The sequence below is a fragment of the Falco rusticolus genome, chromosome 14, assembly GCF_015220075.1.
Source record: "Falco rusticolus isolate bFalRus1 chromosome 14, bFalRus1.pri, whole genome shotgun sequence".
Taxonomy (NCBI): Eukaryota; Metazoa; Chordata; class Aves; order Falconiformes; family Falconidae; genus Falco; species Falco rusticolus.
The window spans coordinates 3,077,916-3,366,273 of record NC_051200.1 but is presented as its reverse complement, the minus strand read 5'-3'; the positions used below and the strand labels follow the sequence as shown (position 1 = coordinate 3,366,273).

Sequence of the window (288,358 nt, the reverse complement as noted above, 5' to 3'; positions counted from 1 at the left end):
TGGTCGTGTTTATCTAGATGTTAACAGAAACTTTCTTAAATAGAAGCTATTCTCAAAATGTAGTCTAGTTAAGGAACATAGATTTTTTTTTAAAAAAAATGTAATCTGTAGCTAAGCTGGTAAACGCATAGAACATTTGATTTTTAATCTGTTGCATTAGACTGTGTGCATTTTTACATGAGTAGCTATGTGTATGAACTCCATTGCATGGAAGCCCAAAGTCCTCCTTTGGAGAGTGAATTGTTTCGGTTCTTTCCCTGCCTGAATGCATTGGGAGGGGTAGAGTTGAATGAAGCAGGTAGCTTCTGAGAAAGGTAGTTGTTACTTACTATATTTGAGCACCACCTTGGCCTCGGAGCGAGAATTGCTCTTGGGGAGAATGGCTGCTTTGGCAAAAGGAGAAACACTGTTTCCTGGGATTAACAGCAACTACTGCTGCTACTGTTATCTGGCTTTTGTATTTTTGCTGGCAAAAGTTATGGTCCTGCTTTATTTAATTCCAGCCAGCTAGTGTCATTTAATTCTGTGATATAGTGGAGTCATGTTATTTATGGCTGATAATTGTCAAATAGAACAATTCATTAAGCTCCTGCATCGGTTGATTTCTCCTTGTTTTCTTGTAACTCGGTCTTCTGTGTTCTTTACTACTATCTTAAGGATCTCATAATTGCCTGAAACATTTCTATGTTACCTTATGCATTACTGAAGACCTTATTTTTCACTGCCTGTTTTAGCTGGAATTTTCAGGATGCACGGGAGAAATTTTACTTGCAAAACCCCTTGTCTCAATACTAAATGGTGTTAGAGGGATAGGGCATAGTTCAGGAGCCATTCTTTTCAATTCTAACTACTGAATATGACAGCCTGTATTGTTACATGGTATTATATCAGACATGGTTTGAATGTGATTTCTCCTTATTGTTGTGGGGCTGATTGTTTTATGAGGCTGGATTTTGTGCAGTGAACTGTCATGGATAACTGTGAATACTTTATTTTAATAAATTCAAACATGTTTCCAGGTTGGGTCACTAGTTGGCTAAGTTGGGACAGTCGCTTGAGTGGGAGAATCTTCTGGGTTTATAGTACTTGGATTTAATCTAATTCAAAAGTTATAGACCCAGTTTAGCCATGTATGCCATTGTTATGGGACAAAAAGAAACTATGCACTATGTTAAAGAAAAAAACACACCAAAACCCAAAAAACCGAAACAAAAATAAGCAAACCCACAGCTAGATACTGTAAATAAACGGTGCAAATGTATACCCCATGCAATATAACTGCCTTTACTGGAGATGTACAGAGTGTGAATCAGTGGTGTTGGTTCCAGTGACTGCAATGATTCATTCTGTATTTCTTTTTTTTCCTTTCTCTCCTTTTATTTTTTCAGCATGAATGTGGCACTTGCAGAAGTCAAGGAGAAAAAACATTTGGCTTTGGCAAGCATAATGTGGGCAGAGTATAAAATTCCATGCACAGCTGTGCCAGTGTGCTTCAGTCCTAACTTACAACATTTCCTGCTATTGCCGAACTGGGCCTGTCTTAGAGAGATTGCTAGTCATGACACTTTTTATGGTGGTTTTGTGCCATGCACAAACGGGGACTAGAATGAAACCAGCACACTAATTTTAGTTCATGATCTTAAGTTTTGAATCCAGGTCTGCAGAAGTGAAAGATTAGTGTGTATTAGCTCACTGAAAATTTGAGCCCATTCTCCAGCTGGACTGTCTTGACCACCTGCTAACTTGTTGATGTGGTGAGAGACAAGGTTCTTTGGGTCCAATTCTGACCTCATGTACCCTGGTGTAACTTAAGTGGTTTTTGTAAAATCAATTTCAATTGTCTAATTTAAAAGCAAGGCCTAGATCTTTCTGCTTTTTATTAATTTAAATAATACCATAGCACATTCATTGTTGCCTGTATAATTTCCCCCCCTTCTAGTTTCTCTGATTTCTAAGCCATTCTTTAGCTACTGGTCTTGTTTTCCGTAATATCACCATAACTTTCTGTGTCGTCTGTCTGCCGTGATCTATATTCTTTCAATGATGTAGAATGCACCTAAAATTCTGTGCTCATCTTCTTGATACTGTTCTTTCTCTGCCATAATAAAGTTTCATGGCAATAATTCAGAGGCAAGATAGAACATCCTGTTTTGTCCTTGCTTTAGAGAAGGTCAATATTGGTTGAACGAGGGAGTTCTGAAAAGGATGCCATCATGCACCTACAGGCCAGCTACCTTATTTGAAATTATTTGATGCTCTGTAATGAGCCCTGAATCAAATTTACCTGCTACCAGTTTGACATGCACTTTCACCAAGTCCCAAGACTTGCTGGGAATAAGAGGGAGAGGCTGTCTCCTGGGTAAGTCAGTGACCTGGAATGGCTTCCTTTCCTTGCTCTGACACAGATTTCCTCCGTGGTTTTGACCATATCATTTAATTGCTCCAAGCCTGAATTTTCTTATCGGTATGCTGTCTAGAGATAGCAGTGCCTCCTTGCATCCTAATAGCACTAGAAACAGGTGTGTGCCAACTTGTTTGGCAAAACACACAAAGACCTTGTTGTTTCAGGAGAACTAAATCTTTACATATCATTGACTCTGCTGACTTGTTCAGCATACAGAGGCACTCAGGTGGATTTTCAGAAATTAATTACAGCTTTTCTTGGCTGTTTAGTGGCAAGAAGAAAAAAACCATGCCGACACAATATTTTCCTCTAATCTGAAGGCTATTTTAAACTACTTACAGTAATGGAATTGCTTGTTCATTTCTAAATATTTTTATTTAGAAGAACTAATATTTGTTAATGTAAACTAGAATAATTATTTTTTTTACTTTGTAATCTGGCACTACTATATTAGATGGTATTTCCTAAGACACATTTCCACATAAAGAATTAAAAATCCTAATTCTTGACCTGAATAAAAGTCGGGTACCTGTATTTTTTTCAAACCTGGGTGAGAAAAGGGCTGTTAAAACCTCTGAAGAGCTGAATGCTAGGGTGCCATCTAGTGCTACATTAATCGGCACTTTCACTGCAACCTTTGCATTTCTACAGCTTACTCTGTTATGTCTGTTGTCAAAGGGCTTACTTAGAAAAGCTTATTGCAAGTTCTGAAGGTAATTAATTGATGGTGAATGAAAGCTCACTCGAAGTGCTGAGGAATGGTATGGGATAGAAAGATAGAATCGTTTCCCCTAAACTTTACATGTTTTGTGTGAATTACTGTGGAATCCTGGACTTGACTTGAAGGAGAATATATAATACATATATGAGAAGTCATGACATGTTGAAATTAAAGAATCTGATTCTTTACCTCGTAATGGTGTTTGAAAACGAAGTGATGTACTGATGCAAAGGCAGTGTGAGTTAAAAAGAGAATAAACCCTGAATGCCTCAATTAAAATGAGCATCTAGTAGTTTGGGAGCTAATCCAGGCTAGAGAAATCTCTTCAGTCTTCAGTATAATCTGGAATTCCGAGTTTTGCAGCTTCTCTTAGTGATTTGGTTGTTCTGTCCACGAGCTACACAAAGGAAACCTACTGAATTGGGAAAATAAATAAACTGATGTATTTATTTATTTATTTTAGACTTTGAGAACATCACAAGTTGATGTGTGTTTAGCAACTGTTTACTGCTCTAACTTTTTTTGGGGAAGGGAAGAAGCTAATATGATTTAATGGTACAACATAAACTGGAGTTAAATAATCAGAGATGTCAGTTTTGATCTTTATCAGACTGTGATGTCACTGTGATAATACAGATTTCAATGAACTTTGAACTTTTTTTTAATTAACACTACTGTAGGTGATGTTGGAACTAGGAGTGAAAATGTGCATTTCAAGCAGAAACTTGTAAACAACTTTATAAACATGAGCTTTTCTTTCTGTACAATGAAGTTAATTGTATTCTTTTCAAAAGGAAATTAATATGGAAGAAAAATCTGTAAATACCTTTGACATCTCTTCGATGTATTTTTTTTACCTCTTAACAGAGCTTTTTTTTTTTAAATGAAATATACCATCCAAAACTGCTTTCCCCATATTTATTCAATAAGTGGTCTCTGAAACCCATATTGAAGGCTTCCCTCTGATGTGATATTGCATGTTTCTGTGTGTTTGCATTTTGACTGGGCTTCTTGCATGCTGAATTTTCTCCTTCTTAGCCTCAAGGAAGTGGTTTTGAATAATGAAGTAAAAGCCCTCCCTTAAGAGAACTGGTCACCAGCCCAATTAAAGAGGAGCCTTCCCTACCTCATGCTGGAGAGCAGAATGTTTTTCTGGCATAGTAGTTCTCCAGTCACGCCAAATAACCACGATGGGATTTCTAAGGCCCTAATGGCTTTTGAAAAAAAATACAATATGTAAGCCATTAAAGTACTGGCTCTGGAGCTGTTTCCCAAGTAGATTTGTGTGGAAGCAAATGGCAACTGTTGCATTTTGACAGTCTTAAGGCTTTTACTTTAATCTCTTGTCCTTCTTAGAAATTTCCTCTTGCAGGATCTCAAAGTCTCTTATAAGCACTAGTGAATGAAGTACTGTAGCTTGGCTGAATCCCTCTTTGTATTAACTTAGTGAGTGATTACAAGTGAATCACTTTTCACAAATGCAAAATAGGAATTGAAGTACTTGGATGATAATTTATTTGGCACAAGCCTCTCTATTGTTCCGTTCCACAAAAGCTAGCACAGCAGGGGCACAATTTTAGACTCAGTCTTGAAGTGCTACCACAACCCAGTTGCTGCACTGCAAGTAGTGCTGCCTTTATCAGTGGTGGCATGGGGCTTCATACTTGCATATCATGATGGAGCATCATCAAAATTAATTGGAATAGCATTAAATAATGCCTATGAAGTAGTTTTGGTTTAAACTTCTATTGTAGAAGATCTTATGTGCTTTAAATAGAGGGATGCTTCTGTTCTGTGGTGATATATTCATCACAGATAGTTATGATTTGGTTAACATCCTGCCCCCAATGAATAGGCAGAATTCCTCATCTGTTTGAATCACTTGTGGCATTGCATAACATTCAAGAAGTACATGGATACTGTTTTCAGATAGCAATTCTTTTGGAGCAAGTTACTGAAAGTTATGAAAAGCAAGGTTGAACCACGGTTCATTCTCATGCAAAGACATTCTCTTCATAAGAAGGGAAATGAAGGAAACACTTAATGAGTGAGAGCTTTGGGGTGCTCTCAGCCAGTTTGGCTATTAACATAAGTCAAAAGGATTTAATTTTTTTAATATTCAACCTAAGCATGAGATTGCCTTCAGTGCTATACCATGTTACAGGGGCACTCACTGTGTAGCTAAGAATGTAGGTCTAATGAAGACTGGCATGGAGGCCTACAAAGCAATCTATTAGTCTGAGTATGGCAGATGAGATGTCAGCGCTGGAGAAGGACTTATCACAAAAAAGTGTATTAAATGTTGTCTTTGAGCTGTATCATCAGGTCATGCTGAGAACACAGCCTCATGGGGAGGAAGAGCAGCACTATGACAGAGATGCACCATCTGAATGCCAAGTGTATTGTGGATGCCTGTTCCTGTAGGTGCCCCTTTTCAGTTCAGGTCAGGGCAGACTTCATGACAGAGTAGCCCTCTGTGACAGCGTGTTCTGATGTGTTACAAGCCAAACTGTTTTGTCAGTGAATATGTAATTAATTTGGGAAGGAGGGGGGTGGGTGAAATCTTATCAGAGCTAGACCAAAGGTGTATCAAAACACCTTTACTTCATAGCAGCCAGCTCTGAAGAAACCTTAATTGTAGTGGGTTGTTGAGTTGATTAACATCCCAGTGCAGCACACCCCTAAGAAAGCTGCCCAAGTACAATTTTTTTTTTTTTAATTAATTTTTTTAATTTGCTCTCAGGCAGTTGTTTTCAGTAGGGAATGGAAACTGAGCTCTGGTAAATTTGCTTATGCAAATGGCTGGTTAGCTGAAAATTAGGTATGTGGGGCAACAGAAGTCTGACATTCAGAGCTGTACCTGGCAGTGACTTGCCGAAACTGAAAAATCAGTCTGTTTCAGCCAGCCCAGGGCTCAGCGATGTTACCTGTAAAGATGGCCATTTACACACAGTCAGCTTGCAAGTCTGGTTTTGAATTTTAACCAGTCTTCTTTTGTAGAGGAGCTAGAACATTGGGGTTTGGCCTGGGCCCCTTCTGTATATAGCGGAAAGCATTTATAATCTTGCAGTATTTGTTTCAGTATAGGATTGATGAGTTGAATATTCCTGTTTACAGATAATGGAAATTCCGTCTTATTTTCTTGGAAGTTCATAAGATGCATTCTGTCCTTCAAGGAAGAGCCTACTTTTCTTTCTTGTCTTCATCTTTGCTCAAACCCAAGACTCTTGCTTAGTTTAAATTTCATGCTGAGAAATACCTAACCTCCTTTCTCCTTCTGAATTCAGTTGCTGTGCTACAAGATTTTCATGGGAGACATGGAAATGGTGTGTTTTGGATTACACAGATTTCTGCTGAAAGTTGCTATACATATTGAAACTTGTTCTTGGTTATATGTTGTTTTTTTGGAAGTGGAAGAATTGCTTTTTTCCACCTCTGGAAAACCACATTCTATTAAAGAGATTATGTTCCTATTGGGGAATACTTTTTTCTTTACTCTTGCAGGTGATGCATTTTCACCACCACCTAGAACGGAAGCACCCATGGATTTTAAAGAGAGAGGGCATCTAAGTGTCACTAATGTCTTATAGAGAAGGATTTTGAGAGCCGCTAAACTTAGATTAGATATTGCATTGCCTCATTTTGATGGATTAATAAAGAGATGAGGGGTTTAGAGGAAATTGTATCTCTCACAGATTGTTTAATGCTGAAAAATCCCACGGCACTTCATGCCAGCTGTTGAACGCTCATGAAATCTATGCAATTAACTACAAGAATCAAAGATACCATAAAAGGGAGAATGGGTACATAACTTGAAATGTTGTAAAGTTTTTGTTTGTAGTCCTACTCTTTGAAAAAATATCTGAGGTTTTGCTCAGCTTCTGCATTCTGCCATTTGAGGGAATGCTGCTTATTTCAAAGCCTTACTAACGACAGTGGAGGTGAAAAGATGGAGCAGAGAATGCCATGGGTCAGTAGTAATTATCTGCAGTTAGTTTGTCATTTAGTTTTAATTTATAATACCTTTAACAACATAGTGCTCTCAGAACCAGGCTAGGGTATTGGCTGAGCACCGAGTTGGAGGAGAAACTGCAGGGTATTGCCTTGATAAAGAAGAAATGGGAACAAGATGAGAGCTGCTCTAGGGAAGGGTTTAAGCTAAAGTCAGTGGCATAAAGCCAGCACTAGATTATGGCAAGCAGCCCTAGTGTAGTAAGATTAAAGTGTGCGGGGGATCCCGTATTTTAGACTGCTTAACTCCAGAGAGCACTTGCTGGAACGTATGTCCTTGCAAGGACAACTGAAGGGAGTGACTCAGCAGCAGTGAAGTGGTGCCATGCTATACAAAAAGAATCATTAGTGACCTATTTAGCTTGTCCTGTTCTGAACTTCTGCAGGTTGGCAGGTTGTTCTTTGTGTGTCCTGGATACATAGCTTTCTTATTTTCTTGAATTTAAAGGAAGGGGTAGAGAAGGAAATAATCAGAGGTACTATCCTGAGAGTGCTCCCTAGCTGCGCTTGACTGTATGGTCCCTGCAGCTGCAGGCGTTACCAAGCTTGGTATTGTCTAGTTGCTCAGAATGGTGTTTTTTCACTGTTAGTACAGTTTGTTTTGGCTTGCTGATGAGTAGATATCTACAGAAAGCCATGGTGCCCAGCCAAAGGCCTATTTTTGTCCTGAATCAATATAGCTTTGCAAGTGCAGGTCCAGGATCAACAGAGATTCATGGAAACTTTTGCTATGTACCTAGCAGCAAGGGCTTTGTGCTCTTCAGAAATTACTTTGTCTTTCTAATGTGTATGTTCAGAGTAAAGCACAAACTAGTTAAGGGGGAAGGTGGGAGGGAGCAGGAATATTAAATCCGTGCAATACTTCTGGAACAGATGAGACATTCTGGCACCTACAGTATAATCCTTGCTGAACTTTTCCCCACTTCAGCTCAAGCACAGGTGTGCAGTCATGACACAGCTGCTACCAGATGGCTTTAAATTTTCAGAGTTGTAAAAGAAGAATCCAGAATAACATAGGGAGAAAAGACATCCATCTGCTTTCATAACTACAGAAAAAAGATTGTATTATGATTGCAACTTTTTTTTCTATTTTAATGCACAACTGCCTTAAAATAAAGGTGAAAGCTTACCCCAGTGGGGAAAGCTAGACATACAGAAATGAGCCGGCTTGTCCTGTGAAGCATGTAACTGTTGGGATAAAGTTGGGAAATGTCATAACCTAGACATTCCATGGTCTTTCTGAAATCGCCAGCAGATAACTGTCCAACCTGATTCTTCCTGGCTGATAAAGCAGATTGGTCCAACCAGTAACCTGAATCCCAAAGCATCCTCCTGTATTGGCTGCTTGTGGATGGAAATAGCACAGGCTGTCATGGGAGTCTCTACATTATTTATGTGTCTGGGTGCTGACACAGGAAGTACTAATTACTCTAGATAAGCTGTGAGGTCTTATGGCATAGGACCTTGTCTTACCCAGTGAAAAGTAAATGCCTAGGGAAAAATAGTGCAATATTATTTTAGGGATACTTACTCTGAACTTTCTCCCAAGAATTTGGGATTCAAGAGCTGCCTCAGACAGATTGTACTTTAAACCCCCTCTGAATTTCTTTCATTAACTTGTCTGATCTTCCCTTGAACCTCTGTAACTTTTAGCATAGACAGTGTCTTGTAGCAAAGTGTTCCACTGCTAAACTATAGGTTGTATGCTGTGAAACTGAGGAGCTGTGTAAAATGCAGAGGTACTAATATTTTTAACAGCAGTCTAAATTCCTGTTTGTGAGCATGCTGGAAGAGTTTTTTGGGAAGTTGAGAACCCTGATGCTCTTTTTGCATAAGCTGTCTTGGGAGCCACAAACCAAGTATTCTGAGATTATTTTTTTTTTTTTTTTAAACCTATAGCCATTGCTGAGAAAAAACTTGGAAGAGTTAACCATGGACAAACTGCTTTGTTAACCCTTGTGTCTTCCTTAGAAGTAAAACAGGAAAATCTTCTGTTCCTCCATCATACATGGAATATGGCAAAAGTGAAAGAACAGTTTCTCACCTGTTGAAGCTGCTCAACTTTGCATAAAAGAAAATGAAGGTTCCCTGTGTTGTCTAAAGGTAGAGTGGCTGAGTCTCTAGTTTTGTTGTTGGGCTCTCATGTGAGGCGAGATGGGCATTCCAGCCCCTGCTAGCAGCACCATTTGGGTTTAGTTACAAGACTTGTTTGACTGCCTTAGGGGGTAGAACAGAGGGATTAAAAACTTTCTGCTACAGTTTCCTGTACAACTATTTTAACACTGTTCTACAGGAAAAAAAGATGTGTGTGCACAGTGGGAAGGGGAGTTGCAGCTGACTTCGTTTCGAAACAAAGCAGTGAACCTCTGAGAGCTCTTGGAAATTCGTATTATCGTGTATTTTTCTAGTAGCAACTTGAATAGAATGTCCTCCTGTAATAATCTTTTCTCTCTTTGGAATAATTCATTGTAATATCTTTCTAAAAATACACTCAATCACCCCAGATAAACTAGATCCTTAAAATTTCAGGCCTATGTTACAGTATGAGTAGGGTTATGTGCCATATGATGAGCAATAACATAGATTAGGACAAATTTAAATTATGATGAATAAGAAAGACTTTGAGACTGACAGGAAATGACTGAATTCAATTCCGTGTAAATAAATGCTGTACAAAATTAGGCATGTGGAGAAATGGTAATACAACCTTCACATGTAAAATGTGATCCTTACTACCTAAAAGCAAGACCTTGAGAGGGGTGACAGAAGTTCCGTGGAAAGATCTTCTCTGTACCTGGCAATGGTGGGAGGAAGAAAGTAAACAAATTATTGTGAATTGGTAGTATCGGATTAGAGATAAGTCTGTGACTTGCCTACTTCTTGAGTACTGTCTGTATCTTTAAAAGGACAAAAAAGAATGTAATAGGGAAGGACAAAAATGAGGGAAAAAATGGTTGGAACAGATTCAGTAATAGAAATGAGTAAGCTCTTCAGTCTGGAAGGAAACTAATAAAATGGTGGATATTTGCACAGTCATTAGGGGCACAGAGATGTTCAAGTGTTTATTATTTCTCCTACTATAAGAATTAAGGCATTTCATATGAAGCTAATAAGGACCTGTTCAAAATGGGAGAAAAGGAGGTTCTTTATGGGTAGCATTTATGCTACCCATACCTTTATGGGGGTTCATTATGGGTAGCAGTCCTGCAGGACTTGCCAAAGGATGTTGTGGATGCTACAAGCTTATGGAGGTTCTGGAAGAGGCAGCAAGTTCATGAAAGAGAAGCCTATTGAAGATTAATAACTTGGAGTTCAAAGTAGGTCGAGGCTGGGAAAGAAGGGACGTGTCATATATTTACCTTGATGTCATTCCTTATTAGATATCCAATTAAGATTATTATTTGAGGTGGGCTGTAGGGACCTTCGAGCTGATGTAATGTGCAATCTTCATGTGTTTCTCTATTAGATTCTGCCTGTATCGTCAGGTACAGCTGTGCAGTATGGATTAAAGAAACACCTTCTGCTCCAGTTGAAAGATCTTAGTTGCTCTGTCTGCACAGATATTAAAAAAATTGCCCAACTAGGTAATAGATTTGATATAAAAAAGGATTACCCAAATAGGCCACCATGGACAGATAGGTAAGCAGAATGCATCTAGAAGAAACACCTGTAAAGAAAAGATCATCTTATTGCAGGTGTTATTTCCCGCTGTCTTTTCAAGATCAGAGGGAAAATGCCATCTCTCTTTGCTGGTTGTCTTTACCTTTGAAGTGATGCTTTCAGCACTGCAGCTGATTTTTCTGCTATAGCAGAATCTAAAGTTTTGCAACAGAGAAGAAACAATAGGGTTTTCTTAACTCTCTTTGACCTCCTTGCTCTGTGCCATTAGAGATTAATATTATCAGTGTTTTCTCAGTAATTCTGTTAAAGAACATTTCCAACAAAACTTGTTCTTGGCATTTCCTACAGATTTTTCTAGAGCTGACTCAATATGGCTTATGTTTCGTATAGTGGAACTTAGGGTATGGTGGACTTTTTTCTAAAGAGTTTGAAGTAAATCAGGGAAAGGATTTTTTTTTTAAATGGTGAGATTTCTAATGTTTCTCAGTTGAATATTCTGGCATGTCATCTGTTCAAAATTGCTTAGTTTAAAAAGGCCAGGTGTGTCTGAACTGGATGATTTTATCAGGAACCTAAATTTCACTAGTCGTTCAACCTGGACTTATTTTAGTTTTTGAGCAGGATATCCACTTTTGTTATCAAAATGGGGATTATGAACTCCAAGTTGCCATAATGGAGAAAATGGGTAGGTAGAGAAAAACACTGAGGAGCAGGTACAAGCCAGCGGATGATGAATGGGGTATAGCTGGGGTCATGTTACTTGATAGATTTGTTTCTGGAGAGCAAAGGCAACTGAAATATCTCAGATTCCCATGACTAGTGAAGGTTGTGTGAGAATCACTATGTCGGGAGGCACTTTTTTAGGAAAACTACTTTCCTTGATTGGAAAAAACCCAACCCAAACAAAACAACAACAACAATAAAAAGTGTTTGCACTCTTTCCAGGTCATCAAAATCAGAAGTTTTATTTTGGAACTTCTGCTGCAGTTATACTGTAAGGTAAAGCATGGATATGTGAGTACCTAAAAGGGGGCTATGAAACTTTAAATGGAGAGAGAAAAATTTAAATAAATTATATCCCTGGAGGCTGAGATAATCTAAAGTACATAAGATGTATATTCCAGACTCCTTTGCTTTGCTAGCACATAGAGCTGAATCTGACTCTCTCACTGAAAAGCCAGTAAACTTTTCATATTCTTTGTCAAGGCTGTCCTTATTGATATTATCTTAATTTATGTGAAAAATTAAATGGGTTTGGTTTCTAAGGGTGGTGAGAAATGGAGATAAATCTAAAGGTATTGATGGTCAATTATTGTACATTTTATTTTCAGTTGTTGCTTGGTTTTATTTGTGGGTAGCTTTTTGTTTTTGTTTTCTTGGGTTTTTTTTAATTGTTGTTGACCATGTGGTTTGCTTTGCATTTAAAGTCAATTTGAAATTTAAACATAGACTTCCCAAAGTTGTTCTAGTATTTCTGGAGAATACTTGTTTGGTTTTGTTTTACTGGAGGGGAAAGATACTGTTTCCACTAGTATTCAGCTCAGCGTTAGTACTTTGACTAAAGTATTTCTGCAACCACTGCTTTTCTTCCTCCCTGGAATTGACTAGTTTTTGAAATGGAGCTTGTTAAGTTGATCATCTTGATAAGCTTCCCATCAAGTAAGGGAAAATAATACCCAAATTTAATAAATAAATAAATAAATAATTCTGCCTTCTTTTTGTTGTGGTTCTGACAGCTTTTCCTAATCTTCTGTAACTGGGGGGAAAAGCATCTTATCTTCGGTTGGACAATATGGGGGGGAATGAAATCTGAATTCTTATAAATGCAGTTATCTTTTAGAGAAGTCTCTACAGTATCAAAAGGAGTTGTTAGTCTGTGTTTTTTTTTGAACACAGTGGAATGCATCAAATTACTTCTCATAACTCTGAAATTATTGTTATTCACCTCTGTTACTGGAGATCAGTGGGAACATTATGTTTCCTGGTGCCCAGCACTCTGGGTTTTCATGGAAAAAGGGCAAATACTTTCATTTTTCCAATTTTTAAAGCTTTTTTGGACATAGGACCTGGCAGAAATTGTCTTTTCATATGAGTATTTGATTTGGCATGGAATGCTTTGGCTGGAATTGCTTTCTATTAGAAGTATTCCTCCAAAGAGATATAAACATGTGATTTATTAATCACTGGTATTTAATTTTAAAAGATAAATTTCTGCCTTTCCTTCTTCTTGTTCTGCATGTGGACAAGGTTTACACATTGTCACTGCTGAAGTTGGAATTAATATGATTAAATATGGAATTAGCTCAGGCTTGGGTGGATTCTGAAGGTGGACTGCTCAAGTGCTCAACAGTAACTAGTATCTTCATAGTTGCAAAAATCTGGAAGTCAATCCTGTTCATACATGGTTAGGTCTTAACTAACTCCTGGAATCCCAGTAGTGCAGAACAGCGAGAACCAGAGAAAATTGTCTGGTCCTTTGGTGCTAATTAATCACAGCTTTTATCTGATGCATGTAGTTAACAGATCTGATCACTGCTACACTTCATGAGGGAAAATGGTGCCTGTGGCTTTATTTTTAAACATGTAGGCTTATCCTCCTACCTGATTATTTCTGCTTAATATTCAATATGTGGGAAAGAGATCCCTCTCTAAGATGTGAAGAGTTGTTTTTTGTTTGACATTTTTTGTCTCCTTTCTGGGTCAGTCTGTAAAAGTCAGTTTTGTTCTTCTTAGGCTGTTACGTTCAATACAACGTTATCAAAGTACCATGTATCCAGTTAGTCTCAAAGTGTTTGGAAGTTTTTCTAGGATGTTTCATTGTGTGTAAAAAGAAGTAGGTATATGGGGAAGTGTAAAGAGTCCCCAGCTTTCTACTAGAGTTACTGATTTCTGGTCCTGGGAGTGGCTGCTAGAGGTCTTGCATGTCTTTGGAACGAGAGTTCCCTCTAGCTTAACAAGGAAAGCTTAAATGGGAAAGCTTAGGTATTGGCTTCATGTAGCCTGTAAACCTGACACCTTAGTGACAGCAAGTGTTGTCTTCAAGTTCTACCTCGTCCTCATGCCATGTGAACAGCCCTGGCAGAGCGTGGAGGAGCACCTCAGAGCAGTGCAGCAAGGCCTCTGTAGCCATAGTTCTTCTGCTTGCGTGGGGACTGACAGCTTGAAAACCAGAAAGATGTTTCTTAATGGCACTTCTCAGTTAGCCTTCCTTAGGGAACTGAACCAGTGCTCCAAAGCCGTCTCGCTAGTTTGGAAATTGCATGGGAAATAACAGATTCTTCTGTGGGCCAGCATTTTGTTCAGTACATCTTGGTGCATTTTACATTAGTTGGTATATTTACATTGTCTTGTTCTAATAAAAAAAAAAAAAAGGGATTATGATGTATCTTTACAATTTGTTCAACAGTTCCAAGTCCACAGTGTACAGGTAGATACCTTTTTGTATCTGTGCTTAGTGCTGGAGACTGGCACAGACCCTGTTTCGAGTCAGATTTTCCTGAAGCCCACAAAAAAGGCACAGAAGAGGTGGAAGAAAAGCAAGATATTTACATTTACAGAAGTGATAAGGCCACATAATCCTTATGGGAAGTTTTGGGAAAAAAATTGCCTTCAGTTCGGATGGAATTTGGGGCCATGAATTGAGCTTCACACGCTTCCCATTCTTGCTATTTCATCCTACATTTTATGCTTTTCTATGGATGGTGTCATGGTTTAACCCCAGCTGGTGACTAAGCACCATGCAGCCACTCACACACAGTAGGATGGGGAAGAGTAAAAGTGAGAAAACTTGAGTTGAGATAAAGACAGTTTAATAGGTAAAGGAAAAGCCACAAGTGCAAGCAAAGCAAAACAAGACAAGGAATTAATTCACCACTTCCCTTGGGCAGCCAAGGTGTTCAGCCATCCCCAGGGAATCCCCAGGGCTCCATCATGTGTAACGGCTACTTGGGAAGACAAATGCCATTATGCCAGTTGTCCCTTCCCTTCCTCCTTCTTCCCCCAGCTTATATACTCAGCATGATGCCATATGGTATGGAGTGTCCCTAGGCTAGTTTGGGTCACCTGTCCTGGCTGTGTCCCCTCCCAATTTTCCATGTCCCTCCAGCCGTCTCACTGGCAGGGCCTGAGAAACTGAAAAGTCCTTGACTTTGTATAAACATTACCTAGGAACAACCAAAACCACCAGCGCGCCATCAGCACTGTTCTCACACCAAATCCAAAACACAGCACTACACCAGCTACTAAGAAGAAAACTAACTCTGTCCCCGCTGAAACCAGGACAGATGGGTACTTAAATACCATTTTAGGAACTGGCATGTAAGATGCATCAAACATCCAGCTTTTATTAATGTTCTTTCAATCTTGTGGGGTTGGTTTTTGGTTTTTTTTATTATTTTTTTTATTGTTTTCTTTCTAGCATACCTGTCTTGATGGCAATTTTGTGGTAGTTCTTGCTGTTAACTCACAGGTTAAGCTGTGTTACAGAACACTACCAGCACTGCATGGTGCATCCACATGACTTCCATAAGGGCTAACTTCTTTGCATTTACAAAACTTTCCATTTTTTATTTTCAGTCATTCACTCAACCCTACTCTGAGATAGGAGAGGTTTTATTGATAAGAATATGTAAATAGGAAAATAAAGAACTCTTGTCCAAGCTCAGAACAGCAGTTATAATCAAAACCTCGGGGTTTTCTGAATTCCATTCTTGGGGTGCTATATTGCACTTTTCTCCACTGTGCTTTGTTTTGCTTGTGCTGTTGAGGCAGCAACATGTGCTGAAAAAGCCAGTTCTTAATTGATTTCATTCTGAAGTCTTCTGTGGTGACATCCTTTTATGGTCTGCAAGTATGCCCCAACCTGGGATCCACTGACTGTGGAAATAACACTTTTATAATGTATAGTAGTATTATTATTAAAACCCACTGAGTTAAGATAATGGAAGTGACTTGTACGTGTAATGTTTTTTCTTGCTGGCAGAGGTGTTCTGCAGACTTGGGCCTAAGAAAACTATTGACCTGGACGTTCCCTGACCAGCTTTTCTGAGGACTCAGTACTACAGGGTCTTTCATGATATTTTGGGTGTACCTCAAATTCTTGCCAAACCCTTTGGAACAGTTCAAAAGAGCGTTGATTTTGTGCAGTCCTCTGCAGTAGGAGGTGCCAAAATATAAAGGTCTTTTTTTAATATTTTCCACAATGTTGCAGAGCTATTAACGTAAATTACAAAAATATTTTTTGGTTATCGAGGCAAGCTACAAAAAGGGAAAATGTGGTGTAATCCATATAAATCACTTGACTAAACCATGCACAATAAATCCAGTGTTGGTGAAGCTAAATTCTTCAATCTGGCACCACAGTTTGCTCTTTACAATCAACATTTACTTTCCTCATTTGACAGTTGGTGCTTGCTGTGGACCATCTTCACCTTTGTTCACATCCTTGTGATCTGTAGCCATGCAGCATTGTGACTTCGTTGGCATTATAAAAAAATCCCAAACCTAAAATCTGAAAAACAATAGGAAAGTTGCCACAGAAACAGTTAAATATTTGACCCTGTTTACTGCCAGCTTAGATAAAAATCAGATTTATTTCCTTGTGAAGAAAAATTCTTCAACACATTATATGTGCACTGACAGTCATAGGTTTATTGCAGCCCATTGGAATAAGGGATTTCACATGTGTTGCAGTGGAGGGAACATTTTAAGCATTTGCTTCTGTTTGCCATCTGTTTTCTTTACCAACTTGGTGCTTGTGTGAATTTCACAGCTGCAGATGGTATTTCCTAGGCCAAAAAGAACACAAGCATCACTGCCTCCTTCCATATGTCCAAATTAGTTACAGCAGGGAGATGCAAGGTGCTTGCTCCTGCCCTAGGTGTGTTCTCCCTAGGGACTGAGTGGGGCTCAGCCCCATCTTCCCTCAAACAGAAGACTGAGCTGACGGGGAATGGGATACCTTGCGTGGCAATGGGCTGGGTCACCGCTGTAACATGGGAGCAGTTGAAATGTCCGCTTTTTGTGCAACTTACAGAAAACTCTGTGGCTTTTCTCCTGTAAGAAACTGTTATTACAAATGTACACCTGTCTTTCATTGCCATCTAAGTGGTTGATTTAGGATACAAATACTAATTAAGAACTAAGGGCTTTGTTGTACATGCTCTGTTAGATGGGAGTGAGATCAGTTCCTGGGAGTGTTTCTTTGATCCGGTGCTGGTTGAGTTGGGTGGTCATGTTTCTGCTTTGGTGAAGCAGTCCTTCTGCTCCAAGGCTGTACTTGGTTCTCTTTGCCATGCAGAACACCCTCCAGTAGGGATAGCTGAGAGAAGAACATATAGTTTGTAAATGTAATCAAGCACTCTATGTGCAGTTTGAATTGTAAGAGCTCTAGTGACTACTGTATTGCTGAATTCTTGAATGGGAAGTGAAAAATACAAAATACCAGCTGGAGGCAGCTTTATTTGGCTTAAAAGACCAAGCCCAGAATGGAAATGGGGACAGATGAATTATAAATGAGAACCTAGGCACTGTGCTAATTTCATTTTTGTTGTTCTATTCTTTTAATGATCAAATTGAGGGAACTGTCTTCAAATTGAAGGCATTATTTGCTTTATTTGATAATGTTATTGTAGACTCTTAGGATAAAAGGTGCTCTACAAGTTCTACTATTTTGTTTTGTATGTGCTTAGCTACCTGGGGGTACGTTTGTTTGAGATCTGAACTCTCTGGAAATACCATTCGTTGAAGCAGCAGCAATGAAGATGATGTCGCTTTGGAAAGTACCACCTTCAAGACACAGCGTATGTGAGAGTGAAGAGAAACTGTGGCCTTTGCCCTTGGTGCAACTAGAGGTGCATCTGCTGGCTGTCTTGCCCCACATCTGACTCTCTTTGGCTTCGCTGCTTATACCTGTCCAAGATTCTGAGTGGTGATACTAAACACAGACAGTGCTTAGTGTGTCACTCTGCTTGGCAGTTAAAATTGAGGGTCAGTCCATGTGTAGAAGGCTCAAAAGAATTGCTTTTATTTATCTTTTAGCTAAGTCCTGTCTCCCCATTCATCCTATGTTTATCTCATAACTTCAAAAATTATCCACTGATGCCATAAACATAGTTTTCAAGGTTTCTCTCTCTCTTCCCTCATCCCAGTGTCAAAACCAACTAATGATAGCTGCATAGCACTAGCTTATGTAGTTAACAACTATTAAAATATTTTCATTTATAATTGATAAGCAAACATAGAATTACTATATTCACATCTATGCAGGTATATTTTGTTCTGAGCTGTACCTGTAGCGCCCTTAGGAAAACCTAAAGTAAAGTGAGCACTGGTATAGGATAAATGTGTTCTCCTTTCAGGGGTTAGATATCTTTCCCATCTGTTTTCAGTTCTTGAATCTTTCCACATGATCCCATGCCCCTGACTGAAGAGCAGAGATGACTGTAAAGCTGTATCCTGCACAGTGCTGTTGCTTGACAAATGCCACTACCCTATGACACCGGTTGAAGGATTTTTGGCAGCGTATCAGTGCAGTGAAACTGATTCTACTTTTCGTGGAGAGAGTCTAGTGTATCCGATGTGATTGATTAATGATATTACAAAACATCAGTAGGTGAGCTACAGGTGCTTCAGAGTTTCATTCCAGAAAGGTGCTCACAAATCTGACAAAAGATGACAGTCCCAGGACTGTCGAGGTCTCTTGGATGTACAAGACGAGGTTATGAGGAGAACATTTTTCATGCGACTTTGGATTCAGAGTACTGTGAGCCTTGCTGGTGATCCTGCATAGACACAACTGAGCAAACCTCAGCCTGCACGTCATGGGCACCAGCCGCCATGAACCCAGAGCAGTGTGGATGCATCCTCAGTGGTCTCAGTAAACAAAGCTTCCGCAACCCTAATTTTCATGAAGGGTGATACAAACTTGATTACAGCTAGCCGTACAGCTAGGCACACTGCAGTCAGAGCTGTATTTATGACTTCAACTTTGATTTAAGAAAATAAGGCCGTCAGAATCTTAATCTGGAGTTGCTGTAATATCCGCTGAGGAAGCAACCTTTATATGAAGTTGTATTTGTCATTCTAGCTATAACATACGTGGGTGCTTACAGTCAGGTATTGCTGTCTGCAGGATATGAATATACCATCTATTTCTGTTTTGGCTTGCATATACTCTAGCACTGGTGCTAAATGACAATGATCAGTTTTATTTATGGCTCAAGTAATGCTATTTTAACTGTTCTTAAAATACTATGTGACAGAATACAGTTTCACATGAATGTATCCAGCCCAGCTAGAGGGCTTGTATCGATGTTGCTCTGATCAGACTCTTTCTGCTTTCTGTGGTGTCAGTGAACTGCTGGATGCAGGTGCAAGTGGGTGTTGAATTTTCCAATTAACTGCCTAGTTCCAGAGCCACCTCTCCATCTGGCTCAGCAGGCAGTTGCTGTTTGACAGGGGCCCACAGCACAAATACCAGTGTTTGACACGCCAGAAGTGAGATGTATTGGCAGAGCAGTGCTGGAACTGAAGAGTGTTTACAGATCAAGACTGAGTGGATTGACATTGCTGTGTATGAGGAAAACTGCCTTCTCTCTCTCTGCCTGGCGTTAACTAGCCCATCACCGTTGTGTGCTCAAGCTGGTAAAGGCTGTGTATGTGGTGATAGAAGAACAAGGGTTGAGACTGGCAGCCGGGAGTGTTAATGATTGTAATCCTGTTGCACTGACTCACTCAGTGACCTTGGGTTAATCACTCGACCTTCTCTTGCTAGTTAGCTGCAGCTGTGAAAATGGGCAAAAGGAGTACTTCATCAGCCTCCAGATGCTGAATCAGAGTGGAGTTTTCTTGGAGAAGCAGCTCATACAGAATATTCATTTCTATTATAAGTTAAAAGAAAAATGGGTGATGGTGGCTAGTTAATTTGTCAGTAGTTTGTTAGGGAGTCGTTCCCATCTGAATGTGATATTGACAGTATTGCAATGTATACTTATAAAAAGTATGTTAAATTTTTAGTTTGTATTCCTAACTGTAATGTTTTGAAAAACAACACATGAAGTTCTTTTCATTCAAACTTTCTCCAAAAGGGGAATTTTAGAGAACAGAAAGTTACAAAGCATTTCCATTTGACAGCTACATGTCCTTTTAGAGTCTTTGAACTATAATAGATCCTCATATGATAGATTATGTGTTTTATTTATAGGTATTTGAAATTAGTTACTCATGTGTTATGGGGGACAATGAATACCGAGGGCTTCTGGCCAATACAAGAATTTTCTGTAGCGCAGACGAAGGCTTGTTTGTTTTGGTTCCGAGGTATTTTTTGAATAATTGTGGTTTGGAAAACCAAGTACACATTGAGTCCTTTGCTGTGTTTCAACTGTGGATTTGATTCTCAGATGAGAGCACATAAATTGGCACGTGGACTCTGGCATTTAAATGATTAAGTAGTCCTTTCAGAGGGCTAAGATGCAAGATGAAGACAACTGGAACATAAGTCTAAAAGTTAAAGTATACACTGGGATGAAGACGTGCTGAAATGCTGGAGTTAATGCGTAAGATAATCAGCACTCAAAATAACCTGACACCCTATTTGTTAATTAAGTTTGGGTCCAAATTCACCTTTAATGAAAAGCACAGCGTACAGTGCATTTTGGTTTTGGTTTATTGTCATTTTTGTCTGGATACGTGTGTGTATAGACTGTGCATCAGTCTAGAAGCATTTCCCTTTAGAAAGTATTGTCTCTGAAGTTGTACACAGTGTTGCATGGTGTTGTGGTTTTCTTACAGAGAGATTTTTTTTACCTGGTATGCAATACTTGTTAACAGTCACATGATATCCATCCAGTTGGTAAGAGTGCAAGTCAGGGCTATCCCCTCAGGCAGACTTCATTTAAACACTCTTCTTTGTGCCAGATTTCTAGGCATTTTTCTCTTCTAATGAATGCATGTGTTTTAGAATGGAGACCTTTCCAGCCCTTCTCTCCCCTTCCCCCCAGTTCTGCACCTATTTCAGTGCTGTGCGTTGCATGGGGGTTTTACTCAAATGTTGCTCCAAAGAGTTTCAGAAAACCTGTCAAAATGATTAAGAGTCTGAAATTCTATATTACATTAATGTTTTTAAAGTATTTTATTCAACAGACAATATAATGTGAAATATAACAAAAAAAATCAAGTACTGGCTCTTACATAACACTTCTTGAGGGGTTGCTGTCACTTTGTTGAAAGCAAATATTTTGAGAAGTGTGTCTAGGTCTGCAATGTGAGGAAAAAAAATTGAAATAGTCTGTGCTGGTGTCAGTTCATTTTTTAATAAACTGAGAGCATTTATAGTTTTCAGTCTCCATTAGGAGGTTTTTTTGGGCAGATTTGACTGTAAACTCATGCAGTTTATTTAAAAAGGACTTCAAGACCATCTGGGATTTTGAAGTTTGGGGTTTTAAAATATTTTGTTCCTTACTGTGATGAGCAAGAAACTTCTTTGGAAATGCTTCATGTTGGCTAAGCTGGCAGGGCCCTCCAGCTCTTAAAGGGAAACTGATTCATTTAGTAACTTTACCCGAGTCGGGAGAAAAAGCATAGTACTAGTAAAGTAACAAAAGAAACCCCTGACTGAATGTTTAATGACCTGGAGTAAGATAGGACAATGACGAATAAGGTGGACAGTTCTGAATAAAGAATACAAGATATGAATCAAGGTGATTTTCAGAACCTATTTATAATTTATTGTTTTCTTCCCTACAGATTTGAGGGTTTAGCCTTTTAATTTGAGGTCAGAGCTAAAGCTGTTGAACTCCCAGAGAATCACTGCGTCACTCTGTGTTCTTGCAACTTGTTTCTTTTATGTTTTAACTCATAATCCACCAGAGATGGTGGCATAGTTTAGGTCATTTTGTTTGGCTTCCTGAAGTTTATTACAAATAAATTCATGCTATGTCTCACGGTGGTTTTATACCCTGCCTTTCTGTGTGTCCTGTTCTCTTAATGTGAACTGAATCTCAGCAGATAAGGATGGGTGGGTTCTTACGGCATTTTGCCCACCAAGTAAGTAGAATCAAACTACACCTGGTTTCCTTCCAGTGCTTTCAGCTTACCTGTTCTTAAAAGCCCCAGTGATGCCATTCCAACCTTCTATCAGCAATTTAGTTAATTAAGCTAGAACTGCTGGATAATTTCTTACGTGTCTAATTGGAATATTTTGTGATTAAATTCCGTCCTCTTTCTTCTCATCCTACTCATCAAATACTCATCCTTTTCACAGCAGCCCAGTGATGTATCTGAAGGCAGTTATCCTATCTACCTCCACCCCTGTCTCTAGACAGTATGATATCATATATTCTTTTTCAACTTGGGTTCTCCAGGGAATTAAGTTTCTGTAAGTTTTGTGGAAAAGAGGCATTGAATAAAGGGAAAGATGTGTGAATTGGTGCTTTTACAAAAAGACATGTATGCAGAATTCAGATTTTACCCATTCTGAAGCATCATCTTGCCAGTGAGCTGGCTCACAATTACTGGCTGGTTGGCCAGTATAAACGTTGCACATGCTGCCTCTTATCCAGACAGATAAGAAAGCAGCATGGGTGGGAGCTGGAGAGCTTGGGAGACTTGAGTGGGGTAAGGAAGGAAAGGGGATGCTGAAACCAGGATTATCTTAGATAAAATAAACACTGAGATTATTGTGGTGGAGGGAACAAAACTAAAGGAGAACAGAATCTTCTAGTTTCAATGTTCACTGAACTGTTGATGTTAAGACTTGTTTTGAGCAGGTGTGGGAGTCTGGTACATATCCTAGGACCCAAAATTCCTGAACTTTTCTTAAGGTCATTTTGTAGTCTGAGCCAGTCTAATTACTTGATAATGGGATGTAAATTATTTGCAGAATGTATTGAACTGAACGTTCAGACTCACAGGTTTTGTTCCATGTTCTACTGCTGGAATGAGAAGAAAGAGATCTTCGTATCAGGATTTTCATTATTAAACTGGTGGTAATTATCTGTATTTTCAAATACATGAGCGAAGAACACTATATACATACTGAATTATCAGTCTATATCTTTTATGAAAGGAGGGAAAAATGTTAAATATCCTTCAGAAGTATTATATAAAGAAAAAAACAGTGCAATTTGCCTAACAAAAAAAGTACCACGTCTCTACAACTGAGATCTTGGTACCTTGTTCTTACATGAGATAATATGCCAATCTAAGCATTTCAGCAAGCATATGATTTATACTTGGGGTTTTTTTGTGCTGGAAAAGTATGGTGATCTGTAGAGGAAAAAATCAGACTTGTCATATGAACTTACTTTCAGCATAACAGTCAGTCAAGAGAAACATTAGAGAAGCATGTGTATGAAGCGGAGACTCGCTGCCAGGATTTACTTACAGTGATTTTGTTCATCTGTGATTTCCATTGCACTTTCTGTTTTGATAGATTTTCCTCGTAAATGATTCTAAGCTCCAGTTTGGGTTTAGCTAGCATTATTTGGGATGCAAGTTGCCAGGGTGTCAAGAGCTGTGAATATTGTCATGCTATTATGACCATCTTTTGATGGTCTCTTTTAAAGTTCTCATTTAACCTATTGCAATCACTCCACAATTTGTGCATCAGGGATAACAGGATTTGTTAATTTATTACACTAAATCCATGTGAGAAAGCTTGATACACAGAGATTATTCTTTCCTTGGTCAAAATCAGTGATGGTTTTTTTTAATCTCAAGTTTTTATTTCATGATTTTATGGTTTCTGAAGGAGCTCTTCTGAGGTGCTGAAATAAATGTCAACATTATTGGAAATGCAGAATTTGCTTGAGATGCTTCTTGAGATTCTATAGTTATCATTTTTCTGTATTGACTGGGTTTGGTGAAGTTTTAAGTGTAAGGATGTTCACAAATTCTTAAAAACTGGGGAAATACAGCAGCTGAAAAAAAGCAAATGTGGCACTTAGGAATTGTACATAGTCTTCAAAGTGATGTTTCAACAAAGACTTCTGGAAAGATTTTTTTTTTTTCAATAAAACAGTCTGCATGACTCTGTGGAAATAATGACACATAGGTTTGTGCCAGCAGATTGATAGTGGAAGGGTGGAAAAAGTGTAAGAAACTTTGTTCTTGTTAAATGGTAAACTAAACTGTGTTGCTTGCCTGTTCAATAGCAGATGTACCTGCTAGAAATAGTTCCATGAGGAGATCCGCAGTCAGGAATCAGAAGCTCAAAGAGTATTTCCTTCCCAGGTAAAGGGTTTTCACAGATGGCTGTGTAAGAACCCCCGGCACAGCTGAATCGTCTGTAACCGAGAGGTACTCACCCTGTGCTAGCACGCTTTTTCTCACCAATGAATTTAAGTATTTATAAGTAGGTAATGAAACTTCCAAATTTTTTTTCACCTTTTTCACAGGCAAGGAAAGAATGTACAAAATGTGTTTCCAAATTATTTTGGCAAACAATCCCAAGAAACCTAACCATGGTGAACAGTGACATGGCTGAGGTCAGGAATTGACCAAATCATTGGTCTGTTTCCCATTTAAACCACTAAACCGTACTCCTGAAGAAAGCTAACAAGTGATACGTTAGACTTCTGTATTCTGGATTATCGGAAGCACAGTGTGGGTCTGTTTATGTATAGGGGAGAGCAACAGATGAACCAATCAAATTAAATTGCCTGGAATTTTGCCAGAAGAGGGAAACAATTTTCTGTGAATTTTTGAAGAACTCCAACCCTATTAAAGAAGGGCAAATGTGCACACATAAGAGAGCAAGTGTGTGGTTAATAGTTTCCTGCCCTAGAGCTTCTCGGTTTAATCTGACAGTCTGCATGATTAGACATCTTTCACATTATTTTAGCCAAGAGGGATATTGAAGTGTCCATCCTGCTTTGTGTTCACCAAGGGTGAGGTGGCTGGTCAGAGCACAGAGATAACGTGAACTGCACAGCCCACAGTGCTCACAAAATGATTCAGGAGCTTGTGATCTATTGGAAGGTCAGCACTGGAAGGACTGGGAGTCCTGGGTATAAATATCAGCTGTTACACCAAGAACTTCTGCTGTTCACTGTGGATCATTCACATGCTTGCTCTCTTGTCCCATTCCTGTTTCTTTTTCCCCTGTCCATCAGTTAGCACAGAGTGGATGCTGGGGTGGATAGGCTTTTGGTTTGAACTGTTAAGTTATCCCCCCAATTCTCCATTTGTCCTTCACTTTTACCAATTTATCATGGCTGTTAAAAGCTAATTAGACAGAATTACTGGATTTTGAATGTGAAAAAGTATCTAAACCGCTAGTAAATAATTCTTATGAGATTTTGACTCTCGGGTGGTACAGTGTTCCCTTCACATACATGCATTTTCTCCAGTACAAGTCCAGTCTGAAAATCGTATGGCTTCACTGAAATAAATAAATTTTATAAATAAAACCCATACGTGGTCTTCATACTACAAGCTCTGAACATCAGGTAGTCCTTTGAAATCAAAATTCCATCACTGCACCTAGAGTGCAGTGTAGTAGACTACAGTCCTACAGCACATACAGGTGGCCCGTGGAAGTAAATTTTGCTGAAAGTTGTATTTTGAATACAAACTGAAATAGATGACTACTTTTACATGGCAATTCTGGAACTTGAGGTCTTTTTCTTGAAAGTGGTTATTAATAACAACAACAATCTGAGACTTCCAGTCTCATAAGAACGTTTCTCATGAAGGGCCATGTTAAGTTGTTTATGTACCCTGTAGTCAATGGAAGGGTGTTGTGCAGTAAAGAGTGAGGGGACTGAAGGAATTCACAAAACTAAATTCAGCTAAATTCTGACGCTAAATGCCTAAGAAAATGTATCAGAGAATCAAAGTGATGCTGTAAACCCATGACTTATGGCACTCTAATAGTCTTTATTTTCTTGCCCAGATATTTCAATACCCCAGATAAGGATTCCAGGATCTGACTATAGTGGTTGATCAAGAAAAAGGTTTGATTTTCACTTTGACTGTAGCTAGTGTAATTTCACTGGCTTCACCAGAATTTGCTACTGGTTAGTAGCTATTTCTGGTAGCAGTTATTTCTAGATCTGAACCGGAAATGGTGGACTAGTGGAAGCTTGAAGGGGCAAGGTGGCAGTGGTGATATGACCTCTCCTGTTGAACAATCGTAGTTACTGAGTCTGAAAAAGGCAATAGTTTCCATTCCCCCAAAATGATAAACTTAGTAATGTGACACAAAAAAAGACAGTAACTGTTCTTTCTTGTTCCTCACTGTGGGGAACAAAATGAAACTCAAGCCTGTAAGTCTTGGTGTTAACCCAAAAAGGGAAAAAAAAAAGCTGTGTCCTAAGTATGATGCATCTTTCCAGCAATTCGCATTTTTCTTCTACTTTTCCATTAGTAAACGTCTGCTCCATTGTAAGGCTTTTCTCTGAACATTTGGAAATATTTTAATGCCCTTAAAATTGCAGATTTCTATTAACAGGCTGTGCTTTCCTCTTGCTTTGGTATCCTCACACCTGTTTTGCCTTTGGCACTAGGCAGTGGATAATGAGGTTACCTAATGTGTTGACTGTTGGCTCTAAGCACTTTAATAGTCCAGCAAGTTGCCTTTCCTGCACTTGTTTGGGGCTTTTTTTGGTGGGAACAGGGGAGATATGATATGTAAGGAGTTCTTCCTTATGTAAGTGTTTGTGTTACTTTATTTGGTATTGTTTTGAGCTGAGTTTTTGATATATCATGAATTGAAGGAGAGATGTGTCTGCTGTCAGTAGAAAAAAGTGCTTGTCTTGGCTTTGAGATGGCATGAGACTTTTTGTGGGAGGTGAGGTGCTCCAGCTCTCGTCATTTTTCCTACCAATAGAAAACCATGCTCTTGGAGATGGTTCAGCTCCCTGATGGAAGATGTCACAGCTGCTTCTATGGCAGCTGATGAAACTGGCTGCACAATGATGTGCAACCTTCTTGGCAAGAAGGAAGAATGGAAATTCTCTACCTAGGTTCTACTGAGATTTAGAAAACATGCTAATAAGCACTTATTTTTAAAACATCTTTTTACTGAGAGATCTTATTTTACAGTTGATTAATTTTTCTAGTGATTTTTTTATTATTGTTATTATTTTTATTTTGCACACACTCACTAGATGTTTGAAACCCTGTAGTCAGACATTCTTAGGTGTTGCACCTGAGGTACAGAAGGAAGTGTATTGAAAGACCTGCAAACCAAACCTTGCTATTTTAAAGTTCTTTCTCTCATTCCCACAGACTTGACAGCAGTTTAATGACCATCTGTCATGCTAATCAAAGAGTCTCAGTCTCTTTGCTTCTCATCACCTGTCCCATATCAATGTCATTTTGTGTCTTACATTGTAGAGTACCCAGGGAGAACCTACTTCTGGTTTGTATACCAGGCACCACAACTTCCTCTAGAATTTACTGTCTGGCTTGATGCACGTTCCAAGCCAAACCTGTCTGTGCTATACCTCCTTGCCGTCAGTGAAGTCACAATAGTGTGAATTTGGGCTCTTTAGTTGTATCCTGCCCAGTGCAGGCACTGACTTCGATACAAGCTTTTTGTGAATGTTCCACTAAGGATCCAAGTGAGGGTCATTCTATTAAATCCCAGCATGATGCATATTGTAAAGCACTTGTAAAGTACATCTAACTCATAGTGCTTGCTAAGTGAAATTCACCTTTTGTTTTCATCAGTGTTGATAAATCTGATGCAAATGAAAAAAACATGCCAGTGCGTATATACAGAGCAATATATTCTTATTTCCTTAGTACAAAATAGGTGTGCTTTAGTGAATCTATGAAGATACTGGTTCAGTGCTTAGCGGTGCCTTGTTAAGAACTGTGATGAAAGGAGCAGGACCAAAGCATGAAAGCAACACAGTCTATTATGTAAATCCCAGTTACAACCTTACCTCTACCAGATTCTAGTTTCCTTTGACTTGTGAGGCAACAGAACTAGAAGAACCTGTAAAAAGGCCAAGGGTAATGGGAGGTGCAGAGTGGAGGAGAGCTGGAGTAGCCTCAGACCATCCAGACTGGGAAAGATGGTTGAGAGAGTGCAGGTAGGAGCGTGTTACAGGCAAGCAGGAAATTATTACTCCCTGGTTTGGTTTTTTTTTACAATACGAAAGTTAGGGAACATGCAATAAAATTAATAGGTAAGGTGTTAAGACAAACATTAATGCTTTTTAGACAACTTATTTGAAAACTTCCTAAAATGAGACAATGAAAATGTCTGTTTCAATAGCACAAGTAAAAGAAATGGAATAAATGAGGTGTTTCTGGTTAATGTACTTATAAAATACATGGCAGAGTGTGTGTGTCCGTGTCCAGGTTGTCCTTGCCGTATGTGTTAGTGCTAATCCAAGTCAGGATTTCCCTGTTTCTGAAGGTATGGGTATGCAGCAGTCTTTGCTAGGTGGCATAAGAATGTTTAGTAGAAAACAAACAACAGAAGAGAGATCCCCCTGTCTTTAGGATGGGCAGTTTCCTTCCTGTTGAAGTTCAGAAAGTTCCTGTTGAAGAATCAGAAAACATTTTTGACAAATTATCTCAAAGGTCTCATAAAGGATCAATTTTTAGATTTACGGTCATAGCAACTTAGCTTCTAGAACTTCATTCCACACCTCAACAGCATAACTGGAAGCAGAATCAGGCTTTGTCTATTTTTCAAACAAGGTGGCAATTTTTTTTTTTTAACGGTTCTGCAAGTTATGTGAGAAAGTTCGGAAAGAAATCAAGTCTATGGTAAGGTTTTACAGTTGTTCAACTGTTCTGAATTTCTCCTGCCCAGTGCAGCAGTCAGACCTCTGATTCTTCTAGGCAAGATTTGGAGTTACGTTTTGTGCCATCCTATAGGAAAACTTTACTGTAGTTCTTACAATTTGGTGAAAAATGTAGGGAAAATTAAATCCATATGCTACCCCCTGAGGCAGACCTATATCCCCCTAGTTATCCTAAGCTCCTGAATTTCATAAACCACTTATTTCTTGTTAAAATTAATACCACGTTTAAATTAGATAAGGTCACATTGTTTAGTCCCCAGTGAAGATATCAGAATTGAAATGATTTATAGTGGAAATAGAATTGTAGTGAGAAAATTACTGCTTTTTCTTGCAGAACAGTGAGATGAGGCCGTTGATTATACAGAGATATAATATGGCAAGAGAGATATAACGCAGAGCTCTTTGATGCTGTTGATGCTTTATTCTGGATGCGCTCCCTGATTTTTGAGGCTTTGATTTTTTTTTGAATACTTTTAAATTTATTATTTTACTGAGAAAAAGGTGTAATTGTCTAGAACGAATGAGTTTGGCATGCAGGAGAGGTGCTTGGTGGATGCTATGGTTTAAGCATCAGCAGGATTCCTGCCCACTCTGTCAGCGTGGCCTGGAAAGGCCATCTTTAGAGTTAGAAGATAATTCAGGCAAAGGCTGCTTTACTGATGTTCTATACAATTGCAGTCATAGGTGGTTCTGTTACTAGAAGAGCAGAGTGGGAGCATGGTTTCCTGCTCATTTTAATCAAATCGTTTAGAAAGACTCCTTTCTCAGATTGTTATATCTTGGATACAGATGCTTTGTCTAGGTAAAAATGAGCTTTGGGTTTGTTTTTTTTTTAAACCTTTGACTAGGATTCCCAGACACAGAGTGATGGGTTGCTGGATGTCTGGGAATCCTGGATGTGCTTCCTGTGCACACAGATCATCTCTGCAGCCTATGTACAGCGAGCCCAATGCTCCTGGGAAGTATCAGCCCTACTCCACATGGACTGAAAGAAAAATATGCACTCGTCTAGCAAGGCTGATCATCCTAGCACTTGGATCTTGCCGCACATGTGTGCTTTTTGCCTTTGGGGGGTGGGGGGAGAAGCTACTCTAACAGACAAAAAGCACAAGTATCGTCAGCGTGGGAGTCAGAATCACTTTTACGTCCAACTTACTGAGTTTTGACAATGCATTTCAGTGTCCTGTGCCTTTTTCCTTCATATCTGTAGTGTGTTTACAATATGGGGTCTGCAGAGAAGGTCTGTTCCTTAGTAGAGACACAATGCCTAGTGCAAGGAGGGAGGGAGCAGAGAGAAAGTCTCGATCTCAGTTTGGCCCTCTGGGAAATTTTGTACTGTAAATAGAAGTAGTAAAAACTATCAGGTGATGACACTTTTTGGGCTGAATTTTTTTGAACTGGAGACCTAAAGGTGAAATCATCTGTATTGCATTACCCACCACTGTGCTGTCCAGACAGTCTTAACTTTCCATGCATTGACAGATTACTACTTGAGTAGCACACTGTATTGTGGAAAGACTGCTGCTTTGCCCACAAACAAAGCTTAATGTGTTGCTTTGGAAAGCCGTTGTTGGGACACTCTTTTCATGAGCTGCCACTAATCCTGAAGGATTTCTTAGGCATTTATTTTGTTCAAAAGGAAAAATTCGTTCCTTAATTTGAATGCTATAGCATTTGTTACTGTGTTTAATTCCCAAGAAACTGTAAGCATGTGGAGCAGTGTTTTTCACAGATACAATATTGAGAGCATAAAAAATTGACAGTCCCATGTAGGTGACAGCTGTTCAGAGTCAGCCTAACACTTATCTTTGAGAATTGTGTAGATTGTTTCTTCTCACCATTCCTTTTCTTTTTCCTACTGTGCGTTCCCATGTTTCCTTCATTCCATCCATCATCAATTTTGTTTCTTGTGCCATCTCCCATTCTTGTCTGTCCCTTTTGTCTTGTCTGTATCCTGTCCCTTTTTTTGACAAATATTTATAAGATAGTTTCTGTTATGATGCATGCATCTTTGCTATGTAGTCCCGATGTGGAACATGAGTGTACATGTTTGTACTAACATGCTTTGGCCAGGAAAGAAAGTTGTCTTCTACTTGTAACACCTTGTTAGTAATAGAGGTCATAGCTCTTTGTATTCATTTAAATCTCAGGTGAGATGAAGCCCTTTTCTCTAGAACACCACTGTTTTCAACTAACTTCTATTGGTCTGGCAGCCTCAGTGTTTTACAACTGCTGCTACGTCTCATCTGTTAGTTTAAACAAATTTAAGCAGCTGTGCTGAGCCCACTTCTCTTGCCACTTAGTACAGCCTCCACATTCACTTGATGATATTCCTACACCATTAGGTCTATGAATTTTTATTCAGACACACAGCTATTTTAATTGTTCAATTGTTTCCAGATACACTGCTACAGTAAAAGAACACAATCTGTTTACAATAGTAATAATAACAACATACACTGCAAAAGTTTGGGAGTTCAGATTTGTTTATGGATTGAACAGCCAGTGAGCTCTTCCACTTAGCTTCTGAAACATTTTACTCATTATACAGTTAAGAGTCCGAATGTCACCTCCTGTGGTGATTTTTGAGTGGTTTTGTCCCACTGATGTGCACAACCAAATGAAAACAGAGTAATATTATGTTCTTTCCACATACGTAGACTAAATATTTTATCATTATCTTTCTTTCAGATAATGGTCCTCTAACATATAGCCTAGACTTTACTGATGGAATAATGGTGCAAAGAAAGAATTGTGAAGGTGATCCCTTAGATTCTCTGCCCAGATTGAGCTATCTTTTAAGTTCTAATAATCACATGCGCACAGCCATTGCTTCTGATAAAGTGGAATTTTGATTGAAAAAGTCTGACCCACAGAACACTCTCAGTTAACTACACCTGTGCAGTGCCAGGAGTAGCCAAGTTCTCTTTCCCGTAATTTCTAAATAACTGCGAAACACATAAATTCCTAGCCTTGACCTTTTTGTGCATTCCATACAATTTTGGCATAGGAACAAGTTGCCTCAAGCCCAGACTTGTGTTGCAGTGTAACAGATCATGGGGAGGAGAATGATGCAAATGTTCTGTGCAGTTGCACATTTATATCCATTTCTTCAGGGACCATAAAGCAGGATTTTGTATGTTTTAATATACAACTTAACTTTTTCCCGTAAGCATGTAATTTCAAGGCCATTTGCCTCAGATGGTTATTCATGTCTCCCAACATGTGTAGTTGGATTGCATCTTGTTAACGTTGGCCCTCTCATTTAAAGCCTGGAACTGCTACACGTAAGGCTTGAACAGAGGCAGAGTATGCAGGATGAAACAGAGACATATGGAACCTTATTTCTGCATCCAGTTTCTTAGCAATTAAGAGATATTTTAGTTCATAAAACTTGGAGATGACGATAGTTGAACCTGTGTGTTATCTAAACAGGAATTAAGTTATTTCAGTTGAATGGAATTGCATCAGTTAAAGACAATTTCAACAATATGAGATCAATCCAATTTTAAAATGGTGACTCAAAATATTTGGCTGAATAAGATGCTAATTCTTGAATTGCTTACATTAAAGAGGCCAAAACCTTTGAAATTCAAATAGTGAAGAGTAGGTTGGAGCAAGGTGTTTGGGGTCTTTTTTTCCTTTGAAGGAAATAGAGGTATTTCTGAATATATGCTGCAAAATTGTCATGATCAGAGATGAGAAGAGAGCATTGACTGAGAATCATTTTGGGAGCGATTTAGGATGGAAAAATTGGAAACCTCTTTAGTAAGAATATGCCTTTATAAGCAACAGAACCACACAGTAGATTCTGAAGTAGCTGTATGTCTCATACAGCCAAGGCTTGGCTTTTTTACTTAACATGGGATCCTATCAAACAGAGGTGAGAAGAATGAGAACATCTACTGTGACTAGAGCAAACCTTGACTGTAATTCTTGATCAGATATTTGATAGGAAAGCTGAAGCTGTAAATAAAGATCTGCCGTTTTGAATAACTTCAAATGTGGTGGTTCTTGGCTAAATACCAACATCTGATTCTGCTTCTTCGAAGGAGTGTTTGCTTCGAGCAGCCCAGCAAATCTAAACTCCAGCAGGTGTGTCATCAGAAGTCAACAGGCTGTGCATCTGTGATTAATTTGTATCGTAAACTTTCTTTATTGAAAGCAAGAGGCCAGATAGGTTTGGGCCATCCTGATGACAAACTTGAATGATATTCTTTAAGTTTAAATTCAGTTTGGGTGGAAAGTATAGACATGAACAGGGACCTGTTACAGTCAAGCTAAAAGAAACAAAAAATGTGTTGGGGTTTTGTGTATGTTTGTGTTTTTAAGCATAATTGAAACCTTTTGATACTATTCAGAATAGGAACTTTCCAGTTCCAAAGCCTGAAACAAAATAGGTAGGAGAAAAACTTGCAGATGTCAGTGCGCTTACCTAAGTTTTGGTAATCTCTTTACATGGCAGTGGTACGGACAGAGCCTTCGCTGCTCTCTAAGAACAACTGTGCACTGAAATGTGTGTGTTAGCTCTACAGTTCTGTAGTGTCGTCTTGTGATGAAAAAAGCTGCATAAACAAGCGGGATTTAAGTCTTTGTGAGATAGAAAAAGTAGTTTGATATTTGATAATGCATATTGTGATTAATAAATGATACCCATTTAATATCAACCGAACAAATTAACTTGTTCACTGGCTAAGAAGGAAACAGTGCTGGCTTTTGTTGTGCCCTGAGAATCGATAAGTGATGCTGTTGCTTTATGCTGTTCAGTGAAGAGGGAAGTGAATACTTGAGTCTAGTAATCTCAGGGTTTAAGTAACTTTGTGTGAACACAGATGTTCTTCAATTGAATTACAAGATCTTTTTAAGGAGAAAAAAAAAAAAGACTGCAGATTAAAAGGAGACAGGGAAGCAGCTTTGAAGGTGAAAATATTCTATTTAATGTCCTGCCTGTACTCACTGCATCTGCCTGTTTCTCTCCAGGGCATCACACCTACACAGTGTAGGTATGTAGGAAAGTTTGGGTTATTGTGCCATGCTCAATTACAAAAATCAGTTAAGTCTTAGGTAACCTATTTGGACAGTGTGTGCATAGCACAAACCCATATCTTGTATCTTTTGCAAGTTGATCAGGCTAGTGTTTTGTCCTCAATTCCTTTAAAATATTTTTCTTTTGAGTAGGGGTTGGTACTTGCTGTCATTGAACTGTAGTAATGGTTTTGTTGTCTTAGTCCTGGACTAATGTTAGGTTTAAATTTTTTACATGTTTTTAAATTTCTCTGGTGCTTTGGTACTCCTTTCTCCCTTTCTGCCTCATGCTTTGCATGTGCTTGCTTTGAATTTGCTTTTTTTTTCCCCCTGTAGGTATTACAGAAAGCATGATCTCAGTTCTTTTGGCTTGTACTGTTAATAGCATACCTGAATACTTGGCAAACCCCATCATTCAATGAGTGCTGAACAGCTCCAGGTTTCTTTGGGTAGCCAAAGGAAATATAAAATTAATTAGCAATGTAATTTAGGTCTTTACCTGCCTTGTAAAAGTGCACAAATGTTTGTACTATGTAGAGGCTGCTGGCTAAGATCCTGTTCTCCTGTTTGAGGATATCAAATGCTGAAATTCAGCTGAATTGCTGAAAAGTTGACAATTAGTGTTGGAGATTCTCCTAAAGTGTTTCACTGTTTTATGTATACATTTGAGAGTCAGATTGCTTTTGAAGTGAAGTAGCTACTAAAAAAGAAAGGGTTTTTTAAGTAGAAATTTTAATATCATAAGTGAAGTTTTCCTAGCTGAGGACATTGGCTACCTTGGGATTACATCTGATTTTTTTTATATTGGGTTTCTTTTTGCAACTGGTTGTTTTCACCACACAAAAAATGGGGAAGAGAATTCCAGCAGAGTTGCAATACATTGAAAACACCTTAAAACGTATTTTTATTAATTTGTAACTATTCATCATTAATCTAAATCAAATTATTTCCCATATCAATGCTACTGGACAAATAATTCTTAAATATATCCATTGTCTGGAAGGAAACTGTAGTATCTAAGCCATTAATCAGAATTGTCTTCGAAAAGGCAATACGGCAATGTTAGTGTTAATAATGTGCGATGCAAACACATACATAAAAGTTGCATTATATTGCATGACCGTATAATTATGTATAAACATAAATACTGTTGCTATACAATCATTCATTTCTATATAGTTCAGAAAGAATGCTACCTGAGAAGGATGTTCTTCTCTTACAGGGGCAAGTGCTAGATTGGGACCACTTGATCATGATGTTACAGAACTGTGTAACACCAGTGAATTGTGGCTGGAACAGTTGAAAAAAGAAGTGATATAACTGAATCATTTCTGATTAAATACAATTTTTCTTTAAACTGGTTGATAATCTAAGAAACGGACACAACTATTAAAAGATAACAGTTACTGAAAACTCTGCTTCCCAAAGGAAATGATTGGGTAGGAATTAAAAAAAAAAGTAATACTGAATATTAATTTATACATAACAGAAAAAGTGTATAATAATAATTTAAAAAATTTATATCAAGAGTAACTGTGAGACCTGTCAAAGCATAAAGCATACATTCAGTATAGAATTCATACACCATTCAGATAGACAGTGATGCAAACTGTGCTAAAGCTTTGTACAACTCAAAGCAAAGGGAAAAGAAATATGGGTAAATTACTTTCATGAATATATTTGTGGAAAACCGCAATGTTATGAGAGAAACAGTGTCATAAGCTCATCCACTTAGGAGTTCTATTTCCTGCTGCCCCTTTCTGAAGGAGCAGGGTTGCCACGCTACATAGCCCAAGCCACCAGGTGCTGCTGGGGACTGCATCTTCTCTGAGGCTGTGGAACTGGACAGTTTTGAGCAAGAGCATACAAATCCTTCTCAGCCCCTGCCATGCAATTTTGTGTGCCCATTGTGTATGGGATGGTGCCACCTGTGCAGCTGGCTGGCTGGAAGTCATGGTGCCTCTTTTTACGTGCTGTTAGCATACTCTTCTGAGAGGGTGGAAGACAGCATGGTCTCTTTCAACAGCCTGGCCAGTGCAGAGTAGGCAGAGCAATGGGTTAACAATGCTTCTTTTTGTGGGTTGTGAGAGAAATGTCAGTTAACACAGTTATAGGAGGAGAATGGGTGGTGTTTACTAGACAGAAAGAAGTGCAGGAATGGTATGGGTGAAAACGTGGGCATGAAACAGAGAAATATATTTGATAGTCATTCCACTGTGGATCAGAGGATTGAGACCTCTGTGCCTCATTTTCTCACAGTTTCGGGTAAGGGTCTGAGTGGTCTCTCTTGTTGTCCATCAGCTACAAAGAAGATGAATTCATTAATATTTCTGAGATGGTGTGATACTATAGTGATAACCCAAAGTAGCAACAATTCAGGAATACTTAGGCTGAAAAGGAAAACTAAGTTACAATTTAGAACAAAACTAGGTGGTCCCATCTTTATTACAATGCTTGAACAGCAATCTAGTGCAGCTTCAAGCCAAGCTTTCTCTGAGAATGGAAGAATTAGGGGGTTTTAGTTACAAGCATTCAGGTTTCCCTTCCTTCCTCACTCTTCCTTTTTTCCCTTTACAGATTTTTAACAGGGAAAAAATGCCTTTTCTTCTTCCAGGAGGGATGAACACAAGTGTGGGAACTTCTTCAGGGAAATGAGGGGGAGGGAAGCAGGACTAATAGTCTATTGGGGGAAAAAAACCCACCTGAGAGACTTATCTTTTGGTACAATATCCCTTCCCAGATCTTTCACGGATTATTTGCAAGAAATTAGGCTGAAAAGCAACAGTACTGTCACAATTCTGACAAATCACACTTCATATTGGAGATCTACTGGAAATTCTTACAAGCCTTATTCTTTCTTTCTTTCTTTGTTCTGGGATGTCTGTTCTGAGCATTAGAGAAATAACAGTTGTGTCATACAGGACATCAATAAGCTCACGTCTGCTTATTGAGCATCTGCCAGGACAGATGACAAAGATTGTTCTATTGGCTTCTTCGTGTAAATGCAGCACTGACTTCAGACCGCAGCCTCAAACAGAGTTTGGGTTTTCCGTGGTACACACAGCGTGTATAGCCTTGTAGGTGAAGCTTGCATTATACATCACTTGTCAGTGATTACTTTCTGTTCTAAGCGTTTATTTCAATAGAACCTTCTTTTTCTCCTCTTCTCTCCCTTCCCCATAAATGCCTTTATTTCAGCCCATTCACCTTTATGTTTTGTCTTTATAAATATAAACCTGATACTGGGACTGTAGAAACTGTTTCAAGAAAAAGTCATAAGAGCCTTCACAGCCAAAGGTTTAAATTTAGTTTGCTCATTAAGGAAGAAAAAACCTGAACATCTTTCTTTTGATACTGAAGCTCACTTTCTGAGCAATTCCTCAAATTTTGCCATTTTAGTGACATCTTTCTTAACTTTGGCAGTTAGGTACCGCACAACAGCTGTCATCCCTGGTAGGCTTTGCAGCTTCTGTCAGTACTGTAGAGTTGTCACATGTCTCGTACCAATATAATGAATGTTAATTAGTTTTGAAGAACAGAAAACTGTTTTGTCACGTTAGGATTAGGCTGATGTATCCTTCCTGAACTGAGCTATGGTGTTTCACCCAGTGTAACTATCATTATATTAGAGATCAATGTTTGCACTTCACTTTGCAGGTATTTTTAAGAGTTGTAGGAGTTTAACCTTTTTGCAGACTCAGTATTTTCTTAGAGGCCTGCAAAAGGAGAAAGGTATATTTAGCAGCAGTGACCTTAAGGCAGTGCTAATCAGTTGCAAAGCCTGAAGTAATATGTAAGGAAAGTGACCGATGTCTTGATATCAAGGCCTGAGATGGGTGACCACTTCTTGTTATAAGGAACACAGTGTTTACCCTGAGCATGAAATTTCAAATGATAAATGTTGATCCAAATTCTAGGTTCTGCCTAAATTACACTTAACAGGGTTTCCCTTGGTTATAAAGGGAACAGTTAATTTCTTCAGCACTAATGATTCTCTGTCGTCTGTGCCTCTTCAGCATTGCTGCTTGCCCTGTGCCCTCTCCAGAACATCGTGCCTTTGCAGGCAGTGGGAACCCCCGTAGGTGTTCCGCTGCTTTTAAAAAAGTAAATCTTGGCAACAGACACCTCAGCTACAGGGATAACTCTATTAGCACCTTTCTGGGCTGAATGCATATGCGGAGTGGTATCTAGTACTGTTCCTAGCAGATTCATTTGCAAGTGCAGTGTGTATATACAGATAAAAAATGTAGTGAAGCTTGATAAAGCCACCTTTGTGAAATGGTACATGCCAATAATCGTATTGATTTACTCATATACTTAGCAAACAGAATAGAGGTCAGCTGGAAATGCAGATTTGCATCCATCTTATATAATCTCCTCGTACACTAGTTCTCTGTATGGATTAGTTATTTACTTGGAAGTTTGTATTGCAAACAAAATAGGTTTAGATGGTTTCTTGCTTTCATAAGGAAGAAGACAGCATAACATGTAATAGTTTGCAGAATTTTGGAACATGCATTTTCTGTCTGGATTGTTTTGTTGCATATAAAATAACTAGCTTTTGTAAGCGATGAAATACCTCAGTTTTTCATCTTGGTGGGTTTATAAAGCTCAATCAACATTTCTCATTTTATATTAGGCTCTGATTCTTGAATTTTTATGGGATTTCATCCCTTGGAGAAACTTATGGGAGAATCTGATTCTCTGTGCGCCCTTTGTACTTGCAGTTCATTTGTCTCTCTTAGTCTAAGTATTATTTCCTGGGGCTTAGCTGATTTTTGTAGTGGTGTGTCAAGATGATACATTATTTCCTTTCTTTTAAAGTTCCTTAATCCTATTTTCTGGAAGAAATAGTTCAGACTTCATTTTATTCCCTTGGCAGGGGACCAGTTTTAAATCGGGACATGTATCCAGACAGCAGACGGTCCATAAGATGCTGAGCAATAGGTGACTCAAGCCCATCATTAGGGTGACACAAACTTTCTCAGTTCCCATTTTCCAAGGTTGCGTGGTAACCAAAAGGTCAGCCTTATTCCCTAAACAGTGGAAATCAAACGTAAGTTCACAATACTGAGTATTTTTCATTCATCAAATCCTTCAGGGCCCATTCATCGCTAGTGTACGTGTTCGGGCGTATCTTTGGTTTTCCATGATTGCTTTGTACAGCTGGACAGATGTGCAGTCTACGTGCAGTTGAGCCAGATGAACATCCAAAGCTACCCTGATGGTTCAGCATACAATTGCAGCTTCCTTGCAAGAGAGTGGAGTCTTCCTTTTTTTTTTTTTTTTTACTTTTTTTTCCCCAAAGCAGGGTAATTAGGTGTACATGGAAATGTGCAAAAACACTTTTAAAGGAAGGTAGAACTGTGATATTCTACTACTGCTCACAGGACTAATTATGAATTATAGGTAGCGTTTGATTATCTAGGAAAAACTAAGACAATCTGTTTCCTTTTCTGACAAACTGTGATCGCTAGGATCAGTGAAAAGCAAGCTGAAACACTATATAATAAATAGCTTCTTTTATCTGCTTTTATACCAGTGTTTTCATATTGGCTCATGTCTTGCACAACTGTAAATGATTTGATAATAAAATCCAGTGAATCCAGAGAGGCTTTGGAGCTCTGTTTTGAATGTGATTACCTAAGAAATTTACGGTCAGTTTTCTGTAGCCCTGATTCAGTAACCGATCTCTTTTTACTTAAATGTGTGTTCAGCAGAGCTTCATGTGTGTGTGCGCTGTATTCCTTTGAAAAAGACCTGTGTCTGCCCATTCTAGTTCTGGTGTTGGAGTCCCAATTTTAATGGAACATACAGCTAGTTAGAAAATGCATTACTTACGTCTTCCATGAAAAAACTTGGACATTTTCTTTTTGATTGTTCCAGACCTGTCTCTATATGTTTTGGTTTAATTAAAAATTTGAAAATTTATGTGGAAGGCAGAAATGTGTCCATTTCCTTTGCCAAAATGGAAGATACTGATGTATGATAATATTGCTGTTAAATTTTTGGTCAGCCACAGTGAGAAAAAAATGAAACAAGTAAAAGGGTCAGTTTATGATTAAGTACAGGGATGATACATTCATAAAAGTAAATACCTTGTATTTATTCTCCACTTCAAATGGTATCAACAAATAAAAGGTGATTATCTTTGACCTAAAATTTATTACAGAATGGCTCTGAAGTTGTTATCAGCCTGTAAAGTTCTGCTTTACAGAAAATGAAGTTATTTTGAAGTCTGATTGACTCAGCAGGCCACTTGGCAAACCTCTAGTTTTGTTCGTTGCAGTACTACATAGGTGAACTACATTTGTTTAAGTGTATTTTTGTTTGGTTTTAAGGTTAGAAAAACACATATCCAGGCCTTGATTTAACTATCTGTTGGTCATAGTAAAAAAAAAATGAGACAAGCGGTAATCATCTGTGACTTCTGGCATTCCATGAAGATGATTTAAACTTTTAAAAAAATTTACTTTCTTTCTTGTCTTAATTTAAATGTGAATTTTGTCGAAGTAAATATTGCAAAGATAAACTATATTTTCATGTGAGTGAACATGTTGATTTTTCATCATGATTAATGTTTAAGTGAAAAAACAGCACTCTGCCTTGCTTCTCAAATACGTTGACATGGACAATGTAGCGCAAACACTGCACGTGTTCCGTGCCAAACAAATACGTTATCTTACTGGAAGTTCCCCACTGAAAGTGGACACTTGAACACTGAAACCTCCCGTATATTCCTGGAGGGCCATTGCAAAGTCGCTTTCAAGGCTTTAGCGAATGAAAGAATGAGCAATCTTTTGGCAAAGAGTTGGAAGATGTTTCACCTTGGACTCTGTGCTGTCTCGCTTCAGCAGAAGGAAATTTGTGATTCCGCTTCCATTGCTCCGGTTCATCCTGTATCTCTGGAGATTCTTCCACTTTGAGTGTTGCCATAAATGAGGAACTTAGAAATTGGAGGCAGGTCAGATACCCTGCCTTTTAACGAGTAAAAGTCTGCAGACAGTACTAGTGCATTCTGTGTGCTAAATAAGATAAGTGTGTGCACAGTGATGTGCTCCCTGATGGGTTGGCCACATTCCCAGATGCTCTTCAGGTTCTACAACTCCCAACCCTATGTGGTACTTCACCAGGTGCCAGATGAAACATCCCCACGTTGCTTTTTTAAATGCTTTATTCCCCAGGTAAAGCAGCTATAATCAGTCTCCAATGAGAGAGGGTCTCAATGACCTCTTGCTAACAGAGGACCACCTTTCTTTTGCAGTTGCCTCTTATCTCCCTGCTCGTTTAAGGCTGCTGTCACTCTGTTCTGACAGACCTATCATCCTCCTGTCAGAACTCTTCGTGTCTTCTGGATGGTGGTGTTCTCTCCTTTGTCTTGTGAGTAGAAGACAGCAGTAAACCATGTTTGTCTCTTCTGTGCCAAAGCAACAGTTGCTTGTGTTTACCTAGAATTTATTTCACTGCCTTGTAAATTACTTGTTTTAAACAGCTATTGCCTTTCAGCACTGCTGATCAACTTAACTTTCCAGCAGATTCTTCTCAGAATTTGGCCTGCTCTTTGTTTTTTATTTGGTCTAAAATACAAGAGATTGGATTTTCAGAGAAATGTGAAACTTCTGTGTATATGCATATAGGTTTTCTTGCCAAAGTACCAATGATTAAAAAGAGCATTTATGACAGCAGGAAAGTTTTCTGTTACGTTTCTCCCTTTACACAAAAATATACTGTATCTGGGACTTGTAACTGAAACAAACTGTGGTGACAAGATTCTTTAGGACTAGGAGACCCTGATTCAGTGAGATTCCCTGACTTCTATTGAGGAGAATAAAATGCTATAAGGGCTGAAAATTGTGGGTCTTTTATCACCAGATAGCAAACAGGAGTGACTGCCATCTCGGGACAAACACGTTACATCTGTGTAACTGAGTAAAATTGTTTTGCCTGTGTTCTCAAGGGAAACAGAAATCTCTAATATTCCCATTTTTTTATAGGCTCATGGCTGTTTGTCACCCTTCTTACACTTTGCAACACCAGATTGCTCTCTATACTGCTGTTACGTTAATTATTGTTAATCTTCATTTGTAATGAAGATATTGATAATCTTACCTAATTCTGTGATGGTTTTGGGAAACTTTTACAGGGGTGTGACATTCTGCCTCACCTGATCTATACTATTTCATGCCAATCTGAAACACTTCAAGTGATGGCAATCTTTCGAAAAACTTTTAATCACTGTTTCTTCTTTTCTGCAGTAGGCTTCCAAATCAGTCTGTTTTCTTTCTCCTTGCAGGCCTGCTGTCCTGTGTCTTCATCATCTTCTGTTCCCTTAGAAGGGAAGCTGGGTCCAAAACTCAGCCTGAATTCTTGGACAGGCATTATGCCTGGAGCTTCAGGTGGCACAAGAGTGAGGAGCTATATGCTCTTAAAAGTGGCCATGGACTTAAAACCATGTTTTGATCCCAAGCTGTATCAGAAATTTCTGTTTACTTTTCACCTTTCCAAGATTCTTATTGCATTCTCATTTTGTAGCTGTTGTGGGCATAGTTTGGTTTTGGGGATTTTTGTTGGGTTTTCTTGGATTTGGGTTTTTTGGGGGTGTTTTTGGATTGGTTTGGTTTTGTTTTGTTTTCTCCCTTACTTAGGGTTCCAGTAAAATGCTTCCCCAGCAAAGGGCACAGAGATACTTGTCACAAAGGTTTTTCCAAGACCTTCAGCATCCCATGGAAATACCGCTTTCCAGTGATGAGCTGAGGCCTGATGGAAGAGGTAAAAACAGAACAGGCTTTTTATGAATAGGTTTACTGTTATCTAGGATTGTGACTTTTTAATTCTATCAGTAATTGCTTTGGCATCACCAGGCTTTATGCATTGGGTAGTCTTATCTTCTTGAGAACAGGTCAGCCCTTCAGTACAGCAACATAAGTAATTAATCCACTGATACTGAACATGGTTAGATATCAACTTCTGATGTTTAGGTCTGGCATGCTCTTCCACACAGATATGGAGATGTGGCATGTTGCTGTCCTGTTATTTGGCTCAGCTGAAAGCAGTGATCCCACCAGCAGAAGTCACTCAAAATACAGTTTGGTCCCACAATCAGTGGGAGAACAGACCCAGTGTCTCTGGATTATCTTGTGTCTTGTCATCTACACTGTGTTTTGAAATTCGTAAATAACTTGCTTTATTATTGCAATAAAGATCTGGAAGTGACTGAATAACAGTTAATGATCCTAATAAATCTTCTTGCTTTCTACTGCTTTTGGCAATGAAGGCCATGTTTTCTGTCTGTTGGCTTTAAAGAGCAATTATGGTCAACAGTGACTGAAAAATACATTTTTTAAAGCTTGTAAAGGCTTCAAGTAGAAGGTACATCACACTTTTCTGCAGCTGCCTATCTAGTCCCCTATATTTCTGTAAGGGTATATTGTAAGCTCCCTTTTTACATATTCTTTCCTTGTAAAAACCTTTTACTGTAAAATAGGAGATTATGTTCTAGTAAACATACCTGCTACTTCCAAGTAATAAAGTCATTAAAAAGTCAATAGGCCTCTTATGTAACTGCAGTCTGACTTGCTTTCCCTGTTCACGCTCTCTTCTGTGCTGCTATATTCCAACCAACACCCATATCCACTAAATCAGGGTGTGCGTAGTAGCTCTAGGGTCCCAGACGCTGCTCCAGAATGTATTTTTCCAGGAGCTTTGGATTTGCCTGGCTGGCTTCTTAGCTGGCCTCAGCTCAGGCATTTTGGCTGTCTCTGCTGTTGGCTGCTGTCTGAACTCCCTAAGGGTCTGATAATGGGGTCAGCTTGCTCCTTGAGACACCATTTGCCTTTTTAACTAAGCTCAGATTGAAAATAGTTCACACAGTTACACCAAATATACAGTCTAGTGAGCTGTGGTTAATACTGGTAGTGACATATAGAGAGGAGGGGGAGAGCAAAGAAATAATCTGAGCTTCTTGAAGTTGGTGTGTGTGTCAACATGTAGTCTTATTAGTGTGTCTAATTTCTAGACAGTGCTGCTTGGTTCCTGGGCTTTCACTTAGTGTGGCTGGCAGAGCACTGGCTTTGGATCCTGGTCTCAGCTTTCATTGAGCTACTGGTGAAAAGAACAGCATCAGCAGGAAAACGTCTGAAAAGGCTGACGGGAGCCTGTGACTTTGCTGGGTTACTGGCACCACTATTGCATGTTGGAAACCAAGAACCCGTTCTCCTGCTGTAACAAGACTGTGTGATAAAGAAATCACCGGCAGCCCCCTATTCTTTCAGAAGTAGATTGTGCTACACCCAAATTCTGTCAATTTTTCTTTCTGCAAAATGCACACTGTATATACGCTCCATACGATACCTGTAGCTATACTGCTATACATTAGTTTCTGTTTTAAAGGAAATTTAATCTTTTAGGGCTAGACACATGGACAAAGTATGAATGAAGGCAAGTGCTGACTCAAGGAGGGTAGAGTGATAGCTGGCTGGTCTGTGCATGCCTGATTTGTGTCAGTCAGGAGTCTAATTCTGGCGTTTTTCTCAAAGATGTGAAAAGTCTGTCAAGAGGCTGCTGGTTTGAATGGGCGACTGTCCTGCCCTGCTTCCCTCTCTCTGCTCTGATGCAGTCTGCTTACCCCTTCTTAACAATTACCTCATGAGTATTTCACAAGCTCTGTCATAGAAGCATTTTCGACTGCACGGTCATGGATCGAGAGCTGAAGTTGTTTCTCTGCAGAGCCCGGGGAGGCAGGAGAAGGAGGGAGGTGCAGTGTGTGTTAAGCAGCCACAGTGCCCCAAACCGGAGCAGCTCTGACGGAGGAGTGAAGCCGCCTGTGCAGTTTCCTTTCTCCCTTGCAAGGCAGCCCAGGAGCCAGTGGGTCACAGAGAATTCAAGACTCCTTGAGTCAGAAAGAGTAAAAGTGCATGACTTCTCACTCCTGCAGTTGTAGCCCTTACCTAGGAGTAAGGTTAACCAGTGAACAATATCAATTAATCAGCCACACTTGCACACTATCTCTTGCTTGCTCTTTCATCCGACTATTTACTTTCAAAACATTAGAAACAAGTGCCTTTTTTTAATGAGGAAAGAGCTCATCAGCAGGAGAAGCATTACAGTCACTTCTTTTAATGAATTACAGATCTGGTCAGAAATTATTCCATTGTGTTTTACTGTAAAAATACAAATCAGACTTAGACTTCCTACAGCTACCCTGTTTGTTCATGGGGGAAAAAAGCTTAATAATAGTATAATATTAAAAAGTTGGTACAATTCTCAGAAAGCAGTCTTATCTCAGAAACACGAAATAGTAAGCAAAGTGACATCAGAAAACCAAGAATGGAATTAATACCTTTCTTAAGGTATCCCTTATAAAATTTTAATTAATATCAAGAACTATCCTTGAAAGTATTTTTAGGAATGGGTTCTTAACCTAGACTTCTACTTTCTTATGGGTGTGTTAACTGCTACAAATTTGCAAATTTTGATATCACATAAACTTTTAATTTTAATTATTTTAATTTCCTGTCTCCAGAGTATGTAACCTTGAGGTAAATGTGGCATATGTTTCAGAAAGGAGTACAAAAACCCTTATGCTCAGCAACAGAACTCCTGCTAAATCATGAGTAGACTGTCTGTTGTAGTAGTACAGCAAACTTTTCTTGGTCTTCCCTCCTGAGTTCATATTTGTGTGTTTTGCAGAAAGGCAAATATGCAGAAATTTGGTTTAGGAGAATCTAAGGGGCTGAAACTGTGAGGAATTTCTGAATAAAATTAGCGTTCTGGCCCTTTCTGACAGTCCTGCTTTGAAATTTCCTTTGTTCAGGAGTTATTCCATGCTTCTTTATAGTTAGCACTACCTATTCCAACTTCTACAGGGTGTTCTGTAAGTGTGTCTGAGACTCACATCTATCCTACAGATATTGTGCTGCTCAACACCAACTTAAAGGCGAATCGTGGCATTAAGAAATCCAATTGCTTGCCCAAGCTGGATTTCAAGTTAATGAAGGAGCTGGGAAAGAACACAGAACTCTGGATTTCTTGTGCACTCTTCATTTAGGTCTGCATTTATCGATACCATCATGATTTAAAACAGGGGAGAGGAAACTCTCAGCCAAATCGAGCCATGATGTAAATGGGTAAAATGAATTTGCATAGTTTGATGCACTGAGGGAACTGTTGGTTCAATGATCAAACCCTTAAAATTGGAGAGGATATGTTAGGGAGAAGTTGATCCCAATTGTTATTCTTTCTGGTACACTATATGGTTGGAAAATCTGTAGTCCCATGAATGAAAGCCTGCTCTGGCACCCTCCCCAGCTAGGGGTGGAGGTGGAACAAAAGGAAACTCCACATTGTAAATATTCAGAGAGCCACCACAAAGGCAGAAAAATATTTTTACTCTGACTAAGTAAGGTCTTTGCATGGCTCAAATGATCTCCCAGGAATTACAAGCTATGCTGAAGAAATCTGGGAACAACCCTGATAGGTTCATTAGTCTTTTTCAGGCTAATAATTTCCAAATTATTGCATTAACCTTTTTACCTTTATCTAAAGGTCAGCAGAGGTGACATGTTTGTGAAGATCTCCTATAAAAACACTTCTTTTTTAATGGCTTGTTTTCCTTTCCTTAACACGGTGTACTAGTTGGAAACATCTAGTCATATGTTGGATAACACCCCACTTCATATTCTCAACTCTCTGATATTACTCCTTTCAATTTTTAAAGCTATTCTGGATATAATTCTACAATGTCTAAAATCAAAACTTATTAATTTTAAAAAGAACAGGCTTCAAACATACAGATTAACCTTTTTTTTAATATTAAAGGTTACGTCCAGCAAAGAACTGCAGCCTAATGGATGAAGAGTGAAATTCATTATCTTGAACTGCCTCACCCTTTAGGACTCTTTTTTGAGGGGCTGAATTTTAATGAAATCTGCTTTGGAAACTTTTCTGCATGGTCCAGCTCTGGAAAAATGCTGTTGGTTATGGTTGGATATTCTTTTGCACTTTTTTTTAGTATGAGTGCCGTTGACTGGAGACTCATAAATCGACATTTATCAGTTGCTTATAATTTATAGCAGGTGAATGGTTGCTCATCATGAGTATGTTTAAAAGAATAAACAAGAACAAGACTTAAATATCTATTATTCAAGATACCCATTACGTGCTCAGCCAAGATCATCTTTTCTTGCTTTGTTTTTCCATCTTCTCCGCCCCCTTCTCAACTCTAGTGTTGTGCTGGGCAAGGGATAGTGGAGTCCCTGAGCATTACAACCTCAGCTGCCTTTGCCTGCCAAGGAACAGCCCCTCCCTATCAAGTGCTGCAGCAGCTTGAGCCATCTAATACAGAGGCAACATTGCCTAGTGGTTGGCACACAGCACAGGCTCGTTATTTTTTTCTCCCCCTTATTAGTCCTTGTTATTGTTTAAACAACCATCTCTGTTTTCCCATGGTGAATATTTCCATCTTCTTTTCGGTTTTTGATCCTGGGTTGCTTTACATGACAGCAGGCCTGCTGGCAACAGACGGGGTACACCTGTCTCAAAGGGGGAAAAGGATCTTTGCGCGGGAGTTAGCAGGGCTCAGTGAAAGAGCATTACATTAGATTTGAGGGGAAAAGGGATAAAACCAGGCTCAATAGAGATAAGCCTGGGGGCAGCATGCCAGTGTTTGAGGGGTGGTGTCCTAGCAGGGTCCTTTGGTCTGCTTAGTGGAGGTAAGGGATGGAGATCCATGTGGCAGCAGAGGTGCAAGGGTTAGTGATGTGTTAGAAACCATGAAAGCGCCTGAGAACGGTCACATAAGAATTAGGGTTTCTCCCCCAAAAAAGTTGGTGGGGTCAGTAGCCCAACTGAAGTGCATCTACACCAATGCCAGCAGCATGGGCAACAAATGGGTGTCCCCAGGGCTCAGCACTGGGGCTGGTCCCATTTAGTATTGTTACCAGTGATCTGGGTGAGGGGACAGAGGGCCCTGCCGGGCACGTTTGCAGGTGCCACCCGGCTGGGCCGTGCTGACCTGCCAGGGGCTGGGGGCTGCCGGGGTGCTGGGCTGAGGGGCGATGGCCGAGGCCGGTGGTGTGAGGCTCAGCACCGCTCCGTGCCCGGGGGGACACCAGCCCCAGGCAGCTGGGGGCAGGGGGCTGGGAACTGCCCGGCGGGAAAGGGTCTGGGGGGGCGGCTGGATGTGACCCGCAGGGTGCCCAGGTGGCCAAGGCCAACAGCACCCTGGCTGGTAGCCGAAACAGCGTGGCCAGCAGGAGCAGGGCAGTGACCATCCCTCGGCGCTGGTGCGGCCGCCCCTCGAGCCCTGGGGGCAGGTTTGGGCCCCACAGGGCAGGGGGGGCACTGGGGGGCTGGAGCGTGTCCAGCGCCGGGCAGGGGCCGGGGTGGGGGCACAAGGCTGATGGGGGTGGCGGGGGGAGCCGGGGGGTTCAGCCTGGAGAAAAGGAGGCTCAGGGGGAACCTTCTCGCTCTCCACAACTACCTGAAAGGGGGGTGCAGCGAGGTGGGGGCCGGTCTCTTCTCCCAAGGAACAAGTGACAGGACAAGAGGAAACAGCCTCAGGTTGTGCCAGGGGAGGTTTAGTTGGGTACTGGGAAAAATGTCTTCACTGACAGGGTTGTCCAGCACTGGGACAGGAGCCCAGGATGTAGTGGAGTCACCATCCCTGGAGGGATTTAAAATACGTGTAGATATGGCACTTAGGGACATGGTTTAGCGGTGGACTTGGCAGTGTTGGTTTAATAGTTGAACTCGATGACCTTAAAGGTCTTTTCCAACCTTAAAAATTCTATGATTTATGTATCTGTGAAGGGATTCACAAAACTGTGAAGAAGATAAATGCAAAATCTTAGTAAAAGTAGAAAGATTTTCTGTGATTTCTTTACATATCCCACTTTCTTTGGGAACTGTTGCTCTATTCTTATTTACTAGATGTCAATAACATGAATAACCACCAATTCTTTAATAAACTGCAGTGCAGTACTGTGATCCAGTGGAAGGGTGCTTTGATGGAGTCTGAAATACTTAATTCCTGCCGGAGCTTCACCTAAGGCATGGAGGTCACAGGTACAGTGGAGCCTTTAGACCAGGGCTCTTTATTCAAAAGCCAAATAGCAGCCCCAGCAAGCGTGGCTGGAGGCAGCGTAGGCAGGCTGGCAGGGTCCTCCTTGGGTGGCGCTGAACGAGTCTGTCAAGGTCTTTGCCATGATGATGACTCCATACGTTGTGCTTTGCCTGTCCTACAGCTCTAAGCACAAGGGCTGGTGAAGTTATTTTCCACAGCACTAGGAATGACCTCTTATAATGTGAAGCTGCCAGTTTTTCTGGTTAACGGGCTTGTCAGAGGACTAGTGCAGTGTATGTCGCTCCCATATCCTGGCTGGTGGGATATCTGTCATATCTCTGCTCTCTGATTGAACTTTAGGAAGAACATTAATCAAAATTATTTCCTAACCGATGGAGCAGTGTGTGAGCTAAACAGGGCCTTGAAGTTTCAATTAAAGACAAGGGTAAATGTGAGGTCTTTTCAAGGAAAAAAATATTCCCAACTGTCAGACGTCACACTATTGATTATTGTTTAACTTTGAAATCCATCCCACTGTTCTTTGACTGACAACACCACCAGAATTAGGCTTGACAGGACAAAATGGGGCATAGTTTAGAGTGTCTGCCCGCCTGTCTGGCTGTCTAGGAGAGGGAGCACTTCTGAGCAGCACCTGTTTGAGCATGGCGACACTTGGTTTATTGCTGCAGCTACAAAATGGCAGCTTCGACACTCCATCCTGCCTGGGACCCAGCCATACATATCGGGAATTTCTTTTTTTAAAGCTGGATGATATTTTCTGTACATACTATGACAGTAAAGGCAGGATGTTTGCTGTCCGCTGTTAGTTATTCTTTGGCAGTGTGAAGTGGAAAGTACCAATAACATTAAAGGCTGCAAAATCATAATGTTTTAATAGGCCTTCACCTTTTGCAGTGTGACACCCTTTTAATACTTGGATTTCAAACAGCAAAGGCCAATTTTTCCCTGTTATGTTTTGCAAATTACTACAGTCATGGGGCCTCTATTTATTTATTTATTACTCCCATCGCTAACAGGTACGTAGTCTATAATCCAATTTTAGATACCCAAAAAAACTGATTTAATTTTATGGTCACCACAGCAACTGTAGTACTTGACATTAATAAGGTTAAGGAAGGAATTCCATTGCCTGAAGTGTTCACTGAAGAACTGGGAAAACCTTTCTAATAACAGAAATGTTTGATTGCCAACCAGTGGCCCATAAAACCAAAGGGTAGACGTTTGGAGAAGAAAAGACCATGCTGGATGGGATAGAAGAGCAGATCTGAAACACTGGGGAGGGAGAAGGGGAAAAGAGACAAACTGCAAAAAAAACAACAGAAGGGAAGTGGGAGCTCTTGTGCTTAATCATGTAAAAATTACAATTGATGCTTAATTTCTATGCTGATAGGGAAGTGGGAATAAGAGACATTCCAGCAGGCCCTCCTCAAGGAGTAAAGCAAGCCTAGGGAGGGAAAGGAAACAAAAAGATTCGGGGAAAGTTTCTAAATATGCCATGGGCTTTTTTTTCTTCCAGGCTAAGTTTTACTAGACAAGCCTTCTACTTTTCATCTCCTCCTATTTTCTGTCTGCCTACCAGAACTGCACTAGTCAGAACAGTCTGCCTACCAGAACTGCACAACCAGAACAGTCACCAACAAGAGAAGAAAAGGTTGCAGTACCTTTCATAAAATTTTATGGAATTGCTGTTTGCTGCTTTGTTCTAAGCTAATTCACAGCTCAGCAGTCTAGTCTTTCTTCAAATATTCTGTAGCTGATTTCCCATAAGGAAACCTGCAAATTGTATACTAGGGACTGGATTCCCAGAAACAAATATTATGATCTCTTGTGCATAGTACAGTCCTTAGAATTCCACATGTGGTTGAACAGGCCTCTTTTAAAAAGACCTTGGTCTCGACTGAAGAGCCCTCTGTGATGGAGTCCTTGATGTGCATTCCTTGGTAACCTGTCTTCACTGTTAAAAACTTCCATCTTGTTTCTAGCCTGAATATAGCTGGTTTCCAGCATTTGATCTTGTTATACCTTTGCTAAGTACAAGTTGTCTTACTTTTTTCTTATAGAAGTAGTTCTGAAACACTGTGTTCACATTGTTTCTTATATGGTTGTTTTTTTCTGTGATAAACTGAATAGATCAGGCTCTTTCAGGTCTTTTATTAAGTGTATTTCTCCTGAAGTTTCTCTCTTTAATTGTTAAAACTCCTTTTTAAACATGGATGCTGGACTAGCTCCTTGCACACAGCCGCAGTAGAGAACATTCTAGTCCACATATTAGAGCAGAACCAAATCTACTTCTCCTTAAAAGCAGACAGCTTCAAAAGGCAAAGCAGCAATAAATAAGCTATGATTGTGGGTCTGGAGAAACTGAAATTTCACCATAATGTGGTGAAAGAGAGGAATGTTTGAACCTGTTTCTGTGAGTGACAGAATTATGTTGGTGGCTTATTCAAACACATAGTAGTCCTCCTAACAGCTGTGTTACCTGCCATGGCCAGGCACCAGTCTCAGCCCCAGGGAGATCATCAACCATTCAGATCTCTGTGGAAAATTCAAGGGTCATGTTCAGTCTAGACCAAAAGAAAACTGTTGGGAAACGTAAGCGTCTGCAAACATATTTAAGTACCATTACGAAGAGGACAGGGACCAATTATTTTCATTAGGCAATAAGGCCAGAACAGAGGCGACTTGGGAAAAAACTGTCTAAGAAGAGTTAGTCGATGCAGTAAGGTTCCAAAGGAGATGACCAGTCCCCCATCAGTTGAGATCTTCAAAGCTAAGCTTGACACCTGTTTTGGGGGGCTAGTTTAGGGATAGTGAGATCACTTCAGCCATGAAGCAGAATGATGGATTGGGTTGGCCCAGCTGAGATTTCTTCCAAGCCTAATGATCATGTGGTTCACATTCTGCCAGCACACCCAGTTAGGCACTCAGCTTCTCAAGCAACTTTCCAGAAATAAAATCTATTAATATTAAGTGTGTGTGTATGCACACGTGTGTGCAACTCTAAGCACAGGGTAGCAAGTCATGTAACTGTTTGGGATCTATTTCTACGTTGCAAACAGTGTTTGAAAGGCCGGTGTTGTGCAGAACTTGCTGTTTCATCTGTGCTGCTATGGACTGTGCCACAGAACTAAACCCAAGGTAATTCTCCGAGAACATCCTGTGTTTTCTTGCAGTTCCAAGTTTCTGTCTGTGTGCTCATGAATCTTCCTACCTCCCTTATATAGCAGGCGTCATGGGGAGAAGTGTGAAGAGTAAGTGGTGTAGGAGGTATTTTGAGACATTCAGCTTACGTCCCACTTTCTTAAATATCCCCAGTGTTTTCCTGAACTTAAGGACACATCTTCACATTGGCAGGTGCTCAGAAGAGTGTCTTTGGATCTGACTGACTTAGAAGGCTTTGGTGCTACAGGCTTCAGGAGCCTAGCTTCGAAGTGAAAGCACTGTGAAAGCAGCTGTTAGCATCTAGAAGATATCCTTCCTTCTCCTGCTTAAGGACATCACTCCCAGGGAACTGGTTGTAGAACATTGATCTAGGACTACTGGAATTTTGGCAGTTTGCCACTTTAGTGAAAGGAAGGAAAGAGAATCAATTTAAGGAGGAAATGAAGGAAAAGATACATTACCTTTTTGAAAGTAAAAATCGGGTGCTAGAGCTCATTTTCTATGAGGTTCAGTACATCTAGGAAGGTTTTAAGTTCTATTGATACAAAATATCTCTGTGGCTTCGTTCAACAGCATCACAAATTCCTGGATTTTTAGAAGTTTGTTTTTCAATATATCCTTTGCAAGTCTCTCTTGATGTTATTCATGACTGGGTGGAAGGTGGGTAACTACCTTTCATCACGATCATTCTTTGGCTGCGCATTTTAACAGCTGCCTTCTAACTGAAGAAAAGCACAATAGCTGCAGAAGTTATTTTCGTGACCAGCACAGTAGTTATCCAGGAGATGCATGTACGTATGCTGACATTTACAAGCACAAGGAGTGGCGGTGGTTGACTCTAATGAGGTACAGTTTCTTAAAAAGCTGATGGCAAGACCTTTAATTTGAAAACACCACTTTTTCTGCTGATGTTTATGCTGCTTGCTTTCTGTGTTCCGTGAGGTAGGAAAGTGAGACTAGCCTAATGCCTTATAAATACCTTATACCAGCCTGTATAAGCTGATGGTGTAGAGAAACCTTTAGTCTTCATTAAATGAGTTCAGATGGGCCAAATTGTAGGACTTGAGTTCAGGAATGTTTGGCAAAATTTAACTGTAACTCAAGCCTTGAACATGGGGGTTTGAGAGTGGTGGTGTGTCTCCTTGTTGTGCTCTGGTTGTGTGAAAATCGGTCCAGTAAATACATACTGCCAGGCTGCTTCTCACAAAGTGTGAGTTCAACAGCTTGAATTTTAAAAAGAGGTAAATGCATCCATCTGAAGTTTAGCTCACAACTAGCTCTTGGATCTGCTGAATCCATGCCTCTGAAAAAAAGACAAAAAAACCCAAAAATGAACAAAAAAAACCCCACACAAAACCCACCAAACCAAATTTTTTCTCCATTTAAAAACACTTTGTATATGTTACTTAATATTTTCTCTCTCTGCTTTTAAAACCAATTAATTTAGTGCAGAGACAGAAGATAGAGGTAGTATATTTGTAAACCTTGACTATCATCTGCTGTCTGGACAGGTCTATGACAAAATAAGATCTGAGGCTTGGACACTGAGCCACAGCGCTTTGTACCAGAGCTGAGTTCAGCTGCCTAAAGACAAATTATGCAAATACCATTTGCCTGTGGTATTGTTACAGTTTATCCCATAAATAGTGCTAAGGAATACTTAACGTGAAATTCAATAAAAGTAAACAATACAGCCTGTTTATTTTTCAGCTTCCAAAACAAAAAATAATCACATTCACAGAATTTAACCAATCTGACAGCTTCTCCTTTAATCACATAGTTTTATTATGAAATCAGGGCTGTTCACTGAGTCATCATGCTGGTGAGTCAGAGCAAGATCACCTTCCATTTGCTTATAATGGTGAGATCTTCTAAATTCAAGAGATGAACTGTATACTGAGTATAATGGTACAAAGCCCCAGTGGAAGTTTCATTGCACTGAACTAACACCCTGCCCTAGCTCCAGCTCTACCCTCCATCCTGTTTCATCAGGACTAAAGTAGAAATTGAAATTTTAATACTCTGCTCCATTACAATGGTGTAAATCCTGAATAATCCCCTTTAAATCAGCTGAGTTACTGTGATGTAACTAAGTGCAGACTGTAGTCACAGTTGCCCTGAAGGCAGTCTTTTTTTTCTTTTGTTCTTTCCCTCCAAATATAGAAAAACCATTATTGTGCTACTAACGGAATATCTGTACAATAGAAATTTGCTTTTATTTGTTCTCTAGCTCAGCAGAGCTATGAGAAACCAGTAAATGGAAGTGAAGATTCTGAAAACCACATCATTCCTGGAAACTTTAAACACATTATTGCACTTTGACACCTTCAAAACAAGCAGGTTACAAACCTTCATGTTGGGATTTTATGTTCTTATTACACGGAAACTACAAATACATATATATCAAAAGTCTGAGCTTATGTGGCTGTAAATCCACTCTGAAAGGAGGAGCAAATAAGCAGGTTTTTTCTGGTGGAAATTTTTAGGATCTTTTTGTCTTACATTATGTCAAAATAAGTTTTAAGTATATTTGACTTGGCATCTTTCACTTTGATCCCCCAAACAATTGTTAATCAAATCCTAGAATCCTGATGGCGTATGAGAGTAGAGATGTCAAACTGATGATGTGCAGTCCACTCGAGGGATTTCTGGAGGGGCAGGTTTAAGTTTATGCCATTCTGTTTCTGTTTATACAGCTATTTAGGGTTCACCTTTGAGGTATTTTCAACCTCATGTTTGCCAGCCATCGTTACTGTAAACCCCTTAGTTCAGCCTGTGTCTGGTATAAGACTTGTTCCTCCCCTGGCTGCCTTGCAGCCAAGATTTTTCTTCAGGATCTTGGACCTTTTTCCAGTCGTAAAGCCCTTGAGCACAGGGAGTCTACCTACGACGGTCAGAATCACAGAACCATCTAGGAGTCTTACAGGGCAGCTTCTGGTTTCTGAACCTTTTCTGGGTTTTGTCAGTTTTTAAGTACATAGAGATAGGGCCAGGAGGAAAGACGCACAGTTCTCAGAGATAAATCTTAGAACCATTCCCCAGAGTATAAAAGTGTGATTTGAATGATTTTGTTGCAGATTGCAGTGTATGGTGTGGGCTGGACATGGGGATATCATGGTTCACTTGACTAAAAAAGCCAGAAGGTCACCTCTGCATATCTGTATAAGCAAATCCTCTCCTTTAAGATGTGCAGAAATGTTATTTATTTACTATCTCTTTTCCTATGCTTTGACTTTTAAAAGGTGATTTTCTTTTGAAACAGCTTGATCGTTTATCTTTCCAAAAGCATACATAATCACCTACAGCTAAAATTCCTGCACGTTAGAACCTACTGTGGACAAATATTTGATTTCACATCTCACATTAAGCAGTATTTCCTGGTTTGCATTGAGTAGCTATTAGGATTTAATGCTTTTATATGGGTATTGCAATTTCAGGCAGTGCCAGGAAAAAACTAACAACTCTTCTTTAGCAGAGCTTAGGTTTTAAAAGTTAATGAGGGACACTTGAAAACTGGCAGCTTTTCAGTCTAAGAAGAAAGAATAGGACTAAATATGATGTAACGAAAAGGGGAAAAAATAGAAGGCCCTACCTTCCATTTGTCCTGACCACCATATGCTCTTTGCGAGTATGGAGTTGAAGGTGTGATGTTAGAGTAGCAGCAGTGGAAGGCCACTAATGCTCCCAGGTCTGTTTTCAAGTGTCTGACCAGAAATGCAAGTTTCTAAGTGGATATGCAATGGTAGGAGAGGCAATAAAGGACACACAAGCGTCTTCTTTTTTCTTACCTTTTTTTTTTTTTTCCTTTCTGGTCATTTCCTGGATGTATAGGAGGTAGTATTTATGTGTGTGCGTGTAACTTAAAATTTAAAAAAACCCTGTAGTCTGGTAATTAAAACTAGCAGAGTTAAATCATAAATATTGTTTAGTCACTGCTGGACTGCCTGAAAATCACAGAAGTATCATAAAGTCCAATGAGAAAGGATTAGGAATATTAGTGGGGGAATTTCTGTAGGCTATAGAAGTGTTATTACAGAGTTTTTACCGGGGATTATGAGCATTAATCTGTGGTTACATCTGCAATTTACAGACCCCCCGGGATTTTTTTTCAAAATGTGGCCATACACTGATAATAAATCACAGCCATGTGGTTATTAAGACATGTACTTTTGGCACAGGGACGGCTGAGCATTCAGAACCCCATTCAGATGTTAAGGCCCTTATTTGGTTTTATCTCCATCCTCTACCACCTTTTATTTTGGTTGTATATTTGCACTTTGTCTAATGTAAAGAGCAGTATACAAGTGGGCGAGTGTGTTATGTTTGAGAATGGTTATTCTTCTGCCATGATTGTTTCTAATGTAGGCCACGAGTAGTGTTGGATAACTGGTTTATGGGCTTCAGAAAACCTGCTGGAATGACATCTATCACAGTATTTCACCTAGGAGCAAATAGAATTTACAGTTTTCCTGTACCAAAAAAAAAAAATATGAGTCAAAGGCCTTAGTGGCCTGTTTTATCCATTTTATGCTGAAAGACCTGCAGCAGAGGACTCAGAAGAACTGGTTTCCTTTGCACTAATACGCTGCTATACAGGGATTATCGGAGTCAGTCAAGCCCCAGTCATGCTTGGTATTGCAGTGATGAGGAAAATCATCATGTGGGTGAAAGAGCTTGTAAATGCTTTGAGACTTCTGGATAAAAATATAACACGGGAAAAAAAGTTATATTTTTCCCTCTATAGTTGCTCTCTCTCTCTCTATATATATATATATAGTATGCTCTAGGTTTAGAACCAGCTATCACACACTTGTAAGCATGAAGATGGGTAATACTAAATGTCAAGAACGTCAAGGAGGGCATCAGCTGACTCCCACTGTGGCTATTTTCCCCAAGGAATCCTCATACGAGCTGTATGAGTCATTAAACAATTAAAATCTGTTTGCTGAAAAATTGTAAAAGTTTTCACCGCAATTGTTAGAAAATGGTAGGAATTTAAAAATTTTGTCAGTCTTGCAAAAACGTCACCAGCTCATTTGTCAGCCAAAACATTTTGGCTGAACTGTAACAGCAAAATCTTTCCAGAACTCGACACTTTGTTGAAAGCCATGTTTGAAAAATGAATTTTTTTTCACTGGAAATCACATTACTCTAAGAAATTGTGAGCAGAAAGTTTGATTGCTAAGTGGAGAAGTAAAAGCTCCATTTTGGTTTCGTTATTTTCAGGTAACAGATCTGGACAAATGCTCTATTTGATTTCAGTGGATTACCTTTAGGAATGTGATTAACCAAAATCAATTGGAAAGACATAAAGTACAGTCTTGGGCAGCTCTAGTTATTTCACTTGAAGTATGGATTTTACGTTCTGGTTTTGGAACCTTCCTAAGCTTCTGATTTACCTGAAAACAGGCTGGGAAGTGTTACAAAGTGTTGCTGGGAAGTTTGAGAGTGTGGTGGGCAAAACTGATAATGGGGAATTAGTATTTTAATATTTCTTCCTTCAAATCCAATATGCACCTTACTTTATCTTCCTGCTCTGTTGTATAAAAATACTTTGTAGATGCTATGAAAATACTATTTAGACAATATGAAAACAAATGAAGAGTAAGAATTAATAATTAAAATGTGATTTGCTGGCCTTGGAAACATAATGACTGGATAAGCTTATGCAAAATCTGAAATTAAGAAAAAACCCCACGTCTTCACCTGTATTCTTGCTTTTAGAGAGAGAATGAAAGGAATTAACTTTTGTGTTTTATTTATCCTTACTTTATCTAACTTAATCCACTTCTTCTTAGATCTGGCTCATTTTGTTGGAATAAATCTTATCTTTTAACTACTTAAGGCAAATTCATGAACAACCCTTCCATCACAAGCAATGATGAAATGAAAGCCAAACATTTCCATAAAAGAAATGGTAATTCTGAGAGCAGCATCTGCATTTTACAGGCAGAACAATACACATCCAGTTTACGTATGCTATTTTTAATCAAAAATTTAGGAGCATCAAAACCACATAACGGCGTGTGGAAAGGTCAAAGCTACCTACATTTGTTGCTGGAATGTTAAGGAGATCTGTCTGTGACAGATGTCACAGCCGTGTTGCAGCCCAACAGTCACTGCAGGACAGCTCGGGTATGGGCATGGAGCAGGACGCACGGGGGAAGCCCCCAGCCCTCCAGACTGCACTGCTGTAGATACGTGGAACCTGACAGCTCTTCATTTCTTATACACTGAATAGGAAAAAGGCTTCTGTATCTGAAGACTAATTCCTAGAGGAAGTCAGGAAGCATTGTCCTTAAAAAGTGGGCCCAATGCTCAGCTGTAAATCATTACAGCTGCCGTTACATCAGTGAAGTTATGTCAGTTTGTAGCAGCTGAGAATCTGTTACAACAAGAAAAAGACTTAGTAATAAAACAGTTCTCTCATAAAGAATCAATGAGTAACAGATATTGTGATGACTGTAGGGGTGAAACTACTTCTGAGTTTCCTATAAAGGGCTCCCCAGTCTCCCTGGCCAGGCTGGGGCACGGTATGAGCAATATGAAAACTGAGGATGGTGCGGAGGGCTCAGCTCCCTCCAGCATGCCCGCGTGGATGTGGCTCTTAGAGACATGCTCTGGTGCTGGACTTGGCAGCACTAGGTTAGTAGTGGTTGGACTCAGTGATCATAAAGGTTTTTCCAACCTAAATGATTCTGTGTGAGTGATATTCAGGTATTTCCAGCAGCCTTCAGGACACTGAAGTGAGCTGTCGGCCAGTTCAGTTGCTTGATGTGTGAGTGAGCACGAGATGGTGAAGGACATTATCTGAACTGTTCTGGGTGCTTGAATGTGCTCTAGGGGGAAGGGAATGTTTGATTCCTGGCTGGAGCAGTTTAAGGAGTGAAACCTGTATACACGTGGGAAAGCTAAACGGGAGTGACAGACCTGGGGCTGAGTGCAGTTTGTAGTCAGGTGTGAAATAACAACTTGGGAGTCACCAAATCTCTTCCCAAGCCAATAGAAAATACATACGTGCATTCCTCTGTGCTCTGTTCCCTCTGCACACGAACTACGTTGTATTTGTACATCTAGATGTTAACAGAGTACTTTGGGAAAAAGAATTTATTTTTAAGATGCTTTTTATGGTAACCAGTATTAGGCTGCTTCCAGCTAGATTGAGATTTTGTGTGGCTTTCTCTCTCTCTCTTTTTTTTTAAATTGACCCAAGCCAACCCTCCTATCACAATGTTAGTCAAGGATAGCCTTTTCCCTTGTTCATTCTTAGAGATGTTCTCCTTGCAGGTGACTTTCAGTGCAGCACTTCAGAATGAATGGAAGGGGCCAGGGAAGCTATGTTGTAAAAATACACCATTTTCATTTTATCTTGGACTTTCTCAGCAGCTTCTGTCATTCATTTTCCTGTAGCCAGCACACCAGATTTCACAACCAGTACCTCAGCAAGGCTCTTCTCCGATTGTACTGAGTAGACTTTCTTATAGAACAGCTTTTAAAGTTTGGTTACTTTTTTACTACTTTAATGTTATTCCTCCTATGTAAATCATACTAACACCCACCTGTGCATCTGCAACGTGAACAAGGTTATTGGACAGAATGCCATTTTGCAAGTTTTCCTAATTCCCAACTCTGTGATTGGAGAAGGTTGCTGTGGGAATTTTCATCTGATGAAAGGTCAGTTGGGAAATGTGAGGTCTGGCATTTCTGTTTTGCACAGACAGCTATAATTGTCTTCATATTTTTTAGCTCCATAGTTATTGAAAACAGATTTAAGGAAAGAAAAAAGAAAGCAAAACTTTAATTCAAAACTCACTAGAAGAAAATACAGGCTATTTTCATGAGCTCTCCAGCCAGAGTCGAGAGCTTTATGCTGTTTTGCCTATAACCTACTTCTGTCCATCTCGCTGCATGAGGCTGCTCTCTGTAAGCTGAACTCCTGGTTGTGACGCACCAGCCATCCATTTAAATGAAAGAACCAGCGTGTAACAAGCCAGCACTCCAAAACGTGGCTAAGTGACACTAAAGTGATTGAACAGTATTCCTTTCTGCGAGACAGATGAACCAGATTCCTGCCTGTAGAGATGCTGTCACTTTTATCCTGGGGCTATATATATAAAATATATATATTTCATTAGAACACAGGAGTGACCTTAGTATCTCAGACGCTGTCCAGGGGCCAAAAGGCAGTGCTAGGGAAGGACATAAGAACAAAATGGTATGTATTATGCTTTCCCAGTACTTTCATGATTAAATTCCAGCTGTCAAAAAAATTCCTTTTGCTTCAATAATAAGGATAATTTCTCTCACTTTCCCAGTGAATGTTCATTGCCCCAGCATAAGAACTCCTGTTCGCTTGCAAATGAGGTTGTGAGTGAAAAGTCCAGGGGGAGGGAAGGAAAACGGCCCCTGACCTGGCTGCAGCAGCCTGTCTCAAGTGGGAGTTTTCTGCATCAGCTGTATTTGTCAAACAGCCTGTGTTGCTGCTAACACTTCTTAACTCAGACTAAATTTTACACACTCAGTAGTGTGTAAAATAAGCATAACTGGCCTCATTATATAGAGTGTAATTCCCTCTGGCTTAATAGATTGTCCGCTTTCCAGGAATCCTGTGGATGTGAGGAGCACTGCTTTGTGGTGTGAAGCTCTCCTTTATTATAGCTTTTCTCTGCTAAGCTGCATTTCTATTCCTGCTGCGTATTTTTTTTCCAGCTAGTGCCAAACACCAAAATAGATGTTTATCAGTTTGGTCCTTCTACTTTGCGCTTGTGCCATAGCTTAAAAATACAGTAAGTCTGTTTTTAAGATTCCTAATACCTGGTAAGAAAAAAGTATTCTGCTAGTATAAATTCACCAAGATGTTTTTTGGAGTATCTAGGTAGATTACATTTCTACTGATGGACTTTATTCTGGTTCAGGTTTTCTCTGTGGTGTGTGCTTTTATGCTGGGTCCGAAGCTGCCAGTTGCCCTGCTGCTGGCAGGAAGCCATGTAAAGCTGGCATCAACTCCACTTTGGAGGTTCTGGCTAATTTTAGGGAAATGTGATCACGTGCCCTCACCTGATCCAGATCAAATGATGCTGTTAGGTGATCTGGTAGTGCATGACCTGGTGTCAGTGCTCCTGTAAGTGTAACTTTGAATGACTTGGAGATGAACCTGATATGTTCAGACTGCTACTGGGTTTTTTTTTCCTGAAAACACCTCTGCAAGCATATTTTCCATGAGAATAATCTTGCATGGGAGGAGCTAGTAGTACTCTTACATTTTCTGAGCTAAACAAAAAATAGCATTATTTAAAAAAAGTATCTATGGATGAGTAATACACCTAACAGTTAAGTACTTTAAACTCACATTATACAGTTTATCAGCCTTTGTTTCTGCAGAGTGTAATGCAGGCATCTTTTTTTTTTTTTTTCTTTAAATAAAAGTTTTATCTCAAAGTTAAGTCAAGCTAAAACTTTGAGGCATCAAAACAGTGCTAACATGGCAGGAGCGGATAATCTCTGGCACAACCGATTGGTTTGGACTGGAACCTCTGGAAGAAATCACAGGCTGGCTTCCTTCCAGCCCTCCCCTTTCTGCTCTGCTGCCCAGCTTCAGGTTTTAAGACCTTTATCCTGAATAAAACCTAGGAATATCTATAGAAAGGAAGGTCTGTAGCTGACAAAAGATAATTAAAAGTATGTAAAAGGAGGATGAGCTTTTTTAGGTGACCACTCTTGAAAAACCTCTTGCTGTGACTGTCCCTTCTCTGCACCGATCTACTTCAGTTTGCCAACAAGTGGTTGCTATCTTCATTTACGCGAATGCTGCTTCATGCCATCACTGTGCTCACACAAAGCATTCTCAAAACTCCTGTGGGAGCGCAGACAGCCTCAAAGAGTGTTTGGTGGTTAGAGTGTGGTGGTTGTCAGCTCATTTTTAAACTTTGTGTAAGTCTTCAAGGAAGTGCATCTTCCAAACTCTTTTTAGAGAATTTTAAACATATTTTTCTACTAAAAGTATTTTTGCATCTGTTCTTGCTTTTTCAAGTTGGTTCTGAGTTTAATTCAAGCAGAATGCTTTCATGCTTTCATCTAAAAATAGTTTGCCTACATTTTTTATCCATTAGACCGAAAGAGGCTGTGGTGCTGTTCTCCCACCTCATCATACTGTTCTTCCTCAGAGGGCAGCAGCAATGCCAAGCTGTAAAGATCCATTCCAGTGCTTGTATCTGGCCTCTTAGAAAAGTCACACGTAGTTTCGCTGGCAGTGTAAAAACAGAGTCTGGGTCTGTGATGTGGTTAAACCTATTGACAAGTTGCTGAGCTGTCTAGTGACTGTGTTTTCAGTTACTCTGTTGTGCTCATTCAAACCGCTATAAATGCCATTGCTGTTGCAGTACAATTTCATGGAAATGCCTGATGATGTTCTGTAAAGGCAAAAAAATGAAAGATAAGACATCTGGTGAAAGACTGGGAGGTACATACGTTAAGCAAGGAGAGCAACCACTAGGAGCCAAAGATATTGATGTTTGCACCTCTGCGATTTCCCAGAAACATTGTGAGTGGTTGCCCGGAGGTTAGGAAACCAGGAAATCCATACAGCAGAGAGAACAACGCACGGAGAGAAGCTGGTATAAATTTGATCCGGCCATTCTAGCAGAAAGCAAGCAGGACAGGGATCAGGTGTGGAAGAATAGCCGACAGCCACCAGCCACCTTAACATGGCAGGTGGAATAGTAAAGAACAACAGCTAGGTTTGTGTTACAATGGAGTAAACAAGAAGTCAAGGCCACTGATCAGCTTGTAGTTCCTCTTTAGTCTGGCCTGCTTTTACTAGGCACCTTGCTGCCTGGGAAGTTCGTAGCCAGCAGACTGTACCCAGGCAGAACCTGCCAGCAGCGAGCTTCCCGCGAGCTTCCTGCGCAGCACAAGTGCTGGTACTTATGTTCAGTTACGCTAAAGACTCCCAAATCAATCTGAGGACCATGTGCTGTCCCTCTCAGATACTTAGTAATATGACGACAGTGTAGACGTTGCAGAGAAATATCTGCTTTTCTGTGAAGCCACTCTCAGAGAAGACATGCTTTTGGAGAATGTTCCCATGCCCTTCCAGTTCAGGTTTGCCATAGGCTTCCATGAGAATTCAGCCCATGGCTGTTGTGTTTGGGGACCTGGGGTCTTTGGATACTGGGGGGGCAGTGTTTCTTTCATTCTGTTAACAAGTTTTCAAATTATTCTGTAATTGCTATTGCTAATGTCTTGAGACAATATTGAATTCACTGGATGTAGTAATTTCTGTGCTGCTCTATAGACACTGTCAAAGCTGTGATGCTTCTTGATTTCAGTTTGTTGAATTTGGAGACATCTGTAAAAGGTATCAGTAACTTCATGATTTCAGACCTTGAGACATGAAAGCTGAGGTAGTGTGTACAGAAGTGCCTAAACATCTTTAGGTCTTGCCAGACCATTTGGTGTTTCATTGACTAAGAGGCAGCATCAAAGATGTTTACCAAATCTGAGTGTAAATTGACATTTAAGTTATTGGGGAGGCAAATGGTACCATCAGTGGCAGCAAAGGAATATCCTGGATGGTGCTGAGATGGGGGAGGAAAAACTTGCATTAGCCATTGCTGTGCCTGATCCATGGCTGCGTTTCACGTGGCTCCAGACTGCAGAATTAAGCAATCATAACTGTGGTCTTGCTAAACATGTTAATGCAGTTGGTTGGCTTTGTTATGACTTACTCTTTTTTTTGGTCACAGCACTGCAAAGCGCCTCACCCTAATTTAAACCATATGGACTGGGATCATGTCATACTTGGAAAGAAACCAATCAAACAAGACATAAGAGGGTGGGCAGGCCTCACTTGTTTTAACAAACTTAAAGAAAACATTTCTAAGGGGATATTCCAGAAAAACATGCTTACCAAAAGGCCTTGGAACTGAGGTTTCAGCTCATGGATTATACTGCTCCTCAGTTACTGTTGTCGATTTCTCATAGGTATGACTAACTTAGGCAACGTTTAGAATTACGGTGAGCTTCATATTCATTTGCTGTAGATCCCTGTTTTCTGGTTAAGAACATACTTACAGGTGTAAGAATGAGCACCATAATCTTCATACATCTTTTACAAATTATTGTGTCCAGTGCAGATGTTGCTGTTAATTTTGCTGATGCATATGATCGTGTGCCTAACTGGCTCATAAAAATGTACTTGCTGTTTCTCTGCTTAAGTTACTGAAATAAACAGAAGCATAAAGAAGGAAATTGGTGGTGAATGGTATTATAGAACTGATAACCCTACCAGCAAACCTGGTGAGAAGGGCAATAGTCTAGTGTTCTATTTACCAGGTTATAAATCATTATTTCTAGAGAAATTTCTGATGCATGTATCAGAGATTTGTTTCTGAGGTCATACTGGTATTCAGTCTTTAAAACAGCTGTTTCACCTTTTCTGAGAATTTTGTCTGGATTTCTTCTCCTATCAACTTATTCCTTATTAAGAGATAAAACAATTTTCAAGACACCGTAAGTTCATTTGTGTAAGATTCAGCAAACAGCTAACGTTTACATGTAAATATATATATATATTTATAGGACTTTACTTCCTGTTTGACTAGTCACAAGAAATAATTAACTCCTGGGAGGGGCAGCAGAGAAATTCAACAGGAAATATAGACTCTATTATTTGTAAAATTTTAACTTTTACATTTTCAAAGAAATCTCTCTAGTTTAATAATAATATTATATAAATCCAGTACAATGCTTAAGTATTGTTGCCATGAATTTAGTTATCTTTTAACTAAACTCCCATCATACAAGGAAACCTTCCAAATTACCAGCGTTCTAGTGTGTTTTCGCAGTTCTTTTATTTCCAATACCAAGATTTTTAATTCTTACAAATCTCAACTTTTTTCCATTATGTTGTTTTATGGTTACTTTTTCACTGTTTTGAGTGAATCTGTGTATCTGTTGCTATCATCTCTGTTTCTGTTGTTTTGTGGGTTTACTGTGTCAACTTGTGATGTAATTCTTACGTCTTCCTTTATAGGAGTTATTTTCTGCAAATAAGTAGCTATACCTTGATTTACACTGAAAACTTCTTGATTGTTAGCTACAGAAAACACACCTTTTAGCCACCAGCATTTAATTCCTAGTCTAGTGTGTCTGTAATTAAGTCTTGAACTAGTTAGAAATTGTATTTAGATAGAATTTTCTCTCCTTGGGTTTTTAGACACAAATTTCTATTTATTCCATAACTGTCACCTTCATTTTTGCTGTTGGCTTACGTGCAGGCTCTTGTCAAAATCCTTGGCTGCAGCTTGGTCATTAGAAAGCCTGCAAATGGTGTGGGGACATGCTTCTTATGATTGTCAGGTCTCTGAGTGTCTACTGTAACCTGCATATGTGCCATTCAAAATTTAAAAATATACTTGATTTTATGGAAAGGGAAAAAAAAAAAAAAAGACTGCTGGCAGCACCCCATTTTGCATTAGGGAACTTGACTTTTCCAGTTCTAACAATTCTTTGAGGTAGTCAACAAAACTGCAGAAGGGGTGATCCCACCCTAAAAAGTAAAAAGTGGCAAATTAGCTTTAACCGTATGTCTCAGTATAAAGCCTGGTTTGGCTTGTTTAGACAGGTGCAAATGAAGAAGAATTCTGCTGGCATTACTGGATTTCTGTCACCATAAGCCAGTGCAGGAGGCAGCCCGCTGCACTCCGAAACTGCCACAAGCACGGGATGGGGCACTGTGTGCTGCGTCACTGCTTGGGCCGGATCTGAACAGCATTTCTTGGCAATTTGGTGAAACTGGCTAACACAGAAGCTCCAAGAGGCACATTATAATGGCTTTAAATGTTGTTTATATTTTGATATTTTTAGCAGATACCAATTTCCCTGAAGAAACATTTTTGGAGATAGCTTTTTGTCCTGCTCAGGCTTACTGCCTCCAGAGCCCGTGTGTGTGGAGCAGGAAGGCAATAGCTCAGAGTCAGAAGTCACAGCCCTTCTGCAAAGTGTTAGCAGCTGTAAAAAGAAGCAGCCCGAGTACAATACCAACACATATAGCATATGGAAAACTAGCGATCTTGTTTCCTGGAGTCTGTTTGGTTTTTGTTTGTGCTTTTTTGTGACCACGTAGAGATAATTATTCAATGTTACTTGTTCCAACAGAACTCATATTAGAAAGGTCTTAAGATTTTTACTTGGTGAGTATTCATTCCTCTTTTCCATATTCTCCAAAAGGCTTTGTTGACAGGTTTTTTTCTAGCTAAAATAAGAATTGTTTACTATTAGCCACAGATGTGCTCCTTGATAGACTAGATTTGACTCCACTGAGTGCAGTGGGTGGAATTGTTGAATAGGAGAATTGAGGAATTCTTGGGCATCTCAAGTTGTTTTGCAATAAACTTACAGTAAATTTTGCTTATTCGTAAGTGACCTTATCTTTTTTGTCAAGCTCAAAGCAAAATTGTTTGACAATAAAAAGTCAAAACACTTTGTTTTGTTATCCTGACCCTCCCTCCACCTTTACTTTAAAGATGCACCTTTCAGCCAATTCACTGTTTGTTTCATAAGTCTCTTTCCAGATTCAGGCTATAGAATAACTATATACTTAGATTAATTTTCAAATGGCAAGATTGTATTTTTTCATTTATATATGTATTTGAGTGTGCAGTTTCTATGGAGTTATGTCAGAGCTTTATCCAAAATGGTGATTGCGCACAACTTTTTCAGCACTCCTGCCTTATATATTCACACCAGTGAACGAAGAACAACTTTACTATTTCTGCCTCTCCCTGGGTCAAATCCTGCCTGCAGTTAAGCAACTTTTTAGAAAATACTTTTAGTTCCTCATCAGCTTTATGTATAGCAGCTGGTCTTAACAGTGAATTGGAGCAGGCGATGTACAAATTGAGTATTATTCAGTTTATTCTAAGGAAAGAGTGGTTTGTTAGGATGAGGAATGAAAAAGAAAATTAAAAATACAATCTTCAGGTCTTGTCTCTGCTTTATGTAGTTGAAACTACATAAATTGAGAATACTTGCATGTACTTGAAATGCACTTGAAAACTCCCAGAGCAATTTTCACAGAAGTGGAGTTTTGACAACGTTATCTTTGCCAACATTTGACTTCCCTCAGACGTTGTATGATGTGTTTTTAGTTGCCACTGTCTGCCACAAAAGTGGTTCTGTTTCAGTGGCACTGTAGTCATTTGTGAGTGTTGGAATGAAATGCTTAGTATAAAAACAAGATTTTGACACCAGTCAAATTAGTCATCTACTTGTTTGGGAGTATGGTTATTGCCGGTTCATGCTCACTCGTGGTAAATGCAAAGGCATTTTCTATGCCTTTGCAGCACGTAATGTTTCAGCAATGTGAAACAACTAGTGTGCTGGGGTTTGACTGCATGGAACTACAACTTTTGTATCTGTTTTGACAAAGACAATGAGTTTTAGCAACGCTGTTCTTATGCCATCAGACTTAGATGAACATGAAGGCATTTTCTTTAAATATTCTAATGCAGTCTTTAAAAAGCTTTGTATGTTACACACATCTCTTCTTCCTGAAGGCAGTACTAGTGAGGAAACGGTGTGATTTAAGTGTTTATTTAAGTTGGGAGGGGGGGTATCAAGGCATTACAAGAAGTCTTGCCTAATCTTTCTTTTGGCTGAATTGCTCTGTGACACCTGTAGATGAAGGAAGAGTTTAATCTTCAAACTTCTTTGTTTTAGCTGAAAACCCCAACAGCTGATATTTCTGTGTCTCGTTTGGAACATGATAGCCCAAGAGGCCAAAAGGGGAAGCTCATTATCAGTGCCCTGGGCTCCACTTGTTGTATAGGCACAGTATTTTACAATAGGTATTTCTGCCTCCAGAGACGTTCTGCCTCCATTGCACTTTGCTGGAAGGCAGTTATCACATTAACATGGGCCAAAAGATTTTTCAGTAAGTGGTTTCTGTTGTCACAGCTTTCACTGGGATGTCTCTCCTACTGCCTTTGCGCTGGCACGTACTGTGTAACAGAGACAGCTGTGGTGACCGTGTTCTCTTCCCTTTCTGCTGCAAGTGGAGGAGTGAGAGTTCACCAGCATCAGAGTCAATTACTAAGATGGGTAGTTACAGACATTAAGCTTGAAGATAGAGGTCTGTAATTGTCAATATTTTACTGGTAAACTGCCAGCAAGGTAAAGAAATCTTAAACCATTTTTTGCTGGATGCCAACTAATTTAAGAGCCTGCTTTCAGGCTGTGTTGGAGCTGGAAAATACAGTTATCAGAGCAAGCACAATCTCTTGTCGCTTCTGTTTCCCAGGTGCTTCTCTTGGGATGCAAATGGCAAGACAGAATTTCCTTGCAAAGAGTGAAATCCAAATAATGAATCCATCTTTCTGTGATTTCAAATCTCCTAAGGACTCAAGAATGGAATTGCTTTATTTCAGGCTACATGTCCTCACCCCATAAAGGAAAGCACTAAAATTATAAGCAAATCAAAGGTCACCTGCCTGTCACCAGAAGAGATCACCAAAACCTCTGAGAGGTGGCAAAAGGCATTTAATGGTTAGAAACAGCAATTGCTAAAGAAGATCTTCAAAGCCTCCTTTCTTGATTTTTGTACTTGAAAGCAGTGTAACCCTAGGCCACCTCCCTGGCTGTCAGCCTGCCCATTCCCATCGTGCCTGCTCTTTTTTACTGCAGATCAATGGAAGTTAGAAGTCATGGAAATTACCGGTACAACGCAGCCATGGAGGTTTTAATCCCATCTGCACTCTCCTTCTCTGTCTGTGGGTGTCTCTCGTAAAAGGTAACATGAAAATGTTATTAGAAAAGGAGAAAAGTCTAAGTGAAATGGAGACACTGTGCCAGCAAAGGGAGAAGGGTTTTTGAATAGTTTTGAGTATTTTGCCATCCCAAGCAATGATCAACCTTTAAGTCAAAAGATGAAGTTTCATTTTTTTGATCTTTTTTCATTATCTTCTATAGCAGTTGCAGTCTATCCCTTCATCTTCTTTTGTACTTTGGAGCTGATTTGACAGGCATATTTTTTTACCAGCGCAATCTTAAAAGAAAACATTTCTTTTATGCAGGCTGATGGGGTGCGGGCAGTGTCAACCACATTACTTTGCGGTGGTCTTTCAAGTGCGGAGAAAGTACTGAAAAATGGGATGGAACAGACAATGACAGAAAGCCATTACTGCCATTTAGCTTTTGAACGTCATCTTTTGACACAAGCACAATGCAATGTACTGTAGCTCATTCCAGGAGCTATAACTAATCAACTTCTGGGCCCTTTTGATCTCTGGCAAGGTTCACGTCCAGACTGTGCAGGTACCTCTCCCTTCATCATAGACTAAATTGAATCTTGAAGTAAGATGTCCCATTTGAATCTGGGCTCAACCTTAGCCACCAGAGCGCCTCTGTGTGTGTATGTGTCCTTATCATACCCTCCTTCAAACTGCAAAATCTTGCTAAGCCATAGTATGTGTGTGGATCTTCCCCCTCTGGATGAGCTGTAGAGCAGAGATGCTCAATTTTGCAGTGTTATTGTTGACTGGTGCTGTGAACTTCCTCAGCCCACCTGGCAGCCTCTCGGTCTTCAACTCTGGCGTTTGATTTTCACAGTGTATTTTGAATAAAGCAGAAAGAAGTGAAAGAATGTTCAGAGATGTTGAAGCTTTGTGTCATTTGCTGAGGTGCTTGTATGCCTGATTAATTATTGCCTAATTATAAACCCTCGGGATCATACTTTTCACCAGCGAGAAGAAAATGTTACACCGTCTGCCAAGAAATATCAGATTTTCCATCCCAGCTGTTTTCAGATTAAATGGCTAACCATGAGTTTAAGAGCTGTTCAGCTGCACTTTGGTATGTGTTGCCTTTTGTTTATCTCTCTAATGCCATGCCAAACAGAACCTCTGCCCTCTTGTCTCTCTCACAGAAGATTTTTCGGTATCTAGCAGCAGTGGAGAGGTACAGGTGACATGATGTATTTGGTTTTCTCTTTTTGCATCTCAGGATGTTGCTAAGTCCACTCCAGAGGAACGAGACAGAAATACAGTAACGCTCATACTGTGTAGCTAGGCAAAGGAACAGTGAAATTATTTTTCTTTTTTCTCCCCTACCCCCCTTCTAAAGACAGAACAATACTGTTCGGAAAACTTTGGTCATGGTTGAGATGGATAAACTGGGCAGTAGGTCTCCTGTTCTTGATTTCGGAGGTCTTGTCAAAAGTGAAGAAACTCAGTCGATGCCATCATAGTTCACAAACGTCCTAAAGTCTTTTTTGATGCACTTGTGGTTTGTGGAACACCATTTTGCGGCCACAAGAGACTAGCAGAATTACCATTAGCTGCATGAAAAATAGACACCAGTTTGGGGTTTGGTCTCTGGAGACCTGTTATGTGTGATTGGGACTGCGGGGATGAGGTGTAATGGCCAGTTTTGGTCCTAGTGCTTTTTTTGATACCATATCCAAGAGTGAAAAGAAGATGCAGTTTGGCAAATGGGTGACTAGCTGGGCAGCTCCTCTGGGCTGCTGGAGATGGAGAATGGCTTCCAGGCAGCTGCCTGGCTTAATGCTACTTCTGAACCTGGCAGGTGCTGAAATCAATGTTAGCATAGCATGGTTGAGCCACCTCGCTCTGAGATCTAGACCAGAGGCAGGTACATCAGCTGAAGATGATAAAAGAGGAGGAAGGGGACAGCAGGGATGCAGCCCATTGGGGCATTAACCACTAAAACAAGAAGTGGATGCATATGGCCATTTGTAAGCAACAAGCGAAATGTTTACTACTTGTGTGGACTTGAACCTTAGAAGTTGATTTGTAGTTCTTGATTTGACTGTGACATGTTAGGAAGAACTGACAGAGCATTTGAAGATGGAGAGAGTAAAAAGGTTATTATGAAGAGATTTTACAATAAATAGGAGAGTAAGAAAGTAAACCTTAAGAGAGTAGATCTCGAAAACCCAGACTTTTGTTAATTCTGTTTGAATAGCTAAGCTTCCATGAGCAACAAATTCAGGGAAGACATGACTGATGGAGAACTTGCAGTTCCCTAACAAAGCAAGAAGCAAAGACAGAAAGGATGGCCGTAAGACTGGTTTGGGCAAATCAAATAATCCTTAGCCTATTGCAAGAAAGGAGCATGTTTAACTGGGTCCATCGACAGGAGTGTGGTCTAATACACATCCGAGATATTTCACTGCTGTATTGGACATTGGTCTTTGACAGAGCACTGTCTCTTAATTTGAGAGAGATCTATCACAAAAAATAGGGACCAACTAGAGTCCTGAGAAGAACACAAATTAGAAATCTGGAAATCAATGACTTGTGAGGAAATACTGAAGTGTTGTGGGATGCCTAGTCTAGAGAAGCAATGACTGAGGGGAGGCAATACCAGTATAAGTGTTTATAAGAGGCAGACAGTGAATGTACTGCTCTAAGCAAGCAAACAGAACAAGAAACAACAGGTAAGAGAATACCAGATTTAGAAATTTTAAAGACTTTCTAAAATGCTGATCGTTACTCACTGGAGTAGATTACTTAAGGAGAGTCTCTGTCATTGTAGGTTGCAAAATAGAGTTGGGATAAACACCTATAAAAATTGTGTAGATAGTACTTTGAGCTCCACATCTGGGTGTTAGCTCCATTTTGTGTAGACTATGTACTAAGTCTGTGCAGAAATGAAATGTCAAATTTCTGTTAAAAGGCAACATGAAGAAAATTTTCATTTTCATCCAGCTATGCTTTATAGACAATATAATAGTAGAGAACACAGAGGTTCCCACGAGAGAAATGATGTTCACTTTGTCTTAGGACAGGAAACGAAGACTATGATTAATCTGTGCTCTATCCATTAGGAAGTATTGGCCCATGTCACTAATCAATGTAATTTAAGCTATGCAATAGGGCTGGATATCTTAAGGATAACAAAACCAGCAAAACATCTGAATCAATAAGCAAAATAAGATTGTTTCTGGCAAATGTCTGTATATTCTTTGACTATAGCTAGAGGGGAATTTTGACCTCTGCAGACTTGCACAGGGTATGATGAATACATGTGTGCCAAGTGGCATTTCAAGCCCCTGAAATTTCTTGTTTGGAGGATTTAAAGCAGAGCTGTGTTTGAGTTAAATCCACTGTCAAAGCATCATCAACAGCCTGGATCTTCTGGGAGGAAAACCAAAACATCACATCATCCAGCTAGTCTGGCAGATTTTTCTCTCCAAAGTCAATAAATCCCAGAAGAAATGCTTCAATCGTTAACCTCTCCTCCCTGACATTTGTGCAGGTGTAACAGGCTCCCCAGTATCAAAGTCAGCAAAATTACCAAAGCTTCATGTTTCTATGGCTCTTTTTTTCTTTTCCTGCCGTTTTTCCTTTTCACAGACATCTTGGCTACGAAGGGCAGGAGCTTTCAAGATGGCTAAACTGATTTCATATCCAAGTGTAGTACTCACTAACGTAACTACTCCTTCATATTTCTTAGCAGGCTAAGTTTTCTCCCAGAATCGCTCTCTTCTTTAAGTAGGGTACCTCTGTGAGAAAACTGTGTTCAAATATTACACATCCCAAAGGCTGTTGACTGAGTTGACAAAACATGCAGTTGGTTTGGGATCATGGGCAGTATTTGCTACATGGTTTAACAGAGGAGCATTCTAAAAGGTATTTATCCAGCAGTATTTTCTTGAAAGATTCCTTCATTAAAACAGATATCTTCATTATGTCACTTTTGCTGTGTTTCATTTGTAGCCTAACTATATCTGTCTTCTATATTCACGTTAGGTCTCCCTTTGCCACTGCTTTTTGGACCTGAGCTCTTCTGAGAATTACCTACTTACTTACATGCTGGCATTTGGTGTTACTTTAAATTCATATCCCCTCACCCCCTCCACCTTTTTTGTTAAAATCTCAATTTGTCATTGAGCTGTTATCTTGCATTTGATGGAAAAAAGTATTAATGATCATAACTGCTGTTAACATCACAAAGATAGTGGAGCTGGCTAACATTATAATCTGGTTTATCAGCTATATCTAAAATGAGGTAGTTACTTGAACCAAGACTGAAAACACTTCTTTCTCTTCTTTTTGCCACGTACCTCTGTCAAAGGAGGAGCTTTTATGAATATATGAAAGTTGGAATTAATGTTTTTATAATTTCCCTTTTTTCTGTAATGCATGGAATATTGTCAGTCGGAAGTAGATACACAGCTTAAGTGTGTTGCTGTTGTTTTCTGAAGGAAAATGTTGATTTTGATGTGGTTCTCAGTGAGGTTTATGAAGGTGAAAGTGGATCGCAAATGCTTTAGTAATTTTTCTTTAGGAAACAAAACAGTCTAGAAAGACAAGGTAGGGAGGAGAAAAAAAGCACCAAAGGAAAAAAAAAGCATGGGAAAAATAAGAAAAATAAGTATTTTCTCATACTAAAAATAAATTAAACTGGTTTTATTGTTAGATAGCATGTGATTCTTCATCATGTAGTTGCATTTGTAGTTGATGTTTATAGCCGGGTTACAAACTTTGAAATAAAGATTATTTTTTTTCTTGAAGAATAACCATGCTAGAATTAAAAATGCCAGTGTAAACGTTAGCGCAAATACTTTTCCATTGGAGTGGTGAGAGTGTTTTGATACTTCTTCCAAAGAACGATGCCAGGTTCCTGTCTCTCCCAAACTGCACCATAATATCTGGGCTGAAATACACAGCCTTATTTTTTTCTTATCTTCCTGGAAGCAACCCTTTGAATTCTTTACCTTCTGTTCAGAAGGACCAACCCACTGCTGCTGTGCTATGCCCTGACTTCCTTGCCCTAGGCTCTGTATTTTAGTTTGTGAATCGACTATATCCAAGGCAGACTGTCTCTGTGTTAGACTGAGGGATTGAGAGCCAGGAATTTAGTCCCGTTCCCAACTTTGTCATTGGTCTGGGAGGAAAGTTACTCCAACAGGAACAGGGACCTTCTCTCACGAGTGATTTGAGATTCGTGAGACCATGAGATCCAGCAAAGAGCCAGATACAACTTTTCTTAGAACTTTAGCCTTCAGAACAAAAACATTTCTTTCATATGTTTTATGCCATGTAATTTGCATTTCATTCCAGCAGTTAATTTTGTGGCAGACTCAAATTGTGATGCTGCTTTAAAAATGTATGAGGTACTCGTATGATGGGGACCAGCTCGTGGGAGGTTCTGATGGGGCTGTTCATGGTGTCATTGCTGCTGGCTCCCACGGAGGTGGTAGGACAAAGCAGACAGGGCTGCCACATCCCCAACAGTGTACGACAGGCTGCAGCTTTTTGCCTTTTCACTTGAATGGTGAGAATTTTTTTTATTATTTATTTATTTCCCTACTCGCTGAAACATGGCCCTAGGCCAAAGCTAGTTTTTTGGGTTTAGTGGAAAGGAGGAGTTTTTAGATCTAAAATTTTTGCTGATGTTCAGCAAAGAAAACAGGCCAGTTCTCAGTCCGTTCTGTGCACTGCCACTTCCAGTCACTTCACCAAGCACCTTCTTTCTTATATTAAAATCCGGTAAGCTCTTCAAGCAAAAATGTGCTGTCTTTACTTCAAAATGAGCCTTTGCTCATATGTGTTTGCCTAGAAACTGTTAGCAGGAGAGTTGTGTCTCCCCATGGGAGGGGGGAGCAGCTTCCTACCTGCACTGTGCAGCTTCTGGCACTGAGCACCCACCAGCCACAGGGAACAGTGGTGGCAGCGCCTCGTCTTCTGCAGTACATTTGTGTATGTTAAGCCATTTCTTTACAGCTGTCTTCCTTTCATAGACAAACTGCAAACAATTAAATGAACCTTTTTCTGTCCTTTACAAGTATAAAAGTTTTCAATATTGACTCTACTATTTGCTCTTAAGTACCTGCCCGTTCCCTCCATCCCGTTCTGAATGTGGTCACTCTGTTTGTCAGGAGCTTTTACATTAGCAGCAGAACTAATGGAATATACTTGGATTTACCCATATAGGGGGACTTTATTCCTGGGTGGAGACCAAATGTGGATAAATGAACTGCTTAATTTCAAAATTAATGCAAAGGAAAATAACCCCCTAAATGAGCACTGGCATAGCTAGTTGTTCTTTTCTTTGACCAGTGTGTTTACTACAGACTGTAATTAAAATAATTCTGTTAAAACACCCTCACTTTTCTTTTTTTCCTCTCCTTTTTTCCTTTTCCTTTCCTTTCCCTCCAAATTTCAATTAAATATTTTCTTCTTGAAAAGACCATTATTTCTGTGTTAAAGGATTTTAACTGGACCTGCTCCCCAAATGTATGAGCAATAGGCTTGTGGTTTCCTCCCTAAGAATTTGGTACTGCAAGCACAGCTGACATGGAGCGAGTCCTTAGTCACACAATAGTCTGTTTTGACAGTCCTAAATGATCCATACAAGTCACCCTTGCCGTACAAGAATTAAGTAATGTCTCCATGTCAACACTTTGTAAAGAGTATGCTGAAGTTAATTTGCACCCCAGTCAGAGCCCAGATTCTTTCAAAAAGAGTGACATTGAGCTTAACTTTTTGAATTTCTGTAGACCTTGGCTAAGGTCTGTGTTCAGATCTTGGCAGCATAATGCTTGTGAGTGTCCTGTACAAGACCAATGAGAAATCCTAGCAGCTAGCTGTTCGCAGACTTTGTTTTTTGACTTATGACTAGTCACAGAAATTGTCCAAATTCATTTTACTGCTGTACACATCAGGAAGTTAAGATCTACTGAATTACCAGGGGTAATTGCCATTACTTGTTTCTGATACTTTGTATTTTTTTTAAAAAATACAATCTTTTCCTGGAACTCCATTCTTTTCAGTGTGCTGCATATGACAAAGGAGATCCACGTTTATTCCCACACTGCTCTGGTTTTGCTGTCAAACACACGAAGCCAGAGACTCCATGTAATGAACTGAATGACAGTTCTGTGCAGCGAGAAAAATCAATGACAACCACCACTGCTGTAACCTTAGTTTAATTTTGCTGTCATTTACCCCTTTAGAATGCTGTTAGGACAGTTCGGTTTGTAGGGAAACACTGAGGAGGTTTTAAAGGGAGAATAGTATTAGGTATGCTCGCATCCTTCTTGCTGAAGCACTTCTTGATGGAGCTATGATGAACCAGTATCTGCAGTAGCCAATTCCAGCTGCAGATTATTTCAGATTTATCTAGGCAAAATGTAAGAATTCTGAATTATTGCTATTTCTCGCCACAGAGAGAACCTGAATTGTTAGAACAGGTTCACTCGTGTGTCTAACAAACTTGTTAACTGAACAATGAAGGAAAAAGTCAAATCAAGTGCTTTTTTTTCCAAGTCTACATTCAGGATAAAAGATGCTTGTCAGTAAAAACAGTTGGAAGAAAAAGGTTATTGTCTACTAGGTTTATAGCACATTTTTTGATAAGTTCTCGTTCTGCTGAATTGCATTGTATGAGGCAAGTGCATTAGTGGCCTTCTCAATGTCCCTTTCATTCATTAAAGTTTCAGATTCTGGACGCTAATCTTCTGGCTTCCATTCACCAACTTATTTCATTTGTGAGCAAGTGTAACCTGGGTTTCTCTGGGTAAAAATACAGGGTTTAATATCAAAGGTCCAAGGCACGCACTTGATATTTGCTCTTCACCTGTTGTGCATGCCAGTATGTGACTTAAGAACTCTTAGTGCTGAGGATGGACTTGTAGTGAAGGTTTGGTTTCCAGCCACATGTTTAACAAACGTATGGAGAAAAGAAATTTAAAATCACTTTAAAATTAGCCAGTCAAGAAAATTCCCTAATACGTAGAGGACACAGTCATTTAAAATTTTAATGTTTTAAATGATGGAAGGACAATTGGACCAGACTGAAGCTTGGAATTGCAGTGGTACCCTGAAAAAAGCTGAACCCAGATGTCAGTGTGGGAAACAGTGCCCCATTGTTAAGTTAAATAGACTTCAAATTATAATTAAGTGATTAGACTTGACAGGCTATGCCTATCTGTGTGAGCAGAGCACACGTCAAAGAGTTTTATGCATAAATCTGTATTTAGAACGAGAAATGATTCTGTCTTATCTGTTATGTATGTTTACATTGCAAAATGCTGTTTATGATACATGAAAATGTGGAGAATCAGCTACTGCAGTCAGTACTGTCATCACTTGCGTGTAGGCTGCCCAGTAAAATCACAGCTGAATATTGCCCAACTAAAAATGTTAGCAATTAGTCAAAAAATTTTAAACTTTTCTAGCATTTTAGAACAGTTTCATTGCGCCTGATTTATTTTCATGTGTTGGGTTTTTTCAGTATGGTTGGTTGGCTTTGAGGTATTTTTGTTGGGGTTTGGTGGTTTTTTTCCTTACCCATGAGAAGACATCACAAAACAATAGCAATGAAACTGCAGCAAACATGCTCTTTCATTTCTACAGATACATCAACAGCAAACTTGTGAATCAAATCCTTTGATTGCCTTTGATTGCATTTTGCAGTCCAGGTGTTTCCAAACAGATTATTTCTGATAGGTAAATCTCTAATAAAGAACATTACCAAGTTTCTCGATCGATGCTGGCAACCAGTATTACTGATAGGACTGTTAAGAACACCTGCATGGTTGTGTCACTTGGTGAATATTCTTTAAAATGTGCATAGGATCTGTATTGCCCAAAGGCCTGAAAGGATGTTATCCACTGTTAGCTACGGTTTACAGATGAGAAAATTGCGAGAAAGGACTTCATTCAGCCACAATGAATACACACTGTTGTAATCAGCTCATCCCTGTCAGTAATTTGAAGCTTAAGGGCTCAGCTCTGTGTCCAAATGCCTGTGATTGTTAGGAAACTGATTTGTAACTATCCACATAGATGTACAGAGGGACAGTTTGCTACAAGACAGAAAGCAAAGAGGAGCTTTAAGGTGTTTGTGTTCATATCTGCTTCTCTACTGTTCTTCAGTATCCTTTTGAGAACTTGTAGCTCTAGGGTCCCACAAAGTAGGGTGCTGAAATGGCATGGAGAGGTGGCATCGCATGTTGAATATGATTGAGGCGATTAAAGCATACCCTACAAGTAATGCAAGGGTGGAAACTCATCCAGTCTTGAGTAACTGAGTGTATTTACAGCAAAAGCATGCATGTGCACCAAGATCACGCATCTTAAATTCCAATTACAGGTATATGACTTCTTCATTTAGAATAACATTTCATAAATTACAAGAAGTCATAACCCCTTTCATGTTATTGACCATTTCCATTGTATATCTTCATCATCGTTTCTCAGTTCTTATGGACTGGAACACATAGTATCCATGTCTCATGCTCTCCTCTTTCTGCTCAGTGACACTGCCATCCTTCTAAGGATTGGCACAGCTGGAGAAAAAAGAAGGAAAGCCAGGAAGAGAAGGGAAAAGCAAAAGGAAATAGGAAATCAGTAAGATGACAAAAGCTGAAGAGTAAGGAAGAAAGAAGGGGGGACACACAAAAAAAGGGAAGAAAGGTGAAGGTTAGACAGTCCAGGGGAGAAGGGATTAGTGGAGAAGAAAGTGGTGGTGGTCTCTGTTGGGTTTGTGTGGCAAGGTTTTAGTAGATGGGGGTGCTACGGGGGGGGGCTTCTGTGGGAAGCGGCCAGAAGCTTCCCCCATGCCCGACAGAGCCCACGCTGGCCGGCTCTGCGATGGCCCCGCCGCTGGCCGAGGCCGAGCCCATCAGCGACGGTGGGAGCCTCTGGGGGAACATCTTAAAGAAGGGGGGAACCCCCTGCGCAACAGCGGCGGAGACGAGCGAGGCCATGCAGCAGGCAGCAGCGCTGCAGCACCCGGGCGGGGCAGGGCAGGGGGCTCCAGGCACGGAGCAGAGACCCCCCACAGCCCGTGGGCAGCCCCGGCGGGGCAGGCTGTGCCCCCAGCCCCGGGGGAGCAGCCCCCCGCCCCCCGCAGCCCGGGAGCCCCCCCGGGGCAGGGGGTGCCCGCCAGGGGGCTGTGACCCGCGGGCAGCGGCGCTGGGGCAGCTCCTGGCGGGGGGGGGGGGGGGGGGGGGGGGGGGGGGGGGACCCAGGGCTGGGGCCGGGCTGGGGACCCCCACGGGGACCCCCTGGTGCCGGCTGGGCCTGGGGGCTGCGCCCGTGGGGGGACCCAGGTGGGGAGACCTGCGGCCCTGGGAAGGAATCGGGTCGGGGCAGTTCGTGGGGGGGCTGTCTGCCGTGGGGGGACCCCGGCTGGGGCAGGGCAGGCTGTGAGGAGGAAGCAGCGGCAGAGCCAGCGTGTGATGGACGGACCCCAGCCCCATTCCCCAGCCCCTGCACTGCTGGGGGGAGGAGGGAGGGAAACCGGGAGTGAAGTTGAGCCTGGGAAGAAGGTGGGGGGAAGGTATTTAAGATTTGATCTTATTTCTCATTACCCTACTCTGATTTGATTGCTAATAAGTTAATTAGTTCCCCAAGTCGAATCTGTTTTGCCCTGACAGTAACTGGTGCTGCTCTCCCTGCCCTTATCTCCACCCAGGAGCCTTTCATCATATTTTTCTTCCCCCTGCCCAGCTGAGGCGGGAGGTGATGGAGTGGCTGGGTGGGCGCCAGGCATCCAGTGAGGGTCAGCCCACCACATGGTTCTAAAACCTTTTTACCTAAAACCAAAAAATCTTTTTACAAAATAATTGAGTCACTGAAACCTAGGGGTGAGGTTCCCATCCTTTCTCTGAAGTCATTGTAACTCAGGCCATTGATTTGGATAGGAATCTGCTGGAGAGATCTGGCCCAGAGATTTTTTTCTCTTTGTATTCCCATCAGCGCTTCCCATGTAAAGAGCTCAGTGCTGTAGAGGGATCTATCGATAACGTTGTTCCCAGATAGGGAAACCAGACTTGTAACCATAGAAGTCTAGAACCAAAAGGGAGATTTCTGAGCCTGACAGGCTCATCTAACCAGGTGGTAACAACCTCTAGTACAGGAAATTTTAGGTTATTTTTTTGTTATTTGGTTTCAGTGTTTCACTAGACATATGACAGCAAGATTTTTCTGACACCCAATCAGAACTGTTTTCTTTGCAAGTTAAACTGGTAGTCTCTTCTACAGATAGTGGACAGTCCTTTTTATATTGCAAAACTGTTTTCATCTGTGGCCTCTCTTCTTTTTTTTCTAAAGAGATCCACTCTGTTCTTTGGTTTTTTTTTGGTTTGGTTTTTTTTTTTTGCATCATCTTTTGGCTATGCTCTGAGTTCTCTTCTCTCTAATATTTATCTGTCTTTGAACACAGTGAATAAAACTGAACTCTGTCTCCCAGCTGAAGATTCACCAGTGCAAAACAGAGTGGAATAATGACCTGCCATGTCATGCGTGTGACACTGCCGAAGCCAACCCCACTCTGGGGTGCATTGTTTGCAATCATGCCTTTGAATCATGATAACTTTTACAATCACTAGCAACCCAATACACTTTGCAGGAATACGCACTAATTTATTCCCTCCTGCAGGCATTACTGTCAACTTACCTTTGCTGAATCTCATGCATTGATTTTGGATCGTCTTTCCAACATGTTGATGTTGAATTTGCATTCTGTCTTCTGCAGTATTTACAACCTCGGTGCTGCCTGTTGCAGAAATACAAAGTGGTTTCCCAAAGCCATCTGGTTTAGCTCACTCCATGATATAGAAGCTCATCAGGACCTTTGTCCTTGCAGAAATTCTGTTTGGTGCTTTCCTTGCTCTGTACTTAATATTTGTCATAAGCATAAAATTATGCCACTGTGGGGTGCGAGTAGAATAAAAAAAAAATAAATATGGAAACTATGCATGAAAAAAGGGAGTATGGGACATCCCTTTTGCCATCTGTGAGGTGGGCTGTTTGACCCTAAAAAGAAACAATGCAAATGCTACTGCTTGCTAGGACATGTAGGTGGGCTGTTGTACTTTTCCTTTAGGGACATACATAGAGCTTTAATTACTAGGGGAAAGGGCAGGCTTTGTTATGAGGAGCAATCCCAGAGACTCACTTTTTCCAAAAGGTACATTGTACTTGCTCTCAGATTGTTACACTGCGTGGTGATGAATAGCACTTGGAAGCAGATGTCAAAGGCATCAGTGCTCAGTGGAAATAGTACATTTTTTCCATTTTATGTCTAGTTTAGACTATATTAAAGAGGAGGCGAAAAAAATTTAAAAGCTGAAAACATGTTGAAACATGTTACGGTTGTGACAGAATTGACGACAGCCAGGAAATTCCAAGTTCAGGTCCTCACTCCATCCTTTCTGGGCACTCAGACTAAGAGTTCAACATCCAAGCCCTTGGGTTAGTATTGGTCACAAAAGTTTTATCCTTGTTATTATGTGTGTGCCTGTTTGATGCTGGCTGTTTTCCTCTTCTCTTTTGATCTTTCATAAAAATTTATAAAGTCCATGTTCAACTATGAACTTTTAAAAAATTATTCTAAAATGGTCTGCATCCCAGAAAGGTCATAGAAGATTTGTTCTACAGACAAGAATGAATACAAATACAAACTTCTATCACTGTTTATAAAAGCATGTGATATTCACATAAACTTCACATTGCAATATTTTCTTTGCATGTGTTAGTAATAAAAACGTTCTGTATTATTAACATCTGAACATTTAAATCATGAAATGTCATTTTCTCTTGAAGGTAATACTGAATTATATTTTGCTCAAATGTTAACAACAAAACCTGTTCTGACTCGGTTTGCTTTGATCCTCCTATAGGAGATGGTGCTGAATGGCACAGAACAGTGCCATGTAGACACAAGGAGGTGCAAACCAGACTGCGTATTAATAAATACAATATAACTGTGCCAACCTTGATGCCTGTGCTCTGTTTACCCTGCTTCTCTGACTTAGCTAGATTGTGCATTTCACCCATTTGTTAGTTTTGGGAAGGTGATACATTCCAGTGATTTATAGATCATAAAGATTGTAGTCAAAAGCAGGCTACTGTGATCATGTAGAACAGTTATGGATCACAGGGATTAATCCCTGTTGAACTAGAAGAATCCTGATCTTACAATTTCCACTGATTCATCACAGTCTGTCTTCACTTATTCCAACAGTTGGTAACCAGAGTGTTTAAATTTGCTCCCTAACTCCTACTTTGTATTTGCGTACCTTTTACCCACTAGACTTGAAAGCATTCTTGTCTCTAGACTGAAATGTTTTTCTTCTTAGACTTCTCTTCTTTTAGGTACTTAGAAAATTAGCACAGAATCCTCTCCTTAGTAAGTTTACCCAATGTAGCTCCTAGACACCTTTACCCAGAATGTATTTAGTTATTAATCCTGAACCAGACTGAGTAAGACCAGGTCAGAACTTGTCAATACCAACTCTGTAACAGTGCTGGGGTAGTGGCTGCACCGGTACCGTACCCAGAGATGATGTAACCACACTTCCCATATTGGATATTGCACATTTGGTTGTGCTGTTGCATTTGGGAGTTCTCATTTAACTGCTTACCCACTGTGCTCCTTGAAAAGGATGGAGTCACGCTGAGCAGATGGAAAGCCCCTGCAGCAAGGCCGCAGGCTAAACATACGACATTATATTTAGCTGTACTGAAGTTGGTACTGTGGGCCAGCTTACCGCATAGTGCAGATCACACTTTATCAGTGACCGAGCTCTTCCAGCTTCCTGCTCCCACAATGTTTTTTACAGTCATCCTTGGTCAATATTGACTTTATGCTTCTTCCCAGCCACCAATAAAATACTTCAATGTAATCTCAAAATCACTTTGTGATTATCAGTAGGCAAGTATATTTCTGACCCCCCCCCTTTCAAATGCAGACAACTGTCATTTAGATAATTTAAAATCTTTTTAATATCGACCATGTTGCTTTTGTGCCTTTCTGGCTTCTCAACAAACAGCTCTTGCTGAACTTCAGCCAAAAAGAGGTTTTTTTAAACCTGTATTGATTTGGATTAAGTATAAATGCTCTTTAACTGATTTGCATGGGTTGAATCACTGTGTTTGCTATTATCACTATACTTTCCTGCCTATGAGTGAGGCTGACCGGGCTGCGTTTGGGCAGGCTGTCCAACTTACCCTTTTTAGAAAACTGGCACACCATCAGCTTTCTTTTAGTCCTCTGGAAATTCCACTGTCTTTCAAGAATTCCAAGTATTCCAAGACTTATGATGTCGTGCGATCTCAAATCCAAACTCCCCACCACATTTCCCTTCACAAAAATAACTATGAACTTTCTAAATTCAATTTATTTCTTTAAAGCATTTCCAGTGGTATAATGTTTTGTAGAATGTCTTTTATTGCAAAACCTAAATTTGAAGCCGAAAAGCTAGTTGGCTTTATCTTTAAAAACATGTTTTTAAAAAGATTCTCATTGTTCTACCCAAGCCATTCCAGTCTGTGGTGTAAATAATTGTTATAGTGTCTATTATGTTTGAACGTACTGTGTGAAAAAAGTAAAATTCCAGCTGGACATGTGTAGATAATTAATTTTAGGGCAAGTTGTGTCTCAAGTATACAGGGTTTGAATCTGATTGAATTTTCTGTTTGAAGTGAAATTGTTATTTATCTAAACACAAAGCACTAATGTGTAGTTGTTGAAGGAATCTGATCAAAAACACACTGCAGAAGAAGTTAGTTTTAAAAAATAGAGAAGCTGAAGACCCATGGGGTGTTTAAGTAACAGAAAGCTGCAAGTTATCTACTCCCAAGTGCCTAAAGAAAAAGAAAAATCATAAAGGACAACTGTTAGAAGAGCCCTGGGATCTCTTGGAGTTATTTGTTACACCGAGAGCAAGGTTGTGGTGGTTGTGAGGTTTGGAGGGTAAGAGGAGGAGGTTGCAGATAGCATGGAAAGAACAGGGTCACTGTGTGAGGACATCCTAGTGTTGCAGTCTTGTGGTCTCAGTCGTAGGAAAGGATGATCACAGCTGCAGCGTTTTTTGAAGGCATGTTCTAAAGTTCAAAAGCAGCTTGTCTGGAGCTGATCTTCTATTGCCCTCTGGATGTGAATGGAAAATATTTTAGCACTCGAGCAGGTCCTTCAAAGGTCTTTCAGAAGCAGTAGCTGCAAACAGGACATGGATGGTCATTTTTCTGAGCAAGCCGAAGGATCTGTATGTATTTTAGCCACACAAATATGTTGTCTTGTGCTTGATAAAACTTTTCTCAAAAAAAAAAAAAAAGTATTTTAACAGTGTAGCAGAGGCCAGAAGATGCTTATTCCTAATAACACTGGTTCACGCTATAAGCTTTTAGTTATTTTCCAACGCTTGATGCCTTTAGTGGTTTGTTCTTTCTGAAATGCCAATATAAATTGTAACACATTAAACTAATGTTAGTTATTGTCTATTTAAAACTGAAACCGCCCCAGTGGTGTATGTACATGGCTTACATGTTAAAAGCATTTTACAAACAGTAACCTATTAAATACAGAACAGTTTCACAGCATGAGTACCACTTTCTCTGTTTTACAGTTGAGGGAAACTGATGGATAAAGTACGCCAGTGGCAGAGCTGATAGGAAAACTCTGGGGTGTAGAACATCAGGGTTCTTTCAAGTACCCTGTTTTTTCCCTCAGCTCGTATGGCTTCTATTATTTCTAGCATTTCACTTTTTTATCAGTGGCTTTAATATTAAAAGAAAAAAAAAATTTGGTGAACTTCTGTTTAGCAAATGTGCTTTCTGCCTTCAGTCTTTCATGTGCAACCCAGAGCTGACAAGATTATGGCCCAGTTATAAACCCCTATGAAAATGGGCAAAAAAACCCAACAACAAGCAAGACAATAGCCAAGTTCAGTCTTTCTTGACCCAGTTTTGTTGTCAGGGAACATAGGGACTGATCTGACCTTAATGGCCTTAATGGAATATTTGGAAATGCTGCCTTGTAAGGAGCACAGCTAATCTCCAGTATCCTTGCCAGATCATGCTGCTGGCTATGTGTGGCATTTGCGGGTGAGAATGAGTTTTTGACGCTACTTTTTATTAAACTGGAAAAAAAATTAGCTCGAGACTAATGGAAACCACTTCCCATCCAATTATTTGAGTGGGCAGTGAAATGGGATATTTGGGGTGGGTGTTGGGGATGATGAGGGTGCATGTTTTGTTCATCCAAACTGTATGGCAGTCACCTGGTTTTGAGATTTGCTACCAGTTGTGAATCCGGCCCGAGTTCACCAGGCAGCCACAGGAGCTAGCAAAACAGCCAGCTGGCTCCAGTAGTGCTCGCGATGTATTTTCTAAGTCAGGGGTCCTATCACTTTTCTTCTCCGTACAGTTTCAGACACACTTCTAAAACTCAATAAATTATAAATAATAATAACAACAACCCAGATGAAAATTTATGATCTTGACTCAGATCTGCTTTAGGTTTCAGGCTTCATTAAAAAGCTGCAAATTAAAACGTGTGTACTTGTGTGTCTGCAGAGCTGCCACTGGTGATCTCACTCTGCAATCCTGGCCACCACCACTGCCAGGGCAGCAGCCCGGAGCTCTGCAGCATGTTCTGCAGGGTCACTTCCACCCTGTGTCCTGTCCTCCATATCCCACACCGTACAAGAGCAGAAGTGCACCATTAAACCTCAGAAAAAATTGTTACTTAAGTGACTAGCACAGTAGTTGTGAGGATTTTGGCTAACACTCCTGAATGTTTTGTGTTTCAGTTTTGTTTGTAAATCTTTAGTCTGCCAATATGCTGCTTATACAGTCTGATATCAAGCGTTCTTGCTTCTTAAAAAGTCTTTGTAGATGCAGTACGAATTTGAAGATACAGTAGCTCTAAAATGGGATGCTTTCAATTTTGGCAACTTGTGGTAGTTTATAAAGTAAGATAATTAATGAGCTGAATTATCAAGTCTTTGTTGTCATTATCTGTAGATGGGGCCCAAAATTACTTTCCTCCCTGCTAGAGCAATAAGTCTTTCATGTACTTCTGTAAATACCTGCAGTCTCACAGGAAAATACCCTGCACAATTGCTGTGATGCATATTTCCAGGAAATAAGTGCAAATTCTGTCAGTCAGTCAATAAACAAGCCCCTTTTTTGTTTTTATCTTTGGTTCTTGAAAATGCTACAGTGAGAGTGCTGCCTCTATTGGAAACTTCTTTTACAAGTGCTGTAAGAGTTTGGGAAATCTGTCAAACATCCTGAGCAGCTGCTGAGCAGAGCCCTCCGATCCGTGTGTGCTTTGGCATCAGAGGGATGCACAGGAGCAAAGAGAGAGTGGAGGAACCGAGCTTTGAAGTCTGCTTGGTGATGTTATATTATTCTTGGCTCTTTGAGCTTTGGAAAATACACTGCATCAAGTTCTCATCATTGCTGTAGTGCACAGTTTTTCTTGAGGCTGTGGAAGGGTGGTTTTAGCATTACATTCACCTATGAAACACCTCAGTCATTTTGCTGCTGAGATTATGTTATTTTATTAAATTCTTGTTAGGTTTTTCCTTTGTATGATTGGAGCAGTTCCCCAGTTCGTATCTTGGGGTGCTTTCACCACGGTGCTGGTGAGCGCTCTCATCTGCATTTGCAATAGAGTTTCATAATGACTGAATCGTAACTGAATTTTCTGCTTTGTAATTGGAGTCACCTGCACCCCACAGTTGAAAAATATAATTATTTCACCTTCAATTGCATCTTCCACCCACAGCTGAAAAAGCTCTTCACAACCTTTAGTGTACTTAAGCTTAGAAAACAAAAACAGGGTTCTGGGGTACTTAAGAATTGGAATGTGGGATGTTTTCGTGGATGTATCTGATACTGCCCTCTGAAAGATGGCAGGAGCTGCTGAAATCTGGGTGAGAAAGGCGCTATGCTACCAACAGTGTTTCTGCATCAGTTGTGGTAACAGGAGCCTGTGCTTTTGCAACAGGAGTGTCTGAAAGGCACTGCCACCCTGTGCATGGCTCAGTGTCCTCAGTGACAACAACTGGGATAAGGGGCGGGGGGAGAGGGGAGATGATTGAAGCTCCAGGAAAAAGGGTTTTTTCAAGGCAGACTTGAAAACCCACATGGCTGTGCAAGAGATTCTCACTCCCTCCAGCTGCATCCAGAAGATTCATGCTTCTCTGGTACGAACAGTATAGCTTGCACTGTTAACTAGAAAAGCATGTTGACTCCAAAGTGCCAAATTCTACCGGCCAAATATTGCTGCAGATATAGAACTTTTTTCTTCTGTTTCAGATTTTTTGTTTGCTACTCCCTGGCTTGGTAATGTCTTCCTATGCGAACCTGCATTCAAATTTGTAGAAATGCAGGTCTTTTTCATTGTTAATATAATTTATTCTAAGTTATTGTTGTTAACATTTCAGTGAATGCCTCACGGCTAAATTCTTCTAAGCTTTAAATTGCAGCACAAAATCTGTAAGCCCATTACATTATCTCAGCTTATGAATTCAGCAAAGTATTTTCTTCAGAACCTTCTTTATACCTCTGTGGCTGAAAACAAGTACTCTTATGGCTCAAATCCCAAACCAAAATTGAGATAAACATTTTATCATTATCTAGAACTCAGCTTTGATAGTGCTTTAAGACAAGTAGAAATAATAAGGGACAAAGGAATTCTTATGGACTTGTAAATCCATGCTTTGGTGTGGCATAATGCACAGATTAATTCAATTCAAAATCTGTAGCAACCCCAAAAACTTTTGCAGAGATTCAAAGTTTTTAAAAGGCTTTACAAGTTGACCACTTAAACACATAGATTATTCTTGCAAATAAGCCTTATCTAATGTGACCAAAGGATGTTGAAGCGGGCTCTAAAATTTTCTCTTCATTTGATATGGTTTTATTTTTTCATGCACGTTAAAGTGATGTGAGGGTTTTGGGTTTTTTTCTGGAATACCGTAGATTTAAAATAAATGTTATTATTGATAATATGCACTAAGATTGTAAAATAGCTCATCTGTTCTTGGTGTGGGCATTAATCGCCATCAGAGTGGAGGTTTAGCACCTGCTTATTTGACATGTGATCTTCCAGCTGAAGGAGACTAGTTGGAGCAATCACTGTACCTCTGCTGCCTTTCTACAGCTCATGGAAGTTTGCTCAGATGAGTTTAAATATCTGGTACTAGAAAGCGTATGCATAGCTGATAGGTGTGGAGAAAGGGGTGGGGCAATAGGAAAAATAGCGTGAACATGAATGCATACCTTAGAGAAATTATAAATTACTCACTGAGTTTCCAAGGAAAGTATTTCTTCGGTTCACTGGAGTCCAATTCATTATTTTCTTTTCGAGGAGAAGTAGGGGCAGAGCAGCACTGGAGAGGGGTTCCTAGGCCTTTAGGAAGAAGGCAATTAAAGAAAAGAAAAGAAAAAAAGAAAAGGAATAGATTGAGGCCAGAGAGATGCCAATGGCTGCAGATGGGTCTAAGCATCACAGTGCTTTCCCATGTACCTGGACCGTTAGCGGACACTGGAGAGCAATTTGGGCACTAATTTCACGTGCTATGTGTACTGTCTTCAGTTACATGTTACTGGATTTATTCCCTCTTTTCTCAGTCACGACAAGAGCTCTGGGGTCTCATGTGCTGAGATTCTACAGAAAAGAAAAAACCACAATATAGGAACTGTTACAGAAAGCAATTGATTGCCGCGCTCCTAAAATGGTTTCAAGAGCCTCCCATTTGTTATTTGAAAAAAATACATTGTATTATCAGGAGTTTAAATATGCATCAGATATAAAGTCACATGCAGTAGATGATGAGGTGTGGGCAGAGGGTACATTTTATTGTCTTAGACAACAGAAAATCTATGAACCAGCACTCACACTAAGGAAACAGGTTTGTGAGTGTGGCACAAGCACCAACAGACCTGCTTTCTGTGCTGCAGCGCCTGGTCTTGTGCCATCCTGAGCTAACATTTCACCGCGTCACAGCAAGAGGTTATGACCACGCTTCCCACTGTGCTCCTGAAGCAAATCATCTGCCTGTCAGTTCCTCTCGATTCCCACCAGCACCCTCATCACGTTCTCCTTCACCTGCTTGAGCTGTAACTCATGCTGCTGGCCCACTCCTTGTAATCTTGCTTGCTACGTGTTAGAGACAGCCTTGTTCTATACCGCGTCCCATCCAGCAATGGTCCCGTGCACTCTCGGGTCCTCTTACAGACTAGAGCATAACGCTCCTAGAAATACTGCCTCTCCTTTGGGTCTGTAATTATTTCTGAAGGATCTTTGCTGCTGCTGAGTGCAGCACAGACTCAGCAGATGGGTTTTGCTGCTGAAGGCGCTGAGCCCATGTCATCGTGCAGTAGCACCCCTCGCCGAGCACGCGTGCCAGTCAGCACCCAGGACCTTGGTGCTCTGTGTGAAGAACACACTGTTCACCTGGTCCTTGTTGCCAAGACTTGAACCATGATTTTGAAGACCAGGGCAGCCTATAAACTAGCACATTAGGCTGAGTCATTATTCTGGCAGCATAAGTCTAATTTCTCTCTATATAAACTTACCTCCAAAGTACTTTATCATCCTGCAACTATTCTAGCACAACAGCCTCTGAATGACTGCACATTGCAGAAGCAATTATTTACATCAGGTAGGGGAAACAACTCTGTGGTAGGTCTTTCAAAGAAATGAAGCAAAACCAAATTAGATATTTTTGTTCTGTGTCTTAATACTCAACTCCCCATTGGATCATTAAGATCTTTCAGTTTTCCACACCAATTTGTCTTATCCTTCCCAAGAGCATTGGGTCAGTTCTTGTAGCTTTTAATAAAGACTCCATCTCTTACATAAACACACATGTACTGACACCACTCAGAAATCACCACTGGTAAACAAGAATGTTAACTGCTGGGTAATTATATACTACAAGGAGGAGGGAAGCATTTAAAAGAAGCTGCAGGCTTTTCAAGACAACAATTTGTAGTTGGATTAAACTGGAACAAACCCAGGTCCCAGAAGTGAAAAGACAGTGTTTCTAAGCCTAAAGCAACACTTCTTTGCCAGTTAGCTTGAAGCGTGCACTGCCCACTTGTAGTTCCAGGCTCTCTGGAAACATTTAACACTTTAACATTGAGGGGACAGAATCTTAACCCTTACGTTCTGCCTGCCTGAAATTTTTTGGCATGTATATTCAGGTCTAGAAGGGTTTGTAAGAATTTTTAAGCTAAACATAACAAAAATTATTTTGCTGTACTGTCTCACAGGCATCACTTGCTTAAAAGCCACTTTTTAACCGCTAAAAAAATTAAGGTAAAGTTCTTGGATTTCACTGGAAGGGCATCCAGTCCCTATCCATCAAAGTCTTGGTTTGCAGCAGTTTTGCCAGAGATTTTATTCCGAAGAATGATGGATGGGCAGACATTTGTAAAACGGTTTAATGTAGACGTTTCTAACTAAAGGAGCATGCTGGCTGCAATGCTTATCTTGAAAAATGTCAGAAAACGGCCGTACGCCGACAGGTATATTGTTGTTCTGGAGGTGTGAATGCTCCGCAGAACTTTTCTCTCCTGGAGCATTTGTATTTCCAGAGCTATAGGGTTTTGCCAGAGGTCAGAGTTTCAAAGAAATTAATCCCTGTTTTGGCCTGTCTAAGAGTTTTTATGTGAAACAGCACAGACATTTTGTAGTGCACAGTTTGTGCCGTTGGGTAGTTATCCCTTTTTCCCCTTTTCTGGCTACAAATGCAAATAATATATGCAAATCTGAGGTTTTACGGAAAAGTGCTCGCAGGAAAAGAATTGTCCTTACAAAACATGGGCAAACTTTAGAGGGAACTGGAAAATTAGGGGCTCCATTGGCATAATTCACAACTGTTAGGTAAATATACACAGCAAAAGTGTATTTTAAATAAAAATTCGTTTTCTCTTCTGCTACACAGTTGTGTGTAGGACTGCCTTGCAGGAGCTGATGCCATCAGGGATTCTGGAAGGAAAATTCTCTGTTCCAGGTCAGTCTTTACCAGAGACTCAGGGAACTTGGTGCTTCAGAGTACCATTCTACACGCATAATCTCCACTCAAACAGCCAATTTAGTGCCAGGTTTCTCCATCCCCTCAGGTCACTGCTTGAGCTTAAGGATCAGTCCTGCAGCCAGTTATGTCAGCTGGAGGCGAACCGCAGAACGGGGGCACACACAGGGTGGGCAGGGGAGGATGGTGCGAAGGGCACCCAGGAGCATTTTTAAGTGGCTTTGCTGCTACATAAAATATTAGTGGAACTGCATCCTCAGTTTCTGGTTGTAAACTACTAGCGAATTCTTTAGGAAGATGCAAACAGAATAAAAACTTGGCAGACTCTTTATGTAATATTCATAGATCTATAAGGAGTATTCAGGGTCTTATTAAGTATTTTCTTTCCAAGAAAATTTATGCAACAGAACAAATAAATTCAGGCTCAGCGTATTTTGGGTTGGTTTTAAGTGGTTGCAATTAAATTTCCTGAAGTTTTCCTTTAAAAATGACAAGCTGATTAGCCTAGCTAACTATTTTCCCAGCCTAGCAGCCTCTTCCAGGGTTAAAACAAAAAGATTGCTAGATCTTTTAATTTCTGGGCCTCGCTGAATGTAATGCCTGTTAACCCCTAAGGACTGCTGAAACATTTGTGCTCTGTAGGCCCTTAGCCAAGCTTAGCATGCCACAGATGAAGTAATGCCATACCTGTCCATCTGTTTGGCCTATTGCTTTACAATATTTGGAACAAAAATTTAATTCCATATAATTTTCTGTGACATTGTTTAGAAATAGGCCGTTCTTCTGTGTCAGAGTGAAATGCAAATCACCCTTTAGCGAAGGAAAGTGTGATTTCTGACTGATATTTTGTAAGGCCTGATTGTTATGATTGCTACCCAGTTGTATATCCTCCCCTTCCTCCAGAAGAAAATGTAATGGAAAACGTAACCCTAACAATTACATACAGATGGCACCGTCCCCGTGATTTCAGCTCTGTGTGGTGGCTTATATTTCTATACTACAACTGGTGTAAATTAAATTGTAGTCATCTTCCGCACATGTATTATATTGTATCTTTGCTGGCAATAAGAACAAGAACCGCACATCTGTTGGGTGAGAGGACGTGTTGGCAATATTCTGTTTATTTGGCTATTCCACATTGCTAGTGCCAATGAGAACCCAGGGATCTAGTTGAATTTGTTGGAAACGGTATTAAATGTCTCGGATCACCCCATCCACAATTTATTGTCTTTGCGCTGTGACAGAGCAGGCTGCGGTGTAATTTTTTCTTCATCTTCTCACATGCTGGAAACAACAGCCTTTTCCAATTGGAGTTACGGGATCCGTTATGGGATCATTATGTTCAAGGGGAGAAAGATTAGGTCTGTCAAAAGTGGAGGAGGGAGGAAAGGGAAGACAAGAGTTCATCTGCACTTTACCTACCCTTGAAAACCAGTTTTCTCTTTTTTTTCTCTTTCTTAAACACTTTAAAAAAAAAAAAAAAGAGAGACAGACAGAATAGAAAAGGCTTCCTGCTTCATTCAGTCATTTTTCCTTCAGTGCTACAATTAATGTAAATTAATGTAATTCAGTAAAGAGTACCCTTCCTTTTCAGTTCTTAACCACTGTCGACAAGCAGGGGCCCCAGCGCTGGAGCTGGGTCTGCACTGGTATGTGCAGAGACAAGCTCTTCTCTCCACTCCAGGCTATGAGCTGGCGAGACAAGAGCCCACCTCGGGCCTGATGACGGTAACGCGGCACCGTGCCATGCGCCTGCTCGGGGCCGGAGGCTGCGGTGGCTTCCCCAGAGCTGGCCTGGGCAGAGGGGCTCTCATCCCTCTGCACCTCTCGGTGTAGACGTAGTCTGAAATTACTGCTGCTCCCCTGGGCAGGAATCATCTGTCTGGTTGGACTCTGTCCGGGAGAATCACCTTTCTGGTTTGGCCATGTGCGGTGCAGCCATGGCACCCTCAGCCGCGGCCAGGTGGTGACTGATGGCTGCAGCCCACTGCCAGGGCCAGGCTGAGTGCTGCTGTGATTTGCCCCCACTCAAATCTGGCATGATTCTATGGCTTCAGTAGTAGTTGTTCTTAATTTAAGCCGAGGCAAGCAAGAACGTCCTTTAGAGGCAAGATGAAATCGTTTTGGGGCTTGTCAGAAGAGTCGAGACTTCAGCAGTAGAACCTTACCTGCTTGGCTCATTGGCATTCCCAGGGCTTTTGCTGTAGTGATTCAGCTAATTAAAATTCCTTTTACCTACATTTTCCTTTACAGCTTCAGGTGGTTATAAGAACCTTCATTTCATGTCCCAAACTATTATAATGTGCAAAACAGATGCTCCGTTCCACTGTGAAGTGGCAGCATTTCAACAGTAGATCAAGTAATCCTCCTGCATAACACCTATTACTGCTTGTGCCTTCTAAGATCGTAGAGAGAATTTTAATCGAATGTCTAAAAAGAATGTCAAGTTTTCAGGTGACAAGCATTTGTGAAGTATGAAGTGCTGGTTTTATTTGCTTTTACCTCCTTTCCATTCCACATGTACGTGTGCATGTGTGTTTGTGTGTGCGTATCCACGGATTAAATCAGGAGCTCTTTCTAAGTATCTGGCTGGTTGATTCACACATGAAAAACAGACAATCCCAAACATGTGAGCTGTTAGTTACCATAAGATTATGAGCCCAACCTTATTCCCAGGGAGGCTGGTTTAAAGCAAGGCCTACGTCCTTAATGTTTTCCACAGAAAAGCCTGAGACAGTAACCTTAGGAGAATGAAACGTGAGACCCCCAGGGCAATTTAAGTAGGGCCGCAGTTGCAAAGCAGCAAGAACAGGTTCCCTTTGTACTTCTCCAAGCTCCACTTGGCATCCCTTGGGGCACATCGGGAGAATTTCAGCCTGCAGCGTCTACACAATCCCTCATTTTTCAGGAGCAGAGGCTTGTTACAGAAGAATGCTCTCTGTTCCCTGTAAGCCTAGAGTGGAAGGAGATCACTGATTAAAGCAGAGGCATTTGATTAAATGATGAGGCTATTTCCAGTGATTAAACAGAAAAAGGTATTTTAGGGGCCACTTTCTGCAGAAGCTCAGGCTAAAGTAGCCAGCTATTAAAGCACACAAAAAAGCAAGCAGGTCAATAGTCATTTTGGAGGTTGGGAAGGTGCATAGCATGGAGGGGGAAATAACAATTTCAGGATTATGCTAGTATTCATCTGTAATTGGATCTCTGTTTATTTTTGTTTCTTGAGATGCTGTCACAGACATGTATTGTATTTACCTTACTAACTCAAGACACACAATGCTGTGTCACTCAGCACAGATAAAAGGCTTCAGTGTCCTCAGATAATTATGGAAATTTTATTAGCTATGATGAAGCAATGATAAAAGGTATCAGGGCTTTGATTTCATCTTTTGGAAGTCAGCCTATTTTTTAGTCTGTATCTTCCATTTATTGGAACAACTTTTAAAGCGCTGGTGATCTTTTAAAAGAGTCAAACTACCCACTTCTATGAAGCTTTTACCTACATTCCCAAGGCACTGGCTCCTATAATCATAATACTTAGTATTACACACAGCCCCACTGCTGCAAAATGATTCATTAGCGGGCCAGGACTGAAATCTCATCTTCCTTCGTCTTAGTCCATAGAGTCACCGTCTGTCTGTTCACCCAGGACAGGAATGCTCTGGTTTAGATGTAACTCTGCTTCGGTTTGCGTGTGCAATCCCAGATCTGTGGAACTCCTATAAAAATGTGGAAAAGGTTGTTCTGTTAACATTTGTTTCTATGTTATTTCACAAGAGTTGCTATGCTTGCATTTTTTAGTGTTTACATGCTGCAGTCATGTAAAAAGCAGAATGTTATGGGGAAAAGGGCAGGGCTTGCTTCAAATTATCATTGAAAGACATAAAAAAATGCAGAGAAATGTCAGGAGATCTTGATGAACATGTTTCTGCGGGAACTGGAAAAGAGACCAAGCCACAAAATTAGGAACTAGATCCAGATTCCATATCCTTCAGCCTCACCCCTAAGGGGATGGAAAATTCAGAACTGAAATACCACAAGTCTGGATTAAGTTTTTAATTTCAACCTATCCCTCCACAGCCTGGTTATACTGATAATCTTTTATTCAATGTTAATAGGAGCAATACTTATATCTGATTGTTACACCTAAGCATAACAATAGCATTTGCAATCAGACTACTCATAAATGCAATTCCTTCCTATTTTTTTCCATTATTTTAATGCATTGTTTGAAACTGGAAGTTCTGCTAAATATTACTGAGCTGCTTACAAAAACATTGTGAGATGTTCCCTGCTTTTCAATTAAATCTAAGAAAATCATTGAACTTGCTTCCACTCCAGCCCTTAAACTGATAAAAAATAAATTACTGGTTGCAAGAGATGGGCAAACACGTCGACTTTTGGACTGAAATGTAGAGGTTTTTCAGTTTGAAAAACTGATCTGATTCCAAACCAAACCAACCGCAGGTTAATACCAGAAGCTACATTTAAGTAAATAATCCAACCCTTCATCCTCACTATTTAGATTTCTGTAACAATTAGTATTTATGTTAGAAACCTGTGATACTGCTTTTTATTTCTAAATATCACAATGACATTAGGTGAGAGCAAGTTGTAACGTATCTCTTTGGACTACCACAGTATTTCCCCTTCCTGCACATCAACTTTTAAGATAAAATTAAAAAATTCTTCCCGTGAATTGTAAGATTCACGTTAGTATTCTTACAACAATTAAATGAAAGCAGTTATCAGTGGCAATATATCCTGCCTGTCTTGAGTTGGCAAGAAGTATATGCACTATATAAGAAACTGTGTTTATGCCAGAGGTATCTGTTCGTGATACAACTCCGGTTACCTGTTGTGATTTAAGTAGTGTGATTAAAACACAGAGAGATTTACACGTTCTTGTCCCTCAGTATTATTGTAAGCAAAACTGTCTGCCACTGAGCACTTAGTGTTCTGCTGGGTCGGTCACCTTTTAACTAAGGCTTTCAAAAGCTTTAGTCATTTAATTTATTATGTAAAACTGTGCTAATTATCTTCAAATTCAGAATGTTCTCCTTCCTGTTTCCTCTCTCCTGGCAAAATTCCTCTGATAAAATAGAAGCAGTACATCAATTTAAACTATATGATGATGGGAAGGAGGAGCCACATTTGTTAGTGTAAAGGCAGCCAAGATATAAAGGATGAGATAAAAAGACTCACGCAGAAGAATGCATCACATCAGCCTGAATCTTAGAATCTGGCTTTCTTCCTTGTGTCTTTTATTCTCACTCCTTTACCACATTGGTACCTCCTTGCCTCTCCTGATCTTTTTTAAGTCAGAAGTACTATATCATTGTTCTTCTGCCAGCTCAGCTATGATGGAAGATGGCTTTCTTTGTGTAAAGAGAAAGTAACTATTGAACAGGCAAAATTACATATTTTAGAAAAATAAATTTTATAGAGAATATTTTTATCAGAATTATATGGTGGTTGTTACACTATTTCAGTTGCTTCAACCATAGCTAGCCATTGTAACTGCCCTACCTTGGCATTATAAGTGGCTTTCAATAACAGGTATTTGTTAAAATGAATCCTAGTTCATCACCTTGACATAGGTCAATTAATTTTTCGAATAGGACTAGGAATATTATAGCCTTTGAGAAAAAGACTGTACCTTGCAATGTTTTTGCTCTGTTCCAGTTTTGCAATGCATTTAGAAGGACCAAGGCATCATCTAGCAGATAAGGCAGGTAAATTGAGCCTGATTCGAGTTAGGCAAACTACCTTGTCTTCTCAATCATTTTGTCAATCTCAAAGCAGGAATACAAAACTGTCGTTGCATCAGACCAGCAGCAATTGAATTCTGAAACACGTGAGAATGGTAATTACCTCCTATCTCTTTCTGCAGATTGTCTGTATTTTGACAGGACTCCCACTAATATACAGAAGCTTTCCCCTAGTGATGAAAAATGATCAGGATTTGTAAAGGAATTTTGGGGTTTTAGTGATGTCTGGTTTGGTTTTGTATTCTATTAGAACTGGCAGATGGGACAGTCAATGGAAGTATGCCCTTCTACTTCTGTGTTCAGAAGACCCCCAAGGCAGAATGTCCGAGATGTAGGCTCCAGGCTATAGGCTTTGTGCAGCAGGAGGATACCATTTAGGTTGGACTGTGTGAAGTGTAGCTAATTCCGAAGTTAACCCATCAGAACTACATAAATTTTAAGCATCTTGCGGTGCCAAATATTGCTCTCGGGGGAAGGCTGGCCCCTGCCTGCTAAGGTATCGTGCCACTGTTGACACTGAATGTCACCCGCCAGAACCTATCTCTTCTTCTGGCTGTTGGCTCTGCCACAAGCCCATCCACTGCCGCCAGTCCCTGCCTCCTCTCTCAAGGCAGGACCAGCACCAGGGGCACAGGCACATCAGGCTGGCACCTCTGCTTTGGCTTGGTGGTGGCAGCCAGGGAAGTGGCAGCAGGAGGCAGGAGGGAAGAAGGACAAAATGCAGCAATCTGGGAGCAGGCAGGAGGAGGCTGCTGGAGGAAGAGCACGCTGGAGAGGCAAGCAGGACAGGGGCAGAGACGACGGGCTTGCTGCTCTTAGCAGCAGCCAAGAGAGAAGAGTAAGATCCAGTTGGTGGGGCACAGGAAGTGAAACGGCTAAAGGTGTTCGGAGAGTTAAATCATCACAGCTGCCTTTTTCCATCCGTTTTTGTTTTGCCTTTTCTGAATTCCGACACCTACACAATACTCTGTCTTTTAAAAACAATGTTGGAGTTCCCGACATTGAACTCTGCAAACAAGTGTGTTCTCAATTAAAGGAAGAACTTCTCCTGCCCCCCCCTCACTCGATACGAGTGCTTGGCTCAGATGTGCTGGCCTCTAGAGGAATCACACGAGCACATTTTTCAGAAGGTTTCCCCCTCCCAAAGTCCCATCGAATGGCTGTTTCTTATAAACCAATGGAGATAATTTCATGGCTTTTCCCTTTCAAGGCCACCCACCTCCTCTTCCCAGCTAGCTTTGATATAAAAAGACAAATCCTTTCCTATTCACATCAAAAGCAGGAGGGTCGCTCCGTGTCACCTACCCTGGGATTTTGACTCAAGCTATTCGGAAAAAAAATAATGGAAAGAGCAGCTTGGTTTTAACTCAACCGCAGTGCGTGTCACTGAGAGTTTTCAGGGTCATTGACAGATCAGTTTCATAGACCAAACAGATAAATAGGCACAAGTTATTCTTTATTATTATTGTTCATAATTTGTTCATGCCATAAGTGTGCTGAGTGCACTACAGAGGATACCAGCCCTTCCTCAGGGAACGTAGGGTCTAAGTTAGACATATGTTTTGTATATTTTCAATGTGTATTCAAGCACCTCCAGCACTGGAGAGGCACTTTTAAAAACAAATTTCAAGTAATAACAATAACATGCTGAGTGATAACAACAGGCATGGGGGTGAGAAGAGGACGAGGGTTACAAAAATAAAGATCATGTGAATTGTTTTCTTTATGGCACACATGAGGCTTGGGATTTCTCTGTTTTTCTTTCTCTTTGAATACTTTTGTCATTCCTTTCTCTTTGGCAAGAAAAGATGACAGACTTCAGAGGCAGAGGAATTGCTGCTGGAGTAAAGGAGGAATGAGGCAGAGGAAAGGGGCTGTTCCTGGTGGTACCTGAGAAACCCCTGGCCCATCAGGGAGAAGCATTGCTGCAGGCAAAAGGACTGGCTTAAAGAGGGGAAAGAAGCAAACCTGTTACAACTGCACAAAATTCCTGCCATCTCTGGTACGCGAGGCTGTGCCTAGTAGAAGGCTTAACACTGGTTTTCTGAGGGTTAGATCTTGAAAAGCCTTTCTTAATTCTAAGTCCATCTGTCTTGAACCATAGCAGAAGTTTGTGAAAGCAAGAGGAAAATGGAGTGAAGTTCCCAGGCCTCAGCACTTAGTGGAATGAGATTTCTATTTAGTTTAGTGCTCATTCGCGTCAGCACATTTCCCTGGCTCTACGTGTACCTGGTGCCTTTCCCTTAAACCGCTTGGTGGACCCCTCAATGCTTGGAGCAATTGCTACGGACGGTGGATGTTGCTGTAGCGCCTTTCTGCAACACCTTTAGCCCCCAACAACTGTTTGAGCTTCCTGCTCTTCTGAATAGTTTGATTTTTATCAGCTCTACTCTCGAGCATCCTTTCTGGTGAATCATACCAGAACCATTGTGTAAGCTCCTGGTTGTTACAGTTTGCTCGGGTGTTGTTTATTGGAAACTTGCTGAAAGGAAACCGCAGTAGGCTTACTGTTACACCGAGGACTTGGGTGATGTCTCAAGTATTACACAGCAACCAGGCTTCTAAAACCAATTCAGCAGCAGACTTCATTTTAGCGCAGTGTAAAGAAGATTCACTGTGAGAGTGCTCCAGATTTGAAGCAGTCCTTCTGAGAACACAGTTTGTAGTGCCTGAAAACTTCCTGTTCTAGGGAGAGCCCAAGGGGTTTTAGACCCTCTCACCCTGTGTGGCATATGGGGTCAAGAGACTGAAGAACTGCCTACAAATTGGAGATCTTGTGAGGAGCATGAACCTGGCATGGCCAGCTTCACACCTACCCACCTCCTGGCCAGTGCCAGAGGGAAGGCTGGACACGAGCACAAATTTGGGCTTGCATCTGCCTTTGCCCTGGCTGCTGGAGCAGCCCTTCGGGTGACACCGCTGGCTGCCCGAGTTAAGGAGAACCAGAAGTTAGTGGGACTTATGGTAGGAGTCACTGGCTCTTGTTTTATCTCCAGAAGTGGGGTGCAAATTTACTACTTTCTTCGATCTAAATGTAGAGCGATGAATAGTTTGAACTTAGAACATGGCCTCTTCGGCGCTGTCAGTGCATCTCACAGCAGCCCGACAGCAAGGCTTTCATTAGCACAAGTGCCTTCTCGCCTGTGTTTCACATCCTGCAAATCCCTTCTACTTCACTGTATTTCTACCCCTGCATTCCCAGTGCCACATTCTGTGCCTGCCAGGAGATGTGGTCTATATGTGCTTTCGTTTCCAGTTAAATCTTTTTCTTTCCTGGTAAGCACTGGAGAAATGCTGTGGCCTGCAGAGATAGAACAGATTTTTGCATTTTCTCCATTGTGTGGATAAGTTGGTTGTTAATAAAGCCAATTCCTTTATCAGATGCTGTTTGCAAAAATATTTATTACACATGCTGGAACTGATTTTTCATCAGTTATTTATTTCGTGTGAGGATTACAGTGGGCTGCGTTTCATCTGATAACTTTTGCAGCTTATTAGATGTGAATTTACTAGCTGTGAACAGTTGAATAATACGAAAGTCACAGAAGAAACAAGCTGCACCATCCATAGTGTAACGATCTTTCTAAATTAGCTCTGGCCAAAGTTCGTATTTCACAATCCACTAAATAGCTTTCTTATGGATTATAAGATGAACATATACTGAGTGAGGCAACTGAGTTTATAATATCTTCGGTATAAGGTGAACACTTTCTAACAGATCATGACATTATCAAAGTGCTATTTGAAATTAGCTCCATATGCTGCAGCAGTGCTGTAAGATTTCACCCAGAATTTCATTTTCAAATGTTTTTCATTCTAGTTCACTGAGGGTAAATTGGAAACACTTGGGTATACCCCAGTTACAGATCTGTTAAGACCCACCTAATTTTAACATGTGGATGTGTGGAGAGAGAGGAAGGTGAGGAGAGCTGTAGGATGGGCTGAGCAGGAATAACTCTATCTACCGGATCGTCTGAGAAGCTGAACAGTGTGTGTTTGCTAGTGATTGTACAAATACTGCTGTGCAACTCGCACTCTCCAGTCCGTAACTTTTTATGAAAGATGAGATTTTCCTATCGAGACGGTGAGAGTCAGCCTTTCGACTCTGCCTGCTTGTAGCAGAGGGTTAAGCGAAGGAGCTCAGGCTCTGCCTTGCGGTGGTGCGGGGAGCCAGCTGGCAGAGGCCACAGCAGAAGAGCCAGTCTAGAAAGGCACTGGGTCTGCACCGCTGCTGGGAGGCTCCTGGCTGGTTTGAGAACCTGCCTTGCCAGAGGAGCTCTGCTCAGGGTGGTTTGGGAGTCTGGGGGGGAGTCACTCACTTTGCTTTATCAGGCTCTGCAAGACAAACATGGTGGGGGTTTTGTTTTGTTTTGCGGGTTGGGGGTGGTGGTGGTTGTGATTGTTGGGTAATACGTGCATCAGAAATTCTGATTGGCTTTAAATTCTTTCCTCCCTTTAAAAGAAACTATATGAGGGAACCGGATGTGGCAGTGAGGGATTCATGTTTCTTTCTTTAACGACTTGAGGAGCTGGGTAAGGGATCAAACTGCTTCAGCTCTCGCTGGCTGCGAGCGATGAGGATGTTCCTGGGAGCTTTGTTACACTTGACTTGTAGGCTAATAGTATCCCTTGTGTAAACATAACTGCATCTGCTACTAGGAATGTACAAAAAAAATGGGGTTTAGTTGTACTAAGTAGTCTTCTTAACTATTTGTAAAAGATATTATAAAATACTTTAATTCAGATTGTGATAATAAATCCAAATCAACGGGTCATTTGGAATAATGTCTGGAGGGGAAAAATGCAATTTTCTTAATCCTAGTTCAGTTCTGCATTTACATTTATCTATAAATATTTAATTATGGGCAGAAACACTAACTATTACTTGTGTTAAGTGTCTTGGTACCCTTCTGATCCTATTAAATATACTCAATTTAGTGGTGCTGGTGGTATTTTTGTAGGTTAACCAAGTTCTCAAAACCTGTGGGTTTTATCACACTATTTCTAGCAGGTTTTCTGTGCTAGACAGGGTATCTGTCTCCGAAGGGGGAACTGTAGGAGAGAGCTAGCTGCGTTGGGAAGCCCCAGGAAACGGTATGCAACAGCGCTCACAGTTCCAACAACACATCAACTGGCAGAAACAAGAATGTCAGGGGAACTGATTGCATAGCTTATCCGTGTCTAGAAAGATATGGTTTTCATTTTGAAAATGCTATTCATCTAAAATCTCAAATTCTTATGCCCACAGCGTGAGTGTTTCTGAGTTTTGCATCAGAGCCTGGAGTTAAGAAACACACGTGCACACCTTTACATCTGGTGCTTTTATGAATCGTTTTGAGGAACTGTTACTGAGCAGCAGCTATATCGGGGCTCCATTTTATAAAGAGGAAGGGCTGTGTTACTCATTTTGTTTCCAAAAAATTCATTTGTTTTGCATTCCCAGAAGGTACTTTTATTCTCCCAGAAAGGTCAAGCAGAAACATTGATGTAAGTCCTGTTTATGGCAATTTTGTTAGATTTCCAGCAATTGCAATGGAACATATTTATAACAAGTATGTTTCTCTCTAGGGTGACACCATTAGTCAAAATATGCTTTCTCATATTTCTACTACATAAACACAAATATCTTCTAAGATTCAAACTTACTGGGCTTGAGGATTCCCACAGCCTCATCTCATTAGTGGTTCAGAAGGCTGCGCTAGCCATGGTTTCAATTTGGGATGAAAAGGTTTTGTTAGGAGAAAGAACTTCAACGAAACTAGAAGGTTGAACAACGGGGTAATATTCCATGTGTGGGCTGTTGTCCTGAACAAAACAGCAACTACAAGAAGTCGGATACAACTTGTGATTCAACGTGTTAGGGACCCAGGCAGGGCTGCCTTTGGTGCCCAGGTCTCAGCTGGGCTATCGCGCTGTGTCCGTGGTAGCTACCAGCATCATACAAACTTAATTACACGCAATGTGCTAATAATCTATCTGTCATCCCTGATGCAATCTAACAGTGTAACCACTGACTCTGTGTATGGTTCTCTACAATTATTCCAAAATGCAGTGTTATCCTTGCAGAAACTGTATAGAACCAGACTCTCCAGTGACACAAATGTCAGGAACAGGCTCGACAAATAAAACTGCATTGCTGGGAAAACAGCCGGCAGGGAGCTGTAGGTAACACAGCCATGGTGATACACGAGGGTTGCACCCCCACTTTCATTTCATTTCTTCATTTGCAAGACAACTGCTGAAATAACGTAACGGTGTTAATCTAGAGAACTTCCAGATAGAGGCAAATGTCAGTCAACTTGAAATGACATTTTAGATCTCAACATAATAATGAACTCGCTATGAACTAATTATTAAAAGAAAAGCAACAGGCTCCTGGCTTTGTGTGAAGCCTTAGGACTACAGTGTGTTTCAGCTGTCTTCTGCCACATCCATCTCGGTACGAACACAGCTTGGTACAGACACAAAACCTGGTTTTATAAGAATTCTGTAAATAGGATACCTTGAACGCTACGTTGATATACATGGAACAAAAGTGAATAAAACTTGGAAGTACAAAAATTAGTTTTCTTCGTCCTGCTACAGTTGAAATGCAGCTGTTTGAAATGCAGGGCACCCCCCCCAACCCCCCCTTCTTGGGGTCTATCAGCAATTTCATTAAATGTTTTTTTGGCAGCAATATCACTAGTTGATCTATATGTTCTAGGACCTAAGTGAGTTGAAACAGAATTTCAGGACGAGGTTCCAAGGAATAGAATTAAGGGCGTTGTTATGTATCACTATGTTAAAAACACCAACTACAGTTTAGCAGGGAAAAAACTGGCAAAATACTACCTACTTCAGTCTGCCAATATTTATGAGTACTCTTGGGGCTCATCGGCATTACAAGAGAAGAGCGAATCTAGTGGTTATATTATGTTCTGAAAATTTTGGGCCAAAACTTGTTTTTCACACGGCATTTCAAGAAAAGTATTTTGTTTTTCCCACAGATTATAATGGACAATTGACAATAAATTGCATTTTTCTCAGGGCCATCAGCTATAATTCACAACCCCCATTACATCCTTAGCCGTCAGAATCTAGACTAGCTGAATCTTGTATAGGGCAAGTGAAAACAGACGTGGACTGTCAAAGGTGGGTTTAACCAGCAGCAGTCACTACATCTTTTTTTTTTTTTCTTCTTTTTTGTACATTGAAGACTAAAAGTGACAATTGTAGGTATTTTAAAGTGTCCTAGTTTTGTATGAAATGGATTTATTGGAGATTCATAACAATACGAACAGAACATCCGTCTCTGATGGACTCTGTTGTATCCCAGTGAATAGAATTTGCTGTTACTCACGGCTAAAGCTAAAACAGGTTATGTGCCAGATTAGAAGAGAGGAATAGTCTCTGCTAGGAATAGAGAACAAATTGAATTACGCAATACCCACCAAATCTTCTGTACTACCTGATTATCAACGGGGGGGTGGTGGGGTGGTGGTGAATGATGGAGAAACAGAGGTGAAGAATTAAAATCATGATTTTGGAAATCACTTTCAGTGCAACCAGACTTTCATCAATATTTTTGGCACTTGAAAATAAGTTTAGGAATAAAGCCATGTGGATAACACGGTCTTCTCTTCTGATTGCTTTAATTACATCTCATCATAGACTTCTCTGTACCTCCAGCTTCTCTAACCCAAAGTCTCTATCAGGTAATGAAAGCAAAGGAAACGTACACTGGAACTGAAGGCCAAATAGTAATGAAGAAAATTGATGTTATCTCTAAAACATGGTAAAATTACCAATTTTATCCATTAGAATAGTATGTAGAGAGCAATGCAGTGAACTGAAGGAGTCTGTTAAAGAGAGCTGAGAAGACACGTCTCTAGATGAGTACTAGAAAATGATTCCCTGAATCTATCCCAGCTCTGCTGGAGTCTGTCACTGCTGAGGTGGTTGAACATTGTGAAAAGAAAAACAGTAAGGAAGAGCTCAGGACTGACTTTTGAAAAGAGATTAAAGGATTAAATAATTATAACTTGGATAAATTACAATTAATGATGAGAAAACCTTCGAAAAGTAGTTGACGTTGAGCTCTGGAGAGGGACTGGAACTATTCAGTGTATTCTATGGAGCCACAGGTAGGAAACAGAAGAAGAACTCGAGGGTAAAAACTGAAATTTGGTCCAGTTGTTCTAGTTAAGGTGGCACAAGCTTCATCACTGAGTCCTTTATATTTCAATGTTACATATTTTTTATGCTGTAGAGGATGATTTGTTACTATCGGACGTACAAACTATATATAAGATACTTAATAGATGTTTATTGTCCTCTGTGTGTGCAATGCCTTCTGTATATATGCAGCTCAGATCGGCTAACAGAGGAAAAAGATCATGGAAGTAAACATTCCTCAGCTATAACATGCTTCTTTTTAGGAATATATGCGATAGACATATTAGTAGATTCCTGTGGGGTTTTCCATACTTCTGAGTCAAGAATTAATATATTACTTATATATGAGAGCACCAAAAAATTGTTCATAGGACCAACTAAACTTTCGTATATCTTGGATTTAGAAAGGCAAATATTTTAATAGATTTTTTTTCCAAAGAATAAACAATTCCAGTATCCTAGCAACAGTTACATAGCTGATTACAAATATCAGACTTCCCAGGGTATTATGGAATTCATTCTAGCAATCCAATTTAGTTAATTCTGTCTTCAGACTAACACAGGTTCTGAAGTTTGGAAGAAACATCAGATATAAATGAGGCTGGAGCATCCTTCAGGAGATGGGTATGCCTCAGTGGAGAAAAGAGTAAGAAAATACATCCAGTCAGTAATTATGGCACTGATTTTTAAAAAAAAAATGCCTAAAAATTAAGGGTTTTTTTCTTACAAAGCCTCTGTTGGCAGCTTGTGGAGGAGGTAGCAGTATGTTTGAGAAACTTCTACAGCACTGGTATTTATCATGTATTTGAATGCAGTGGAAGATCTGAGGCAGTTAGCTGAAGTACGTACGCTACTGCTCAAGAGGAGTCTCTTAGGAGTGCAAAACCTGAAAAATCTTTCCAGCTCAGAAGGTTCAGTTTGTGTTTTACTTTCAGAGGCTGAACACCAGTGCACTGCTGGGGTCACACCAGATCTGTTCTGTGGGATATGTAGGGGTTTCATCTCTATGAAACCATTTAAAAGAAAAAAAAAAAGGGGGGGGGGGGGGGAATCCTCCAGTAAGATAGACAAAATTACATGAATAGAAAAAGACAGTTGCTTTTTCCATGTGAGTGGTTCTGTAGGCAAGAGAACATTGACTTGAAAGTTGAAAATGCTTCCCTCTCAGTTCATTAAAGACCACTCCTTGCAGTGATTAGTCCAAATCAGTGTGCATTCTGTGCCAGTGATCGTTAATGGGTCCTCATCAGAAAGGCCTTTCAAAATGTTGGATTTCTGGTACCTTGATCCTGTGCAAGTGACAGGCTCTTCTTCAAGCACTGGCTGGTAAACACAGTGCTTTTGATGAGCTGCCCCTGGACTAAGCTTTCATCGTGAGAGTGCAGGTGCTCCTGACTGACATAAACTTACCTTCCGTTATTTTGCAAAGGAAAATAATGCAAGGACCGTGAAGAGTGTTTTCAAGACCATACCTTCAGCAGGAACTAAAAGCACAGTCATGCCGTTCTTCCTATTTCTTTGAGATGTGTCCTCTTTAAGTGCCTCAGGGATGAAACCAGTAATTTGAAATTTGCATCCATATTATCTGTTGCCTTCCCCATCCATATGCACCGTCTCCAAGAGCCCAGGGCAAAGATGCCATCATACTCAAGTCACTAACAAACCAGGTGCAGTCAAGAGATCTAACAGAATGTTAATAAAAGGTCTGATGAAGAACAAAAAATAAACAAACCTGCTATTGTGCCTGTAAGAACTGCTGCTACCAGGAAATTAAAAAATTACACATGGCATATGCTGCCTGCCTACACTCAGCACTGCTGTTCAGCTTTGAAATCACATCCACCAGGTACAAAGAAAATCAAGTAAATTGATGGCAAAAAATGAATTTGCAAAATCGGGTTTTACAGATTACAAAACTGTCATTCTCTTGTGTGCATCTCTAAGACTACATGGTTATTTGTATGGTTTAAAACAAAACTTTAAAGAATCACATAATGGTGTACATTTCATTCTTGAAAGATGGTATGGACTTAAATTAAAAGAAAACTGAGTTTTGCTGAAGCTTCACCATGGTCAGAGGAATCAAAGCTCCACAATGTGTTGTTTTAAAAGATAAGGAAATAATGAATTGGCTAGAAGTGTGTTTATCTGGTTTCAAAGTTCAGTAGTGGGAGGGAAGGAAGATACTGGACAGCGATTGAAAAAGACATAGTTTTTTATAAAAGTAATCACAGAACACAGCTATTTTAGGAACCAGAATCTGTGTATCCTGCTACACTACCTATATAAGCGTTAAGAACTGGATCCACACAAGAACTGGGGATCAAAAAGGCCATACTCCCGTTCAGAGATCTGCTCTGTCTGTTGTTCCCACATCTGTCTGCACGTCAGAGGACAGACCTGGGCTGAGGTGTGCAGGGCCACCAGCCAGGGTCGCGTGGGCCGGTCCAGCATGGGATGCTGGACCTGCTGGGCACATTCGCTGTCTGCAGCAGGGCTCTGGCTGGTGAAGCCTTCTGCCTTGGGAACTGCTTCTGTGCTGTTTTAGAGAGCTGCGCTGACCCTTAGCTGATTCAAACCACCAAAAAGCAGCATTTTCTTTTATTTGTCTTCCCCTCGTGAAATCTGCTGTGCTGCAACCGTCCCGCGCACACGCGTTTTGAAGACAGAGGTTTGCGCAGCGCCAAAGGAGCAGCAGCATGTGCTGCAGGTGGGATTGCCCCCCGCCGCTTGGCCGAGGCAAAAGGAAAAGGCCAACCCATCTGGTTAGCACACTGAGTTACTGCCAGCTAACCTGGTCAGTCCAGCAGCAAACAGCAAATGGCTGTGACAAACGTTCAGGATTCACCTGATAGTTGCAGCAGAGGAGCAGGGATGGGGAAGACAGGTTTGCTGTAGGTGTACAGAATGAAGTTTGTTTTCATGTTTTCCCTTTAAAAGACATGGGAAGATATATATCGATTGTCTAATTAGAAGGATGTTATTTAGGGTGCCAAATGAAGAACTCAGAAAATAGAAAATGTCACGTTTATGGTACTTGGTGTGACTTTTTACCCAGGTCTGCACTGTAAGTGCATTGGATCAGACTTCCAGTCTCTCTGGAGTATATGGAGACAACGGTTGTGGGGAAATATTTCGAACAGTATTTGGGCAGGGGTCTACATGTGACAAAACAAGATTATGGTACCTACCAGCACTGAGACTTGCCTCCTGTCCCTACAGGGACTGAGCAGCTCCTGAGCTGGGTGGGCTGGGATGCAGACCAGCATTGTGCGGGCTCCAGCACCCTCTAATGGCGCAAGCACTTGCTCACCATATGGTCCTTTACCCTTACAAACTGCTGCATTTGCAATAACGAGACAAATTCTGCTGCAAATGGCCACTTTTTCACTTGGTGGCAATTAAAAGTTTCGTAATATTCTAAACAGCTTTGCTTGCAATCTGTGCTGACAGACCTTGCTACATACTCCATATACCCTGCCCGTATTTCCACATGAAGTTATGATAACATTTGAAATTGGGGGATGGGACGACCAAGAAATGTGAGTGAGCAGGAAGCAGGTGATGACTGTGGGCGATAACACCGTGCATGCAGGTTGCAGTTAAAGGCAAGGCAGGTACTACCCTATAGGACAAAGAAAGCTGGGAAACCTATTGGGGAGGGAGGGAAGTCAATCCACTCCAGTTTCAATATTAGGTAGGATAATTGTTTAAATCTAACTTTTGTCCCAGAGTTGTAGAGAGAGATCTTAAATCTGCTACGTACAAACACAGCTCTACTCACTTGGTTAGAGTTTGGGGGTTTTTTTGTTGGGTTTTTTTTTTGCATCAGGTGATTTTTTTTTTTTTTTTTTTTTTGCATCAGGTGAGTATGTTCTAGCAGTTTCCTTAATTTACTTTATCCACTGCAAGATAGTATCATGATGTTGTATGCAGATTATGTGGATAAACGTATGATCGGACCACAACTCATGTAAAACGCAGGAGTCCCAGTACAGAGCTGCAAAGTCCTGCTGAAAGTAATGAAAAATAGGTTTTCTTAGGGTTTCTGGGAAGGTGCTAATGTGCAAATGTGACAGCTTATCACATATAGTGAAGAGTTCTTACTGAATATAACAAAAATACAGCTCGCTTGTAGGTTAGTACTGGTCAATCCTCATTATGCTTTCACCATCTCCCAGAACTTAGCTGGAAAAACAGGGAAGAGGAGGGAAAGCTTTTATAAACTATGACTCTGAGAAATCACCAGTAAAAATAACAGGATCTCTTGCGAAGTCTGAAGATGATCAGTTGCATCTTTTTCTTTTCAAAAGTATTCCCTAATCCTGATTCTTTGGCTTGTTAGTCCTTTGAACTAGCTAACATGACAGCAGTGAAACAAAATTGCTGAATTCCAGCCTGTTGGAAACTAACCATGAAGGCTACCGAACCGCTCCGGCTACAGCAAAAACTGCCACTGCCATTGAAAGCTGTGTCAGCTGCGGTTCATGCTGCAGGAATGACACAGAAAAATCTGGAAGATGGCCAAGATGTTAATCAGTAGTCAGTAGTTACAAAGCTGTGCATGACCAGTCTCTGGACCAGCTCTCTCTTTTTTTTCTTTTTTTTTTTTTTTTTTCTCACCTGCAATCAACTGCTTAATTTCCATTTTTCTGAAGAAGCTTGGGCTAACTCCTCTGCATGAGCTGGGCGCAGCATTTTTGATACCAAGCCCAAATCTGATATGATTAGATTTAGCATGTGTTGTAAGATTTATCTACTTACCTACAAGTATGGTATGTGATAGGCCAAGATATGATCAAGGTGGGGAGGGCTGCTGTGTTTTCCTAGAATAAGTGACAAAACGGGCCAGCCTTCAGGCCCACAAGCCTTTTTCACATCAGCAGGGAGGTCGGAAGGCAGGGCGCTCAGCTGGCGGCCGGCGTTGCTTTGGGTTCTCTGTTTAGGTCATGGATTATCACATCTTCTTGGATATCTGTCACTGATAAGTAAAACCATGTGTAACCTACCCAGACATAAATATGTCTGACAATTTAAAAAAAAAAAAAAAAAAAAAAAAGGTTACACCTTTATTTTACACACAGTAGGTTAAAAGTAGTTTGAAAAGTTAGATCTTCAGAAGGTTTGGCTCACTGCTGTTTACGGCTGCTTTGTAGCCGTCTTCCCACATACCTTCAGGGCTTGCATATATTACAAGCTTAAGCAAGATTTGGAAATGAACAGTAGGGAAAGTAACTTGTGCAACTTTGATTTTCTTAATTAGAATATAATTTCAAAATGCATACTGTGGTGTGTGCACAGTTTCATGTCCAGCACTGGAAATACAAACTGCATTTTCCAGTTGTGTCCTTTAACAGGAAGACACAATTAAGCCATTTTCTACCACGTGTCATTTTTTAAGAACTTTTTCTCAAATGAGAGACAGCATTTCAGTGAAATTGGTACATGTGGTTCTTTGGGGATTTCTGCAATAGGTAAATCGTCGTAAAAGCTGGCACTTGTTTCCTGAGTTTATATTGTTTCCTGATGTATTTTAGCTATTTTTTGGACCAAAGCTAGTGCCATCTTAGCTGGTGTCAGTCTTGCTCCAGTCTGCAGACTACAGCTCTTTGTAAAGATGGGTTTCCTGATGCCCTGGGTCTCTATGGCACTGGTGAGTCACCACCACCTTCCTTTCTTGGAGCACCCAAAAAGTTGTGTTTTGAGAAAAAGCCAATGATTATGATGATAAGTCTTATTTAAATTACCCTAAAGCTGCTAGTACTTGATTTTCTTATCTGCCTGCCTTAGTGCTGTATGTAGTCTTTGCCAACAGTTTTATTAAACAGTCTAGTTACAGGTGTAGATGAAATCACAGCTTTCTGATTTCAGAAGGTTGCTGCTTTGTTTGAAGAGTTGTGTGTGATGTGAATTAGCAGGAAACTGCTCATGGTCAGAATGAAACTTAAAAAGATACAGATACTGCTTAGGATCATCCCATGTCTTCCTAAACCACTCTCTTTAAGTGTTGTAGTTGCAACACCTGTGTGTAGCACAAGTGCTGTCGCCGCTATGGAGCCCAGCAAGGCTATGCATCCAGAGAGGAATCTCTTTACTTTGTAAAACTGGCTGAAGCTCAACTTGAGATTCAACACTGATTTTGAGTAACAGCTGTAGTGTTATTTTCTGAAAAGGATACAAGGTACCTTATACCAGTTATACCTAACTCCACCTGGCAATTTCAAATGGGGAGCTACCATTTGAACCACAAGTGCAAAAAATACCTTATAAGAATCACAAGATTTCAAGGTCGCACGATTATTTTTGTTTTAAAGAGCTGTATTTAGGAATCTCTTACCTCAGATGAGCTCATGTTTATATGACTAAGTCTCCCCTGGAAACCCATGAAACAAAAGAATTTTGAAGATAATCCATGTGGATCTCAGAACACAAAGGAAAACTGGCAGTTGAACAAAAAAAATAGTCTTAGAATTATTTACAGAGGTAGTATCTGAAAATGTCTGCTCAGTTTTAGTGTTCCATTGCTGCATGTCAGATCCTGCTTTATATACACGCATGCAGGAAAGATGTGTCATGGCTGTGCTGTGCCTCCCATCTATACCATTAGCACTCTTGAGATTTGAGGAGAGGAGATCCTCTGAGTTGTTTCAAGTAGTGATTTAGCTTGCAAGAATAATTTAAATCTTACTGTTTGTAAAACATATTGCTGGCAAAAATGTCGGCTTCTCAGCTCTACACAGTGTGGGGAGGGAGAAAGCAAGCAGGCATTTCCATCTTCCACTTCCAAATCCTCAAAACATCGAGTGTACGTGTCCTGAATCCCCTCCCTGAACGCCCCAGCACGGGGCATTTCTCGTTCCATATATACCTGTATATAAAAGACAGACTGTGGATCTCACAGTCGAAGTCAGACATCTGAGATTTTGTGTTTAGGGTTACAGGCAGCTCAAGCCAACACATGTTGTGGTATCTGCAAAGCACTTCTGCTACAGCAGGGCCTATCCAAAAGCTTGGTTAAGCTGGACCACACAGAGAAAATTAAAACTAGTGCCAGAAATGTCAGGTTTTGTATTAAAGAAAGAGTTTAGTAGCCTGAAGGAGAACAATGACTGCATAGACACTGAGCAGGGTAGGGAAGAGGCTGAGCGAGCCGCTGCTTCATTAGTCTACAATTTTTTTTGAGACAATCAGAGGTTGTAGATCATCTCCATTTTAAAATATTGGAAGAACTAAAGATGGAGTTACAGGTGCGGCCTAAGGATTTGTAGGTGATGCTTGAATTCAGGGGCTTGGGCAGGAGAAGGGCCAGTGTGGTACCCGCACTCATGAAGAGACGGGCGGCTAGGGGCAGTACTGCCTGCAGGCTGGCACCGACAGGGAAAGTTCTAGAACAAATTCTGAGGGGAAAAAACTGATGGACCAAGAGGTGACTTGGAAGTGCGGTGAGTTACACCAGGGTTTCATCAGAAGTACGTTCTGTTAGATATAGCGAATAATCTGCTAGATAAATTGTTCTCTTGATGAGAAAACTAATTGCCTTAACAGAGGCAATCTAGTGGATTTAATTAACTGAAGCCTTAACTCAAAACACGTTACTGAATTGGAAATGAGGGAGGTTCCTACGGGAATTCACAGGGGGTTGTGAGCAGGCCCGAGGGAGCGGGGTGGCCGTTCCCCCCTTCATGTTTGACATTAGGTACCCCGTTATCAGCGGAGGGGGAGGGGAGGGGTGGGGGTGGTGTCGCTCCGCTGCACCGGGGCTCCCAAACCCGGCCCCCCCGAATACACCCACCGGGGCCGCGGCCTTGCGGCGAACCCGGGCGCTGCCAGCGCAGGGACAGGCTGGGCCTACGAGGCGAACGAGGCCGGCTTAACGGAACGGTGCGAGATCTCCCAGAAAAACACTTTTCGTATAAGGCTTCCCCAGCCGGCGGGGACGCGGGGCAGGGCACACGGGGCCCTCAGACGGGTGAGGTGCCCGGGGCGCTGCCGCGGGCGGGGGGGGGCCTGGATCGGGTGTGGGCAGCACCGCGGGATGCCGGCCTGCGCCCACCGGACGGGGGCTGCGGAGCGCCCTGCAGCAGGCGGGCACGCCGCCCTGGGGCAGCGCCTGCGCCGGGCCGAGGGGGCTGTGCGAGGCACGCCCGGTGCGGCGGGGCCCGGCCGCTGTGCCCGGGCCGAAGCGGGAGGGCGGGGACCACCCCCGCCGCGCTGCGGGGGGCCCGGCCCGCCAGGGGGCGCCGCCGCGCCGCGCCCAGTCCCGCCGCCCGCCAGGCCGCTCAGCCGCGCTCCGAGCCGCGCCCAGCCCCGCCGCCGAGCGCCGAGCCGCGCCGCCGCCCGCCAGGCCGCTCAGCCGCGCTCCGAGCCGCGCCCAGCCCCGCCGCCGCCCAGCAGGCCGCTTAGCCGAGCGCCGAACCCGCCTCTCAGCCCCGCGCAGGCGGTGCCCGCCGCGGCCGCGATGCGGTGAGGGATGGCTTTGTCGCGGGGGCTGCGGTGCTGCCAGCGGGCCTTCGCCTGGCTGCCCGTCCTCATCATCGCCCTCGTCGTCCTCTGGTCCTACTACGCCTACGTCTGCGAGCTGTGCCTGGGTGAGCGCCCCGGCCGGGCGGCGGGTGGGGCCGGGGGAGCGGGGCCCGGGCCCTCAGCGCCGCCCGCCAGAGCCCGCGGCCCCGGGGCCTGGAACCCCGCGACCTCCGCGGCGGGCGCCTCCTGCCCTCGCCCCCCTCCTCCTCCTCCTCCTCCTCCTCCCCTGCACACTAGCGGCAGGGCCACCCCCCCACCCCGGCCGCCTTCTGCCCCCACACGCTGGGTGCCCGGCGGGCGCCGCGGGCTCCCTCAGGCGCTGCCCCGGTGCCGTGTCCCGGCCCAGCCGCCCTGCCCGGGGCGGGGGATGCGCCCCGCAGCGAAGGCCCTTTGCTGCCCCGCGGGAGCGTCCAGGGGTGGTTTCTCCTGTAAGCGGACACATAAAATCAGCGTGTGCCCCAGACACCCATTTCTTTATAGTCTGAAAAGAAGGCGGGAAAAAACAGGTTACGTTAAATCGCATTCATGAGTCAGGTAACTTGTTATAGTAGCGTGGAAAGCTCTAAAGTTTAGACAGAAAATTTTTGGTATTGACTGGTAATTGTGTAGTTTAATGTAGCGATTGAACCGTACAGTAGTTGCGAACTTGTGTCTGTCATGTCCCGCTGTAGCCGGTGTGCACAGCCCCTGCGCCCCGCGGGGGGAGGCGGGGGGGGGGGGGAGCAGTGCCCACCCAGGGCAGGTGTGGGGGGGGCAGTGCCCACCCAGGGCGGGTATGTGGGGGGCAGGTGTGGTGTCCCCCCCCCGGGCAGGGCCGGCCGGGCACAGGCAGACGGGGTCTTCAGGATGGTGGTCTGAGGCGTTTCTGTGGAAAGCGCTGCCTCTTGGATCTGCACGGCACACTTAAATCACATTTTTTGTTAGGGGTGCCAGTGCAGTAAGATGTATTGCTTTTTCTCGATAGGGACTAAAATGAAACACAGCTTCTTTGATCTGTTTTAACTGGCAGCTAGGCAAAAACCCCAAATAATTAATAACATTTTATTCTGTCTCTGAGATCATGGGCTGCTGCTTTCTAGAATTCACACGGAACGGTATCTCCAATGTGCGTGTAACTGTCAGTTACACCGCATGACAAAAAATTGTTTTTGTGAAATGCTGTTAATCTTTTGAAATACGCTTTGTTTGCAGTGCTGTGCAAAGTCAGTAACATTTAACACTGATTAATTCCAAGTCTCCGTGCAGGTCTCAGAAGAGACTGCTGATTTCAGTGAGGGTTGGATGGGGCCTGTGTTGCTCTGCAAATGCTGGTTAAGCTGGCAGGAGCTTGCCTTACTGCCTAAAATCACAGCTTAAAATCACTCCTTTGCCCACACCCTTCTATTTTTTTGCCTTATTTTTTTCTCACATGCGTTTTATTTGTGTGTGGAGGCGTTTATCCGTACAGAAGTTGAAACGACTAGATTAATTATTTTAGGATTTAAATATGAAGTGTTGGCATATGCAGTTACTTGAAAACCAGCTCTCGGGACATTCTGTCTTGCCCAGATTTCTAATGTAGCAAGGCTTTATGTGTTGGCTTTGCTTTTTTTTTCTCATGTTTCCATTGTGTATTGCCATTTTGGCTGTTCCAACGTAAATGGTAGATGCTTTGTTTGGATTCTTGATTTTTATCTTTAGTTGTGCAGACTGCTGATGATTAAAAGTAGCGTGGGACTGATGTCCTAGAGCTATCTCATGATACTGGGTTTTAAATGTTCAGTGACTGGTATGGCCAACAAGTCATACTCCAGAGGAGGCCTTGGTTTCACGTCTGGTTGGTGGTTGCTGCTGCAGTGGGAGCAATGGCCCAGTGTTATTCGATAAAACCTTTTATATAATCTTTCTTTAGGAGTGTGCTCTTTTCTCAAGTAAAATCCTTAGAAGGGCTATGCTGCAAGTCCAGTGTACTTCAGGAGGAAACCAAGGAGTATTTGTGAAAAGCTGATGTACTTTTCATAGTTTGATTCACAGCAAACCAAAGGGAAACCTAAAGGTTTCCTAACAGTCTTGTTCGTCTGAAATTGAGTGTGTAGAGACACAGCAAATACTTGGTCTCTTTTTTCATCTACGTTGTTGTGTGTCACAGAGCTTGCAGATCAAATTTTTTTGTTAGCGTGGTTTTTTAAGAAATGCTACTTTCATTAGTAAAAGCAGAACCTCTCGGTTTCTACTCTGATTGTCGTTTTCCAAGTTTGTTATTCAAGTAAGATGATAAAATGAATCCTGGAAGAGCAGAGTCTCTTTTCAGGCGCTGGCTGTAGGCTAGAAGTAAAAGGCTCCAATCCTTCAATTGCTGCTTCTTCTGTACAGCCTTAACAGAGTCACTTAAGGGGTGACCACTGGTACGTGTAATCTCTCAAATCTTTTGAGAGTCTTCCAACAATATGATCGTACTGTTGTAAGGTTACTGTGCCTCTGGGAGATGATCTGTGGCCACTAGTTTCCTTTCATTCCTCTGTTCTTCCAAGGAGCAACACGTTTCAGTTGCAACCATTAGGTTGAAGACTATGAACTCGATATAAGGGGCTCCCACCCCATGAACACCTTTGTCCTCCAAGCAGTGTTCTGCCAAGATATCACAGAACTGCTCTGTTTTCAGTTAACAAAAGATGTCTTTATCATTTTCTGTTAAACTTGGATGACGGCTTTTAAAATAATGAATGTATTTTAAAATAATCTGTAGAAGATGGTGTTAAGCAATGTACCTTTTGCAGGTTCTTCTAAGTGGTTCTGTTAGTAGGGACTGCTCCTATGGTAAAGTAAGGAGGGGTTGTAAAAGCTCTGCTAGTAGAAAGTGTAAAAATAATTGAGTCATTGCAGTGTATTCCATCTTGCTGACTAGGCCAAAGCTGAGACAATTTGTAATTTTTTATTTATGCTGATGCAGAAATGCATAGGGCATTGCTTACTGTGGAGGATCAAGACCACCTAGAGACTAGTGCAAAGCAGGCTACAAGTACGTGCTTCTAAGTACGTGCATAGAGATGCTGTTTGCACAGTTGCTAGAGGAGCCCTGGTGATCTTGTCACGTCACTGTCACCAGTGGATTTTGGGCATATTTCGAATGTACAAATATGCAAAATATATTTTATAACAAGGGAAAATACAGCATAAGTAGCAGTTACTGAACATCTTGTTGTGGGTGTCATTTGCGTGAGTAAGCTGGGAATTGTTATGGATGCTTTAGATTTGATGTTAAATTGTAGGCTCTCTTTTTGTCTGTTGAATTTGAACTTTTTTCCCTAAAATGACTGTATTTCAAATAGAAATACTATTTGTCACAAACTTTTTGGGGAGCCCTATTTGCTCTGTAGACATTTATTTTTTTTCTTTTTCAGTGACTCTGAGTAACCCTGTGGAAAAAGGTATGTGCATTCAATTTACCATTTGATATTCAGTCCTTGTGTAAAAAGATTTGCAAATGTTCTAGTTGAAATATCAAAAATGCTTTCCATCAGTTTTTTTAACCTTGCATACTCTTTCAGTGTTTTCTTCCTCTAATTTCCCATTCAGGAGGTATACAGCATGTGTTGTTATACGTGCTGTAACTTTTGGATGTATTGGGAAATGCCCGTTTAGTCACAGTGTAAGTAGAAGAACATGAAAAGGCTTTGATCCCTTTTACACTTTCAGAAAAAACGACATACCACCCACGCACCTTTTCTCCCTTTCTGTTCTTCGTTTTCAGAGCTGATTGTACAAGCTAAACACAAAAGAGTAGGTCTGTTCTGTGGCTCACCTATTTTTTTTCCCCACTGTTTTATTTGATCTCTCAGTGGAAGCTATTTTAAATGTTTTTTTATGGGGAGGCTTTTGCAAAAGACTTTTTGCTCAGTTCTGCTGTTGACTGCTAACCATATATTGAGTTGCAACACAGTAACTTTCAGTTACTACCACAGATGAGGTAGAGCAAAAGTTTTTGTCTCGTTATTATTTGGCTTGAACACTTCCTGGATCCGTTGGGTAGTACAGGCTGATGGGCATTGTTCTGAGCTCCCGGGCACAGTACTTTGAGGCCGCTGAACGAGTGGGGCAGAGCAGCAGGATCACTGGATGAAGCTGATGCATTGCTGGAGGCCACAGACATGTTCTAAGAATAAGGAGTTAGTGGCCATTTTAGTATTCCTCTTCGTCTTTCCTGGAGGTGCTTTGGAGGCAGGCTAATATGGGTGGCCTCTTACCTCCATTTCTTCTTCCAGGGTTATGAAGGATAGAAGTAGGTGTAGTGGTTTTCAGCTGGCAAGTTGTTTCCCGAAGAAAAATGCCAGCTGATACTTTAAAGATCCTCCAGGTTGCTACATCAAGTAAATTGTTTCCTCCAAAGACCTGTCCTAGTGTTTGAAACTTTACAGAGAAACTACAGAAAGCATGATGTTAATGATTACTCAGCAGAAGAAAGTTACTAGTTGCCTAATCTGTTAGTGTATCTCCAGGTCAGCTTCCTCTAACATGCTGCTGTATTGCTTTATCCGTAACATTGAACCTGTTGCAAGATTTATCTCCTTACTTACTAATTTAAAAATGACTGAGCTCCATCTGCATGTAGTATAAGGATAACGTGTCAAACAAACGTAAGATCATAATAATGAATTATCATTGATTCATGGATCATTCGCACAATCCATCACGTTCTTGCGAGGTGTGTCAGATCATTTGTCATCTCATTAGAAACTCTCAAAGCTGTGTTTGGCCTTTTTACCAATTACATTTTCAGACAGTCAGCCTTGTCTAAGAAGTTAGGAATTGTTTGGGCTTTAGACTTCTCTTTCCACTAGCAGTAGTTACTTTAATCTTAGTTTCATTTAACCTTTGAATTCTAGAAAGGGGGGAAATGAGGTGGTTCTTATGATTAAATGGTGTGTTTAAATAAAACTCTTTTGTAACCGTTTGATAATGTCTTAAGTCAGTCAAGTATTAAAGAAATAACAATCGAATAGTTTGTGTAGCTGAAGGATAGCTGTCCTTTGGCTCTCTGAACCACAGTATGCCTGCTTATGCCCAAAGGCTTGGAAATAAAGTTTGCATATTGAAATAAGATTACTTTGATGCATGCTGGATTTCATGTGATAATGTTGTGTCTAGTGGATTACAATTCTTTCTCAGTAATCACAAGGCCGGTTTTGTTCAGTTTGAGGGATGTTTTCCTGATTTGTTTTACTGTATCAACTGTGGCAAATCTAAAAGATGTTTAATAAGAGATTTGATTTTTTTCTGGTGATATAAAGCTATGCTAGAGCATATTCTCTCTCTCAAATCTCAATGCAAGTGGTGAAGAATGCGTTGCACAAGTGGATGGTACACTGATAATATGGTATTGAGATTTTAAGTGCATTTACTAGCAACTGAACCCAAAATGTGGTGATGCTGGAGTATTGCAGTATTGACTTTATGCTGCTCAGCACCAGCCAGTTCTGCTTTACCTGTGCCTAGGAATCCTGTCATTCCCAGTGACAGAGGGTTGTCACCCGTCCTGTGGGTGAACTCTTACAGCTGTGTCCTTCTTCACCCACCAAATTGGATCGTGTAAGAAGGGGAGGCTTGTGAGATAGGTAACCCCTAACTGCAGCAACAGATCTCTGAAATTTTACTGGCCTGTTAACCAGAAGGTTTAACTGAATTGCAGTACCGGTTGGCACTGTAAATCTTCCTTTTTCCCTTTTTTTCTTTTTTCTTTTGTCATTGTTGTGCAAGATTGGAATTATGCCCGTCATGGATGAAACTTTTGCTTAAGAAGTCATTGTTCTGCTTCTGTTTTTTGTTTTGTTTTGTTTTTTAGTGGCCTATCTTATAATATTCCATATTCTCTTTGTGCTCTTTGTGTGGACATATTGGAAGTCTATTTTCACTCTCCCGGTGCAGCCAGGCAAAAAGGTAAGAGTCCAAGCGCTTTTCATTCATTGCAGAATGCAAACAGGAATACTAAAGAGAACTCAAAAAACCTTCAGTCTAGTTGATCTGGGCAAATGGTTGGATTTCTTAAAGAGGTGGAAACTGACCTAGAGTTGTCCATAAAACCTGAGTAATTTACCATTCTGACAATCCTTTAACTCCCCAAAGAGCATGATTTAAATCAGAGATGGTGTTAGCTTTTAAAGGTGCCTTTTCAGGTGTTCCAGGAGCCAATAGGACTTGTCATGTTGAGCATAATAGGACTGATGACTATTAACTTACAGATTTATAGTGTCGTTGATCTCTAAGCACTTAACAAGTTGCAGGCCAAATCCTGAGGACCTTCCTTAACCTCGCCTTCCTGGAGTCTGCTGAGTAAGGACCTTCAGATTTGTTTTTCACTTCCCATGGAAGAGGTTGGAGGTGGAAATGGGTGCATCTGAGATGATGGTGGGGTTTCTTGGTCCCTTGAGCCAGATTGTTGTGGTGCGTATGTGAATGTTCAGTGTCCCACCAAAGCCCGGCACTGCCTGCTCTGCTGGGAGCCCTTTGCCGGCTGCAGTAAGCCTCTTTGTGGTGGGGAAGTCTGCTTTGTTTGTCAGACTCTCTCTGGTGTCAGTGAGGGGTAGAAGAATAATTTTCCTTTTAAATGTGGTGAGATTCTGATGTCGCCTGCCTGCGGCAGTGCGGGCTGTGGCTATGTGCATACCATATGGCTTTTAATTTGGTCCTAGATACACACATAGCTCCAGTCCTTGTACTGCCCTGCTCAGCAGCATCATGAAAGATAAATACAGCAATATACTGTGGTGAAGAGAAACAGGGGTTCACTGTGACAGCGGTAGATTGTTTCATGAATAATACTGGAGTTAAGGGTTTGGTATTGTTTTTTTAACATAGGTGACATTTTAGGACAGGAGTGTGACTTAGTGGTTTGAGCACAGGACAGTCAGAGGCGGATACTTGTTTCAATTCTTTTTCTGCCAAATACTTACTTTCTTGTGTTGCTCAGATTTATTTTTTTTTTTTTCATTTGGTTTTACCTCTCTATGCAATACTAATAGAACACTATATTTGGAGCAATAGAATGAAGTTGATGTTTGTCTGGCACTCCAAATATACATGTCCATAATAGGATCCTAATTACAAGACTGTAACTTTAAAAATAATAACTAATCCCAGTTTTAGAAATATAAAACTGTGGCTGGGACAGGTTCTTACACACGAGGGAATTGCTTGAAGTGCCCTTATCACGGTTAGTAGTGTTATTCGTGAAAAATAGTAATCTAAGGCAGCACTAGTAGCAATTATAGTACGTTGATTTGTGATCCTTAATTTCACTTTTGTGTTTCTTACTGATGTATTGCATTGTATTCTGGCTGTTCAGCACTTGCTACCTCTCTTTGTCTTCTTAACAAACATGTTTTCACATTAGATAAATCTCATGAGAAGGAGTGGGAGGTAATAACGTTTCCAAACTGGTCTGTGTTTGAAATATAGACTCTGCTGCCCATGGGTAACTGCTCCTCTCTGCTTCTAGTACCATATGTCCTATGCTGACCAAGAACGCTACGAAAATGAAGAAAGGCCAGAGGTACAGAGGCAAATTCTCGCCGAAATCGCCAGGAAGTTGCCGGTGTACACAAGAACAGGGAATGGAGGTCAGCTAAGCAGAGAGCTTTGTTCCTCTAAAGCTAACCAAGCACGCTAAAGTAGCATATGCTGGCAATCCAGACGATACTGCCGATCAACAGGGCGTTCCTAACGCCACTGCGTGCACGGAGTAACTCTTGTACAAGTAATGCCAATGCCTTTTCTCTCGGGTTTTATGCTTGGGAAAACAAAAAACCTTGAACACTTCTGCTCATCTCCAGTGGAGTGCCAGGTGCTGCCTTTGAGAAGCAATATCTGCAGTTCAAAAGCCTACTTATGTTGTCTGCTTTTTTATTTTATATTTTATCTTAATTGCAAATAAATTGCACATAATATAAAATTATGTATATTATATTATATGCAAATGACTATTGTCTAATAGTAATAGAATGACAAAATCCGTAGTTGTTCTACTTAGAATGGATCTAGCTTAGAGATGCAGGGCATAATTCTGTGAAAAGATTTCTGGACCTTGTTTGGTGATTAAATGCGTACGGTGCCTCTTTCAAAGCTTGAAAGAAATCGGTGTTAATACTGGAGGCTCTGCCCTGTTCATGTCTGTCAGACAAGCCAGAGCATTCTGAAGGAGAGACCTGCTGTCCAGGCAATTACCAACATGGAATGCTTGTAAAGTCTGAGTAAATGTGGAGGCCAGAGGGAAGTGTACACTTGTGGTTTATCGCTTTTAAGCTGGTTGTGTGCTTTGCAGTGAGGATTGTTCCCCGCACCTGCGAGTCTCCAGAAGAATTATGAGCCTTGCTTATCTGATTGTGACCTGGCAGCAAAAATCAGCTGCAAATGCACTCCTCTTTTGAAGTGATAGAGGAAAGAGCGTGAATAGTTGGGAAGTGAGTGGAATCTTAACTAACGTGTGAAAAAAGAACACCTTTCAATTTTTGGTATTAATGTGTCTTTCATTTCAGGTATTCGATTCTGTGATAGATGCCTGCTAATAAAACCCGATCGCTGTCACCATTGTTCCGTCTGTGCCATGTAAGTTACTGGACAGTTCTTCACTGAAGTGAGTAGAGTCACCATGAAGTGATGCGAAGGGGCTGGCCCTTCCCGTGTCTTTTTACACAGGAAGGTACCCAAGTACCTCTGCTCCTGCTGCAGGCACCGGCGCGTGCTCCCATGGGGCAGCACCAGCAGTCACATTTCTGCTCTTTGGGGCCCTGAAGCGTTTCCAGTTCCCACACTTGGAAGTGTATCAGTTCCTAGAAAGCATGCCACCTAGTGAAAATTAACTGGTTAACCTAGGCAGGGTAAAATAAATGATGATTTTGACTTCTTTGGGTTTTTTTTCCCCCCTTAATATTCCAGGCCTTTACCTGTGGTATTTTCCAAAAGTTTTAAGCCTTCTAGGGCAGAAAACATTTCTATGTCTCTTTATCTTGCAGAGTACCAAGGACATTGGTTGATCTTGAGCAGTAATAAATCTTCTGTCTTAAATTGATACTTACCTTAAGAAATTAAAAGAGACAGTATCATCTTGAGCTTGTGTCATGTGGAGAGCTCACAAAAAAGAGGCTTTTGATGTTGATCTGCAGTTGGCAGTCAAGTACCAAATAAAAATCTTCAGTTTTCCTTTTTTGTCCTTTTGCAGATGCGTGCTAAAAATGGATCATCACTGTCCGTGGTACGTCCTAGATACTGGTTTGTAGTTTTCTGAAAAGAAAGGCCGTTAAAATACATTTCCTTCACAGAATAGTGTCTGTATGCCTCTTTCATTTTAGACCATGCATCTCCTTATGTTGGGAAATACATAAAACAATTACACTTTGAAATTGCCTGAAATGTTTTACATTTTGAAAGACAAATCATTTGTGTTTGTTCCATAAACTATGTGTAAAAAGCTGTTACATAAACATAATCTGTAACCCAACTGCTAATCAACTCTTCGACTATTACTCAAATTTTAAAGGGACTTCAGCTTAGCCTTTAATTTTGGGTATATAATATTTCAGCATGTAGTTGGTGGATGCTTTCCGTGGTAATATTTGCACGTAGATTGTTTCTGAAATGATGCCTGCCACCTGTGCATGGTAGAGACACTTAGTTTAGAATCGGTGCATGGATGAATTAAGCTTTACACTTTTTGAGAAATGCTGCCACTAAGTTTCTTAAACTCCTCCTTTTTTTAAAAAAGGAAGATTTCAGAAATCAGAAGCAGGACAACATTTCCCCACCTGAACCTCCCTAGTAAACCTAAACTATTAGAGGATTTTTCAAACCTGAGTTCTGAGACAAACGCCTGCTATTTTCTCCAGCACTCCCTTGTTCATTTTTAGAATTTTTCTGTGCATGGAGAATTATAATCCAATTTGGGTTTATTTGGTTTGTATGTAAGCAAACAAGTAGTGGCGAATCTGGCTCCTGAGTTTTGCAAATGAATTAAGTAACACAGAAATCCCAGATCTGATTACCTTTGCAAACAAGAAACAGCCATGAGTCGTTAGAGCCTGTCTCCGTGACAAATTTACCAGTGGTACCAACTTCAAAACAGATTCCCAGACTATGAACTGTCCTTTTACCCGGCATAGCAAGGAGTCTGCCAGAGAAAAGCAGAGGCTGTAGTTATATTGCACTGGGGCCACTACGGGGAGCTCTTGATTGATGAAACTGTCTTGTGTAATCAAGGGGCTGAATAAAACCAAAGATTGTAGTACTCATTGTGTTGCAACCGTGTGCTTTACACATCCTGATTTCAACTTTGCTTTTGTTCTCTAGGGTGAATAACTGCATTGGATTTTCTAACTACAAATTCTTTCTACTGTTCTTAGCCTATTCTTTGTTGTATTGCTTGTATATTGCTGCAACAGTCTTCAAGTATTTCATTAAGTATTGGACAGTAAGTTGTGAAATCTGGTTACTTCTGCATATCCTGTGAGTCTCGTGGGGTTTAGTCACTCTTGTTACTTTTTTGCTTTTGGTCAGTGGAGGGTCTGCATTTCTTCTGTAAGGTATTTTCCTGTGCCCTGTTTTGAGTATAACTCCGATTATATGTCTGAAATGCACAAAGAGAGAAGCAAACCTACTTCAGGAATTTCAAATTGCAGAGTTAGCTTCTGGCAAAGAAGTTATATCCTTTTCCTGTTCTTGTGTTTGCATGTATGTATCTCAGAATCTCCGGTATCAAAGTATAACATCCTGGCACTGTCTGTACGTATTTACTGAACATGAAAAAAAGTATCTTTTAGTCCACATATGACTCCTTTCTCAATTTAAAAGCAGACTGAAATAAAGGATGCTTCTTACTCCGTTATCGGTTACCACTCATATGCAAGCAATGCCAACTGACAGTCCCAGTAAGAGGCTGGCCTTTTGTCACTAATTTGTTTATGTCCCCTCTGCTGCTTGACTCTGACTGTGTTTAAGTAACTTAACTTTGCTGTGCATTAATTTATTAAAGATCTGTCGGTTAATGGCTAATCACTAAAATGCCTCCCGAGATGCTCGTGGGGCACGCGTGGGAATTGTCGCTTGTGCTAAGAAAGGTGCAGAGACTTGAGCTCTGTGGCTGCTTATATGGGATGAGCAAAGGCCGAGATGTGGTATTTTACTCTGAGGCCCCCACAGCCTCTCTGTAGATGTACGCGTACGAGGACCTCTGGCACTTGACTCTTCTACTGTAGCAAGGAGCAAGGGCTGCTTCTGCTTGTAAGGTCCCGCTTGGCTTTTAGACTTTCCCAAACCACCTGGCTCAGTTCTAACGCTACCTGGTTGCTGTAGCTATGCAGGCTGGGTTTTCTGGGCGTGACTTATACTGCAGGAGGTGCAGGGTTTAATGTATGCACAGGAAACTCGGCAGAACGTAAACACGGCTTCAAGAGCGCGTCTGCTTATTTCCCCGTGGGCATGTTTCTTGTGGGAAGCTGGGACTGTACTGGCTCTGTTACGCACAGAAAGCTAGTCGTGAGACCCCCCTCTTTCTGCTGGGGTTCCTGGAGGGGAAATGTACCCGATCATTTCTTTGTCTCTTCTTGCACTTTATAGTGAGCTGTGACTCTTGTGTATACCAGTTTGAGAACTCCAGATAGGATTTTTAGAGGATATCTTTCTTCTCTCTAGGAACAAAGAATTTCCAGCTTTTATTTGCTCCTGTCACTTGTTCTGTGGTGCTTTTCCTTCCAGGGTGAGCTGACTAACGGACGTTCCAAATTTCACGTCCTTTTCCTTCTCTTTGTGGCGGTCATGTTCTTCGTAAGCCTTATGTTTCTGTTTGGCTACCATTGTTGGCTCGTTAGCAGAAACCGTTCTACTTTAGGTAAGGCCCTTATATGTCGTCTTTAAGTGAGTGCCACACACTAAAAGTGCCATAGCAAGAAAATAAATAAATAAATCAGGCATTTGTGTTCTACATCTGTGCTTTCCCACTGCCTCATGAGGGGAGGAAGATTTAAGATTTTGGCACAGTGCTGCAGATATTTGTCACTTCAAATAAGCTACGTTTATTAGCTGGTGTGACAAAAGCTTTGTTAGGGAAACAAGAGCCTTGAAGTGTAAAAGTCCAATTATAAAAATGTTATGCATATGTATAGCTACATTTGCTGTGAAATGAGTGCAGCTTTTCAGGAATAATGGTTCTTTATGCTCATATGCTGGAGTGCATCCTAAACCAGCTTAGTAAGCTTGGGAAAACAGTGCCCATCTTCATTGACAAGGCAAAGAAGTTACGACTGTGAAACCAGTGAAATGAAAATCTGAAACTGCCTGATCTTGTCAAGTGATTTTTTTTGTTTTTCCTCAGATACATGTTGTTCAGTTTTTAAAGCTTTTTGAATAAAGTTTTCTAACAGAAGACATACTGTCATGAGTTTGAGCAAATATTCAGATTTTATACAGTTATTAACTTTAAAACCTATTCCCTGGGGTGCTGAAGCTGATCTATCCTGAACATCAGATCTCTGTAGCAGCTTAGAAGGTAGATAAAATTGTTTCTAGTGCACTCTAGGTTCTCCTCCCCTCTCTTTTTCATTTTATGTCTCACCATAACAGAGGGTGTATTTGCATATGTTTGCTTCTAATTCCTGTTTATTATATCATTAATTGGATGAGGCAATTGAAATCTCCAATGCCACTTCTGAAATACGCATTGAAGACCAACCTACTTAATTCTGCAGATTTTTTACTTAGAAATTTCTACCTGTTGAATTTCAACAAGTCTCATACAAAGGTCTTTTGATGCTACTCTCTAGATTAAACAGTTTGTACTTCAGTTTGACTGTTTTGTATGGTTCAGTTGCAAAACCAAATTCCTACCTTCGGTTTAAGTCTTTACAGGCTTGCAAAATAAAAAAGCTATTCTTTTCAAACTTTATATCTTTGTAATGCTAGCTCATAATCTGTGAAATCATGTTATCTTTAGATGGCTACAACATGCATAATCCTGTTTCAGAGTGTTTGGCATTGATTTTAATTTTTTTCACTGAAATTGCATCTGTGTGTAGAGGCTTTCTCAGCTCCAGTGTTTCAAAATGGCCCAGATAAAAATGGATTCAATCTTGGCTTTGTAAAGAATCTTCAGCAAGTGTTTGGAGAAGAAAAAAAGCTCTGGTTACTACCTATCGCCTCTAGGTAAGTAATAATCAAGTCAGTGCTGAAAGCTTACACAATTAACTGGAGAGACTGACTTCTAAATGTCTCCTGTAGCCTTATGTGTTACACCTATTATTGTGTGGCTTGGCTGGGTATTACTGTGCATCGTTGTAAATGCACAGCAGACATCTTCTGCGTTAATGCTGCTCACCAGAAGTCTGGAAGGGAAAGGTTTGTGGGGGGTGCATGGGCTGCACAGGGTGTATGAACTCAGCCTGCACTCCTGGGGCACGTACGTGGATGGGTGTGAACTTCAGAGATGCTCTTTTCTTCATCTGTCGGACTCCTCTGCCTGAAACAGACTTTAGGTTTCTTAATGTAGGGGAAGGTGTTGTTTTGGCACTTAGACCAATAGTAAGGTACGCTGGAATTTAATTCCTTTAGTAACTGGGTACAATTTAAAATAACTTCTTGGCAGCACAGTGCACAACGCTTGCAAGCAGCAATGTACAAGTCTGAGGCCCAGCTGGATCCCCACTGCCACCTGTTTTTCAATCTTAAGTATAGTTAGAGGGAACAGACGAGCGCAGAAAGCTTTTTCCACTCCCCAGTGCAGTGAAAGGGAAGAGACTGGCACAGAAAGGCCGTTACAGCAAGGCAGCACTGGGGCGCTGGTCAGAGGCGCGTTACCCCTGTGCGTTGTCGTTGCAGGGAGGACGCTCCGCTTGTTTCCCTTGCATAAAGATAAATCCTCAGAGAAAAAAAGGCACTTCAGCTAGTTTATGGTTCCTCTGTCTGTGCTGCTGGATGTTGGGAAATATGGCATGGCCCAGACCAAGCTAGCACATCTAGGTTTTAACTTCATTCGTTTACATGAATTTGAACATACTCTCAAACCCTTGTTTGAAATCCAGATACACATTTCTATTTGGGGAGCAGTAAAGCAAAGCTTTTGCAACTTTTGCAGTGTATTTATTGTATCTGTTTTTCTTTTCTTTTTCCATTTTGTGTACAGGTTTAGGTCACAGGAAAGCGAGTCTTTTATTTGGCTTTTAGTAACATCTAAGATTTGGGGCCATTTTCTACTGGATATCATTCGGAGAAGTGTAACTTCTGCCCTGAAGAATCTATGGTGTAAATGTTAAAATTTATACCTGTGGTATTATAACAATGGTAGAAATTGCTCCTTCTACATAAATGTTTTCGTTAGTTCCCCTCTCACTTCTAGTTGTCCATGAGTTAATTTTTTTCTGGGTTTTTTTCTGTGTCTAAATGGCTTGATCAAGTTAGGCACATTTAAGTTCTGCTAAAAATGGCTTAATTCCAGGCTAGAGGTTTGAACTTTCATTCGTTATAGAGGAAGAAGGAATTGAGGACCAAAATGACTTGCTAGTAAAACTTGCTTTCTGAGCTGCTTTTTTTTGAAAAGCTACCTTTCAAAACTTAAATAATTTTAAATAAACATGGGAAGTACAGGCAACAGAAAACTTTGCAGATAAACTCTATAGAACTTGTTGGCCTTCACAGTCACTTGCTGCTTTTTGAAGTGTCTTTCTCTGCCTTTTTCCGTGCAGCCAGGGCGATGGGCATTTTTTCCCCATGAGAGCTTTGTGTGAAGCTCAGAATCCTCTCCTAGCAAACGAAGAGCAGTGGGAAGATGATGGGATAGATGAAGAGCCTCATGGTAAGGTAACACTGAAGGAAATGAGTTGTGTCTTGACCTACAGTGACTAATGGATGAATTATAAGAGTTAATCACATAAAAAAATTGTGTTGGCTTAAGTCACTGGGCAGCTCTGACTTGACTAATGAACACAGACTAAAAATCTAAAAATAAGACCTACTTTGCAGTCATCCTTTTTTTTTTTTCTTAGTAGCTTTCCACTTGCAAGTAAATGAACTGAGAGGTTGTTACAAGTTGCAGAGAGAAACTAAAATTTCCACAAACTGAGTGTATTTATAAATGTTGCTGCACACAGCACAGTTATTGGAGACATAAAGTTGTGCCTGTAAAAATGAAAATACAAAGTTGGGGTTTTTAAGTGCATTTATCCTCTGAGAGTTTTGAAAACATGCACGTAAACACCTGAATGCAGTGATACATTTAGGACGCTGCTTTATACTTTCTTTGTTCAGCTTTATTACAAGAGTAAAGAAGTTCCGTGTGGCTTTGATGCTTGCCTAGCTATGCACTAATCTCCATAGAAGAAATACATGTGCTGAGAGGAATTCTAGGTGAACTGGGGTGTTTGTACAATAGATTTGATCAGTTGCTGAAATGTAAACATACCTTTTGTGCTACGGATGTCCTATTAGAAGAAAGACTTTATATGTATATCCATTCTTGATGATTTTTGTTAGATGCATCCAAAATCAGTTTAATGATTCTTTATGGTTACATTTCTCTATTTCAACTTGATTATTTTTTTCCTGGCATATTTACCTCCAAGCTTTGGTCTTTGAAGAATACAGTATGTGTCTGAATATCAGGGTTCATGTCAGAGACCCCTATTACCCTGTCTGAGGGTTCAGAAAGCTTGTAATTAAGCAAGGGCTCATACTTTTTTCCCATGGAGCAAAGATGCCATCCACAGGTTCCTTTTAAAAGAAATGTGATAACCTATCTTCTCCCTTTAAGGAATGGTGAAAATGTTAATTAATTCTCAGGTTACTATAGTTAGTGGATCACGTAATTATACTCGGAGAACCAATATCACTGCCTTACTGTTCAGAGACGTGATTTCCATAGTTGTGCTCTTTATCACTTCAGAATGGTTTTCGGAAACTTTGCTGATAATGCTCCCTTTCAGGGTATACATTTTAGTCATATGTGCTCAATGTATGTTTGGGAACGTGCGAGGAAGGCTATAGTCTTGGTTAAAGGGGGTAACAGAAACTTCTCATGTGAACATTGTGTTACCTGTGCATCATATTGTGCAATGAGCTCTTTAATCCTAACAGCACAGTATTTGCTGTTCTGTCTCTGCTTAGGTCTTACCTGCAGCTGTTTGTTCAAGTTATTCCACTGTAAAATAAACAGTCTGTGGGTTTTCCAAGGCACACTTCACATACTGCTGGGAAAATACACTCCAGGATTTTGTCAGTAGGACTGAAGAGGCTCATTTCAGCTTTTCTCCAGATTAACTGCTTTAATTAGTTTGTATTTGTGTTAGAAAACTACCTGTTCTTCTTTGTTTGTTCCATACATTTTGGCAATTACGAGGTAACACAAATAGGCCTTAAAAAATAACAAAATATGGCATCTCTGTGTATTGTTTTTGATGCTTAAAATAACTCCCTTAGGAATGAGTCAGAACTTCTTCCAACTTTTGCAAAGTATAAATCCTCTGAATAAAAAAAATAATTCTTAAGTATAAAAGCATTTGGCAGGTGATTTTTGGCCAGCTCAGACCCCAGAATCTGAATCCGGAGCTTATATGAAGTCCCACAATGTATAGTGCTTATAAAAGCAGTGACATTTACAGGCAGTTGAACTAGATGATTCTTGTAGGTCTCTTCCAACCGAAAGCTTCAGTTCAATTCCATTCTGCTCTGCTAGTCTTTCTCAGTGGGAAAATATTTGCAGTCTCGTTCCAAGAAGCTGCAGAACTGTAATACTGGTAGGGTGAGAACCCCGTACTGACGTGTAAAAGCCAAACTGAGCCTACACAAAGTTATAGGCACAAGTGACCAAACAGGCTGAGCACGCACGGTGAGTAGACGGCTACCTGCCAGCCCCGGGCCTTGCTCCGCAGCTGGGCAAGTTTTAATTCTGTGGCAGCGGCTACGAGGTAAAGGTGGGAACTGCAAGTAAAAGAATGCCCTAGATAAGGAGACTGTGTCACTTCTATGCCTGCAAGTCAGTGATGTGGAGCTGGAATTCAGCTGCTAGGGCAAACCTTGGAGGAAATCCTCCTCTCGGCTTCCAGTCTGAAGGTGTGGATTTTGCCAGATGGAATCCCGCAGGGAGCCTGGGGGGCAGTGTGTGTGGCTGGCAGGCGAAGCTGGCGCCCTTCCCTGCGGGCTTCTGTGGCTGGTGCTGCAGGACCGAGTAAGGCACAGCCTGTGCTGCAGCTTTCAGCCCTGCTGCTGCTGCTGTTTCATGCACAGTGATGCACAGAGCTTTCATCAAAAAGCTCCACAACAGGCAGGGTTGCTGTGAGTTCTGTGGCTCTCCATGACCGCCAGGTAGGGTCCCCATTGATTCGGTAATCATAGAATGATAGGACCATTTAGACTGGTAAATACCTTTAATATCCTTGAGTCCAACCATATAACACGTGGAATGTTTCTGAGTCAGTAGTTTTGTGATACTTGTGGAGCATTTTTCTCTAAGCTCTTAACTGTACCGTTCCGCTATCAGACGTAACAGATGTCTGTGCATCATTTTGATTAATATAAAAGATGCTGAGGGAGAGGGAGCTGTATAAGAAAAGGTGCCGGGTTTGTCCTTTCTCCTGTTTCCTGGACATGAGGTAGTGGAGTCAAGGAAACGTGGAAGTTGACGTTTTTCAATCCTGCAGCCTCGGGTGATGGCACTGCCAGCCATACCAAGATCAGAGTAACAGCTGCTCTCTTGGGTGTGAGTGGAGTCTGTCACCTCCTGGAGCTTCACCTGGAACTGCCTGTGCGCTTCTCTTATGGAGCAGGAGTCGCCAGGGGTGGTCTCCTCAGCTGAGTCCCTCACCCCGGGCTCTTGCAGGAGAGAGAAATACCACAGAAATAACGAAAAAGAAGGAGCTTGATGAAGTGTCTCTTTGTGCAATGTTACTGTGCTTAACTGCATTATTGCAGTGGTTTGCTTCTGCCCTGCTGATGCTGTGTCTGCATAAAGCTGAGCATTTTTAAGTCCCCACAACAGCAAAATCGGTTTGTGTGTGAACACCTGGGGAGATGAGCATTAAAGGGCACTGGGGCGCTCACGAGGAGAGGACAAGCCCAGCTGAAAGCAAGGAGATGAGGTAGCTTTGTCTAGGTCCCAGGAGCGTACAGGCTCTCTTCTCAATCATCTTAGCCCACAGGGTTGTCCTTTTTTTCTGTGATACAGATGTTTAAATGTGCCATTTGTGGTTGGATTTTCTTCCTTCTTAATCCTGGCTCTGTAAAGGTTTTTTGTTGTTTAATACGGGGAGAAAAATATTATGGCAAACCTTTTGTTTAATTTCTTAGCCAGATACTGAAAACACTTGCTTCCAGATCCATGATAATTTGATTTTTTTTTTCAGATTTATTAATGCTCATCTCTTATTCACAGGCATCTGTTTAATCTGTCTAGCCAGAGCACTACCCCGAGTCACATGCTGGCAGCTTATAAGGTTATCGTTTTTTTCAAAGAACTCATCTGGAATGTATTTGACACGTTGGTCGTGGATGTGTCAGTACTGTGACTGCTTGCACTCTTTGTCTGGTGGAGCCTAGGACGGGACAGCCATTTCTGTACCTTTATAGCAACATCTCATCTCTTACATTGATGGAACAATTTAATCATGTGTGTCATTTAAACTTGTACAAAAAGCTTCAGTATTAATCAAATCTTTCCCAAATTGTTCTCACCTACAGAAATCTGTCATCTGTACTGAGTAACATCTTTCCAGCAGAAACGAGTATATCCTGAGTAATAAGTGGAAGCTGATATTTCTGTTGGAGTGATGAAGCTTCAGGTGTCTGAAGGCATGTGATTTGAATTTAAATTCAAATCCGTAGGAGTCTAATTAAAGGAGCTTCATGTCCTGACATACCAGCTAATTTGGCATAGCAGTCCTCTGAGTAGAGCAGTGGTCTGTTGTGGCTGTAGAGACTGAATTGCTATCCATCGAGACGTTTTCAAAGCTGCTTAGATGTTGGAAGTGAGCAGAGACTCCTCAGACAGTACAGCGGTGTATTGGCCAATCCAGTAAACTGAGACAAAGGACTAGGTTTGCATCCCTGGATTTTAGGCATGATATAAATGTGTCTGACAGGAAAAAATTAAATTAAAGCAGTGCTAAACCCTGCATCAGTGGCTGCCTTATAATCAGTTTTGAAACAATGGAGGGGGACCTGTGCAGGAATCTGCATCAGTTCAACTAAATTAATTAGTGAATATATTTAGTAAAAGCAATATGGTTTTGTATGTGGATCAGATCTGCTGCTGCTAAATCAATTAGAAGAAAAAAGTTATTCCATAAAAAATTGGTAGTGAGAGTTCAGTGAGACTAACGTCCCAGAGCCAGCAGGTCTCGTGCATCCTTTTATCAGTTCCCTTTGGCATTAGATTTTGCATGATAAAATAGATTTCTATGCTAATAAATACGAAAATAACCTGATAATGGAAATTGCAGTGATTCTTTTTATACATAATAAGCAAATAAGAGCCCTAGGCAAATTTATTTATTTATTATGTCTGTATCATTGAGTGGTAAGGGGGAAGTGTTTGCTTTTTGTTTTTCTTTCTTCACCTTCACAGAGAAAATTCATTTGCAGAAAATTAGAGTTCTGTGGCAATTTGATACTTGACACTGCTTGATGCTGTTCTTGCATTTTGACCGTCATGTCTTAGAATGAGCTCTCGATCTTAAAACTGAATGGCACAAGATCGATATAAGATGTCTACTGAGCAACACAGTTTTTAAATCCTGTTTTTAGCAGGCATGGGGACAACTCCAGAAGTATGAATTTGGGAACTTGATCTTATCCTATAACTGCTGCAGATTTTAAAATGTTTTTAATAGGACAGTGTGTTTCGCTTAACCATGTTTTCAGGTGGGGAGAAATACAGCATGATAACCTTCCTGGCTGTCGTGGTTTAACCCCGGCCGGCAACCCAGCCCCACGCAGCCGCTTGCTCACTGCCCCTCACCCAGAGGGATGGGGAGGAGGATCAGAAAGGAATGTAAAACTCAAGGGTTGAGGTAAAAACAATTTAATAGGTAAAGCAAAAGCCGCGCACACAAGCAAAGCAAAGCAAGGTGTTCATTCCCCACTTCCCACGGGCAGGCGGGGGCTCAGCCATCCCCAGGGCAGCCGGGCTCCATCACGCGTAACGGCTACTCGGGAAGACAAACGCCATCATGCCAAGTGTCCCCCCTTCCTCCTTCTTCCCTCGGTTTATATACTCAGCATGACGCCATACGGTATGGAATACCTCTTTGGCTAGCTTGGGTCACCTGTCCTGGCTGTGTCCCCTCCCAATTCCCTGTGCCCCCCCAGCCCTCTGGCTGGCAGGGCACAAGGAACCAAAAAGTCCTTGATTTAGTATAAATATCACCCAGCAACAACTGAAAACATCAGTGTGGTACCAACACTGTTCTCACATCATAGCCAAAATACAGCACTGTACTAACTACTAAGAAGAATATTAACTCTATCCCAGCTGAAACCAGGACACTGTCTCTCAGGCAGGTTATGAAGATAGGTTTATGCATATAAATTGCTTTGAGTTTCTTCGGTATTGGTTACCGTAATAATACAGTTCTACAGAAGAGCAGAATGTTGTTGCCTACGACCAGCCAGGGTGCTGTGTCCATTGATTGTGAGTTATGAGCTGCTTTCAGGCCACTTGCCATTTCAGCAGGCTCCATGTGGATGTAGCTGTGTCAGATTGACCTTGAGCTTCCTCCGCATCAGATGAAAGCAGCCAAACTGCCTCTACCTCTCTGCAAGGTTTAAAGTAGAAATTTCTGTGCTGCTTATATATGGCTTAAGTCTTACCCTCCACAGCTTTCCAAGATTTGAGCTGAAACTGCGTGTCTTCATACAAAAATGATGGTTTTATTTTGCAAGTGAAAATGTTTAGGAATAAACTTACCAAGAGTACATGAAATATATTACCTTGTATTTCTACCACAGCTCTATTAACCCAACAGTATTCAGAGAACACGATTTCCTGGTTCATTAAGCTTTGGTACCCTCAATGCCATCTGACAGAAGGGTTTTACAGGGCTGCATCGTAGGCACAAATGATGTTTTACTCTTCCTTGTTTTCTCACCACCAGTTTTCTTTTTTGTAAGGCATCAGCAAATGAAGTGCTCTAAGCTTAGAGTTTTCAGATTCTGTCTTACGCAACAGAAGTAAACCAGTATCATTTTCTAACCAGAAAAGCCTGAAATGTTCCATTAAAACTGAAAGATCTGTATTTGTCTTTGTGGCTTGAAAGCTTGTGACATGGTTATGAAATAGATAAAGCCAATAATAGAGTAATCTCAGTTTAAAAACTGCTGTTCAGTCATCTCTGAGAGAGGGTAACTGTGTCTATTTGTATTTGGAACTGATTCTTAAAAACCCACTCCCATACTTAGTGAAAAATACATTCTCAGTGAGGAAAAACAGATACTCACCTCTAACTACTTTGTTTTCATTGTATAGATTCTGGTGAAGCTTCATCCCTTGCAATAGAACAGGAGACATAGCGGTTTGAAATGCAGCAGTGTAAAGCTGGTTCAGAAGGTCAGTATTATTTCTTCATTCCCTTCGAAACAGCCGCTCTGCAGGGCAATCGGCAGGTGATGCTGGCAGCTTTGGGGTGCAGCAGCGGCGCACCCAGCGTGCAGAAGGCTGTGGCGTGCAGACCTCCACGCTGGCTTTGGGGCGGTGCAGCGGTGGGGGGTGGCACACCATCTAGAACCTCAGCCCACCGAGGGGCAGGGACCCTCTCACCGGAGCCTGTGTTGATGCATCTGCGCGTGGTAGTGTTTCACAATAGTATCCATCTTGTGTTTAGGAGAACTAAAAGAAAGCCGGTGGCCAGCCCGCAGCCCTGGCTGGATGCTGGACAGTTAAGCCAAGAGCTGAAAGCACTGTTGGTAGGGGAGGGAACAAAGCCTGCAGCTCCTCTGGTAAATGTGGCAGGAACGACTCTTGCCACTAGCATGTACAACTAGAAGGTTGGAGGGTCGTTCAGTGATTCACGAAACAGTGTGGGAAGGTGCAGAGATACACGAAACTGAAGTGGGAACAGCCAAGTGCAGTTGGAATACATGGAAGTAACCCCTAATGCCCACACCAGCTCGCTAGTATCTTAATTATTCTTTTTCCACCCTGGAGAACTTGGGTGCAACAACAGATGATACAGTCCAGGGGAAGGTGCTGCTACCGGATGTTCACGGGTCTGTAATTTGTTCTGACTTCCACAGCGATGCGGAGATACCCTGCACAGGTACCACTGCAGCGAGCTGCAGGCTGTCCCCTCTTCGTCTCCATGAAACATTTTCACGGTGCAGTGTAATGGACTGAGATTGAAGGATGGACCTCTGCGCTCTCACTTGCAGGAGGTGGAGCAGTCAGAATTTGCCCCTCTGTTTTCTGTGGGCGTTGAATAAGTGTATGGCAAAGTGCTGCAATCCTAGTTCTGCACACGCGTAGGGCAACTCAGGATTTTTGTAAATGGGCTTCTTGCGTGTTGTAGATGCGATTCCATTTTCTTCCACTGAGTAGGAAAAACCCAAAGTATTTTTTCTGGCAGTAGCCATTGAGGGCCACAAACTGCCGTTCTACTGAAGCAGTAAAAAACCAACATTTTCCCTGTTGTTCTACATGGCTTTAAAACAACACTCAAAGCCAAGATTGGACAGCCATCTGTTGCTCATCACATCAGTGTTTATAGCTGCATGTGTTTCTTTTTAAATTTCAGCTTCCCTCTCAGGAGTCAACATCCCTTCTCTTGGTATGGGCTTCAGTTTCGAGGGGTAGAAAACAAGTGGATCTTCAAGATTAGAAACCGTCATGAAGTATTGTCTGATTGGAATCTGCATTCTAGAGCGCTTCTCCAGAAATCCTGCTATCCAGATGTTCCAAGGCTTTATAAGTTTAAGTCACGGAGTGAACAGAACAGTTTTATAGAGTGATTTTGGCCGATGTTCTTTGGCCTGCTCTCTTTATTTTATAAATAATATATATTTTTTATTCAAAGTAGGTAAAAAATATTGATGCGAGTGCATTTCCAAAGGCCTTTTCATTTTGCAGACATCAGGGATTGGAGTTCTTGAAATTCTTCTAAGCCATAATATTCTTGGGGATGGTATTTCCTTTGAGACTGATTCTCCAACCTTCTCTGACAAGTGAGATTTTCTAATATGTTTGAAGTTCTATTGTGAGTCGGTTCAACTCAATGAGAGACAGACCCAGTTAAATTTGGCACTAAATTGATAGTTGGATGTAAGTGTGTTGAAAGACAAAGTGCTGAACATGCATATATACATGTGCAGCTGTGTATGAAAATAAAATATTCACATTGCCAGTATCAAGATTCAAGAATATTGTGGCCATAGATTATTTTGTTGTTGTTGTTATATTTCTTTTTAGGAGCGTGTAATTGTCTTAGAGTTTGAGTTATAGTGCCCTTTAAGCCTAATCCTACTTGCAGGCACCTAAAATGCAAAAGGGAACTTTAGACAGTACATTTTGCATTTATTCCTAGGACTAAAATACCAACGCATTCCTGGATTAGTGTCTGATGGAAATTTGTGTGTTTATGGAGTCAGAAAGGAAGGTGTAAATTTGAAACACGAGTTGGAAATGTGCACTGAACGTTTAGCGCCAACAGTAGTGTTCGGAGTTTACGCTCCACAAAGGTGGGTTTAGTCCCATAATTCCAGAGACAGTTGATGTACTGACTGTTACCAGACTTCTTCCCAAGTAAATGTCTTGACTGGTAGTTTAACGTTTTTTCAGCAGTGAGAGGTGATCAGATTTTTTTCTTCATTTTGCTCCATTTGCAGTCAAAGGAATGTATCACTTTTTATTCTGTGGAACAGAACTGAGAATTTGCTGGCAGGATTATATGCATTTTTCTAGACCTGAGGTTTTTTATCTGCATGATTCAGACCTGGCAACTCCATCACTCATGTTTGAATTTGGTGCATGCTTAAAGTATTAGTATACTGCCTTTAAGATCATTTGTTAACATTTTCTATCCTGTTTTTGTGTTTATCAGCCCATTTGTGTTGACAGTGACTACAGAAGCAGTTGTGCATGTCATGAGAAATTACCTGATAAGTATCTGTTTGGTGACAAAGGCCTTGCCTACATACTAAATCCTTTTTTCCTCTGTTTATTCTGCTGCTGCTACCAGTGGAAATGTGTTCATGAGACAGAAGAGAGTCTTGCACAGATTTTCTGTCCATAGGAGCAGACATTTACCAGGTATAGACCGTGCCCTGCAGGCAGGTATTTTATACATCAGCCTCTGTAGTTCGGTGTAGAGCAGGCAGCAACTTCTGCAGAATGTCTTATCACCGAAGTTTAGTTGTTAGGAGTCAAGGTGGGCTCTGCCAGCCTTACTGTAGGTCAGTCTCTCTCCTCCTCGGAGCGGGCTGCACGCTTTGCATGTTCCTACTGCAGTCTTTTCAGCCACGTCTGTTGGGTGGTTCGGTCATCAAAGGGCTGTTGAGTGCTGAAACTATTTTTCCTGTCAGTCTAACCCTGCATTTCTAATGTAGATCCTGTGGTGGACTTTAAAGGGTGTTTGATGGAAGATGGCAGTAGAATTAATCACCGTATTTCTGGCAAAATATGTTCTGGAGGGGGATCTCGAGAGGAAGGTGGCAGCTGAACACAGTAGGGCACGTCTAGGAATTCAGCACCATCAGAAGTGCTGCTTGTGCCTTTTAAAACTCTAAATTCCTCATATATAAAACCAGGAAGATGATCTGGTGACTTTCATTCTGTCAACTAAAGCATATTGTTAAGACAGCAGGATCAGAGCTCTCGCTGAAACCATGTGGATTTACAGGAATTTCCTGAGCAGGTTCTTGTATCTGTTCTGGGTTTGGTTCTGGTTGCAGCCACGTCATTCTTTCTGTATTTCTCTGACCAGCAGCAGCAGCAGCAGCAGCAGCAGCAGCGCTGCCTACAAGGTCTGCAGGCAGCATCCCTGCCTGCCGTCGAGCTGCAGCGCTGTTCCTTAGGGAGTATATAAAATCAATTTCTGTCTTCTAATGATGGCTAAACCAGATGTCTTTGTGATATCACACGCAGCTATCCAGCTCCGATTCAGAAACGGCTGTGAAGGTTTCCAAGGAACTTACTCTTACTCAGTAACCTTTCCTGTAAGGAGTTATGGCTGGTCTTTCCCTTTCCTTACGAGCAGCTCAGCCTCACTCGGTTATAACTAACACTTGTCCAGGTCAGAACAGTAAATAGTTTGATGGCTTCAGAACCGCTTCAGGTCAATATTCACGCATCAGGTTTTTAAAAGCTTCAGGATGAAACTTGAAACAAATACAGAAGTTGTGTCAAAATGAGGCAGGACCAAATGTGGAGAAAACGTGTGTCTGAGTGACGGAACAAGCTTCATTTGTTCTCTTTTGCGTACTTAAAGGAGATATCCGTATGCTGCGCCTGGCGTTCGTGTTGTTGGTGCCGCGTTCCCGTGCCACAGAATAGCTGGGCAGGTTCCTCTGCATCCCGTGATTAAAGCCGAGCACAGAAAGCTGCAGCGAGAGGTGGGTGTCCAGGAACACGGTGTCCGTGGGGCGCTTGCTGAAGACATTATGCGTCTGGGTTCTTCAAGGCAGCATGGAAATGAGCAGTCAGATCCCTGCGGGGAAACAGTGTTTCTCAAAATACTGATGCTGAGATCTTTGTGCTCGGTGCATTATTGCAGCTGATGCCGCAAACGTAATTGCAGATGGCCTACTAAGGAGCACACAGTTTTTCCAATTAGTATTTTTGGCCTTTAAAAAGGCTGTTAACTAGAGATCTGGGCAGTGTAAAAGCAGCAATTTTGCCTGCACCCCCTGCTACCTGCGGTTTTAAAGCCTGGCTGCTATTTACTTTTTAAATTGACTTTCTTTTCCCCTTAGCTTCTGAAAGAAGGTCTCATACAAAGCATATGATAAGTGCAAGATGTGTAAAGTTCTGTTCAACATGCTAGGTAAATGCACTGGAAAACAGAAATTCCTCAGGCTGTCTGTACTCACTGCTGCACGTAACAAAGGAGATGAAGCATTCAGCTGAGTGTGTTACATGCAAATAGCTCTTTAAGGGGTACACCCACTACAACATCTCCTTTGTTTTCCACCCCGCTAACCCTCACCAAGGCTCCCCACCACACCATCACTACCTGTAAGGGCTGTGCGATGAAACCTCTCCCTTGGGTGCAGCGTGGCACCTCCAGCTCGCCTGCCCTGCCCACCCCTCCTCAACAGCCTGCACCCTCCATCCCAGCATTCCGGCCCTGGGACTCACTCTGACAAGTCTCACTGGTACTGGCAATACCGTAGCTCCGGGTGCTGACCGGTTTGTTTGTCGTACTGCCTGTGCGGCCATACAAGCGTTTCAGATACACCCTGAGCCCCCCGTGTGCCCAGGAGCAGTGTTGTCATTCCCACTAGGTTTGCTACCTCGTGACATTTACTGTCAGTCTCTGCCTAGTTAGGTGCTGTCAGTGCAGTGGCACCCCAAAAATTCAGTAACCTCCCGAGGTTTGACTCTCAGCTGTGATGCTGGTTTCAGCAATGTGGCTGTAAGTGCTGCCACCCGGTGCAGCGTGGAAGCAGCAAGGCAGCTGTCTTGACCCCTGCCGGGGGCTGTTCTGTCTGGCTTGGCATCAGATCCATGCTACAGGATAAAGCAGAAGCGAAGCGAAGCGCTTTGGGGCTCGGCATCAGAAATGGCTCTTGTCCTTCGTGGATCTTGTACTGCTGGTAGAGCTTGAGGTGTAGAAGCACCTGGTGTTTAGAGAGGAACGGTTTTGTTGGCTTAGCTTAACGTAGCGGAGGGAGGCGGATCTGGCGGCTGCCAGGAGAGCTCTGTGCGTGGCCACGGGGCTGCTCTGGAGCACGGCCCGCGCCTCCCACTGCTCGCCGAGGTGCCCGTCACCGCTGGCGTTATTCCCATGGGACCGTGGGAGCTGCAGTAGGACCACCAGATGCTGTCTGTAATTCTACCGACAGTCATCAGGTAGCAGTAATTAGGGCTTGAGCGGGAGCCAGCGTTGCAGGTGTCAAGAGGCTCACCAGGAGTCTGGAAGCGTGGGACACAGCCGTGGTTTTGTTAGCGTCTGTCAGGGCACAGCAGAGCAAGAGTTCAACCCAGGTGCAGCGCGTTGTACCTTGCCTTTGGCCCATTTATTTGTATTTCAGGATTTTACAAATGCATTTCACGTCTTTTGTGAGTGAGGACGGTCTCTGCTATAAGCAGCTTTTCCAAGTACGCGTTGTCGTGTGAGAAAGAACGCTTCTCGCTGGATTTCACTGCCACTCTGTCCCATCCCTGTACTCCAAAATTAATGCTCTGAAATAACCGACCACACTAACAGCCCCCCCCTCACCTCTCCCCCTTATCTCCCATTTACGTTTATAGAGAAAACATCATATTGATGTTTCTGTGGATAGTATTGTGGCAAGCCCTCTCCTTGGCCAGTGAGTCCTGCCCAAGGAGTCGGGACTTCTGTAAGCCTCACTGCACTGCAATTTTGTTTTGCCTCTCGCTGAATTGGTACAGTATGGTTTTGGGGTGGAGTAAGATGGAATTCCTTTAACAGGGAGCCGTCCTGTGGGGTTTTAGCAGGCTGCACCTGGTGTGTGTAGTGTTTGTCATTGGCAAGAACCAGGAAGCTTCCCAATAGCATTATAGCAATGAATGTTTCCTTCCTGGAACAAACCAGAAATGTGATTCAGCAAGAGCTGTACTAGCTGTAGGGTTTTAGTTCTGTCTGCTGGTGTGGACTGGAAGCACAACTTGGTGTTAGTTACTGAACCTGATGCATAAAGTCTGTAACATAAAATGAATGTAGAACTTCAGGGGAAAAAAAAAAAACACAAACCCACCCCTTTACCTTTTCTTCCCCGAAGTCAGATATTAAGACTGATGTGCTAAGGTGGATTCAGGGACCCGCTGCCTCCCACGCAGTCGTTAGGCCAGCGGAACAGATACTCTGTTTGCATAGCTGGCTGGTTCACAGAAGTGTTGAATTAGCAGGTTAAGGAGGTACCGTTGACCTTGTTTATTAAGCCAGAATTAACTCGAGTCATGTTTTCACTTCAGTGACTCCTGTGGTACAACTCTTTGAAATTGATCCGTAGTACTTGAAAATACCTTGATTTTATTGATACTTTTCCAATTCTATCAGCTTCTGCTTTGTTACAGAACATTTGCAAAAATAAACTCATTCTGAAACCATCCGTTCAAGCATTTGCATGGTAGAGTGGCTTTTTTCATAGAAGTAATGGTCTGTCAACAGCTTGCAGCGCCAGCTTTGCAAGGTTGTGGTGGTACCACGTGCTCTTCCTGCTTTAATGCTTTATTTTCTTTTCTGGTAATTAACATTGAGGTCACACCCACCAGTAGGCAGCTTTGTTCTTCTTGTCCTTCTTCCATCTCCCTTTGAGAGAGTCTTTCCTCTTCCTCCTCAATATGTAGTTAAAATATTGCCAGTTTCAGCTGTCTGTGCCGGGTTTTTGGATACTGTGGAGGTGAGTAGGTGTCGTTTTAAGCAGTTGTGCCACGTATTTTATTTTGTAACTAATCTTAGTGTTTGTCAAGTATTAGTTTGGGTCTCCTCATTCAGGCTCAGCTTCCTTTGCTCAGAGCAGTGGGATCCCGCTTCCTGCGTTGCTTTTCTCTCTTTCCTAAAAATCTTATTTCTTCATTTTCTCGCTTCAGTTTGGAATGTAAACCTTGTAAAATATAAATGCAAGTTTACGTTTCAAATATAAGCCTGTAAGCTGGTTATGCTTTCATGCTGCTTAAAAGATTGATTATTTTTTTTTCTGTATGAGGTTTTAAGATTTACAGCAGCATTTGTAAAACTTTAGTGGATAACAGCAGCTGTTTAAAAAAAAAAAAAGGTAAAAAAATCAGAAGAGTTATGTTAAGGAGGGGGGAAAAAAAACACCACAAAAAAAAAAAAAAAAGGACAAAGGGATCATCTTTGCTTCTTATTCCAGTCAAGCTTAAAAAGAAATGCCTGCTTGCATCAAATGCTGGGCTCAAACTGCTCATGGAACAGGTGGGTATTTTACCTGAAGGCATTCCGGCTGTCTCAGCACTCGTTAGACTTGAACTTTTCTTGAGCTAAACCCTGGGCTGAATCCCATGGGAAGCCTGGAAACAGAAGACGTTGTCCTCCCTGCCTCTCTTCAGAACTGGGGACAGTGCGTGCTACGCCTTCCCGGATCAGCGCTGCTCTTTGGAAGAGAAACAAAAATCCCATGGATTCTTGAAGGTGTTGGTGTATTTTATTTTTTTCCTGCCCTTTGGTGGAAGACGCCGGAGCCTCTAGGGCATGTAGGAGAGAGAAATTCCTCGTTACCAGCACCTGGTATCCTGATGATGCAATGAAAGCCTGGGCTGGTGCAGAGGTGACCTCCCCTGAGGAGGAGGTACCAGTTTTATGACCAAGAGCTTGTGTGAGGAGGTAGGTGGAACCTGTTGTGCTGCCCTGAATTCACCCCACGTGTGGGCATTCTTCTTCGGCAGCAGTGACCTCGATGTGTAGCTTCCTGCTGCGCACCCTGGCAGTCTAAGCAGGAGCTAGTCCAGAGTAATTCCAAATGGCACTGAGGGAGCAGGGAACTTCTAACAGCTTCCCTTCTGCTGGTAACATACGAAACGGAAAAGGTCGTGGTATTTTATAAATTATTCTGTCTGTCCAGCTGGTTTCGTTGGAGTGACCCGTTTATGTTTGCTGTGAAAATGGGTCTCAAAGGTAAAACAAACCTGAGGATCAGGTAACCGCAGACCTGTCTGTATGTTAGAGTTCAGCATGAGGAGTGTTCTACCTCGCTTCAGAGTCAAGCGCACAGGTTTCGCTCCCTGGTGTTTTGACCAGGCGGGAAGACAGGCAGAGTAGGACGCCGACTGCCAGGGCCGTTCTGGGATCAGTGGGCTCCCCCTGGGAACCGGTACGCTCCCTCTTCAATGGGGTCGGAACTGGAAACCACTGTAGCGCAACGCCCTGTTCGCATCCAGGACAACTGGCTTAGTGGGCTCTGCGCCAATAACTGCTAAATAATTGGAAATAGTAACGTTAATGTCATTGTATTGATTTGTTATTACATTCAGCTGCTTTTTCGCTAGCCAGCACAGCATGGTGTCGGTATTTATCTCGCCTACAGCCAGCTGTGCTGGTCAGCTAAGGGTGTGCTGCCCGAGCCCTGCCGCCGAACACCGATCCCTCACCCCATACGTTAACAGGGAGTAAATGTTTCCCGGCGAATGTCACAGGCCGTCTGCTGACGGCATTTGGGATGTTCCGTCAGGTTCAGGAGTTTACTGTTGCTGCTGGCATTGAGACTTTTGATATCAAATGGATTTTTACAGAAGCTTTGGATACTTGTTTTTACTGTCCCGACACTCTGACTTTATTATGGACACTTTGTGTATGTTTCACTGGCATTTTCCAGGTGCTCGTACGGTTTCTACAGCTGAATATCCTGTACGTTCTGCTTTGTCGTTTTCTATTACGGTTTATACTAGGAAGCCTGCACGGTTTATACTGTACCGCAGGCAAGGACTGCATTAAAACCATTTTTGGCTAATTTGTTATACTTGTGAATGGTTATTTCCTGACTTAGCCTATGCTCAGGCTAAACATTCTCCCTCTGGAAGACTTACACAACTGCAATTAATTGAAATTACTGCTTGGAGTGGGGAAGGTGCTTTATCTGTGTCAGAAAAGGATTCACTAAACACTGCCCCTTCTCTTACACGGTACCGGCTGGGCAGCCCCAGCCTTTGCGTTCCATTCACGCGACAAGAGGCATGAGCCACTCTAGTTGTGACGACATGCAGTAATTCGGCCCTTTTTAGAATATAGATGTATTTAAAAAATTGTAAGACGATGTTATTTTCATATATATTTTCCCGAAGTTACAGTAAGGTAAGGAACTAGCTAGTTTAAGTATTGGATATTCCATACCCGGTGCCAGGGGGTTTAAAGCCAAAGAAAGAATTTGGCTGCAGATTTGTGTTTCATGTGATCGATGCAATTACTGCACTGAGTGTTTGAAAGGGTGCTAAGCCTCGAGGGCTGTATTTGTCTTTTGACTTTAAACCCCCTTGCTCTGCAAACAAAGCCAGAAACGGAGTTCCAACTTTTTGCCACAGCTTCCCTTTCTTTAAAGGGCTAGCGATACAGTTTCAGCCACACAAGGTTTAAGAGACAGACCTCGGGTACGCTGCGTGTACAATTCTGTAGACGGCGCTGCTCCCACCCTCGCTGCCCGCCAGCTTGCCAGGCAAGGCGCACGGCAGTAGGAACCTGCTTTATTCAGTACCACCGAGCAAGGCATCTGTGGACATTTTACTATTTGAAAATGATCCATACAGAGCAAAATTCAGAGAGCTGTATCTTTAATTCTTGGCCACCATCCAAAGACTGAGAATTCTGCCAGAAATTCAGTGTGGCTGCTAAGAATGACATCAAATTCCAAGTGCACCCACGTTTTGGAAGCATTAGGAGTGGCTGTACCAGCTGGCCTGGAGTGACATAAACATTACCACTAGAAATTAAGTACACACCTTTGTGATTTAGTTGTTTTATTTTGCTCTTGCAAGCAGCCACAGGACAGGCTATAGAAGAATAAATAAATTAAAGCAGAATGTGTAGCAATTTATACAACCCCAACATTGAGATGCCTGACTTCGTCATGACAGAGTGCTTTCTTACTGTACCTGAGCCAGTGTCCAGGCAGTAACTGACCGGAACTGATCTAAGTCAGGTATTTACCCCTTTGGCCAAAAATATTTTTAAACATGCCCTCAACCAACTTGACAAAAATAAAACGTAGAAAAAAAAACCTCTTGTGACATCATACAGTCAAATTCATTTGTTCCGAGTCTGTCAGTCTGTTCCAAAATACTTCTGTCCAAAGTGTGTTGGTGCAACAGGATGAACTTCTGTAGTTAAAATGGTGATCTCTGGGAATTCCTGGATGATGGATTTGGCACCTTTGGAGAGAGGGCAGAGGCAATAATGACAACAGCACTGCAGCTGTATTTCAGCACATGTTAAATCACGATTAGCAGAACACAGCAGGTAAGTCAGGCTCGCTTCTTCCATCTCCGCTTCATCTTTCTGCCTTGGCTGACTGTCTATGAGGAAGAAAACCTCCTGAATTTAGCGGACTGCTTTTTTGGATTTTTTTACTTGGATTTTTCTTTCCTTTACCATACACGTGTACTCCCATTGCCATAGTGTTACAGACTGCCCGTCCAGTTGACTTTTTTGATAGATTTCTGCCATGGCCAATTTTAAAAAACAACACGCAAGAGCCTGTTCTACTTCACAGAAACAGATGTTCCTCCTTTGGATCCCCATCGCAAGTCAAGGTCCTGAACACGCAGACAGGGCAGTCCTGTAGCTTCGTGTACCTCGCTCCTTACAGAACTGCTGCTCTGGGTGGGCGCCAAGCCAATACCACTCGCAGGCTGCTACAGTCCAGAGCAGCAGCAGGACTGGCATTGCTTGGTGAGCTGCCAAAGCATTTTGTGTACCTGGCAGTGCTGAAAATTCCTGCTTCTAGGAATACGTAACCACTTATAGTTTTGCCGTTAGCTGTAACAGGCCTTTTCCTTTCTGCTAGCCCGCTGCCTGTGCTGAACGTGTTGCTGTTCGCTCTCTTACAATTCAGCCAAAAATAAAAGAAAAAACCTCCTCTGAGCAAAGTGCTGCTGCTGTCCGTATCTGCAAAGGAACAGCTCTTCACCGCTGTCTGAAGCGTGTGACTAACGTCTCCCTTCCCCATTAAAGGTACGTGTGCTCGCTCTGCTGCCCTCCTCGCTCCCCTGCAACTTACCGTGAGGTGTGGAGAACAGGCTTAGCAGGATAATGACACTTGGTTGTACGCCATGTTCTACAAGAACTTTGACAGCCTCAATGACAGTATTACCAGTACCTAAAAGGGGAAAAAGCGAGATTTTTATTTCTCTTTTCCCTGGTGGAAGAACTTGTCCTAGGCCATCCAAAAATATCCGTGTTAACACTGGGGTGTGGCCGAATGATGATATTGTCCTTTCCCACTGGAAAACTATCACCTCTGCATGTCTTAATTGTAGAAAACTTTGGTCTCCTGCTGAAGGAACTTCATCTCTACTCTGAAACGGCCAACTCTGCCAGGTTTCAAGCACTGAAGTCGGTGGATTTTATTAAAGCCCTGAGGCAAGAAAGCTCATCTAAAATAGTAAAATAGCAATTAAGAGCTCTATGTGTAGAACCAGAATTAAATCATCGACTGGAAAAGTTACTTCACCCTGACAAACTCCTTACAACATTTACCAGATTTTTTTTTTTTTGGTAGTATTAACTAAAGTAATTTACTTCTAGGATTACAGTATTAATCCAAAAATGTCTTTTAATAGCATGAGAAAGATACTGTTTGAGTCTTTTCTCATGGCAAAACTTTAAAAATTAAATGTGTATCATGTCTTAATGTTTCTACCTTTCTCACAAACGCAGGCATGCCCAAATGATTTGCTCCGCATTCGTGCTGGTGCAGGCTGACTAGTATGTATTCTGGCACAGCCCGATAAATTCCCTGCTATGTCACCTAAACCAAGCAGAAAACTTAATCCAAGCCCCCGAAATTTGGAAGTTTGCCTTTACACTGAGCACACTTGCTGTTCGGATGAATCTAGCTGTACATAATGAGGAAAGGCACTTACTTAGTATTGGGTACATAAGAAGAACCTTTCTCCTGTAGATGTCTGGTGGAAACTTAGCGTAGTACACTTTGGCTCTTTGAGTCTCCTCATCGCTCTGTATCAGGATTTTTCCTATGCGGATTGATCTACAGCAGTCTCGTAAACCTTGTTCCATTGCCTCTCCTCAAAATGAGCAGCAAAAAAAACCCCCAAGAACAATTGTTACACGCTGAGAAATGGCACAACTGTAACATGCTGCAATTAAATAAGACAGCCCCAATACTGCATTGGTGAAGAGTTCTAAAAAAGGGGATTTTTTTTCTCAGTTCTAAGTGTTAAAAACACCTGAAGTGATTTTCCTTTTTTTCTCTGTTCTGACAGAAAACCGAGTCTCCTTGATGTTACACAGCTCCTGGGCATTGGTGTTTCCACACACCAGTGCTCAGCTCTCAGAGGCAGGAGCTGGAAACGTCAAAACAAACATCTGGGGTTTGGAGAACGTCTCTGAGCTCTGCCCAGAGACACGGGGGTGCCAAACGTAGCGCTGGAAGCTGTGGAGCCGCTGGATTTTACATCACAGATACCAAGGTTTGTTCCACAGCACTGGGCAAAACAACAGTGACTCTGCCCCCACCGAGCGCGGCTGGTTTGGAGACCCCTGTGAGCAGAAGTGTTGGCGGCAAACCAGGGGGGGCAGCCGGCCTGGCCTCTGCCCTGCAACGGCCACGTGAAATCTGCTGCGGCTCTTTGTCTCCTCAAAAGTTAATGGAACGTACTACTCGGCATTTGTGGTCAAGGATACCTAAGCAAGAGTAACAACTGGCAGGTTTGGGTAAAGCTCTGCTGCAGAGAAGTGTTGTTGCACAGTTTTGTAAGGAAGTTGCTTACAGGTTTCCAAAACGTTTAATTTGTGCCCGTTCAACAACCAGGATCTGCCTACCGCTTCTCATTATGCTGACTCCGCAGTTTCCCTTTTCAAATCTGACTCCTTCATACTTGTGTCCTGTGAGAGGAAAGAAACCAAGGCGTCAGTGGCAGTGATTGCTCCCTTCTGCCCCACCTTCATGCCCCTCTGGGGGATGCTGCTCTAAGTGACCTGGGTGTGAATGGACCCCGAATACCCCAGGGACAACAGTGAGCTCCACACCTCGACAGGTGGCATGTACCGGTCTGCACACCGTGTCCTGCAGCCCTCAAACAAGCTGGGGGCTCAGGGCCAAAACTGTAATTGGAAAAGGAGTTGAGCTTCTTCTGCCTTTAGAAATGGTGTCAGACAAGCGGCACAGAAGTGATCCTTTTTTGTAACTCAGGTATTCTGTGGTTATTTTAAACGAAGGACACTATGCAAAGTAACGGTAAATAGTGAGTCCCCTAAGAAGCCAGGTACATGGAGTCCAGTGCTGCAGGTGGAAGAGTTAGAACAAAATATGATGCTGCAATGCTACTGTCACTGTGTTCTTGGTCACTGAAAAAAAAAAGAAAAGCAGGCAACGGTATGCATATGAGAGAGATTAGTACTGTGAGCTCAGGCCTCTTGTTAATTCAAAGAAAAAGACAGCAAAACAAGAATGTCCCAGTGCCAGTTCTTCAGATCTAACCCCAGAAGCTGGTAACGAGCTTGCCCAGCACCACGGCTGAGAAGAACAGGTGGTGATGTTCCTTACAGGTGTTGCAAGTTCCCCTGCCTGCCTGATAAAAAGTCCAAAGGCTTTCTTAAAGGAGAAAGAATATGGTGTGCCACCGATGTCACAGAGGGGTGTTCTGCTGCTGAGCCCAGAAGAACAGAAATCACCCGTGCTTACGGCATCTTACAAATGCCGGGAGGAAAAGAGCTCAGTATAGGTAAGCAGGAATCCATGCAGAGGCATCCAAGTTCTCCAGGGCACCTGCTACTGGAAAAGCTCAGCTGAGGCCATTTGAGCTCCCGCACTGGGCACAGGTTTTGCTGTGAAAGGCCAAACACGCTGACTGCAGAGCTACAGCACTTTCAGACTAAGGCCATCTACAGCTTGCCTGGGACTAAGGGCAAGAAACGGAGTCCTTTGCTAAGGCGCCGTGTGCTCAGCGAGCAAGGTCTGAGCCTCCCTTTGCCCGCAGCCAGGGCAGTGGCCTACTCCAACTGTAGAGCTTCCAAGTGATGTTACCTGCAGGTGACCTGCCAGTCAAACTGTGTGATGCAGCAAGAAAATGGTCACCAATCTGCCCGTCACCGACTGACCTGGAACAGCCATGACACCACTGCTCACAAAGTAGCTGCTGTTTTATTTAAAAATAAACTCTGTCCCTAAACTCTGTCTGCTTTCAGAATTGAGTGTTCAGTCCAGCTTTTCTCTGACTAAAAGTAAAGACACGTCAATGAGGTACTGCGAGAGGGGACAAGGGTGCAAACATACAAAGCTGCTCTCACCCTGCAAAAACTCAAATGAAGTTCTCGGGGGGAAGAGCACTCACCTGGCCTGTCTTAGTGTGCTGTGGGTTCACTGCGCGTACTTCAGCCGTTCCCAAGAAGCTGCTGATGCACCAAGCAGCCACCTCTCAACACATGCTACCTGACATATCTTTACAGTTAACAGGAGCAAACCAAAATTACTGCAATGGGCTTCCCCTGGTGTCAGCACAGCCGCTTTTTCTTTCCTGCTTATCGTCACTCCCAGCTGGCCCCCAGTTGCAAATGGAGATGGATTGAGGCTGGTGTGGCAAAACTGCTTGTGCCAAGTACTTTTTCTGTAATGGGCATGCGTGTCATCAGTTTTAATTCAACATTGCAGCATGGGGAAGTACACTGATCTTGTACATACACTCATAAATTTTCATCACGATTTTGCAAGACCAGTTAAAAACTTTAGGATAATAACAACCCTGACTGTATGTTTTGCTCAATTGTGTTTTACACACCTAGCTTTTTAAGGACTGTTAGGGACCTTAACTTTGTACCCTGAACGTTAAAACTGTTCCAGCCTCAGGCACCAAGCCTGTCAGGGTGCAAAGAGCGCCTGGATGACGCTTAGTCATATGGTTCAGTTTTAGGCAGTCCTGCGAGGAGGAGGGAGTTGGGTTCCTTCCAACTCAAGATCTTCAGTGGTCCTCGTAACAGTTCCATATATTTTTCCATTACTTAAGCTTCCACTTCCAGGCCTGCCTAGGGGAGGAATGATTTCCCACGTACCTGTTGGAGTGGTCACGGTACATTCTGTGTATGGCAGTTGGTTCAGTCCCTCTTCAACTACAAGTCTGATCTGTAGAACCAGAAAGATCAGTCAGCTTAAAGGGATTTGTTATCTATGGAGATAAGATACTCAGTGTTAGTAGTTACTGCAGGTACTAGGTGAACACCTAACAGCCTGATGGGTCTAAAAGGGTCTCTTTAATAGTAGTTAGGGACTGAATTTAGAGACCTTTTGGGGGTGCTGCCTATGTTTTGTCCACAAAACGAAACTGGGTGCAGGGGGGCGGGTCATTGGCAATCATAAAACTGCCTTTGTTTCGATCTGGCAGGCACAAGCATCACAGACGAATTTTACTTAACAAATGAGTGAAGCACCAATGCAACTTCACCACGCTGACAGAAACCACTAGTGAGAAAAAAGGAATATTCACCCTCTCTCGCTTCCCATCAGCTAGGCTCTGAGGTCTATTATCACATCCATATTTCTAAACTCCAGCAAGGCCGCCAGAACAGCCACAGAAGCTGCAGCCATGTACATGCACCACCAAATGCCCAAAGACAAGTCAGTCGATCTAGAAATCTCTTTATCACCTTCTCCTTCTGGCACCTGCCAGCTGTGGTTACTGTGGGATGCTCTGCCAAGCACCTGCGCTTTCACACAGTACAGATGGCCCGTCTCAGCTGGGACCTCTCGGCTGGAGCTGCAGCTGGTCAGCCACGCACCCCTCCAGTGGCCAGCAAACCTCCAGCTCTCCCCTGGTGCTGGCCCTGCACCTGTACTCCAGGCAAGGGTACTGACACGCATTCAGCCGAAGCCAGAATGGTTGCCTATGAAATCATTAGAGATGTAAAATTTCTCTCTGCTAGCAAGCCAAAGATTCACGGGCCAGAACTGCTCAAGCAAAGCTCCTGCCAAGCCACAGATGAAACCTGTTCAGCAAAAGTCACCGTATGATGGCAGAAATGAGGTGATTGCTCCTGGGACTGAGCAAGTCTACTGCTCACTTCAGACATTTCTTAGTTCAGAAACAGGGCAGAACAGACTGGAAGATTTTTTTTCTGTTCTTCCATTCTGCCCTAGTTCCTAACAGTCTCTACTAGGAATTAGAAACAGCCCCTTAAATTGACAATCCCTCTTTGAAGATATTTTTAGAGACTTTAGTATGAGCATTTTTTCCTAGAGTTGGGTTTGTGGCAGCCGTATTTAGAGGTGGTGGTCAGACTAAATCAGGGAAGGGGTCACAGGGTGCAGCTGACATACAACAGGAGCAAAAGACCGAAACAGCAATTCACAGGGTAGTATTTCCACTGTAGCGAAACTGCACATGGGAAACAGGCCCTTCGGAATTGTCGGTCCCCTTTTGCGCTTGACTCGCTGCACGTTTGGTGGCCCCAGGAGCATACATAGAGAAGCCAGCTCTACTACCTTCCTCCTCCTCCTCTTCTTCCTCCTGTCTCTCTGCAAGTAGGGCTTTTGACTCAATCTTTTGGCTCAGTCACTTTAATCCTGAGACTGCAGGCACCAGTGTTCTACTGAAAGACATCTTCTCACATAAACAAGCCAAGAAATCTTTGATTTAATTTTAGGTTTCTGGGACATTCACACAGAAATTTATTTTCTTAAAGCTACTGCATGAAAAAAAGCCAACTTGTGAGCCAGGTTTGGAAGAAACGCTTTTTCTTCTTCCTGCTGTCATGTTGACAGGGTTAGCATCGCTCTACATTATCTGCCACGAGTTTAGAGTAAACCAGTGAAGGTCTATAGTCAAATAATCTCCTTGGTCTTACTACACATACCAACAGTTCATACAGAGGCTGGGAAGGATTCTTCTGTAAACTTGTCAGTGTTGATGCAACATTTATTTTTGCACCACGCTTTCTGCCACCCCCACGCTCAGGGATTATAACTTCCACCTCTTTTCTCTCTGGCCCCGAGAGCCAGCAGCCCTGCTCCTCTCTCACAGAGGTGGTTGCCATGGCTTGGAAGCTAAAACAGGTACTATGGCCCTCACATGAAGCAGGGAAGTAAAGCTTTGGTCCCAAGGTAGAAGAGTTTGACCAGAAATTAGAACCATGAATTAAGGATACCAATAAAAAAATAAAGTCTATTTTTAATCGGGGGAAAGAAAAAAAGCTAAAAGGGATGTTAAATTCTAGCAGGCCTAGTTAAACTGTCAAGGCTTACAGTTATGCTTAAATTTTAGATTAAGCATTTAATGCTGATATCCATAATTATATGTCAGTGTGCTCAATTTATTACAGTTCTATGTTTGAAGATTTACCACAGAGCCTTGGCAGTAAGCAAATCGAAATACTGTTTGCTTCGAACCTTCATTAGTACAAGATCTGTTAGAACTGTTAGCAAAAACAACAGTTAATAGAGGTCCAAGGAGTTTTAGCTAATTACCACATAAACATTTCACGGATATGAAAATGTTAGTGAAATCTACCTTTTCTCAGCCAATTAAGCACATGAATAAAGTCTCCTTACCATGCTCAAATAGCAGGGAAGAAATCAGGTTTGACCAGTTCCTCAGAGTCCATGAACAGAGAAATTTGTACATAGGCAACTACAGAAAGAAGGCTGACAGTACTCTCATTCAGAAGAGGTGCAATCACTAAATAAGGAAACCAGCCTGGGTGCAGTCAGAGGCGGTGGTGCTGTGACCAGACAAAACTGGAAAAACGGGAGCCCTTTTAGAGCCACCCCAAAAGGCATCTGTGATCCTCAGCGGCTGCGTGTTACAACTCTTCCACCTGCCTGCACTTTAAAAAAAGGTGTAGCATTTCCACGCCAAGAAACCAGAATGTAAATAAATTCTGGAGTGACCATTATTATCTTCCCCTGTTTGTGGGAAACCAGTAGTTGTAACTGTATTTTACATGATTGCCACGTGTCACTGAATTTCCAAGACCATAGTAACTCCCAGGGGGATCCCCTCACCCATTCAGGTGTAGCTTTTCTTGGAAGCTGAAGGGAAGGCAGGACAGTGGGGCTGCCAGCCATACTTTGTATCTCTTTGCACCTCAGGATTTCCAACCACTTTTAAAGTATGCATTATCGCCCCCCTGAGAGAGGTAGGTGGGCAGAAAGGTGAAGTGACCTCTTCAGTGTTATGCAGGGAGTTGCTGGTAGGGCTGCAAAAATAATTCCTCAACCTCAGGCCTCCAGGCAAACCACAACATCTACCTTCTGCTGACAAGCACCACTGTACTTGTGAACTGAGGCTGTAGGTCAGTGCTGTGCAAATGACAAACATCTGCCTGACCCCAGCCTGCAAGTCAGGTTTACTTGCTCCTTGCCAAAACTCTAGGCATGGCGTGTCCTCTATGGCTCTGGGAGACAGCTCCTCTTCCTGGTACTCGCCTGGTCTCTTTAGCCCACACCACCACACCACTCAGCTGCTGTGCAGCACCAGCTTAACCTCACAGGGCTGCACCTAGCTTAGTGGGCACCTCCTGCTGAGCAGGCCTTGGGAAAAAAAACAACAGGTGGTCTCAGTAAAAATGCTGTGAGTTTTGTGAGCATCTCACTAGTTCTACAGCAATCCCACAAGGTGACAACAATTAAATGCTTCCACATTGCGTGGGTTCTGCGCAGCACACAGGCAAGGGTTCAGCGCGAGCCTCTTGCACTGACGGGAGTTGTCTGCCGGTGTTTCTCAAATGGGTCTCGCTAACGCCGCTCACTACCTGTCCAGCTATCTGCTACCGCAAATTATGATTGATCGTCTTTGGTGTTAGACGCTTACTTCCCACGGCTGCCTCCTTCACAAACACAACACGGGTTGTCTTCATCCTCCTGACTTTAACCCCCACCTTTCAGCACTGGCAGTGGCTTCAACTCCTTGATAACCTTTACCACCTGTCAAGTCCTTTCTCTCACAAGTATCTTTGAATGTTTCTTTTGTGTCATCCCCTTACACATGAAACAAACTGTCAGAAGAAAAAAAACTGTACCACCAGAAATTCATCAGCTTTAGAATCCCTGCCGAAGACCTCTTCCTATGGTGACCTTAGGAGATATTGCCACTGCCAAGCTAGTAGCATGCTTGACTTCGTTCCCATTTTCCTCTCTGCAACAAGATCTATTTTGCTACCCTACAATCCCACGCACGTGTTTCTTCTCTTCACGTACTGCATCTTGCCACCAAGCTCTCTTTGCTAACTGGGTGGGAAACATGGCAAGTCTTAACCATCTTTGCACCCCTCCATGGCTAGTAGAGGCCACGTCCCACACGACATTGTAACTGTTCTTCGCCACACCTAGGAAGAACATACAGAAAATGAGACAGTCCTACATATTGTTCTGCATAAAATTCCTCCTACAAAATGGAAAATGAACTAGCAGGTTCTGCAGCAAACATCCACATGACCAGCAAACAGAGGTGCTTCTGCAAAGAGCTGCTCCCTATCCGTACAAGTGGTGGCCAGCTTGTAGAAGACAGCGGGACAAGGGCCTGAACTCACTGCCTGGAAGCTGCAGTTTTCATTCTAGCAATGAGGAGGGAAAAAAAACATCAGTGCTTCCCTCAGAATGGCACAGGACCTTCAAGTACAGTGAGAAGGTATGTGGGAGAGGTCCTTTGCACTAATTAATGACAGAAAGGTACAGTCAAGACCGCGAAAGGTTTTCCTGTCAGAATAGCCAGTGTTTATCTCTCTTTTGAAAATACCAATTAGGAATAGAGTGCTTCTCTTTAATTCACAGAAGTTGGCAAGAATCAATGCTCCTTAAACAATGCAGCATGATGGGAACCTAATGTAAGGCAAAATGAGAACGTTAAGCCTTTCTGTGAAAGGAGTACTGGTGGGGAAGGGGCCTGTCCCGTGCACTGGCGACCTACACCCTGTAAATGTGTGGCATCACTGGTGTTGACCTTTGTTGGCTTCCTGAATCTTTCTTGCACATTTAAACACGTGAAGAACCTGAAACCACAAAACCCAGGGGGAACGACACACAGTTGAGCTGGTCTTTCACAGGTGGCGGATGTTTCCTGGGCTGTTCTTACTTGTCCGATGAAGTATAAAGGACATGTGTCTATTTAAATGGTATCTGCTGAGAACTGCTGGCACAGAACAAGCTTGGGGCTGTGACTTTCTGCCTGTCCATTATGAAGTACTACTGGCAAAGGCGGCACTCCAGTCACTTGATCCACGAGTTATGAGTGATGGGATTGGTTGGCTTGGGCCTTTACTGTTCTTGGTGAATGGCAACGCAAGAAACATCCTCAAGAAGGGAAAAGCAGGGGGGAAAGTGGTAAAGTAACAAAGATTCAAAGTACTGCAGTCACAGTCTTAGGTTGTGGTCCTATCTAAGCCCTGAGCAAGCCTGGATAAGGCACGGATTAAGACTGGGCTCATCGCAGGAAACCTGCCTGCTGGTGCTGGCAACTGAATGGTCTCTGGACTCTGCTAGAGGGGAAAAGACAGACTTTCCTTGCTAATGAATGTGGATTTGCAAACAGCAAACACCCTCATGAATACAAGGAAGTATTATGTGTGGGCGCATTGTGGCTTTCTTTAAGCATGTAATTTAAATGAGATGAATGTTGCATTCCCAACAGTCCTTGTACTGACTTACTAAAATCTGTAAAAAACTTCAAATTGCTTTGTCCCTGCTGGTAACTAACATACAGCTAAAAACAAATTCCCAGTGTGGACGCACCCAGAGCTACTAATCTAATACACAACAAGTGCCAGGAGGCACTTTGTGTACAAGCAATTGTTAACATCTAGACTGTAGAAATTGTGCAGCTCTGTTCACAAGATCAAAAGTACTGTTTCAAAGTAAAACTGAATTATCTGTAGCCTCTATGCATCTGTCTTTAAACAGTTACTCTCTTATTACTACTGCTCTCCATCCTGAAGTAGTTGTGTTTGATAACAACATGGTTTCTGGAACGGTTTGAGATGAAAGCAGCCCGTAACAGAGAACAGAAGTCTCTACACAGAACATTGTCAAACAGCAATTCCCTTTGTATAGAAAAGTTGCTCTCACACCACCATTATTCTGCTATGAAAGACCCGTTTTATGGAAGAGTTACAAAGTACAATACCAAGAAGAAGAAATTCTTTACCTACCAGACGATCAGCAGAAAATACGAAGTCTCCTCTACTGGATTTCCTGAAAAAGGTAATAATTTATATTTTAAATTGGGGAATAATTTTAAGAATATTGATTTAATACAATATTAATTCAAAGACAATATATTCTAAAGGCAGTTCAGAGAAAAGCCTTCTACCATATACAAAATTTAGTCCACAGAGATTCTGCTTCATGGGTTTCCCGCTTGGCAGTGAAGCCTGAGACACAGTGAGCTAACACAGGGGTCTGCCTCTTACTGCTGGCAACATTGCTGCACTGTGCCAGTAGCAATCAAAGCATGAAAAGATAAGGATGATATCCTGTAGGTTTTCCACTGTTCTACCATTCCAGCTGAGTTCCAAAACCCCTCACAAGCTCAGATGTGCACCAGCCTGGTACGCTCCCTACAGCTCTGAGCTCTGCTCTGCCCGTTAAGTCAATCAGAAACCATGGGACAGTGGTAATGCGGTCCCCTAGCCCTGGGACGAATTAACACACCTGGTAAGCAGGATATGTACCCTATCTTATCTGGCATTCACGCACAGGATGACTAGATTGGTGAATTTGAGACTACAGTGAGCAGGGATGCACAAGTATTCCCATGAAAACTCCTCTCTGCCGGCTCAGTACCTTGGGTGCAGCTGTTCGCTCCCGTGGCTGCGTGGCTTTGGGCCCATTCAGGAGACGGAATAAGCTCGCTTCCTTCCGCCACACACTAAGTATGCCACGCTAAAAGCCTGAAATTTAGAAGCAGTTTCTAACACCTCACTTCCCACGTCAAGACCAACTGTCACTACCCAAGAGTAGAACAAACTGCCAGTTAAGGAGCCAACACTTACAGTATGCCAGCCTTAAAAACAGGCAAAGCATCAACCTCATAGGCAGGTACTTTTAAATGAAATGTGCCATTAGTCACAGCAGGCATACGCCCCTCTCGTTTTCAAACCATGATACTCTGGGTTTCTCCTTAAATACCATAAAGAGAGTTTTGCATTTAATCCCCTAGATTCTGCAACATCTCACATGGGTGAAAGTCAGCAGGTTTGTCTGCTTTTTTCCTGGGCAACTGGTAACTTAGCCATGCTAAAAGAAAAGGACTTTTAAAAACAGTCTAATCTAATTTCTTTCTGTGTGCTAATAACCCACTAATAAAAATGGTGTTTGCTTTTATTTCTTCCATCTTTCTGGTAATGACAGGATATTAATAACTTTCTGTGACTCTTGACATTAACCAGAAAGGCGACACTCAAAAATAAAAACCCCAATTTCAAAACCGCAAAAAACAACCCCCAAAACCCTACAATTATACAAACTGGTTTTATTAAGATTTTTGAAGAGATTTGTATTTCCATTGGTGGTGTGTATAAATATTTTTTAAAAAGAGAAGTAGCAAAGTGTGTAGGTGGCACACCTATGTTCTTCCACATTATGGCATGTATGGAAATGTAGCCATTATTTCATGAATGAGTGGTAAGACAAACCCAACAATGCCAGGACTGTGGGTTTGACTGCAGTGACACACGTTTAGAGTGAGTACCATGAGTTATTAATACAGATACTAGATTAATACTAGAATACTAGGTTTTAAATTAACTACTGCACTTGCAGAGAGACACAGATGGTTTTTATGCACAGTTCACTGAACACCCTTAGCCAGTTACGCCTGGTTTTTTGAGGGGAGAACAACAGAAAACAATGGTGCATAAAAATGAAAGACAAATACTAGTAATGCTGAATATGACAGACCTCTTGTACACCAGCAGCGGGAAAGCTGTGACCAGATTTCAAGCCCCACATCATATGAGAACTGCTAGGGGCCAGAAAAAAAGGCTTATGTGAAAACACCATTAACTGTTCACCTTAAATACCAGATAGAACTATAGAAAGTAACGATCAATGGCAGACTAGAAACTTTTTCAGCTGCTCAATCAAGTAACAAGACAGCATCTAACAAACCAAGGTGTTAAAACTTGACTTGTAGCACAACACAAACATGTTAAACAATATAAATGTTTTATTTTGTTTCTGAAAGTATGTGAGTATGGCTGATGTACAGTTAAAAGTCATGTGCATGTCTTAAGAGATGAGAAGAAATGTTTTTGGGGAATGTACTGTAGTACAAGCTAGCTGCTTTCTTCCTGCTTTAGCACCTGGTAATAGTTACAACCACCGATGTATGGCTGTAGGCTATGTGGGTTGTGGTCTGACCCGCTGTTATAATCCTGTTTTCTCTCGTTACCTTACAGAAGAACTTCTTGACAGACACCCAGGGCACTGTGAAGCCAAAAAAAAAGCTGCTTCCCTAAACGAATTTGTAAAAGGCCTTTAGAGAAAGCTAAGGCACTGGACAAACTGTTGCCATGAAGGGGAAATGATGAGACACAATAACCTTTCAAAATTTACATTTAAATAATCAGGTCTGTTGTTAAATGAGGAGTTAAAATGACACTACCAATGTAAGCTAATGAATTTACTTCTACAGAGACCAGACCTCTACATTACAAATAACTGCAGCACTCATTTAAGCCTCCAGATCCCTGGTTCTAATCTGTGCAGGCCAGAAATTACTTTGAGATCATACGCTCCCTAGAAAGAAGCTGTAAATGTTCATAAACTGCAATACTTAATGGCATCCCAGTAGAGGACTCAAAATTTATACCCAACATAGAGTGTAAAAGCCAACTACCCGCCCGTTAAGCATTGCTGGACAGAAAAGTGAAACAAGCCAGTGAAAAAAATGAGCAAACCCCGCACACACTCAAGTTGAGGTGATCTATCCATCTCCCCAATTCTGGCACACAGACGTAGTTCTTGTTAACTTCAATGAAGCAGAAGAAATACCTGGTCATTTCAGTTTACCAGATGGACATTACTGATTCAGCCAGCTGTCTCTGAACCCAACACAGGACAGGATGACCAGCCACATGAAGTCTTCTATTGCAATTTAAAGGCTGCGATTTATTTCTCTGAAGCCTCTCAGAAACAAGAAAAGAGCCTTCTGCTTTCCTGAGCAGCTCACACCGTGGACAAAATGGAGTCCCTGAGGTCTTCTGCACCTGGCCTGACCATCTTTAGTTCCATGCAGCATGCCTGATTCTACCTTGCATTGCACTGGGAGTATCTATCCCTTACTTCACAGTAATATTCCTAAACTGACTGTTTTTTCCTACTTTTGTTCTGTTTCTCTCCCCGTAGTAGCTTGCATTTTAATATCTGCCCTTTTCAGGTGATCACTGTACCTGGAACATCCATTTCCTACAGCATTAAGTAATGCAAATATCCTCCTTGTGTTAAGACAGCTCTTAGCCATTTGTTTGGGTTTTTTTCAATCCAGAAAGATCAAGTACAAGGTATCTAGCTGCCCCACAGATGATACAAGTTCTTCCTCTTCACCACGCAGTGTATGTGAATGCACCCTTTTGTCAGTTTAAGTCAGATTTTTTGACCGATGGCTCCTCTTTGCAGTGCAGCTTCTTATTCACAAATAGGGTACTTCTGAGGAGTCTCTTTTAGCACTTGGTTTAATACTGCAGTGGTCATAAAGTCGTCTTAATGCAGACTGCACCTGCCCAGGGAAAGGTTACTGCAACAGTTTCTAACCAGTGCGGAAGAAATCCTCTCAAACTGACCACATTTTAGCATCATTCTGAATGACAGGCACTAAAATAGGCCAGTCTGAGGCCTGTTTGCTGAGATGCAGCTGACTTCCTGGGACAGAGCATAAAAATAACATTTCCCTACTTTCCTAACATACAAAGCCTACACCTGCCTTTCTGAGCAGACTGTTGTCCCATTTTCCTCGCTGGTTGGGAAGGGAGCTTGCACAGGACAGTTCCATCTCCACTGCCAGGGCAGCGCCATGCTCAGAATCAAGCACGGTTTGCCATCACTGCAGCTGTTATGAGTAATTCATATTTACAAGCCTTAGTCTATACTTCTCCTAACCAAAGTATTGTGCAATGAAGCTGATGCAATTCCGGAAAAAAAAACTCTTTACAGTTAAAATAGCAGCTGCTGGCTTCTGGATAAGCTCACTATAACCAGAAATTTATTAGATGTATTTGCAAGAGTTCAAAACCTACTTACAACAAAACAGGAATAAAAACCCTAGCTGGGTGCAGTAACCACATTGCTAGTATTTGCCTAGGTATCAAAACTATATGCTGTTTCCTTTTCACTAACCTCAAAACCTTTTCTAGGCCATCACCAAGCCTAATTTGTATTTTCTCTCTCTCTCTCTGCTTAGCCAACTTACAACTTCCCTTTCTGCTCTGCAGGAAGGCTGCCAGGTAGATGTTCTCACCTGCAGAGATTTTTTGTGTGGTCTTGCCACAACTGCCCTCCTCATATCGAGACTGCGCTACCTCTGTGTGCTCCCACCTGCAATGAGTTTTTGTTTTTCCACAATGCTTTGAAGACTAAAAACAATATAAATTAGTTTAAGGTAACAAGGCGTATGTCAGCTAACGAAGTTAATGCAGGTATTGGCTTTGAGAGACAGTGATTAGTTTTGCATAATGATGTGTTAGTGTTATTAGCTGCAAAGCACCCAAGAACCAGGAAATACAAAAATGTGGCCTAGGCAGATGGACAGACAGGAAACAAAGGGAAGAACTGTGTCCCCGCTGTGTGTTAGTTGTTGTAGATGTTAGAGTGTGCTGCAGGAAAAAAAGGTTTTGTTCAGAACCTGACCCTTCTATTACTAAACTTGATTTTGCACCTCTGTGTCTGCTGGTGGTTCTTGCACCAAAGCAGGCAAATTTGGCCTTTAATAGATGGCTGCTACCTCTTCGTATATGTTGCCTGCTAAATTTAAGGCAGCACAACAGTAATCGTGTCAGCACTAATGTTGTGGGAATCTTGCACACACTTATTTGATGTGGGCTCGTAAACTGGCTGTGCCATGCGGCATGCCCATGGGCATGTGCCACATGCGGCAAGCTCCCTGCCAGCATGGTGGCCACCAGCACCCACAGGAGCGAGAGGGCCACCCCCATCCTGCGCGCACCATCCCTGCAGTGGGAGCAGAGGCAGCTCCTGCCGGGACACTCGGCTACGGCTCCCTCGAGGTTTCGCCGCCCATGCACGGTGTTGATGATGATGATGTGTCAAGCCAGCTCCTGAGATCCGCGAAACCTCCCATCAGGGCGCGTAAAAAGCCCGGTAAGAGCCGCCGACCGCGTGCCTTTGTCCGCACCGGCCCCGAGGCGGAGCTCCGGGGCGGGGCCGGGCCGCTGAGGCGCGGGGCGGGCGGCCCCGCCACCCCCCCGGCCCTCCCCGCCGGCCGCGCGTCAGCAGCAATGGCCGCAGGCGGCGGCGCTGGCGTTCGGCCCGGCTCGGCAGCACCCCGAGCCCCGCGGCCCGCCCGCCGCCCCCGGGCTCCGCGGGGAACACCCGCCCGGCGGGCTGGGCCGTGCCGGCAGGCGGCAGTGCGGCCGGGGCCGCGGCTCCCTGAGGGAGGGGGGCCGGGCCGCCGCTCCCCTCACGCTGCCCGCTGCTCCCCCTCGGGCTGCCCCGCGGCCCGCCCCGCGCTCACTTGTCCCTGATGATGGTCTGCAGCTCCCGCAGCTGGTCGTTCATCGGCAGCAGCTTCAGCTGCGGCCCCAGCGGCGGCGCGGCGCCCTCCCCCGCGGGGATCGCCGCCGCCACCCCGTTGCTGCTGCTACTGCTGCTGTCCGGGCTGGGGCAGCCGCTGTCCTGGCCGGGCTCCGCGAAGCGGATCAGGCGGGAGCCGCCGGGCGCCGTGCCCGCCGCCTGCTCCTCCGGCGGCCGCGGGCCGAGCCGCTGGTTCTGGCAGGGCATCGCCTCCATGCGCCGGGGCGCGCCCCCGCCCGCCGCCGCCACGCGCCGGCCCCGCTGCGCCGCCGCCGGGGGGCGGGCAGCGCGCCGGGCCGCCCTCGCCCGATTGGCCGCCGGTGCCGCCACTCAAAGGCGCGGCGGGAGCGCAAGCGAAGGCGGTGGGCGGGGCGCTCCTGGTGACGTCGCGTCCCCGCCGCCTGCCCGCGCTTCGCGCCTCTTCGCGCGCCGCCTCAAGGGCTCCCGTCAGGGCCGCGCCTTGGCTCTCCCCCGTCGCCTCTGGCTCTCCAGCACGTTTCCCTCAGAGCCGCCCTATCCTGCAGGGCCCTACTCAAACAGGAGCCGAACGCCGCCTCTCCCCACACACTGTATGGCCCAGATGTTCTGCTGTAGGCTTGTTGGCTGTATTTCTTGTTGGGATTTTTGGTTTGTTTTAGGGGGACATTGCAAGGTATGAGGAACTATAATACACATAAGCTTAGCGCAGGTTCACATTCTGAATATGTACTTGTGAATTTCTCCTGGCTATAAATGCTTCGTTGCCACACTTGGGTGTGTGCAGACACATGCATGGCCCAGCCCTGCAGCGCAGGCTCTTGGCCGCGTGATACGTGTCCAGTATTTCCACTGCCTCAAGCTCTCTGGACATGCGCAGCACCGAATACCCTGTTTGTGGGGAAACGAACCCTGAATTGTGGTGTTGCAGTAGTTGACTTGGCTCTAATGCCTCTCTAATGGAGACTGGCAAAATCACTCGGCAAACGTGTACTGCTAAACCTCACGGTACCGCGCTGAGGCAACTGCACTGTTACGCTCTTGCCTTCCTTCAACAGGGAGAGAAGAGCAGGTCCCACGCGACCAGCAACAGAACCGCTTACCTACTTCCAGCAAGACCCTAAACCTGAAGACGGAAACACGCATTTGAGCATTCAGGTCATACTGCCTTTAGGACAGAGCCGCGCAATTTTTTTGTCTAATACAGTCTTAAAATTCTGCATCAAGCACCAACCGCATAAGAAATAAACCCATTCCTCTCATGAAATACAAAGAGCAATGTCTAGTGTTCTGATGGAATATTGAAAATGACGTTCTGTCATTCATCTGGCACTGAGAAACCGTATCAGCGGACGGGTGGAGAGGAGGCGATTAATTTTGAAAAAGGAATTAGAAGTGCTAAATGCTAGCAGCTTAGTCTACAGATAACTGAGGGGTGACAATACCCCGTGCCGTAAACATTTAAGAAGGGCGAGAAATTACTAATGCTGATAGAAGGAAGGAGTACTGGAAGCAATGGGATCAGATGAAGTACAGGAAAGCTACAGATAAATACCTGGCGAATAATTGTCATCATGGCCATGTGAGAGAGAGTGGTATTTGATGGAAAATTTTATAATTAGCAATTTTAATATGCCATTATCATGAACTGAGAAAAAAACCAGCTTTAGAATTTCCATTTTCTGTGCTAATGCATATGGGGTTATTTTTTCCTACACTTTGAAGGCCAAAAAGGTACTTAATATATTTGATACTAGTATTTTCCCTGCACATTTTGCCTTTACCTGCTCTTCCTTCTTCAATAACTCCCTGGTGCTGCTGCGTTTATTTCCTCCCCCTACTATTTCAGTATTTTCTCCAGTTCCCATCTTCTTTCCTTCCCTCTCTCTTTTCTCTCTCCTTTGATCCCAGTTTATTTACACAGTACCAGATTATTGATACCTGTATGCATCAGTGCACAAACGGCGAGGGAGATGCAGAGAGGGGAAGAGGCCATAGACCTACAGTGGCCAGGAAGAGGACTGCCCCTTCTCTCAAAGTGACCTAGCCAGGAGAACAAAGCTCGTGCTGTAGACACAGAAAGCTAACAGACGCGTTTTATAAACTTACACTGTTTAAAAAAGTAGTGTGGGACAAAAAAAAGAAAGAAAAACAAAATCTGTTTCTCAGCAGATGTAGCTGTAGAAGAATCTCCTTGGAGACAGACAGAAATCAATGCATGCTTCAGAGCTGGCACTCAGAGAAGATGACAGTAGCAGCTCAGCAGAAGAAGTAGAAGTTCTGGAAATGGGAATAACTCGCCACAGAGGAGAGCTGTGAATAGAATCCTAAAATACATCTAATCTGGACTTTTTCCACACCGTCGTCCAAAGCACCATAAAATACTATGCTGCCAATACTAAAATACTAAATTATTAAATGCTAAATTATTGTGGCATACTAATATTGTGTTAATCAGAGGGGTGCACGTGGGTATAATTTGTTGTACAGCCACCAGTCCTTGCAGGAGCTGTGTAGTCACCAACTAGGTCTTGCGAAGAAGGTCAGTGTGCTGAAAGATAGCACGTTATGTCCTAACATCTCTCAGTATCCCTGATGGCAAAACAAAGATTAAAAAATGAAGACACCCCTGGCATATGGGGTGTTGGCATGAAGGCTAATTTGCTCATGTTTTCTCAACACTTTGAAAGCATCATCTGCCTAATAAAAGATATTGGATTGGGTACTTAATTTTTTCCTGTAAGAACCATACATTAGGGTGTAGTGTAGAAGCACAGAAATTTTAGTGTGGAGGTATTACATACCTCATAAAATCAAAGCATTTCAGAGGCAATAAACTGGTATTAATTTACTCTATTTACTTCAAAATAGATGAATAGGGGAAAATGTAGTCAGAATGGACAAAAAAAATTACATTTGCAGATGGATGTGAACTGTGAAATATAGGGCAGAATGAAAGTATGAACTGCAATAAACCAAGAGGTTTTATAAAAAGCTATAAAAATTGATTCAAATTATTCCCATAGGCGTATTAATTCAGGCCTTTTGAAGCATCAGTTTTTATCGCAGAATCCTCAAAGCCAAGGTTGATATTGTTCCTTATAAGCCCATTCTTATCCTGAATATGTTTGATTATGATTGCATTTAATCCTAATCAAGAAATAGTAACAAGCCATATACTTATTTATAGTCTGGTAAGAAGTAGAGTTGGCAACTTATGTGCTTACATGAAACCAGCTTCACTGCGTGTCCAAGTGGAGGGAGCATTGCTAACAGGTAGTAGGTATGTTGCTCATAGGTTTGTGAAAGCACCCTGCTGAAGTCCCAGAAGAACTGTTAAGAAATCCCATTTATCACATGGATAGAAGATGGATCGAAGCTAAAAAAAAAAAAATCTAAAGATAGGGTTGGAGTACACTCAGCCCTTCAAGGGGAATGTTAAAATGAGGTATGAATTCAGTTACAAATCCCAGGAAATTCTTGGAAGGGAAGGGTCTGAATAAAAAGTTGGGGGCAGCCTGGATATGTGTGTCCTAACTCACAATGATGAAAGGAAAATCAAAATGAGTTTCATTTCTGGATCTTAGCCACAAAACTATGATATGGTCTGTCAGCTGGGGCAGAATAATCTCAGGGCTGACCTAAAGCACAGCTAGGTATAGGCATGTCTTTAATATACTGCTTCATGCCTGCCTCTAAATATAGTAACTGTGTTGTTAACATATGAACTTCCATATGTTGTTTCTCCTGTCATTCGTACCTTCTATCTTGCACGAGGAATGGCTTCAAGGTATTTGGTAGACACTAAGACAGTTCCCTGGTGTGGGCATGGTATGATGGTACTCGAGGTCTTCCTGCTGTATTTTGCACTGCCTGGTGTGGCTTCCAGTTTTTACAAGCAGCTAAAAAGACCGGGCATATCTCTACTAAGCTTCACCAGACAGTTTTGGAGCTAGTAATAGGTGGTGATATGGAAGAGGTATCTTTCTGTGGTTAAATTAGGTGGAAGCTCATTAGCATTCAGCAAGGCAGTGGAGATAGGGCCTGCATGCTGAGGGGTCCCAGCAAGTTTTTAACAATTGACAGCTAGTGAAACAGCGGAGGGTGTAAATCTTACTTACAAATAGGTTGGTTTAGTATGTGTATATAAGGAATTATTGCACTAAAAATGAGTAAACTTTGTCTGCACTATGCACTTTTTGTACTGTACTAAGAAATGATGTTCAGAGGTAAAAGGCAATACTGAAGAAAATGTTTAGATGCTTTTTTGTTGTTATTTTTGCCTGTAGCACAAATGGATTTGTCTTCCTATCTTTTCTGAACTGTCCCCGTCTCTGTGTTACCTTGCTTACCTTACGATAATATATTTTCTTCTCCTCAGGGGACTAGAAGTATTGACGTAAAATACAAAGCAGAAAGTTAAAAGTCTGACATATTGATGTTTATTACTGGCCATGCAGCATCAGCTAATTAACAGCTTGAACTGTAGAAGTTTCAGCACTTGGTTAAAAACAAGCATCCAGAGAACACAAACCCATTTCTGCAGCTGCTGCAAAGGCTGAGGCAGCTGCTGTCCTGGCCAGGCTCCGGGCAGCAGATGAGCCAGGAGCCACTGCCAGCTGCCCGTCCTGCGACCGTGGGCCTGGCAGAGCATCGCCTCCATGTGTCCCCACCCTGGCCGCCATCTTACAAAGAACGTGACCGCCACAAAGAGAAGGAAAAGGACGTGAAATTTGGAACGTCCGTTAGTCAGCTCACCCTGGAAGGAAAAGCACCACAGAACAAGTGACAGGAGCAAATAAAAGCTGGAAATTCTTTGTTCCTAGAGAGAAGAAAGATATCCTCTAAAAATCCTATCTGGAGTTCTCAAACTGGTATACACAAGAGTCACAGCTCACTATAAAGTGCAAGAAGAGACAAAGAAATGATCGGGTACATTTCCCCTCCAGGAACCCCAGCAGAGAGAGGGGGGTCTCACGACTAGCTTTCTGTGCGTAACAGAGCCAGTACAGTCCCAGCTTCCCACAAGAAACATGCCCACGGGGAAATAAGCAGACGCGCTCTTGAAGCCGTGTTTACGTTCTGCCGAGTTTCCTGTGCATACATTAAACCCTGCACCTCCTGCAGTATAAGTCACGCCCAGAAAACCCAGCCTGCATAGCTACAGCAACCAGGTAGCGTTAGAACTGAGCCAGGTGGTTTGGGAAAGTCTAAAAGCCAAGCGGGACCTTACAAGCAGAAGCAGCCCTTGCTCCTTGCTACAGTAGAAGAGTCAAGTGCCAGAGGTCCTCGTACGCGTACATCTACAGAGAGGCTGTGGGGGCCTCAGAGTAAAATACCACATCTCGGCCTTTGCTCATCCCATATAAGCAGCCACAGAGCTCAAGTCTCTGCACCTTTCTTAGCACAAGCGACAATTCCCACGCGTGCCCCACGAGCATCTCGGGAGGCATTTTAGTGATTAGCCATTAAACCGACAGATCTTTAATAAATTAATGCACAGCAAAGTTAAGTTACTTAAACACAGTCAGAGTCAAGCAGCAGAGGGGACATAAACAAATTAGTGACAAAAGGCCAGCCTCTTACTGGGACTGTCAGTTGGCATTGCTTGCATATGAGTGGTAACCGATAACGGAGTAAGAGGCATCCTTTATTTCAGTCTGCTTTTAAATTGAGAAAGGAGTCATACGAGGATTTGAAAATGAGCAAGGATTTTTGACCTTTTCTTTTTTCTTTTCAGTAAATATGTACAGATCAGTGCCAGGGTGTTACACTTTGATACCAGAGAAGAGAAGAGAGCAGATAATCTTCAAGGAATTGTGATTTTGGAAACCATCAGTTACAGTAAACGTTAGGGTAGCAACCCCAGGGTCTGCAATCTGTGCTTTCTCTTCTTTGCTTGCCCTCCTTAAGTGCGAGAGACCTGATACTTAAGACACCAATACAGATAAACGTGAAAAAAAAGTATGCCTGGGCAGTTCAGGAAGCAACATAAAAGAAAACCACCCACCCACAATTAATGATTTCCTGTAATATGACTGAAATACGTAGGAGGAGTTCTTGGAACCACTTTAAAAGCATCAAATGTTGACAGCTAAGAATGTCTACTTAGAAGACAATTATTTCCATAATCAGTAGAAGATTGGGGTATTTTTTTAAGCACAAAAGAGATAGGGCCAGGCAACAGCAGCTGTATTTGGAGTTGGGAAGATTAACCACATTTACGTCCAAGAGCCTAACCTAACTCAAACGGTGTTTATCCCTTTGTAACACCTCTAGTTTCAGTGGCATGAATCATAATATATCCTAATGTGTATTAAAAAACCACCAGAACATTGTTGTGAACAGCATCCTGAGCTGTCTTTCAGTGAAGTGTGTCTTCCTTTGGATAACATTTGAGTTTTCTAGACTAAGTAACTTCTGGCAGTTTTCCAGAAATTCTGAGATACATACATGCAAGAACAGGGAAAGGATATAACTTCTTTGCTAGAAGCTAACTCTGCAATTTGAAATTCCTGAAGTCGGTTTGCTGCTCGCTTTGTACATTTCAGACATATAAACGGAGTTACACGCAAAACAAGGCACAGGAAAATACCTTACGGAAGAAATGCAGACCCTCCACTGACCAAAAGCAAAAAAAGTAACAAGAGTGACTAAACCCCACGAGACTCACAGGATATGCAGAAGTAACCAGATTTCACAACTTACTGTCCAATACTTAATGAAATACTTGAAGACTGTTGCAGCAATATACAAGCAATACAACAAAGAATAGGCTAAGAACAGTAGAAAGAATTTGTAGTTAGAAAATCCAATGCAGTTATTCGCCCTAGAGAACAAAAGCAAAGTTGAAATCAGGATGTGTAAAGTACACGGTTGCAACACAAGGGGTACTAAAATTTGGGGTGGGATGGGGTGTGTGGTTTATTCAGCCCCTTGATTACACAACACAGTTTCATCAATAAATAGCTCCCCTTAGTGGCCCGAATGCAATATGACTACAGCCTCTTTGCTTTTCACTTGAAGACTCCTTGTAAAAGTAAAAGGACAGTTCATAGTTTTGGAATCTGTTTTGAAGTTGGTACCACTGGTAAATTTTTAAAGGATTTAATATTTTTGGAAAATACCAGAAGTAAAGGTCTGGAATTTCTTTTAAAAAAGTCAAAATTATAATTTATTTTACCCTGCCTAGGTTAACCAGTTAATTTTCACTAGGTGGCATGCTTTCTAGGAACTGATACACTTCCAAGTGTGGGAACTGGAAACGCTTCAGGGCCCCAAAGAGCAGAAATGTGACTGCTGGTGCTGCCCTATGGGAGCACGCGCCGGTGCCTGCAGCAGGAGCAGAGGTACTTGGGTACCTTCCTGTGTAAAAAGACACGGGAAGGGCCAGCCCCTTCGCATCACTTCATGGTGACTCTACTCACTTCAGTGAAGAACTGTCCAGTAACTTACATGGCACAGACGGAACAATGGTGACAGTGATCTGCTGCGACGGAGAGACGGGACACAGCCTGATGCAAGCAAATGTCAATTATTGTATAGATACACAGGTATATATACTTTCAGAAGTCGCGCGTTTAAACAGATTGGTTCTTTTGAGCTAAGCATTGCATACTAAGCAATCCCTGATTGGTGGTTAACTACCATCAATCAACAGCAAGGTGTTATCTTTCCTTGGCGCCATCCGTCCCCCACTCCCCTATGCTCTGTCAGCATGACTCATCATGTTAATTGGTGTCTAGACAAGCTCGAGCACATTCCCCTCAGCTAAATGATTGCCACACGTGGTCCTAGTTTCCAGCCCGCTCCTGCAGCGATCGGGTTTTATTAGCAGGCATCTATCACAGAATCGAATACCTGAAATGAAAGACACATTAATACCAAAAATTGAAAGGTGTTCTTTTTTCACACGTTAGTTAAGATTCCACTCACTTCCCAACTATTCACGCTCTTTCCTCTATCACTTCAAAAGAGGAGTGCATTTGCAGCTGATTTTTGCTGCCAGGTCACAATCAGATAAGCAAGGCTCATAATTCTTCTGGAGACTCGCAGGTGTGGGGAACAATCCTCACTGCAAAGCACACAACCAGCTTAAAAGCGATAAACCACAAGTGTACACTTCCCTCTGGCCTCCACATTTACTCAGACTTTACAAGCATTCCATGTTGGTAATTGCCTGGACAGCAGGTCTCTCCTTCAGAATGCTCTGGCTTGTCTGACAGACATGAACAGGGCAGAGCCTCCAGTATTAACACCGATTTCTTTCAAGCTTTGAAAGAGGCACCGTACGCATTTAATCACCAAACAAGGTCCAGAAATCTTTTCACAGAATTATGCCCTGCATCTCTAAGCTAGATCCATTCTAAGTAGAAACAACTACGGATTTTGTCATTCTATTACTATTAGACAATAGTCATTTGCATATAATATAATATACATAATTTTATATTATGTGCAATTTATTTGCAATTAAGATAAAATATAAAATAAAAAAGCAGACAACATAAGTAGGCTTTTGAACTGCAGATATTGCTTCTCAAAGGCAGCACCTGGCACTCCACTGGAGATGAGCAGAAGTGTTCAAGGTTTTTTGTTTTCCCAAGCATAAAACCCGAGAGAAAAGGCATTGGCATTACTTGTACAAGAGTTACTCCGTGCACGCAGTGGCGTTAGGAACGCCCTGTTGATCGGCAGTATCGTCTGGATTGCCAGCATATGCTACTTTAGCGTGCTTGGTTAGCTTTAGAGGAACAAAGCTCTCTGCTTAGCTGACCTCCATTCCCTGTTCTTGTGTACACCGGCAACTTCCTGGCGATTTCGGCGAGAATTTGCCTCTGTACCTCTGGCCTTTCTTCATTTTTGTGAAGGGTCCCAGAGACGCGGCTGCACTCCTGCATCCTTGAGCCCCAGGTGGGGACACAGTCAGATGGATGAATATGAGATTGAACGGGGAGGTGGGGTTGCCTCCCTGGGTGGAAGGCTCCTGCATTTCTGCACTTTCACTCTTTTAAGCCCCATCTAATTATGCAACTTAACTACTTTGAGAACAACAGTTTTGCTGAATATGCAACAATCTCGTCATCGATTTTGATGTGGGGAGACAGAAGGAAAAAGCTGTTTTAAAGTTCAAGCGTTTCTACAGGGCTTGACTGATGGAAAGACAGAGCCCTCTCCGGTCTATCTGAAGTCAAATGCCATTTTCTCATGTGTCTTGGATGGGCCCGCGTCTACTGGAGCAGAAAGGTATAAATCTTGGCTCTTTTCCTACCCATTTTTCTTCAGGACTGTAGCTGATTGTTAACTACAAGGTGATTTAAAGAACGTAGTCAAAATTTCTTAGTAACTGAGTATCCTTTATTGACAGCACTGGATGCACGGGGGATCTTTCCGCCTAACATGCATGTCTAAAGTAACTAATTATCTTATATTTATACAATGAATATTCAATTAATGCCTATACATATTCATTACCTAACCCCGCCTACTCTCCCTTCGTATGTTAATCAGCTTATCAGTCCTTTGCCCTTGTGCAAATTCCTCCAAGAATTGTGGGCAGGGGTCTTTGGGACGTGGGCGGTGGTCTCTGGGAGGAAGGCCCGTAGGTCTTCCTCATGGTGTACTTTTCACCTTTTGCCTTGTATGTGATGGTCTTGCAAGTTTGCAGTGTTCTTACCGGTCTGAGCTAATTTATGTCCTTGTCGACCATCTGTTTCTTCTGCTTGTTTCTTTTAGTCGCTCCCTCTAGATAACTTATAAACAGGCCCCTTGTTAGAGAAAGTTAAAGAAAGAGAAACAGACTCCTTCTTTCATCAGTTATTTCATTAATTATTTCTTTCAGACTATGGTTACATGACCTAATTACTGTACCTACAATCTTTGAGTAAATGTAAGTTTTTAGCCTTGGTACAGGGCTGTATGGAGGATTTCATAGCAGCTTTTGTTGTGCAACTACTAGTTACATTAGAATATATTTCTTATATTCATTATAACTACAAGGTTTATTCTATCCTAAAGTGAATTCATACAATATCAAAGGAAGGCAGCTTCATTAACGTGCATTAGCCAATGACTTTCCTATTACCACTGCTGTCTTCAGTCAAAGAATCATTTATGAAAAACAAGGGCAGAGGGAACAACATGCGTTGGCAGCTTTAAGATTATAGGCCCAAAGTTTTATACCCTCTGTCTTACATTTTTACATTAAACTATCACGAAATATTACCATGATTTTCATTATTATTTGTGGCACTAAATACTGCGGCACACAGTGCCAGATGGCTGATATTCAGAATGAAAATAATGCAAGGCCAGTCTTAGGAAGACTCAGTAAGAATATAACAGCATGCATTCTACAACCAATACAACACTGGGCAAAACCACAAAATTCCAGGAGAGACCGAGATCAAATAACCAAAATACATAACACATTGCTGGTATTTAAGGTGACTTGTGGCTGTCATGTGAGAGGTTAAACAGCCTTTTTTCAGTGGCGCGCATTTTGGTTAGGATTTTAGAGGCATTCTAGTTAGGATTTTAGATAGTTTTATAGCCCTGTGTTACCTGTAATTGAACTAGCTGATATGATACATTTTAAATAATATGTAAAGCAGGTAACAATATGTTCATACAACATTTAACCTGTTTGCCTTAACAAAATATACAACAAGTCTTGTTTAGGGTTAAGGTGGACAAAACCATGCTTTTTAAAGAAGAAAATCAGAATGCCAATTTTGTAACATAATCAAACATTTAAAAAATAGAGCTCAGATGCTATTTAATTGATACAAAGTGTAATTCATACTGCACTTCAAATGTATGTGTAGCTGCTCTGTTCTTAAATGTAAGGTTTGAGTATTAATAGTTCATATTTTTCTAGAAATAAGTACAACAGTCCCCATCTCCAAATGAGTACTGTGCCTTTTGGCACATATTCTACTTGCCCAAACTAATTTTATTTCTCTGAGTGAGGGGTTCTTTTCCACCCCACAGTCTTGTCCTGTCTTCCCATTTTTAATTTCCTTGCATTCATTTCTTCCCATTAATTTTCCCACTTTCTTCATATACTTTGGTGAAGCATTTGCCTCCTTGTGCTCATACCCTTCCAGTACTGTTGTTTATAAATTATGATTGCGGATTGCTACTTTTCTTTATCCCCTAGCCTGACTCCCAAATTCATTTTGATTTCAACAGCTCTGGGGGCACTTTCATTTAGTCTGATTCCTGCCACAAATGGAATTGTCAAGGTTTGCCATACAAAATACAGGTTTCAGTCTTGCCTGGCATACTGATTATCTGGCATTCAGTGTTGATGCTTTCCATTTTATAGAAATGTATAATATGTTATATATCTTAGATGTATAAATAGTCTTTTTGAAATTGTACTCTGCTTTTTTACAGCTGGAAGAAGTAAGTATTTGCCACGATGTGTAAAGTTCATTATGAATTTATAATCATATTAAACACCTTTAATGAGAAAGAACTTAAAAACTTTAATAAACTCTAAATAAGGTCTTATTTTGCCTACATGCAGCAGGGCTTATATTTCTTCTGCTGAGCTGCTACTGTTAAGTTTATCTCATGACCACTTCGGAGCTTGCGTTGATTTCTGTCTGTCTCCCAGCAAATCCTCTGCTTCTACAGCTAAATCTGCTGAGAAACAGATTTTATTTGTTTTTCTTTCTTTTTTTTTTGTCCCACACTACTTTAAACAGTGTAAATTTACAAAACGCATCTGTTAGCTTTCTGTGTCTATAGCATGAGCTTTGTTCTCCTGGCTAGGTCACTTTGAGAGAAGGGGCAGTCCTCTTCCTGGCCACTGTAGGTCTATGGCCTCTTCCCCTCTCTGCATCTCCCTCGCCGTTTGTGCACTGATGCATACAGGTATCAATAATCTGGTACTGTGTAAATAAACTGGGATCAAAAGGAGAGAGAGAAAGAGAGAGGGAAGGAAAGAAGATGGGAACTGGAGAAAATACTGAAATAGTAGGGGGAGGAAATAAACGCAGCAGCACCAGGGAGTTATTGAAGAAGGAAGAGCAGGTAAAGGCAAAATGTGCAGGGAAAATACTAGTATCAAATATATTAAGTACCTTTTTGGCCTTCAAAGTGTAGGAAAAAATAACCCCATATGCATTAGCACAGAAAATGGAAATTCTAAAGCTGGTTTTTTTCTCAGTTCATGATAATGGCATATTAAAATTGCTAATTATAAAATTTTCCATCAAATACCACACAGCCACTTGATACTGTGAGCATATGCATATATGTGTAATGGCAGATTCTTCAGTGCAGATCATTTTCTCGTGTCTTAGGCACTCTAGTTGTAAATATCCTGAATGAGGGGATACCAATGTTAGAAACGATAACAATTAAAACAATTTTATTTTGGGTTCAATCAATTCAGGTTGAGAAACAATAAGCAAAAGCAGCACTGGGTGCGCGGAGAACTCAATTAGTTCCACCACACGCACACCTGAGTCCTAAAAGCAGCATCTTTTATCCCCGGATCTTGACCAATCTCCTCTCACTGGATGTCCGTCCCGCTCTTTCCCCATTGGGTCGTTAGGGTTCTCCTGTTGGCTCTCCTTTGGCGCGCTTTTTTCAAATCTCAAGGCCTTTGTCTCCTTCTGCGGGCCTTCCCTGCCTGGTTTTGCTTTCCTTATCTCCTTCAGCTTCAGCGGGTTTTTCTAAGCAGCGATTGCCTCAGGGGAAGGGGAAGCCATCACATTGTCTCAAAGGAGAACCACAGGCACCCACTCACCACAACTGCGATACAGGTCCCAGATTTACATAGGGTACAACCATTACACTTATCACAGTACATTCTATTTTTGACATGAATCATGACTGTGTTTATCACACCAACTCTCTCTCACATGGCCATGATGACAATTATTCGCCAGGTATTTATCTGTAGCTTTCCTGTACTTCATCTGATCCCATTGCTTCCAGTACTCCTTCCTTCTATCAGCATTAGTAATTTCTCGCCCTTCTTAAATGTTTACGGCACGGGGTATTGTCACCCCTCAGTTATCTGTAGACTAAGCTGCTAGCATTTAGCACTTCTAATTCCTTTTTCAAAATTAATCGCCTCCTCTCCACCCGTCCGCTGATACGGTTTCTCAGTGCCAGATGAATGACAGAACGTCATTTTCAATATTCCATCAGAACACTAGACATTGCTCTTTGTATTTCATGAGAGGAATGGGTTTATTTCTTATGCGGTTGGTGCTTGATGCAGAATTTTAAGACTGTATTAGACAAAAAAATTGCGCGGCTCTGTCCTAAAGGCAGTATGACCTGAATGCTCAAATGCGTGTTTCCGTCTTCAGGTTTAGGGTCTTGCTGGAAGTAGGTAAGCGGTTCTGTTGCTGGTCGCGTGGGACCTGCTCTTCTCTCCCTGTTGAAGGAAGGCAAGAGCGTAACAGTGCAGTTGCCTCAGCGCGGTACCGTGAGGTTTAGCAGTACACGTTTGCCGAGTGATTTTGCCAGTCTCCATTAGAGAGGCATTAGAGCCAAGTCAACTACTGCAACACCACAATTCAGGGTTCGTTTCCCCACAAACAGGGTATTCGGTGCTGCGCATGTCCAGAGAGCTTGAGGCAGTGGAAATACTGGACACGTATCACGTGGCCAAGAGCCTGCGCTGCAGGTCAGACCGATCCAGAACACACTGTATCTGCACGTATGGAGGCCCCTCAGCAGTGCATGTGGAAGCATTGCAGAAACATTTTAGATCCCTCGAAAGATGCTGCAGTTCTGGCCAGCCTCTCTGTGCATGCTATCCCAGCCAGTCACAATTACCACATCCTGCCTGGTCAAACTTCCATGTTGACACGGGGGTACCACAGCAGCAGATCTATGGAAGCTGTATGCCTAGAATGTGTGTTTATCTTTCTGAACGATGCCACCGGGCGGCACTGTTCAGACCAAGCTCTGCCAGATGCAATTAGGATGAAGAATTAGATTAGTGACAGAGAAATGTCGCCTCTGTCGTTTAAAGTGAATCCTGGTCAGAAGCAAAGTTGCATATCAAAGTGCAGGGTAGAGAAAACCTGTCTCATTAAAAATCAGCTTTAAGCCAATTGTCCTCTTCCTTTCTGTCTGTCTGTCTGTCTCTCTCCCCAGCAAATGAGCTTACAACTCGCCCTCAAGGCGAGAGCATCAGCAGTCAAGCTCTGGTAGCTTTGAAGAAATCTTTATGTGATTAAAAATGCCACACAGAGTTACAGCTTCCTCTCGGCTCTGCGTTCCAATCAGATGGGAGTATATAGGCCATTATAAATGTAATCCATGGCGTATCTCTATCTTCCTAAACGGGGTTGGTTAATTAGGTACCATACTACTGCTGCGTTACGCTGGTCGTAGAGGAGCCACGGCTGAGCTGAGGGCTGTGCTGGCCGACGGCGGCTCGCAGCCAAGCCCCGGGCAGGGTGCAGAATGCAGCATTAGGTGTGCGGAGCCATGCCCTGTGCCATCTGGGCACAGCTTCGCTCCGGCGCTGTGGGCCGAGGCCTGCACCCCAGCCCAGGGCACCGGCAGGGACCCGCGCCCGCTCGGGCTCTGCGCCGGCAGCCACCCCGGGGTCCAGCCGCCCGTGGGGAAGGCGAGAGCACTAACGGCACCTTGGGAGAGCGCCCGACTGAGCAACACAGACTGTATGCCGAAGTGCCGCCATGTTCATGGCGCCGCTGCCCTGTGTGAGCGGCGCTGGCAGTTCGTGGTTTGGGATGCGGGCCCCCCTGTTTCACCACCCCGATTTCTCCACATTACCGGTACCGCCGGAGCGAGAACCGCCCCGAGGAGGTGCCGGCTCGGGAGCGCCAGAGGCCGCGGCCTAGCCGTACCGGGAGGCGGCCGCCCCCTCAGCGCGGCGGGGCAGGACGGGGGCAGCCCCCGCGCCCTCCCGCCACACCGGGCGGCCCCGGCGGGCGGTGTTGCCATGGCGACGCGCCCCGCCCTCTCCTCCGCGCGGCCGGGCCGGGAGCGCGGTCCCGCCCCGCCGCTCCTCCCAGCGGGTCCGCCGGCGTCCCACAATCCTCTGCTCCGCCCCGCGCAAGATGGCGCTGCTGGGGGCTCCGCGCAGCCTGGCGGCAGTCGGGTCCCTCAAGCGGCGGCTGCTGGCCTTCGCCCTGCTGCGGCCTCCGGCGGCCGCCGCCGCCTGCGCGCACGGCTGGCTGGCGGGGAGCGGGCGGCAGCGGGCCCCGGGGAGCGGCCAGGTGCGTGGGGACGCCGGCCCGGCAAGGGCAGGGCGGCGGAGGGCGCCGGGGGCGGGCGGTGAGGGGCTGAGGAGGGGCGTCGGGCCCCGCTGCTGCCCCTGGAGCCCTGCGGGGCGGCCTGCGCCGTCCGTACCTCGCCCGGCTGTCGGGGCCCGGGGGCTGCCGGGGCCGACCCCGGTGGTCGGGCCGGGCGGGGGAGCCCCCGCAGAGCAGCTGAGGGAGCCCCCGCAGAGCGGCCGGGGGGCCGTGGCGCGGCTCGCCTCATGCAGCCTTCCTGGAGGGACTCCGGGCGGCTGCAGGCCGGAGCTGCCCCCCTTGTGCCGTGTTCGGGGCACCGTCCCTCCGCCTGCGCCGCCTCCGATCAGCTGTCCGTGGGCCAGCGTTACAGAAATGCCTTCGCACGGGCGCTGAACATTGTGTAGAGGATAACTTATGCTGACAGCTAATTTTGCCGTTATGTAGGGAAAAGAAATGGGAATTTGAATTCTTTCTGTCAGCAGTGGAAGGCTGTAACACGTTCCAGTGAATGATTTTTTTGTTACAAGTAAAGAATTGAGTACGTGTCTCAAATTGAGTAAGTCTAGCCTTTGACAATACTTATGCATTTTTCAGAGTGAATGAAGGAAGTGTGTCTCAAAGATTGAGCCGGATGAACTTCCCATAAACTCCCAGATGGTTATTATTACTGTGTGATAATAACCTTTTTTGGTTTCTTCTTTTTTCCCCTCCAGAGTACCACTGTTTGTGACTAGTTTTCATTGTCATCCGCCTTGATTAGTTGCCCCTGACAGACAGAATTCTGTCATAGACTGCGGTCAGGTTCATGTTACTCACTGGGTTAGATGGGATGAGCAGGACTGAAGCAGTCCAGTTTGGGGGTTTTAGTTTTGAAACCTGTGCAAGACAAGAAGCTGGGAGTTGAAGGTGACACAGATAAAGTGTTTCTCCCATGTGTTTGGAGACATTGAAATACATCAGGCTACTCAGTATTGTCCGATGTTCCTGGAAACATATTTCAGATGTTAGTGAGTAAGCAACAATGTTATCATGGTGATGTATAGACGTATTAATTATAGTCCTGTTTTCCTTTTGAATGTTTTTATTATCATCCTTGCTGATAAGTTTTAATTGCCACATGTTGCTAAGCACCAGATTTTCTGAACTAGAAAGCTGAGGCGATGTCTGTAGTATATATATGCGCTCGTCTCTTTGGCCTTTTAGTTTCTAGGCACATCTGTGTTAGAAAGTGGACAATTATGCATTTCTTTTTTTACAGTCTGGTGATACATTTTTGCTTCACTTCTGCATCAAGCTGTATTTGAATGAAAATTAGAATTCATTAAATGCACGAGCAAGATCTTAGGTTTTGTTATATAAAAACTTTGTACCACATTATGACAAATGGGCAACATGTTTTATGTGTGTTGTGCAAATGTCATTTATTATTATCTGGCAGGAGGCTCAAGCTTACTGTTCTGGAGTTTTTGGTTGTAATGTCCTTTAAAATGTTGGGACTAGTTCACATGATATTTTTTTTTTAACATGTCATTAAATTTGCTGACAGGAAAAATGCACTGTCTGGTGATTTGAGTTTCCGTTTTGCTCCCTCCCCCCCCCCCCCCCCCCCCCCCCCCCCTTGATTTTTCAGCTAGGTCAAGAAATATTGTGCCGACATTAACAGAAGTGACTGTCAGCAGTTGGCTAGACACTTCAGCAGGCTGTATTTCAGAGTGACTAGCCACTGATATTTTTTTTTTTATAAATTAGGCAGTTCAGCATTTAAAAAATCTTTTGGAAGCGGGTATGTGCATCCTGTTTTAGTTTGTTGTTTAGTTATTGTGCTATGTTTATACACTAATGAGGACTCTTAAATATTTTTAGTGGGCTTATTCTGAAAGTTTTTATAGATACTAAAAAATCAAAGAAATACACCTGGGTTTGCATTTAAAACAAATTTGTTTGCTGCAGTCCTAAGCAGTGTGCTTCACAGTCATCTGGGAATAAGGTTTAATGAAAGTAGTGTTTTATAGCACGTGTTCTCGTGAAAGCCTCCAGGCTACTGTGTGATGACACATCTTAGTATATATTCTTTTAGCACATGAAAAAGCTCTTAGGTTACCTTTATATTCTAGGTATCAAATATGGGTTAGATTTTGCACTAGGTTGTTGAATATAAGCAAAGGCAGTAAATGTGAAATAAATACCCATGATCCAGCCTGTTAATCTCACGTGGAATGGGAGACTGGTGGGACCCAAACACTTGTGAAATCCAGATAGTTGGCTTTACTGGCATGTCTTCCCCGAAGTGTTCCTAAATGGTAAGGGCCTCCCTGGGAGGGCGCACCTCAGGTGACATTGTTATACCAGCAGCATGGTGCTTCTTACTGCTGTAGTAAAATTATTTTTGTGAGTAAAATCAAGTGTACAAGCACAGTTCAGCTTTTATTGCTGTAACTACGCAAATAGCAGAGGCTTGCGGCAGCGTAGCTGTGTCGTTCAGGAGCTCTGCCTTGTACAGCTCAGGCTGGTAAACACTATAGCCGCAGCTTAACTTGTGGGAAAAAGTGTGATTAAAGGAAGGAAAAGCTCTGGTGAAATACGACCATAACAGCAAAGTTACCAACCATTCTTTTTGAAAAAGGTCATTTCAAACACTTGCCTGTCATCCTTCTACTCTGCTTTGTATCCATGCAGTACTTGATCCCCCTGTCTTCATTGTCTCATGTTGGCTGTAAGTTGTTTTTTTTTAAGCTTGGAATTGTTAAATTGTCTTATAATACAGTGTATGTATTTTCTATGGCAGTTAGTACAATGAGATTCAAATATAGTAGAGTTGTTTAGGTACTGTTGCATTACAGATCTATTTTTTCCCCTCACACTTACATTTTTCGTTTTTCACTGGTTTTGATTAGAATCTTGCTTTTCTGAGTAACAAGACATGTAACATTTATATCCTGGAAAGGAAAATAGCTAAATTTATGGAGGGGAAAAACAGGTGCCGTAAATATTGCAGAACTGTGATCAGATGCCATTTATTGATATTGAGATCAGTTTGCATTTCCGTAAGTGTCGCTCCTTCAGTTTACCCTCCTGTGGTTGGAGTAGGCAGGGGTTCGTTATGTCAGAACTCATATTTTGAATTTAGGATCTCTGCTGGGTAGTGATAGAAAGAATTGGCAAGTTGGATGTGGCCTGCTTGTTGAACTCTGAAAAGTAACCAAGCAAAGACTATTTTTTTTTTTCTAGGAAGCTTAGGGTTTTTTTGTAGAACAGTTTGCCCGCATCCAAAATAAAAGCAATGGCAAATTCTATTCGATCTACAACTTAAATGGAAGGAAAATAGCATTTGACTGAAAAGGTCCAACAGCTTTTAACTAACGATAATTATTTTACTAGGTTCCGTATAAGCTAAGAAATACACTGAGGGGTTTCTTTCAGAGAGGATGTTGGCAGTGGTAGAAAGCGGGGCTTTGTAAAATGCTGCAAGTGTAATGGTAAAAAATACTTTTTTTTTTTTTTCCCCTTGCATTATCTTGCCCTTCCAGCTGCCACATGACGTGATAAAGAGCATGTTCTTCTGCATAATTTAATAATATCCCTTTCTCTGGAAGTGGTTGTAAAAGAAATTTCAGGTATTTTCATTAAATGTATTTCTATTTTGCCTTTCTTTCCTTTTTTACCTGAAGCTTGGACCGTTCTGTGAAATTATACTGATGTTTATTGTCCAAGGCATCATTTCACATGTCTGCGTGCATTGCTAAATTCTCTTCTCTAGATTTTGATGGTGTAGTTGAACAGCTTGATGCATGGGAACTGTTAATCAACAGTCACCGTTAGTCAACAGTCTTCACTGACAGATATATGCTTTGTAACGGAGTATTTGAAATTCCTTGAATTTTCAAAATTCCATTATAGAGGAAGCATTACTGCTGAGCAGATCAGCAGTCCCATGTGTCTGTCTATAAAAATGGACATCTAATAATACTGAAAAATGTTGCAAGGGAGGTTATATAATGAAGTAGAACAGATGGAACTATGGGAATTTGATCTGAAAGTAATTTGGGAAATACAGGGGGGGCACAGGGTAAGCAACACTCCCTGTAGCAGTGGTGCTGTGGTACACTGGGGTGTCTGCTGTGATGCTGTGTGGGTTTTCTCCTCTGCCATTGAGATGTGTTGTACCAAAACAAGCCAAACGTGAGGGTATGTTAGTAAGATGTTACGGGGAAGACTCCTTAAGGTATCTATTTGTTAACCTTCTTGGTTTCATTTGCTCTGTACGCATTCATCTATGTGTACAGAGCAATTGCACATTGGCCGTTGTTATATGTAACTCCAGTGAAGTTTGTATTGTTCATATTGGTGACAGTTTATATTTATAGCAGAATATTTTCACCTTTTCTCTGATCTTCCTCTGCTCTTTCCTATTAATCTTTTCTTGCCTTGCAAACTAAGCAAAATTAACACTGGGACTGGAATACTTCACAGGTACTTGGACCCCACCTTCAGTTATCTTTTCTGTTACAGTTATTTTTTAAAAAAACACAAAATCATCCCCATTAGGTTAGTGCAGTATGTCTGGAATGGTACATAATATATTCCAGAGAGAAGCTTCTAAGTGTGGATTTGACCTTGCGCAAATGTGTTTAATCCCTGTTGTTTGTTTGCATTTATAGTATTTAAACTACCACCAACAGTCATGACACTTTAGCAATATGACTTTTATGTGCAATCAGTACTAGACATCTGTTTCATCCTTTAGAGTATATAGAATCATATCCAAAAATACATTAAAAGAACATAATGGTGCAGAGTCAGGCATTCAGAAGTTTGGAAATGCCAGAATTAAAGTTCCCTGCATAATTTCTTAAACTGAGAAATAAGCAGGACTTGCTCCTGCTCCTTTAAAGCAATAACCTGCTACTTTTATGTGTTGCAGAGAAGGTTCAAGTATGCCTTTCCTTTGTAGTCTTAAATCTCTTGGGAAAGAGTTGTAATGAGGGAAAGTGGAGTCCCAAGTCTGCCCGCAGGAATTGCAGAGAGTGACAGCGTAAGCTTCAGTTGGACTCATTTGGGCATTTTTGTTAATAATACTGTGATGGCTGGAGGATTTATCAGTGAAATAAATTGTTCACCTTGTTTAATTCTTTATTTCTTTGCTGAGACTTGGGTTTTAGCAGGAGCCTAGGAGAGGACTGAAACCTCCAGTCTTCCAGGCTAAAGACTGGAAATAAGAACAGGTTTTCTTATTTTTTATAAGAAAAAATCTTTTCTTATAAAAATCTTTTCTTTTTTATATCTTTTCATCTTTTTGCTGTATTCATCTCTTAACCCTATGACAGTTCATAGCTTCAGTCAAGCAGGTAGTCTAATGCAGCGATTGAGACCGGGTTTGCTGGTGTTTCAATAGAAGTTGTTCTTTTGATGGTGTTTGTCTCCTGTGTCAGGCAGAAGAGAGCTCTGCCAGCTCTGGGGTCAAAGGATATGAATTATTAGTAAAATATTTTTACCATGTCCTATGAGTACATTCTAGAAAAACAGTAACTAGTTTCTTTCTGATAGCTGTTGGAGCATCAGTTGTGTACTCCCATGTGCTAGGAATATACAACAACAACAGCAAAATGCATTCAGAGTTGAATACCTGGATTTCAGTTCTTACAGTACTCAAGATTTTTTTTTTTCTTGCAAGGCCAAGCAGGAGAGAATGGCACTGCTCACGAGAGGTTCCAGCTGTGTTGTCTTAAGAGAAGCCAAAGCATAGTTGTGAGTAGTGGTTCATCAGCTCCTAAACTTCACTTTGGCATGGTGTCTTAACAGTCTTTTATTGGCATGATGTGTTTAAGGAAGTATAAATGCTGGCGTAAATATGCTGAGCGTTTCAATATACTGACTGCACTCTAGGCGGTATGAGACAGGAACTCAGTCTCATTGGTATGAATGTAGGACTTGCTGGTATTAAGCCTCTCACCCTGGATCTTGTCTCTGCTATAAATTCTACATTGTCATCATACAATCCCTACTTCTGAATGGCCTGTGACTGGTGAAGCAGGTAGAGTTGTATTGATGTAACTGCCTTTGTGGAATTAAAGAACACTGCTGCCTTTCGTATTGGTGGTACAATTTAATTTGGTGTTGGGTTCTAGACACTTCCCAGGTGCCACGGTAGTAGTTACTGCTAGGAGTGCTTACTCCTCCTCTTGCATGTTGATGTTATCCAAAATAACCATGCCTTTGTAATGATTACATTAATTTACAGTAACCTGGGATGTGCTGAGGCATCTTGAAGTCTTTCTCTTTTTCCCTTGTATTTTCTGTTTATCTCACTGTTTATAAGGAGAGCATATTAGTTTAGACGGAATCCTCTGTGCTGACGTGAAACTGTGAAGTTATGAGTGTATCTACAATGGAGTGCCTTATAAATGGAGCTCTTTAATTTAACCCAGGTCTTGGAAGCATCAGGATAGTTCATCCGGGCCAGTTAGCTTTACAAAGTGCAAAATGTATAATTGTAATGTTTGCTGGTTTCTGTGTGTCATATAATGGAAATGTTTGCAATAAGCAGGTCCCATGTGGTGACTTGTGGGGGAATGATCTTCATTTTCTTAAAAATGACTAAATCACAACTTGCAGTATGTGTCTTAAGTATGTGTCTTAAGAGCAAAGGAACATTCAAAGCAAGGTATAAAATATACGACAGCATGGCTGTTTGTCAAGGTTTAAAATACCCTTTCTTATGATCAGGTTTGGCTTTTTTTTTCCCTTTTTGGCATTTGTCCTTTGCCGTGGGCTGATGAGCAGTGCTTTCACTAGTTTGCTCTGTGGTAGTGATTTTTATATAATGTGAGGTGTATGGTTAATATTGCAACAGAGCAGTAAAAGATTTAATATTGAATGTGTCAGAGATGATGTGGCACCATTTTTGCTAACCAAAAGGGAGGTCCCTGTTTTGCCACTGGGGAAGCACTGCCAGCTAGTCCATCTAATAAGGAAAATAAATGGTCCTTTGAAACTCTTATGGAAAATTAATTTCTTTCAATGTAACATGTAAAGCATGCTACAGTTGGTGCCTAGCAGTGTATCTATGAAAAGATGCACTGATGGAGATGTGGATAGTGGGTATCTTGTGTCCTGCCTACCTAAAACTTGTAGTCAGCCATGCTCTGATTTCTGATAGTGCCAGTGCTTCCCAGTTGGGACACGTAGCTTTGATTAGCCTCGTGGTCTGTGAGACGAGCATGGCATGAGCTGAGCTAAGAGGAATTGAATACGGCAGAACCTATAAGCATAAGAATAACATTTCCTAATGAAAAATAGAGCGAAAGAATATTTGAAAGAAGTCAGAAGACAACCTGGGAGAAAATTAAATGAGAGAAAAGGGAAAACTTTGGGCTTTCGTGGTACAAGAGAAACAAAGTCTGATGGGAGTGGGGATTCAGGGAGGGGAAAGAGTCACTGTCACTCAGCAGTTTTAATAGTTGAGTGTAATTTATTTTACAGCTGCTCCCCACCAGTTTTTCCGTGGTCAGTTGTTAAAAATCAAAACCTTGTTTTCATGTTATGCTTGTTTACATAAACTAGATGAATATTTGCTGTATGTGAAGTACATGTTCTGCATGACTCCATTTTTACTTCCCCTCCACATTTTTATTCTGTAGATTCCGCCAGTCTGCAAGCAAAGATCATGGCACAGTCTGCGAGGGGATTATTCAAGGCCGTTTTTAGAGGCTTCAGAGGTAGGTATAAATTTTTTTTCTTCCTACTTGCAGGTCAGAGGAAATTCAAGCCCTTGGAGCATCTTACAGTTTAATCTGCTGTTTAAAAGCTTCAGACTATTGCACACTCCTCAAGAATCTTTTTGAATCTCTAGAAATGAATAATAATACAGTAACTTAGAAGAGTTCTTAAAAATGTAGGTTTTGTGTGTTGACACTTAGATTCATGTTGTCAGGCATAGAAGATACCAATGCATAGAAAGCTGTGAGTTTTCCTTGAGTATGTAGGGCTTTATTACTTCAAAATTCTGCTTAGGTTGTGGAATATCAAGAAACAGTGAAAATTTATTCTCATCATTCTGAGTGCCAGGATGTCAGGCGCTTACTCATATGAGGTCTGCTTGCCTTAACACTAATGTAAACATAAGGAAGATGCAATTTATACTGTTCATGGAATAATTATGACACATTTCAAAGTTACACACTTTGCTTGAATGAAGCTAGGAAATGTATTTGTCTTGTTTTTTGAGCGTTTTTGTTATTAGAATCAGAACCAACTTAAGCAGCTAAAATCTTTTGAGAGTCCTTGGAACTTCAAAGCATGAAATCTACTTAGATTGGGGTTTATAATGTTTTTCTTTAATATATGAAAAGTGAAATTCTGCTTTAGGAAACCCTGAGGTGCGCTATCAAACCATATCATAAAACAGGATTCCTAAAGGGCTTTTGCATGGCTTGAACCCAGAAATTGTCAGCATGTAGCAAATCTTTTAAACAAAATGCAGACTGTTTTTGAAAAGCTTTAACATGTCCATTGTTTGTGGTAGGCACTTTGAAATTGAACTTGGAGAAACACCTAGTGGTAGTGAGTTACTATTTTTTAGTATATCTGCATGCATTAATACAGAAATTTTATCTGTATGTATTTAGCAGGGAATCTTGGCCATGTGCTAAGAGAAGTGAGCATTTTTTGTAAAAAAAGCAGGATCTTTTCCTAACTGCACCTGTATATGGATTGCAGCAGGGGCTCTCAAATGGGTTAACTTTTACCTGTTGTACGGTGCCACTAGGCCATTCTCATCCTGATAGGAAAAAGTGTGAAGCGTATTTATCTCTTTATTTTGCCCCCAAGTGAAGTTACTCTTTACATACATGGAAAGAGTATTGCTGATTAAATGTGTTGCACTCTATATATTAATGTGCTTGAGTATGGTTATCCTCCAAAACTTTAATTTCTTTTCTATGTTCTGCAGTCCATTTTTCAGTTCTTAGGTATCCTTTTAACTAAAATATATAAGGCTTTGTTTACCTCCTGGCTACTTGGAACATGCTCTTTACTATACTGCTGGATTTATAGTCCCTTTCTTAATATTGTTTCCTTAAGCAAGGCAAGGTTTTTAGAGAGAGGCAGTATCTTTTATTAAAGCAAGCCAATACAGTTGGAGAATGAGGGAGGGAAAACAGACCAGTAGTTCTTCTTTCTGTTGGCTTTCACATGCTTGTTTCCTGAGGCTCTTGCAAATTGACTTTTCATTTTCACACAGATCCTCCCGAGGTGGCGACTGATAGAAAAGAGAATGTGTTGGCATGGTCATGCAGGTGGAGGGCTTCACACAGATCCAAAGGAAGGGGTAAAAAATTGCTTAATTACTATTGCTTCTATTGCTTTTTAAATAAAAACTGTGAGCAACTTTCCCCACCCCCCAAAAAAACTCCAAAGCTGATGACCCCAAGCAACAACTTGTCAAAAACTGTATTGGTAGGTATGTGAATACTGTAGTGGAGTAGATACTGTTTTAATCACACAATAACAACTGTGCTGAAGTGTTTCAGTTGTTTATTAAAAATGCAGTCTTGGTGTCACACACTCCTTTGAAATTGGCCTGCATTATAGTGGATTTTTTTCATTGAAAGTATGTTCCATTGTAATCTATTGTATTTGTTATTCTTGTTTGTGACTAATATATCCCTGTGACTTGACATTCAGGATATTAGAAAGCAGCTTGTGGATACAAGTTAGTGCATCAGTTGGTAAAATGGCACTTGAAGCAGAGAAGGGGAGAAGTAATTAAACTGCATGTATTTTTAGTTGGATTTAATGTTAATTGATATATTTTTGACTCTATTTATGTTCAGGAAGCACATCTTAAAATAATTATGATAGGTATGTAAGGAGAAGTAGTATCTTTTATTAGACCAAGTGATTACAGTTAGAAGACAAGGGAAGCTTTTGGTTGAAACAACACAGTATAAACTTGCATGATTAAATTTGCAGAATCAGAGCACCTGAGTTTATTAAGTTTAATTTGCTCACTTCCTTTGCAAACTTACTTCTGATGCTTTGTGTATTTGCAGAATGATTGTGTGTGATGGTTATAACTTGTCCAATCTTGGCTGGGGTTTTCCTAAAACTAGTGAAGACCACGTTGATGACAAATTGAAATTTCAGTGCAGAATTCAGGTCTTTCTGGGCTGGTTTGCTCAACTGTTCTGATGAGGTCTTTCCTTACAGCCTCATTTGTCAAGAAACTGAGGCGTTAAAGCTAGGATTTCCTCTTAAATTTTGATCTGAGTTGTCCCTTCCTTGAATCCAAACCTGTTGGTGCTACAGGCAGAAGTCAGGAGACATGCTACCAAAATTTGTGCTTTGGTAGTAAGAGGGAATTTCATAACCTAAAGTACATGCAGCTTGTTTTAACAAACATCTGTGATCTTTTCTGTGTAAGGCACAGGGGGAAATCAGCAGTATTACTGGCTCTGCATGTAGCATTAACTTTAGGCTGATTTTTAAGGCCTTAATTGCAACAGGTATAGGCTCTTTCAAGGATTTCCTAGGCAAAACAGATGTTACAGCTAGCAGACTATCCTTCTTTTGTGTTTAGCCGAATCATATATGTTATGGAATGTAATTATTATGGGTTGTATTTCTCCTGTGAATGAGAGGGTATTATCTCCTGTATTGTCACTTTGGTGATTATGCATCTGTTGGGCTAAAATATTTGTGGGGTTTTTTTCCTGTTAGAATTTCTGTTTGCGTGGGTATGTTGATCAGCTGAATGTTTCCTGCTTGCTGTCCTAACTTCATTTTTCATAACTCCAGGTAAAAGGTTTTTTTGCTTATACATAGTACGAACTCACCCTCATATGATTCAGTTGCAAACCCATGTCACAGACTCAGCTTTACAACTGACCTATCTTCAAAAATACCATGAGGGGCTGTTTATTCTTTCTTTAAAGAGCTATTTCCTGAAATGCAGACATTTTTCAGCTGAAACTTCTTGCATGTCATGGGCAACTTCCAGGGCAAACCTATTTAATCGTTACAGGTATTACATGTTTAAACATCATATTTTCTTTGGAGTTACTACTTTTCAAAGGTCCACAGTTTGGCAACATTCAAAAATCTAAATTTTACAGTTTTCTCCGGTCAGAAAGGAAATGGAATGGAAGGTTCTATTTACCAAAACACTAGTAATGTTAAGGAACGGTGGATGTTCCTTAACATCAAAACTCACTGGGAATATGTTAGCCAGAAATTTTGATGCCAGTGAGTATATTTCAGTCTGCTAGGCAGTGTACATATTCCAGTGGCATTCTCTGTTCACCCAGTACTTGCAGCTATTCCTGTACAAGCCAATCCCCTGACTTTTTTACTCCAAGAAGTGGAGCTATAATGTAGTTAATATAGGACACAGTCAGTTAGGCTGTTGTCTAACTAAACAAATCTCAGCTGTTAGGGATTATCCAGGAGATAGCAGAAAGAACTAGCTGTAAAAGAGGTGAAATGAGTGAAGAGTGGAAAAAAAAAGTGTAAAATTGTGTGCAAAAGCCAAGAGGTTCTTAGCAAAAATAGAAGGAAGGAAATAGGATGTTGCAAGTGCATTTCTTGTGCTTGTGTGTACATACACTTGTATTTGGTGCATAAAAGTACTGGCACCCAATTTACATGAGAATTCTTTTCCCCTAGGATTGTGCTTTCAGGAAAACTGCAGGTGATATACGTCAGCTATATTACACCTTTCTCTCTTCCAGAATTTTTTTGACAGCCCAGCCTGTTCATTCTGGAAACTGACTTTGGCGCTAACGTTTTAAATTGCCCTGTTTATAGCAGATTCAGGGGATAGAGAACTAAATACTAAGGGTAAACACAGAATATGAAGGGCATGGTTCTTTCATTTCACAAGTAACTAGAAGAGAAGCTTACACAACTGTTTTTTCTACGAAATAATTTTTACTTGCATCAGTGACTGATGTGCTGAATGCTGAAACTGAAAACAGTATTGTTCTTTACCACCTTTGGGTTTTTTGTGTGTGTTAGTCTTTTGTACACAGAATAGACGGAAATAAAAACTGTGGCCCGACTTGTTACTAAGCAGACATATATTACTTCCTTATGGAAAGACCGATAGTCATGATGGAGCCCTGATAATTAGCCTTCTCCTACCACTATTTCACTCAGTTGCTATTTAGTTTGCTAGCCATTGTTTGCCTTCTGTGGAGGGATGGATAGTACAAAGACAGAAGACAAAGTACTTTTTTTTTTTTTCTCAAAGTTTGGAAGGAAAACTCAGGCCTTCATCTGACATTTATTTAAGCTGATAAGGCAACTGAGAAGAATCCTAACTCCTTCCTCACCTTGGTGTTTTGCTATATGAGGATGTTCAGTTAGTCAGCTAGTGTGAGGTGATCTAGCTGGAAAATAACGTGTCTAACTGGTGGGAGCTCCCCCTCCCTTCCCAAACCACTGCAGCTGCTTCGCTCACAGCAAGCTGTATATTGTGGACTGAAACAGTCTGAATTCCTCATGCTGTAAAAAAAGAAGTAAGTTCTGTTCTCAGCCGTTCTTCATCTCATGCTACTGAATTTGTGGGTTTATCTGACTCTCTTTAGTGAGATGAAACCCTGCAACAAACACTGAAGAGTTTTCTGCCAGTTTCATAAATGGAATCAGTTCATCACGGTGTTTCATCAGCTCCAGAGGTGCTGTGAGAAATGGGCTGGGACTGTGCAATTGAGTGCTGCAAAGAAGGGAAGAAGCAGGGGAGGAAGCAAGCTGTTAGTGGTTTAGAAAATAACCTCATGCAGATGCAGGACAGCTTGTGCTAGTACAATAAAGAGGATGATACAGCTTTGTGAGTGAGTACACAGGGAGCCAGAACTGGGTCTTTTTTTCTTCATCAGCAATGACAGCTTAAATGCAAGTCAAACTACTGTTTTCTTCCATCAGGCTTCTGATAGCTCATCATCCTGGCACAGGCTTTATCCATAAAGTCACAGGGTCAGCCCAGTGAATGCTTGCCATACTCAATAATCTTGGAGATTGTGGAGAGAAATGATGGCTCTCTTTATTTCCCCTTTTTAGGTATTTTAAAAGGTCCAGAACCTAGATGGGATGGGTGGAGGGGACAGGAAGATGGTCAATGCTCATTCCTTTGCAAATAGTCTTCACTATTTGGTTGTGTGTTTTAAAAACATGCTGCATTCAAATAGAAGAAAATACTTTTCTTGTTGGCTCCCTGGTATATTAGATTTATAATACTCCTTCCATTCCTTCCATTTCTGTAGAAATAGGCCTTGGAAGAAAATATAAAACATTGCTGCCATTTAAAAGGTGGTAAAATAAATGCATCTCTTAACCTTTTTATATACCACAGAGAATCAAAAAAGGCCTGAGTCCGTTAAACAGATGGCTCATTTTAATTCTTAATGTTGCCACTTGCATATTTAAACCATTTTCAACTCGTGTTTCTGTACAACAGTAACATTTATTTCATGGTAAACTTTGATGTAATATGTGTGCATTTTGCATCTCCTTTGATTTTTCTTCTGGTTCCTTTGCAAGGCCTTTGGCAAAGGACTGGCTGCCTTCTGACTTTTTTTCTGAACGGATTTACTTCTGTCACCATTCTAAGCCATGAAGAAAAGGAAATAGATGCCTTGTTTGCAGCCTGGTATTTCATTCTTTTTAATAGCTTTTCTGTGCGAAGTCTGACTAGCCAATAGCAACATATAATTAGAACTGCTCTGGTTGCACTTTTGTGTTAATGTGATAACTCTTTTTTTCAACTTCCTTTTAACCTGTAAGTGGTGATCAAAGGTATTTTCCAAATGTTTGAACTGCTGTTTATGCATATCCTTGGCCCAAATGGAAAGATTCACGTATATGCTGCAGCAGATACCTCCATCTCCTGAATGGGTAGGACACAATAGATAGTTTTGCATCCTCTCTTCACTTAGAAATATTCCGTATATCCATATTTTAAAAGTTGTTTGAAATCTGCTTATGCAATGTAATGCTCCAATACATATGCAATTGTTGACAAAGTGCAGTATCTCTTACTCTTTGGTTTTCTTTGAAGCTATGACTAGAAACACTGAGATGAATTTTCTGGTTCTTTTAAAAGCTTACATTTATAGGATTGCTTTCCCTGGTTGCCTCAGCAATCTTACCTTTTAACAGAACTTCACTTTCTTGCTCATTCACACTGGACCTTTAACAGAGAATTTCTATTCTAGTTAGTTTTATCCTTGAAGTCGAGGAGGAAGCATTTTAAGTACACAATCTAGTGAGGGAAACATTACAATATACTGTAAAACTCCCTCTTTCTACTGACTTATGTAATGAAGAGTCATCTTTAAAAGGTGTGGACTAACACTTTGTTCATGTCTGCCCCCCGCCCCTACCAAATATCGCCTGAAATGAGGAGATTAGCTGCTACTTGCTGCCCTCCCTTCAGCTTTAGATAACCTTCACATCTTTCAAGTTAACCCCAGGGTAGCCACACAGTAAAATGACTTATTGATACTTGTGCTGTATGTTACTGCGTAACATAACTGCTGATATTCTTGATTGGGTAGAATGGTTTAGACTTCAGACAATGTATTTGGCTTGGGAGTTCAGTGAGTATCTCAAGTCTGTATGTCAAGTGTGATACAGACATCTATCCATCTGGAAAATAACCTGTATTTCTGTAAAATGTACAACAACCAAAACCACCACCACCACCACCAAAAATCCTTCTGTTTCCCAAGAAGACTTGTTAACAGAACTGTGGCCTTATTTAGAGCAGAATTTGAGGTTTGGAGAAGGAGAACCTATTTGAAGAATTCATTAAAAAATGGGTGTATCAGTTAAGCTAATGTGTGGCCATATGCATCTTCTGCCTCATGAAGCGTGATTACCCAACTCTTAAATTCTCTTAAAGGGCCATTCTCTTAAATGACATTGGAAGCTGAGTTAAGGCCACTATAATAGTTTTATTGCTAGTAGTCATAACTTCTTTGGGCACCCACTGAAGGACTAGTCTTTGGATTCCTGAAAACATGCCCTAAAAGTCATGGGCAGTATTTCTTGCTTCCCTGCAAAGTTTGTAAGATGACCAAAATCTGTGAAAGTGATTGTTGGAAATGCTTAAGTTTGTAGTAATGCAACAAAGTCAGCTGAGCTGAAATTTGTATTTGGTTCAATTTATGTATCAGCATGTGTGTTCAGTTTCAGAGTGAGTTGCTATAATTCTAGTGATTTTTTTTTTTAAATACTGTATTCTATTGTCACTCACTGAATGTTCTCCAGACTACTTATGTTTATTGTAGACCTTTCAAATTTCCTCTTTGCCTTATTTTTTGTTACTTCATTTTTGCATTTTCCCTCCCATTGTTTCTGTGCTGTGTTAAAACAGCTTCCAAAGAAGAAATACTAAGCCCTTGCATTTTGTACAGAAATCCTGAGAAGATAAAAAAGAAGGATCGGTTTATTTGTTCTGTGAAGTTTTCAGCTCTGGTGCATTGTGGCTTTCTCTCTGCTCCATTTACAGCAGCTATACTTGCACTGTTGAGTACATGTGGGTTACGAACAAGTCATCTGTTTTTTAACAGCATGTTGTGGATGTAAACCTAAAAACTTATAACTTGAAATTTTAATATGCAGTCCTAGTCTCAAACATTGTGAAGTGTGTGTTGCCTATCAAATAAAATACTGAAGTGATTCAAATGTATAAAAGCCATTCCTATTTATACTGTTATTTTGCTTCCTGGGGTCTTTTCATAATGTGATGCCTTTGTTTGTTCTTTCCAATAGCTGAAAGAGATAGATGCCAAAAAGATTATCAGAGCAATGTTGTCTTATGTGTGGCCCAAAGACAGACCAGACCTGCGAGCCAGAGTAGCCATATCCCTGGGTTTTTTAGCGAGTGCAAAGGTAAGAACAGATTCTTTATTGTACTGTTAGTTACTTTTCATTTGGAGTGCATACAAGTACTAAAGTTCTTTTTTATTATTTAAGGGCTTTATAATCTTAAGATGTCTTTCCTGTATAAGGAGCATATAGCATTAGAAATAATAGCTTGGATTTTTTAATGGGGTATGTATGCATGTGAGATGCATCTGTGTGGTTTGGGAGATGATGGTGACCGCCAGAATTTTTGTTTCCATTGCTCACATTAGTTTAGTCCAGGATTTTCCAATGCCAATTAATCATTTACATCATAAGTTATGGGAAATGTGAGTTAAAGGTTGCTTATGGATCTTCTCTTCTTGTGTGATGCTGCATCTGTCCAACAGGATTTCTTCAAGGCTGTGTGCCCATTGTGAACTCTGAACTTGAGCAGTGTGGTGGTATCTACTCACAGCTCTTGCTGTGCTATGGGAAGGGGGATTTGAACTCCAGTCTTCTCTTAATATTTCTGTGTGAGATGATGGTGTAATTTCTGTTGTTTCAGGGACTCCTCTGGTATCCTAATGTGAAAGAAGCTGTATAACTTATTTTTTTATATCAAACCATGCTTTCATTCAAATGATTTTTCTTTTGGTTATGAAATAGAGGGTTGCTCTTACCTTTACTTCATTATGTGAAAGGATCTCTCATTCTTGCCTGCAACAACATTAGTATTTATTCATTTGAAACAGGCATGCAAAAGCTTTCTGCAGACTTATAGAGGATATAATTCAAATTTAGTGCAAATCTTGTAGAAATAGTTCAGAAGAGCAAATACTAGCTTTGCGCAAAAAGCTTTTGCTTTTGGGAAAAAAAATTGATTGCAAAACATTGGAAGTAAATTTTGTAAATATCATTGACATGTCTCAACTGGTTGCTTCTAAGTATGGCACTTTTTACCAAACATAAAGCTAATATTAGTATCTTGCTGGGATAAGCTAAAGTAGGTACTACTTAGCAGTGAGTTTTAGCACTTAAGCTACTTGTACTAGCAACTTCTTAACATTCAGCAACATTGCCATGTTATGAAAAGAAAAAAGAAACAAATTTCAGCTATGTAGGTGTTAAAAGAAGAGTACTTGGAAAAGTGCTCATTTGTTTGAGCTGAAGAGGAAAGGCCTTTTGGTCTGCAGCTCTTTCTCATGAGCAATCTATCAGGTGCTAGCTGGTCCTGCCTTCAATAGATATTTTGGTTTGCCCTGCTGTTCAGGACTTTGCTGATAGTGCAGGTGATGACATACAGAATATGGCATGTCCGTACAAGTAAACATCCACCCTTGTTGTATGCCTGTGTGAAACAGACAGGAATGCCTTCCATCACACTTTAAAACTATCTGCTCAGAATGCAGATGCATGGAGTGTTTTGCCTTGTATATTGTGCACTTGCTGTCATAAGAATATTTAGCTGGCTATATAGAATCACAGACTCGTTTAGGTTGGAAAAGACCTTTAAGATCGAGTCCAGCCGTTAACCCAGCACTGCCAAGGCCACCACGAAACAATGTCCCTAAGTGCCACATCAACACGTCTTTTAATGCCTCCAGGGATGATGATTCCACTGTTTCCCTGGGCAGCCTGTCCCAGTGCTTGGCCACCCTTACGGTGAAGACATTTTTCCCAGTATCCCATCTAAACTTTCCCTGGCGCAACTCGAGGCCATTTACTCTTGTCCCATGGCTTGTTCCTTGGGAGAAGAGACCAAGCCCCACCTCACTACACCCCCCTTTCAGGTAGTTTTAGAAAGCTATGCTTGGGTGGTTGAGGTTTGGTGATGTAAATTAAGCAGATGTATATGAAAATTCTTCAACTCACTTTCCTTTTAAAGCCCCTTAGTAGTAGTGCTAATAATCTGAAGGCAATTTTAAAATAAATTTTTTGTATTTTTTGATTTCTCCCTCTGGCTCTTCACTTCCCTAATTTGTAGGGTTATATAAATATGATGGAGAATATGAATCCAGAATCTAATCCTGCATATGGCAGCATTGTACCTTGCTGTTAGGTAATCTGTCAGTGTTTCAGGCAGCTTTCTGGGATGTAATGAAAACAAAATTGATGTCCAGGATGCCTGACTCTTTTGAAAAAGCTCTGTGTTTGGTATAATACAGAGCTATTATATTTCTACTGGGAGATAGAGATGCTTCCCCTGTGAGAAAAACAGACACTTAATTCCTGTTTGGGGAAGTAACTGGATGTTTGGATGTCTCTTAAGTGTTCTCTTAAATTTCCTACTTCAGATTCTGTTCAAGGTGGCCTGGAAGCCCTGATGTCCAAAGCAGATTCCCAAAAGCAGAGCAGAAAACCTGTTGAGCTTTGCCCAGCCACAGAATTGTTTTGTGAGAATGCTTGTTTTGGCAAACAAGGATTTAATTGGGAAAACACATAGCAAGTTCTCTACAGAATATGTAACTGACTGGAGTGAAAAAAAATTCATGGATGTCTTCTGGCTATCCTTTGCTAATGTTCTTTGCTTTGTTCTGTTTCTGTCGTAACAAAGCTGTATTAGAGCTCAAACATTTTTGAATAACTGCAATTTAACAGGTTACCCATCGTCACCTGAGCTATGTCTAATCATCTTTTGTGGGGTAAATTTTCTTAAATTGCTTCATGCTTTGCATGTGCTAAGTATGCATGTAGTTAGTGTGGTGTAACTGACGTGCAATGGTTTGTTACAGAGCTGTAGTAAGTTTGTCAGATCTTTCAGCCCTGAACATCTGCTTTTCTTTCAGAGCAAACTAAAGGTCACTTAGTCCTAGAGAAAATGAAAGACAAATTAGTTTACCTGTAGCTTGCCTGGACCATGTATAATCCTGTGTAGTTCCCTCATTATCCCATTTGGGAGCCCTTTGTTCTGATTGCTTGTGAGGTTAATTACAGTGTACTTGGTAGACCACACAAGCGGTTATTTAAAGTTACTTTGCTATGCAGTTGTGTCAGCACAAGAATGCCAGCCTATCTTTCTCCTCACTGCAGTCCTGGCCTGTTTCCTTTGTTCACTATGAACTTGTCTGCATCTGAAGGATTTACATCCTTATTATGGATTTTGTCTAAAGGCTGCTTATCCTTAGGGGTTTTACCAGAGAATTATGCGATCAGGATGCTTGCTGCTAGTTACCTTTCCCCATAAGAAATACTTTTGTTAGGCTTTTGACCAATTGCTTCAGAGTTTGGTGAGGTTTTATATCACTGTATTTATAAAGCAAAGTTTCCAGTTAGAAGAAAAGATCCAGATGGTGACTCTTTCAGAGTCTGTAGGCTTGCTTCAGTCTTATTGTAAGAAAACTCCAGAGGAATCATAAAGGAGAGGTAGGTTATGAAATCCTCAGCCACAGGAAGAAAATAAGGAGTTCACACCCATTTGTATTGGGCCTCCTTACCCACAAAACACAAAAAAGCTGGAAGTCATACTTCCTTCTCCTGCTGCTTGAGAAATAATTTGCCTCTTTAAATCTTCTGGTTCAGTAAAATTCAATTTCAAAACAAAAACCAGTTTGTGTGCAGCCTGTTTTTGAAGAGCCTGCAGTTACAATCTGTCTTGACTCCTTTTGTGGGGCCCAGTTGCCTGTCATTGAACAAATTATTGTGATTTTTTTTGTTCCTTTTTGTCTACACATAACTGCTAGTAGTATTGTTAGCCTTCAAAGTGAGCTGTTTGTATGGCTTTTTATGACTTGGAGCTGACAGGATGGAGTCTGCTCTAGGGCTAGTAAGGTCTTTTTTTCCTTGGAAGATTTGTTGTATTATGACATGCTTTAAATTTTTACCTTAAATATTTATAGCTTATCTAGACGTGTGCGATCTGAAAGATGCAACAGGAAGACAGGTGAGAGGAGTACGCAAGGCATTATCTGTGTTTTCAGACACACAGATTAGCCTGCTCAGGTTCTACATATTTGTTTTTTTTCTTTTTCCACATTCCCTCTCCTATTTTTTTGTCTTTTCTACCAGGGTACATATAGTAAAAGGCTTCTTTAGTTTTTGGTTTCTTCCTTTTTTCTTCTGTGGCGCAAGAAGAAAAAGTGCTCGGGTTTCTGAGAAGCTGGATTAAACATACGAATATGTCAAAATTGCTTGTCACCTCTGTCAGCCTGTAATGGTTTTTGGCCTCTTGGTCACAGAGCAAGCATGTGTTATTCATGAGCCAGAGAAGTCTTTTTCAGACTATCTGTATTTCCGCTGACTGCTAGTTCTGGTAGTTTCAGGAGAAGAAATTGTTTGGCTAAGGAGGCGAAATTGTTTGGCTAAGGAGGCAAGGCACAAGTGCAAATTTAGTCCACATGCGAAGATAATAATTATCTATCTGATCAGTTAAGTATGAATGTATGACTTTGAGCACTTTTTGTGGGCTTAGATGCAGTTAGATAATGACGATAAACCTTAAGAAACTGTTAGCTTTTTGAGAAGTTTCAGGTGAAAAGTATTTTTAGATATTTTTAGATATTATTCTTTTTTCTCTTAGTGGAAAAAGTACATTTCAGGTCATCATTAAATTTGAAGAAGGCGTGAAGCCAGTTGCTTCTTCCCTCTTTTGGACCATGTTTCGTACCTCCTTTAGCAGCCTTACCTCCAAAAGGAATGGAGTTTTCTGTTTATATTTCCACAAATGGGGTTGATGTGTACGTTTATATTGGTCCAGAGATGAATTCAGTCATCTTCATGTCAACGTTTCTCATTGAATTATTGACAGAAGAAGAGTTCACTGTAGGCCAGTTTTATCTTGTTGGGGCTCTGCCTGTCACTAATTCATCATCTTTATTAAACAAGAAATACTGGGAAGAGCAAAATGAAAGATAAGACTGTTTGCCTTAAAAGTAGTGGAGTCCCACAGGGGAATAGAGATGATGATGCATTGTCAGCTTTGAACAGTGCAATCATTTAAAAAAATGTTTAAACTCATTTAAGCATGATGCATTACAGTATAACGTGCTGTTAAATGTGGGGAATTGAGTTGGGATGACTTCATGGGGGCTGTATTTGCTTTCCAATCAATTCAGGCAAGGATAAGCTTTTAATTCAAAATTATAAATAGAAAACTAACAAATTCATATTAAAAAGGATCTTTTTAATGGGAATTGTTATCAAGCTTTCAGGTGTTAGGAGAAGGAGGGAAACCCGTATAGATACATTGCATAAGACAAGTTTTTTGTATGGTAGCTTTTCAAAGTGTGCCTAGGTGTGCTTAAAGCTTTTTTTTCTGTGCCAGCAAATCTAGGCTGCGAAAGAGATAGCTGTGAGTTTATGCAGGAGGCTGAAATTTTGTTTCTGTTAATGTGAACGTGATCTCATTGACTTAACAAATTGAGTAGGAAAGGCCTGTTTCTAATAATGGCCTCTCATCTCTCTTGCTATAAACTTTGTAAGATTAACCTTTTTTTTTTTTTTTTAATTACTGGCAAGCAGACTGTCTTGATTGCTAATGAAATTTAATACCATGCTGCCTTGTCCTTATTCAAGCTTTACCCTCCAGGAGTCAGAACAACTATAACCTGAGACCAGGCTTTAAATTTCATTTAAAACTCTATTGGGTAGAATTATATTGATGTAAAAGAAGACATTTCTGCAAAATTGTAGGCTGTTACCGGTTAAATTAATTGCAAGTGGAGAACTGCAGTTTAAAGAATATCCCTCTTTTCTTTAAATGGACTTTAAAATACATCTGTAGTTCCATTTCGAAACTACCTGTAGTGTAGCATAGTCTACTGAAGAGTAAAATCCCTGCAGAGGGATTTGTGAGAGTCTGCAGCAAATCAAGACAACCTGCGTTACAATACTCTTATTTTCTACTGAGTAGTCTCTCCTAGGAAAACCTACACTTTGTCATGTTGGTCATCACTGAAACACACACGGTAGTATATTCATCTTTATTAAGAACAGAATGCCACCCAAAAATTGAGTTTCAGTAACTCTGAAGGAAAAGTAGGGGTTTTTTTTTGATTATACTGGGGAAGGGAGGGGAGGGATTTGAATTTCAGTATTGTAAAGATTCAAAATCTCTGTTAATGCTTTCTCAGTTCTCTGTGGGGCTTTATGCTTAAGGTTTAAGCATGTAATGGCAGTAACCTGTTCGTCTGCTGTGTATAATTGAAGTTATCAGACGTTATTGTATACTGCTGCTTTGATGGTATTTGTTGGCTTTCTGCAGATAATGCTAACCTGGGGTCTTTTTTTTTTTTAATGGAGACTTCCACAATTCCTGTCTATTAAAAGGGGAGCTGTTGCCCAACGGCTCTCAGGCTTGCTCTAGGCAGATTTCAGAAGAATGTATTTGAAGTAGGACCTCATCTTTCAGCCGTTTTCTTTTTTTCAGTCACAAACTAACTAGTAATAATCTCACTTCGATGCTCTCAGATCTCATCTGTCTCCTCTGAGGAGGTGTCTGTATTATACTGTATTGACAGTTTGGTAGTTGTCTCCCCCCCCCCCTGCCCCGCTCAGTATATTTCATAGGGGAGACAGGAGGGAAGAGAAGACGGATTCCTTCCTCATTTGCATTTAAAACTTTTGCCTAAACAATGTTTAAAAGAAATAAACAGAACAGATTCAAAAAATTAACTTAAAACTTTTTCTTTAATCCTACAGTTAAAAGAAATATTTTCAAAACTCTGGTTTCCCCGCTTTGTGGAGCACCTGTCTTCCACTACCTACAGTAATTTGTAACACTGGGAGTGTTTGCTGCTGGAATGGTTACTGCAATTACTAAAAGCCTGTGATCCAGCCTGAATTTGGGCTGAAGTTATGAAAGACTTTACCACTTCTTTTCACTTGAGACCTAGTTTTATCCAGTTAATTTACAGTTTTTCACTGGGTTTTCAGCTTTAACAGATGTCCCTAAATACAATTGAGATCTAAGCGGGTATACAAAACATTTGGTGGAGAGAGCTGAAATATCTTTGTCAATCTGTTTTGGCTTTTTGTTTCTTCTCATGTAAAATAATTTGTCCTCTACCAACCATTTTTTTTCGGAATATCAACCCCCCCCCCCCCCACTCAACTTTAAGCAGTCAGTTTGCTGTAAAGTGTTTTAACATCTGCCACGATTATAAGATTGAACTGCTAAAAACTTGCGTAGCTTATTTTCAAATCTTCAGTTAGAAGTGGTTTGAATTAATGAATTCTATTAATTGTGTTAAGTTTGACAGTAGATTTTTTTTCTTGTTGGTACAAATGAGTGATATAAAAATGGAACATGCACAAGACTTGAGAATTTTGTTTTCTGTAAGATTTTCAGTATTTTCTCATGCTACAATTGTGCAAATAAAAAATCCTAAAATTGGTCTATCTACATATCTGGCTTTATTGCTTTTCACATGTAATGGAGACACTACTGTTCGAGAAGATGCATTTAGGTTTTGGTGTTCTTACAAAAATACCCAGTGACGTACTATATGTTAGGTTGTGGGTATGACTTCGGTATTCTGTTTGAAAGCACATAGTGTTAAAGTGATTTGTAGTTTCTTGTAGACTGTATGGAAAGTCCTTTGTGCTGCTGTGCCGAATGCTAGGGTTAAGGCTGATACTAAGTTAATGTCTATAGTGATGTTGCAAATAGAAAGCATTATTTAAATACTAAGGCAGTATTAACAGTCAGAAGAGACAAAGGATAGGTTTAACTTTTTTTCTTTGACTTCACTGGAGCTTTAGTATATTTATATATAAATATTTAGTATATTTATATTTAGTTCAATACATCTCTATTGAACTGGCGTTAGCAATATGGGAGTGAGTTGGTCTTTTCTAGTAGTGCTTTTTCATGCTGAATATTGCCAGTATCACAAAGAACAAACAACCTGTAATGACGATATAATTTAGTAGCATTGTGGGTATGCGTCATGCAGTGTCTGCCACTTGATTCATTTCCTAGTCTTGCCATTGCTGTACTGAGTGCTCAGCCTCATTTTAAGTGCCTTTGCAGTGTACAATTTGTTTAGGATAGAAACTGATATTTAAAAGGAGCTCATGAGAGAGACAAACTAACCCTGCAGTCCCAGGAGTAAAGACTTAATAGTATGGTGAATACTGTGCTTGAAATCAAGAGCCATCTCACCTGCTCTAAGTGGTTAAGAACTAAATATAACAGTAGAGCAATTTCAGAAAAAGTAGTCATGCTACATAGATGTTTTAATGCGTATGGACTAATTGGTGTTCTTATGCTTTTAGGCCATGAATATATTGGTTCCTTTCATGTTTAAATATGCAGTAGACAGCCTCAACCAGGTATCTGGAAACATACTCAGCCTCAGTGATGCACCAAATACAGTGGCAACTCTGGCAACTGCTGTTCTCATTGGCTGTAAGTGGTATTCCCAAATCCATTGACAAGCGTTGATGTTCTTCCCTAAGGGAGTAGGATAGCAGCGCTGACCTGTGCGCTGCTGAGTGTCCTGCTTGGTTGTTTCATTGTGGCTTCTGTGTTGGTGTCTGTTTCCAATGTTCTGGCACCTTGCTTCTGGTATTCCAATTAAAAAATGAAATAATGCTTACAGCAGCGATTCTTGATTATAAATCCTACCCATTCTTAAAACCAGCTGCAAAAGAAACTTCTATAATGTATGTGCAATGGTTTATAAATGAAAAATAGCATAAAGTTTTGGACCAATTAAGTTTAAATTAGTTTTCAGCTAAAAATGTTGAAAACTATATATATAAAGAATGAGTCTAATTTCATGCATGGAGGGAAGTTGGAAATATAACTATTTTCATTTTGTAAACTTTTTCATCTTTTTTTTAGATGGTATCTCAAGAGCTGGGGCAGCGTTATTTAATGAAGCTAGAAATGCAGTATTTGGGAAAGTAGCTCAAAATTCAATCCGAAGGATAGCAAAGAATGTTTTTCTGCACCTTCATAACCTGGATTTGGCCTTCCATCTAAGCAGGCAAACAGGAGCTCTGTCAAAAACCATCGATAGAGGAACAAGAGGCATCAGTTTTGTTCTTAGTGCTTTAGTATTTAACCTGGGACCTACAATGTTTGAAGTGGCCCTAGTCAGTGGAATTCTGGTAAGTGGTGTTTATTCCTGAGTCGGAGTTGTCTTATTTGGGAATAATACATGGATTTTCTTCTACCAAAGTCTACTGAGTATTAATAATAATAATTGAATTTGCAGGGTGGTTGTGGAAGCAACTACTGTAAAGGAGAAAAATCTGTAATTTTCAAATAATAGTTAAATTGGCTTATTTGAAATTATTTTCACATTTAACGCCTGTCTTCAGCTGGTAGTACTTATGTGGACAGTTTCTAATGGTTTTCTTCAGAATTGTTGAAAAAATAAAATCAGAAAAGTAAACTGCATACAAGTGTCAAATATATCAGGGTAAATACTGAGGAAACAGAATATAAATCTCCAGGAATGTTGTGTCTTGTTGTGTTGAGGGTAGAGGGAGTGATTATTAGCTCTCTTTCTAAATACTAGTCTTTTCTTATCTAGAACTTAAAGATGAAAATTATCTTTTGGAAAATAGGCTTCTCCTTCTTGCAGGTTTTAAGCTGAAAAAGCTCAATTTTAAACTTTTCTTCTAAGAATCACACTTACTGTCTTTGAAATCAGGATCTTGGGATATTTATATGCTAAAATCTAGATCTCCATTATGTAGCTTAGACTGAATTAAAAGCAAGAACCTTGTTTTCTTTACTCCCCTCCTTTTTAGAAGGACTTAATGAAATTTAAGTGTGTCAGTATGAGTTAAAACCCCTGTTGATACTGGGTTAAATTTTATAACTGTTGGAAGTTGCAGATCAGGCTGGCTGTCAGCCAACCTGCCATGATGCTTTAATTTTTCTTAGGGCTTTCCTCTTCTGGTGTACCCTGAAGTAGAGAAAATACTTCATAAATTGTTTTGCAAGGCCATTTCTTTCTTCTTCCGCAGTCTTCAGCTTTCTTTCAAAATCCACCCAAAAAGCATGTAAACAAATACTTATTTGTGGGAACGGCACAAACATTAGCAACATTTCTGTTTTATAATGGCAAAAATAACTTTCCATTATTATGTTATACACTAGCTCTTGATAAAAACGCTGGAGGAGATAACCTAGACCCTTCTTACTGCTTTCCTTTTTAGTTTAAGCCTGTATTTAGTTTTAAGCTTTTTCAGAGTAGGGAGTGTGTTGGGAGGGACCTTCAGAGTTCTTATCCTGGGCTAAGCTATCATAATTTTGAGGTAACAGTGAAGTTTTGAAAATTATTGTGACTTTCTTTTCTTTTAAATATTCTAGTATTACAAATGTGGTGCAGAGTTTGCTTTAGTAACTCTGGGGACACTAGGAGCCTATGCAGCATTCACAATAGGAGTTACACAGTGGAGGTAAGGCGTGCCCTCAGATTCGTCAGGGTGCTTAGTGTTGCCTCAGCCTGAACTCTTGACTGTATAAAACCTTCATTTTACAGGACTAAGTTTCGAATAGAAATGAACAAAGCAGATAATGATGCGGGTAATGCTGCAATTGACTCGCTACTAAATTATGAGACCGTGAAGGTAAGACCAATCTTTACTACTAGGCTCTTTGTCTTTCTTATGTCAGCCTAGGGAAAGTGAGTCATAAGATTCATCTTTTATAGGGCTACATATTTGGAGCAATAGCATATTTTTAAAACATTCATTTGACAAGTACATCATGATCCTAATGGAGTAGCATGAAACTTGTTAGCAGGGCTTGGAAAAATGTATTCGCTCATGAAGAGTGAGAAGCTTCATGACTGAATCCCTTTGGCCATCAGTTTCTGCAGCATGTAAACTCAGAGTCTTGAAGAAACTTCTCTTGTTTGCAGAATTGCCTTCTGAATGTCAGCCTGCCCCACGTTGTCTTCTCAAATGACCATGTGTACTGTTTTCATTACCTACCGCTGTTTGTAGCACTCCATTGCAATGTTCACATGAAAGAAAAGGTGTCTATTGGTTCTTCAGCTGCTGCTGTTGGAAAAACCCTGTGGACAGCTTTGAAATTGTCCAAGCTTGTGCTTATTTTATGCTGCTTTTAACTGGAGAGCTAGAACTGGAAAGATAAGCAGTGGAGTTATTTGTGAAGAAGCACCCAGAAGTAGACGTTGTGTGGGCAGTACCATGCTATCTGGGCTGGTGGCCGGTGTCCCTGCCCATGGCGGGGGGTTGGAACTAGGTGGTCTTTAAGGTCCCTTCCAACCTACACCATTCCATGAATCTATGATTCAAAAGAATTTGCCATCACAGTAACAAGGACGTTCTAGTACGTAGAGGACGGTAACTTTTCCTTCTTTTTAGTATCTAGTGGCAGCTGGTGTTTGGTTTTGACGTTAATTGAGCAGAAGTTCTGCAAGACAGACACCTGGTGTTACTAGAATACGAGTATGGTAGGGGTCTCTGTATTATCTCCTTTCCAGTGCAGAATGTCCTGGGGTTTAGCTCATGATTTCTGTCCTCACACACTAGTCTTTTTACGTTCTTTTCTCTTCAGTTGTTAAAAGTGTTGAAGAGGGGTTGTGTGTATCTGTGCATGTAGTATGTTTATACTGAATTTTATAAGGAGTTAAGTATGCAGTCTAGTATGTTTGAGGTCACATTCATTATTTTTGTGTATATCCTAGTATTTCAATAATGAAAAATATGAAGCCCAGCGGTATGACGAATTCTTGAAGATATATGAAAATGCCTCCCTGAAGACTACCTCTACTTTAGCTCTCCTGAATTTTGGACAGAGTGCTATATTTAGCATTGGATTAACGGCCATTATGGTGCTTGCCAGCCAGGGCATTGTTGCAGGTAACTCTTCTGTTTATAAGCTAAAAATTACTGCCTTTTACCTTAATTCATCCATAATAAAGGTGTTCATTTTAATTAACTTAGAGTTGACGTGATAGTTCATTTTGAGTTTTTGCTTGAGAGTTTTGAGTATTGCTACTTCTTGAAGTATTACTAATTCCATCATATATATATATCAGTATCTAGTATGATTGTATTAGAAACATATTAAAAGTTTTGCAGGTAGAAAATGATCCTAAGAAAATGTAACTTCAGGAAGTTTCTGTTGAAGGATTATGAAAGACACATAAAATACAAATACTTCTGTGGACCTTCTACAGAGATCCTTTCTTTTTACCCTTCTTCCTTTTCATGTTGGCAAAATTCAGAACTTTTCCCGAATGTGTATATACCAGTGTGCTTTGTCTCCAGTAGTTTTATTACCACTGTCCTTTACTTTCCATAGATTAATAAGGGCACGCTGTTAAAGGAATAATTTCAATTTGTTAGAATTTTTTGTCTAATTTACTACATAAAGTAAAACCTGCTTGTTTAGGAAGACAGTACAAGTTTCAAATACAGTAGATCAATGCAGTATTGGGATGGGGTTCAGCTAAAGCAGTGTGCTTTTAGGGTAAAAATAATGGTGCTTTAAACACTATTAGCATCCAGATGTGTTTGAAGGGTAGACCTTTATATCATGCTGGCTGTCTTGCATCTGCTCTGTTCTTTTTAGGGGATGCCAGGCTAGGGAAGAGTGAGACTGTGAATGAATAAGTCAGTAGGTGCAGTTTATGGCTGTCCTTAAGAAAAATTAGAATAGCCTTTTAGCAGGCTGGTAGAAATATATCTTTAAATCATCTTTCTGGACCTGTTTCAGCTGAACTGACCTGGCACTTACCTGTAGCTAGAGTGTTCATCCTGAGTTTTCCCTTGATCAGGGTATTTGATATTAAGCTGCCCAGAGGTTCTCACTATGTTTTAGCAGCTCTGTTGTATATAGTATAAAAGTCTTCTCTCTTGTTCGTAACAAATTCTGTCATTTGGATTTGTCTGTAATTTTGCTTAAGATTGTCTTTCCTGATTCTTGTTTTCGTATATTAGCTCCTCCTCTTCTAACTTATTTAGGCCCCTTTATGTTTCTCACTGTGGAGTTTACAGCTTTACAATATGATGTTTTCTGTGAATTTCTTGATATGCTGCTTGTCTTATTTTCCAGGTGCTTTCGTGTCCTTAAGTGCAATCCACACAAACATTGCCATTTGTTTCAGGCACCTTCCTATATAAATTCTGATCTTCTGGGAATGCATTTTGTTTACTATTTAAACATCTGGTTTTAGAAATGGGATAAAAGAAACTAGACTTGATTGACTTGGTTATTTTTTTAAAATCTTTTGGTACTTCCTAACAAGACAACCCTTCAAGTCTCCTTATTCTCTCACATCCATTTTGTCTTAAGGCAGCCTTTCTGTTGGAGATCTAGTAATGGTGAATGGATTGCTGTTCCAGCTTTCTCTTCCCCTAAACTTCCTGGGAACAGTATACAGAGAGACAAGACAAGCACTAATAGATATGAATACCTTGTTTACACTTCTCAGTGTAGATACCAAAATTAAAGTAAGTAGTAGCTTATTTTCCTAAAGTATCTGGGTATTTAATAGGGCTGTTTTCTGGCAATGCCATCATTTCGCCTGTTTATTACCTTCCAGGTTTAATTTCTATTCAAGAAAGAGATGTTGTGTAAGGATGCTGTTCTGCCGCCTCTTTAAGTGCAGTTAGTGCAACAGCAGCTGCTTTTTTCTTGCAGAACATTTTAGTGACAGCAAAAGCTTCGTGGAAGCTGTGTTTGTATTGAGACTTTTTTTATTTTGTATTCATGCCTTGTGGTTGAATTTTTATCTGTAACTAATGATGCAGAATTTATCAGTGCAAAAGAAGTTGTGAAGCAGCGTTTACAGCAGAAGTTCTAACCTCTTTTGGGGAAAAGGAGGAACAAACCACCTCTTTTTGGTGAAAAGAGGGAACAAACCAATTTCACTTGTGTGAAGGTTTATAATTATTTTCAGCATATCCAAGCTGGAGTGTCTGTTCGCCTTTTACTGAGCTGGGAAATGGACTGTTCAGCTTGTTGAACTGCTTGAGATACTTTCTGGGCAGCATATAAAGTGGCACTCTTCTTTTAATAGGACAAAGAGCTGGCACCACCCCTGCAGATCACACCACAGACTGCTGCCATCACCTTTGATAATGTGCATTTTGAATACCTTGAGGGGCAGAAAGTCCTTGCTGGAGTGTCTTTTGAAGTCCCTGCAGGAAAGAAAGTGGCCATTGTAGGAGGTAGTGGGTCAGGGTGGGTAAATGGACTAAATACACCAATCGATGTAGAATTTTGTTTCTTAAATGTGTGTTCTTGTGTTTTGCTTTTTATTATTATTGTTTGTGACATCAGTTCTGTTTTAGCGATTGTAAATAGCAGACCAGCGATGTAACATTACCTTCAATTCTTTTCAATTTCAGGAAAAGCACAATTGTGAGATTATTATTTCGTTTCTATGAACCTCAGAAAGGAAACATTTATGTTGCTGGACAGAACATACAAGACGTCAGTTTGGAAAGTCTGAGAAAGGCAATAGGAGTTGTACCTCAGGTATACAGTGTTTCATTCCCCCCAAATAGTCCATCCTAATAGTAATTCTCAGTATTCTAACACTGTGGTTCAATGAAGGCCAATCCTAATGCAGCAGTATTGACACTGTGGTTCAATGAAGGCCAATCCTAATGCAGTGTTATTGTGTAGCTCCTTTGAAAGTTGCCATGCTGCTGCCTTTTTTTCTTTCTTTTTGTTTTTTTCTTCCCTGGGAAATATTTTTATGTGCATCATCATATAGATCCAATTTCTGAAAAGTGTTTAAGCCTCTTCATGAGAAACTGCCTCCAGCTTTAAGTGATTTAGCTTTATAGTCGATTGCCACCCGTAATGAGTTAGCAAAATGGTAAAAGTATGTGTGACACATATTTAGGACACAAAATGTATTAATCCCATTTTTGGGAAAAGAAATTTCCCCAAATACTTTCACCTTCAGGCTTTGTAGAAGAATATAAGCTATTCTGTATTCATTTCTTTCATGGACTGGGGACAGTGACAGTTTTTAAACTATTGTTCGTGGATTCTTGTTTAAAATATTCTTTCTGTAAACGTAGGATGCTGTTCTATTCCATAATACCATCTATTACAATCTGCTCTATGGCAATACCGGTGCAACGCCAGAAGAGGTGTATGCAGTAGCAAAGTTGGCAGGAATCCACGATGCTATTCTTCGAATGCCAAATGGTTACAACACTCAGGTTGGTGAACGAGGACTCAAGCTCTCAGGTAGGATCTTAAGCACACAAGTTTTTTGTATCCCTTTTGCTACCTCAAAGTTCAGTGCATAGTTTATTCCTCAGTCAGACTTGCTTTTAGCTTATTTGCAGTATAACATAATTGTAAGGCTAAATTTTAATACAAAGATCTGTAGTTTATGGCAACTGTAGTCTGCAAGTTATTTAAAGGAATGTATTTTCAGGGGATAGTGTTAAATGAGTTGATAGGTAAGCATGTAGGTGCATCTAAATGAAAATGATCTTTCTCGTAATCTATTTGGGTAGTGTGATGTGTGTGAATAGGATTGGGAACTTCATGTATGTGTGCTTTGCATGTAGGATGTGATAGGCTTATATATATATATGCATAGACCTTCCAAATTTGTGTTCTTAAATCTAAATTTCAAAGAGCCAAAAGTTAGGTTGTGTTTTGGTTTTGCTTTTGATAGTGAGTAAGGCAGCGTATGTTGTAGTATAGTCATTTTGGACCCTGTTTGTAGTGAAAGGGTGTTCAAATCTTACATGTTTCTTAGCCGTTAATTGTGTAAGAAACAATGTGAAAATGGTGTCTGCGTATCTGCAAGCTACAGATTTAAATCATACAACCTTGGTACTGAAACAAAAAAAAGCATGAGTTTAGGTTCTCAAAGTCCCTTTGTATTTGAGTATGCACTTTTTAAAATAGCATAACTGTTCTATACTAGAAAGATCATACCATGGCATTAGCCAGGCTTTGCTAGTCATGCTAGCCTTTCGGGCCACTCTTACAAAAAATCACTTTACTCCTTCTCTACAGCTGTCTGTAATACTAAAATTACAAACACTTGTTCCTAGGGAGGATGTTTGAAAGCAAACATTCTTCCTGAGGTGAAGTTATAATGTAAGATGAGAATGTAAATCATATCCCATATCCTTTTTCTGGTTTTTGGGGGGACATAGGATTTTAAAAATACAGGTTTTAAGTATAACTTTTTTGGTAGTAGCTAGATTCCACTGGAATGCTTTCAATCTCAAATCCCTTAGGTTGAAGTTGCTTTGAGACAAAACTAATACTGATGTCCGTCACATAAATGTAAGACTTAATAAATGTCTGTTGAATGAAACAAAAATGAAATCATTGTTTTGGTTGAAGGGTGTATGATTCTTATTACTAGGTTATTTTATATACAGTTTAAGTAAGTCTTTATCTTCTTATAGCTCTTAATTTTTTAATAGGTATTTGATGCAAGATAAAATGAGATAGTTATTCCATGAGGTTTTCCCCATTTAATTCACTGATGGGTTTGGTTCCCCTCCTTGGTGGATACGATGAGAAGCAGAAGTTGCATTTCCAAAGTTCGTTAAAACAATCTCCTATTGTCTTGTTTTAAAAAAGCAAAACACTATATAGTTTTGCTTAAAATTGCTAGCCCATATGAGCAGTGGTGGGGCACAGTTTTTCATATTGGTTTGGTATCTTTTCCTGATACAATCTTAAGGTGTTTAGGTAAGTGTGAGGTCATTTAAAATGTTTGAAAGGGTTTTGACAAAGTAGACGGCGTAATGCTGAACTGCAGTACATACACAGCTACCGCTCTGCCTGAGGAGAGGCCATATCACTGTGGTGACATGTAGGATGTGTCTTCTAAACAACTTCTCCTGAATACTGGGCCTTACCGTGTGGCAGAGCTTAATTGTCTTCCCCTCTGACACAGCGTACAAGACACATTTTTGGGTAGACCAAAGAGCAGGTCAGCTGTTTCCATTTGCATGTGGAGTGGTAGAGGGCAGACAGCTCTGCTCTGTTGGGTAGGAGGTATGGCCCTACTGGGGAGAGAGACTTACCTCGGCGAGTTTGGAAACTTCAGGGTTCTGAGGGTGCTGGCGAAAGGTACCGAGATGTGTGACTCATTGGGGGCTGTGGGGGGTCCAGAGGCAGGAGCACAGAAGTGTGGTCGGGCAGAGCTGCTGCCTGTTGCAAAGACAGCAAGCTAACGTGGTGTTTCTTACTATGCAGCTGCTGAAGTCAGGAGTCCTGGTCTCTTTGAAACAGAGGATCAGAGGTTACATTCTGTATCCAGAATGTATGTGCAGGAGAAAGCGTACACGTTTGCAAAAGGGCAATACAGAAAAATTGGAAGAGAAATAAAATATGTGAAGCACAAATCTGGGTGAGTGATAGAAGATATAAAATAGGTACTGGCAGAACTGTAGAGAACCATGATAATGAATAAAGATTTCTCTTGTGCTGCCTGTCTCCCCAAACTAGTAATTTCTAGGAAGAGGGTTTGACTAACAATAGGTTTGAAATGTCTTGGCGTTTATAGAAGCATAGAATGGTTTGGGTTGGAAGGAACCTTCTAAATATCATCTAGACCAACCCCATGCTGTGAACAGGGGCGTCTTTCACAAGATCAGGTTGCTCAAAGCCTTAGCCTTATGTTGAAGTTTAGATTAGATTTTAGGAAAAATTTCTTCACCAAAAGGGTTGTCAAGCACTGGAACAGGCTGCCCAGGGAAGTGGTGGAGTCACCATCCCTGGAAGTATTGAAAATGAGGGATGTGGTTTAGTGGTGCCCTTGGCAGTGCTGGGTTAACAGTTGGACTTGATGATCTTAAAGGTCTTTTCCAACCTAAATGATTCTACGAGTCCACGTCCCATTCTAAATCTGGAAAAGTGTGTGCAGGCATGTTGGAGTTTCCTTCAGACCTCGAGACTCCTTTAATGGAGCCTTTCTGAAAATGGGTTATACCTTTATTCCATCCTTTATTTTGTGCTACCACTGTGATGGTCATAAGCACCCATCTAACCATGTTTGACAGAAGTGGTGTTTAGAAAGCAAAGGGAAGTGTGTCTTTTTCCCGTCTTGTTTGTATTTAAAGTTCTTCTTTTCAACAAATTGGATGAGTATCGGCAAAGAACAGTAATAAACAAGCTTCAGTAATGTTTGCAATCAGGGTACAGGAGTCTTGGGCTAATGCTCTCAGAAATGTCTGCTCATCTTGGGCTTCCTGGGATTGCGCATTGAGTTGATCTTACATGCAGTTGTGTGCTCGGCTGTTGGGGAGCTAGATGCTGTGTGCTTTTGCTTGCCAGTGCCAGTTTGTGGGTTTAGGTTGGAATGTGGAGCTAATGTGTCCGCTGCATCCCGTGTGCTTTTGTTAGATCAATATTTTCATTGGTAATGAGAGTTGTAATGGCCAGAAATGGTTTAGTTGTTTAATGGATTGGAGATGTCAAATGCGTGTCTTTTGAGTTACTTCAGTAGCTCTGTAAAAACAAGGCATCTGTTACTTTGAATCTCTGTAGTTTTCTAAATAGTAGTATGGCTCCCTAAATTGTTTGAAAGGTGTATACTAGATTAATTTCTGAATCTGTTTAATATCTTGTTTGAATAAGTTCATGTCTGAGAAGAAACAAAGTCCTGACTTGTTTTGTCTTTTTCAAATAATATTTTGTGGGAGAAATAGGGGGAGCGAAAACTCTATGCATTTAAGTGGTCCTCTTTGAAATCCACTCGTTATATGTGCGTGGTGGAAAAACAAGGTTTTCAGGACCACTGATGTGGTGGGTGTCTCAGTGAAAGGCACAATGACAACTTAATACGGGTCCCAGATGTGTGAAATGTGGTAGTAATGTGTGGGGCCAGTAAAGGCTGCAGTCTTAATTTGGGAGCCTGGTTCTGTGAACAGTTAAATCTGATTGCAACAAATTACTAGTTTAAAAAAGAAAAAGTAAATTGGATTCTGCCTGTATGCAAAAATTTGCTATGTTATGGATTCCTTTCTTCTAGTAAATTAACAGTTTACTACTTTGAGGACTGACATTAGAAAACGGTATGTTAGAAGTGCTGTCTTGATACTTTAAAATTGGTGGATTTTTTTTTTTTTTTAATAATTGGCAAGAACCTTAATACACAGAAGACTCCGTAGTGACAGTACGGTAGCATGGATAACAAGCCTCGCTACCTGAGTTTCTCTCCCCTTGTGTGGTGGGAGAATTGAAATGGTGAAGTAAGCATTTAGTGCAGTTCTTACTGGTCTTGGAGACTGATTCATCACGAGTAAATAATGAAAACCAAGTTGTGTTGGCTTTATCAAGTGGAATCCATTTCAGTGTCGATGTGTAGTAAGCAGAGCTGTAACAGCCCGAGCCTCTGACTTTGTGAATGAAACAGTTAACATGCTGCTGCTCTGAATGTGAATGGGGAAGAGCATGAAACAAGTCAATATGCTACAAATGTAAGGAAAGACCTTGGATGTTGTTATTGTAGTATGTCTTTCAAACATGGATATTGTCAAGCTGTGAGTTTTGAACATGCTTTACAGGAGAGAGAGGGAGAGTGCATTAAAATAGACTGAGTAAATTGTACAATTCTAATTGCTACTGAGTTCTGCCAAAGACAGTTTAAATTTTAAACTGCAGCATTATTATCAGCCTTTTAAATGGTTTATTAAAGCATGTTCTCTCCTGATAGGAATGGAACATTAACAAGAATATAATTATATTAAATGGAATGTTTTGAAGCCTTGAATAAAACAAAGGAGGGCAAGTGCACAAATGTGAAATGTTTGCATTGCATACCAAATGTTTAGCAGATTTTAAGTTGTCAAATGCACCTGTTTTCCTGTCTGTAAATGTTGACCAAAGTTATTCTTGAGTAGATGTTGGCTATAAGAATTGTGAAGGGAAGAAACTAGTCTGAAACTTGGTTACATCAGAAACCAACATACAGTAGCTTGCATAATGAAGGTGGTATTCAGTACCATATTAATTGTGATCTTTACTGAAATTTGCTGGTTAAGGCTCTTTTGGGTACGGATACTTTTAAGTCTGGGCCATTACAAAATGGAAAATTAGATGAATTTCAAGGAGGGACTGAAAGAAGAAATGTGTGCACAAGGTGCATGAAATCAAATACAGCAGGCGTGGACAGAGCATTGTTTATTTGTGGGAGAAAGCAGGATGTCTGTATGCAAAGTTACTGTACAGGGCATAGCTTAGAGCAGGTAAATGAGCTCATGCTCCCTGGAGTACAGAGTGAGTTACCATACATCATCATTACTTACCTGTAGGAGGCTCTTGCCTTGCAGCATATACAAAATAGTTCTCTGTCCTTTTCTAAAAAGATAATCTTGAATTGCTTTAGATTTACCAGGGAGCAGGAACCTGTGTGATTTTTTTATATAACATGTACAGACCTTTATCAGTAGCAACCATGATGTGTATTTAAAAAAACAAAACAAAACCAACCAACCAAAGCCCCACAACCCCCAAAACAGTTACGTCTGCTGTTTAATTTAGAATATCATGATTGTAATATAATCTTTTTTTTTTTCCTCCCCCTTCCCCCACCCCCCCCCCATTCAGGAGGAGAAAAGCAAAGAGTCGCAATTGCTAGAGCAATGTTAAAGGAGCCACTTATTTTTCTTTATGATGAAGCCACGTCATCTTTAGATTCAATTACAGAAGAGGTAAATTGGGATAACAAAATATAAAACTTAAGTGGTGTAATGATTTGATTCTGATGTTTTTTCCTTGTTCTTTTCCTCTCGGAAAGAATTCTGAGCTATCATGGGTTTTCCTGGTATTATTATTATTAAGAGATTCTATGTCTAAGCCCTTTTTCTAAAGGCCAGAGCAGAGCTAGTGAGTCTGTCTGCCTCGAGACATAGTTAAGAATATCAACTCTGTCTCTGGGCATATTTTCTGTTTTACACTCTGGAGGTCCCATTCACCATTAAACATTCATCTCTTGAAACTGTTGCAAATACCTCATGCGGCCATGAAGTGTGAAGCTTTCCAATCCACTTTAAAAGGTGTTTAGGTGACATCTAGCATTCCTTAAAGATGTCTTATAAATAATTGTGACATAACGCAGAACAGAAAACCTCTTGTTTATTGTGCAGCATCTTTCTGAGATGCAAATCAGGTAGGTGTAACCTGCAGCGCTGGTATTAATTTGTATTCATTTCACAGGAAGGGCTGTGAAACATCAGAGCGTTGTGACATAGATGTCATGACACTACCACAGTCACTGCATCAGGCTTCATAACTACGTCTGTGCTTAAACACAAAACTCTCAGCACCAGCAGTAATTTCACAAACTAATGTCATGAAAAACTAGAGCTCGAGCTATGTTTATGTTCACTTATGCAGATTATTGAGCAAATTTATTGACCTGTAATCACTAAATTACTTTCATTTTCCAGATACAAAGAAATCAGAGTACAAACTGTACATCTATATAGTACAGCATTTAAATATAGTACAGTTTCCCCATTAGACCAGAAATGTTCATAACACACACAGTTCTACAGGACACTACTTGGATTTTTTCTCTTTTGTTTTGCTGTGTTTATTATCATAAGTATTTATATGTATTTATAATCATAAGGAAAGCTGACAGTTTCAGCAGAACTGCACTTTAAAGACAGCAAATGAAAATGAGTCCTTTCCACAAAAGTATGTGCGGTAATAGAAATGTTTTCTGACAAAGGCAAGTGGTTTTCAAGGAAAATAATCGCAGTGAGAACATAAATTTCCAGTTAGTGCTGCTTGCATCTGAATGCAGTTTGGGAAGGTGGAAGAGTACTCACAAAGGAAACGGTGGATAGATAATTCCCAGGATTGCTTTATGTTCCACGTTGGCATGATGTTGAGGAGGATTTTTTCTTTAACTTTCATTGATTGCAAAGTAGTGTTATTGTGACGATTTATTGTTTTCACATGCCTTTATTGCTCTTTATGTTGCTTTTGTAGCATGGCTGCATGGGGAACTTTTTCCTGAAATCAAGTAATACTTCTCTTCCTTTGTCCCTTGGGTTATCTGCATTTTTCTGTGAATGCAAGCTTTTTCTTGTAGTTTGAGGACTTTATCAGAGGCACAGGTATTTCATGCTTGGGATTCTTCTGTTTCTTCTGTAGGTACTCGTAGCTCTTTCTTATTGTGATGCTATAGCAGTACTGGAGATGCTTCTCAAAACTTACAGTAAATTGCATATTTCCAGACAGCATTTTATTTCTCTTTGTACCACCTAGGAGTGTGCAAGAGTTTGTCTCTGTTTTAATTTTGCAGAATATTCTCAGTGCCATGAAGGACATGGTGAAACACCGAACATCAGTTTTCATTGCTCACAGGTTGTCAACAGTAGTTGATGCGGATGAAATTATTGTGCTGGATCAGGTGAGATGATCACCCTGTGATGTGTAATTTTCACATAATGTCAGCGTTTGTTTTAGAGAGTCTGTGCGTCCATTTTGAAATATCCTCCCACCGAACTACTGAAAGTTCTTTCTTTGGAAATGAGCCTTGTTAGAAAATTCTGGCCCAAGCTTTGCTTTTTATATATTTCTTATTGCAACTAACAGTTTATCAGCTGCAGAAACTTGCATGTGTGACTCTCTTGTATGTTGTATTTTTACCTCATTTGCATAGTTTATTTAATTGCATGTTCTTTATATGTATTATTGCAAATTTCACTTGATGCTCTGGGACTGGCTTAATGTTGCATGTTTTTAATTTAATTTATTATGTGCTTCTGTCAGGTTAGGTTTCCTAACGTGTTCCCCTAATTTATGCTTCATTACCATTACTCAGTGAATGTCTATTTTTTTCACATACATTCACTGGGGTTTTTTTCTTTCAATGGAAAGAGAGAGGACAGCATGTTCTGTTTCCATGCAGATAAAACTGTTGTAGGATTGTTCAGTCTCGTTATATAATAAATCTGAACACCATTCTCTATTGTACCTGTGGAAGAGTGTGATTCCTTTTCTGTATGCTTCTCTTGTAAGGGGGTTGGGGGGGGTGGGGGGAAGAAAAAGAAAGAAAGTTTCAGCATTTAATTTACTAATACCACTACTCAGCTGTTTATCTCACATTCAGTCTGTCCTAAGTCCATTTTCTTCTCTATTACACGTATCTGGCTAGAGATACAAAATAAACAAATGTCCTTATTAAACTTTGTAGTTACTCTTTTAACCAATGATGCTGGAAATGTAGTGCTATAATCTGCTGATAATAGATGTTAAATTTATCTCTGCATTCATTTTTTTTCAGTTGCTATTTATATGCTTGTGATCATAGGTGTATTTAGTGACTAAAATATGCATCTCTAAAAGAAAATAAATTACTCCTACAGTACATTAAATGATTTCATGGGGAATTAGAACAAAATCTTAGGGTGATGTTCATGACTGTCTGTGCTATACAAATCTCAGCTTCACATGAATTTCAAAATGAAGTAGTGGAATAAATCACTCATGCTGCTCTGTGGCATTTTTATTTGGTTTTGATCTGCTTGTTTTTTCATCTTTTCCTTGAAAAATCATTTCCTAAGGTGTATCCTTTATGTAACTGCACATTAAAACATCTTGCAAATGTTTTTTAACATGTTACAAGGCAATCTGCGACTTTTTGTTTCTGATGCAAGTTTTCACAGCTTACTAAGAGTGTGTTTTGTGTTACACTGTAGCTGTTAAATTAAAAATAAAAGCACAACCTAAAACTGCAAAACAGCTAGGGTGCTCACTTACATGAATGATGTTAGTGTAATAAAGATTGTGAATGAGTGAGGCAGTGTGGTGCATCACTTTTAGTGCCCGACTGCTTCGTGAGGCATCATTGATGTTTGCTCAGCAAAAAGTTGCCTCTTGTCATCCCAGTTTGATTGATGAGCGCTGTGTTAGCAACCAGATAAATAAGGCTGGTAGTGGAGATGAGACAAGGTGATTGTGACTGGGTTTGCTTAGCAATGGAAATAGGGCATTGCAATTTCAGCACCTTTGCCTGGGTAACGTCAGAATAATTCCTGAGTGAGTAAGCAAACACTGTATTGATGATATTGATCCTAATGCTGTGAAGCTGAACAGAGAAGTTAAGTTTTTGACGATCGTGTGAGAGTTAATAAAAAAAAGGCTGTAATTCAAAAGCACAGTCTTTATAACAGTGAACTCGCTAAATTAACCACTTAAAGTTTTTAAGTAAATTCTGCAGTTACGTTGGTCAAGTGTGTGTTCAGATTCCACCAGCATGACTAGTAATAGAAGTGACAAGACCCAATTTTTTTCCCAGCATGTTCATCAGCAGCTGTCACAAGGAGGTAGATTTAATTGTAGATCAGAATTTAGAACTAATACAAAATCCATGTAGTCATCCGTACAATGCTGTCTTTTCCCAAAGGAAAGAATAGCTGGAGAATGAATACATTATTTTGATTTTAAATCAGCGAATGTAAATGTGTATTTCAAAGTAGAAAGATGAGTCTGTTTTTTTGAAGAATAGTGTTGTTTCACTGTCGGTAGGATTTGAGTTCTCCTCTCCAACTCTTCCTTCCCGTTTCCACAATGATAGTCAATAAATCATCTTTGCTCTTGAGAATAGCACAGATGAACTGAACTGCTCACTCGATTTTCATGACGGCAATTGCAGTGACACAAGTTACTGAGTACTCATCTAAAAGCACAATTTACCCTAATTGTTTTTAGGATTTGATTTTAAACGTGTTTGCTTATCTAGCACAAGTCCCTCTCTTTATGCCTTTACTTTTCTGTGTGTGTGTTACCAAGCAAAGACAAATACGTGTTAGTTTTGGTACACTCATGTGACTTTTGCAGTAGTAGTTTAACACCTTGCTGCTCATACAGAGGCCTGTGTTTACTTTAAATAGCTCTTCCAGTTCATGCATGTTTGTGGGCTTTAAGTTTTGTGCACGTGGACAAAAGGCATCCGTGTTCCCATTTACGTAAGCTCGAGGAAAAACCCAGCTCCTTGTTCTTGCATCGTGGCAGCAATTCAGTGCGCAGCACACATGCAACCTTTCATTGGCGTCCCAAGCTCCTTCTCATTAATAACTGCTGTGATCTATTCTGTAAAACTGTGCCCCATATCTTGGCAGCATTTATATCCCTAAAATCTAGTGATACCCATTACTGACTTACTCCCCTTCTTTTACAGGGCAAAGTTGTGGAGCGCGGTAGACACGCAGACCTCCTGGCAAGTCCTAACAATCTCTATTATGAAATGTGGCATACACAGAGCAGCAAAGTGCTAAATAGTCATAACGATCCACACTGGGAAGAGAAAAATAATCGGATGTCCAAAGAGGAGGAAAGAAAGAAACTAGAAGAAGAAATTATCAATAGTGTGAAAGGCTGTGGAAACTGTTCATGCTAAGTATGAGCCTGGATTCATCTTGTATAATAGGGTAAAAATGCACAAGATTACAATGAGGTGCAGCTCTTGGTTTTAAGTCAATGTTCAAAAACTTTCCTGGGTTTTTCAGTTTTAGGGTTTTACAGTTTCTCAGAGGGACATAATTTCAACCAAAGGAGTTCTATTTTTACATCTTTAGATATCTCTGATATTCAATGGTACCTGCAAGAGCTGAGCTTTTTCAGAAACTTTAAGAGTGTAACTTACGGCACTTTTTAGGCATTGGTAAATTCTTTGGGTAGTTGCTTGAGGTGGATTATTGAATTGTAAACAGATTTGTCCTGGATTTACAATATGTCTCATAATGGTTGATAAATATGTCATGTTTTAATTGTAATTGGGCTAATTTAAACTCATTTGCTAGTGAGGAAGATGCAATTTAATTTCTTCAGTGGTGTTCTGATTTAAAGTGTTCTTCCTTGCAAAGAATAAGAAAAGCCTCTGCAAAATATTAGAGGCTTGGAGTAGCAAACTAAATATTGGGATTATCCATCTCACCCTTCACAAACACCTTTCATACTGGACTATCAGGAAGTGTATTGGTATTATTCTAAAAGAAAACTAACAGCATTTTTAAGAGCTGGCAAAAATCTGGAATTGGCAAAATAGTGTGACTTCACAGAAGACATACGAAATGTTGTATGTAAATACGAAGAATTGGAAGTTTCCCTTAAATGAAAAACTCTATAGAGTTCAGGATTCTGTGTCCCCAACATCTGCTGCAGTAGTCAAAGCAGAATGCAGTCATTTTTTCTGTTTCAGTCATGGTCTTAGGGAGCAATTAAGATTCAATAAAGACTTCCATAAATTTCTATTATGTCATTAATGCATGAGAAAATGACCTGCATAATGCTGAAAATGTTGCTATAATAATCTCCTCATTTCAGTAGTTAAAATTTCTTCAGTGTCAAGAAACCTCAGTCTTTGCAGGGCAGTGCAGCAGGTGTATTGGGTTTGTGTGACAAGGTTTTGGTAGTGGCGGGGGAGGGGGGGGCTTCTGTGAGAATGGGGGAAGCAGCCAGAAGCTTCCCCCATGTCCGACAGAGCCCACGCCGGCCGGCTCTGCGATGGCCCCGCCGCTGGCCGAGGCCGAGCCCATCAGCGACGGTGGGAGCCTCTGGGGGAACATCTTAAAGAAGGGGGGAACCCCCTGCGCAACAGCGGCGGAGAGGAGCGAGGCCATGCGAGAGCAGCAGCGCTGCAGCACCCGGGGCGGGGCAGGGCAGGGGGGCTCCAGGCACGGAGCAGAGACCCCCCACAGCCCGTGGGCAGCCCCGGCGGGGCAGGCTGTGCCCCCAGCCCCCGGGGGAGCAGCCCCCCCCCCCCGCCCCCCGCAGCCCGGGAGCCCCCCCGGGGCAGGGGGTGCCCGCAGGGGGCTGTGACCCGCGGGCAGCGGCGCTGGGGCAGCTCCTGGCAGGAGGGGGGGGGGCAGGGCTGGGGCCGGGCTGGGGACCCCACGGGGACCCCCTGGTGCCGGCTGGGCCTGGGGGGCTGCGCCCGTGGGGGGACCCAGTGTGGGGAGACCTGCGGCCCCTGGGAAGGAATCGGGTCGGGGCAGTTCGTGGGGGGCTGTCTGCCGTGGGGGGACCCCGGCTGGGGCAGGGCAGGCTGTGAGGAGGAAGCAGCGGCAGAGCCAGCGTGTGATGGACGGACCCCAGCCCCATTCCCCAGCCCCTGCACTGCTGGGGGGAGGAGGGAGGGAAACCGGGAGTGAAGTTGAGCCTGGGAAGAAGGAACAAGTGGGGCAACACATTTAAGATTTGGTCTTATTTCTCATTACCTTACTCTGACTTCTAACTGGCAATCAATTAAATTAATTTCCCTGTATCTAGTCTGTTTTGCCCTGACAGTAACTGGTGCTGCTCTCCCTGCCCTTATCTCCACCCAGGAGCTGTTCGTTACATTTCCTCCGCTGCCCAGCAGTGATGGAGCGGCTGGGTGGGCGCCGGGCACACAGCCAAGGTCAGCCCGCCACTGCAGGGTTGTATTTTTAGGCCTCTTCAGAGAAATTTACCATTATCTATTTATCACTAGTTACTTTGGAAAATTCTTCATGTTGAATTTAAAAATAAAATTTCTTCTCTTGGATATTGAAAAATAACTTTTTTCCTGGGGAATTACACCAGTATAATTACACTGATGTAATTACGTTTATAAATCAGATGCAAGTTTTCTCAGTGTGGGCACTAGTGAAGTACTGGATTTGGTGCTTCTGGAAATTTAGTTGCAAGTAGTGTTTGTTTATTTGTGTTATACCTTCCCCTGCAGCTAAATATAGGAACGGTAACTTAAAGGGAGTGAACCTTTGCTGTATTCTCGGCTACTTGCTCATTTTCTCTCTATTAAAATGATGGGTGAAAAAAACCAACCTGGCATCAATCTCCAGTTAAAAATTATTTTAAAAGTATTTCGAATGCAAGGACTTTTATTTTCATCCTTGCAGCGCAGAAGCAAAGTGAAGCTTTGTTAATGTAGTGGCAGTTCAGAATACTAGCTTACAATCTTCCTTTTATTTTCACTAATTGTCTCCTTTTTTAGTTTCTGACAGCAGTAAGGTTGACTATAAAGGTGCAGTTATCTCTGAGCTGCAACAGTTAGAAAAGGTTTATTAAAAAAATCTTTTTATGAGGCATCTCCCTTTGCTGTATCGTGGCTAATAAAAAAACCAAACAATGTGTCATCCCTCCCCACCCTACAGGAGCTGGTGATTGGAATGAAATAATTTGTCTACCATTGCACCCAGCAGATAATGTGTGAAGGCTGTAAATAGTAATATTTCAATCCTGAAGATTTTTTTTTTCCCTTTGGTACAAGTGTTAGAAATGTCACTGGTCATCTGAAAGATGGAGGAAAAGAGTGCTGGCGTTTTTCCTCAATGAACAGTCCCATTTGTAGGGCTTAGACATCCTCAGAAGCGTCTAAGAGAGCGCAGGAGCTAGCGTTAGCTTTTAAATGGCTGAAACCAAATTTTAATGCCAAACTTGATTGCATTTTGGAAGGAAAGTTTTCAGATGAATGCTGATGTGTATTGTCACTGGGGATGGGCTTTGCAAGTACTCCAAGAGCTGAGCCTTACGGGTTTGGAATGAGGGCTGTTTTCAGATGGTAAATACCAGAATTGATCGACATTTGTTTAAATCCATCCAGGGTTTGCTATAGGTGTAAAGCCGTTAGGACCCCGCCGTGGGGGTAGGTGCCAGTCAGGGTGCTGAGCTGTGTCCGACCTTAAGGACACGGAATGAGCAAGGGCATTTCCTCCTAAGGGAGCCGGTCATAGAATACTTGGTTTAAAGAATTGCCGTGGGTTTCTGGGGACGGCTGAGAACATGCTGTGCCATGGAGTTGCTAGATCAGCATCCCTGACTTGTTTGTGGCTTCATTTGAAGGAATTCTCTGTATGCTTGCCTGTCTGCTTCCGAGGCAGGTTACAAAAGTACACTTCACCATCGTAAATTCAGCAGCTACACACAAGAAATGCAGACAAGAAAAAAAAAAAAAAAAAAGAGGCGGCATCTGTACTAATGAGAGCAAAGAGGTTTTTCTCCCCTCGTTACCTTCCCAAATAAAATGGGAAAAACTTCCTATAAAAGCAGAAAGCATAGTTGCATGGCTGAGGAGTTGCAGGCGAGCAGGTTCCCCGGCTGCCACAGCGGCACACAGCTCCGTCGGAGGCAAGAACAAAATGCTGAACATTACGTTCTGCTTGTGGGTGGGCATCTCGGAGAAGCAGTAGCAATAATTGGTGATTCTGTTGTCTGCCAGAAAGTAAAACTTGGGCACGCTTTGATTATTTTTTTTAAATATTTTTCTTTCTAATTTTTATTCATATGCTCTGACTCTGAAGTGTCACCGTTTGAAGCAAATATTTAAAGTGCTGAATGGGAGAGGCATGGCTTTGGCGAGTCTCCCTGTAGTGCACTGACAATATATATGGCGTCTCTTTAAAAAGCTTTACAGTTTCTTAGAGGAAAAGGAATTTATTTTGGAGCTCTTTCAGAGCCTCTGTGGGTCTTGGTAATTCTGCTTTTCTGTAATCTGGAACATCACTTTTCTAAAGAGCAGCTTTTCATATGCCGGACTTTCAGTTGGTTCTTTTTCAAAATTAAAGTCATTTACTACCATTATAAAATCTTTTTGTCTGCAATTTTGGAGTAGAAAAGGCCGTTTAATTTTTTTCCCCTTTCATTCTCTGTTTTTAAAGGAAATGTGTTTGTGGGAAAAAGATGTTAGAAAGGGGCTCTTCTTGCAGTGCATAGTCATCTATTAACTATAAACTTACAGAATTTAATTATAATCCCCATGTAAAAACCTACTAGGCACAGGGTACAATGACACGAGATGCAAAATTTTGGCTATTCTAGCCTGCAAGTTAGAAAACTTAATTAGTGGTTGGTGGGGGGGTGGTTTTGCTTTTCACAAATGGATATTCGTAATTGCTACTGGCAGATGATCCCTCAGTTTCTCGCAGCAGTTCTGTTCCATGGGTTAGGAGTTACCTACATCTCGTAACGCTGAGATTTTAAATCGTGTTCAAGTTTCTTTTCAGAATGGAAATATAAAATTTACATTGTACAGTAAGGCTGTAGATGTTGAAAAACAACAAAAGAAGCTAGTTTAAGGTCATATTGTGTAAACATTCTGCTGGAAGACTTCTTACCCTGACTCCTGTGCTTTGTCTGTGTATAGATAATTATTATTAAATAAAGGATTTATCTTTGTGAATAGAAATGGGTATCCTGTCAAAATGGCTCTCCCACCTTTGCTGCAATTTCCAGAGGAAACAGTCACTGGTATGGAATATGAATAGCGGTGGTGTTAATAACAGCGATGGGTGTGTGGCTCTTCCCCTCAGCGAGGGAAGCTTTGAATTGGCCTTTTTAGTAAAAGCAGTTGTTTGCCATGCTTGGTAATGACAGTGAAGCTGATAACAATTGCGGGGGGGGGGGTGAGTTAGCATGAGGCAACCAAATTCCAGATGATCGATCGGAAAGGCGAGTTCATATAGTGCATCTGAATTCTGTTCCCACGCAGCTTTTATAGCCCCTTAATTTTTTGGTGTATGGAGCTGCAAAAACATGTGAAGAGCACTCATGTTAGATGCGTCATGCTGATGAGAGTGAAAATTCTTGTTAAAAGCTTGGCTGTTTCTTACTTTAAAATGCTGTGGGTTTATAAATGTAAACTCTTAACTTGTGAACAACAGGTTTGTTTTAAGGAATTGCTTGAGCCCTGGATATAACGTTGCGTGTACTTGCTAACTGTGTTTCTTTTTTGTGCAGCTGTAACTCTAGCTCCTCATTATCAAATGAGAAGGCAGGAAATGCGGGAGTTTGGAGTTACAGGTCATTTTGATAGTTCATCTAATGTACTTGCACCATATTGATCTGAGCCGCAATAGCCACTGCTCCTGCCGTCACTGCCTCAGAGTGAACGTCCCTGAGCCCCGCGTGGTCTAGCAGAACGCGCTGTACGTCCGGAACGAATGAATGGCGGATCCCGGTGCAGGCTGGGTGTTTTTCAAGTGTGACTGGATGAACTTCCAGCTGGTGTTTCTAAAGGTTCATTTGCTCTATCTTTAAATCTCGTAACGATGCTGTGCGGGAGTACTCCATCAATGTATACTGACAAAAAAAGTCATTAATTTTTCAGAGGAAAGAGCCATAATGGGAGTATGTTTGGGGTTTGTCTTCATGTATACACATAACTTGTGTTAGTGCTAATTTGAGTTGCATGTATACATCAAGGAAAACAGTAATTACAAATCCAGCGTTTTACAATCCTCACATAAATTAGGAATCATTTTGAGGTTACCATGCTTGTTTAACACCTCATCTGTGTACGAACAATGCAGAAGTGACAATTTAGTATTCTATCGATTATCTGCTCCTTCCCATTGAAAAAATTCCAATTGCTTATTTTGGTTAGTTGAGCACCTAAACAGCCATCCCTCTTGTTAGTCCTGGCAGCTGCTGGAAACCGGTAGCACTGGGATGCACAGAGAACGGACCTGGCAGCAGGCAGGTGCTTGCCTGACTGCATGCTGGAGAGTTTATGTTCCTTGGAAGGAGCCAGGGCATTTTTCTAAATGAATAATTTCATTTTTTTTAAAGTGGTGTGATGTGGCAGTACTGTGCTGTATAGCTGTCTTATTAACGGGACGGTGATGTCATTGATAACATGGCGAGGGAGGTAAATTGGAGACGGAGACGCGCAAGCCTCCTGTAGGACGGGTACTCTAGAATTCAGCTCCTCCGTGGCTTTAATGTGTACATCTGGTTTCTTTATAAGAAAATCCTTCAGTGGTTAGTCCCTGAAAAATACCTTTTACATTCCTGCTCCATGACTTTTGATGGGTTTCTGCAGATGATGTGCCCAAACGCGGGGAAAAGACGTGAGCTTTGTGCAGCCTGGAGAACCAGCGAAGCCTTGGGAGACCAGCACTCGGAGCAGGGTCTGCAGGCTGGGCTGGCTCCGTCCCCGGCTCCCTCTGGGTGCTGCCAGAGCCCGGCAGTGGCACCTGCAGTAAGAAACACTCTTCTACATGGCTGGCCACACAGAGCACCGGCCCAGTGCCTAGAGGCGTTGCTGTATGGTGGTGTCTGTGTATATATATATGTATTTATAAAAAAATACGAGGGGAAGTATTGCTGTGTGTTGCCCTGTGGATGCTTAAGAAAAGAGCCTCCAAGGTGCACGGTGCACGCCGCGAGGTGCTCACCTAGCTGCACCCTGGGCCAGCCCCGTTACGGTCCTCTTTATGTGATACCGGCAAGCTGCACGCTAGGCTAACGGTAGCTTCCGAAATAGGCTTTAAGGCATGTGCTGTGAGAGTAAATGATGATTAACTTTCTTTTGAGTCACCAGGCAGCGGTGAAAGTAGAGCTGACAGAATATGGTTTGTGTGCGTAATGAAATCGAGGGGCTGCGATGTCGTCGTGGCCGTAGCCACCTCGGTGAGGCTGTGCAGCATCTCTCTCGGGTGAGGAGTGTCAATTGTTCGAAGTTGCACAGTGGATTTATTAATATGAAAAAAAGAGGAAAAATGCATTTTTACTAGTGTTTTAGGGCAGAATTTAAAACAGCATCCCCAAAGCTGAAAGAGTAAACGTGACAGCTCCCCCACATTCCATTTCCAGTTTTCAACGCTTTGTAGCCCTTTATAAATTTGTCAAGTAAAGCATTTATGCCACACCAACTTAAAATGTGTCTTGTAAATCTCTCAGCCTTATCCTGGAGAGGAGAGAGGGGAAGGGAGAAAAGATATTCCCCCTCCCTTATGGAAAGGAAGAAACAGGCTGAAACACAATGTATCAGCTTCTGTTGCACCCTGGAATGCATTGTAAAGTGTTCCCTGCCGATTGCACTGGCCTTGGGCGTACACTGGCAGGTGTTTAGGAAAGTGCAGGTTGAAAAGATGAAAAGTTTCCATTTTACACTAGTTAGAGAAAATGGAATGCAAAGGTCAGTCTGTAATTGGGAGTGAACATTTCAAGTACAGTTGGTGCATGAATTATGAAATGGTCTATGGAGCTTTTAGAAAATAGAAATACGTGTTCATGTATTTTCACACAGCTGTAAAAAAATATCTTTATTTCTTCAGTGATTTGCAAAACTTCCTGCCTTTTGAAGAACACAGATAAAAGATTGAGCTTATTTACAATTAAAACCAGGGAATGTTTTCTGGGAATAACAGTGTTTGCAGAGTTTGTGAAAGGTGGAGTGACTTTGCTTGTTGATGCTGTTACTTGTTATGTGACTCGAGTAATCTAGGAGATGTAGCAGGATACAAGGGAGGGGGAAGAGCACAAGGCAGAAGTGTTTTGGGCTGGAGTTGTTACCTCTGCCTTGTGCAAACTGCATGTTGGTTTGCTTCAAAGGCTGTGTAAGGGTTGTGCTGGTAACGTGTACTGCGTTCATACCTGGGATTGTAAGACCTCACCAAATAAACAGGCACCAGGTGAAGGCTTATGACACTCCTGTGGTCCCTCTTGGAAGGAAGGTCCGAGGAGCAGTGCATTAAACATTAGGAAGTTAAGTAAATGACTAAAATGCTAAGTAGTAACATACTGCCACAGATACAGGGAAGCCCACGTGTGGAGTAGATCGATGTTGTGTGTTTGCCAGCTTTCCCACAGGTTGTGTTGCACGTATCACAGATACCTCTGGCGTTAACAAAAGAAGGATTTTGGCAGATTCTGGATTCAACCATTAAAAAGTCTGCGCCTTCATGCGTATATAAAGTTGGATGTGTGTATCTGGGAATTGTTTAAAGAGGAGACTGGGAAGAATATGAATAACCAGTAACCTGAAAAATTGTGTGGTGGAACCACCTGAAGTTTCTCTTTGAGGAGGGTGTGGAGGGAATCGATGAATGTTCGGTGGTGTGTGATGTGTCTGGACCATGGAGAGACTGTAATGGGTGGTACTGAAAATGTTGTTTGTCTGAGCAGACAGCGTTTCCCGTTTTGGGGATAAAAATCAGTTAAATGGCGTCAAGTTGTGCAACGCAGTGAGTTTGGTGGGTTTTTTAATCAGCATTTTACAGTATTTAAATCTCAGAGGAAGAGAAATTCAGAGAGGTGAACTTGGGTTAGTGGTGGGAAGGAAGATTTTTCTAAATTCAATCCCTTAACTGCAAACTTTGCACGCTGACCTTGGCCTCGCACAGCAGCGGCTGCTTGCAGTTTCCCTTGCAGCTTTGCCTGCAAGCTGATCACCGCTCCTTGAACATCATCTTCCCGTGCTCTGCTGCCTCTTCTTCCTCCCCTCTCCCCATACCTGGGCAATACATATTCTCCCTAAAATAATTGCGGGCCCTCGGCCTGCCTTTGGAGCTCGCCTGTGGCGGCTGCTTTGTGAAGTGCTGCTTGGGGAGCTCTGCCACGGCATCTGCCTCTTCCAGTTTGGGCAGGCGAGTAGCCTGAAATACGAGGCAGCTGATAACAGCCTTCTCCGTGCTGCCTTTTGTCCACTGTGGGTTATGTATTATTCGAGTTCTACAGGCATCTGATTTTCAGCAGCATCTCTGTGTGTGACCATGTTATGTGGCAGCGCCTCCGAAATGGTCAGATAGGGCTTTGCAGAGACTGCTACGTGCACGCAGTTCTCGCAGTGTGGAAAGGATGATTTTGAATGTCATGTCCACTGAAAATTAGTGTTTACCAGAACCCTTTATTTCTGCTTAGTGCTGCTGCAATGAGCACGCCTCTCCGTTGAAATGTCTGCTTGGGTACCGCTGTAATACATGGAGGCAGTTGAATTCAGCCCCCACGAGCCTCATGCTTTCTTATCAGTCCCCTGGAATTGTTAATGTTGGAAATCTCCAGCTGACCACAGAAACCCCCCTTCACCAAATGCAGAACTGCCCAGCTAAAATTCCACCTCCCGAATCCCAGCGTGGGCAGGATGCGGCTGTCGCTAAACGAGCGGTTGGGTGTACGTGCTGGCAGCATGTGGAACGTTGGAATGGATTTTTTGAAAAGCGGTTGCTGGTGCCTGAGCTGTGCTCCCAGCAAAACTGGTGGCTGGAATTTCCACCAGGTATTAGATTCTCAAGTCACATAATAATTTGTACCAAAAAGCGGCTGTAAGTTACTTAAAGAATTCTGAGACTTCCTTCTGTGCATTTTGTGTCATCGCTTTGTCCATTGATCATCGTAATTCCGTCAGCCGTAGCGGGGTACTGCCGTGGTGCCATGGCTCTCGGCCACCATCGGGAAGGTGTTTGTCGGCACAGCAGCCTGGGATGCATGCCCTGTGTACAGCGTGCGCTGGAGGGCCGTGTTTAAAACCCTCTCTGTCTTCTTGTAGGAGATGTGGATGTAATTCACAAGAGAGTAACACGCTCAGCTCCTAATTCATACAGATAAAGCCATCATGCCACACTATCAAGCCCTGAGTACATATATACATACTAAATATAAACACAGAGACCACAGTTAATAAAAGGAGGAACAGAAAACAGCTGAAGGTGGACTGCAATATCGAAAAGATTACCTAGTATAAATAGCATAGGAGTAATTGACAGCAAGCCAAATGCAAATAACGCCGTGAGTCATGGAATCATAGGCTGGTTTGGCTTGGAAGGGACCTTGAAAGATCATCTAGTTCCAGCCCCTCTGCCACCACGGGTTGGAAAACAAAAGGGAAATAGAGAAAACTACTTTTCAGAGTACGAACAGCTCCGGAGGCTACAGAAAGCGTTTTCTGTTGATTATTTTTGTGAGGTTTGTTTTGTTTTAATTTCAGACCCAAAACTTTCTAGCTATTTTTTAATCTACTGGAACGTAGTCAGGTTCTAGCAAATAAATGTTCAAGTGACAAATGCTGCAAAATGGCTATGTTTTTTATACTTGGGTATTAAAGTCTCTGTGGAAATTCATTCGGTGGAAATATAAGCTCATGTCTGATGGCAGTCTTGAATTTAGACCAAAGCTGCTTTACTGACATCTGAGCTGTCCTGTGGAGATCCTGTTCTAACTAGCAAACCGTACAGACTTTCACAGGCCATAAATTCCACGGAGTACATCTCTTAAGTACTTTGCTCAAAGAAATGTTAAGCTCTTTTACTAAATCTGCAAATTATAGCTATTTGACAACTTTGACTTTACAGTCTGACAGCTCACGTCATCAGTCAGAACGTGATGAGCAGAGCAAGAGGCTGCGTTGCTCGCTGGTGACTTGCAGGAATCTTGTAGTAACAATCAGCTCAAAAACGGTGGAAAGCTGTGACAATCTGGAAACTGTAACATCTGTTAAACACACCCGGATTTATTCCTATTGACTGTGGTGAGATGCAAGTGGTATTTTGTGGAAATGGGGTGGCTGCATTCCAAAGTGGGAGCCCAAAGCCTTCCTCGAGGACCCGTGCTGTCCTTTGGGTGAATGTCTATGTAAATGGCCACGACACACTTGAGCCGGATTACAAAGAAGTTACTCAACAGATTGTTTCTCTCTGACTGCAGGAGGTAATGAAGTGAAAACAGTTAGCCTATGAGCTGTGCAGGGAGCAGGAGGAGGCGAGAGGAGCCCGAGGAAGGCCTTGCTGCTGAGTGCTTTGCCGTGACCAGACCTGCCTGCATGGGAGGCGAGCGTGGACTAATGGCTTCATGGTTCAAAGCAACTCGGTGACAATGTAAAATGAAATGGGCAGGGTTAGAAGAGGTGTAACCTCACAGGTGTGCGTATGTCATCTAAGTGTAGGAGACCTTGAACGTGCAAGGTGTGGAGGTGTGATCAGTCGAGTAGAAGAGCTGTGTCTTTCTACAAGAAGAGATTCCTCGCTAGATTAGTTTGTTAGGCCCTGTGACTGAAGTATATGGTTACTCACAGTGGAGCAAAGTTTCCCCTAGGATATATTGTGCAGGCAACATCTACCTGTTTTAATACACAACTTGCCCTAAAGTTCTCCTTACTGAACCTGCTGTAAGGCCTGTTGGAGTGACGGCCCAGAAACTGAAGACAGCGGCAGTTTACCGGGTCGTGGCAATGTGGCCAACATCTCAGCCAGTTCGCTGCTTTAAAATGGGTGAGAAAAGAACATGGCCATAGCAAAAAAGGTCCTTGCCAGTCACCCGGCTGTTGGCCACACAGTTTTTGAATCACAGGTGGTACAACAGAGGTGGGCAAAGCTGTGGGTACGGTAAGGATGTGTGAGGTGAAGCCCTTGGTGCTGAGCACCTCTTGCTGTTCAACCAGATGTTTACCTAGAACTGAAGGAAAGCTGTGATCGCCCTGGTGAAGCTGACGTAGGTTTCTTTACCCATTGAGTAAATCCATAGACAAAGAAAATGAACTAATTATTTTTAAAAAGACCCACCTAGGTGATAAAATTTAACTTCCCATTCTTTCCAAGAGCTGCTCTGGTAGTTTGTCGTTCTTCCCAAGGGCTCCGTGCCTCTTCCCCAGCCTTGGGGCAGGTTGGGGCAGAGCATCTCTGACCCTACCGGTGGGTGACTGTGAAGCTGCTCCCTGGTGCAGACTGGGTCGGTGTGGATGTGGCCATCTGTTCTGAAAGCGTCAGAAGTACTACGGCTCTGTACGGGTGAGCTGAAGCACCTCCGAAGGGTTCTGGAGTGGAGCCCAGTGTGCCGCCGAGGTGTAAGAACGATACAATCTACACAGCAGCTAGGGCTAGTTAGGGAAAAGTTTGATGTGAGCAGAGGGTTACCTAAACCCTGGTGGTTTTGTCCACGGAAAAGTGAGCGTTGCATGCCTGGGAGGTGCGTACGTGAGTCTCTGAACCTTTCTGTGCGCGTTGCCTCAAGTGCAAAGTTGACACCTGTGGTCAAGGCCCATCGGTCATGCACATTGACACTGTCTTTCTGAAGAGAAGCGGGAACAACATAAGAAAATGATCACACAACTGAGAATACATATTTGTCCTATAAAGGAAGCTCTCTCAGACCTTCCAGATGCCTAGGCATCCGTCTAGATTAATGTCTGTGGATCTCAAAATCTTGGACTGTCGTCACAAAAGGCACTATAAAAAGGTTGGGAATGGGAGACCTTACTGTAAGACCTATGGATAATTGCCTGGCTCCCTTACGCCGTATGAAGGAAGGATACTTCACATGGGCACTGCAATTACCTACTACACAAATGGAAAATGAAATTGCAACTTTGTGTGCAATTGTCAAGATGACACCCAAACTACAGGCTATCTAGCAGAACTGCAGCCCTCTTCTCTGGAAGAAAAACTTGCATTATTCTTTCTGGAAACAATAGATTTGAAGACGTTCATCTTTTTAAATGTGGCCTTTCAAGGTGTCCTCTGAAAGACGATGATCTGCTAAGTGTTTGCACCGGTTTCTGCAGCTTTCAATCTGACAGACAGAGAAGTCTCATCACCTGCAGACCTCCCAGGGCTTTAGTGTGAAGCTGAAATTCAGATTGAGTTTAAACAGAGACTGAGCTGACGAGCAGATACAGGGCTTAAATACAGGTGATGCGATGCCTTAGAGAATGAATGGAGTGGTCCTCTGCTCTTAGGATGGACTCTGAACAAGTGGGTTTTTCCCCTTTTTGACTATTCTTAATCAAACTGAGGGCAAGAAGGAGAAAAAGTGAGCACACAGCACTGCACTCCCTGGAGGGGGAGTTTGTAGGTTACGGTGGAGACTGAGGAGGTGGCCCTGTCTTCTTGCAGTTGGAGACAAGAGGAAAAGCGTATCTGTCAATGCATCTTCTGGAAGGTAAAAATAAATAAATAAATCGCAGAGAGATTATGAATTACAAATTAAAAAAAAAAAAAAAATAAAGAAGCACCTCGGTTGTAGTCACTCACCATAAAAAAAGTCCTTTAATTTTAACTTTAGTCTGAATTTTGGGGAAGATGATGACGATGCAAGAAGTATATTTTATCTGTACTTAGAGTCATGTTTCTTTGTGGGTTTGATAGTAAATATTTTGCCTTAAGAAAGCAGCTAAATTGGTTTGCACAGGTGTAAAGCTTTTCTTTTATTAATATTTAAATAAATGGGGCACTGTCACAGAATTGCAATTTAGTATTTTTTTTAATCGGTCTTCGTTGAATTGGAAAGTGTTTATTCCATTAGGAGGCTATAAAAAAAAAATTTATCCTTAAAATAAATTAATAAAAATCTCTTATGAAAAAGCTGAAATTAAGTGGAATGTTTCCAGAAAAATCATGTGTTATTATGATTTTTTTCTAAAATGTGTGTAAAATAGTCCTGTCTTCCAAAAAGATGCTTGAAGTTGTTTGGATAGAGTTGGCATCTGCCAGAGTAGAGTCACACGTAAGATAACATGATTGACCATTTTTGGCATAGGATGGTCTAAATTGGCTCATCTGTTGGCTGTCAGTCTCTTCTGAATTAGATCCAACTCTTTGTAGGCACGTTTCCATCTGGTTAAGTTTAGGACTCAAGCTGTTTATATATTTAAAAAAAAAAAAAAAAAAGGAAAAGAAAAAACAGTATTTTGTACCAATAACAATCTCTGGAAAAAGATTTTTGCTTATGTTCCTAATGCATTTCAAAACCATTTGGTTTTCTTTACTGGTCAAAATAACCTTTTAAAGAGTGAAAGAAGATGTGCCCATGTATTATGTTAAGACCCTTGAAACATGCAAATAAAATGGAAAGAAATTAAAATTTTTATACATACATATTTAAATATATGTATATATGCATGCATATAATTCTATAATATGCTATTCTTACAAATTGGAAAACCAGATTTTAAGTCTGCTAATATTTTAACTCTGTGCATTAGGAAAGTAGGATGAATGCATGCTATTACATTCTCATTGAGTCTTCCTAAGACTGGCCTTGCATTATTTTTATTCTGAATATCAGCCATCTGGCACTGTGTTCCACAGTATTTAGTGCCACAAATAATAATGAAAAACATGGTAATATTTCATGATACTTTAACGTAAAAATGTAAGACAGAGGGTATAAAGCTTTGGGCCTATAATCTTAAAGCTGCCAAAGCATGTTGTTCCCTCTGCCCTTGTTTTCCATAAATGATTCTTTGATTGGAGACAGCAGTGGTAATAGGAAAGTCATTGGCTAATGCACGTTAATGAAGCTGCGTTCCTTGTAGTTAACGATCAGCTACAGTCCTGAAGAAAAATGGGTAGGAAAAGAGCCAAGATTTATACCTTTCTGCTCCAGTAGACGCGGGCCCATCCAAGACACATGAGAAAATGGCATTTGACTTCAGATAGACCGGAGAGGGCTCTGTCTTTTCCATCAGTCAAGCCCTGTAGAAACGCTTGAACTTTAAAACAGCTTTTTCCTTCTGTCTCCCCACATCAAAATCGATGACGAGACTGTTGCATATTCAGCAAAACTGTTGTTCTCAAAGTAGTTAAGTTGCATAATTAGATGGAGCTTAAAGGAGGTGAGGGCTGAACCGCAGTGATTCTGCAGGCTGATGCAGAGGTGAATCTCAAGCTGACTCCTGAACTTAGCAGCGTCCAGTGCTTCAGGAAAATAGTCTAAGGACGTTTAGGTTCAAAGGAAGCGAGCCTTTCCGTCAACACTCATTTCAAAGAACACTTCTGCTGGCAAGATGAATTTACCTTTGCGTATTTCTCGAGGGTTGGATTCATTTCTGAAGAGTGGCCAAGCAGCAACTGGGATGGCAAGACCCACATGGCCATGTTACGCCGCTGCCCTGCCTGCATTAAAACCAACCCTGTTCATCAGCGCTGCTCCCTGTAACCCCTGCTCGCTACTGGAGCGTCCGCTACACTTGAAGCAAGAGCATAGAGCAGAAGGTGCCTGCAGGCACAAGGAGCTTCATGTTTCCTGAGGAAATGCAATAATTTATTAACACCCTGTAAGTAACAGCTCCATCACCAGTAAACAGGACTGGGCTTTCTTCTGTTTTCCTGCTGACCACCCCAAACAGACAGCAGCATAACGTGAAGGATGGCAATGCTAAACCAGCTTTGCATGTCCACCTGTTACCGCGGAGTCCTCACAGCTCCTTTGGCTCTGCTGTCTCCACCCAGGGGTTTAGGTGCCGGCCAGCTTGGGCAGAGCAGCAGCTGGGTTTGGACCGTGGGCTGTCCAGAGCCACCGACTGCATCTCTGCAGTTCCCCAGTCAGTGCCCGCAGCAGAGGTGACTGACCTCATCTGGGTGGTCACTGGATTTACTGCACGTGGGTGGATCAAATCTGTAATGAATCCGCAGGGGGTCTGAGTCTACCCAGGCGCGTGCTGGACCAAGGGTCAATGCCTGAGCAGTGCATTAGGTGTGCGCAGGCAGCGTGGGGCTCACTGCACCTGTGCTGAAATTCTGTGCAGAAGTGCAGGAGCCTTCCACCCAGGGAGGCAACCCCACCTCCCCATCCAATCTCACATTCATCCATCCGACTGTGTCCCCACCTGGGGCTCAAGGACACGGGAGTGCAGCCGGGGCTCCGGGACCCTGATGCGGAGGCGGTGGGGGGTTCAGCCGGGGAGCAGCTGTGCTGCTGCACTGGGTGCGTGGCCTCCGAAGCTGCCTTCATGATCTCCATCCCTCTTTCCTTCCCCTCAGCTTTCTACTTTGACGTTCCCTGATCCTTTTGCCTTCTCCAGGTTTTGTTCTAACCTGTACTCTGGCACACTGCAAATACACCAGACTGTTCATGGGCCTTTTTTGTTGTTGCTTGGTGTTTCTTTTTTTTTCTTCTTCTTCTTCTTCTTTTTTTTTTTTTTGCTCCTCCCCCCTGTTAATCCAGTAGCCTCCCCTGAAGTGGCCAAGGCTGTTAGTCCTGCCAGGGAAATGAGAGAACACAGAGCCTTCTGTCCGCAGAGCATTCCTCTTGGCCGAGGCACAAATGTGTGCTTTTATTTCCTCCTGTTCAGAAGCCACCAATAATGAGGTGTTTGGCCAGGGAAACATGGTGAGACAAATGCACAATTTAAACAAAGATTTTCAATTTGAAGTTGAAATGTTGGGAGGAAGGTGGGGGGAAATGAAGAAATAGATCGGGACTGATCTGGGGGATCAGAGCCTGACAGCAGCACAGCTGTAATGTAGTGGGCCATGGGAGCCTCACAGGCTGTGAACCTGCCAGAACATTCTGACTCGGATTTAGCCATGTGAAGGGGTTGCAAGGGAGGGTTGGGTTGTTTTGGGTGGAGGGGCCTAACCGTGGAGCAAGGAGCAGATCAGGGAATGGAGATGCCTGGGAAACTAACCTGGGACCCTCCTCGCCTTCCTTCCTTCCTTCTGTCGCCCTGTCAGGCACACTGGGAATGTGTCTCGCCCAGAGAGGTCACCAGCAGCCTTGAGTTTGTGCTGCATGTTCCAGAACCATCACCGGCAGGGCAAAGGGAAGGTACAGACCAAATGGCCGCACTGTTCCTCCGCTCCCCTTGGAGAGCGCGCGGTGGGGGGGGGATGCAGGACAGGAGTGTTGAGGGAGCCTTTCTGCAGCCACTGGGGTTCCTAACGAACAACAGCTCCGGGTTTCCATGCGGTTTTGACCAGGCTTTAAGGCTTGCCAGGCACGACAGACAGGAAAGGAGAAATTCCGTATGTGACCGTTAGCGATTCCAGCGTTGGTTCTCCTTCAGGAATTGCCTCAGCCTCAGTAAGAATGAATCACTGTTTGCAGGCTCAGCATTATTTCCCGCAGCACACGGTTCTGAATCGCACTTCAGGGCCTGGGGAGGAGGGAGGGAGGAGGCAGGGTGAGTCCCTCGCCCACCTGAACCAGAGCCCCCCGCCACATCGAGTGCCTCCTGCTCTGACCGTTACCCTGGTCTGCTTCAGACGTTGATCCTGAAAGGCGGGCGGACCAGGGCAAGAAATCCTCTCCGGCCCTTTGCGGTAGTGTGGGATAAGGAGGGTGATGTCTCCTGTTGTCCTGGTGCCTTTTGCTTTGGGTTTTTAAGGTTCGTAACATCTGGGCAGCTTTCTGCTTGAACGACTGTTTTCCAGGCTTACTCAAGAGTCTCGGGTCGGAGATCTTTGAAAACCACATTCACGTCGTGCTCGTGCCATGGGCAAACTGGAATCCCCCCACAAACCTCGGCCTTTGTCTCTGGTACTGCTCAGCAGAGGGGCTGCCTGCGTCGGGCTGCACCAGGTGAGGGGTTTAGCCCTTACTGTGTATGCCTCAGCAAGGCTCCCATGTGTCAGGAAAAGAAGGAAGGATCAGGAAATAGGTGCTTGGAGAACTGGAAACCACCGTGGCCTATTGCCATAATCCGGGTTCTGCTATTTCAGACCCTGTTTCCTGCTTCCGAGGCAGACAAGCAGGCATAGGCTCCCGGCGTACGGATGTGTCGAGGCGCACGGATTTTGTGTGAAGACAGCTGGGAGGATGGGACAGATGTAAATGTCTGATCTGCTCCGTCTTACAGGTTGTAGTGAATGATTACGATGCACGTTGCAGCTGCACTGTATTGGGGAGGTCAGGAGGGCAGCGAGGGTGCGCGGCAGGGCAGAGCGAGGTGCTGGCTGGCATCACAATCGCTCCTCGCTCGCGGTTGTGTTGATCTCCTCCTGCCAAAAGGAGTTTTCTTAGCACCTTGTTCTCGCACCTGTGAGTCTCTTTTCTTTGACAGTCTGGAAAATTAATACCCAGCCAAGGTGGGTAGCTGCGCTTCCATCATGTCAATGCACTTTTTGCATCTGTTTGTGGCACTACATAAAAAGATCACAGTGCACAGACTATTAATTTTTAAGATTGCCCAACATGCTGCACAGAATTTTATGCTGCTGATCGATTAGTATTGTGGTAGTTTTGTAACTGAAGTACCTTAAATGAGTAGCGTGTGGGTAAGTGAAACTAAAGGTGCTATATCGTATCATAGCTACAAGGATAATCTTTGAGCCTTATGTTTGTGTTCTCTCTAAAAGATAGCATTTAAATAAATACTTGGGTTGTCGTCTTCTAAACTGGATCCAGGTGCAAGGCTTATTTAATTGAATGTATCTTTTCCTCTCCACGACAGCTCTCCCCATGCTTACGTCTAATCTGATCTGTGTGATTATATTCCGCTGATTGCTGTAGCTGCCAGTCTCCCTGCACACAGCACCGCTGCCGTCTCCTTCCCAAAGGCATCAGGACGAGTTGGGTAGGTCTGACAAACTTGGTGTCAGTGCCCCGGTGCTTCTAGTCGTGTAATTCCCACTCGCCGCGGGGTGTGGCGAGGTCCCTTTGCAGAGGAGCCTCCAGATTTGGTGGTGTGCCTTTGGTGGTGGTTTTGAAAGGAAGAGCCTGTATGGGAGCGTGCTGCGGGCAGAGGGATGGAGGGCAAAACCTCCCCTGAGTTCATGAAATTTTGAAAGCGGTTAACGAACACCATCCAAATGTGTTTATTTTACTGAGCGCTGCCTGGTGCACCTCACTTGACCCCCAATTAATTACTCATAATACTTGAATCTTTCTGTCAAGAAAACGGTGTGTGTGCACAAACCACAACACAACGTTGTGGTGAAGATCACAAATGCGCAGAGGTCTGGGAACTAAATGGTGTGATTTCCACGGCAAGTGGCGATGGTGGAGAGGACAACCATAGCAGGATAGGACCGGGAGGTGGTACCATTGTGGCAGCGACTTGCTCCGTGGCCTTAGTTGAGTCCCTTAACTGCTTGCCTCTGCTTCTGCAGCGGGGCAGAACACTTCAACGATGTGCCCTGCTGCTGCAGTGAGAATGAATTATTTATTCGCACGTGATGTGTGGCATATCTCGGCTACCACCGTTAACAAAGAACAAATGAGATTAGTTGCTTATTTTGCAATACTGGAAGTTGATGTAGAACGCATTCCGAATGCAGAGCGCGTTACATGAGTTGCCGGACGCAATTCCCGTTTTATTACTGCATATACACATGGGGCTCTCCGGCGCTGGGAGAACAAGGGCTAAAGCGCTCGATACTTTAGAATTTTAGTTACACTATTACCTAACGAACTTTTTAGACCGTGTTGTGTTGGCTAGGATGAGGAACTGATAGGATTTTGTGTAAGCTCAAGTGGTAACGTAAGAGTAGGACCCTCTCTTAGATTTATCACCGTGAATTTAATTAAACCGAAAGGCTATTCCTCATCTTGCTTTCCTTCGGCGCGGTTACACTGCGGGTGCCTGGCGTACCTTCTGTTTGCTGCACAATTCCGCGGACTCAGGAGCTGCCCCGCTGACACTTCCCGCTGGCCCGCGGGTGCGGGTGCCACGGTGCGGCGGGGCCGCCCTGCCCGGGGTCCTGCGCGCAGCGGGGGGGTGCCCGGCTGCAGCCCGTCCCCCGCCTCGCCCGCTCCCTCGCCCCCTGCTCGGCAGGAGGCAGCGCCGGGTGCGTCCCTGTCTCTCCCCGGTGCCCGGCACCGCGGCGGGCCCTGGGCACCGTGAGGCGAGGCGGGCGAGGCGGCCGCGGCCCCTCACAGACACCTGACGGTAAGGCGCAGCGCTAGTAACGCGCCGTGGAGCCCGCGGGGGGCCGCGGCCCCTGCCCCCGCCCCAGCCCCCGTTCGCTCCTGGCACCGGCCGCGCTCGGCGGGGTTAAGCCGTGCGGCCCGGGAGGCGGTTCCAGCGCGGTGCGCGGGGTGGGGGCCGGCAGCCCCGCCGCCCCATCGCAGCCCGGCCGCCTCGCCCTCCTGCCGGCGCCCATCTTCCCCCGCCCCCGCCCGGGAGAGCTGCCCCGCGGCTGCCCCTCCTCCGGGCCGGGGTGCGGGGCCGGGAGCTGCCCCGGGCCGGCGGCAGGTGAGGCCACCCCGCCCCGCTCCGCCCCGCGGGGTCCGGGCCCGCGGCCGCGCGCCCTTTATGCCCGGTGGCGGCGCGGCGCGCTCCCGCGGCGGGACACACGGACACACACGCACACACGCGCGCGGGCGGGCGCCGGTCCCGCGGCTGAGGGAACAATGGCAGCGGCCCGGCACCTCCTCAGTGGGCACGGCCGGCCGGGGTGGGGGCGGCGGCGGCGGGGAGGGAGCGGCCGCGGCGGCGGCGGCGGCGGCGGCGGCGAGGCGGGAGCCGCCCCCCCCCCCCAGTCCCTCCGCAGGGAGCGCGGGGCCGGTGCGCGCCGCGGGGGGCCCGGCCGTGAGGCGCCGCGGCTGCGGGCCGGGAGCGCTGGCTCCGCCGGGGGCCCTGCGGCGGCGGGGGAGGGGCGGGGGCCGGCGCGCGCGGGGGGAGGGGCGGGGGCCGGCGCGCGCGGGGCGGGCGGGCGGGCGGGGGGGGGGGGGGGCGGGCGCGTCCACCTGCGCGCGCCGGGGCCCCGGGCGCATGGAGCAGCGCTGAGGCGCCGCAGCCGCCGACTCCGCCGGGCGGGCGGGGGGACCCGCCGGCCCCGCGCGGCCGCCTCCCTTCCCTCGCGGGCCCGGCGCTGAGGTGAGTCCCGCCGCGGCGGCGCTTCCCCCCCGCCCCCGCACACACCGCGGCGGGGGGGCGCGGCGTGAGGCGATGAGGAGGCTGAGGAGGCCGGGGCGGGGGGTGCTGGCGATGCCGGCCTGCGCGGCGGCGCGGCGGCCTGCGGGGAAGTTGCGCGGCGGCGGAAGGAGCGGAGCGGCCGGTGTGTGTGGTGTGAGGGGGGGGGGCGGCGGCCTCGGCCCGGCAAGTTGCCGCCTCACCCCCCCGGCTCCCGCTCCGTGTCCCCCCGGGCAGGTGCCGCGCTGGGTGGGGGCGCCGCCCCACCGGGCCCTGGGGGCAGCGCGGCCCCCCCGGCCCCCAGCGGGGCTCCCCCCCCCCCCCCCCTCACGGCGGGGTTTATTTACAGCGAGGGGAGCGGGGGGTGCAGGCACTTCAGCCTCGGCCAGAACAAAAAAAAAAAAAAAAGAGGGGGGGGATGGGATTTTTTAAAAAAAATATTAAAAAAAATCCCCTACCCTGGAAGTAACTGTCATTCCGCGTATTAAACTAGAAAACTGGCTAATCAAATAAAACTGGCTCATTGTCTGAAACTCTATCCCAGCGAAAAATGCGGCTGTGAATATAATTAACCATCTGTCTGGCGAGCGGCGGCGAATCGGGCTCGTGCGGGTTTTATTCCGGGCTCTTTAATTCCCGCACCGCTCGCGCGGCCGTGCAGCGGCGGCAATGTGTTTTGCTTACTAAGTGTAGGATGTGACCTGTGTGTGTGTGTGTGCGCGGAGGATGCTCAGCCGGGGGGGGGGGGGGGGGAGATAATGAAATCCTCGCCTCCGAGATGAACCGTGCTGCTGGCGAGCCGTGCGGCTGGTGATGGATTAACCCAAACAAGCTGATGGGACTGGCGGTGGAAGGGAAGGTGACGTGCTTTCTCTCGGTGATGCTCCCCCGCGTTCCGCCTCCCGCTCGGAACGGGCGCAGGATGGGTGCGTATTTGGGGAATCCATGGGTGGGTGTCATGGGTGGATGCGTGCGGCCGGAGAGCAGCGGCGCGCCTGTGCGAGCCAGGGCCTGAACGAGCCTCTTGCGTGAAAACAAAACGGCTCCGTGGCTCTTAAACCTTCCCGGAGGTTTTTCCTCCGCGTTTGCTCGGCCCTTCGGCCGGGTTCGCCCCAAACCCCCGCGCAACCACCAACATCCTGGTACTCGGCGGTGCCTTCTCGTGCTGGAGGTACCTGCTGTTAGCGCTGAGCAGCCTGGTAATGCAGTAACCACAGTGCCCACACCAAAGGGTCTGCTGGAAAGTGAATTGTGCCTGTGCCTGCACACACGCTCCTGCTTGTTGTTTTTTCTTTTTTATTATTATTATTATTTATTTTATTACTTTAGGTATGGCAAGGATACAGAAACTAAAAAAAAAATAACAGCAGGGCTCAAGCAGGTAGGACGCAATTTAAACTCACTTCAGCTAATACCCCGTGCAAGGCTGGGTTTGTTAAGGTATGTGAACTGTGCATAAGGCAGCAGTCGTTAGTGAATCACTTCTTAAAAACAAATACTTGACAAAAGAACCAGACCTGCTAAATGGATAACAATTATGTAAGCCCATAGTAGGTTTTGATGTATGTCAAGTCTGTTAAATAAATCAACCTGTTCAGTGAATAAATCTGCTATGCACCAATGCTTTTTTTTTTTTTTTTAAGAGAATAAACCTGGCTGTGTATTTAAGATGTTTCTACTGAGCATGTGAGTGTTGCAGCCAAGCCCCGTAGCTGCCAGTGACACAAGACAAATCCATGGGGAGGGTGGGGTGCAGGAGCATGGGGAGAGAGGGGGCACACCAGATAATAAGACGGATATTAAAAATACACAAAGATGTGCATAAGGATTCCTAGTGATAAAATTCTCGCTGATCCATGTCTTGATGGAGTATTTGCTTTGCAGCGGCAATGGCCCATACAAAGCTACATTGATTTAGCTTTCTCTGTTCACGATGGCAGTTCTGGTGAATAATTATTTTCCCAAAAGCCCTAACCAAGGGAAGAAAGAGAGTCCCTGCTTGGCCTACACAGTAGTACAGTATCTTTGAAAGCGCGTATCCGGCTGCAAATAAAGAGAGCCAGTTCAAGTGTTACTACACTCAGCAGAAATAAAAGAAAGGCAGAAAAGGGGAGCAACCGGCCGGCTTCCCTGTGTGCCTTGTCCCCCTTTCCCTCTCTGCACCTCACCCGGCGCTTTGCTTTGGGGGGTGGGGAGGGGGGATTTTTGTGATTTTGTTTTTCCTTTTCTGTGTTTGCTGTCGCTTTTTGGAGGCGAGGCTCTGGCAGCCCACTTAAACATTGAGTTCTGAACGATGAGGAGCCCCTTTTCGATAAAAAGGGGGGGGGGGAAGAAAAGAGGGAAAAAAAAAAAAAGGGAAAAGATTGTGGCCAGTGGGTTTTAACTTCTGTAGCTGGTACAAGGCAGTGTGTCTGCGTGGGGTAGCACTTTGATGGTGTCCTCTTTTGAAGTGGTTACGCCTCGTGGATGTTTTTGTGATCGATCACACGCGTATCTTTTTCCTGCCTCTGGAAAGAAATGTATGAAAAGACTTAAATGTGCTTGCAGGACCAATAAGGGCACAGGTGAGGCTTGGGGAGCAAGTGTTCCCAGACAAAGGCATCTGACTTGGTTGGCATCCCAGGTGTAGGACGCAACCATCATACAAGGCGCAGCAGCACTTCTCGAGACAGTAAGGCTTTTCCTTCGTAGCCACAGCAATAAGAAGCCAACTGTGCTGATTTCCCAAGCACAACAGCAAACCCTCCCCTTAAAGTTTATGCCCTGTCGCAAACAAAAAGCAACATTAGGAAATAATCTTCTCCTTGGGCAGAATCCAGGGAGGAGAGCCGTGGGTGCTCCAGACCTTGCCCTAGCCCTTGTGTGGGGGCTGTGCAGATGCTGCTGTAGTTGTTTGTGTTTGGCCCTGAGAGGGGTGGGTAGTCTGAACGTTAAACACAGCAAAATTGCTATTACTTCTCAGTAATGACAATTTTTGGTCTGTGAGGGGATTTAAAAAAAAATATTTTGAGAATTGGGAGCAAAATAATTTCTATATAATCCACCTGTTATGTTCAAAGTCCTGTATTTTCACCTGGGAGAGGATTGCACTTTTTTATTTTTATGCTAGATCTTTGTGTACTTTTAGCCTCGCTTGAGTTAGCTTTATAATCATTACCTAAGTATACAGTCAGGTGCTTGACGAGCCTGATTTTGTGGAAGCTGCCAGCAGTGAGTAAATGAGCCATGTGGCATAAAACCGAGCGAACCATGTTTTGTTGGTACCTTGCTCTTCACTACGTCCATCTAGTTAGTCATACGCACCTGTGGGTTTACCTGTGTGGGGGTCCGGGCCATTCTGGCAGGGGGACCTGCCTGATTTATTAACCTCTATGTGGTGCGAGAGGCTTGGTGGGATCTCAGCCCTTTGATTTTTGGGCTCCTGGGTGCTGTTACAATGAAATGTTTGCAATAATTACCGTGTGTTACCTTGTTGCGTGGAAAGCCCTGAAGTTATTACAGTTGCTGAAGATGATTAACTCGGTTTAAGCATCCAGGCGTTGGGCGTGGGTTTTGCCTGAAGGGTGCACGAACTGAGGATAAGCTGTCCCACTGCTAGTGCCACAGTATTGGTACCATCGGTTCCCTGATTGTGGACATGAGGAAAAAGTGGGAGTATTTGGTAATGCTCAACTGAGGCGAAGTTTGCAGGAGGAGCTGTTGGTTCTGCAGATCGGTGTTGAACCCAGCTGCATGGCTTATCCTTAGCAAAGTCATCTTACGAACAGCAAGAGAAGGTGGCTTTAGTTCAGTAGTGCTTTGGACAGCAAGGTTGTAGTGCTGGGTAGATTTGTTTGCAGTTCGGGGGAGTAGCATGTAATCTGTGTAATACTGCTTTTGTGTGCCTCTATTGCAAATTGATGTCTGGGAAATGACATGTAGCAAAGGCTCTAGACCAGCAGGTCTCTGATATTTTTGTAGCAATGTCTTTTTATTCAAAGCAGGTGTCATGGAGATCTTTCATCCCAGGATTTCTTTCATCCCTGGCATTTGTTAGCTTGTGTTAAAACTTTAAATCTCGAGAATTTCTTCTGTACAGAAGGTGTTCTTATATTGCTTTTGCATGGGCTGAGCCGGATCATTATGCAGTCTCCAAACAGTGCTACGTATGAGCTGGATCTGTGTCTGCATTGCTACGTCAGCTCTGCAAATAATACAGGGATGTAACCCAGTGCCCTCCGGTCGCAGGAGAGGTCCGTGCTGGCTGTGTTGCTGGACACTGCAGAGAGATCTGGGAGCAGGCAGCTGTGGTAGGTGTTGTCCCTGAGCGAAGTTTTCTTCTGACCCTTAAGTATTCAGAAGGTGACTCATGCCCAGCGAGCATATCTGAGCTCATATTTGTAGTCTTGTTCGGTTTTAACAAAGCTCTGGAAATGCTTTTTACTAGAAGATGCCTGATTTGCTTAATTTATCCAAGCTCTTGCCTTGATAGTCTCCCACAATAGAAAAATCTGCTGGCTAATTGTTTCCTTTCACTGATCCTGTATTTCCTTCTTTTGTTTTGTTTGTGCCGTATCTTCAGAATATGGGTGGATGCGTCACTAGAAGTTTCTGATCAATCTTCTTGTCTAGGTGTACTGCTGTTGCCCCTTGGGAGGGTAGGACCATAGTACGCTGGACCGAAAGGGCTGGCATTGCTTCTGCTTGGACCCCACTTGATTCATTTACCAAATCAGTTTTAAACACCTTTCTGAATTGTCGTTATCATTACTGTGATCGTTGTCTCTGCAAATCGCTGTCGTTATCCTCAGGCATGAGACTAAGAGTATCTCTGTCTTAGGAGTCTGGGAGAGCTTGAGGCTGCACTTCAGGATGTCACCTTGCACAGCACAATGCCAGTCTTCAGTGTGTCACTGAAGCTGGCAGGAACAGCAGAGGTTGTGTGTTTGGCCGAGATGCTGATTAGGGTTATTGCCAATTTATCGGCTTTCTCACCTTGCTTATGTAGAGCTTCTGTTGCACAGAATGCTGCCTCGTGCATGGGTTGCCAGTTGGTGTCGTGAAGGTCATCCATACTGCGTTGTGATGTTCACTGCTGTTGTCTGAAGCTGTTACTGAGACAGTTTGAGAGCAGAGTGTCAGTATTTCTGAAATAAATCAAAATAGTTGGTGCAATTTCTACTTCCCCTCTCCCCTGGCGTGAGGAGCTTCTCAAACACTAAAACCCAAGCATTGTCACTGTACTTCTCCTGGCTTGCCAAATGTGGTGAGAAGATACCTGATGCTATGAGGCTGTCGCATTTTTGAGGGCATTCGAGTGGAGGTTATTGGAAAAATTTGCTCCTGTGAACCTTGTAGGATGTGGCTGGGCTTGCAGGAGTGCCAGGACGTGGCTTGGACTGCAGGGCACTGCTCAGCGTGGAGCACTGCCTGGTTGTTCCATTGCCTCCCCGAGAGCCGGGCTGCTCGGAGGGCTAGCGCACAAACTGCCGGCTCCTTTGCAATCCCATTCTGGGTAAGATATCTGCCATGCTCAAGAGTTGCCTTTGGAGCTGCGTGCTTAGGAAAAAAAATCAAATTCCTTTCCTCCCATTTTGAAGGGTTTTGATTGTGAATTACAGCACAGAAGAACCAAATGTAGGAGAGAAAAGCTCTGTGGAAGGATTTTGTTTCCAGTACAATGTCCCAATGAATGACTTGTCTTTGATGGAGAATCTGAAGCCTTATGAGGGGCCTGTTTATTGGCATTAATTATTTTTTATTAGTTACAGCATCCATAGTCCGTTGGCAGTAGAAGAGCCCAAAGTAAGAATATTAAATCTTCAGAAGTTTTTCAAAGCTTGCATTTTTCATAAGAAGCTTGTGAAGCTTCAAATCTAAAGCTTCCAAAGCCTTTTTTTTTAATTCTTCAGAAGTGCCACTGAAGCTCTTTTTTTAATTTTTAGTATTTTAGCTGAAACTCTTAAGTTTTTTACATAAAAAAAATTACATTTTTTTCCCATCCATTGCATTGGCCCCAATTTTCAGGTCTCTTGCTGGGTCAGCTGGATCCTCCGCAAGCATCAACTGTACTCTGTAGACCAGGTGTTGTACCCTTTGCTACCAATTTACCAACATTTTTCCCCTCTGATTAGGGTTTTACTCTGTGGCTGGTGGCAGGCTGAAGCACTTGCCAACATGAAAGGTGCGTTTGTTTGCAACCGGCCAGTTAGGACAATACTTGACCTTCACAGTTGTTGAATAACTTCAGAGAAATACTTAACTGCTTCACAGAAACAAGGGTTGTGGGTGGGAGTTTAACAAGTACAAAGCGAATCAGGTGTCCGTTTGGCCAGCTAGCAGCACTTTTTCCCCTTTTTCCCTGTAGCCTGCGAGGTCATGTTTTAATACTCTGAATATGAATTTAAGGTCCATGGCAGTATTTTGGTGGCATGCTTGGTCTTATTTCATATCGTTTCAGGGAACAGAGCAATTAGTACTCTTGGCCTTCTCTGAACCTTGAGGGTAAAAATGAAAATTGCCTTTTTTCAGGGTGGTTGCTGTTCTCGTTTGTGTGAAGAACACTGTTGGGGAGTGGGATTATTTTAGCTACAAGAAGTTGTGATGCGGTATTTTTTTAAAAATGTTTTGCTTACATGACATGAACAGGTTTACTTCATTGATAGCTGTGCCTTTAATGTGGAGAGATGGGTAGAATTTTCGGGAAGATCAGAAGGGAAAGTCTGCTGCTGACCACAATTTTTCAGCTCATATTAAAGCAAACAAGCAAACCCCTATCTTCTTGACACCGCTGGCTCTGTAGGGAGCAACACACAATAATTTCCCATGGTTTGTTTATGTCTGTATCTAAGGTAATCCACTATATCAAAATCACCTGTCCATGTAGTGGCTTGTCTTAGATGCTTTGTGTATGTGATATATGAATTTTGAAGTACGTGGAGCAGACATTGCCAGCTTGTGCAGAAGTACAGCAGATTGTGGCACAAGCAGGATGGCTAATGTGTAATACTGTAATTCAGGACCATTACTAGCCCACGGTGCCCACGAGTTTATCTGAAGCAGAGGAGCCATGTGGCGTTAACCCAGCCAGGCATGGCAAGTGTGGAGAAACTCGTCAGCTGAAACCTCCCGCAGAAAAAATAATTTGTCCTAACCCAGTAACCTTCACTTACTTAATTGTCTTATTTGTCTGGTTAGCTTATCATCTGATGGAGAGTTTGTACTGCAGTAGAAACAGTCTTGTTTATCGTGCCTGTTTCTTTCTTTAATTCATGCTAATTACTTGCCTGCTTCTTTCTGGGTTTGAACTGGGCCTGTCTTCATGTCAGCTGTTGTAAATCCCAGCCTTGCTGAATGTGAACGGGAGGCTGAGCAATCCACGATATTTCCAAGAAGTCTCTGATCTGAAAGGGTGGAATTTTTGATCAGCTTGATTGTTCAGTCTCAGAATTGATTGCTGTATTAGGCAACACAAAGTTATGATTTGGGGTTTTACCTTCAGGTCATAGTTTGTGTCTGTATACAGAGTTCCCCCTCCTTCTGTAGAGGGTTGTTTGAAGACCTGGCACTTAATGATCAACAGGGTGTAGCGCTTATTTTACCCTTCTGAAGCATTTCTGGTTTTGGAGTAGAGATGGATATTGGTTATGATGCAGAGCTGAACGTAGAGTTAGTTTGTGACTGATGTGTTGGCCATTATATGGTTACTGGTGTATGGAATTACCGATTCTGATTCATGTGTTAAGCAAACCCTGGTATCCCAGTCCCTCTCTCAGTTTTTTTCCCTGTTAACTACATCCTTCTTTCCTCCCTTGTTTATGGCTTTTACCCCTCTATGTGCAACCTGCCAGCACGTGTGCTGGATTCCCTCACTGCAAATACTAGGAGGCATTGAAGACTTCCTAAAGGTCACTTCAGGGTGAATTCAGAAGCTTCTTGGGTTAACTGTTCAGCTGCTTCAGGTAGTCTGTCACTGGTCTGGAGGGGAAGTTCTGCAAAGTGAGCGGCTTGAGACTGTGAGGAAGAACCCAAGTGCAGGCTTCACCTTGGGGCGTTCAATGCCAGCAGAAGAGCCAAGAGTAGGAATGGAGGAAAATGGCCCCTAGGAAGGCATAGGTGGTGATGCTGGAGTGACATAGTAAGTGTGACATTTCAGTGTCAACGATGGGGAAAAGAAGAAAATGCTGCTTAAATTGTTCTTCAAAGTTTTTTGCCCATGTGGTTGCTCTTCATCAGCGTTGCAATTGGTATGTTTGTGGAGTCCAAATGTCGTATCAGGAATGGTTAATGATTGTGTGGTGCCTTAAACTTCATGTGAAAGCATAGGGGTTATTCTCCCTGTTACAACTTGTAATGAACATAAAATATATAAAATCTGAGCTGACAGTATCATCTTATGAGTTCTCACCCTGCGTTCTGTGGGCTGATGTTGAAACCAAAGGGGGTTAAGGATACACAGTATCTTATTCTGCTGTTGGGTTAGGCCTGGGTGTTTGCTGATGAGGCCGTGTTAAGTCACACCTATATTTGCAAGTGTCAGTAAATGAAGAGTCAAGGTGAAAACTTGATGTGTAGCTCACTGTTTCATCAGTACTTTCATTATTTTGTCAATACCCTCAGTACCCCTTCCCCATGTGTCTATGGGTAAAGCAATACCCTGTGGTCATGGCTCCTGAACTTGGTCTTTGGCTGTTTGAATAATTTCTTTCTGGGGCAACACAGGCTGCTTAAATAACAAGAGGGTAGTGGAGGGGTTGGAATGAACATTTCCAGACCTGATGGTGGTTATGCAGGGTGCATCTCATAGTCCTTTGCTGTCAAATGCTTTCACACACTTCTCTGTCTCTCCTTGAACAACTTATGTGTGTTGCATGGTAATGGAAGTCAAAAGAATTTGTTTGATGTTATTTATTCAAATCTGGAAAGGATGGTTGTGCAAAGACCAAAGAAAAATGGTTTTAGTCTGACAAATGCCAAGGGTTTTTGTTTTGTTTGTAAAGCCCAAACAAACCCTTTGGGATCCTTGGCTGGGTATATAATAGCATGAAATACACCATTTCTTTCATTCTGCTTCCTAAAAATCTAATTCTTTATGCATTTAAAGTGGGAGTTGAGGCAAACCCAGAGTTTAGCTCTGTTGACCTATATTTATGAAAAGAGAAGTCTTGCTAAGTGTTGCAAGAAAATATATAGTGCTGCTTGTATACTCTGATGAAATGTGCGTACATACTAAAAACACTTGGAACTTCTGCATCTTCTTACGGAAGGTTTAAGCCCTTTCCAGCCAGATTCAGTCCATTTGTGCTGTTCATAGCATGTATATTCAGACTTCCCATTAATAGCCATGGAACATCAATGAAGAGGGGCAGCAGAACAGAGTTTAGAATAAGCAAGGAAGAGAGGTAGTACTGAAAACTTCCTGCATCTCAAGGTTTAAAGGTGAACTTTTTTTCCTGTGGGTTTTGGTGGTTGGTTTTTATTTTCAGTTCAGCCCAAGCTTTATAAAGTGCAGTTTAATGGTTATCATGCTCCTTATTGCATAACTGTGGCACAGATGTTATTTTTTGTAATGTTGCCTGACATATTTAAAAGGGAAAGGGAGGAAGGGAATTTATACTCTTTGGAGATGAATACATGGAGCCTATTAGTCTTAAAAAAGTGTGAAGAGCTTGTTAGAGCCAAGCTGGCACATCTCTGAAAGGCTGATCTGTGGAGTGGAGCTCTTCAGATAAAGAATGAATGTTGTATCTCCTGGAGTTTGTTGTATGTGTTACCAGATAGCCTAAAATCAGAACTCGGTGGAGTACTTGTGAGCTTAATGTTTAGGCACATGCTTAAACGTGTTTGTGGAACTGAGACCAAATCCAAACGTATATTTATTATTTTAACGTGTTGTCCAAAGTTAAAGTGTGCAGGTTAATTGGCAATTATGCTTAAAGTTAGGGACATGAAGATGAAATACATCACTCAGCATAGGTAGTACTGAGTGTTTAAGTGTTTATATTACTGAGGCTGAAAACAAAACCTTTACAGTTCCTTTCTGAGGAAGGTTTGGCTGAGGAAATACAGTTAGAAATACACTGGGTTTCAGCAGAAGGAAAAAATTACATGCAGGCCTGGTGGAATAGGCATGAGAACATTAAGTCATCTCCGTTTGGCATTTCTAACAACATTAGAAGTTTTAAAATACTAGAAACACAAATAAGTAGCGATGCAAATGGTAAATGCTATATTTGTATTTATTTATGTATAATAACAAAATGCTTGGTGTTTCAGATCAGCACAGTGTGCCTTGATTCACAAAGTATTTGTTTTATAAATACTGGATAAAATGCACAACCCACCTCTCCCTGCTGTACAGAGGAGCTAACCAGCTCACGGAGAAATTAATGACCTGCTAGAAATGCAGTCGTGAAATGAACCCAAGAATCTTGACTTTCCAGCCCTCGTTTGTGCGTGTGTGCAGGCTAATGGGGTAATTGTGATAAATTGATAAGGGGGGGAAAGGGGGAAATGACACCTACTGTCGTCGAGCGTCTTTTTGAACTCTTGGATTAAAGATAATTCAAATGATTAATTTAAAAAAAAAAAAAAAAAGGTGAACAGTTATAAAAACAAACAGGAGGAAGCCTGAGAGTGTTTTTCACTTGTTTCTGCCTAGGGCAAAATATTTAGGTTTGATTTTTATTTTGCTTTTGTTCTCCCCTTTGCCCTTTCCACCTGCTGGATTACCTACTACAGGAAATAATGAATTAGGCAAAATAAATCCTAAATTATAGTTGTAGAAGGCAGGAGCTGCTGTGTGAGTGTAGGATTATGCACAAGCTCAGGTGTGAATTTTATGGCATTTCTTGTGCCTGGCATTTTCTTCAGCAAGAAGGTGGGGGGGGCGTGACTTGGTGCCTCAGCTCCCACAGCCAGGCTTTCGAGGTCTTTTATCCTTACAGCTGTGTTGGCACTGGCTGTTGATGTTCCCATCCTGCATGGGAGAGGGCATCTCGCCCGCCTGCCTCACTCCAACGAAGGCAAGGCTTCCTTGGCTGGCAGGTGGACAGAGCTCCTCCAGGGTCTGGGAATTTTCTCCCTTTCTAGTGTCCAGTGACACCTGTGCAATGTGTTTAAGCATGTGGTGCTCTGAAAACTTCCTCTTCTGGCTAAAAAAGAAATGGATGGAAAATATTAGTCTAAAGTAGAAGGTTCGTGCTGATGCAAGCTGTGTTTACTTTTGAAAATTCAGTTTATTAAACTCAAGGCTGCAGAACTCCAGGGATCAGTGATGCTGTCTGAACATCACCTTGCGCGCCGCACAAGCAATTTTTCAAAATTACTTTTTTAATTAAAAGTTGTATCGGTTTAATGCGAGTTAAAGGAAAGTTCACAGGCTTAGTGTTGTCTGAAACATGCTGCAGATTTGGGAAAAAACCTTTTCCTGCCTTTTTAAGCTCATCCAAAATAGTGAATATGCATGCAGAGAGAGGGGAATCTCCTTCTGGGCTTTACGTCTGAGGGATTGCAGGGTAAAGGTATTTATTGATTATCAGTCGAGCTCCGCTTCTGTTACCCTTGAAAGGAGCTGCACAGAAGCTGAATCGGAATATGAACATAAGGAAAACAAGGAGGACTTGAGGTACAGCAGAGGAAAGTCAATACAGAGCTTATTTAAATGTCAGCTGCCTGGAAGAGCTCTGCTCAAAAGCTGTAAGGAGAGATTAGGTGTAAGACATAATGCATGAGTGTGTAAGGAAGGGCGGAAAGATTGCTGAGCAAGTCAGGTGCTGTGGGGAATGCGTGCAAAAGGAATATATTAAGGAGGAGGAAGGAAGAAGAAACTGCTGACTGAAAATTACATCTGACAATTAGTTTTGAGCAACTAATTGGAGAAGCACATGGCTTTTGGACATGGGAAGGCTGCGATCGTAGTTGGTGGGCGATCTGATCCATTTTAACAGCATTATTCATCAACATGGTTGACAGGGATAAACGACACTCATTACAAATTCATTTACTACATCTATGTATTGTATTTATTTTCTGAATGTAGGTGCAGAGTAGAGTGTCTCTGTAAGCACAGGACTTCCTGGAATTTGAATCATATTGGCTAAATAAAGTCATTAGTCCAGAGCTGTAATTGCGTGACATTTGTCAATGTAAGTGGATTTACATTCAGGCAGAGTTTAGGCCAAAAAAATCACTGTTGTGTAGATGAATAGCCTTATTCTGAATTTCATGGCCATTTTTATTTTGGAAAGTTAGCCACTAATTATATGTTGAAATAAGTAGTAGTTGTATTACAGTTGTGGCTGAAATAAAATTAGGATGAGCACTCTTGTACAAGAAGCAGTATCAGAGTCAGCCTCCAAAATTTACACCCAAACCAAGTTACACGTAGGCATTGTTGGTGGGGTAAGGAAAACACTGAAGCTGTTTCACTTGTGGAGAGGGCCCGTACCCTTCTGGTCCATGCGGCCCATGGCTAACAGGTGCTTCTGCTTCAGGCATTGGTGCCGAGCTCCAGCGTAGCAGTACGTTTGAGTGATGCTTTCTGCTGTCGCTGGGGGGTTAGGAGTCTGATGGTGGCAAGTGATAACCTCATCTTAGTTTTTCAGCCCCCCTTGGCTGCATAACAGCAGTGTGGTACACCACGTCATGAAGTCCTCTGCGTGTAGGCAGGACTGGGGCAAGAAAGATGGGATGCACCCCACTGCGCTGTAGCCCACTGCACCCCAGTCAGGTTTGGTTTTTGTTTTTTGGGTTTTTTTTTTGTCAACTCTTGCCTAATTTTGAATGGAATTCGATGTCTTTATCTTCAGGGAAGTGAGCTCCTTGTGCATATGATAACTAAAAGACCTAACAAGTCTTCCAGATCAAGGCTGTAGCTGGCAGCCTTGCTTCCTTGGCACAGCATAACTTTCTAGTCCTGATCCACTCTGTTGAAAAAACTGTGTCTTGGAACAAGTGCTTGCTCAGGACAGTAGGACCCCAAACATCAGAACAAAGGACAGCTGCAAAACACAAAACCTGCTGGTTTGGGTGTTTCTTTGCCTTTGCCATCTAGCATAAACATGTACCTACATGTATGCTGGTATTTGTATTCTTATCAGTCATACGTTATGGTCTTCTTGTGCCACGCTGACTGCAAACATGTATTTGTTAAAAAACATCACAGCCTTTGCACGTGCTTCTGTCCCGCAGAGGGGATGAGAGAACAAACAACATATGATGAGCATTATTGGCGTTGTTAAATGCTCTTCTGGGCTGAACAACTCATTTACACCAGAAGGTAAAAAACTTTATTGTTTAGGAGGGAAGATGGCCAAGCAGACTGAGCTGGGCAGGCAAGTATTTAACAAGTAGACAGAATATGAACCTATGCTCTGGAGCAGTTGGGCTTACGTTACTGTCTCCCTCTCTAGTGTTAACTTTTATTTTCCAAAACAGATTATGACAGTAGAACAGTTGACAAGGGAAGTAGGTTTACATTTGAAATGCACAGGAGGTATCACTGAGTGGTCTGAGCGCACAAGCTAACTGTGTTCCAGCCCTAGCACCAACATTGACTTCTCTTGGCCATATGACAGTGCCATCATTTTTCTGTCCTGCTTGCCCCGCTTGTTAAATGGGCAAATTAATATGGATTCCCTGGAGTGTTGTGAAAATTAGTTAAGGTTTGAAAAGTGTGTTGAAGAAGTCTTTCAGTGCTGATCGTTATTACAACTACTGCTTTAAAAACACTTTTCTATTTCTTTTAGCAAAAGTATTTCCTCTTCTGCTGGAGTTTACTGCTCACATTTTTTTGTGTATCTTGTGTGTGGTATCTCTAGGCTCTTTCAGTATACGTGCTTTTTTGTAAAACAGTATATTTTATCCTGTGTTTGAGAATTCAGATTTTCAGTATGTATGTTATTACACCAAATGCGAATAGGAGGCAAAAAGCCTTATGCTGATGGAACTTCATGGTTGCTGCTTTCCTGGCTGAGCCGTGTCTGTGGGTCATGTATGCATTGACACATATTTGCAATGATACTCCATCACATCTATTTAAAGAAGGTGTTTAGAGCAGGAGGGATCCTTACAGCTTTTACAATGTCAGCTATATCTTTAGGGAAAGCTGAGAAGCAGACAGGCTAAAAGGAGTATAGGGGGATGGACCTGGAGATGTGAGATGAGATCCTGAGAGAGAAATACAGCCCTTATCTCCAGTGCTGAGACAAGGCGGTGACCGCAGGTGTGTTCCTTAAGGACAAATAGCTCCAATGCAACTGCAGGCTGATCCAAAAGGTTTGACAGCTGTAGGACTCTCCCACATGAAACAGGCCCTGCATGTTTCAAATTGCATATTAAGTGCTGAAAAAATAAGTCAACCTTTCAAAGTTTGGCCTGTAAAACTTTCTTCCCTTTTATATGTCATAGAGGAGCTATCATGCTTAATTAAAAGGTTCGTGAAGATTTCTATTCCAGTAAAAGGTGGAGAGATCTTTCTGCAGATTACTTTTGGCCAGGACTGGTTTCTTGTCAAAAAATTACCTCTTTTAGCCGTTTCTTCAGAAAGCGCCTGGGGAGCCAGTTGAACCTAAACCAAGAGGGGGTAGAGTTAAGAACAACACTTTCTGTAGCGTTTAAACTAGACATTTCTTGGAGGGGATCCTTCCAACTGTTGATCTAGGTTGGCTGTAGGTGGTATTGAAATCCTTGGATGTGACTGGAAGTTGGATTGAAGATGAAGGGAGAGAACAAGGAGATAAGTATTGGGAGGAGACAAAAATTTACTCTTGCAGGGCAAGAGAACACTGTACCTTCTCCCTTACAACACTCATCTAAAATGCCTGTGTTACTTTCCCCTCGTGGACTTCTGTTCTCTTTCACTTGCCTTTCTCTTCAGTACCAAAAGCCGCGTCCCCTGAAGTTTCTCTTGCTTCTGGTGTCTGATTCACACAGAGAATGAGATGAAACAAGGCAAACTTGGTTCTAATAGCTCTCTTCTAATTCTGCTGCATAATGGAGATGAGCAGTACTTACATAACAATATCCTGGGATGTTAATAGATTTAATAACCCAGAAAGGTGGGAAGAAGTTCTGAATTACCTATAAAATGGCATCTAACTAATGAAGTTTACGGGAAGCACATCTCTTTGAAGAAGAGTCAGATGGTAGGTGCAAGACTTCTGCATATGCTCAGAAGAGAAAAAAAAATGAAGCTGCCTGTCCTAATCGGAATAAATCTTCCTTTAAAAATAATTTCTAAGGTGCTGTTGGATTATGTCAGGGCTTCCAGATAAACACTTGTAAAAATGTAAACAACACAGACTTCTTCAGATTTAATTTTTTTCTTCCAAGTGTAGATACGTACCAGTCTTGGGGATTATGGCTCTGTATGTGCCCAATGAAAACAATTGGTTCATTAATGCTGTTTTGTTAGACCTTGCCCCCCTCTTGCCATGGTGATAAGGGACCTTAATTAGATCCCAGAACAAATGCTAGAGAGCTTGACAAAAAGGAGAGACATGGGGAGGGGGTGGAGAAATACTAAGATGTTGTTAGCAGATATATGCAGAGTGCTGTATCCTGCAGAGGAGAGACTGTGTTTTATTGAAAACATTGGTTTTCTTTCCCGAGAATAGAGCATGTGCTGGTAGGCTGTAAGCATCTGCAGACAGTATGTAGAATTGGTATTGGCAGCTTTATGTATGTCAGATCATGCTTCTAGGTGTGGGCACCTGTCCATCTGCCAAGGAGACCGAACGGGGAAAGCACTGCCGATGGAGTGGTAGTCACGAATTAGAAATGTATTCTTGAATCTATTCTGGATGCTGGTGATGTTCCCTGATGGGAAGTGGCCAAATCATTGGGTTGATTCATATGTTCATATGTTAAGAAAAAACGTCTGTGTGGGGAGGGCTGGAAAGGGAGGGGAAGGATAAGAATCCTGAGGATTTTCATGAATACCACCGGCAGAGTGCGTGTAAATGAAAGCGGGGGGAATTATGATGCTAAACAATGAAAAGGAAGGTTGGCAAATAATGTTAGCTTGAAAAGGGGAGAGCGGTTTTCTGTAAGGAGCAAATCACCATGTGAATTCAAAAAAGCAAGCATGCAGAAACACAGGCATTAAAAACTATGTTACAGTTTTTAGTAAGAAATGTTAGGTTCTTCTGTGTGTTTTCTGATTACTGGGTGCTCAGGTTACACCTTCAAAACTTCCTGGGCTGTCACCCAAGATAGAACATTAACTTCGGGTTGGAATCTCAGCTTTTTATTGACTGTGTTGTCAGTTTGAATTTGGAAGGCTGTGGCTATCAGCTCTCCTACCTTTGCCTCTGGTCTTAAATCTATGTGCTTCCTGTAATTCCTATGTACTTCATAATTATTCTTCACTTAAAATTATGTTTCAATAAACTAAAATAAGATTATCATCTTGAGTCTCTCATAGGATGGTCAATTTCTAGGTCATAAGATAGTTGTTCTCTGAGCAACTAATTTAATAAATTTACTGGGTTTGAATTTATTTTTTATTTTCGTGTCAGATTTTCTGGATCGTAACCTGCACATCTTGGTGCACAGGTGAAGGTGTTTCAAGTAAAATTGATTGCATTACAAAATGACACATAAGAGGCAACCCTGGGACAGCTGAAAGTCTGGAACTGGATATCTGCCTAACCAAATATTTTAGAAACTTTTAAGAAAGAACAAGGCATAATTCCCATATTTTTAAAAACATGCCTCTGAAGAGCATGCATCAAAACTGCCAACATGCTGGTAAACATATTAAAGAGCAAATCCAGACACCTGTGGACCTACGTATCATTTAAACACATTGTAGTAGGTACTAAAGTAATAGTGTGAGAGGCAACTGTAATCTGTGAGTGAATGCAAAACTGTTCATCAGCCTTGATATGTGAGAGTAGCCTTTGTATAATCTTTGGGTGCTGAACTGAATGCATTTTGGTGAAGCAACAGGAGCAAGACTTTGTCTTATTCATGGTCCGAAGAAAGCATTTGACTGGCTTGGGTAGTGCTGCTTAACAGGCAGACTTGAATTTACACTCATTAGGGGAAAAAAAGAGTATTTGATGTTTGCTAGGTGCATGATTTCTTGTTCTTTCACTATGTCTATGTGTTTCCAATACTCCTATTCTGGATTTCCGTTCAAGGTTAACAAAATCTACATAGTTCTTGCCGTCCTTCAAAGCCCTTGATTTCTTTTCTAATTTACATAGAGAACATGGTGGCCATAGATATATCCAGGACTCTCCCAATATTAGTTGCTGTTTTGCAAGAACAGGAAAAAAGGCTTCTTATTGGAACTGAACGGAAACTGAGGCTGTTCGGTTTTCCGTTTTTTCCTTCGCAGGCTGAGAGTAACTGGTATAAGCTGAAACAAGTCATAATTGAGACAGCAGTAGGGTTATGGAGACAATTTCATGAACACAGTGGAAAGGTGTTTCAGATAAATACATATAAGGTGACTGTAGTTTAAGTAACATTAATAAAATCGATATAAATGAGGGGGAGGATACTTGAATTTTCAAGTGGATGAGTTGGAGTGAGGATGGGTGAGCAGCGGTACCACCGCCTGCCACTTGATGGGAGTTCAGTATAAACCAGCAGCAGGTTTTCCTGCTCCATAAACCCGTGGTCCACAAAATTATTGTCTGATAAAATTACTGCAGAAAAGAAACCATAACCTCATGCTTTTACGGATTATAACATTGTTAGTAGTAAATAATACCATTAAAATCAGCACTTTTCTGACAGATGCTTCAAGAACAGTGAATATGAGTGTCTGCTCATCTTCGGGAGTCTGGTTCCTACAGAATTTAATGGAAGGTCTCAGCGGGTCTGGAGCTGTTGTAGAAGTGACGGCTGGTGAAGTATGAGTGTGATGAAACCAGAACAGCACATTTGGAAGTGGTCTTTATTGTTTTTAAAGCTGCATGGATTGCTTCCATGTAGTACATAGTTGAACATCTTGTCGTTCTGGGGAAAAAAGGCAGGCAGAGGACAAGCCAAGTACATAATTTAATATTAAGTTGAACTCAGTTATGCTCTGTAGTTTGAAAGGAATAAAATGAATGTTTCCATCTTCATTGTTAATCCATTGTAATTTAGTAAAGTTCGTGCATTATAATGTAATATTTTGGTTTTCTTTCCATTTCAGACCTGCTTTATAAATACAAAGGAAACATACAGTGTCAGAAGAAATGCAGAAATGGGGGATGAGTGCACCCTGGAAATACACATTATTCATGTGATTTGTGTATGGTGTACACTTACAGGAGTGACACTCACAGTTGTCAGGGAAAGCTTCACTGTATGCTAAAACCTTCCTTTGAAAAGATCTCTTCTATCATGACTTTTGTTATTTCACAGAATCCAGAGTTCAGCTGCTTTGAAATCACTCGCCCCCTTAGCTGGGCAGTGGGTGGCAGGACCCCCACGGGCAGGCTGGTGGCGTGTGCTGGTGGCTGAACGCATGGGAAGAGGTCATCGAGTCACTGACAGGCTTTAGTTGCAGTTGCTTTTGGACTGCTGGCAGGCTCCCATTGGAGCAGGAAAAGCACATGCAAGGTATTAAATACTGTAATTAGATGATCTAGAGGATTTAGTCCTAAATCATGATTTATTTTTGTTGTTTTTAAGCTGCTGTTCTTACTGGTTGTGTGTGTTTCTTATTCAAGAAGTTTTATGCTTGGCTTTTGCTATGTCAAAATGTTATAGGAGAGTTTTTACAATTACTACTTGAAGCTCAGATTTTGGGTTAAAACTCAAACCTTTGCAGATTCCCACCAGTGGATGTTTTGTTTGTGTGCAGACAAGACATAGAGAACAAACTGGAAATGCCAAAATGAAAAGTGCTCTCCCCCGCGGCAACAGCTTTGCAGACAAGGACCGCAGCAGCACGCGGAAGGTGTAGTGGCTTACTGAAGACACCTTTGGCTGAATGAGTTAAGCTGATGAAACCTCTCATTAATCCTTACTCTGGTTTCCACCTACCTCAGTCGATTATGAAGATGAGATGTTACTGGTGACTTTTATGAAGCTGTGTGTGTAAACAGTATATATTATGAAAACAATAAAGACCTCATTTGTAGGTCTGACTGCAAAGCTGGGAGAGCCCTGCTTGAGCCAGTTCTCTTCTGTGGTTTCCCTGTTACCTCCCACAACAGTGCTCCAGGAGGTAAGTCTCTCCTACATAAAAAGTACCAGTTTTGCAGGGTAACAATATGAGACATTAAGGAGAGATGATTTTTTTTTTTTTTTTAGCTCAAAGCAGTTGTCAGTTATCTTTTCTGTAGATAGCTGGCTTAGTGTACAAGTTTCGTGGTAGGTAAGTAGTTTGATGAAGGGTGGCTCCTCCTCCACTGCCTTCTGGTTGCCGTGAATAGTGCGGTTTAGTTACAGGGGTGCACTGTTATCTATCGCACAAGAATAGGCTGTGTTTGTGTAGCTGCTGTCAAACCAGTGCAACCGCATCCATGCTGAGCGCTTGGTAGGGTGGTGAGACTGCAAAAGCAGTGTACTAGTGGTGTAGCCACGCCAGTAAAGATGTGTGTGGAGAAAGTGCTTGGTGGCCTGGCACCTGCTCTTACAGTTTCTTCTGAGCTGATTATTAAAGCCTTACATTAAAAAATGAAACCCTAATTAAGGATTAAGTGGGTTGAGCAATGTATTTGCAGCAAGTCTATTCAAGGTCTTGATTTGACACCTCAGGTGCATTCTCTCGAGAGTCTCAAAACGTATCTGAAGTATGTCCAGGAACATGACTGTAAGAGAAGGAATCAAGGGCATATGGAAATGATACACAGCTCATTTAATACTGGATTGGCAATTCTAATCAAGAGTTAGAAGTTGCTTGTTGGATGTATGCATCTGACCCAGAGGGTTGGGGTTTGGGCGCAGGTGCTGGGTTTCTGGTGAGTGCAGCCCTGGGACGTGGGGGCCTGCTGTGAGGTTGCAGCTAATGTTTGTGTCAGGGTGGGAGGAATGACCTGCTCATCTGCAGCTGTACTGCTATTCCTTTCTTCTTTCCATCCCTCCTGGGCAGAAGGATAATCCAGCCAAAAAAAAATTGGGTGATAGGCTGTGCTGGAAGGGAGAGCCGGAGATGCAGGGGGCATCACACCAAGATGTGAACTCCAAGAAATACAGCTCTAGTCTGGGATGCTCTTTGGTGATGGTGATCGTGGTGTAGGTTTAGGCATCTGGCAAGTCAAGTGTTGCACAAGCAGCAGTGCTAACTTTTAAGGAGAAGCGAAGCTAGCGATTGGGATTATCAAAGACTTATTGCAAAGCTTGGTAAGCACAGGTCCAGCTCAGAGGTTTGTCCCATTACCGGAGGAGTGTGGGTATCAGTTCGGAGCTGGATGATCACGCTGGCCTGTAAAGGTCCTGGCAGGAAAGCTTGGGCACTGCCTGTCTGTTTGATTTGTCTCCCTGGCTTCCTCTGCCTGGTATCCTTTGCGTTTCTGGCATGGAGCCTGTCTCTCAAACTGCAGACGGTAACAGGGAGCAGGGATGCATGAGCTGGCGAGGTGCTGGAAGTGACCACGTGCTGGCAGCCACTGGGGCTGAGGAGCCGAGCAAAGTCGTTCACACAGAGCTCTTGCAGGATGGTTTTACTGCTTGCAATACCTTTTTGCAGAATACAGTAGCCTGTAGTGTTGGCGTACCATAAAATTCATTACGGTCTGGCTCTTTCATTATACAACTATCCTGAGTTTGTCATTGGTTTAAGGAAATAGTGCAGTCAAACCAGTAAGTGCACACAAACATTCAAGAAATTACATTAGCAACCCAAAAGTGATGGTATGGAAGGGAGAAGGAGAGAATAAAAAGATAAGGCTTTGTAAAAAGCTTGATTGTAAGCTATTTATAAGCAGATGTTTGGAGATTAAGTTTTTTCTTTGTATTCTCTGGGAAGTTTCTAGTTTACTCTTGCTTCTCAGTTAATGACAAAATAACAATAGAACTTCCAAGTCTGTTACGAACTGTGCACTTTGGTTCATAAAAATTCTTTTTGCAGTATGTAGAAATTTAACATGGAAACATCACATGTCTGTGTAATTGTGCACAAGTGCTAAATACTCTTGGTATCCATCAATTTTAACCAGTTTCTCTGCAACAGCAGTGGCTGTGGCCCTGTTATGTACTAGCAATGTTCTTTAACAAATCTTTTAATCCTTTTTTCACAGAAGGTAAAACTGAGAGGGGGAAGCTAATGGCCCAGTTGAGTAAAAGTGCTGTAGGTGCTCAGCTCCCAAGGTTGTCAGTGAGGGCAATTAGAATCAGGCTGCAGAGGTTAGTTAATCTAGCAAAAAGACGCTCATGTGCTTGGATCAAGTCATGTAATTCAACCAGGTTCCCTATACAGCTGCTCAGAGATTAACTTGTTCCTTGGAATGAGACCTGGTGGATGTTCATCCAGGAATTAACGTTGAGGTGATTCTGTGTATTGTATTTTCTGTGGTCTGGGAAAACCTGAAGCAGTGGTGGCTTTAAGAACCGCTGCGAACTGGTTTGTCCGGTCCATTTAAAATTGCATGTATGCTTACAACTTCCTTAACATCTCCTGCAGTTGTGTGCCAGCTTTTGAGCTCACTGATCCGTGCAACTAACGGGGGCTCCTGGTGGCTTTGTAGCTCTCCCATCTGTGGTTGCACTCAATGGGTGTAGGTGATGTAGCCAACCGGCTGAACACCGACATGTCCAGAAAGCACCAAGGAAACCTGGCTGGTGCTTGAGCCGAGGATTGCGGGAGCATCTCAAGAGTAAATGCATTACTCTTGGTCATTAATCAAGGCTGGGTTTCCTCTACGTGATGAAAGCTAATTAGGACTTGCCAAAAAAATATGCATTTTAAACGGCCTAGTTGAACTGTTGAACAGTTTAATTTAGCTGTAACTAAGGTCTAAAGTGTTGATTATTGTTGTCCAAGTGGGAGAAGTTGTTTCTGCTACGTAGTGGTCAGTGGTATTTCTGGGAAATGCATAGTTACTTTGCAGCTCGCCCCATGAGCCAGCGGCATGAAAAAGAATGAGAATCCTGCTTTTGCTAACTTGGATGTAACAGAGATCAATCATCCTTATCCCCAAGTTCACTGGCTGAATTTGACTCAAGCCTTTCCCCTCTTCCTAAACTCCCCATTATCATTTTAAGTATGTGTATTCAGTATTCTTGATGTCTGTCCTAAAGCTGCATAGCATTTCTGTAAAATATAAAATACCTTGTGACACTTGCCATTTCTTTCTGCATGTACGACCTCTGGAATAACTCCAAAGCTCTGCAAAAGAATGAGGTTTTCAGTAATGGCTACAGGCATTAAGGGCACAAATACCATTGAGTATCAGTGGGATTTATGCTCCTAAGTTGCTGTAAGTGCTTTTGAAAGTCACGTCCAAAACGTGTCATTAAGAACAAGATACGCTGCTAATGTTTTTTAAAGCAGATGTGTGGTATAAATGAACAATAAAATGTAAGGTGCTTTATAATGTTATTCTTGTGGAAGAATTGTTAAATACATAATTATTACAAACAGCTGAATTTTGGAGAGCTTTCTTGTCAGGATTGCAGTTTGGTATGTTGATATTCATCCAGCTCTAGAGAGAAACGAAGGGACTGAGATTTCAGGGCAGAACTCCTTTATTCCGTTGTTAATCAAGAAGAAATTTCTATATATTCCTACTGAGACAAGAAAATATCCCCAGTTTCCAAGAAATGTTCTAGTACACTGATTGTTAAATGTAAATGAGACCCTGTCATTAAAATCCATAGATTCACAGTGCTAAATGACAAATTGCAGTTACCACATCGCTTAATACACCATTCTTTTATTTTAATATCTTGAAGGTTTGTTACTGCTCAGCAGTGTCTGTGAAGTTTTCTGCTGGTTTCGGCTAGTGGCTTTCTCTCATCTCCAGTGGCCGTTCGTTTTCCACTGACCCCTGAATCTCCTGAATGTGGGAGACGGGCTGTTACTCTGTGAACAGATTCCTCCTGGTTTTCTTCCTACAGGACCCAAACTCTCTGGGTTTTGATGTGCCACATGTTCTAAAAATGCACCATTTTGCCTGCCTTCCTCTACTGGTGCCTGATTGCATTTCAGTGTTGTATACCTATTAATTAGATTTGAGTTTCTGAATTCTCTTTCTGAAGAGGTGGTTATTCCTTTGGGAATCGACTCCAGCGTTTTGCCTGTGCCCAAGCTGCTAGCCCATCGAATCGCTGCGGCACACCTATTAGCAATTGTAGTTATGTATTTAAACACACTTCACATAAGTAATTTTGTGTCCTGTAGCCAAAGGACTAATTCTGCTTCGTTGAAGCTTCAGAAACATATATGTATTTAGAACTTGGCTAAAACTTCCCTTTAGCTACTCAGTGACGATGCTTCCCTAAGGTCAGGCTGTTCTAAGTGTGCAAATAAAGGCGTTTCAACATAAGAAAATTTCAAACCAAGTTTTCCCACCTGCCTTCGTCCCCCTTTTTTTGAGCCTATCTTTGGTGGCAGCTGCCCCCCGTTCCAGCTGAGGGGGCTTGTTTTGTGTGAACAGGCTGGTTGGGCTCCTTTGCATCCTTGAATGCAAAAGGCCTGTCATAAACAAATTGCTCAGGTCTCTGCTTTTTTTAAAAGTCATCACACAGAGCAAAAGAGTGGGCCGGCTGGCTGCAGTGTCGCTGCAGAGGGAAACATGGACCAGCTCTGGGCTCAGTCAGTGTGCTGGAATGGGTGAATCAAAATGAAGCGGGTGGATTTACAGAGGACGCGGTTTACAGTTGCTGTTTGGTTTTTTTATTTGTAGTGGAGCTGATTACAAGCAGGTAATTGTCAAAAGTAAGGAAAGTCTTTGAAGAATTTTTTCCTTGTGCTGAGCTTTGTGTGGCATTGCTGTGCTTTGCAAGTTCCGTGTCCCCTCTGAAACGCTCATTATTGACCGCTGCAGGGTGTGGAAGGCAAAAAGCCCTTGCCTGGCTTATCCAGCGCGGTTCGGCAGGGCAGCTGAACTGGCTGTGGCCTGGCATTTCTGCCCGGCGTGTGTAACTGTAATTCCATTTTTTGAGCCCCAGCATCCTACCTGACAGCTCGCGCGTCCTCCTGCCATCGTGCTAATTGCTTGGCATTCCCTGGGTTTTAGTGCATGGTGTTCACGTGCAGCGATCTCCCTTTTCACAGGTGGGTTTAACACATACGCCCGGTTGGAGGGGGAATTTTTTATTTATTTGTTTTTCCTAGCCTAAGTTAGGTTTAAAATGTGAAGCCATTAAATGATAAAAGCAACACATGTGCCTGTAGAGGTCAATTTAACTGGTACAACAGCACAAAAATACACAAAGGACCTATGTAACAAAACCTAATCGGCTTTAGCTTGAGGGTTACCAGAACCCACATCTTTCAGATTGCTGCTATCAGTTACATTTCTACAGTGCAGCACTATTTATTTATTGCAATTGAAGCACAATATTTGTACCTATTAGCCTTTGAGTTTATTTTTTAGCTCCCTCCCTATAAAGCAAGATGCAGCATTATTATTTATCTGTTCTTGGGGCTAAACACTGTGAATGTTATTCATGTCCGTGTTTATTAACAAAGAAGGAAGAGGGAGAGGGTTTAGCTTGTTTGGTTTGCTTGACTTGTATCAAAGATAACTTTCTAAGAAAGAGAGAGCTTTCAATAAGTATTTAAAATTGCATAATGAAAAGGTTCTGGAAATAATTATAAAAATCAGACTGAAATCACTTTGAGAATTGTTGAGGGTTTTATTTTTTTACATTTAAATTGGCAATGAAGTGTAATGAAGACAGTCAGAAATAACCCCTGACGCCCACGCAGGGTATATATAGAGATTGTATTTACTCTGCTGTGCAAGCATCTACTGCAAGATGGCACATTAAAATGTGAACAAAACAGCACATCCACGCTCCTGGATGCCGCAGTGCTGTTACAATCTGATAAACAGTTTGAGTGTGGAGTGCATGCTGTGTGCATGTATTATCTCTCTGTTACGTTCTGCGTTCTGGCATTTAGCGTCCACTCTCTTTGTCTCCACGAAACGCTGCAGCCGCTCAGGACTGCGGTTCAGCATGGGGGGGGATGTTCTCAGGCTGTCCTCCTTCCTCTCCGAGGGCAATTTTGCGACTGTTAGCCAAACCCAGCTGGTTTGCTCAGGAATGCTGTAACTTCTAAACTTTCCATGTTTTTGTACTTTACTTTGCCGTGTGTGAACACACGCCGGTTCATAGGTGACAGTTCAAAGGAACCCTGTTGTCAGGCTGATTTGCAGCTGGGTTGATGATCTTTAGGCTGTGATGGGTGTCTGGCAGGGCAGGGCATCTAAAATTAACCTGGCTCTTGCAGGGCATTGGTTCACTCTTCAGCAGCAATACTCCAGTGGCACATTTATTTTCTTTTAGATTTAAGCTTTTTCTTCCCCACTACAAAATTGTTTCCAGTCCTTGTAGATATTTATATGACCTTCAATGTGTAATCTCTTAATTCATTTAGTACTGAATATGCAGCATATTGAGACATGAGCTTTAGAGAGTCATCTCAGAAGCCATGTTAACTCTAAAAATCAAATGCATCAAATGTGGGAAGAAAAGCCCAATTGTAAGTAATCAACCTCTTCCACACCACACCCCCCAGCTCCTTCACCTCAAGAAATGCCATATTGCCTATATTTATATGTGATAATTTAGCATGAAAAGCATTTTGAACACCCTGGAATGAACGTTTTGACATTCAAGTGGATGTTTGCTTTCACGTTTTCCATATTTCTGTATTTCTCTGTGAGAAATGCATTACAGAATTTTTGTATCTGAAGTTATCAAAAAATGTTTTAAATGCTGGCAATTCATTCTCAGCTAATGATTTCAGCATGGGTTACGCTGGCTGAGAAGTACAGCTAGAGAATGAAATTGGAGTTGGAGCTGATTATTTTCTGGTCCCCCTTCCCTTTCCCCCTCCCCATTACTCGCTGATGTTGAGAGAGACCTGGTAGAAGGATTTGGGGGTTGTTCTAGTTGGGTGATTTTGGTTTGGTTTTGGGTGCTGTGGTGGGGTTGGGTTTTGGCTTGGTGGGGTTTTTTTTTTGTTTTTTTGGGGGTTTTGGTTGTTTTGTTTTTTTTTTTTTGGACAAGGAAAGAATCAGCTTTTTGGTCAGCAAAAATATACCATTTATCTAGTGTGCACGTGGCTTTTAGGATGCAATCCTGTGACCTCCCTTTTCATGTGTTCTTGCGCTAATTAAAAGGCGTGTTCCTTAGAAATGTAGGTATGGTAAAGGGAAAGAAAAAAATGTGTGGCTAGTTGTTGGCAACAGCCACTGTTTGCAAAGGGATGTCATCACCTTCAAAATTTGTTGTTTGTAAGAACGCTTTTTTACCTCCCAGTGTTGCGAGTAGCATTTAAAATAAGCAATACTGAGAAAAGATCATCAGAGTTCTTGTATTTTTCCAGGCTATTTTTGTGAAGATATCGGTACAAGTACATTCAAAGAGTTTTTTCTATTTTGTATAGATTTTTCACATAGCTGCAGTAGAGAACAAACATTCCATACTGGAAAAAAATATTATTTGTAAATTCTTAGGGGGAAACTGGGACAGACAAGCTATGTAAATTAACTTCCAAGTCCTGTAGATAGTAATAGATTTTAAAAGGTGATTGGCCTTTTATTTTATTATCTTGTCCAGATACTGTCAAGCAGTATAAACAATAAAATTAAATTATTATATTCTTTATGTAGTTTTCATTGATAATGAATTCTTGATGTGGAAATTCTTGAAGAGATAAGTTCACAATAGCTCAGGTGTACGCTGTGATGCTATTACATGTTATTTACTAATTCTGATTTGTGCTTTTGTTCTCCTATTATTTTTTTTCTTCAGGATATTTTTGTCTGCATTTATTAGTGCAATAGTGAAATTAGTGCAATAGTGAATTTTCCCTTGCAGAAAAATACAGTGGGCAAGAAGTAATGTTAAGTCTACCACATACCTAGAAACTTGCTTTGTAGCTGTAAAATGAGTCACTTTACGGTGACAGTCCTGTCCTACAGAGTGATGTGGGGACTCTGTCCTGCCTGGGCAGAGTGACATGCTTGCCAGGGTTAGCATGTCATAAGGGACATGCAGATAAGGGAACCCAAGGGATGGCCAGGCACTGTATCTGTAGCAAGTGGAGGTTTGCAACCATAAAGATTTCTAGATTTACCTTGACTTACAAATGTAATAAAAGTGCATCTGCCTTGCCTTCGTTGGCATCTAATCTGGGTTTGGTTGCAACATACTAGATACCATCTGGGGAGTGGGGAACAAACCAGAACAGGACATCCCCAGTGCTATCTTCAGGTCCAGTTTTGCACCCTCTGAGAGTGCTGCAATCTTTCACGCAGGCTGAAGTGTTGTGACTGCCCGTTTCCAGTCGTTCCTCAAAGTTTTTATGGTTCTGTTGCCCTGCCCCCCCTGAGGTGGAGAAACAGAGGCCAGGGGAGATGACACCAAGGATGATGCAACTCTGGCAGTAAGGTGCTGGGGTGGGTGGCAAAGCCTGGGGAGAGCCCTGGTCCCCCCACCAGCTCCAACTCTCCTCCCCACCTTTGCCTTCCCTCCTGATGGGGCTCAGGTAAAGCTGCTGCGGTCGGGTGAGGTCTGCTGGATTTACACCATATATCTCCATTGGACTCCATTTCTTCAGAGAAGGCAGGGAAATTCGGCAGCCAAGGTGGATTTCAATCCCCGGCTCCCCTCTGTGTTGTTGCAAGCGTTTGCAGAACATATGGTATGTAAGAATCACCCTTTTCTCCGTGAGATCCCAGCAAATTCTCAGCATATCAGGGTGAGATACTTTTAGAGTGTCTATTAACTCTTTAATCGCTGAATTTCCATCCTGGAGCATTGCACGGAAACATATGGTTCACCCCCCACCCGGTGTTGTGGTTGTTTTTTTATGTGGCAGCTTTTTTTTCTGTTTTGTTTTGTGTGTGTGGTTGTGGTTTTTTGTTTGGATTTTTTTTTGTTGTGTTGTTTGGTTTTTAGTTGGTTGGGTGGGTTTGTTTTTTTTTTTTCCCCTGAGCAAGGCAGAAAGAAAATACTTGATACCACCTCTGATTCTTGGTTGTGTGGCCTTTTGGGTATGACATTATTTTATCTTTGCTATACTTTTGCCTACATTTTGAATGACAAGCCCCTCAAATGGTGAATTAAGTGCAGGCCAGACTCTGCCCTTTCTGCATGCATTGGAGGGGTTTTCTAACCCATCACTAATGCTACCTGTCTGATTTTGAACAGTATTTTACTCGCTCACCTACACCTTCCCTCTACCTCTCAAAACAAAGTTTCACTTCTGTTTTTTTATTCTTGGAGATATTGCACTGAGCATAAATATTTCATGTTATATTTGCATGTCTTCCTTACCACTGGACTGCTATACTTAATAAATAAACAGATAGAAAAAAAGTTGCTACAGTTGCTTCTTGCACAGAACTCAAATTTTAAGGGCTAATGTAAATGCAGGTCTTTTCAATTTGAATCTGATTTAAAAAAAAAAAATCACCAAGACAGCGTTGATTACATGAAAATGGTGAAATTAAAGCCTGTTCTGAAGAGCATGAAATGGCATATAATCTGCACAATAAATAGGTTTTTTGAAATGTTCCCGTACCTTGAAAATATTCACTAGACATGTTTATGAACACTTGGGGTCTTTCTTATTTGTTTGAAGTCACTTCTTAGAGTGTCTCCCACCCTACAAACACATACGGGATCAGCTATCAACAACTGGAAGGCTTAATCTCATTTTTGTTTTTACATAGGCATTAAGACCTGTGTATTGTTAATATTTTTGTTTGTTTTGGAAGGTCATGTGAAGTAGATCCCAAAGTAGATCCAGGGCTTTGGGTTTCTAATGCTGTGTTTCAGGTTAGAACAGACATCCAAAACAGCAATAAGCAAGTTTGTAATCATATGGAATTATAGTAGTGAGTGTCGTTGAGTATCTTGTTGATGGTACATCTATCACAACAATTAAATGCTGTGGTTTAATTTTGTTTTTGACCTTCCTGCCAAAATAATCTTGGGTCTAGTTTTCAAAAGTTCATGGTCTTCTTGTCATCTTTTTTCAGTTTTGTTTATTTCTGCAAAAGTGTTCTACTGTTTATTATTCCAAGATAATGTTACTATATTCCAAAACTGTTTGAACTGGTGGGATTTGTCACATCTAAACCTGTGGCATGTGCATTGAGTTAAACATGCTGCTGGTACGCATAGGTCCGGTCCTTTTAATTGGAAAGAGGATGGGGCTGGCCTTTGCCAATGAGGATTTTTGCCCCTTTCCTGGTGGTTACAGAACAGGCAGTAGTGCAGCAGGGTGCTCAGGAACTCTTTCTTTTCCAGATTTTTGCCTTGACAGGGCTTTTTGAATAAGGCTATGGTGTTTATGTTAACTCAACATATATAAAAATAGTTTTTGCATCCCATTAGTGGTGGTGGTTTGGTGGTTGTGGGTTTTGGGGTTTTTTTTTCTGAACTACTGAAGAAAAAGATAATGCTGCCAACTGTCGTGGAGATGAGCTAGGTAGATAGTATATTTGTAATGTTCTTTTCCCTCCCCCGGCCTTCCTTTCAAAAGAGCTTTAGCATCGCTGGAGTCTGCAGCTCATTCTTAAGGATAAATTTACCTGAGACTGAGATGCAGTTCCCTCTGAGGTGGATCAAAGCGGTTGTTACAGCTCGACTCAGCACTGAGGCCGAGGAGCGCAACCTGCGATCGAAATTACGGAAAGTGCTGCAGACATGGATGGGGCGATGCGCCTGCGGGACGGCATTTGGCCAGGTCCCACAAGCATGGCAGGGTGTGTGAGGGGCATCTGCTCTGCCGTCCTTGTGTAACTGCACTTCCAAAACCCTTCCCTTGGCAGACCCACCTGTGCCAGGTTCGTGGCCCTTGGCACAGCATCGCCAACTGAATTTCGTCAGGCATGCGAAACTAAAGCTCACTAAAAAACTAAAAATTGCCCTAACTCTGGAGCACCTTGCTAATGCTTCTGAGGCTGCATGAAGTAGTACTTTTTAAAAGCCTGTTTTGTGGGTTTTGGTATAATCTTTGTATGGTGGAGGTGTTTTACACTCTGCAACCTTCCTGCGCCGCAGACTGCGGCTGTGGCTGGAGGAGCCGTGGTCCGGACAGATGGAATGGTGGCCGTGCCTGAGCGCGCCTGCCCTTCCTCCCTTACACTGCTCCCAGTGTCAGTGTCGGCATTCAAGTGATAATCTTGCCTCATTTTCACTGACTAATAATGGTGATTAACCTTTTCAATTTTGACATTAGAGATGATAAATCAAGCGTATTGGTATTGCGTCTGCAATGGTAAAAGTTTTTAAAGGATAACAAAATGGGGGCTAAAAATACAGCACGGGCAGTATCTGCTGCCCATCGTCTTGTAAATCAGTGCTAATTACTGTGCAGTTGGGAAAATTTTAAGACGTGTGCTTCCTTGCACTCGCTGCGCGCAAGCCTGGAGTCCATATGCAGAAACAAGAAGTGATTTTGGTAATCTGTTTATAGAGTCGGACCTGTTGCTATTTTCAGATCTCTGCCCCCCTGCTTTCAGTTTGTCGAAGGAACAAATCCTCTGAGGATGGGAGCTCCTACGGGGTAAGGCAGCGAGGGTGGCAGTGGTGATGAGGAGAAGAGAAATCCAGTCTTGTCTCCTCTCCTCCATTGCTGTGCCAGATGGGACTTCCAGACCGGCACATGGTGGCTTTCTATTCCTGGCGCCGTTCGGGGATGACGGTGCAGTGCCTCTCCCGTGGGACACACGAGGCGCCGTTTACATGGTCGTCCCTCTGTATCAGAGAGCAAAGGGCTAATGTGCGCACTTTCTGCTGTTCCTGAAATGTAGATTTGCGAAGATCATCAGCTGGAACTGTGGGGTGTTTAGCATTTTGCTTTCTGGCACTGCCACCGGATCACGAATAGAAATGTGTAGCCATCAAAAGTGGCAGCTAGGAAAACAAGTTGTCACTGCCAGGCCGAATGCAGGCATCTCGTGGTCCCTTTGTGTGCTCTCCTGCTTCCCATCACATCCCTGCTCCTCCCCGAGAACCTGCCCAGATGATAACATGCCGGCTGCTCGACGTGCGACAGGTATCGTTTGCTTGGGTTTAATTTGCCATGGTGCATCGGAGTGCTGGTAGTCACATGATAGCTGGAGACCTAACTGTGGGTTCGTTCTTGGAGATATTGTTAATTAAATTTTTTATGAAGGAGCTGAGGCACACCAGCAGTGATCTCCTTTCAAGCAGAAATGTAGCAGGCAGTTCCCAAAGAGACCTCATCTGCTCTCTTCTCTATGAAAATCAATTAGTGTTATGAATGTGTGATAGCTTCTTAAAAAAATCTGTCATGATGGAGAAGTCTTTACACCTTAGAATAGTAAAGGGAAGGATGTCTTTTTTGCTCCTCCTCCCTTCCCTTTTCCCTCCCCTGCTCTGGCTGCTGAGCCTGGCTGTGGGCGTCCACTTGAACTTTCATTTTGTTCAGATTCTTCAAATTATTTTAGATTTTTTTTTTTAAAGGAAAACCAAGTGCAGCGTTGTTCTGCTTCATAAGGACAGTTTGCAGATTAAGAATTCTGTGCTTTGATACCTATTACTTTATCAACATCCCCACGTATGGTATTTCTCGGGCAAATTCTTGTTTCATGTTTACCAAGTAGCACTTTTTATTTAGTGAGTGACCCAAGGTACAGATGTGATATTATCCGTGATTTTGTAATGGGGCAGCCATTTGTGCTTCTGCTTAAATGTTTTTTTAATTCTCTCTCTCTTTCTGCAGTGTAAACACCGTCTCATTGTTGACTGTGTGTTTGTTTTTTAAACTTCCTATCCAAGCTTAAATGCCGATTTTATTTTTTCCCCACACCTTGTTTCTGCCTAAGCAGAGCTACACACTAAAGAAGAAAAATATCATACTTATATGCTGAAATGCTTAATAGCTATGTAGCAGTTATAGACAAAAGATCATTTTCTCAGCATGACAGTGTTACTAGAGTAAATTACTTCAACCAATTGAAAAAGGTGATGTTTTCACTATATATTTTTGCCTAAGCCTTTGTTTTCCATTGTTGCTGATACAATATTTGACACCTAGAATATGCTTTCAGGAGATTTTTCTAAACAAAGTGTATTAAAAAAGAAAATTAGGTATTAATCTGTGAAAATATAAAAGTTGCTTTTGAAACCACCTTTCCAAAAACATGCAAATCAGAGAGTAGCAATTTTCCTTTTTACCTGGGATACTGAAATTTTACCACCGCTGTTCTACCTTCTCGTCACTCTTTTGTTCGCTCTGTCACAGAAGTGACTTTCACCCATGCAAAATGTATGATTGCACAGGCTTTGACCTTTACAAAAAACGCACTGTTGTTCCCTTCCAATCAGTCCCTACGAAATCAGCACAAATATTAGCAACCTTGGCTCTCCTGGTTCAGTTCTTAAACACAAGGCCATTATCACTGAGGGTGAAGGGTAAACCCACCTGCTCCCCACCTCCAGAAGTACTGGCGTCCCAGGTAAACCCCAAATATTCTTAGGCCTGTAGTTGCCTTGCTGAGACCTCTTGTAGAAAGAGAGGAAGAGGAAATTAGTTTTGAATTTATCATTTACACAGTTAATCTCCATCACCAGCATCCAGCCCACGGATCTGTGGAGGACTGTTGCTCCGGGGGTGGACAGCTTCCCAAACAAGAGACCGCGAGCCACGGATGTGCGGGCTCTGACAGCGTCCTCGTTTCAGCTGTTAGTGAAGTACCGAGAGTACTCTGGGTGCTTTGGGAATTTGTGGTCCACATGGATTTATAAGGAAAAAGGGTTGTTTTGGGATGCAGGCAAAAAGCAGGTGTTGCTTTGTTCTGGGGCAGCGAGGAGCAGTGCTGGGGAGGAAGAAGCTGGGATCACCGGCTATCCCTCTTACTCTTCTTGTCTTCACTCCAGGTTTGTTCTTCTTTTCCTCTGGCTTGTACCTAGTTTTCTTCATTTTTCTTTCCTAAATCTTTAACTTCCCAGCTATGCCCATCAATAAAATCATAGGACTAGATAGTTGTTTCTGGCCAGCTCACTGGAGGTGCTGTTCTGGTGCTTTTTCACTCCTAATGTCTGTTTAGACTCCAAGCTAATTTGACAAGGACTACAAACTGCTTTTTGCATATAATTTTGCACCGTGGTATCCTGCTATTGTTTGGTCTTTAGGCACTGCCACAGATAAGTGTATAGGAACTCCTGAAGTTTAATCCAGTTTAGATTCTTCCCCCCTCCCTGCCCCCCCCCTTAAGAATTTTGGAGGTGCTTGAACACCTTGCTGCAGGTGATTGGGTTCCTAGGAAGGTATTCCTTAGCCTTTCCTTATAGCTTCTCATCTGCAAAAAAGAGGTAAATAATTCAGGCATAAGTTAAAGAAATATTGTGAGGATAAATTGCTATTTGAAAAATGTTTCTGGGAGCTTTAGCTACATGGGACCTTCCTGTTCACAAAACTCTGGACTCAGGAAAATCATTCTGTATGTATGTATGCATTTTGTGATTTATTTAGCAAACACTTTTAAGCCTGTGCTTCCATGCTGCAGTGAGCCAGAGTCTGGGGCAGCAAGCTGGGGATGACTGTGTTTTATTTCCAGGTGATGGAAAAGATCTCTGCTTCTTTTGTGTTTTCTGCGGTTGAGAATGTGTCACCTTTTAGTGTGAGAGGTGCCATCAGCGTTGCACCAGGCAGAAAAAAGCAGGTATAAGCCACCGAATTTAAAGAGTAGAAGTGAGTTTCCAAAGGAATCTTTTGTGGGAAGTAATAATTTCCTGTTCTTACAATAATCCTTCCCCTCTGAATTTCATTTTGGAGTCTGCCCTGGGCCTGGCAGTCTTCTGGCTTCAGCAAAGGCCTTCTGCTATTTCATTGCTGGTACCTCAGCCTCCCTGATGCTGTTAGCCAGGTGGCACTGCACCGCGCTCTCTGTAGCTGCTGGTGGCAATTTGAAGCATTTCAGATGCAACTTTGTACAGTGTACAAACCAAACTGGTGGAGGAGGATCTAATTTTCAGTTCTTGCATAGTTTTTAAACATTACATTGAAGTAGAGTATTAATGATCCAGTGGCTGTTGCACACCAGGTTATAATCCATTTCAAAGTCCGACAGGCTACTGAATTTTGTATGTAGCCAGGTTGAGCAGATCTTTAATTGAGCTCACAGGAAAAAAAGAAGAGCATGGAGCAGCTTTCAGAGGGTAGCTTTATTTGGAGCTTTGTGTCTGTGGAAAATAGAAACCCTGTTAGCACCCTCATCTTTCTGGTGGTATAGTAACTTAACAGGATATGTCTTAGACCAAGCAGTAGGCAAAGAAAGGTGTTTGCAAAACCTGGTGTGATACTTAGTTTTACCTCTTCCTGAGGTTTATCTTTAACTGTATTTATTTTTGTGTGGAGGAAACAGTCAAGTCAAAATATGCAAGAAGTGTTTGTGCTCTGCAGGCTCCTCTGCAGCAGGAGTGCGTATATGGATATGTTACCAAGTTCCTGTGGTTAGCTGCTTGGATGATGATAAAATATATCCTTTCTCTTATGCACAGTTGCATCATTTGAGATTGCTGGAGTTACTACTTGCCTACAGGCTTGGAAATTGTCTTAGGGAGCAGAAGGCAAGGGGGGAGTCTTTCAGTGTGCTGTCAACAGTCCATGCCCTGGAATTCATTTATCACTAGCTCGGACCTGTTGCATTTACCTTGTTCAGAAGAAGTTGACAACAGGACCTTCGCTGTTCAGTCTGTTATGCATCTTACTGATGCCAGACATGTTTCAGGAAATTAGTAATACCTGGCTTTCTTTATCCTTAAAAAACAAACAAAAGCCTTCTTACCCAAAAAGGCCTTCAACACCTGCATTAAAAGAATATATTTTGCAAAGGGGATCTCTCAGAAATCCTTCAGTAGTACAGTTTATATGGTAATGGCTTAAACAACCCAGTATTTTGTTGATTATGTGTGTCCCTTCCCTTTGGGTAGCGTTCAGTAAGTGGTTAGGGGTTTATACCTAGCCACTGAGCTCATCATGAATAATCCAGACCATCGCCTGAACGATCCAGATCCTCCTTGTATTTCTGTCTACTCACTGCACACCAGCCATCTTGTTTACAAAACTCGGGTATTTCAGTAAAAGGAGTGTAAATCCAAATCTGCCCTGCCAACACTGCCGACAGGACTTGTTACCAAATCAGGCAGAGATTGACAAGACTTTTCCCGTTTGTTTTGCATCACTTGCTGCTTCCCATCAAACCAGCGAGCTGAAGGAGGCAGGGGTCCTGGAGGAAAAGAAGTATGTGATCTCTTAAAGACTGAATAGCAGTGTGTGTACACAGGGGACAGCACCGCATTGCACAAGTGGTCTCTGCTTAGATGCTGTCACATGTGGAGTCTTTAAACTTGGACTTTTTTTTCCATGGAATTCTTCAGGGTTTTAGAAAAGGGGGAAAAAAACCCGCTATCTTGTGGAGCTCTGTGCTAGACAGCAAAAAAGACGCTGTGTTTTAATAAGAAGCTGTTCCCTTTCTTCTTTACCTCATAGAGTATGCTCATCTCGTGTTGATTGAGCTGTAACTCTCCTGGGCACCTTTGCAAATACTGTCTTGTTTCATGGGAATTTTTCTGCACTTCCTCTCGTCCCCATCTGCTCACCTTCTACGTGATGTAGGTGTAGGAAATGGTGCCTACCCCAGGGGCCGACCCGCTTGGGCCACAAACTATCTTGTGAGCACAAGGCATGATGTGTCTTCAGAGATACGATCCACAGAGCGAGAGAGGTATTAATGTTCTGTTATTTTGCAAAATCTCAAGGGTAGGACATGCTGTTTTGTATTTTGGAAAACTCAGGCTTTCCAGTGTAAAGGTGTACACCGTGATTTCTGAGATGTAAATGTTCACAAGATAGCTGGCTTTCAAAATGAGCTTGGATCATAACTTCAGGCTAATGAAACCTTTCCATCCCCCTCCCCACCCCAGGCACTTGGGCTCCTTCCAGCCTCCAGAGGAGCTTGGCTGCTCTGCTCTCAGCCCGTCGTGCATTCAGGGCACCTTAGGTGAGGGGGGAGTGATTTGGTGAATACTGCTCTTGTAAATCCCATCGCTAGTCCCTTGCCGAGGTTTGTGGATGCATAGGAGAACGGATTAGGAAATAAAAGAGCGCTGGTGAAAATAGCTGTGGCATGATGGAAGCCGCTCATTTTGCTGACACGCAGGATGCTTAAAAACAAAGGGTAGTCCACCCAAGTTTCAAGCATTGCCATGTAATCTTTTCACCATTGAACTGAATTGCTCCTGTAGTCTCTAATGGGAGTTGTGTGGCTAACTCCCCTGCACTGGGCTTTCATGAGCGAGCAGGGGTTAATATTAAAGCAGAACATGCTGCTTTAGAAATGGGGAAAAGTAGATGCAAATTACTGTGAATGCTAATTGTTTCTATTTGAAAATTCTTGTAGTGTTTTTCTGAAAACACTTCCATTAAGTAAGCATTAGGTGGATAGCTGAACTGTTTGCAGAAAATCTCCTCGGTCATGTGTGGAGGGGCACAGTCATGTAAGATGAAAAATGCATATGGAGCCGTCTGGTCTGTGATATACTCTTCTTCCGGAGCTTGTAGCGCTGTGTGTCACACACAGAGAGATTAGAGTGGGCTTCAGATGTTTGTGTAAAAAGAGGGAACAGTTTCCTAAAAGGATGGGGGGAGTCAGAAATCCTGCTGTGGGGAGATAGCATTGGGGTGTCTGTTGCTCTAGGGCAGAGCACGGGTAGGGAAATAAGTCTCCTGTTTATACGAGACACGGGCAGGTACCCCTACCTGAGGAAGCCTTCCCAGTGACTGCTACTGGCTTTGTAGGCATCACTGAGACTTTCTGTGCAACAAAGGCCTGATCCCACTTTGTTAAGTAAATGAGGATCTCCTCATTGATAGCAAAAAACAAGGGTGCTGGCCCTAAGAAATGAGCCATGGTGCTGCAAGCTCTCAGAATCAGTCATCCAGGTGGGCAGTAGGGTCATCAGCGGTGAAAATAGCTCTGCCAGTCCCCGAATGTTGGGCTGTAATTGGGTCAGAAGTCGGGCCCCATCAAATTAACTGGGAGCTGCCACAGCATCTTCATGCTGCCGGGCCCCCTCTCTTCCCTCCTACGTGTGCTCAGGTGAATCCGGTAATTAGATTGAAAGGGAAGTGGGGTAGATGCTTCTGTGTCATGCTTCAGACTTTTCATCTGGATTGAGCCTTGGCAGCTGTGCTGAACATATGAAAGGTAAGAGGGCAGCTGGCAAGGTTTGCTGTGACAGAGTGGGAGGAATAAAACCATGCCTGCCTTCCCTCCCCGAGCTCTGCTGCCGCCTGCGAGGCGGTGCCTGTGCACGCATGTGTGCACGTATGCGCATGGGTGTGTGCACGTATGTGCATGGGTGTGCGCCTCTGCTCACCTGCCAGCACGCGCAAATGCCCCAGCGGTGCTTTTCCTGCCAAACCCCATGTTACCATGTTTGAGAGGCAAGACAAGCGGTGCTGTGCTTTAAAAGGCAGACTTCAGGGGAGCGTCAGGAGCAGAGACATCCAAGGATCAGTCGCTCTTTGCTTTAGCATGCCTCTAATGTGGTGCGGGTTGTTGCAGATTGCAGTTTCAGGGCTTCCTGGTCCTGAGGCTCTGAAGGAGGGTGTTTCAGCTTTGGCCTTGTTCACACAAGTAAAGCTGGCAAAATGAAAGGGGGATTTGAATGCAGCTGTGTGTTTGCCTTCAGCTACATTGTTATTTGGAGGTGGCCTGGGGTTTTTTTCCTACTGCTTGAATGTGGCAAAGGGAGAGAAGTTTCCCACCTGGAAGAGGGCGAGGTTGAACAGGAGCTTCAGCGCTGGTGCCCGACTTGTACCTCGGTGGTCGGCTGCTCGATGGCGATGGTGCAGTCTCTTTGGTGTCTGTAGTTAAATTACCTGCTACCGTACATTTCGTACACTGGTTAGCTTAAACCATAAGCAAATATTTTATCTAAAGCAAGAATTTTACAATCAATAACTTTTTATTTGATCCCCGGGTTCTTTAATCTCCCTGCCATAGTCTCAGATTAAATACACGAGAATTGGGTTTCAGGACTGGTGGTTTTGCTCGTATTTATCGTTTTGTTTGTGTTGACAGATAATCCCATTACTGCTCTTCTTAGTAGTTTGTTGACTGTGATTGCTTTTATTACAGATGTCTCGTTTTAAAACTCCTAAGCCTATCTGAGCGCTTGATTATACCTTTGGCGCTGAACACCTACCCACCCTCCCAAGGAGTGGACGCAACAATGATGAATATTCTTGGCTTTAATACTTTTAAAGAAGAAAAAGAAAAAAGCTTGCAGTTATGTGGTTTCAGGGAAATACTTGCTTTGACTTCAGAGGGTTTCAAATCTATTACAAATTGGCTACAAAATGGTCTGAGCTCCTGGCAGCGTGTCCATGTAGTGAACTGTGCCGTGTCCTGGGCATCAAGGGGTGTAACCCAGAGCATAAAATGGTGAAAAAGGGCTCTGGCCTGTTGGGCTGCCTCTCCTTGCCTCTGCAAGGATGAATTTTGGACAAGTCATGTTAGCTCACTGCCTTAGCTTTGCAGTTTGTAAAATGGAGCTAATGATGCCATCCTCCCCAGTCCTGCCGTGTGTCTGGACTGACAGATGAAAAGCACTGGCTGAGGAGCTGGGCATTATTTTTATCAATGAGCTGTGCATGTGAATATGGCTCATGCCGAGTTCAGTAGATGCTGAGATCTCTTGATCTCTGGAAGCAGACCCTTTAACTGAACAACCTTCATGCGGTTCTGGGATTTGACATCATATTAGCCTGAGAAAATAGTAGATCGTATTGCCTGGAGAGGGGTGTATCTCCCAGGTAACTGAGCTGCTCCAGCTTGCCATTTCTGGTTCTTTCTCACCCTGCTCCTCCCTGCCCTCTTTTGCTCTCCTTGGCATCAATCGTGTGTCATTCCCAGACATGTTTTATTTTGGCCGTGGTGGTTTTAATTCTGGACATTGGAAATATGCAAATTGTGTTTGGTCAGCTAATGCTTTGAATTATTCCTGCAAGGGGACCGGTTGTGAAGAAAACCAGTTACTGCAGCCAAACTGGACCCCAGCAGCCTGTGGCCACCACCCTGCAGCGCCGCTTCGCTCCGGGCAGCCGTAGCAGCATGAATTACCCTGGGGATGGCTGCTGGGAGCTGCCACCCATTCCTCCAGGGCAAGGAGGTGGCTGTCCCTCCATCCCTCCCTCCAGTGGGGTTGGGACCCAAGTGCTCAGCTTTGGGTCCTTCAGCAGGACGTGAGTCTGCACCAGTTTTTTGCTCTGCCACAAAGGCTGGGGAGAGATGACGGCTGCCCTGCACAGCTGGCAAGCCGGATTTGGCTTGTGCAGCCGTGATGGTAGGGAACCTCTGTAACGTCAGTGTGAGTATATAAATGTGCCCTGCGGGATTGCAGCAGGCACCTGCCTCTTAATTAAATTAGATTAAAATGAGGAAAAAAATGTTTTCAGTTCAAGTTTGCACATACAGGTCAGTGAAAGGCGAGTTACTAGCTCTATGGCTAAATCCTCACATGACTAAATGTCGGGGACTATTGAAATGTGTATCTGAAGAGTTTCCCTCAGCACAAAGCGAACTGGGTGGTGTTTGTGTTGTGTGGATGGGCAGGTGATGAAGCAGTGTGCCTAATCTTGCAAACCTTTCATCCACGTGGCACAACAGAGTTTGAGCTGTAGTACTGTCATACGCTGTGAGCCTATAAAAATAGAGCTTTAAACAGTATAAAAAAATCCAAGATGTTGCTTTTACATGAGTTGTAAAGCTTCCTAAGCTGTAAAAGCCCAAAAGATGGTTTGTCTGCAGATGGATCCATCGACCGTGTGTTGTCCCAGCTTAAACACATCTCCTGTAGGAGGGGAATGGGTCCTGGACAAGCTTTTGCAGAGCTCAACCTGGCTGAGCATGTGCTCCGAGGCCACATGGCTGAGCCAGGTGGGGGAGGGCAGGTGGACCCCAGTGGGCAGAGGTGCCCACTGCCTGCAGAACACCTATTTGTGTGAATCTTTGTCCTTCCCCAATGTTTTTCCACTGTTTGAAACTGTAGAGGTGCTTGAAAGGGTTGGGTAAGTTTGTATGAAGTGTTCAGGTGCTGAAAACCTTTATTTGGCTGGTGCAGTGCCTGGGAGAGCCATGCGGAAGGCGGGCTGTGTTTCACCTACCTTCTGCCCTCCTGAGCTGTGAAGGTGCCCAGAAGCCTTTCGGGACCAGCCATGGTGGTGTGCTATGGGCAGGTTCCTGCTCCAGCGGCCTCTGGGCTCGGGATCTGAGACACGGGATAAGGAAAGGGAGAGAAGGGAAAAGGGAGTGGAGTTACTTAAATGGCTCTTAGCTGACTTGGTTTTCTGATAGGTTAAATTTTATATTTTTTTAATGTAATAATTTGATGTTTTCTTGCTTCATTCCTTTGGATAATTTAACGTAAGGTTTCAGAGATTGGGTTTTCAGGAGGATTTATAAAAAAGAGAAAGTGATGGCAACACAGACCGTTGGCAAGAGGTGTCACCTAAGGAAATATAGCTATTATTTTGCAACAGAAATTAAGCAGCATTTTGTATTGTAGCTCTCACCAGAACACTTTTTGTTCTGTCATTGACACCATTCCTGAGTTTTTCACAGAAACCTTTTTAATGAATTTTTCTATACTGCTTTTATTAAGCATGGAAGAGATGGGATTTTTGTGGAAAGCCTGTTAGCAGACAGGTGAAGATGGTGCTTTGGGGGGCATGGAGTGGGCTGGGATAGATGAGGTATGGTAGGAGGTAATCTTTCTTCTTCGTGAAGAAGAACATGTGCACGTTACGGTATTGGTTTTTTTGACACACAGAGGAACTTGGATTATCAATCTTGTCCAAAGGTGGCTTGTTAACCATTGCCACTGTATTTATTTCTCTATCTACCAGTGTATTTATCTGGAGCTTACCTAACAAAAATGTGACGTTTCAAACACAATTGAGAGTGATTGCTTAAGCAAAAAAAAATCATGGTCCTGTGTTTCATCTTAGCCCCATTTGCAAGTCAGCCCTAGCACAACATAAAGTAGAAAAAGCATTGCTATTATGATGAGCCATAAGCTCTGCTGGAGGAGAGCCCACAAGCCGTACTGCTTCTGCTTGCACCACTGTTGTCAAGAGGTCCTTCTGCACAGGAAGAAACGTTTTGATTTTGTGTTACGTTTTTGTTTGTTTGGGTTTTTTTTTCCCCTGACCTGATCCACTGTTGAAAAGCTGGGCAAATTTTTGCAGTGTAGTGTTTGCTCCTTTAGGTGAAGATGCTGGATAACATATTGAGAGAATGTCACCAACTTGTTGATGGTAAAGTCTTCGGCAACTGGCATTTATTACCCTCCCTCGTGCCTGTGTGCTGCAAGGTAGGGATCATTGATTTTATTATGCTCAGAGGCCACCTAACTTTCAGCCATGTGTTGAAGGGCCTGCTGACACCAGCTAAGTCCCAGTGCTACCCGCAGCTGTGGTGGGCTCTGTTGAGCTGGAGCTTGCTTTGCAGCTCATGCCCTTTTCCCTGATCCCGGGGCTGAAGATGTGAGGGGGTATGGCCGATCTGCTGGGCGGTACTGCTAGCCGGGATTCAACCAAAGCTGCTTAAATTGAGACCCCAGCTGTGAGGTGGCTGGGGTGCCAGTTCTGCTCAGGTCTTTGTGAGCATGTGTCACGTCAAAGAAACTCCGTTTATTGTATCTGTGCTACAGCCCCCAGGATGGAGACAGCCAAGCTGGACTGGCTATCCAGCATCCTTGTATAGCCTTGAGCCCAAGGAAGGCATCCTTCCACAGCCTTGCTGTTGTCCAGGACAAGCATGCCCTTTGCTAGCAGGCTTTGTGTCTCTACTCGGGTCTCTGTTGACTGGGAATGACTTCAAGCATGCTAGATAGAGCCTCCAAAATATATAGTGATCAGGGCTTTGCTCTTGGGAAGAGGCAGACTGCTCTCCACCTGGCAGTTGAGGGGCTGGGGTGGCTGTCTCTGGCAGTCAGACCTCACGCTGCTTTGCTCTTGCGTAAGGGGGTGGAAGAGACATCTTGGAGAAAGTCTTTCCCTTGGGAACTGGGGGCAAGTACGAGTACCTGAAGTCTGATGATATGATTGTGTTAAAAAGCTTGGAAATGCCAATCTTTGGCCTGTCTCTGAGTGGGAGGGCACACATCTCAGTCGGTGTCTTGTGGGTCCGAAACTGCAGCTGAAAAAGACAAAAAAAAGCATTTATATGAATGGGAGGTGAGGATGGGAAGAAAGATGTGCTAGGCTTTTGACTTAGCTTCTCTCAACAAGCATAAACCCACTCAGACATCAAAACTCCTTTCACCTCTCAGGAATGTTATCAGGAGTTGGGGGGCCTTAGGAGATAGTGTAGACAGTGACTTATTTAGATTAAAAAAATAAATAATTCTGATTTTTATTTTTAACCACTGTAACCATTCGTTAACTGCTGCAGTTCCTTAAGGAGGTGAATGTCGCCACGCTGATGGGTTCCCAGTGCCTTGCCAGGGTACCCAGGTTTTTCCTTCTGTTCCTGGAGGGCATTCACATGTAACCATGGGGAAGGTGGGAGAAAAAACTAGATCAAAAAGTGTTTGTGACAGCACAAAAACTTGGCAGGGAGATTTGGGTCAAATGTAGGATCTGAAAAAAATCTTTAAAAAAACTTTAAAAAAACTTTTGGTGGGACATCAGTCACGGACAGATGTCCCCTTCCCTTACACTTCTCCACAGCCTGTGGTGCTCCGTGTGCAGTGCGGGGTGATGCCCTGTGCTGTGCTTTGGCTGTTTCATGCTAGGAACAATGCTCAGCTGGAGGGAATTGCTCCCCAGGTGCAGAGGCCAGCAGTCCCACGCTGGCTCCAAAAGCCTTTCACACGGCTGTTGCTGCCGGGAGCAACCCCAGGAGGAAACTTGCTCCAGGTGGGACCATGCAAGCAGTGCTGGGCAGGAACGCCGCAAGGCAGGCATCCCACCATGGCTGTTGGTGGCTGCAGTTCCCCAGGTGCCTGCAGCCAACCTGTGCCACTGCTCCCCCTCCCCAAAGCACCACATTTTAGCATGGGTGTAGTTCTCCAGTCCTGTGTTGTGCCTTGGCCTGTTTTCCATGTTTCTCGTGTTTGACTACTGTCACATGTTGCTGTGATGATGGTGCAGGTGCTGTAGAGAACACTTCCATATCTGCTTGTTAGAACTGTGGTTTTGGGGTTTTTTTAATGGACTACTGCAGAAAGAGCATATTTATATATTTTTAGTTGATCATATTGCATGTTGCTTCTTTTGAACTAGGCACACTTAACATACTCTTTCTTTAAAATAGGGAGCAGCTATCAGTTTTGCATAATTTCTAAATTCTCTGGACACAAATCACTTAAAAAAACCCAACAAACCCACAACCAGAAAAAAACAAACAACAAAACCACCAAAAGGCCTACTATAAAAGTAAAATGGCAAATTGAGATGCTAGACTAGAAAAGTATTCAGAATAATTGGGGATTATCCTTTAATTTCTTGAATTGAGGAAGAACTAAATCTTTTTCTTTTTGTGCAAACTCTGGATTTCACCCATGATGATGATTGCTAGGACTGGGGATTAGATGCCGAGAATTTATTTTAAAAACTTGACTACGGTACCTGTGGCACCAGTGTACATGGCACTGTATGAAATCACGGAAAGGCCAGCGGGAGCTGCTTTTGATGCTGGTTGGGAAGTCACAAGGAGGGTTCAGATGGTAGAAGTTATCAGGAAGGTTTGGACTCCTTTGGGTGGGAGTTATCATAAACTGGCCTTGGGAAATGCTGTGGAGTAGCAGGTTCTCAGAAATGAATTTAAACTTTTTTTTTTGTTATTATTTTTTTTTCCTGCTGAAATTTTGTGTATTGTGCAAGCACAAGATGGTTTTGAGAAGCCAAGAATGGCCTGTTTGGTGAACAGCCACTGATGAAAACTGAGGTTACTTTTAATTTCTTGTACCGTAAGTATTTCGTGTATTTTTCATCCTTAATAGCATTCTGGCTCGTTATAGGAATTAAGCGCTCTGAGTTAAAATAACAAGTCTGCACTATGCTTTGCTGGGTTTTAAATCAAAATGGCATTCTTTTTTCGTGAGCCCATAATCCTTTCTTTTATACAGTTTGATGCTAGCCAGCTCTTGCTTCCTGAGGCAGAACCATTAGATATCAAAAATATAATTGCTCTCTATGTGAGTGCTCCTTTGTAGCCCATCCCTTTCATGTTTTGAGGCTGCAGCACTTTTATTTCTTTAAAAATATTCTATTAAGTTCTTCTGAATTGTGTATCCCAGCCTCTGCAGGTAAGAGGTCAGTGCCTTGTTGGGATACAGCGGAGAAGTGGAGGTTCATGGTTAGGATTTGCTTTCTGGTGTGGCAGTTCAGCTGGAGGTAGCGAAATCCAGAGACAGGCGAGTATAATTATCCCATCAATGCCAGTTGGGAGTTAATTAATCTATAGTTCCCCACCTGGCATCCAAAGTGGAAACTGTTTATGGTGAGGGAGAGAATAGTAATGGCTTATCTTGCACTTGCTCGAGTGTGAGAGGTTTGGAATACACAGATGTTGAAATGTATACGTCACGTTCATTAATGTATTACAGAAGCATTGCTTTGCCTCTTTCTGCACCTAAATATGCGGAGGTGTCTTATTTGTATGGACAGGTGTTTTCAAACCCCAGGGTGTCTTTTTTTTCTTTTTTCTTTCCCCCCCCCCCTTGCTTCTTTCCAGTCTGTCTCTGTAATTAAAAGCACTGCAGAGACCTGCAAAGTACACCCCCCCGCCCATCCTTCTGTCCTCTGGGGATCGCGGTGTCAGTGGATGAGGAGAGACAGAAGAGGGAAGGGTGTAGGAAGTTCAGCTGACCTGTTCTGGGGACCAGCAATTGCTCTTCTCTTTCTGCAGGTTAGAATTATAAAAGCCCAAATACATAGACATTTCCTTTAATAATACAAACCCGTTTTCTCTAGTCTGCCAGAATTCAGAGCGTCTGGTGGTTTCCATGGAGAAGTATATTTCTTACAAGGCCCAGCTATTTTTGCAGACTATTTTGTAATGTGTTTGAACTTGCAGTCTTGTGCCATTTCTGTTCTCCTGCTCCCTGAGCAGTGCAGGGAAATACTGCCAAATTCCCGGTAAGCTCTGGGGAAGGAGCAGGCCAGGGACCTGTATCCTGATGGTTTTGAGGGTCAAGACGCTGTCTTTGTGCTGTCCCCCGGTTTTATCATATTCTGAAGGAGAGTCCCTGCACGGGTGGGAGAGGTGAGGCTTCTCCTGCTTTGCACCACCAGAAGGATGCCACCAAGACCCCATGAAGCGCTGCTTTGGAAAAGGTAATTTTGCTGCTGCTGTAAAGTTGAATGGCTTGTTCTGCGTTTTACATGGGCTGAGTTTAGGCTGTTTTTTAACTGACAGCTAGGCTTTCTCCAATTTTGTAAAAATTTATAAAGTTTTGTCTAACAAATGCCATTTCTTCTTCATTAATTGTCTAATTAGAACTTAAACTGCACTACTGGTGTACAGCTTCTTTACTGCTTTCTTTGCGTGGCTGCAAGAAGAGAAACCTCAGAAAGACGTGACTAGACAACATAGTCTTTTTGGAGCTTGTCTTCTATTGCTTCAGTGTTGTCCACTACAAGTTTAATTACTGCGTGAGAAATACTTTTCTCAAGTGGAGCCAAAATCTAGGATTTAAGCCAAAGTAAATTAACAGTTCTCAGAAAACCTGGAGTCCCAAAGCCAAGAATTTCAAGGCTTTTAGGCATCTCTCTGTTATTGGCAGGCATCTCGTGATGTCATGTGGTAGAACAAATGGACACCAAAAAGCTGAAGTCAATGTTGTGCCAGTTTAGCAGGGAAGATTAAAACCAATTTAATTTTGGGAGGCCAAACTGGAAATAATGATTATACACAGAAACGGTGGGGTTATTTCATAAGCCATATCCATTCTTTTCTATTAGTGGCAGGTTTCCAAGCCTTATTCTTGGTTTCCTAAATTTGCACTCTAGTTTTTCTCTCTTTATTTTGGGGGCAGAGGGACAACTTATTTGTGAAGTTGTATTTGACTAATTGTATTTCCAAATGTGTTAAATGCAGTATTCTCTCTTTTTTTTTTTCCCATAAATTGCCATACTGCTCAGTCCAAACATTGAATTTTGTATAAAATAACTGGCATTCAGGAACTAAGCAGGAAAGTTCTCCTGGTTGAATGAGAAGGGTTGACATGCGTGTTTTCTTTTGAAGAAAATTCATGATGCTTAATGTTACCTTGTGTGTGCAGTCAGGGGGGTTGTGTATGTCTAATTCAGCACGGAGCAGGTAATAAGAATTCCTCTTTGTGTCTGATTCTTGCCGTACACAAAGCCCTCAGAAAGGGGGTTCTGGTGCTGCTCAGGCTGTGACAGTCACTTTCTCTAAGGTGGCCAGATCGGGTCCTGCAGAGCTGCTAACTTGGATGTTGTTGGGTGTTGGGAAAGCAAGAGATCTGGTTTCAACATATTTAGGTGCCCGTGAGAGCCATTGGGAGCTGCATGGGTCTTGTTGCTGTTACGCTGGTAATCTTTGTGAAGGGGCAAGTGCAGCAGCACTGGGAGCTCCCCACTGTTGGCTCCACGGTGGGCTGGCACCCACCTTGACTTGAGCCAACTCCTCCTCACTGGCCACAGCCTCACCTACAGTGCAGCCCAAGGGGTGTGTGGAGCTTCTCTAGCACCGCTGCGCATCCTTTCCTCCTCCCCAGCATCTCCTGTGTCTGATCAGCTGTCACCTGCCACAGCTTTGCTGCCTAATACTTGCATTGTGTTCTGTGCTAAAGATATACTGTGACTAAAAATGCTTCAGAGGTTATACACATCCGCTGTGCCTAGTTGTCATCAGACGGTAGTAGAGGCGCCGAGGCTGGTTAGCGTGTTTCCCTGCAACGGCCCGCGTGCCGGGCAGGGACCCTGCCTATGTTCCATTGGTATTGTGGTGCGAGTCGCACAGCCACTGCACAGCTGGCTGTGCTTCTCCTTCTGTCCTTGCTCTGTATGGTGATGCGTTCCCGGGGTGTGTGTGTGTGTGTGCATGTGTGGTCTTGTAATAATAGTAATTTAAGAAAAAGGGGAATTCTGTCTCTAAATTTGTTTGTTGAAGTCTCTGTCCAGTTTCAGCGTTCAAGGAAGGAAGTGCAAAGCGAGTCCTGCTGTGTCGACCTTGTCCCCTGAGCGCAGGGAGGGAGTCACCCAGCATGTGGATGGGATGGTAGTATCCCATACCAGCCCCCTCCCCGGGCTGGCAGAGGCTCCAGGTCTTGCCATCTGGGAAAGGCTGCGGTGCTGTTCAACTCCTCCACCGGCAGCATCCCTGCTGCCATCCCCGACATGTGCATGGACATCAGAGCTGCACAGTTCACTGCAGCTGGTGGGCAAAGGGTGTAGTGTGCTGAAAGTGAGGAGGCACTGTGCAATAATGGAACAAAGAGAGCAGGTGGCTTTGTGCTTGGTCAAGACTAAGAAGGAAAACATTTGCTCTATTATTTTTTTTTCTTAAATATTCAATATGTGTACATGTGTTGTCACAAAATGCCTTTGCTCATGTTGAAAAGCAAGATGGACTGAGAAGAGTCCCCATAAAGTGAACATGTGTGCCTGTATATATAGATATACATATACCTGATAACATGAAAGATGCTGCTGAAGGAGTTTTCTGGGTGTAGCTGTGACAGAATCCGCAGAGAAAAGAGAAATTATGTATTACAACCAATGTGACTGACTGAATTCCTTGTTTTGATGTTTACTGTGGGTGTCAAGGATGTATAAATGCAAACAGCACATTCATGAATTATTTTGGGTTGCTAGTAGGTTTCTGAAGAAAATAATTTGTAATGAGCTTTATTTATGCACTAGAAATAAAGATGGGATTAGGAGAATATTGAACTGTAAATGCACTGGTGATTTTTGGCTTTTGTGCATAGCATAGAGAATCTCATCATCTATCTCTGCTCTCATCTTGAATATGCAGAGCTGGCTGTGCCTTTTATGCAGCAGCTATTTTAGTTTGCAGCAGTCTGGCCTTGAGTCTGTAAGGCGTGCTCGTTGCAGAGTAGGCAACATACCTCCCTGGGCCTCTCCCCGTGGTCCTGCCGCTGGCTCTGAAGCTTTGCCGTGCTTTGTTAGCATACTGTGACCCAGATAGTTCCTCTTCTGCCTTTGTTGGTGCTCAGCTCTCTAACTAACGTTCTGGTCACATGGCCTGATTTACTTCCTTCTGGGCAGTGGAGGTGGTCGTGCAGTGGTTTTACTCCCCAGCTTCTTCAAGGCTGGAAGAGTTCTTGCAGGTGAGGGCAGCTGGCGGGTGTGAGGGCTGGGCTGCAGGATGTGTCGAGCCAGAAGCTGCTGAGGCAACTCCAACACCAGAAGTCTGTTTTGGCAGGAGGAGGAGATGCTGCACCTGGAGACTTTGCTTCCAGGTCTCCTGCTGAGATTACAGTGCTGTGAAGATCCAGCAGTGACTTGCGAAGGCTACTTTGGGTCTTTTGCTTGCCACGTCGTTTGAAGGATACGGTTTGTAGACAAACTGAAAGGCTCACGTGCGGTGTAAGGGACAGTCTTGACGGATGTAAAGAACACCTCTATCTGAGGTGACTTACCATATGAAAAAAATGAAAATATGCTTTAGTAGCTCTAGACTAGTGTGCATCCACCCATTACGTGTGGCCAGTGTTTGTGCAGGGCATGGGCTAATTTGCTGAAATTTTAGTTCAGGATGTACACAGGTCCCCATATTGACAATTCCTTGTTTTGCTGTGGAGGAGGGATGCATCAGATCATTTTTGGAGTCGTGTTGGATTAGGAAATTTGCTCTTCGCTGTTGCATTTTAACAGAGCTGCTGAACATCCTTCAGTGATCAATATATTGGTGCCATAGCTTACATAGTGTTGAGAGCACTTACAGCCACAATCTCAATTTCACACAGGTGCAGACAGCAAATATTTTTTCTTAGCAATTTCAAGCTGATACACTTAAAATGAATGCAGGTACATTTTTTTCATCCCCCTGTTTATATGCACCTTGTGTACTGTCTTTGGGAGTGCTGGGGTCAGTGGCAAGCCATGTGTTTTGGGCTGACCCGTTGTATTGCTCGACATGATCTGAAGCAGTTGTGTTCATACAAATCAGGGTCACTGAGGAAGCAGCTTCTTAAACTACCCATACCCTTGACCACTGAGTGTGAGGTGTTTTCAATGAATCTGATTCAGGAGGTTTGGTGTTGGTTTCTCTTGGCTGGAGTTCTTTCTTCCTAGTTCCAGTACTACTGGCGACATTCTTAGAGCAGCATGGATGTTGGTGGTGGTTTGTTTGGGGTTTTTTATGAGCTAATTCTTTAGCTTGAAGGTCTGCTTCATCTTATTTAGCCTTTTAGATTTTGCAAAACAGCCTTGCCCCCTTGTTGGGCTGCCTGGAACTGTACTTTC

At 42.2% G+C, this 288,358-nt stretch overlaps 3 protein-coding genes and 1 long non-coding RNA gene across 5 annotated transcripts; 2 read left to right on the top strand and 2 right to left on the bottom strand.

The window, feature by feature from the left end:
- Nucleotides 1-112,922: 112,922 nt before the first annotated feature.
- Nucleotides 112,923-143,636, top strand: ZDHHC15 (zinc finger DHHC-type palmitoyltransferase 15). The gene is made up of 12 exons (XM_037408532.1): nt 112,923-113,119; nt 116,435-116,461; nt 118,873-118,967; nt 120,526-120,646; nt 121,562-121,631; nt 122,245-122,277; nt 123,369-123,489; nt 124,773-124,905; nt 126,089-126,215; nt 127,751-127,860; nt 134,521-134,600; nt 135,783-143,636. Exons 1-11 carry the CDS (start codon nt 113,002-113,004, stop codon nt 134,562-134,564), a joined length of 999 nt encoding a protein of 332 aa, XP_037264429.1. The 5' UTR covers nt 112,923-113,001; the 3' UTR covers nt 134,565-134,600; nt 135,783-143,636.
- A 970-nt stretch (nt 143,637-144,606) lies between these two features.
- UPRT (uracil phosphoribosyltransferase homolog) lies at nt 144,607-161,862 on the bottom strand. Its single transcript, XM_037408533.1, has 7 exons — nt 161,530-161,862; nt 155,990-156,032; nt 149,906-149,975; nt 147,680-147,742; nt 146,761-146,922; nt 145,896-145,994; nt 144,607-145,047 (listed from the first exon to the last, which is right to left on the bottom strand). The coding sequence occupies exons 1-7, from the start codon at nt 161,802-161,804 to the stop codon at nt 144,941-144,943; spliced, it is 819 nt and encodes a 272-aa protein (XP_037264430.1). The 5' UTR covers nt 161,805-161,862; the 3' UTR covers nt 144,607-144,940.
- Nucleotides 161,863-165,983: 4,121 nt separating this feature from the next.
- LOC119157565 lies at nt 165,984-168,432 on the bottom strand. The gene is made up of 2 exons (XR_005107569.1): nt 168,273-168,432; nt 165,984-166,323 (listed from the first exon to the last, which is right to left on the bottom strand). It is a non-coding gene; the product is annotated as an uncharacterized LOC119157565 (long non-coding RNA).
- Nucleotides 168,433-176,602: 8,170 nt separating this feature from the next.
- On the top strand, nt 176,603-218,786 carry ABCB7 (ATP binding cassette subfamily B member 7). Of its 2 annotated transcripts, XM_037408051.1 has the most exons (16): nt 176,603-176,785; nt 184,441-184,518; nt 186,042-186,128; nt 192,575-192,694; nt 200,864-200,996; nt 201,435-201,703; nt 202,917-203,005; nt 203,089-203,176; nt 204,262-204,436; nt 205,875-206,032; nt 206,602-206,765; nt 206,933-207,062; nt 207,617-207,788; nt 213,129-213,232; nt 214,837-214,944; nt 217,717-218,786. In XM_037408051.1, the coding sequence occupies exons 1-16, from the start codon at nt 176,627-176,629 to the stop codon at nt 217,933-217,935; spliced, it is 2,253 nt and encodes a 750-aa protein (XP_037263948.1). In that variant the 5' UTR covers nt 176,603-176,626; the 3' UTR covers nt 217,936-218,786. The 2 variants fall into 2 exon arrangements, with proteins under 2 accessions (XP_037263948.1, XP_037263949.1); XM_037408052.1 differs by lacking the exons at nt 213,129-213,232; nt 214,837-214,944; nt 217,717-218,786 and adding an exon at nt 209,775-209,952.
- Nucleotides 218,787-288,358: the final 69,572 nt, after the last annotated feature.

What these genes read in the sequence shown, in the direction of transcription:
- ZDHHC15 (XM_037408532.1), top strand. Translation starts at nt 113,002, where the DNA reads ATGGCTTTGTCGCGGGGGCTGCGGTGCTGCCAGCGGGCCTTCGCCTGG. An exon ending in TTACTACCTATCGCCTCTAG is followed by an intron (nt 126,216 to 127,750) that starts GTAAGTAATAAT and finishes TTTTCCGTGCAG; the next exon opens with CCAGGGCGATGGGCATTTTT. An exon ending in GATAGATGAAGAGCCTCATG is followed by an intron (nt 127,861 to 134,520) that starts GTAAGGTAACAC and finishes TTCATTGTATAG; the next exon opens with ATTCTGGTGAAGCTTCATCC.
- UPRT (XM_037408533.1), bottom strand. Translation starts at nt 161,804, where the DNA reads ATGGAGGCGATGCCCTGCCAGAACCAGCGGCTCGGCCCGCGGCCGCCG. An exon ending in TCTTATGTACCCAATACTAA is followed by an intron (nt 145,995 to 146,760) that starts GTAAGTGCCTTT and finishes TTCCCCTTTTAG; the next exon opens with GTACTGGTAATACTGTCATT. An exon ending in CCTGTTCTCCACACCTCACG is followed by an intron (nt 145,048 to 145,895) that starts GTAAGTTGCAGG and finishes CTCTCTCCAAAG; the next exon opens with GTGCCAAATCCATCATCCAG.
- ABCB7 (XM_037408051.1), top strand. Translation starts at nt 176,627, where the DNA reads ATGGCGCTGCTGGGGGCTCCGCGCAGCCTGGCGGCAGTCGGGTCCCTC. An exon ending in CGTTTTTAGAGGCTTCAGAG is followed by an intron (nt 184,519 to 186,041) that starts GTAGGTATAAAT and finishes ATTTTCACACAG; the next exon opens with ATCCTCCCGAGGTGGCGACT. An exon ending in AAATTATTGTGCTGGATCAG is followed by an intron (nt 214,945 to 217,716) that starts GTGAGATGATCA and finishes CTTCTTTTACAG; the next exon opens with GGCAAAGTTGTGGAGCGCGG.